Below are 278,909 nucleotides of genomic sequence, written 5' to 3'. Positions count from 1 at the left end.
AGATTGAGTAACAGAGTAAACACGTGGGAAGTAGGATTCAAACCTGGACGTTGGATTCCAAAAACCCACACGTTTAGTCAAGAGGTTAGCCGCGATGGAGGGGCGGGGCTTTGGGCGCACAGAATCATTATAGATTCCACCTAGCATAACTGCCCCCTCCCACCAAAGAAAAAAAAACCCGTCGATGTGTTCACCACTGGCCTTGCTCATCACCCCCGAAGCTTTCCAAACCCTCTCCCTACCCCTTCGCCAGCTCTCACACTCCACCTCCTTCCTCCCAGTTCCCACTATATGCAGGAACCCCCAAACTGCGTGGAGGGTCCCCAGTTAGCAATAGGATGGACGGCAGTCATCACCTCCTTTAGGTTCCTTGCTTAATGGCAGTTCTGGCCAGTGGCTTGTTCTGCCCAATACTGGCCGCAGCTCAGTAACAAATAGGAGGCACCCTCCCCTGAGGCAGATGGTAATGGGCCTGCAGGCTCCATCCTTCCATCTATTCATTCCTCCCACCAGCTAAGAGATGAGGGCCTCCAGAGGAGCTTTGCACTCTAGCGGACAATATGGGCCAGTATCTACAAGACTGTAATGATGGAAATGTTCTCTGTCTGCAATGTCCAATATGGTAGCCACTAGTCACATGTGGCCACTGAGCACTAGAAATGTGATTCATGTGACTGAGGAAGTGAAGTTCTACTTTAATTTTTTTGGCTGCACAGCATGGCACGTGGGATCTTAGTTCCCTGACCAGGGATTGAACTCTCACCCCCTGCAGTGGAAGGCAGAGTCTTAACCACTGGACCACTGGGGACTTCCCTACTTTAATTTTAATTAATTTCAATTTAAATAGCCACATGTGGCTAGTGGCTACCAGACTGGACAGCAACAGCTCTAGAGGATGAGGTCTTTTCATTCAATCAGGCAAAATCAGCTCAACAAATATTGGGCCCCTTCCGTGTGCCAGGATTGTTCTGAGCCCTGGGAGATCAGCAGGGACAAGACCAAGTTCCTAGCCTCATGGCACTTGCAGATAGCATGGAGAGACAGACGATAAACACAAAAGATAATTTCTTATGTGAAATTTCAGACCTTTATGAAAACAAGGCCAAGTCATGGATAGAAAGGGACTCAAGGTTGGAGAGTTGAGGGTGGAGACTTCAGGGAGGGCCTCTCTGACATCTCAGTTGAGTTGGGATGTGAATGATAAGGAGTCAGACCTGTGAAGAGCTGTGGGAAAAGCATTTAAGGCAGAAGGAACAGCGAGTGCAAAGGCTCTGAGCGTGACATGTTGGGGACAGAAGGCCAGTGAGGCTTGAAGGGCCTCCTAGGCCCTGTCAAGTTCTCCTCATCCGTGGAGAACTGAAACCAAGGTTGACTCAGCCCAGTGCACCCAGAATGTTCCCCTAGAGATCTTGAGAGCTCCTTCCAGTTCCTGATACTCTGCCGCAGTGGGGAAGAGGGGAGGGCAGTAACATCCAACCCACAGACATCCTTCCTCTGCTGAGCGCTCTTTTTTTTTTCTCTTAATAACTTTATTTATTTATTTTTGGCTGCCTTGGGTCTTCGTTGCTGCGCGCGGGCTTTCTCTAGTTGCAGCAAGTGGGGGCTACTCTTCCTTGTGGTGCACAGGCTTCTCATTGTGGTGGCTTCTCTTGTTTCAGAGCACGGACTCTAGGCACATGGGCTTCAGTAGTTGTGGCGTGTGGGCTCAGTAGTTGTGGCGCACGGGCTTAGTTGCTCCGTGGCATGTGGGATCTTCCTGGACCAGGGCTCAAACCCATGTCCCCAGCATTAGCAGGCGGATTCTTAACCACTGAGCCACCAGGGAAGCCCCTGCTTAGCGCTCTTGCATCAGGTGACTTGAGAAGGAGTCTGCCACTTCCCTGCCTGCTCTGTGACATCCATTTCAAGACCAGTTTGTTTTTAGATCGTATCATTTGTCCCCAGAACTCCTATGACCCCCCTCTTCTTGCTCCATAGTCCTAAGCTATATATGTCTCTAACCAGAGAAAAAACAAAGATTGAGCACTCGTGACATGCCAGGCACTGGACTAGGGTGTGGGGATGCTGTGGGAGTATCAGGACCAAGCCCCACCTGCATGACACACAGTCCATTCAGAAGGAAAGAGACATCAGCCAAGGCTCCCATGGATGAATGTGTAAGTGTAGACCATGTAAAGTGCTACCTGCAATATTAGAGTGTTTAATGCGACTTGACCTAGTGTTGAGAACCCAGGGAGGCAAAGGGAAGGGAATAGTAATAATAAGAGCAAGCCCTATACAGCACTTACTATTCTAATCCCTCTACACATAAGTCATGTGATTCTCACAATACCCCTATGAAGTGGGTTCTATTATTATACCCATTTTACAGATGAAGGAAAGGTTAAGGTCAAGGCCACGCAACTGGTTAGTGGCAGAACCAGGATTTAGACCCAGGGAGCCTGGCTCAAGGCCGTATGTGAATCCACTCTGATAAATAGATCAGAGGTGGCTCTCTGGAGACAGATCCCAGAACAGAGAAGAGTCATCTTCCTGCTTTAGATCCGTCCAGAGTAGCATTGACTGTACACTGTCTTTCCCCTTCCCCAGGTACCCAGACACTGCCCCATTCCCTACTGCTTTGTCACTGACTGCAGCTTCAGTGCTTTGAATTACCGGGGTAGACAGGGAAGGCATTGTGCTATGGGAGCATACAATCTAGCCCTGGAGAAATCAAGGAAGGCTTCCTGGAAGAGGTCACACCATAACTGAATCCTGAATGACGAGAGGCTGTTTGCCAGGCAGAGGTGTTTGAGGAGGAAGCAACATATGCCAAGGCATGGAGATGAGAGGGAGGGAGCATGGAATGTCTGAGCTATTGCAAGGGGTTCGGGACAAGATGGTCTTGTCCTGACAAGAACGCAACTAAAATGTTGCCCTCTGTCTGGGAGCCTAAGAGGCCCTGGAGGTGGGTTAGGCAAATACTTGAATGCCTGCCTGTTTCTGAGCTTTTTCTTCCCACCAGAAGCCATAATGCAAGCAAATAAACTAAGAGCAATGCTATAGATCAATGGAGCCCAAAAAAAGAGTCTTACATTTTGACATTTGACAACAAAATTAAAAAACAAGGCTGATAATGCCCTTGGAAGGTGCAGATTTGACCTGAATCTCTGTCGTGCTTCTCCCTTCTTTTGGTTAAATCTGCTGTTTCCCCAACACCAGCATTCCCACTAAAACTCATTCTTGGGGACTTCCCTGGTGGCGCAGTGGTTAAGAATCCGCCTGCCAAAAGAAAAAAAAAAAAGAATCCGCCTGCCAATGCAGGAGACACGGGTTTGAGCCCTGATCAAGGGAGATTCCACATGCCGCGGAGCAACTAAGCCTGTGCGCCACAGCTACTGAGTCTGTGCTCTAGAGCCCGTGAGCCACAACTACTGAGCCCGCATACCACAACTACTGAAGCCCGCGCACCTAGAGCCTGTGCTCCGCAACAAGAGAAACCACTGCAATGAGAAGCCTGCGCACCACAACCAAGATAGCCCCCGCTAGACACAACTGGAGAAAGCCCGTGCACAGCAACAAAGACCTAACACAGCCATAAATAAATAAAATAAATAAATTTTTTTAAAAACCCATTCTTGTTTAGTTTGATCGTTTCCCCATTTTGTTTTATGATATATTGCATCAGAATAGTCCTTTGTTATTTTTTTAAATAAATTTATTTATTTTACTTATTTATTTTTGGCTGCATTGGATCTTCGTTGCTGCATGCGGGCTTTCTCTAGTTGCAGTGAGCCGGGGCTACTCTTCATTGCAGTGGCTTCTCTTGTTGCAGAGCACGGGCTCTAAGAGCATGGGCTTCAGTAGTCGTGGCTCGTGGGCTCTAGAGCACAGGTTCAGTAGTTGTGGCACACGGGCTTAGTTGCTCCACGGCATGTGGGATCTTCCTGGACAAAGGCTTGAACCCGTGTTGCCTGCATTGGCAGGTGGATTCTTAACCACTGTGCCACCAGGGAAGCCCTATCCTTTGTTATTTAATCATCACAAATGTCCCATGTTTGAGCTACACTGCATCCAAAGCCTTTGGTGGATGAGACTGAGAATTAAACCACGTGCATCAATGTTTTTAACAGAAAATGTATTTGGAGTTCTGAAGAGCTGACAGTGACCAATGACATTTTGGAATCCAATTTACAAAAGCAACTAACTGCGCTGTGCTAGGTGCATGTCTTGGGCCTCACACAAACACTTCAGGGTATTTTCATCGCCCCTACTTCACAGGTGAGGACACTGAGGGCCTAAGAAACTTGCCCAACTCATCGAGCTAGTAAGAAAGATTCAAACCCAGGCCATTTGATTCCAGAGACTCTGACTCTGGTGGATTTTTTTTTTCTTTTGGCCACACCACGTGGTTTGTGGGATCTTAGTTCCCTGACCAGGGATTGAACCCAGGCCCTCAGCAGTGAAAGCCCTGAGTCCTAACCACTGGACCACCAGGGAATTTCCCTGGTGGATTTTTTAAAAATCAATTTTATTAAAGTATAATATTCATTCAATAAGACTCATCCTTTTCCTTCACTTTAAAAATTGAGAGAATTGCAGATTCACATGTAGTTGTAGGAAATAATTCAGAGAGATCTCATGTACATTTTACCCACTTTGCCCCAATGGTAACATCTTGCAAAATGTTAATATAATACAATATTACAGGGACTTCCCTAGTGGCGCAGTGGATAAGAATCTGCCTGCCGATGCAGGGGACACAGGTTCGATCCCTGGTCCGGGAAGATCCCACATGCCACGGAGCAACTAAGCCCGGGTGCCGCAACTACTGAGCTTGTGCTCTAGAGCCCACGAGCCACAACTACTGAGCCCACGTGCCATATCTACTGAAGCCCGTGTGCCTAGAGACCATACTCTGCAACAAGAGAAGCCACTACAATGAAGACCCAACGCAGCCAAAAATAAATAGAATTAAATCTTTTTAAAAAATTCAATATTACAACCAGGATTTTTTCCACTTTTTTCGGTGGTAAAATATGCATAAAATGTACTACCTTTTAACCACAATTCTGCAACATTAAGTACATTCACATTATTGTACAACCAACAACCATCACCACCATCTGTTTCTGGAACATTTTTATCAACCCAGACAAAATCTCTGTACCCATTAAATAATAACTCCCCTTTCCCCCTCATTGCCTGGTCCCTGGTAATTATCATTCTACTTTCTGTCTTTATAAATTTGCCTCATATAAGTGGAATCACACAAAATTTGTCCTTTTGTGATTGCTTATTTCACTTAGCATAATGTTTTCAAGGTTCATCCATATGATAGCAATATATCAGAATTTCATTTCTTTTTAAGGCTGAATAACATTCTATTGTATGGATATACCACATTCGTTTATTCATCTGTTGATGGACATTTGAGTGGTTTCCTCCTTTTGGCTATTGTGAAAAGTGTTGGTCTGAACACAGGTGTACAAGTATCTGTTTGAATCTCCACTTTCAACACAACCAGGATAGAACTTCCCTGGTGGCTCAGTGGTTAAGAATCCGCCTGCCAATGCAGGGGACACGGGTTTGATCCCCAGTCCGGGAAGATCCCACATGCCGCAGAGCAACTAAGCCCATGCGCCACAACTACTGAGCCTGTGCTCTAGAACCCACGAGCCACAACTACTGAGCCCACATCCTGTGACTACTGAAGCCCGCACGCCTAGAGCCCGTGTTCTGCAACAAGAGAAGCCACCGCAATGAGAAGCCTGTGCCCCACAACGAAGAGTAGCCCCCGCTCGCCGCAACTAGAGAAAGCCCACACGCAGCAACGAAGACCCAGTGCAGCCCAAAATTTTTTAAATTAAAAAAATAAAAAAGAATACAACCAGCATATTGACCTTGACAAAATCTACTGCTCTCTTTCAGATATCCCCAGTTTTACTTGTACTCATGTGTGTGTATTAAGTTCTGTACAGTTTGTCATATGTGTAGGTTTGTGTATCCTCCACCAAGGTCAAGATAGAGAACAGTTCCAATACCACAAGGATCCTTCAAGTTATCTTTTCAGAATCACACCTACATCCCTCTCCACCCCTAACCTCACCCATCTCTACTGGCTGCAACTTAGTAGTAAAAGGAGGAAAGTAGTAAATCTGACCTTCATTTCCAAAATTTTGTCATTGCAAAAATGTTATATAATGTAATAGTAAAACATGTAAACTTTTCAGATTGACTTTTTTCACTTAGCATGATTTCCTGGAGATTCATCCAAGTTACTGTGTGTATCAGTAGCTTCTTCCTTTCACTGCTAAGTAGTAATCCGCGGTTTGTACTGCAGTTAGTTTTACCATTCTTCTGTTGAATGACATCTAGGCTAATTCTAGTTTTTGGCTATTAGACATAAAGCTGCTATAAACATTCATATACAGGTTTTTATATGAACACAAGTTTTAATTTCTCTGGGATAAATGTATACCATAGTATATGGTATGAGTACCATAGTATATTCTATGGTATGGATGTCCCGTAGTTTGGTTAACCATTTACCCGCTGAAGGATGGTATGGGTTGTTTCCAGTTTGAGCTATTATGAATAAAACTGCTCTAAATATTTGTGTACAGATTTTTGTGTGACCATAAGACATCATTTCTCTAGGGGGAAAAAAAGCTCAGGAGTGCAGCTGCTGAATCCTATGGTAGTTGCATCTTTAATTTTATTTTTTTAAGATTTTTTTGATGTAGACCATTTTTTTTAAACTAATTTATTTATTTTTGGCTGCGTTGGGTCTTCATTGCTGCGCGTGGGTTTTCTCTAGTTGCGGTGAGCGGGGTCTACTCTGTTGTGGTGCGTGAGCTGCTTGTTGCAGTGGCTTCCCTTGTTGCGGAGCACGGGCTCTAGGCGCACAGGCTTCCTTAGTTGTGGTACATGGACTCAGTAGTTGTGGCTCACGGGCTCTACAGCGCAGGCTCAGTAGTTGTGGCGCGCGGGCTTAGTTGCTCCGTGGCATGTGGGATCTTCCCGGACCAGGGCTCGAACCCGTGTCCCCTGCATTGGCAGGCGGATTCTTAACCACTGTGCCACCAGGGAAGTCCCGATGTAGACCATTTTTAAAGTCTTTATTGAATTTGTACAATATTGTTTCTGCTTTATGGGTTTTTTTTATGTTTGTTTGGTTTTTTTGGCCGTGAGGCATGTGAGATCCCAGCTCCCCGACCAGGGATCGCACCCACACCCCCTGCATTGGAAGGCGAAGTCTTAACCACTGGACCGCCAGGGAAGTTCCTGCATCTTTAATTTTTAAAGAAATTTCCAAACTATCTCCAGAGTGGCTGTACCATTTTACATTCCCACCAGCAACATATCAGTGATTGACCTAGTTTCTCCACATCCTCACCAACATTTGGTACTGTGACTATTTTTTATCTTAGCTATTCTGATAGTCGTGTAGTGATATCTCATTAAGATTTAATTTGCATTTCCCTAATGGCTAATGACACTGAACATCTTTTCATATATTTGTTTGCTATCTGTACATCCTGTTTGGTGAAATGTGTGTTCATGACTTTTGCCCATTTCTTTTTTGTTTGGTGTTTTGTTTTGGATTGGTTTTTTTGACCACGCCGCGAGGCTTGTGGGGTCTCAGTTCCCTGACCAGGAATTGAACCCGGGCCACAGCAGTGAAAGCACTGAATCCTAACCACTACACCACCAGGGAACTCCCTGCCCATTTCTAAGTGGATTGTTTGGTTTTTCACTCTTGAGTTTTAAGAGATTTCCCTATTTCTGGATACTGGTCTTTGGGCAGATATGTGGTTTGCAAATATTTTCTCTGAATCTTTAGTTTGTCTCTTCATTCTCTTAACAGGATCCTTCACAGAGCAAAAGTTTTTAATTTTGATGAGGACCAATTCATCATTTTTCCCTTTATAAATCATGCTTTTATAAGTGTCAAGTCTAACAAATCTTTGTCTAGTTCTAGATCCTGAAGATTTTCTCCAATTTTTTTTTTTTTTTTTTTTTTTTTTTGGCCTTGCCAAGTGGCTTGCGGATCTTCGTTCCCCAACCAGTGAAAGTGCTGAGTCCCAACCACTGGACCACCAGGGAATTACCTCTCCTACTTTTTTCTAAAACCTTTACAGTTTTAAATTTACATTTAAGTCTGTGATCCATTTTGAGCAAATTGGGCTTCATGCAATTTCACCCTACGCATGCAGGGTTTAGTATTCAGCAACAACTCCAGATCCGAGGGGACCACTATGCAGATTTCTGGAGCTCTGGCTCATGTAGACACTCTGCCCAGAAACCTCTGCTCTTAACCGTTACACATACTGCCTCTTCTGTAAGGTAGAGGTTGTGGAGGGTATTGATCCGTCATTAATCAGTTATACTCACCGAGTTCCTAACTATAGGGAAGGCCCCACAAAAGATGCAAAGAGGAAGACAGCTCTCTTAGTCAGGGTTCTCCAGAAAAACAGAACCAATGCAAATATAGATGATAGATAGATAGATAATAAGGAATTGGCTCATGTGAGGATAGAGGCCAAGAATCTCAAGATTTGCAAGCTGGAGAGCCAATGGCATATATAATCCCAGTCTGAGTCTGAAGGGCTGAGAAACAGGTGGGCTGATGGTGTAAGTTCTAGTCCAACCCAAGTCTGAAGACAGGAGAAGATCAGTGTCCCAGTTCAAAAGCAGTCCTCAGGGAGAGAGAATTCTCCCTTACTCAGCCTTTTGTTCTCTTCGGGTCTTCAACTGGTTGGATGATACACCATTAGGGAGGGAAATCAGATTTACTTAGTCTACTGATTAAAATATTAATCTCCTCCAAAAACACCCTCACAGACATACCCAGAATGTTTGAGCAAATTACTGGGCACCCCATGGCCCAGTCAAACTGACACACAAAAAAACTAAACCATCACAGCATCCTACCGCAGCCCCACCCCACAGCCACCACCACGTGAGTCCAAGATAGCGACTGCAAACCTGTGTAAACCCTAGAGGTCAAGGATGGTGACCATACCTCAAGCAACAGCACTGCACAGCGAGCGACAAACCCCAGTGCTGCTCCCTCCTCTCTGACACGCCATTCACCCCCCTACCCACACCCACACCCCTCCTGTCCCTCCAGCCTCTTCAATCAACGAGGAGGCAGGAAATTGGCTGCCTCCCCCCATCCTGGTTTCCTAAACTTTGGCTCAAGTTTTTGACTCAACATGGGGATACATCATATCCTAGATCAGGTCTGGATGTGAGAACCTGCCCCAATTTTCTCTGAGTCCTGAAGTTGCAGACTTTGGAGTTGGAAACCCCATGACAATTCAAGGTCTGAATCTTCTTGGCAGAAAAGAAAGGCTACAGGGCATGGCAGGGAGAAGACTCTGAAGGAGGTAAGTGGGGGGATAAAGGAGCTGGCAGCTGGCAAGGAGAAGAGATTGGGAGCTGGAACGGTCTAGAGGTAATAGATTGGTCACCCTCAAGTGGAATCCAGCCCATAGAAATGTATGTTTAGATTACACAATAGTTTCAAAAACTTTTAGCCTAGTATTCAAAAAGCACATGTTGCATACATTTTCCAGCAACCTTGACAAGTCAGAGGACCTGATGACCCTGGACCCACATTTCCACATGACAATTGTCTGGAACTCTGTAAGCACTGCCCTCTTCAGACAGAGTTTATGATCTTTGTTTTGCTACAGTCCACCACTCCCTATTACTGTACCCACCCCCCCAACTGAGGCTTAGCATCTTTTGTCATTCAGCACTGGGCTGGCACTATTTTTCACTTTTTTTTTTTTTTTTTTTTGGCTGCACTGCGGCAGCATGCGGAACTTCCCTGACCAGGGATCAAACCCGTGCCCCCTGCAGTGGAAGCACGGAGTCTTAACCACTAAATCACCAGGGAAGTCCAGAGCTGGCACTATTTTTCTCATTCCCAACCTGTCTCATAGTTCATCTTACCTGCCTGGCCTCCTTGGACACTTAAACTTTTAACCACTTAGCTAGTCTGAGCCCTTCCTTTAACAGAAGAAACAAGATCAGAGACAGGACATGATCTGGTGACAATGTCAGGTGAATCGGTGGCAGACCAAGGACCAGAATTCCAGTGTCCCTTTCTTCAGAGGATCTCTTTGGCCTGAATCTTCAATGCATGTCCCTGTGGCAGTGCCTGGAAGGTCTTTTCCTCTGAGGCACTCAGTGGGAAACTGAGGTCGAGGTAGGCATCAGAACTCCCTTCCTCCCATTAGGCCAACCACTGGCCATGGGACTCAAGAATGAAAAGGAGAAGGGTCTGTTGGTGCAGGGTGAGAGAAGGGGGAGGCAGGGGGCAGTCACGTGATCTAGACATGAACACCCAAGTGGCAGGAAGTGTCTGAAATCAGAGCTAACTTGGGAGGCACAGAACTCAGGGTGCCTGGAAGGGAGCCAGAGGAGTTGTGGGACTCAGGCCAGGAGGGAATCAAATGGCCATACTGTGGTCACCCAGACCCTTCCACCGGAGCTGGCCACTTCTGCCTTTGGAAAGTGTTTCACAACGCTCCGTGTGTGTGAGGACAGCCCAGCTCAGCTGAGGATGGGTAAAAGGGTGTGGACTCACACACTCACCAGCACCCAGAGAGGAAGCGTGGCCAGAAGGGCTGCCCAGCACACCACTTGTGCAGAGTGCCTGAGTCTGTGGTCCTCATGACAGGTGAGTGGCCCCCTCCAGGGACAGAGCCTGAATGGGGGTGTGGTGGGGGGGAGAGGGGGGCAAGGACACCAGCCTGAGGCTGGGTTCTTCACATCCCCAAGGGCAGAGTGCCCCCTTGCCTCATCTCTGTGGATCTGGAGCCCCTGGAGCTTCCTTGGCTGCTGGAGGTGGCAGGGATGAGGCCAAGGGGCACACACGGCGGGGCCAGGTTTCCCTCCTCAGAACCCATGTCCCTCTCCACATCCTCTGTGGCAAGAGAGATCTGGGTCTGGGAATCTCTGCACTCACGTGGAAGGAGGGTAATCCTGAAGGTCCCGCCTCTCACACATCTTCTGTAATGTTTGGTCCGGGGTGGAGGCGGTGGACCCAAGATGGGAGTCAAGGCCTCCTGTTCAGTTGGGCCTTCATTTCTCCACTTTGCCAAGAGGAGGTGTGGGAAGAGGACAGATGGCTTTAATCCTGGGCCACCAGGAATTGGCAGGTCACTCACCAAGGCTCATGGGGCCCCTTGCAGGTGACACAGGCCCCCCAAAGCTCAGCAGGACCAGATATGGCTCCATCTCCAGCCCACCCAACCCAGGGTTACAGCAAGAGCCTCCCGGAGGGACCTACCTGAGCAAGAAGATCCCCATCCCAGATGCAGAACCGGTGAGAATGCTGGAAACTTCCTGGGATCTTTCAGGATGGACAAAATCACATGGGATCTCACAGGGGGAGGGGGGGGGTCTCCTGAAGACCATGGCAAGTCCCTTCCAGCTCTGAGCAGCAGTGAGGGACAGTGGCAACCGCTGCCTTCCTGCTTCTGTCCCCAGTGCTTAGCTGGGGCACTTAATATTTGTCTAAAAATTATCAAGTGGCTTTCTAGATGAATCTCAGCTTTCCTAGGAAGGGAACGGGACCTGGGGTGAATTCCGGTTGGAGCCTCAAGGATTTGTTGTAACATTTAAGGAAAGGACGCAGACAAGGGCATCGGGAGACATGGAGCCTGCCGGCTGGCTTCTAAGAGAATATCACCCTGTATTCCCAGAATCTTTAGCAGATGCCCAGGCTGCTAGGCCAACCCCTGGAATGGGGGTGGGGAGACCCTAGGCCCAGTGGACTCCAGAGAGGCGGCCCTGTGGTCTGAGAAGGGACTGGGCAGGGAGGCCTGACCCAGGAAAGCTCCCCTCTGGGCTCTGAGGATCTGCTGACTCAGAGCCTGCCCGAGGCATGCTGGTCAAGTGTAGACCACAGAACCTGACAAATCCAGAAAGCTGATCTGCCGTGACTCAGCAAATCCCGGGTTCCTCCCACCCCCTGTGCGCCACTAACCCCCACCCCACCCCCACCCCAGGGTGGCAGCTCCAGGAATGGGGAATGGAGGGCAGGGCTGGCCAGCCTGGGCCCATGAGCCCAGAGGGGCTCACCTGGGGTCTGGCCACGGCCAGCAGCCCCCAACCCTGTGTCCAAGACCCCTCACTCCACTTCCCTCCACAGGGCGCGTTCAGCCTGCGGAAGCTGTGGGCCTTCACAGGGCCCGGCTTCCTTATGAGCATTGCTTTCCTGGACCCAGGAAACATCGAGTCGGATCTTCAGGCTGGGGCTGTGGCTGGATTCAAAGTGATTGAGTCGGGGCACGGTGGGGAGGGGGTGACCACTAAGTGGGTGGAGACCCCCAGCTTGCCACGTTTCCCTAGAGTGGCCTGCACGGCCAGTGTTCCTGGGAACAAATGGACCACAAAAGGGTCCCCAAAGCAGCCCTGCGGGAGTGTGTGGGGGGGTGTCTTTTAGCTCCATCTCCCCCATTCGCTCCCCAGAGGGTGTCCTTGGTTAGAGGGTCCCAGCAGCTCAGGGCTTATCAGAGACTGGTCCCTCTGGCTGACGGCCTCTCCCTGGCTTCTCACAGCTGCTCTGGGTACTGCTGTGGGCCACCGTGTTGGGCTTGCTCTGCCAGCGACTTGCTGCCCGGCTGGGTGTGGTGACAGGCAAGGACTTGGGCGAGGTCTGTCATCTCTACTACCCTAAGGTGAGCTTGGTGCACCTGGACAGGAAGCACCTGAAGAGGTGACTTGCCCAAGGTGAAAAACAGGTGGGCATTGGCTCGGGATAATCATTGGCTGGGGTGGACACTGGGGACTTGGCTGTCGTCAGTGTCCAGGCAGGCAAACAGAAGTTACGCCACTAGATATTTCAAAGGTATCTAGTGCAGGGATGCAGTCACAAAGGTGTTGAAAGAGCTGAAGGAGCAAGGGAAGGAGGTGTTACCCAGAGATCAGAAAGCTGCTGGACAGGAGCCCAGGGGCCATCATTCGCTGCCAAGCTTCTAGAAACATTGCCCCCACTGCTGACTGGAGCCCATATTGCCTGGTGCCCTGCTGGCGCCAGCTCCAGAAGCGGGGGGTAAAAATGATGTCTCCCTGCCTTTCCATTTCCTTTAACTATTTCCTACTGTTGACCTAAAACAAATAGACAGCTAGGTATTTCTCCAACAAAGATGGGTTTATTCAGAATCAGCAGAGAATCATAACTGGGGAGTCCGCAGCCATGGGGAGCCACGTGCAAGTCTCCGTAAGGCAAAGGAAGGAGAACACTTTTATGGAGGGGAAAGGGAAGTTGGGAGGCCGATAGTAAGCAAAGAGTCCATGGCTTTTCAGTGGCTGAGTCCTTGCCGGGAATGAAGAGGAGTCTTTCTTCTTCCCGTTGGGCTCTGCTGTCTTCGTAGGGCGTGGCAGCTGCCCCTCCTCATCTCCCGATTCTATTTAATTGAAGTTTCTGTGGATTAATTTTACACCATGAAAACCTAAGTGGAAGCCCGCTGTCAAGGCCGACTTGCAAATGTAGTTTGCAGGCTTCCAGCCCAGGAGTATAGAGTCGCGTACAGAAAGGTCAGTCAGTGTAGGGCTGAGACAACAGACAAATAATTGGTCCAGCCTTAATGACGGGATTACCTCCCCCTAGGTGCCCCGCACCCTTCTCTGGCTGACCATCGAGCTAGCCATCGTGGGCTCAGACATGCAGGAAGTCATTGGCACAGCTATTGCATTCAATCTGCTCTCAGCTGGACGGTACTCCGGAGGGGCCCCAGCTCTTCAGTCCAGGGCTGGGAACAGATGCTTCTTCCTCCCCAGGCCTTCTATTTCCCTGCGTCCACTCCATCCTCCAGTCACCTCTGACTCAGAGCTATTGCCCAATTTGCCAGATGGGGAAATGGAGACCCAGATATGTAAAGCAACTTGTCTCAAGTCACACAGATGTCAGTCACCATGCAGCCTTCAGGACTGCAGCCCCAGGCTCCCTACCACGCTGGTCCTCCACACAGCGTGGCCCTTCCTAGCGTGTATGCGCCATTTTCCCGTCTCTAGCACACTCCCACTGCCCTCTCCCTTAGCTGTCTGGGGCCACTTGAGTGCCTGCTCCCGGGAGGCCACATCCTACAGTCTCCAGCCCTGAGGAGGGAGTTCCAGACTCCTGGACCAGGCGGGGCTGACGCAGGCCACTCTGGTTTCAGAATCCCACTCTGGGGTGGTGTCCTCATCACCATCGTGGACACGTTCTTCTTTCTCTTCCTCGATAACTACGGTGGGTGTGCCTCTCGTCCCACAGGGGACTTGGAGAGGGGGGGCCTGGCAATGAATGTCGGAGTTGATTGATGCTCTGCTGAATTGGGAGCAGTGCTCCTAGCAGCCTCACCCTGACTGTATGGCCTTGAGCAAGTTACTTAGACTTCTGTTTCTTCATCTGTAACACGCGGATAATAGCACAGAGGCCACAGGGCTGTGGTGAGGCTTCACTGAGCGCTATATGTTAAGCGCTTGACACAGTGCCTGGAACACAGTGCTCAAGATACCAGCCATTAATAACTGCTCATGTTATAATTTTGGTTGTTTGGTTTTGCCCCTTTGTTCTCCCCCTAGGGTTGCGGAAGCTGGAAGCCTTTTTTGGATTTCTTATTACCATTATGGCCTTGACCTTCGGTTATGAGGTGGGAAGCCGTACCGGTACCACGTCCCCACACCAAGGCCACCCCACTCTGCCCCCTGCAGAGCCTGAGGGGAGGGGGGAGCGGACCTTAGCCATGCTTCCTAGTGGCCAGGGTTGGGGTGGAGGGTGAGAATGGCTGCTCAGGGGTGGGGCGGAGCCTGACGAGGCTCCTCTCCACAGTATCTGGTGGCGCGTCCTGCTCAGGGAGCACTCCTTCGGGGCCTGTTCCTGCCCTCGTGCCCTGGCTGCGGCCAGCCCGAGTTGCTGCAGGCCGTGGGCATCATTGGCGCCATCATCATGCCCCACAACATCTACCTGCACTCGGCCTTGGTCAAGGTGAGCAGACTGGAGGGGAGGGAGACGTGCTCTCTCCCTAAGAGCCACACTGGCTCCGCCCCCAAGGCTGGAGCCCCGCCCCTTTGGCTCCCAACTCTGTGAATTTAGGAGGGAAGTGAATCACTCTTTATTCAATATGTAATAATAGAGGGTCTACTGTGTGCTGGGAGCTGGGGGTCAGTGATGAAAAGACAGATAAGTCTTCTGCCTTCTTAGAGCATGCATTCTAGTAGGAGAGACAGACCATGAGCAAGTAAACAATAAAGGAAAGAAATGGATTGTGAAAGGTGCTCTGAAGGAAACAAAACAGAGAAGTATGATGGAGAATGACTGAGGAGGGGCTCCTTTAGAAAAGGAGTCAGCAAAGGCCTTTGAAACATGAAGGATGGGAAGGAAGACCAGGGGAGAAGAGATTCTAAGCAGAGGGGCTGGCAAGTGCAAAGGCCCTGAGGCAGAAACAAAGGCCTATCCCAGACGGCCATGTAGGGGGCTTTAGAAAGAACTGGGGTTTGGGGGGAACAGAGGTAGAGGTGCGAGGGTGGAGAATGTTGGGATGACTCTGAGGGACTTCGGTGCTTCCCTCCCTTTGACTTTCATAGTCTCGAGAGATAGACCGGACCCGCCGGGCAGACATCCGAGAAGCCAACATGTACTTCCTGACTGAAGCCACCATCGCCCTGTCTGTGTCCTTCTTCATCAACCTCTTTGTTGTGGCTGTCTTTGGGCAAGCCTTCTACCAGCAAACCAACCAGGCTGCGGTGAGGCACACCCTATACCCACATGCCCTTCAGGCTTTGCTGTGGACTCCAAACAGTGCAGCTAAGCCCTTCGAGTCTCTGTCCTGCACTCCAGGCACTGGTAGGGGAGGGAGTCTGCGACCCTGGCCTCTGGCTGGGAGCCCCTTCCTCACCCCACTGGGGAGACACGCCACATGTAGGCTTGCACGTGGTCAGCCCCACGCCAGGAGCTACAAGGCACAGACGTCCAGGGGAGGTGATTGGGGGGAGGAGCTGAGTCTTGGAGGATCCAGCATTCCAGCTGCACCTTGAAGGATGGGCAGGATTTGCCCAGCAAACTGCAGGGAGGCATTCTGGGAGGGGGGTGCCTGCCTAAGCATGTGCGTGGGGTTAGGAATATGCAGGCAGTCAAACTCTTTTCTTGAGTTTCTAGTGATAATCTTCATTATTAGTAGATAAACTGTCATTCATTCAGCAAAGATTTATTGAGCATTTGTTATGTATGAGCCAGTGTCTTAGGCCCTAGGGATATAGCAGTCAATGATACAGAGACCTTGCCCTCTTGCAGATTAAATTCGGAGGCAGTGAGCAAACAGGAAACAAATCAACCAATCGGTTGATCGGTTTCAAAGGAAAATATGAACGATGTTGTGAAGGAAATAAAGGGGGTGATGAAACATAATTGGGGGTGTGGTGAGGGAGGGACTACTACATTAGGCCAGGTGGTCAGGAGAGGCCTCTTGGAGGAGGTGACATTTGAGCGGGTCTGAAAGCGAAGGAGCCGGCCAGCTCCTCCCTGGCTCTCTGGGATCTGGGACTGTGCCTGTGTCAGTTTCTGAGTGAGTCTTTGTCCCAGGGCTCTAACAACTGCTAGCCAGTGTTGGGCGCTTACTGAACGCTGACGGGGTGGGGTGGGGATGGGACAGACTGGCCAAGCCTCCGGGGACATGGGCACTGCCACCGCCTTGCTGTGTGACCTTGTGAGGTCATAGCCCTCCCTGGGTCTCTGCTCCTTAGCATAAGGAGAGAGGTCTAAATAGGATGGCAAACCAGAGTCACACATTGCCTTCGAGACCAGCCGAGTCACAGAGCTGTGGGAAGTGGGTCCCATGTAAGGGAGAAGGAAGGGCCTGTGGGGCAGCCTGAGTCACTGCCGGCCAATTGCCTCTCTGTGGTAATGCCAGCTCTTACAATTCTGGAGCAGCTGGAAACCAGGGTCTCATGTTAAATTTTCTCAGTTGTAAATGTTGTCAACCAATTCACACTAAAGAAAAAAAATTTGTTAGCCAAACAAAATATGTCTGGCTGGATTCAGCCCGCAGGCCACTAGTTTTCAACCCTTGGTCAAGGCTTGGAGGTCTGATTTTCCAACATTGAGTGCGCGCTTCACATCTCCTTCCTACTGCCCGGTGCCCGCAGTTCAACGTCTGTGCTAACAGCAGCCTCCACGACTACGCCAAGATCTTCCCCATGAACAACCTTACAGTGGCGGTGGACATTTACCAGGGAGTAAGCGCCAGGCAGGGCGGGTGTGGAAGGGCTCGATCCAGCGGGGCTCCTCGCCACGCCCACCTCAGGGGCAGAGCCTGCGCGAGAAGGGGCGGGTCCATGGGTCTGACCACACCGCCCCCCTCCAGGGCGTGATCCTGGGCTGCCTCTTTGGCCCCGCAGCCCTCTACATCTGGGCCATAGGTCTGCTGGCCGCCGGGCAGAGCTCCACCATGACCGGCACCTACGCGGGACAGTTTGTGATGGAGGTGGGGCTGGGGCGGGCTGGGGCGGGCCGGGGCGGGCAAGGGACTGAGGACAAGGCCCACTACTCGGGGCTCGGACATCCACTTCCTTGATCCTTAAGGCAGCCCAAAGGGTGCCCTTATAAGCCCCATTTTACAGATGAGAAAACTGAGATTCAGCGAGGTGAAGCCCGAGACTGCAAACCCAGAACTAATAGGAGCCTTTTCTCCAACACGGTTTAGTCTTCAGCAATCAGCTGTGGGAGGGGAACACCCCCCTAAAGGAGGGGAACCCCCCCTAATTTCCCCCCGTCTACCCCCTCACCACCAAGTATGGACAGAGCTGCCCCCATTTCAAAGATGGAGAAACAGAGTGTTCCTCCAGGCATGAGATGGGCTGAGGGAGGATAGAGGGTCCCTCCCTTGGAACACTGTCCTGCACCCCGCCACCAAGGTGCCCCCCCCCAACCCAGGGCTTCCTGAAGCTGCGGTGGTCACGCTTCACCCGAGTCCTGCTCACTCGCTCCTGTGCCATCCTGCCCACCGTGCTCGTGGCAGTCTTCAGGGACCTGCGGGACCTGTCAGGCCTCAACGACCTGCTCAACGTGCTGCAGAGCCTGCTGGTGAGCCTGCGGGCCCTATCACCTCCTTCCCCCTGTGGAACCAGACAGGAACCACAGCAATCCCCCTACGGAGCCTCCCCTACCTCCCAGGTGCTATTCTAAACACACCTTATCTACAAGCCTCATGTACTCCCCACAGCCACCCCAGGGGGTAGGAACCACAATTATCCCCATTTTGCAGATGGGAAAACTGATGCATGCAGTTAAGTGACCAGTGGCAGAGCTGGGATACAAGCTCAGGCAGCCTGGGGCCAGAGCCCCCAAACACTTTCTCCTGCTTTGGAGCCCCTACAACCTTGGAAGGCATAGAGGTGGAGAAATTGAGGCTCAGAGTGGTTAGGAGACTTTCCCAAGGGTGCACAGGGAGGCAGAGGGTGACTAGAGCCCCGGCCTGCTCCTCCCCCCCTTACTGTGTTCTCAGCCCCATCCTCCTGATTCTCCCCAGCTTCCCTTCGCTGTGCTGCCCATCCTCACGTTCACCAGCATGCCCGCCCTGATGCAGGAGTTTACCAATGGCCCGTGAGTACTCCCCAACCCCAGCACTGGACTTACATTACCACACTTGATCCTCACAACCACCAAGAGGTAGGAATTCCCATTATTCCCACTATCCAGATAAGGTCAGAGAGGTTAAGAAATTTGCCCAGGGTCACACAGCTAGCTAGCAAGTGGAGGAGCCAGGACTGGAATCCTGGGCCAGGGGCTGTTTCTAGAGCTTGAGCTCCTCCCCCTCACCTCAGCCTCTGCTTTGGCCAAATCCTGCCAGTGTGGTGCCTGGAGGGCCCAGGAGGCAGAAGTTGGCCAGGGGTCCGCTCCAGGGCCCAGAGCCTTGGGAAGCTGGCTTTGTGTATCCACCCCCCACCTTAGCTCCAGGCTGGCTGTGGGCACTGGAGGAGATGCAGCCAATCCTGAGCCTCCCTCTCGTCCCCAAGGGTGAGCAAGGCCTTCACTTCTTCCATCATGGTGCTGATCTGTGCCATCAACCTCTACTTCGTGGTCAGCTACTTGCCCAGTCTACCCCACCCTGCCTACTTCAGCCTTGTGGTACTGCTGGCCGCAGTCTACCTGGGCCTCACCACCTACCTGGTACTGTTGGGTCAGCGGGCGCCTTGGGGATGGGGGAGGCAAGGAGAGGAGACAACAGATGGAGGGCTTAGCGGGGGACGCACTGGGGCTTCCCCAAAGGTCTTGTCCTCTCCCCTCCTCATGGTCACCCCTCCTCCAGGCCTGGACCTGTCTCATCACCCATGGAGCCACCCTTCTGGCCCACGGTTCCCACCAACACTTTCTGTATGGGCTTCCTGAAGAGGATCAGGAGAAGACCTCTGGATGAGCTCCCACCCAGGGCATGGCCGAGGGTGTAACGAGTGGGGCAGACTGGCCTGCTGGGCCAGTGGGGGGCGGGGGCCGTGTGTGGAGGCAGCAAGATGGAGTTCTGGAAGCAGGCCAACCCTGGTTCCCCTGGTTCCGTAGGGACCTGCTATCTCCTAGTTTGGACAAGTGATTAACCTCTGGATCTCAGTGTTCTCAACTATAAAATGGGGACACCAACCTTGCAACGGACGTAAATAAAGCACTTTAACACAGAGCCTGGCACTTGAGACTTAAAAAAAAAAAATCATTCCTAAAGTATTTATTGAGCACCTATAGGAGTGACCTGACAGACCAGCCCAATTGGGGGTGGGACACAGGCTCCAAACTGGTACTTAAAATAGAGTCTGAAAATGATAAATAAATGCTAATTCACTTCTTATCCGAAAGAGCAGGGAAACGGAAACAGGAAAGCACAAAATCCCTGAACCATCAAGAATAGTCCCCCTCCCCGAAGGTCTGCCTCACTCCCACTATCGCTGGAGTGGCCTCAGCCTTTCTGCTCCACCTGAAACCCCTTTTCCAGGCAGTAAAACAGAAGCGCGGTTCTCCCCTCTTAGGGCGCCAAGTCTTAAGGAACCCAAGAGTCGGTGCCTCTGAGGCCCAATTCCTTTGCCATCTCCCCAGGGGACCAGGCGGCCGGGACTCCCACGCCGCGCAGTTAACGCTCCCTGGGCGTTGACTCCCAGCTCCCCCTAGGGGCAGGGACGATCCCGAGCGCCGGTACTCCCCGCCTCCAAAGAGGAGGAGGCTGTCACTCGGGCCTCGCGCCCGGGGGCCTCGGAATCCGCCCAGGCGGGAAGGTGGGGTGAGCTCTGTGGGCGGGGAACACCCTCGGCCGCAGGGAGCGGCCCGGCGCCCTTTCGCCCCTTGAAGGGGCTGCACTTTACAGACGCTCCCTGGGCTGTTTCTAGGCTCCCCCAAGTCCCTCCTGCCTCTTCCAGTCCCTCGGACCCCAGCCCCTGAGCTGTGGCGCGAGCGTCGGCGAGGAGGGGCCGCCAGCACTTTCCCTTAGATTGAGCTTGGAGTGGGTGCTGTGCCTGGAAGCACCCCCGATTTCCCGGGGATGCGGCGGGGCAGGCAGCTAGGCTCCGCGCTCCGGTTGAGGCGCTTGTTTATGAGAAGAATTTCCTTTCTTAAAAGGGCAACGAAACAAGTGGGGCCCTCTAAGAGGGACGGGATGGGACAGGTCTAGCTCACCCGAGCAACGGTGGAGAGGTACCTGGGCTAGAATGCCGCCCAACCTCCTTCTCCCGGTTTGTCCCTGGAGAAGATGGGGCCCCTGCGAACTGGAAGAGAGGGTGAATGGGGGCCAGGTAGCGGAGAAACGGGAGACCCTTTCCTGCTTCCCTGAGGTGCCCCCAGCTGTACCCCCTGCCCACCCCTCTGGTCAATTCTCTAGGCATTAGTTGGGTGCCAGCCCTGTGCTAGACGTGGGGAAGGGAGGCACAGTCTCCAATTAAAGATGTCAACTCTCTAGGAGCTCACACTGGGTTGGGGGGAACCTAAGTAAACGACAACAAAACACTGACGATCCGAAGTGTGCGTCAGGCACACCTGCAACCGATAAGGCAAGGCCCACAGGAGATAAACTCCTGGACAATATTTTGAAAGCTGAATAGACAAAGGGAGAGCAGTCAAGGGGGAGATGAGCATGCCGGGAGTTGGGGTGGGGGGTGGGGGTCAGTGTGTGCAAAAGCTAGAGACTTGCAACCTTGTTGGGAGTTCCCCAGAAGAACAGGCAGGCTGGTCATACGAATAGTCAAGCCTGGAGCTTAAAACTTGGGGTAAAGGAAGGTGAGGAGGGGAGGGGACCAAAGGGCCAGCTAAGGGTTGCTCTGGGCCTGGGTAAGGCGTTAGCGATGAAGTCAGGCCAAGGTCAGTCATATCCAGACAGGGACGCCTCCAAAAGGGTTGCTCCCTCCCCAGTAGCTCTGGTCCTCCCAGCCCCCAGGTTCAGATCTAACTAGATGCTTCATCAGCCCCTCAGGCTGGGAGTGGCCTGACATCCAGAAGCTTCCACCCCACAACTCCATCCCCACAGACACCCCAGACCCGGCACTGCACAGGCGTCCTGACTCACTCCGCATCCACCCCGCTCGGTCGTAAGGTGCACCACGGGGTGTCTCGGAGCCTGGGCGGAGGGCATCCGGCCTTTCTGCTCGGCATGCCCCCTACCCGCTTGCCTGGGTTGGACCCTTACCAACCCTATTTGGCAGAGAAGGAAGCTGAGGTGCTGGATGAACAGGACACTTGTCCATAGTTGCAAGACCGACCCCGGCTGAGTCCTAGTGTTTCTCGACTCACAGTCCCCATGACTTTATCCGTCCTGGGTCGCAAACTTATGAAACAGATAAAAATAAACTATGCGGGTACGGCGACCCCCCCACCTGCTGTAGTAGAGAGCGTAGAGGGAGAGCAGCTGGGTGTGGACTCCCCTCCCTCCTGAGGAAAGCCAAAGAACCCGCCCCACCTTACAGAACGCTTCCACCAGCAACTCTGTCCCCACAGACCCCAGACCCGCACTGCACGGGCGTCCGGGCTCACTCCGCATCCACTCCGCCCCGGCGGCAAGTGCACCGCTGAGCGTGAGAAGAGGGCAGGTCTCGCTGGGAGGAGACCCGCACCAGCGAAGGCTCGGAGGAGACGATGGCGGGGAGCGGGGCGGCGGGGGAGAGTTAGGGTAGGAGGTGAAGGGAATAGCGACGGGAGGGGGTCAGCAGTGCTGCCCAGTGCCCTATCTCCGCGTCAGCTCCCCTGACCCTCAGTGGCACAGTCGGCCAGGTTCCAGCCTTCACAGAGGGAAAGACGAAGGGAGTGGAAGGCGAGCCGCCCTGCTCAGGCGAGGGGCGAGGCCTGGGGTTCACTCAGCCCTCCGCCGCACATATCCTTTTGGGGTCGGCGCCGGCTGAGCATACGGAGAGAATGCCGAGGCCCCGCCCCGGGGCCGTACCGAAGGGGAGGGGGCTCGGCGCGGCGACCGGAATCCAACCTCTGCCTCCGCCGGAGGGCGGGTCGAGTCCCTAGCTCGTCGGGACTCAGTTTCTTTATCTATAAAATGGGTTAAAAAACGGGTTGTTCTGAGAAGTAAATGAGATGAGAGGCGCAGCCAAAGCGGGACCCAGACTAAGCGCTCGCCGCAAGTTGGCGATTATCGTGATTAAATGCAGTGATGGCAGCCGGCCGGCGGCGTAGTAAGATGTTCCGGAAAAACCCGAACAAACCTTTTGGCTAACCCAATAGCAGAAGGGGGGGTCGTGGAGTCCACAGGATTCACAGCCTCTGACCACCTCCTCCCCGCCCTGCTGCCCAGCCCCGAAGCTGGCGCGCCTTCGGGCGAGCGCCGCTGCCCTCGCGCGGCCTCTCGCTCCCCGGCTCCCCCCTCCGCCCGGCCTGGAGGACGTGCGCCGCGTTAGCACCCAGCGGCCGGACGGGACTGGACGCGTCCGCCCCGCCCCGCCCCGCCCCGCCCGGCGGGGGAAGGAAATGCTGAGGCGGGTTTGTCAAGGCTTGGCGTTATGAATATTTTTAAAACGTGAACACAAAATAGTAACGGCAAATGGAAGGAACTTCATAAACAGGAAAAAAAAAACCGCACCCCCAAACCTCACCGCGCGCCACACGGGAGTTTCCCTCGTGAAGAATCTGCGTGGAAACGCGGGCCCCGCGCCCGCCGGTGTGTCTGCACAGACCCAGGTGGAGCGGGTGTTCAAGGTCCTCCAGTTGACGTTGTGGTCCCCACGGTTGGGCATTGAGCCCGCAGGGATGGGGGCCCCACTGTGTGTGGCCGGCGCTTGATTTTCCCCCCCAGACCAACAGTCACATCGTGGCCGGCGTGGGGAGTAGGGGAGGGGCCTAGAAAAGCTTCTTGGAGGGGGTGTCATTTCTTCGAGGTCGGTGGGATTTGGCTGTGAGAAGTCGGAGGAAGCGCATTCCAGGCCGAGAGAACAGCATGTACAAAGGCCCTGAGGCGTGGAGGCGCTTGGCTTCTGGCGAGAAAGCCAGGTGGCTGGAGTGGACGTGGCCGGGCGCCAGGTGAGGCGGTTGGGAGAGGTTGGCAGGGGGCATCCCGGGGCATACAGCTGGAATTTCCACGCCCTACAACTCCGGGTTTAGGGGAAGGGGCCCGAGACTGCCGGTAGGTGGTGACGGTCATGGTCCGGTTAAGAGCGGATCTGCACAGCCGTGCACAGCCGTTTGAAGGTAGCAAAGAGTCTTTGCACGCTCACGACTTCCCTGCGAGATGGCCCCTAGACCGCCGGAGAGACCTATTTTACAGACTAGACGGTGTTACCCCATTTCCCAGATGAGGAAACCGAGAGGCTGCCAGCCCCCGACCCTCGGAATGTGCAGAGGTGGAGCCGCGCCGCCCTCTGGGCACTCCCGGGCGTGGGCGCTCCGGGCCGGCCCTGTCCCCAGGCCGCCCAGCGCCGGAGAACAGTGGGCCGGGTGCCGGCCCTGCCACGCAGCCGCAGAGGCTTGGCCCCGCAGGCGGGCGGGCGGCAGGAAGGGAGGCGACGCCCCCTGGAGTGCGGCAGGAACCCGGCCGGGCCCGCCTCCTAGCCCGCCAAGCCGCGCCGGCCCCAGAAGTGATGAAAGCCTCGGCCAAGTCCAGGTCACGCCGAAACCGTTGCCCTTTTAAGGGGGAGCCTTGAAACGGCGCCCGGGTTCCATGTTTGCATCCGCCTCGCGGGGAGGAAACTCCATGTTGTAACAAAGTTTCCTCCGCGCCCCCTCCCTCCCCCTCCCCCTTAGAACCTGGTTCCCCTCCCCTCCGAAGCTCGCGGGGATCCCTCCCTCCCACCCCTCCCCTCCCCCCCGCGCCCCGATTCCGGCCCGAGCCGGGGGGGAGGCCGGGCGCCCGGGCCAGAGTCCGGCCGGAGCGGAGCGCGCCCGGCCCCATGGACAGCTCGGCCGTCATTACTCAGATCAGCAAGGAGGAAGCGCGGAGCCCGCTACGGAGCAAAGGTACTGGGGCGCGCGGAGGGACCCGCAATCCGGGAGCTGCGGGGAGGAGGAGGGGGCCGCGACCCTCCCCGGGGCAGCCGCCGCTGCCGCCCCAGGCTCCCGACTCGGCGGGGCCCGAAGCTTCCAACCGGAGGGGGAGCTGGTTGAGAGTTTGAACTCGCAGAGGCTCAGAGACGCGGGGCGGGGCCTGCCGCCTTTTGGGCGCTCCTGTCTGCTCGAGGTGGGGAAACTGAGGCAGGGGTAGAGAAGGGGCGCCCTCCGGGTTTCCCGGACTGGCTGTGCGCGATGCCCGAGAGTCGCCCCCTCCCCCCCATTGGCGCCAGTGGGGCTGGGAGATGGGGGGGTTGAAGAGGGCGCCTTCAGGCCACCAGCTGAGACTCCGCCCCCTCTGGGCCGCGGTCTGGTTGGGTCGAGGGAGGGGGCGCAGAGGTGACAGCGGGCTGGGCAGGGTTGGAAGGATCTCCCACCACCACACAGCCACGTTCTTCACAAACTTTCCCGTCATTCGTGGAGGCGCCGAGCCTCTCGGAGACGCAGAGAGGGGCAACCGCTTTTAAGGATCGCCAGCGCGCCCGCGGGGAGACCCGTGTCGGGCCGGGAACTCGGAGCCCCGGCTGCAGGCCGGTGGGCGCCGGCTCTGTGCGCACACGCACCGACCCGAGATGCCGCCGGCCTCGGCCGGGCACCCCGGGGCTTGACGGGTCTGGGCAGGGGGTCTGCCCCTCTCTGTCCCGGTGTTGACTTCAGAGGCTCGGAAGTCCCTCTAGGTCTTCGCACCTGTGGCCTGGGCCTAGCTCTGCCCGGGCCGGGTGGAGGGGTGTTGGAGGGCGGGCTGTCTATCAGCGGGACCTAAGTTGGAGGTCCGGGCGGGAGCGGAGGAGGAGGGGCCAGCAGATGGCGGCCGGACAGTGGCCCCAGGCCCCCACCCCCTGTCTCTGGGCCCAGCCTCAGGGAGGACTTTGGACCTCTGGAGGCGGAGAGGATGGAAGGAGGGGAAGGAGAGCAGGAGTGGGCGGGCCCCAGGGCCCCAGGCCTCAACCCTCTCTGGCAGGGGCCCTACTGAATAGGGGCTGCTCAGGTACAGGGTGTGTCAGGAGGTCCCCCTAGTGGGCTGATCCCCCAGCAGTGATGGAGGCTGTTAGGAAAACACCTTCAGTTCCCGCCTCCAGCCAGCCCACTCCCTAATGTGGGTAACTTTGCACCCACACTAGAAGAACTTGTGGGGAGCGGAGGGGTGCCTGGAGCCAAGACTGTCAGGATGCCACCTTCGTGTGTCTCCCTCAATGAAGGCAGCACGGCCAGACCCTCTCAGCCCACCGGTTCGCGCCTGGGCACATGTGCCCACCTCTGCAGGCCAGTCAGTGTGCCTGCCCCCACCTTGGGCCTCCCTCCACCTTGGGCCTCCCTGCTTCAGGTGACCAGAAGTCAGCGGCGTCTCAGAAGCCCCGGAGTCGGGGCATCCTCCACTCACTTTTCTGCTGCGTCTGCCGGGATGATGGGGAGGCCCTACCTGCTCACAGTGGGGCGCCCCTGCTCGTGGAGGAGAACGGTGCTGTCCCCAAGGTGTGTGATGGCCAGGAGGGCGCTGCAGGGGCACCTGGGCTCAGCCCTCAGGGGGTTTAGGGGGAGGGGGGCTCTTCATGACCTGCTCATAGGCCCTGGAAGGAGGCTGGAGCCCCCCTGTCCCCCCACCAAGCCCTCCACCCTCCCAGGCCTTCCCAACCCTGAATGCCCCAAGACTGCCTCCCAGGGTAGGGCCCCCCAACCACGGGAATTCTGAATTTCCCCTTCAAAAGTGGAAGCTTTCCTCTGCCTTGGTTTCCCAGGTCAGGAAGTGAAGCCCAGAGAGCCAGGCGGCCTACCCCAGGCTCCAGAGTTGGCAGGGGCAAAGCTGGGAAGGGGTTGGTCTCTCCCACTGTCCTTGTGGCTCGCCAGGTAGAGGGCTGGGGGAGGGAAGACATGTGGAGGAGAAATGACTGGGGCTTGAGAGAGGTGTCCGCAGCCAGCCCCGCCCGTCCCCACAGCAGACCCCAGTCCAGTACCTGCTCCCCGAGGCCAAGGCCCAGGACTCGGACAAGATCTGCGTAGTCATCGACCTGGACGAGACCCTGGTGCACAGCTCCTTCAAGGTGGGCCCTGCCCAGCAGCCCTCAGCCCCGGGTCTCTAAGGGAGTCTGCCCTGGCCTGGGAGGCGGTCTCGGCGGGCCTCGCCCCAGCTCCAGCAGCTCTTTTCCCCCCTCACAGCCAGTGAACAATGCCGACTTCATCATCCCTGTGGAGATTGATGGGGTGGTCCACCAGGTGAGGGGCCGGGTGTGGGGGGATGTGGTAGGCTTGGCATCTGTCTTCCAGACCCCAGGCTCTTCCCACCAGTCCTGAGAGTCCCAGGTGGGACTCTGATAGATGTGGAATGTCAGAGGCCCAGAGAGGGTGTGAGACTTGCCTAAGGTCACACGGACCCTCAGGGACTTGGCCCGACTCCAAGGCCTGCAGGGAGTCGGGGTCCTCTTCGGTGCCCCCTCGCCCCACCCTGCCCGGGACCCAGTTCAAGTAATTCAGGATAGGTTGTGTGCTGTCCAGCCTGTTCTCCATTACTTGGCTCGGGGGCCGGCGCTCTGCAGCTCTGGGGTGAGGGGGTTGCCCCCAGGCCCCTACATCTGGCTGAGGCCACGGTGGAGGAAGGGGCTGGGAATTAGTGATTCAGGCAGGGCCCGAAACCAGGAGGTGGAGGTTCATTTTGATTCTCTTCTGGGTGGGTGGGTGTCTTCCCCAGCGGTGGTCGCACCAGCTGGCTGAGTGGAGCCCGCAGGCCATGGGACCAGCCTCCCTCCTGTGCCTCCTCCACCCACTCCCTCCCAGCCCCCGGCCGCCCCGCCCCGTCCAGGCGTGTGGGCCAGCAGTCCCCTCACTGGCCCACCCCCCAGGTCTATGTGCTGAAGCGGCCCCACGTCGACGAGTTCCTGCAGCGGATGGGTGAGCTCTTCGAATGCGTGCTGTTCACCGCCAGCCTTGCCAAGGTGAGCCCTCCACCCTCCGACGGCCTCCTGGGGCATCTCTGCTTCCTATCCGCCTCCAGCGCACGACCTCTGGGCAGTGACCTCTGGGTCGCCCTTGGCCCTGGATGACCCACCTCCTGCCCCCCAGTACGCAGACCCAGTAGCTGACCTGCTGGACAAGTGGGGGGCCTTCCGGGCGCGGCTGTTTCGTGAGTCATGCGTCTTCCACCGGGGGAATTACGTGAAAGACCTGAGCCGGCTGGGCCGAGACCTTCGGCGGGTGCTCATCCTGGACAACTCGCCCGCCTCCTATGTCTTCCATCCAGACAACGCCGTGAGTGCCGGGCAGGATGGGGATGGGGGCCCCTGCTGGGGTCTGGTGCCCTCCCATTCCTCCCTCTTTCCTCAGTGACCCATGCCTGCTGCCCACCCGCCTGGTCCACCCACTGCTGCTCCCTGTTCTGTGTTAGTCACTCAGCCCATTCTGCCTGCAGATACAGGGCACCTGCCATGGGCTCGGGTCCCTGCTGGACACTGGAGCAGTTTCCGTTTTTCATACCCCCAGTTGTGAGCTGTTGGTGGAACACGGAAATAATTTAGTGGGTCATAGTTGGGATTTTTTAAAAAAATGAAATAGAACTGAATATCAGAGTGCTTAGCACACGGTAAGGTTAAGCATGGTTCCATAGAACCTCTGCTCTGACCTGTGTGTAAATGTGACTCACTGGGGCTGCCGTCAGAATGTTTGAAGACTGTGGGTAAGGGGCTTCCAGGAGGCGGCCCATCGAGCAGTGGGTGCTCAGGATTGATCTGGACATTCTGTGCTCCGGGCCGCCTGCCCCCCCTCACCACCCTACACCCATCTGCTCAGGTACCGGTGGCCTCGTGGTTTGACAACATGAGTGACACGGAGCTCCACGACCTCCTGCCCTTCTTCGAGCAGCTCAGCCGTGTGGATGACGTGTATTCAGTGCTCAGGCAGCCTCGGCCCGGCAGCTAGTGAGGCGCCACGGGGCCAGGACCTGCCCCTGACCACACCTGCACGCCTCACACGGGGACTCTTCCTAAAGAAAACTCAGCAAAGAAAACAGCGCCACGGGGAAGTGGGCGTCTCCCCCGCCAGCCGGGCCAGGCTGTGCAGGGGGCTGCAGGCTGCACCGAGGGCGACGAGTCCCTGGGTCCCTGTGTCAGTGCCTTAGAACCTCCTCCTTCTTGGGGGACCTGTGGGGCCCTGCGTGCCGCCTCCCTCCTCTCTCTCTCTTTCTCTCTCTCTCTCTCTCTCTCTCTCTCTCTCTCTCTCTGCACGGCCATGTTTCTCTGCTGCCAAATTGGGTCCCTCGGGCCCTTCCAGTTCTGCCTGGGGGAGGGGCAGGGTTTTGCTGCCCCACGCCTTGGGCCCCCTGCCTGGGGACAGTGGACACCAAGTGCCTTGCATAGAGCCCTCTTCTCGGCCCAATTTTCCCAGGGCCACAATCCGGGTCAGCTCTGCATGGAACAGCCATCAGGTTGCAGCAATCTAGGCTGGTGGGGGAGGACCCAGTCTCCCCACCTCCTACCTTGGGACTGTTATAGCCTCCACCAATCTCTAACTAGGAGGGCGGGGAGGGTAGAAGATCTGTTACCACTTGTAAAGGGAGCAGGGGTCTGTCCTTCAGGACCCTAGAATCCAGCTTCTCTGGGCTCATCAGCACCTGAGGGCCGCTTCCCACATGGCCCAAGCTCCAACCTCTCACCTTTGCCTTGACCACCCCGAGGCCCTGGGGTTTGGTGCCCCAGCTCCGAGTGTGGAGGCATAGGCAGGATCCCTTTGCGGTGCCATATAAATATGTATATGTGTATATAGATTTTTAGGGGAAGGGGAGAGGGAAGGGTTGGGGTGGAGACACCCCTCCCTCGCCCCTTTCCTGGACCCATAAACTGGGGGGGGAGGAGGGGAAGGATTTCTACATTTTTTAAACTGCTATTTTCTGAATGAAACAGGCTGGGCCAAAGAGCCCCAGGCCCTGTCCTTTGTCCCTCACACCCTCTTCGATCCGTTTATTCATACATTCAAAACACATTTGTTGAGCACCTTCTCTGTGCCCAGCGCTATGCTAGGCCCACCATGGCGTGTGCATGTGTGGGTCTCTACACCACCTAACAGGTGCCTCTCCCACCCACCCCATACTTCACCGGTGCCTTTAGGGGATCTGTAGGAGGTGGGACCCTTCTTGCGGGGTTTGGGGGGCTCTAGGAAGCCTAGCCAAGCTGTCCCCCTCCCCTGTGCCAACCCGCCCCTGCAGCCCTCTGCCTCGCCCCCTGCTGGCTGGGGGCAGCTCCCAGGACGTGCTGCCTTCCAGCTCTGAGGCCTTTGTCTGGAACCCCTCCCCCAAATGCTGGGTCTGGAGGTCAAGGCCTTGGGCTCTCCCCAGGGCCTATCGGTTAAGGGGACCCACATACCAGTGCCAAGGGGGATGTCAGGTGGAGATGTCGTTACCCTTCCCCCCCTCCCAGCGAGCTGTGGGTGGGAGGGAGGACAGGTTGGTCTGAACAGGTGACCTTCCCATCTTAAGTGCCTTCTCTGTAACGGACAGCCCCAAAGTGTGATGAGAACTAAAGAGAAAGACAGACCCCCTTATCCTGACTCTCTGGTTATTGGCGGGGGGGGCGGGGGGGGGCGTTGACGTGCGGGGAGTCCCATGAAGCCATACCTCGCTTCAACAAACCCTTAAGAGCGACGGCGGTAGTAGTGGAGGGAGGGACTGCCCTAAGCCCCCTGGGGCTTGAAGTCCGAAAGTGCAAACCTTGAATGGATCTGAGTGCATCCGGCTGTGCTATTTAATTCTATCTCTCTTTGGCCTCAGTTATCTAATCTTCAAAATGGAGACAGGCCCTCTTTACAGAATTGATTAAATGCCTGCACAGGGAGGACTCAATATCATTAGCTCTAAAGCAAGCTGAAATGCGTCCCTAGGAGAGGCCCCTGGAAGGTATTCGGAGACGGGAGGGGTGTGGTCTCCACTCCGGAGCGGAGGGGAGGGGCTCACGAGGCCCCAGAGTGGGGAGGGGGGGTGCGGGGCGAGTTAGAGGGAAGCCGAGGTCAGCTCCAAACGGAAGAACTTAGAACGCGGCTGACCCAGGCCGCGTGCGGGCGGCCGAGGCGTCGCGGGCTGAGCCGCGCCGCCGGACGTGCTGGCAGGCTGAGGCGTCTGGGGCTCTGGGGAGGATGGGTGGGGTGGCGGGCTCAGTCTCGTTCACCTCCGAACCCCCTCCGACCGCGGCCTCTCACTACCCGCCGGCCGCACCCTCGCACGAGCCTCTGGCCCACTTCCTGCCTCCGCCCCTCCGGCCCTGGCAGCACTTCCTTTGCAAAACTGGGCAGCCCCAGGCCCTGGCAGGAAGTGCCTTCCCGGCCCGCCCTCTCCTGCTTCCCACGGTGGCCGCTAGAGGCCTCTGTCCTCGCGGACGCCCGGGGTCCCCAACGCTGGACCTCCGCCGCCCGCCCTCTGGGCGCACACACCCAGCCCTCTCCCCCACCCCGCCCGTGGCTGGAAAGCTGAGGGCAGGCTTCATTCCCCCCTCTCCCGGGAGCGGGTAGCTTCTGGCTCCATCCCGCCCGCCCGAACAAACCCACTGCGGGGAAGGAAGGTCTGCCCCTCCCAAAGGTTGATCCCTGTTCCCGCAGCTCCACCTCCCCTACCCCTCCCACCCCCTCCCACCCTTACCTTGTGGATCCAGCCTCAAGGCTGCCTGCTGGTGCCCCAGATGCTGACCTGCCCCCCAAGTCTCTGAGGGGATCTGCAGTGTGATACTGCCCCCTCCCCGCTGCTTTTCCCTGGCAGCAAAGTGTCACGAAGCATCCACCTGGGAAGAGAAGCCGCAGTACCCTCGCTCAGTGCCATCAGCTCCAGTGCGTCTGAGCGGAAGCCCCGGAGCCCTTGGCAGGGTGAATACCGAGTCCTCCCTGCCTCTGCCCTGACCCTGCTTGGGGTCCTGCACTATTTCCTGCTCTCCATGCAAACACCAGTCCCTCCAGATTTGCATCCCCCCAGAGAGTCGCCACAGCTCCCAACTTTGAACGAGACCACAGCCAGCCTTCCCCCGCCCCGCCCCCCCCCCCACTTCACCCACAGAGTTCAACACAGCCACGTGTATCAGAGCTTACTTTGTACCAGGCACAGTGCCAGGACCGGGGGACATGCCATCACTAGGCTGTGCCGCCCCTCTCAAGGAACTCACACCTTAGTGTGGAGAAAGACACCTGAACGGCCTGTCCAACCCTGAAAGGCTGCAAATGCAGTGCAAGAGATAACACGGAGGGCAGGGGGCACAGGGGACACCTAGCCCCTCTGCGGCGGCCACGGGGTGGGGGGGGGGACTGGAAATCCTTCCCGCGGGAGTGAGGCTCAGAGGATTTGGGAGGGAGACGAGGTTCGGGTGAAGGTGGTCTGTGCGTGGAGGTACACCAGGAAAGGAAGCCAGAGCTTTAGGAGGGCCACAAGAGGAGCGTGGGAAGTGACAATTTTGGAAATGCGCACAGTTGGGGGAAAGATGGGAAATGACGCCGCAGAAAGTGGGAGCGAGGTATCGAAGATCTGTAGGCAGACCGAGGGAGTGGCCTTTTCATTGCGAGCAGGGGGTGACATTGAGGGACACTGGGGGACACTGAACAAGAGACGGGCCGACTCAAACCTGGCAGCTGCGCGTTGGAAGCTAAATCGGGGGTATGGGGACATAAGACTCTCCCTGCGGGGAGACCACAGCCGTGGTTCTGAAGACAGATGATGAAGACCTGAACTGAAGCTGAGGCAGAATGAAGAGAGAAGGACGAAGCGATGGATGTGACATAGGAGATGAACTTGGCAGGAAGCTGTGGCTGGTTGGCTCTGGGGGCATGGGTGGAGGGGAGGGAGGAAGGCAACCTGACTTCTGGCTTTGGAAACTTCAGCTGTGAGAATGTCTCTCACTGAGCCTGGTGTGGGGCTCAGTTATTCACTATTTGCTTGTTACGCACACAGAGAACAGAAGGAACAGGCAGCTTTTTTTGCACTTCTAGGAATTTATATGGTAGATAAAATGTATATGCATATAATTTGTATGCATATGGGTATTAATTTCATCCTTGTTGGTAATAGCAAAGCACTGGAAATAACTTCAGTGTCCAAGAATAAGGCACTAGTTAAATAAATGTCACTGTATCTATACCAGAGAATACTATATAGTGATGAAAAACAATGAGGTGGAACTATCCAAGCAGATATAGAATGATCGCCAAGATAAACCGGTCAATGAAACAAAGCAAGATTCATAGCAATGGTGACGGTGTTTTCCCACTAAAGAGAAATATAAAAGTAGACACAAATATACGTATATAATTTTGTATACTTCCGTAGGGTACACAAGATAGGGGGGTTGTGGCTAATTGTGGGGAACAGAGCTGGGGGACTGGGTGGGAGTCATTTAAGATGGGAGGGACACGCTTTATTATATATCTTTATATTTTGAATGATTTTACCGGGTACATTTATTAATTTTTAAAAATAAAAATCGATTTAAATTAAAAACAGCTTTCTAAATATATTATCAAAGGTAGAAATCACAAATTCCATTTCTTTCCTTCAAACAGTCATTGCATGCCTACTCTGTACCAGGCACTAGGGTACAGCAGTGAGCAAAACAGACACTGTGGGGAAAACAGACATTAACAAAGTAATTACAAAATAATATTACAAAAGGAGAAGTAGAAAGTGGTAAATAATCTGAAACTTTTCTTCTGCCAGTGCCTGGAGATGACTTCTAATTGCCCCAAGATTACCCCACTATGACCTCTAATTGTAAGGGGGAAATGTGCCTTTAAGGTGGCGATATCTGGCAATCTCCACCGTAATCAAGGGATAAAACTTCGCCTTCACTCATGCTGAGACAACTTGACATTGTGTACCTCCTGATGCCAGGTAGTGTGAAGTACACAGCAACACTTTTGACCACACTGCTCAAAGTGTGATCCACTGAACGGAACATCAGCACCATCTGGGAACTTGATGGTAATGAAGAGTCTCAGGCCCCCCTCCAGACCTATAGAATCAGAATCTGCACTTCAAATAGATTCCCCAGTGATTCTTAAGATATTACAGTTGGAGAAACACTGTCCTTTTTCACATATTTTTGAAAAATTTGTTTAACCAGAACCTACCAAGCCTTTAGAGGTACTTTCAGTTTGTGGGAAATACAGGAGGAAGAGGAACAAATTTAAAAATACACAAAGAGGGGCTTCCCTGATGGCGCAGCAGTTGAGAATCCGCCTGCCAATGCAGGGGAAATGGGTTCGAGCCCTGGTCCGGGAAGATCCCACATGCCATGGAGCAGCTAAGCCCGTGCACCACAACTACTGAGCCCACGTGCCACAACTACTGAAGTCCACGCACCTAGAGCCCATGCTCCGCAACAAGAGAAGCCCGCGCACCGCAACGAAGGCCCAACACAGCCAAAAATAAATAAATAAATAAAATTAATTTTTAAAAAATACACAAAGAAAGACAAATCCCAGTGTGAACACTCTACAAGACATTGCCCTTGACTCAGGTAAGCCCATGTCATAGAAAAAACTAGCAGGACTCTTCTAGATGAAAAGATACTGAAGAGACATGACAATCAAAGGAAATGCATGATCTTGATTTGATCAAGAATCAATGAAACCAGGTGTTACAGTCCTCCTGTGGACAACCGGAGAAATCTGATTATGTATTTCATGGAAGATGATATTAGAAATAATTGTTAATGTTCTCAGTTGCAAAAATCGTATTACAGTTATGAAGGATATTGTTCTACTTCTTAAGAGATGTATGACAAATATTTTGAGCTGAAGTATAATAATATCTGCAACTTCCAAATATATATATATATATATATATAGCAAATGTTAATTCTTGAGTCCATGGGTGTTTATTATTATACTATCATACTATTATTTCTACTTTTCTATATGTTTGACATTTATCAAAATTAAGAAACTGGAAATAATTTTTAAAAACATATGTTCTCCTGACTTCCCTTGTGGTCCAGTGGTTGAGATTCCATGCCTGCAATGCAGGGAGTGGAGTTCAATCCCTGGTTCAATCCTTGGTCGGGGAACTAAGATCCCGCAGTTCTACCCCAAAATTCTAAGGCTAAGTTAAAAGGCAAGCAATAAATTAGAGAAAACTATACCATAAATTGCAAGCAGTTTACCAACCTTAATACATTAAATATATAAACAACTCCAACAAATCAGTTAAAAATTCATAGAAGACATAGCCTGTATATACATACTTAAGCTGCATCACTCGGCCTGCGGGATCTTATTTCCCTGACCAGAGATTGAACCCGGCCCCAGCAGTGAAATCACCAAGTCCCAACCACTGGACCGCCAGGAAATTCCCCAATAAATATATTTTTTAATGGTCTATCTCACTGGTAATCAAAGAAATATAAATCAACACAAAGACAATTTTCTTTTGGACATTCAAACTGACAGAAATTTTCTTAAAAGCTGGAGTCCAGGGGCTTCCCTGGTGGCGCAGTGGTTGAGAGTCCGCCTGCCGATGCAGCGGACATGAGTTCGTGCCCCGGTCTGGGAAGATCCCACATGCCACGGAGTGGCTAGGCCCGTGAGCCATAGCTGCTGAGCCTGCGCGTCCGGAGCCTGTGCTCTGCAACGGGAGAGGCCACAACAGTGAGAGGCCCGCGTACCGCAAAAAAAAAGAAAAAAAAAAAAAAGCTGGAGTCCAGTACTGGGCAAACAGCCAGATGCCTGTGACTATAAATTAATGCGATTTTTCTGGAAGGCAACACGCCTATTCACATCTTCGACCCAGCAATCCCACTTTTAGGAGTTCATCCTAAATAAATAATAATGGATACAATCTATTGGCAAAGATTTAGCAATAAGAATACTTATCACAGCATTCTTAGTGATATCAAGTAATTGGATATAATTCGAAAGTCCAATAATGAGCTATTGCTTACATAAGCTATACTATCTATCTAATGGATTATCATGAGATGATTAAAATGACACTGCCAATTAGCATGTAACATGTCACAGTAAAAAGGATATATATGAAGACCGATAGATGATAGATAGATATTATATACATATATTACACACATAGCATATGTACTGGGCAATAACTTGAAAGAAATACTCCAAAATAAATTACCCAGATTTATCTCTGTAGTGGAATTATAAATGAGTTTTTCCTTTCCTTTTTGCCTGTCCGTAAAATTGAGTGAACATATACTTTTTATTCACACAAAAATGTGTTTTTTGTTGTGTTTTTTTTTTTTTTTTTTTCGGTACGCGGGCCTCTCACTGTTGTGGCCTCTCCCGTTGCGGAGCACAGGCTCAGCAGCCATGGCTCATGGGCCCAGCCGCTCTGCGGCAGGTGGGATCTTCCCAGACCGGAGCATGAACCCGCATCCCCTGCATTGGCAGGTGGACTCTCAACCACTGTGCCACCAGGGAAGCCCTGTTTTTTTAGAAACAAAATACCACCTGCAGTGTGTGTATTCCTCTTATCAAACTGTGCGTGAGCTCACACACACACCTGCATGCACATGCGCACGTGTGCACACAAATGTACATTTGGTCTCTAGAACTCTTGGGAAGGTGTGGTCAGGAGAAGCAGCTGCCCTCACCCAGCCCACTTCCGCGCACCCTCCTAAGGACCACAGTTCAGAGGTGACAGGAGAACTTCTGCAGCAGTGGAGGTTGGGGGCAGCTGCCCAGGGTGCTGAGTCTGTGGGCAACGCCGACCTGTGAGTGAGACCCACTCCTGAGAGGGCTGCGCTCCTTTCCCCTTCTGAGTGAGAAGCCCCCCGGGATCAGGTTCAGAAATGGAAGCTGGGGCTCCTGGGAGAGAGCAGCAGAGCAGAGTCCAAAGGCAACGGTTTATGGCGGCTCATAAAAACTCCAGGTGGGGCTTCCCCGGTGGCGCAGTGGTTGAGAGTTCGCCTGTCGATGCAGGGGACACGGGTTCGTGCCCCGGTCCGGGAAGATCCCACATGTCGTGGAGCGGCTGGGTCCGTGAGCCATGGCCACTGAGCCTGCGCGTCCGGACCCTGTGATCCGCAACGGGAGAGCCCCGCGTACCAAAAAAAAAAAAAAAAAAAAAAAAACTCCAGGTGGAGTCAGCACGTCTGAAGAGGGAGGCAAGAAGAGCACTGTGCCCCTCTGAGCGCGCGACCTCTAGGGGTGCCAGTGTCCCATATGTCCTGGAAGGGCCCTAAGTCTGAACACCTGGCCCTGAATCCCTGGGTCCAGGGCTCCCCCACCCCAGGGCCACTCCCCCAGGGAAGGAGGGAGGACGGCAGTGCCGGCTCCTCTGGGTCGAAGGGAGGAAGTGTCCAGGTGCCCCTATCTTTCCTGGCAGATGCTGTCCACCTGCATCCCATTCTGCCTGGGCCCTGGGCAGAAATGCATCCCATCCCTGGGCACCTGCTCGGGAGCCAAGGGTGGGGCACCTTGGCTCTGGGCGTCAGGCGGTCGCTGGGCTCCTGCTCCCAGGGACCTGGCGGGCACCTGCCTCCCCACCCCCTCACCCATCCTCTCTCTCTCTCTGGGGCCCTGTCTTCCCTTATATGGTGAAGGCAGTTCCTGGGGTGGAGGGGGGAAGGGACAAAGGTCGCTCTCCTCCAGCCAGCCTGCCACAGCTCCCTGAGATCTCCCAGGTGGCAGCTGCCTTCCCCCTGACAGGTAAGGCCACCCTGTGGGGACACACAGGACCACAGGTGGTGGGAGAGGAGAGAACAGGGTCCCCTGCTCCTTGCGGGTAGCCTGGGGCCTCCTGCAGCTCCTTGGCGCGGGTGTGCGGGAGAGGCTTCATTCTCTGCAGAGTCTGGAAAGGGCAGGGAGCCCAGTGTGGCTTCCTGGGCCTCTAAGGGAAGGATTGTGCAGCTTCACCCCAGACAACTGCTCTTTCCGAGCCCCACTTGCCGCCAGTCTCCACCCCACCTCAGGTGTCACCCATCCCCGCCCGACTGCCCTGGACTGATGAGTATCTGGGGACTTCTAGATGTAAAACTCTCCAGTTCTGGGCAAACTGGGACTAGCAGGTCACCGTGACCTCACTCTCCCTCTAACCCCTGCGCCCACTGTCTCTTTGCTCATTTCTTCCTCATCTGAAATGGTTTCTTTATCTGTGTCCCCATTCCCTTGACACTCCTGGGACCTCAGGGCTCTCGCCTCTTGGATACTAGGGTGTGAGCAATAGCCATCAGGGATTGAATGGGCAAAGGCAGAGAGGGGGCGGGGGACTGGGGGCAACAGGACCCTGGGCCCTGGTCCAGGCTCGGCCACCCTCGCATGCACCCCTGCCCCATCTCTCCTCCACAAGGACCCGTCCCCTCAGCCTCACCAGGCACTGTGGCTCCATTCAGCTAAAATGGGGGGGGGGGCAGGGGAGGTGGGAGTCAAGTCCAGGTCAGGATCTTGGGATGTACTGACCACCCGCTTCCCAGGAAGCCTGTTCAGGCTCAGGGCGAGGCAGTCAGCAGGCTGGGGGCTGGGATATGTCCACTTCTTCTGCTCTCACGGGCCTAACAAAGCAGGAGGGTGTCCTTTGTTTGGGGACTGCCACACCCCTGTCCCGCTGAGAACTGCATGACTAAGAATGAAGACAGCACTCTGGGGCTCTCTGGAGCCCCAACTCTGAGGACAACAAGGCAGCAGTTACGAAAGGAAAGATGGGACCTGGGGGCAGCAGGAGCCCTAACTCCCTCCACGGTCCCAAGAAGGGCCATCCCTTTTATTCTGCGGTTCAGTCTTTCAGCTTCAAGAGTATTTACTGAGCACCTACTATGTGCTAGGATCTGGGGGCTACACAGACAAATGTGTCTAGGTCCTTGACCTTGGGGACCTCAGACTTATAAACAGATCCTCTCATCATCATGTGGTCAGGGGTCCAAGAGAGGCATCCGGCCAAGATGCCTTGGAGTTCCTGAGGAGGGGTCCATAGTCTAGCTTGAGGATTCCGGGAAGGTATCTTGGAAGAAATGAGACCTAAATTGAGTCAAGAAGAGCACGTGAGTGTTGGCCAAGTGAAGACAGGTGGCGAGGGCCCTGGAAAAGAAAGCTAAAGGAGAAAGGAGGGACATGAGGGGAGGGTGAGAAGCAGCATGGGTGGGTGGGGGGTGGCCAGGGCCAGTGAACAGTGTGGTGTTACTAGAAGCAGAGAGAGGTGGGGGTGTGTTGGGGGCAGACTGGAGAGGCGTTCAGGTGGACAGAAGGGCCAGAGAGGGAGGGGTCCAGGCTGCTGCACCAATGGAGGGCTTTGGGCTCTGGGAGTGTTGGTGCCCTTCCTCGAGGTGGGGACTGAGGAGAGAGGGGACCAGGAGTGAGGGGGGAGCCAGTGAATTCAAGCTGAGAGAGAAGACATCACATATCCAAACCCAGGGCTGTGCTGTCGGCATTGGGGCAGCATGGGACCCATATTCTTCCCAGCAGTTCAGGAGAGACTGGAGGCTGGGGAGGACCAGGGGGGCGGGCCAGAGGCATCTGCTCTGACCAACGTCGACAGGGCGGGAGCAGTTGGCAGGTACCCTTGGAGCATGAGTCACCCTCTCGGGGCTGCCCTCCCCAGAATGCCTTTGCTCACCCCTTGCCTGTTCAAGCTGCTGGAGGTCCCCAGTCCTGATTTCTCTCTAGGGAGAGAGAGCCCCAGCTTTGTCAAGCCCATGCTTGCCATAATCTCCACTGCTTTGATGGACAAGAAGAGCCTCATCTTGTCTGCCCTCTGTTCCTCTTGCTGTTTCCTCCTAGACTCAGAGCATGTCTCTGTGGGACTTTAAATATTTATTTATTTATTTATTTGGTTGCACCGGGTCTTGGTTACAGCAGGCGGGCTCTTTAGTTGTGGCACGTGAACTCTTAGTTGCGGCATGCATGTGGGATCTAACTCCCTGACCAGGGATCTAACCCAGGCCCCCTGCATTCGGAGCACAGAGCCTTATCCATTGTGCCACCAGGGAAGTCCCCCTGGTGGGACTTTAGAGATCATCTAGTTGTTGACCGCCCACCTCATAGATGAAGAAACACAGCCATGTCTGTATAGCTAGTGAGGGTCAGTCTGTTTTGGTGAAAAGAGGGATGTGGATGAAGGTGGTGATTGAAATAAAACAGAAAACATTTTCCTCCTTTGTACCCAAATTGGTTCAACTGAACCAGGAGTCCTGGGAGCCCTGGGGCCTCTGTGGGTTGAGAAATACCTCATGCAAGAGACCCTGGCCGACAGGGTCATCAAACAGGACCCAGGCACAAGGGGCTCCTACATGTGCAGTGCTGGCCGTTGGCAGGTGGCCCTGATCTGCTGGAGGGGGCGCTAATCAAAGGCTGGGCAGGGAGACCTTGCCCCCAGATTCCACAGTGCCAGGGAGAGGGGCTCACCTTTCAGGACTCGGAAGAGGGAGTCTACCAGCAGTAAGACTAGGTCATTGTTCCAAGGGGTGACTCAGACTTCAGGTGCAAGGAGAGATTAGATAGATTCCAGCTGTCAGTGCACGGAGGTGGGGGCCACATGACCTTTCATTTATTATTCACTGATTCAAGGAGCATTCATGGAGGACAACTCCATGCAGGGCTGGATGGTAGGTTCGGTGGGGAATGGGGTGGCCTCCAGCCTGGGAGGGAGGGGCAGGAAGCCAGGGACAAAAATAACCGGGGACAAGTGGCTCTCCTCCTTAGCTCATCAGAATCACTGGGGAGTTTTAAAAGCACCTATGCCCCGCCTCCCAAAAGGCAGAAAATAAAGTACCCAAGACTGGGCCCCACCCAGGCCTAATTAAATTAGAATCCCTGGGGATATGGATACATCCTGAGCATCGGAGCATCAGTGTTGTTTAAAATCTCCCTAGGGAGAACGGAGCGAGAAGCGTGCTTCTCAGGGAGGAGACTGGTCCCCTCTCTGGTCCCGATTACTGTACTCAGTAGATTTAGATGGCATGAACTTGAAATAAAGCACCTTTGTGTTTTTTAAAAAAAAGCTCCCTAGGTGATTCTGATGAGCAGCTGGAGTGGAGAACACAGCTACAGGTCAAAGGAATAGAGCCACGACAGACACCATGAAAGAAGATTGGGGAGAGAGTTCTTCCCGCTCAGTGGGTGGAGGGTGGTTCACATTGGAAGGATTCACTCATTCATTCATCCATCCATCCACTCAAATCACTTTAACCCACACACCCAACCAATCCCCCGACTACCCGCCCATTCACCCATCTGCCCATGCACCCACTCAGCAAAGTGCCAGCGGTGCTACGTGCTGGCGATTCAGTACGGAGCAAACAAACATGGTCCCACCCCATTTTGTGTGGGCCACCAGAACAGTAACTGCAGGGTGTCTGGAGCTAGCAAGAAACAGGAAACTGCTGCATACACTTTTCTTTTATTGTGGTAAAATACACAGAACATAAGACTTACCATTTTAACCACTTTAAAACATACAATTCAGGGCTTCCCTGGTGGCGCAGTGGTTGAAAGTCCGCCTGCCGATGCACGGGACACGGGTTCGTGCCCCGGTCAGGAAAGATCCCACATGCCGCGGAGCGGCTGGGCCTGTGAGCCATGGCCGCTGAGCCTGCGCATCCGGAGCCTGTGCTCCGCAACGGGAGAGGCCACAACAGTGAGAGGCCCCTGTACCGTGAAAAAAAGAAAAAAACCAAAAAACCAAGTTTTTGTTTGAACACGTTTTTTTCAATTCTTTTGGGTGTGTACACTTTTCAACCCTTATTTATTCTTTGATTTCTTTTTAAAAAAGTAAACTCTGTATGATGTATATATATATTTTGTTTGTTTGTTTGTTTGTTTGTTTGTTTTTTAACCAGGCATGGCTTTGATCAAAACTTTTCAGGAAGGAAAACTGTTTGGGGCTAGATCAAGAAGGCCTTGATTGCCAGGCTAAGGAGTCGGGGGAGACTTTTTGCAGTAGGTGATGAGGGCAGGTATTTAAACAAGAATGACAGGATCAGAGCTGGGTGAGAAGACTGGAGGATGCGCCCCCGGCCAATCAGGGCCCAGGGTGGGGAACCTCCCCCAGGTCCCTGAGCCTTGGCCTCGGGGCACTGAAACCGAGGCACCCCCAGGCCTTCTTTTTTTAAATTATTATTTATTTATTTATTTTTGGCTGCATTGGATCTTCGTTGTGGTGCGCGGGCTTCTCCTTGCGATGGCTTCTCTTGTTGCAGAGCACGGGCTCTAGGCACGTGGGCTTCAGTAGTTGTGGCACACGGGCTTAATTGCTCCGCAGTATGTGGGATCTTCCCAGACCAGGGCTTGAACCCGTGTGCCCAGCATTGGCAGGCGGATTCTTAACCACTGCGCTACCAGGGAAGCCCCCATGTCCTCTTCTTACTCTGATACCACTTCTCCCCAGGCTCATCCGCCATGACCAAACTGAGCGCCAAGGTGAAAGGCTCCCTCAACGTCACCACGCCCGGGGTGCAGATATGGAGGATAGAGGTAAGGACCTGCCTGGGCACAAAGGGGGCTCTGCAGGACTGGGATGGACCAAGGGAAGGGAGAACCCTGGGATTACTGACTGTCCTCCATCCTGCCCTGCTGGAATGCGAGCCCCTGGTGCCTGTCCCCAAGTGCCATCCCCACCCCCTCCTCAGCTATCAGGCTCCTTTTCCTCCCCACCCTCCTCACATCCATTCACCTTGTCAGTTTTCTCATGCCCTCTTCCTCCTGGCCTTCCTTTCTTAACTCTCCATTTGGTTAAGGGAGGCAGGGAAGGTGGGGCTCCTCGGTGGTTGACCCTCTGACCTCCCTTCCCTCCCTAGGCCATGCAGATGGTGCCTGTTCCTTCCAGCACCTTTGGCAGCTTCTTCGATGGTGACTGCTACATAGTCCTGGCTGTGAGTGGGGGATGGGCAGGGGAGGGGGCTGAGCAGAGAGCAAAGCTCACGGTAGCAACATAGAGGAAACTTGAGGCTGGGGGCAATGGGAACTGCCGCCTAACTTCACCCCAGGACAGCATTCACTGGGTGTTCCCAGCCTAGAGGTAGCTCCGCAGGGTCAGAGATGTAAGAGGCTCTCCCTGCCCTTGGGCTGTGAGCTCCCAGCTGGGGTGACCATCTGTGGATTTACAGTCTTGGGGGATCTTCCGAACTGGTGGGATGTCACCCTACCTTGAGCCCATGTTCCCAAAATCTGTAGTCAACTTCATTTCACCTTCTCAGTTTTTTCCACATCCTGTATTGTTAACACATTTGTACTTTTCCTTATATTGATTCACTTTTAAAATTTAAATCCATTTATTTAAAAACTTAATATCATTATCATGAATGGAACACAGTGTCCCCTGTCACAAACAGAAAGTAGCTATAAAATATTTCCATAGGGCTTCACTGGTGGCGCGGTGGTTGAGAGTCCGCCTGCCGATGCAGGGGACACGGGTTCGTGCCCCGGTCTGGGAAGATCCCACATGCCGCGGAGCGGCTGGGCCCGTGAGCCATGACCGCTGGGCCTGTGCGTCCGGAGCCTGTGCTCCGCAACGGGAGAGGCCACAACAGTGAGAGGCCCGGGTACCGCAAAAAAAAAAATTTCCATAATCAGGGACTTCCCTGGCGGTCCAGTGGTTAAGACTCCGCACTTTCACTGCAGGGGACGTGGGTTCAATCCCTGGTCTGGGAACTAAGCTCCTGCATGCCCGGTGGCGTGACCAAGAAACCAAAATTCCATAATATTTCATATATACATTTCATTGTATACCACCCAATCACCTATCAGACCTCTGATGGTCTGTGCACATCACTTTGGGAAATGCTGTAGTCCAACCAAGTTATTTCCAAGATGAGATGAGGAAGGCCCAGGTGGGGGAAGTCACTTGCCCCATGTCTCAGAGAGTCTGACAGAACTGGGCCACGATGCAGGGCTGCTGACTACCGGTCCCATGAACTACCCCATGCCAAGCTCCCCTGTGGCCCAGGCCCCACGAGCTTGTGAAGCAGGGAGGCAGGGAGAGGGCTGTGGGAGCCCAGGACCTCGGGTACACTGGACATGCCCTCTCCCTAGATCCACAAGACAGGCAGCAACCTGTCCTATGACATTCATTACTGGATCGGCCGGGACTCGTCCCAGGATGAGCAAGGGGCAGCTGCCATCTACACCACACAGATGGATGACTTTCTGAAAGGCCGGGCTGTCCAGCACCGCGAGGTCCAGGGCAACGAGAGCGAGACCTTCCGAGGCTACTTCAAGCAGGGCATTGTGTACGGAGGGGCGCGCTACAGGCTTGGGAATGGAATCAGGGCTGGGGAGGGACACCAAGGCTGGGGGGCAGACCTGGGGCTGGAAAGGGAGCCTGAGGCTGTGGGGGGAGCCCCTGAGAGTAATTTTTGTTCATCTTTCTAATCTTCCACCCCCATTTCTGCCGCTGCCCTGTCCTTGGTCTTCATCTCTCTGAGTGTGTCTTTGGCTGCCCCGGAGGCCATTCTGAAATTCTGTAACTCTGCATACCATGAATTTGTGTAAATCAACCCCTATTTGAATGTCCTGGAGAGCTCAGCACCAAAGGAGGCCCTCCAGGGCCTCATATCAAGTCTCCCCACTGGCCAATGAGCATATGACTGCTCCTTCTTTCTCTAAAGAAAAATTTCACACTAAAATCCAGATTTCCAGCTTCTTGAAAAATCTGAAGTTCTGACCTCCCGGCTTTTCCCATGGAAACACACGGTCAGGAGCCAAGTTGCTACTGACCTGTGGGATAGGCCAGGATTTCTCCAGTTAGCCACAGTCCCCACCCTTCCTTTTTGTCTTGCTCTCCTTCCTTCTACACTCACAGCAGCAGTCCACTCCTTTGAGCACTTGAGGTGGTACCTCTCCTGGCTTAAGTCTGCTTGGGCTGCCATAGCAAAATACAAAACATACAAAAACCAAAAAATAGATTGGGTGGCTTAAACAACAGAAATTAGTTTTCTCACAGTTCTGGAAGTTGTCAAGTCCAAGATAAAGGTGTCGGCTGATTTGATTGCTGGTGAGGTCTCTCTCCCTGATTTTCAGATGGCCACCCTCTCACTGTGTCCTCATACGATGGAGTGTGAGCAAGCTCTCTAGTGTCACTTCTTATAAGGGCACTAATCCAATCATAAGGTTCCCACCCTTATGACCTCACCTAGGCCTCATCTAATCTATTACCTCCCAAAGGCTCTATCTCCAAATACCATCACATCGAGGGCTAGGGCTTCAACATATGAGTTGGGAGGGGACACAATTCAGTCCATAGCATCTCCCCTCTTTCCTTCACTTCAGTCCCCTGTCCTTAGAATCCTATCTGGTCCTTCTACATTACCACATTACCATGTACCCGTCTTCGCAGGGCTCTCAACAGGGCAAGGACTAGCATGAGGTGAGCGAGGCATCTAGGGTACAAACTCCAAAGAGGCACTCACTGCCAGGGTCATGTAAATTGAGGCAATAGACCGACTTTGCATGGCCCTGAGAGTGAGTGCCTCCTTGGAGTTTGTGCCCGAGGGGCCTCATGCACCTCCCTAGTCCCAGCCCCAGCCCTCAAATGGCCCCCCTGGCAACCAGGTACCCAAGATCTGGGAGGACGGGGACCTATCACACCTTCCAGCCCACTCCCTTGGGTCAGTTCACCTCTCTTCACAGGATCCGGAAAGGGGGTGTGGCTTCTGGCCTGAAACAAGTGGAGACCAACTCCTATGACATCCAGCGGCTGCTACATGTCAAGGGCAAGAGGAATGTGGTGGCCAGAGAGGTGGGCATCAACCAGGGCCCTGGGCATGGCCTCCTCTCCCCGCTCCCAGCCTGGGTGGAAAGCAGAGGCTGAGGAGGGGTGAGGGGCAGAGAAGGGGTGGAGAAGAGAAGATGGGTGATGGGGGTGATGGATGGGGTCTGAGAGGGGTCTGCGCCTGCCCCATGGCTCTCCAGGTGGAGATGTCCTGGAAGAGTTTCAACCGTGGGGATGTTTTCCTCCTGGACCTCGGGAAGCTTATCATCCAGTGGAACGGGCCAGAGAGTAACCGCATGGAGAGACTCAGGGTAACCCTGCTGGTGCACCACCCCTCGCCCCAAATCCCACCCTGCCCCGACCTGCTCCTGCACCCAGCACCCAGCCTCCCTCCCAGTCAAACTTGCCAGACCGCTGCCACACCCCCAAGCAGCCCCCATTTCCCCAGGCGTCTCTCCCCTGACTGTCCAGGGTACTGTGTTTGAAGGTGGATCTGAGTCTTCACGTGTATGGGGAGAGCGATGCGTGCTGGAGTTCGCGTGTGTGTACCCTGGCTGACCCACTCAGGTCTAATGAGTCCCTGCTGTGTGGCAGACCCTGTGCCAAGCATTGGGCATCTGGTGGTGAATGAAATGGGCAGCGCCCTGCCCTGGCTCTGGCCTCCAGCTGGCCGTCCAGTGGGGAAGACAGACATGGAGGGCAATATTGGAGAAGTGAGGGGTGGGGAGTGTGGCGCTGGGGGTTCTGAGAGTTCTAAGAAGGCTTCTGGGGGGAGGCAGGAGAGAAGTGGCTGGCGGGGAACCTCCTAGCTCAGCCAGAGCACAAAATGAGGGCTTTGAGGAGCTTGGAGCAGAGGGCGGGTGGGTCTCATAGGACATGTTATGTGGTCAGAAGTCTGTGTGAGAGGGTTGGGTTTTGTTCTCAGTGCCCGAGAGGCCGTTGAAGGCCACTCTGACTTTTGACAAGCGAGAGGGGGTGGAGGGTTTGAGGACACACAGGGAGCCCCTCTGGCCGTCTGGGTGAGGAGTGCGGCTGGGAAGGTGGAATCACAGGACTTGCGTGTCAGACTGGGGGTGACGAGAGAGGGGCGAGGCAGATGTCAAAGGATGTGCTTTTTGTGGGGATGGATGGAGTCCCATTTCCTGAGATGGGAAGATCAAGAAGCAACAGAGTTGGGGAGAAAATCAAGAGTTCGGTTTGGGACATCTTAAAATGGGGTTATCGTGGGAGTTGGAGAAATAGGATGAAAACAGAGGGCTGGGCAGGAGACAGATTTGGACCTGAGTGCAGAAGCCTTGGGACTGGGTGAGAGGGCTTGGGGCGGGGGGGAGTGGAGAGAGAAGGGGACCGGGGTGGAAAGGCCAGTAACTGAGTAGTAGACGTTGGGCAGAGGAGGGTAAGCCAGCCCTGTGTGTGAGTGTGCGTTTGGACATCTGTGTGAGCACATGAGAGACTGCTGTGTGTGTGTGTGAGTGTGTATGTTTGGGCATATGTGTGAGCACATACGTGAGCCTCTGTGTGTGTGTGTGTGTGTGTACACGGCTTTGGGGCAAAGAGACTGAGGACTGTGGTCTTCAGGGCTCACCTCTTATGCAAAACTGTGAAGTAAAATCACAAATTTCAAACAATGTCAAAAACGAAGGCCCAGTAAGTCCCCTCCAGACCCTCTCCTGCCCAAGAGGAAACCTGCTCTTCCTGGGTTTTTTGCCTGGTTTCCTCACATGCACCTAAAAAGCCTGGTCCCCCATGAAAAGGGAAGGGCCGGGCAGGTGCCTCCCGCTTGGGGCTGCTGTAGGGGGCTGGGCTCTCCAGGTGTGGTTTGGGGTGGCAGGCACTGCCCTGTCCCCTGCCCCCCGCCAGCCTTCACGGGTCCCGGGGCCTCCCTGCAGGGCATGACCCTGGCCAAGGAGATCCGAGACCAGGAGCGGGGTGGGCGCACCTACGTGGGCGTAGTGGAAGGGGAGGACGAGAAGGCCTCGCCGCAGTTGATGGAGATCATGAAATATGTGCTGGGCCAGCGGAAGGATCTGAAGGCCGCCATGCCTGACACGGTGGTGGAGCCGGCACTCAAGGCTGCCCTCAAGTTGTACCAGTGAGTGCCCAGCTCCCTCTGGGCTCCTCTTGACCCTGGGGGACTTCCTGGGGGAGGATTCCCCAGGCGAGGTCCCGGGACCCCCCTTGTCTATGCCGCACGTTTGTCCTGCAGCGTGTCTGACTCAGGGGGAAACGTGGTGGTCAGAGAAGTCGCCACGCGGCCGCTCACACAGGACCTGCTCAGTCACGAGGTGAGAGGGTCTGGAGGACGCCCCCAGACCCAACTCCCATCACCCCCCTGCCCGCCACCTGCCCGCTCTCCCCCAAGTAGGAGCGGCGCCAGGGGCCTGGGCGGCTGTGGAGGAGGGGGTGGCGTGTGAGGGAAGGCGACCTCGTGTGCCTGCAGCTCCCCCAGCCCAGCTCCGAGGGCGCCCTCAGGCTCTCACCCTGCGTCCTTCTCTCCCGCCTCCAGGACTGTTACATCTTGGACCAAGGGGGTCTGAAGATCTACGTGTGGAAGGGGAAGAATGTCAATGCCCAGGAGAAGAGGGAAGCCATGAACCAGGCACTGGTGGGCCTGGGCATCAGGGAGGAGAACTTGGAGGAGAAGGCAGAGAAGCCGACTCCAGCAGGGAGAGGGCAGCGGGGTCAGGGCCAGGCACAGCCCCAGGCAGAGGCCAGGGAAAGCTCCGAGCCTGATTTAGCTCCCGGGGGTCTGGATATCCGCTCTGTAGCCATCTTGGCGGGTCTAGGCACGTTGCATAGCCAACCACCCGGCAACCTGGGGGCCTCTGAAGAATGCGGGCTCCCACCTCCAGCTTGGCTGGGACAAGGGAGGGAGAAATGGAGTCTGGCCTTCCTACAAGAGGGGGTTAGGGGCTTCCCTGGTGGCGCAGTGGTTGAGAGTCCGCCTGCTGATGCAGGGGACGCGGGTTCGTGCCCCAGTCCGGGAAGATCCCACATGCCGCCGAGCGGCTGGGCCCGTGAGCCATGGCCGCTGAGCCTGTGCGTCCGGAGCCTGTTCTCCACACCAGGAGAGGCCACAACAGTGAGAGGCCCGTGTACCGCAAAAAAAAAAAGAGGAGGTTTGGTCAGCATGGGGCTGAGGCCAAGTCAGAGTTTGGGGTCCCTGTAGGAGTTAGAGTCGGTAATTCTAAGTGGCTTGGGGTCAGCGTTGGATTGGGGGTGGGGTTCAAGGTTGGAGATGGAGGCTGGGATCAGGTTTGGGTCAGATTTGACCTTGGGGCTGGGGTCAGAAGTGGGTTTTGAGGTTAGTAGTGGATTCAGGGTTGAGGTCAGAGCCAGGTTGGAGGTGGTGTCGAGTTTGGAGTCTGGTTTGGCCTTGGGGTGGGGGTCAGAGCAGGGTTAGGTTTGGGGTCAACCTGGGACTGTGGTAAGATTCTGGTTTGGGCTTGGGACCGGGGTAGATTAGTGGTTGGGTCTGGTTGGGGTTAGAGCCAGGCTTTGGCTTTCACTAGGGGGTGGGGACTGGGGGAGGGACACAGGCCCAGCCACCTCCTTCTCTTCCCAGAACTTTATCAAAGCGAAGCAGTACCCACCGAGCACAGAGGTGGAGGTGCAGAATGATGGGGCCGAGTCAGCCGTCTTTCAGCAGCTCTTCCAGAAGTGGACAGTGCCCAACCGGGCCTCAGGCCTGGGCAAAACCCATGCCGTGGGCTCCGTGGGTGAGGGTTGGCCCGAGGCAGGGTGGGACCAGAAGCCGGGAGTGGGGCCCAGAGAGCACAGACCTGTCTCCTGCCCTCCTTCCTGAACACACCTCTTGCATGTGCACTTTCACCCTGGCTCTGGACTCCCCAGGTTGGGTGGGGACACAAAGGGACTTGGAGAAACTCGAGTTGTCACAGAAAGGGAGCTGAGAACAGCCTGACTTTCATTTGGAGTGGGGTTGGGTCTCCCTGGAACCCAGAAAACTTTAGTCTCCTGGACAATATTTGCTGAGGGCAAGCTCTGTGCCAGGCACCTGGGGGTGGAGAAAAGGGTTGTCCTTTCTCTGGCTGCTCTGGGAGGCCCCGGTGAAGCATGAGCCTTACTGGAGGGAGATATGGTTCTGTGTTATAACTCTGCCATTCTCCAGCTGCATGACCTTGGGTCAGCTACTGAATCTCTAGCCTCAGTTTCCTCATCTGTAAAATGGGTCTAAGAATTGTAGCTTCCACTCAGGGCTGTTGTGAGAACCTGGGGGAACTCAGCTGGTGACACTGGGTTTCATGATTCCCCCTCACTCCAGCTAAGGTGGAACAGGTGAAGTTTGATGCCACGTCCATGCACGTCCATCCTCAGGTGGCTGCCCAGCAGAAGATGGTCGACGATGGGAGTGGGGAGGTGCAGGTATGGCGAGGGAGGAGGGTGGCCCGGGATGGGTGGGGAGGGGTTGGCAGAGCCCGTCCTGGACCTCACACTAGCCTGGTACCCGCCCCAGGTATGGCGCATTGAGGACCTAGAGCTGGTGCCTGTGGATTCCAAGTGGCTCGGCCACTTCTATGGGGGCGACTGTTACCTGCTGCTCTACACCTACCTCATTGGCGAGAAGAAGAACTACCTGCTCTACATCTGGCAGGTCAAGCCACACCCCACCCTGTCCAGAGCATAGCCAGCTCAGCTCCCCCCTCCACTATACCCAGGCTAAGTGGCCATTGCGCTTGAATTGAATATCTCTCGTGATGGGGATTTCACCCCTTTTCTATCTTGGAACTGCTTTGGCTGTGAGATCCCACTGACACTGAGTATCCCCACTCACAACCCTTTCCCCTTTTGATTCTCTGAGTCTCTCTTCCAACTCCCATTCCCTTTATCTGCTCTGACTGTGGGTTTCTATGTCCGGATGTGAGGGAGCAGGGAGATGCTTGGGTGCTGGGGTTGAGTGGTGCAGTAGCCATGGTGTTTCCCTGAGAAAGGTGCAGCAAAAGCAGGAGAGGAGGTTTGGGGTCAAGGTGGGTCACGGGTGGACTGGGGCTGCAAAGAGATTAGGTGTGGGGCTGGGATCAGAACTGAGGTCTGGGTCAGGTGGGGATTTGGGCTGTGTCCGGGGTGGGGCTTGGTGGGGAAGACAGTTGGTTTTGGGGCCAGGCAGAATTGGGGATGGAGTTGTGGCTAAGGCTGGGGACGGAGTCAGAATCGGGGGCTGTCCTCATCCTACCCTTTCCATCCTGCTCATCCCCAGGGCAGCCAGGCCAGCCAGGATGAAATCACAGCCTCGGCCTATCAAGCAGTCATCCTGGACCAGCAGTACAACAATGAACCAGTCCAGATCCTGGTCCCGATGGGCAAGGAGACACCTCACCTCATGTCCATCTTCAAAGGACGCATGGTGGTCTACCAGGTGTGGTTGCTGGACCGGGGTGCCTGGCAGTACGAGCAGCTGAGGCGGGATGGGCATCCAGGAGATGGGGAAGGGGACATAGGGTGGGAGCGGGGCTAGGGTGAAGCCTATTCTCCCTAGGAGAGGACTGTTTGAGGCTCCGTCATCTATGTGGAATGGTAATAGAAACAGCAATTCAGTATTTTATTTTATTTTATTTTATTTTTTTGCGATATGCGGGCCTCTCACTGTTGTGGCCTCTCCCGCTGTGGAGCACAGGCTCCGGACGCGCAGGCTCAGCAGCCATGGCTCACGGGCCCAGCTGCTCCACGGCATGTGGGATCTTCCTGGACCGGGACACGAACCCGTGTCCCCTGAATCGGCAGGCGGACTCTCAACCACTGTGCCACCAGGGAAGCCCCAATTCAGTATTTTTAAAATCCATTTGATAAACACTTAGCACATAACATACAAGTACTGTTTCTCTCTACACCCCTACTCCTTGGGCCCTCTCCATGAAAAAAGAAGTTATTGTGGCTGGATCTGCCTAACGATGGACCTGTCTAAAATGCACTGGCGCCTTTTGACATAATGAAATAGCCGTCTCTTGCATTCCTTTAAGCAATAATCTGGTTATTGAGCACTTACTAAGCATACAGCCCTCTGCAAAGCGCCAAGGGGGAGAAAAATGCCATGCTAATGCCATCTTGTTGGGCAACCAGTGAACCAACAGTCCAAGGCACTGTGTGCTTAAATGCCAGAAATATGTTGCATTCAAAGGGGAGCATGCATACAGTAATCAGGGAATAGGCCTAGAGTCCATGATGGAAAGGGGGTTTGGAGGAGGTCTTGACATTGGGGTCAGAGTTGAAGAGCTCAGCAGAGGTAAAATGAGGGCATGCGATGCAGGGGCACAGCCAGGACAAAGGCCCAGAGGAAGGGCCCCATGGGGAACAGTGAGAAACTGGCCAAGCTACATGGAGGGTTTGGAGAGAGCTGAGAGTGACTCTGGAAAGGGAGTCTCCACCTTCAACATCAAGGGCCGCGCTGAAAGCTGGGCTCTAGTCTGTAAGCCGGATGAAGGTTTCAGGCAGGGAAGCACCCGTGACCAAAGCACTGTTTTGGAAGGACTGCAGTCTGGTGGTGGTGTAGAGGACCGGGCGGGCAGCAGACCCACCCCACCTCTGTCGCCCCTCTAACCCCCATCACCTTTACTAAGTTACTCCTGCCCCTCTCTCCCTGCAGGGAGGCACCTCTCGGGCTAACAGCGCGGAGCCTGTGCCCTCCACACGGCTGTTCCAGGTCCGGGGGACCAGCATCAACAACACCAAGGCCTTTGAGGTCCCAGCCCGGGCTGCCTCCCTCAACTCCAATGACGTCTTCATCCTCAAGACCCAGGCTTGCTGCTACCTGTGGTGTGGGAAGGTGTGTGCAGGGTCCAGCCGCCTCCCCCTCCCCGCGTGCGTCTTGGCGGCCCCCCAGCCTCAGAGCTGCCTCCCCGTGTGGGTCAGGGCAGGGGCCTCTGGCCGGGTAGGTCCCCCTCTCTGGTCTCCCTGATGCCTCTAGCCCCGCCTCGCTCCTTCGCGGCGCTGGGTCTGGCCATCCTGATTCTCTACCTCTGTGTCCGAGTAGGTCTCTCTCCTTCCGTTTGTCTCTGGACACCCATGTCTGTCCCCGTGTTGCTCTGTCTTAATGTCTTGGGTTCTCTCACTTTCCCCGTGCCTGTAGCTGCCTCCCCATTTATCTCTGTCAGGAGGGCTCAGTCTCTTGGAGACTTCCTCCTGCCCAGTAGGAGTGCAGACTCTCTCGTCTCCTCTGCCATCCTTTGGGGCATCAAGGGCAGAGGAGAGGTTGGGAGAACTGCCCCTGCCTGGGCCGTGTGCGTGGGCCCCTCATCCAGGAGAACCTCCCAGACCTGGGAGCTCTGGGCCAGTGCATGTGGTGGAAGGAGGGGGAGGCGTGACACTGGAGATGGGCTCCCCCAGCACAGCCGACCCCCCCTTTTCCCAGGGCTGTAGTGGGGACGAGCGGGAAATGGCCAAGGTGGTTGCTGACACCATCTCCCGGACCGAGAAACAAGTGGTGGTGGAAGGGCAGGAGCCGGCCAACTTCTGGATGGCCCTGGGCGGGAAGGCCCCCTATGCCAGCACCAAGAGGTAACTCCCAGGTCCCTCGACCGCCAGCTCACTTTGCGAGGCTGGAGAGCCTCCTGGCACCTCCACCCACATGGCCCAGAGCCTGCAGCAGGTATGGATTGAGAACTCTGTGTGCCAGGCTCTCAGGGCTGCCAGGTGAGTAAGGGGCAGCCCAGGCCCTTGGAGCCTCTCAGGCACTGGGGCTGTGTCTGTGCTGCTTACCCCGGAATGCCGGGGGCCTGGTGGGGGTATTTCCACAGCCATAGGAGGCAGCTCAAAGAGAGGGGCAGGGTTATAGGTGTGCCCTTTGGGAAGAAGATGCCAGGGTCCCAGCAGCTCCTGTCCTTCCATGCTGCCACAGGACCCAGATGCTGAGGAACACAAGCTGTAAACCCTCTTTTTCTAAAGAAGGTCCATGATCCACTATTCCCCAGTTCAAAAGCAAAAGGGCATGTACTACAGTAGCAGCAGGAGGAATAGAGGGAAGATATCAGGAAGAACTTCCTAACAGGACTATAAAAGAGCCACTGAAATATATGTCCTGGAAGATCGGTGGGAACTTCTCCCTTGGAGAGCTCCTGGACTCTTGGGAGGATGCGGGAACTTTTGTGTGGTCAGAAGAAAGAGCATTTTCCTAGGAGACAGGCTTTCCAACGTGATCTCCTCTCCACCTTGCAGGCTGCAGGAGGAAACCCTGGTGATCACTCCTCGGCTCTTTGAATGTTCCAACCAGACCGGGCGCTTCCTGGCCACAGAGATCCCTGACTTCAATCAGGATGACTTGGAAGAGGATGATGTGTTCCTGCTAGATGTCTGGGACCAGGTAGGTTTGAGGCCTGGGGACCTCCCTTCCCACCACCTCAATCCCCAGAGCCAAGAAATAGTGGCTTTAGGGATCGGTAAGGTTTGACGTTTACTTGGCTCCCATATACGTTCTCCCTGGGAGTGGTGTTATGAGCCCAAGAAAGAAGAAGGCAAGTAGAGAGGAACATGCCTGGAGGGACTGCAGGGCAGGATGTATTCTTCTCCCAAAGTCCAATTCATTTCATGAGGTAGAGGAGTGTTTTTAAGGGTCTTTGGCTCTGGAGAGGCTGGGAGTCACACATCTGCAGAATATCTAGGGAGAGGGCATCTGTCCAACCTCCATTTCCAGAGGCAAAATCAAGGCCTGATGGGGCCTGCCCAAGGTCAGGGGCTACTTCTGGACATCTGAGCCTTGGGGAGCCGAGAGAGGACAGGAAGGACTGACCCTGGGTTGCTCCACAGGTCTTTTTCTGGATTGGAAAGAATGCCAATGAGGCCGAGAAGAAAGCTGCAGCCACCACGGTGCAGGAATACCTCAAGACCCACCCCAGCGGCCGGGACCCCGAGACCCCCATCATTGTGGTGAAGCAAGGACACGAGCCCCCCATATTCACGGGCTGGTTCCTGGCTTGGGATCCCTTCAACTGGAGTGTGAGTGGCCCCAGCCCACCTGCTCCTTCCAGCCAAGTGCATCCTTCATGGCACATCGAGGGCAGGGTGGACTCCTGGCTTTTCTGTTCATTGTGATGGACGACCTGTGATATATCTGTAAAGGGGTTTGAGGAGACTTAGAATAAACAGTAAGGCTGCAGCAAGACCATTAAGGCCCCTGGTGAGGGAGAAGAAAGGAAATCTATCAAAAACCTAGGCTAATGACAGTGTCTTGCTTGTGCACTAGATTCAGCTCAAAGCTCTTGGACATTATTGGTAAGAGCTGTACTGATTATTTAAATGCAAATTAATTAAAATTTGCATTTAAATTGATTAAAGAATTGATTTCTTTAAAATTAAAGAATTGATTTCTCACTAAATTAATGAATTAAAGAATTGAAATTAAGGAACTGATTTCTCACTAGTCACATGTGACTGGTGGGTACCATATTGGACAGAACAGAAAAAGAACATTTCCATCATCATTGCAGAAACTTCTATGGGACAGCATTGGTGGGTCCTCTGAACATGTCAGTTCTAAAGGAAAGTGTCTAAAGACGGATGTCTCCTGGCACTAAATTCTAAGCAAAATGGGTCCTATACGTGGTCCTTACCTGAGGGACAGTGAATCAGATTTCCACAGGATTTTCTAAACTGGTCTCAGATAGAAGCAGAGGGCAGCTCCTCAAAACGGAACCCCAGTGAATGTTCTCTGAAGGAAGGAGGAAGGCTAAGGTAGAATGAATGTTGGCCTGGTGGCTTTGGGTACATGAAATTGACACAACAGATGAGATTAGGGAAACAAAGCTTAGATTAATTTCCTCAAATGTGTTTAAACAAATTCAGTGTTTGATGAGCTAGGTTTAGTCTTGATGATGGATTCAAACAAATCTCAAGGCGGCACACCTAGATGCCAGAATTTCTCAAATCCAGGTCAGTGTCCCAAGTCAACAACTCTGGCAGGTCTTCCCCCGCCTCAGGTCTGTGCTGGCGTCTCTTTCAGACTCATTCATTCACTCACTCACTCATTTATTCATTCACTCATTCATTCAGTCAGCATAACTGGAGCTCATAATGTGCCATGCTTGCTGCCAGGCCCTGGGGATGTGGAGATGGGGCTCCCCATGGAGCCAAGGTCCCCTGTACTCCACTCCTCCATGGTAGGGTCCCCTCCAGGCTCTGAGAGGAGCCCCCCAGTTCTCCAGGACCCCTCAGTCACCCAGAGCCTACACAGTGTGGGCAGGGGTCTCAAGACTGTGGGCGGCTGCTTAGACCCCGAGGGTGGGGAAAATTCACACTTTCCATCCCCATGTTGGGCCAAGCAGGGCAAATAGCCCCCTGCCCCAGCCTGTTACCTGTCAGCCCTTCGTGCTCATCCTTACCATCCAACCTCCTTTTTCAGGGACGTCCTCCAGCCTCCCCCTGACCTCCCTCATCTCCTTCTCTCCCCCGGGCCCTAGGCCAGTCTTCTTTCAAAGCCTGAAGGAAAATGTTCTTCCGTCTCCTCTGCTGAGACCCAGGTCTAATTTGTTACTTACTTTACCTGCAGAATGCCAAATCCTATGAGGCCCTGAAGGCGGAGCTTGGAACCTCTGGGGACTGGGGCCAGATCACTGCTGTGAGTACGGGGCAGTTGGCGGTGGCCATTGACAATGGTCAGACCCGTGAGAGCTGAGAAAGCTCCACGGAAGATGACAGGGTCCTCTGCTTGCTTTCCATTGTTCCCTCCCACTTCTCCTAGAAGTTCTTCTTGCTGTTTAACTTCAATGCCTCTAGCTGTTTTGTCTCCTCCATTCCCCAGTGAAATGGTTCCCAAATTTTATCATGCATGAGTCTGGGTGATGGGGAACTAGGGGATGGGGGAAGCTTATTAAAATGCAGATTCCAAGGTCCCACTTCCCGAAATTCTGGTTTGTAGAGTTGGGCTGAGACCCAGTAATATGTGTATTTTTCACAAAGGGCCCAGGTAATTCGATGCAGTTAGTCCACAGATCACACTTGGGGAAATAGTGATGTCTCTACTCTCATCACCCTGGGGATTCCCTTCTCTGGGTAGAATAACCTTTTCCTCCGATGTTTCAGTTAGTTCATGGAAATGTGTTCCGCCTACGGGCCTAGGATGTGGAAATAGGAAATCAAAGTTCACAGGCCTGTAGGGGAAACAAGACCAAGTAGACTCTGCAGAAGTGTGTCCAGAACATGAGAGCAATTTCCCAAGCATGCTGGGTTATCAGCAGATAACACGTGTGGCCCCTCAGCCTCACCCGCAGGCTGGGAACCCTGTGGCACTCAATAAACCCTTCTTGGTTGACGGATGGTGCAGGCGTGAAAGCATAGATAGATAGGTCAAGGCTAAGTGAATTTACGGATGACTGTTTCACAACAGATAAGAGAAAGAGGGTCATAAATGTCCAAGGTAGACCTCGAACATTAGGGTAGCCATGGAGAAGTTCATAAGTCATAGAACAAAAGTCATCTTACACCAACTGGCTTTGGCTGAATACAGACCGCCAAGCTTTAGCTCATGGGTCCTGTCCAAAGTGCCATGTTTTTATGAATGTGTGTATGTGCGTGTGGACAGTGGGAGGCGCGGGTCATGGAAGGCTTCTTCTTTGTTTGTTTGGTTTTTTTTTTTTTTGGCCACACTGCAGGCTTACGGGATCTTAGTTCCCTGACCAGGGATTGAACCCGGGCTCTCGGCAGTGAAAGCGCCGAGTCCTAACCATTGGACCGCCAGGGAATTCCCATGGAGGGCTTCTTGAAGGAGGTCCCCTAGGGTCAGTGTTGACTTCAGAGAAAAAGGCAGCCTGGGAGGCAGCCACATACCAGCTGAACTAACAGTGTTTTCCTTTTCTTCCCTAGGAGCTCACAAACCCTAAACTAGACGTGTTCAACGCTAACAGCAATATCAGTTCTGGGCCTCTACCCATCTTTCCCCTGGAGCAGCTGGTGAACAAGCCTGTGGAGGAGCTTCCCGAGGGCGTGGATCCCAGCAGGAGGGAGGTGGGTCAGACTCTGAGAAGGAGGACGAATCTGATTTAGTGAGAGATTTCCTCCTGAAAGGTGAATGGGAATTATTCAGGCAGAGTGGGTTACTCTTGGAGAAGGGAACAGTATACACGAAGCCCAGAAGTAGGAAGTAAACACAGCTTGGGCAAAAGGACGAGGCGGCCAGAGCGGTGGGGTGTGTGGAGCTGGGGAGGGGCGGCTGAAAGGGGGGCGGGGGACTGGGCAGTGCCTTCTACACCAGGCTAGGGGTGGGCGGTGTCCATTCTAAAAGTCAAGGGGAACCATTATGGTGAAGTTGGGGAGTGGCAGTCAGGTTTACGCTTTTCAAAGACCACACTCTAGTTGCTCAGTGAAGAATGGACTGGAAGGTGGCCAAAGCAGCAGCCACAAGTCAGGCTGTGAGGTAGACGGGAGCCTAGAATAGATGGTGGCAGGTGGAGGTGGGGGTGGGTAGAGAGAAGGAGAAGGTTTAGGGAAGTATTTCGGAGGTTAAGTCAACGACACTTGGTAACGACCGGATAAAGGTTGTGAGAGGGGAAAGTTGTGTCATTTTCTGAGATAAAAATCCTGGGTCAGACCCAGCTTAGAAGGGGACAATCATGAGTTTAGTGGCAGCCATGTCGTTTGCAGCACCCAGGAGACATCCTGGTTGAACTACATGTTTGGCGGGCTGGCAATTCAGGGGAGCACCGGGGAGGACACTCATTGCCACAGGGTCCATCAGGTAGCCGCACCTGCTGTCTGTGTGGACCACTTGGGGGAGAGAGTTTGGCAAGAAGGGCTTGTTAAAAAACACATTTCTGGACTCTTCGCTGGTGGTCCAGTGGTTAAGACTTTGTGCTTCCACTGCACGGGGTACGAGTTTGATCCCTGGTCAGGGAAGTTCCGCATGCCATGCCGTGCGGCCAAAAAGAAGAAGAAAACAAAACCCACATTTCTAGTATTCATTCCCACTTCATGAAGGTCTAAAATAGACTGCAAATCTAGCCTGAGAGGGTACTGAGAGAAGAGAAAATTTACTCTGTGTATAATAAACCATAAAGAAGTCTTAGAGATAAATTAATGAATCTACAGAAGTGAGATGACTATTTTCTCCAGGAACATCTGTTATGGGTTTGGGCCCGATATATGCATAAGTGTATTGTTTCCAGAATATTGCATCCTGCCCATCACCTTTAGAACCCTTTTATGCATTCTCTCCCACATCCACCCATGTGTCCTCACTGTAAAACTGGGATGATCCCAATATCATATAATATTATATTATTCATAATAATGTTACAAATATTATTACTTGCCCAGCCCCTGGTACATAGGAATTGCTCTATACATGTAGGCTGTTATTATCATTGCTTGTTCTGCACCTGAGAAAACTCAGACCCAGAGTGGGGAAGTGACTTGCCTAATGTGATGTAACTAGTCAGTAGCAAAGTCGGAGCAAGAATCAGGTCTTCTGAGTCCCGCTGGTACTGTCATATCATGTAGCACAGAAAAAGTATTTCTAAACGGAAGGGCAGACAACATTATTATTATTATTATTATTATTATTATTATTATTTTAATATTTATTTATTTATTTGGCTGCACTGGGTCTTTGTTTCAGCATGTGGGATCTTTAGTTGTGGCAGGCGAGCTCTTAGTGGCAGCATGTGGGATCTAGTTCCCTGACCAGGGATCGAACCCGGGCCCCCTGCATTGGGAGCATGCGGTCTTAGCCACTGGACCACCAGGGAAGTCCCCAGACAACATTATTGAACCAGGTGATTAAAAGGGGGCTAAATATTGACAATATATTTTGTTGGTAAGGCTGTGGAGAAACATATATTATTCTGTTGGTGTGAGGGCAGAAAGTTACAACCCCTGTAGAGGGGAATTTTGCAATATCTAACAAAGTTAAATATGCATTTACCGATTTTAAAACATGGAAGCTAAGTAGATCGCTAATTTTGAATATAACAAATGGAATCAAGACAACCCCGCCGTGGTAGAAGCAGTCTAAAAAGTCTTAGATTCTTTTTAAAAAATCAGTTGCTGCTGATTTCTCTTTTTCATTGTGGGAGTAGCGTGGATTCTTGCAGCAGAGCTGTGGGCTCCATGCCAAGTGGGGAGCGTGGACAAGCTCTCTGGCTGCTCCAGACACAGACGTAGTAGCAGGAGGGTCACCTGTTTGAGTACCAATGAGTAAACCACAGAGAGGCGGGTGTGGGCATGGGTGAGGCCAGTAATCAGCTGGTAGGACCACAGGGTTTAAGAACAGGACCAGTGGAAAGATACAAGTCCACTGGGATGGGCAGTCCTTGCCCTCTAGCCTGGGGGTCAGAGTCCAAAAGTCTCAAACAAGCTGCAGAGCCAGCTTGGGTGGGACAGAGAGAGGGCACCTAAGGCACTTGCAGACCATCGAGACGGCTGCCACAGCTGTGAGGGACCTTCTTCCAAAACAAGGTGTTCCACTGCCCTGTCTGGGGGGCGTGGGGAGGGCTCCCAGGAGCCTTGAGCAGAAAATGCCCAGAGGTGGGATGACAGGTTAGAAAACTGGGGCTTCAGATACACCTGAGCTTGAAATCCATCTACAGGTGTTTACCAAGAAGCTGTTCAGTTCAGGGCTCTCTGAGGGAGTCACAAAAACATTCTCCAGGGCAATCCTACAGAGCAGAACAGCCCGGATTGAAAAGAAACCCGTTGCTCTCACCCCGACTCTGTCCCCTTCTGGTGCCTGGGGGAGCAGAGATGGAGGTGGGAGATGCTCTTTTCTAACAATTTTAATTTGGGGGTCTTACTTGAGTATGCCTTGAGGATACTGGCCAGCTCCCAGAAGTTTCACTACTATATCATGTTTGAACTGGGAGCAGAGGTCATTTCAGTCTTATGGCTGAAGAGACCCAAGGTCTAGAAAGGTGACTCCCAGTCGTGATTTTCAAACCAAGAGTGAAAAGGTAGAATTTCGCTATCTAATCTTCTAGATTATCCACAGGATGAGAGAAGCTGGTACATGTCATTTACCCAAATATTTTGTTTTCCACTCTATAGCTAGGCAAAATTTGGCTCTAAATTTGTTTTGTGGCTTTCCTAGCTTCTTTTCTTAGCATCTTTCCCCTCACCTCAGTTGTACCCCTGCTGCTACCTGCCACCATCTCTAAGCAAAACCTGTTCCCACAAAATAATGGCTGATGCATTCACAGTGGAATATAGAAGCCTGGTGAGGTTTAACCAGGAACATGTTGCCTTTTAACTAGGAACAAACCTAGAAGCCAAGAGAGATGAAGATAACTATAACGATAAAATTCAGTCACCTGTGAGCACAGTAGTATACATTGCCGGTCTGGGAGGGAAAGATGACCTTTACAGGATCCCTGAAATCACTCAGGAAAGGGGGTGAGTGTGGTGCAGTGGAGCATGTATTGGGATCAGATGACCTGAACTTTCTTTTTTTCCCCTTTTTAAAAAAATTATGGTGAAATATACATAATATAAAATTTACTATCTTAGCCATTTTTAAGTGTACAGTTCAGTGGCATTAATAAACACATTCACATCATTGTGCAACCATCAACCCTGCCCACCTCCAGAACTTTTTCATCTTCCCAAACTGAAACTCTGCACCCATTAAACAACTCCCCCATCACCACTCCTCCCCCAGCCCCTGGCACCCACCATTCTGCTTTCTGTCTCTATGGGTTTGGCTCCTCTAGGAACTGCATGTGAGTGGGCTCATACAGCATGTGTCTTTATGTGACTGGCTTATTTCACTCAGAACAGTATCCTCAGGGTTCATCCATGTTGTAGCAGGTGTCAGAATTTCCTTCTTTTTTAAGGCTGAATAATGTTCTGTTGTATTTATATACCACTTTTTGCTTATCTATTCATCTGTCAATGAACACTTGGGTTATCTCCACATTTTAGCCATTGGGAATAATGCTGCTATGAACATGGGTGTACAAATCTCTCTTCAAGACCCTGCTTTCAATTCCTTTGGGCATATACCAAGAAGCAGATTGCTGGGTTATATGGTAATTCTTGAGGCATACCATACCGTTTTCCATAGTGGTTCCCAGCAATGCACAAGGGTTCCAGTTTCTCTACATTCTTGCCAACACTACCATTTTCTGTTTTTGTTTCGTAATAGCCATCCTAGTGACCATGAAGTAGTATCTCATTGCAGTTTTGGTTTTTGTTTCCCTAATGATTAGTGATTTTGAGTGTCTTTGCATGTGCTTATTGGCCATCTGTATGTTGTCTTTGGAGAAATGTCTAATTAAGTCCTTGCCCATTTAAAAAAATTAATTTATTTTTGGCTGCATCATCAGAAAATAGTTGCAAGTCATCAGATATAAGACTTGCAACTATTTTCTTCCATCTGTGTGTAGTCTTTTTTTTCCCCCAGGCATGTTTGTTTATTTATTTATTTATTTGCTGCACTGCACACCATGTGGGATCCTGGTTCCCCAACCAGGGATCGAACCCGTGCCCCATGCATTGGGAGCGTGGTGTCTTAACCACTGGACCACCAGGGAAGTCCCTGTGTGTCATCTTTTGATGCACAAAATTTTTTAATTTTCATGAAGTCCACTTTTTCTTTTTTTCTTTTGTTGTCTGTGCCTTTGGAGTCACATCTAAGAAATCACTGCCAAATTCAATGTCATGAAGCTTTTTTTTTTTTTTTTTTTTTTAATAAATTTAGTTACTGGGCTTCCCTGGTGGCACAGTGGTTGAGAGTCCGCCTGCTGATGCAGGGGACTCGGGTTCGTGCCCTGGTCCGCAAAGATCCCAGATGCCGTGGAGCGGCTGGGCCCGTGAACCATGGCCGCTGAGCCTGTGCGTCCAGAGCCTGTGCTCTGCAACGGGAGAGGCCACAACAGTGAGAGGCCCGCGTACCGCAAAAAAAAAATTTAGTTATTTATTTTTGGCTGCGTTGGGTCTTCGTTGCTGCATGCAGGCTTTCTGTAGTTGCGGCCAGCGGGGGCTACTCTTTGTTGTGGTGCACGGGCCTCTCATTGTGGTGGCCTCTCCTGTTGTGGAGCACGGGCTCTAGGCGTGTGGGCTTCAGTAGCTGTGGCTCTCAGGCTCAGTAGTTGTGGCACATGGGCTTAGTTGCTCCACGGCATGTGGGATCTTCCTGGACCAGGGCTCGAACCCGTGTCCCCTGCATTGGCAGGCAGATTCTCAACCACCAGAGAAGCCCTCTCCCATTTTTATAGAGAGGAAAACTAAGACCTAGAAAGAGAAGCAACATTATAACCAAGCTAAGTCAAATGTGGTAATTCTTATTTCAGGGTTAGTGTGAACTTGACCCTGGTCCAAAGAAAAGCAGCTCTATCTGCCTCATGTTGTTACCATCCTTTTCATTATGTTCCAAATTCAGGGATCAAATCTCTTGGATCTCAAAATGCCACCTCTCCCCTTCCCATCCCTTTCCTGGCCCTCACATTGGCTGTTTTTGCTCACTTGATTTCTGTACACACCTATATGCCTCAACAAGTCGAACTCTGGCAAGCACGTGACCTTCGCCCTCTGGCTCCTCTCCTCTTCTAGGAGCACCTGTCTGTTGAGGATTTCACCAAGGCCTTGGGGGTGACTCCTGCTGCCTTCTCTGCTCTGCCCCGATGGAAACAACAAAACCTCAAGAAAGAAAAAGGACTGTTTTGAGAAGCAAGAGTAGCTGTGGTTCAAAGCAGTACCCTACCCCACTTGCAGAGCTTCATTTTATGACTGGTGTTAGTCCGGTATTAATGGAAGTGAAAATTTACAGTCGTACCTGTGAGCAGCCGTCTGTGGCAATGTCACTTCTGTTTAGTAATCTACCGATTCCTCCATAAGGAGCCTGTGGTCCCAATTTCAGCTCTGAAGAAGGTGGTTGCATTTTTTTTTTATCCTGGGTGTTGCCTTACTTTTAAACCATCCTGTTCTAGAGCTTTCCCTTCTTAGAAGAGCAGCCCAACACTTCATGGAAGAGCCTTCCCTAGGCTTTTATCATGACTCATTTTTAATTATGGCAGGTGGGCTGAAGCATTTTGCAGTTTTGTATCTTTCCGAGTAATGGCTTTTCCTTTTCACATATACTTTTCTTACTGCCTTCCTCAGGTGATGTTAAAGGGGACCCATTCTTTGAAAGAGCTGAATGGCTCAGGTGATGGCCCTATTTAGGAGGTTTCACAATACTCACTAACCGGTACCCAGCGAGAGCAACATAGCCACTAGGCCTAGGCTTGAGGCCTAACAGCAAGTATGAAATGCAAATGCTATCTCAGCCCCGTCTCTGGTACTCTTAGTAATAAGGCCAAGGAAGAGCACCGTTAAGGCCCATGCTGGGTTTCAAAACTGTTATCCAGAACCTCTGCAAAGCTTCACAGGCTCCTCAGATGAAATCCACCGGAGGTTGGTGCCGACTCAGCCATACCTGGTTTCCCATCCCAGTCCCTTTAAGGTGTAACAGTGCGCTTGAAAGTCCAAGTCAGAAGGCCAACAGAAGGTGATTTCCACAACTTCAACAACTGGTTAAGTGTCTGCAAGAATATGTCCTTTTCAGAAATAACAGGTGAACCAACACAAGGTTAATAAAGGCTTTAATTTCACACACAAAAAACTCTATGCATAATTTAAAAAGGAAACAAAAAAACCGTACAGGGTACAGAGGAACAGTTCTGCTAAAACACAGATAAAGTGCCGCTCCATACAAAACAACATCAAGAATCAGAATCAAAAGTCACTCTGAACACAAAGAAAATCACCTCACAAATAATATGGCCAAAGCTGCCAGCAAACCAAGTAGTGGCTCAACTAGGCAAAGTGTAGGAAGCTTACTTCTGTTCTCCTCTCCGTAGCATAAATAAACAACACTGACAATAGGCCAGAGAAGATGGGGATGGAAGGGAAAGAGAGGGAGGGAAACCTAAAGACGAGAGGTGTGTACAACCACTGTGTCTCACCCTTCCACCCATGCTCTTCTTGAAACAGACCAGTTCAGATGACTGCTCTTCTGTATTGGCATTGGACCTAACGAACTCCAGTCCTGATGCAGACCCTCATCCACTCTATTCTGACACCAGTGGACACGCCTCTACTTCAAACCTCTGCACTTTAAGTCCAAATTACTGAAATCAACTGCTTGTATTCATACTGGCACATTTTTTATGAAAAACTTCAAAACCTCAGACACATAGCACACATGGAAAGGAAAACACTAATTGTGTGTAAATCTAATACAACAAAAGACTGCCTGGGCTTCCCTGGTGGCGCAGTGGTTGGGAGTCCGCCTGCCGATGCAGGGGACACGGGTTCGTGCCCCTATCCCGGAAGATCCCACATGCCGCAGAGCGGCTGGGCCCGCGAGCCATGGCCGCGGAGCCTGTGTGTCCGGAGCCTGTGCTCCGCAACGGGAGAGGCCACAGCAGTGAGAGGCCCGCGTACAGCAAAAAAAAAAAAAAAAAAAAAAAAAGACTGCCTGAAGTTTAGTAATCAAAGCATGCCATAAAGAAGTCAGTGGGCGTGGTGAGACACAGCAAAAGAAACCTGTCACAAAACTCTCAAGGCCTAACAAACTATAGTTTTCCAATAAAATAAATATATATATATTTTCAGATGTTAATAAGACACTGATGGAGACAAAATTAGAATTTTGAAGTAATGCATTAGAAAGATGTTAGAGGGCAGAAATCTGTTTAGTTTTTGTACACACTTAAAGAGCATTACTCGGTGTAAAGCAAGATGGGGAGGAGGAAAAAGATGTTTCTATTTTGGGGGGGACACTTTTATGTGACTTGCATCTAGTACTGGGTGTTGACTTTTCTAAAAATCTCCATGTATACACGAGATCTACATGTACTTGGAGATCCAGCTGTTTCCCTGATTTAAAACAAAAGGGCAAAAATGGTTGGATGACCAAGAGCATCCACTGTAGTCAATTTAGAGGACAGAGAAGAAAGAGGAAGAAGGGTAATATTTTTATTTGTTTTAATATTATCTCTGTTTAGTAGATCACAAATGAGTTTACAAACTACCTTTTTCTCGTGTATGTTTTCAACGCCCATGCTCTCTCTACACTCATAATGCTCCACTACATATGAGATACTGCCAAGAATCTCTTTAATTTAGGTGTTTCCTAATAATTTTCATTATACAACTAGCTGTACATGTGTAGAGCTATATTTATAGAGTTACATAATGGTAACTTCAATATGGAATAGGTAAATTCATCAATTCACTTGCTGAGGTTTTAGTTCTTAAAGTTTATTTTAGAAGAATTTTACACTTGAGCAAGGAGAGAAGTAAAGAAATGTCTAGTCTAGTATTTGCCTCCCAGAGTTAATGAACTGATCTTTAAGTATCGCTGCATACTTCTTAAAATGTAAACACATTTACATTTGTTATTGAGCCATTAAGTTAGGCCTGAAATTAACAGACCATGGCAAGTAAACAAGTAGCTCTTGGAATCAAAATATAAATAGAAGAATAATTCATGGACTTGCTTCTTATTCTATCCTGCTGAAACAGAACTTCTGAGTCTGTACACATAAATATATTCCCTACAAAACAGAATCTACCTCCTTATAGGCCTAAATTATAGTTAGGGCTTCTAAAGTGATAGCAGCACCTGGGCACATGCAACTTTCCAATCCTCTGTAATAATATTAGGTGATAATAATCAACAAGTTTGAATTTTAGTTTAGCTTTCCCTTCCAGAAAATTCCAATTAAGATCAGTTGTGTGTAGAACTAAGAACTGTCAAGTTCCAATTCAAAGTCATTTAAAGTAACATATTTGGTATTTTCAATAGGAATATTAGTTATTGTGCAAGCTGCCTGGAACTGAAGCTCTCCGTCCCTATCTAACTTGTCCCTTTCGGGCACCAACATGCCAAATGCCTCATTCCCCAATTCTGAGCAAACTGCACAAAAAATATTATCTACTTGTAATTTTTAAATACATACAGTCAGCTCAAAATAACAACAAACTCCATCAACATGGTCCAGCTGAACTCTCCATGTGTAGTCATTAATCCTTCACTGAACCAAAATGAGAAAGTAACTGTAGTGAAAGGGGTAATAGTTGAAGGAGTGAAGGGAGAGAGCAAGGCTGACCAGGCCAAAACAATGGACAGACATCAAGGGAATTTCAAGTCCCAAACCTGCAAGTATATGAGCAGTGACATAACTCATCTACTTTTTTCAACTAATAATTCCTGCCTAAGACATGGAAGAGCAAATCAAATTAGGTTCAAGCCAAGTGTACTTCTAAACCATACGCACACACAGCTATGAAAAGCAAGTCAAACGAGGGTACTTCATGGGCAACCTAGGCTTATGGCATTGTATCTATTTGTTTAATTGCCCTAAATGCACCCACTCATGTCAAATCATCCCAATCATTTTTAACAGCATCTCTCAAAAGCTCTCAAATACAGACACAGAGAAGTAATAAACAGCTAAAGAATTTGATTATCACTTCACTCACAGATGAGAAAACCAGTTATTTCCAAGAAAAAAGTAAAATGGCTCCCCAGTGGAAATAAACAAAATTTTAAAAGCTAGTTTTTTAAACAAGTGTTTTCCACTGCTCTATACTACTCCTGCATATCCTACCACTGTACCACGTTGGAAAGTTCACTACCTTAACAGGTAGGTAAATGGTAGGAGACGAAGCTTTTATCAGTAGTTAAGCAAAAGTGCTGGGGCCATTTACAATTCAAAGATTCAATATTTTAGAATAGGTTACTATGTCAGAACACATCCAAGTTTCAAGAGTAGGGCTGGAGCTCTCTTAAGGCAATCTTCCAGAAAAGATGTTACATCTTCTGTGATGTTGGACTTAAAAATGAAAGAAAATGTTGAAGGTTTCATTTTGCTATACTTAACTCTGTGTGATCCTAATGATTCCTGGGCTCACAAAATTATTTTAGGAACAAAATTCTACTCTCAAACTCATTCTTTATATGGTTTCACAAGCTGTTTAATCAAGCTGGTTATGTCAGCTGAGTGACTAACATAGCACTTAATGTTGAACCCCATTTAACCTCAACTCAAAGCACCTAAAAAGCAAGATAATATGCACCTTTGTTATTTGTTAGTTCTTGGAATTACCTAAACCAATCATATTTTAATTCTCATCCTGTTTTAAGGGCAAAGCCAGACAGCAAATGGTTATATGTTTAAACTTTATCCTATAGCTCATGTGCTTAATTTCACCCCTGAAGCAGGGCTTTCAGCTTTAGTGGTCCAGAGTTTCACCTTTAACACAAGGATACTCCTCCTGACCTCTCTATGTATGGGAGACAGAGATGCTAGCATTCTTCATATTCTCTAGGTAATCTTGTAGGGGAGTCCCAATTGGGACAACATCACTTTCCTACCTCTTAAAGTTTTGGCTGCAGTCTGTTAGGGTAATGCTTGCTCCATGGAAGAATGACACAGAAGAAAAATAAAAGATTCTATCTTCACCATGGTAATAATATAGATGATATACAATGAAAATACTGTGTGAAGGAATCTCTTTAAAGAAAATACGAAGTGTACAATGAATACCAAATGTGGGAACATAACACATTCCGAAGCACCAACAATCCATTTCTTGGGACTGCATGTAAACAGCAAAAGCATTATGAATCCATGAAATAATTTTTTTTAAAAAGCTCCTCAAGTCAGGCGGCAGAAATGTCCCTCCTTTGTCAGGAGGACAAACTGTCATTAGTGTAACATGGAGAGCTGGCTTTCCAGTGAACTTTACTAATAGGAAACACACATGGAAGATTACAGACGTGAGTGAAACTACTCAAGGAACATAAAAGCTAAATGCCAAATGATATGTATATCTTCACACATTTCTCAGGTGAATGGACTCTGACGACTTCATTTCATCTCCAAACTGCTGTGCTATTAATTTTGAGCAGGCATACTCTGGTGGGCTATCCTAACTCTTTAAGGCTCCATTCATTCCACATATATGTGTGTGTGTGTGTGTGTGTGTATGTACATATATATATATTTACAACATGTATTCCTAAGACAAAAGGAAGTGCCACTCTTGTAGGAGAAAAAAAGGATAATCAGCTACAGATGTGAGACCAAAGTTTCCATAAAACAATTAATATGGAGCGTTCCGCATAATTGCAGTTTTCGTCTTTTGGTTTGGCCCTGAGCTGTTTGTTGCTCCCGCATCAAGTAGAGTTCTAAATTCTCCTCCGGCAGAGGAAAGAGAAGTGGGTGGCAGTAAGAGAGAATATGCAGTGCACACTGCCAACCCAGGAGTTTGTTCCTCATGAAGCCTGACGAGTGGTCTTTCCCACTTCCATACTAAGTGCCTGAGAGGTCTTTTCTGTTTCCAGCAGCTCATCAAAGATCTCCCTTAAAATAAAACAAATAAAAAGTTAAATAGGAAATTCAGTGAACAGAGACAGAGGATAGACAGAAAATAAACATTGATAAAGGCTGCATAATCCCATGATGCCTAAATTTTATTAAATAAGCAGCTCATTCATTTTATTACCATCTTAACCCCATGTGCCGATTCTTAAAAATACTTGGGGGGAATGGCAATAGCTAGCTTTGATAGAAACGCTATGTAGTTCCTATCCATATAACTCAGATCTTCTAGCTGATACAATGAAAGACCAAAAAGTTTTATGACAGGACAGCTTCCATCATAAAAAGATCTTAAGTTCTATACCTAGATTCTACTGAGTGAGTTAAGAGAAAAAATATTTTGGAAATATCAAGACATGAGCCCTAAGCAAAGACAATAAAAATCATAGATCGTCAACCAATTAACTGATGGGAACATTTTATCCTTAAAGAAAAAAAAAAAAGAATTCAAGTGATTTTTAGCCCACAGCTTCAGATCAGGCAAAGTTTCTTACTTGTGCATATAAAAGAAGATGTAACCACTTCGATCTCGATCACTCTGCACAGAAGCCTCTTGGATTTTAGATACCTCTAGGTCATTATAAGTAAACCAAGCCTGCTTCTTAATGTCGTACACATCACTAATGTAATGACCTGAAATAAATAAAATCTTAAAATTAAGGTTATTTTTTTAAAAAAACGTATTGAACGGGCTTCCCTGGTGGTGCAGTAGTTAAGAATCCTCCTGCCAGTGCAGGGGACACGGGTTCGAGCCCTGGTCCAGGAAGATGCCACATGCCGCGGAACAACTAAGCCCGTGCACCACAGCTACTGAACCTGTGCTCTAGAGCCCGCAAGCCACAACTACTGAGCCCATGTGCCACAACTACTGAAGCCCAGGCACCTAGAGCCCACACTCCACAACAAGAGAAGCCACTGCAATGAGAAGCCCGCACACCGCACCGAAGAGTAGCCCCCGCTCGCTGCATTAGAGAAAGCCCGTGCACAGCAACGAAGACCCGACACAGCACCGCCCCCCCCAAAAAAAAAGTGTTGAATTTTTCTCAGGGACAGGAAGTTTCAGAAAGAGAAACAGCCAACCCCATTTCACCTTACTATACCAGGACAACTTTTTTGATAAATATATTTTGTTTAGGGACATTTGGGTCACACGTGAATAGAGAAATCAAAACAGTTGTACCTATTAACACAATTCACACTTAAGTGTGATCAAAGAAAAGATTTCAAAGTTTTTCTTGATGCATTTAACTTACACCTCACAAATCTAGGCTCAGAGCAACCCAATAAGGAGTAAATACTGGCTAGTCCATTTATAAAATGCTGAAATCCTAATGTCCATTTACCTGAAGAAGAAGTGCTACCAATGTGACTGACAACACTGATGAGCCGATAGGAATGAGGAAGATTTCCTGTCTGGAAAACAGAAGTGGGCATGACTTTCAACTCTTCATCTGAATACAAGCAAAACACTAATTTTAAATTTATTATCAAAGCTGACATGGCAAAGTTTCAATGTGTGGGGGGTTAGACTCAATAAAAAAACCCAGTGGTTGGTATTGTTCATATCCTTTGACCCAAGAATTCTACTCCCCAAGAATTTATCCTAAGAAAATAATGCAAAAGAAGGAAACAGTATATATGTATGTAATTATTCACTGTAGCATTATCTATAAATAATGAAAATTTGGAACTAACAATACGCTCAGTAATAGTTAAATGGTTACTGGTATATCAACTCAGTACAGTATTATTCAGTTATTTAAAGAAAAAATATGTGGGTCAGCAACATGTTAACTTGTTTTTCAAACTTACATGAACACACATAATAACTATAGCTCTATAAAATAGATGTTAATGGCTAAGTACTGAAAAACAGAATGGAAAAAATGAAAAGAGTTGCTGTGTTGCCATAGGGATTATGGATGAACTTTTACATTTTAAATATTTTAAAAAATGCTATTAAAATATTATTAGCAGAAAAGTAAAACAAAACTGAAAAGTGATATTCATGGACTTCAGGCAGCACTATAAGATATAATTTTGGGAACAAATACAGCTATAGGGTAAGCCATTAAAATGTTCAAAAACTTTGATGCTGTAATTTATTTCTGGGAATTTCCTTAAAGAAGAAAATCCTAATATAGAAAACACTACAATCATATACAGTTCCTCGATATGTTACTTATTATAATGAAAAAAAAACCAACTTAAATGCTCAATGTTAACTAAAAATTAAATAAAATAAATAGCATGTTCATTGATGGAATACAGTATAGCCATTAAAAATGAAATGCTTATAGTCTTTAACAAGTAGGATAAAAACTGTACTTATTCTATGACTTTAAAAGCATACTTGGAATACTTTGGGGTAGGGATGATAAAAGAATATATCAAATGCTAACAGTAGTTGTGTTAAAATTGTGGGATCCTGGGTAATTAAAATTACAAAAAATTTGGAAAATGGGAAAAAAGCAATTATTTAGGGTAAAAAGAGATTTCAAGTGCTCTAGTTAATGTCATTAATAGTTTTTATTGAGTAACAATCAACTATTTTTAGTATTTAACCTTAAAGATAAAATAGTTTGGGTAGAACTGAAGGTGATTTAATATACATATGACTTTGAGAACTATTACTAAGTTAGTACCTAACATGCACATAAGGTGATCAGGATGTTTTTTTTGTTTTTTTTTTCATTTTGTTTTGAATCTTCTGTGTAAGAAATGAGGAGCAAAGGCCAAGAGAAAGTGAAGACCATCTGATGGCTGCCAAAGGGGCAGAAGGGGACCTGCAATGGACACTGACAGTGGGGGCCTTTGAAGATAAGGAACAGCAGCAGTACTGACAACTTGACCTACGAAGGGAATATAATGTCACCCACCTCGGCATTTCTTTTCAGCTCCTCAGCTTCAGCTTCTGTATACTCCATATCTAAAACATCCTCATTTCCAGAGTCCTCATCAGAGCCCAATGAATCCAGAAAAGAGTTGTTAAACTCTGAAGAACACAAAGACAAAGTCTTGTAAAAGTTCTTGGAATAGACACAAAGAGATACGATTGGGAAGGTATAAAACAGCTTGAAGTACACATTTGATCATTCTAAGAAACATAAAACATTATTATTAGGGTTCCAATTCACCCAGCTTACTCTAGGGAATAAAAATTCAGGCACCAGTTATCTGTAAAAGAAATGTTCCCTTTTGTTTTAAATATATTTATATGAAAGGGGATAATACTCTTTTAAGAAAGGAATAAAACTGACAAAAAAATTACAGATAATCCAATTTCACTGAATTCTCTATTATATAAACTATATGTTAGATTTGACACACTTGGTACATATTATGGATGCCACCAGCAAACAAATTATCTGACAGAAAAGAGACCATAAGAAGATCAACATCCTTTCACTTTCTTCAACATTAAATCATACTTTGAAATTTAACAAAAATAATGGAAATTCAACTTTAAACTCCTAAGTTTTACCTAAAATACTAAACAAATAAATCCAAGGTCCAATTTTTCTCCTTAATAATGTGCTTCCACTGGAAGAATCCATCTTTACTAATAGCTTCAAATAAAGAATCCCAGGAGCATCTGTGCATAAATGACTCTGTTTTATAGAGTTGTTTAAAAGACATGAACACTTAAGAATGGGAAGAACAGGAAGAGACTACAGTATCAAACTTCTGGACTCTGGAATCTAGAGGGGTGACTGACTTAGCAGACCTAAGAAAGTCAAACCTAAGCCAGGAATGGAAAAGTTGAGAACCAATCCAACTTATATTACAGAGTCCTCAAAAGACATACAACTTGGAAATAGCAGGTACCTCTAAAACTGGAGGCTAGGAAGAGGATAAAAATAAGGATTAGGTGGGGCTTCCCTGGTGGCGCGGTGGTTAAGAATCCACCTGCCAATGCAGGGGATGTGGGTTCAATCTCTGGTCTGGGAAGATCCCACATGCCGGGGAGCAACTAAGCCCGTGCGCCACAACTACTGAGCCTGCGCTCTAGAGCCTGCGAGCCAAAGCTACTGAGCCCACGTGCCTAGAGCCCGTGCTCTGCAAACAAGAGAAGCCACTGCGATGAGAAGCCCGCGCACTGCAACGACGAGTAGCCCCCGCTCTCTGCGGCTAGAGAAAGCCCTTGCACAGCAATGATGACCCAACACAGCCAAAAAGAAAAATAAATAAATAATTTTTTAAAAAAAAGAATTAGGTGAAAGCTGTTTGAGATACAGACTCCTAGATCCACTTCCCCTTACTTCATGCTGCTGGGCAATGACAGAAGTCGGCAGCTTTGTTCTTTGGAGAGTTGGTAAAACAGTCTCTGGATTGGAGGATTCCAGGCACAGGGGAGTAGGTGACAGTGTGCATATTGAAAGATGAATATAACTCCCATCCCCACCCCCAGCCCTATGCCTATACTTGGCTTCTAGAACTCTGGCAGCCACATCTTTTACCTGTAGGCAAGGGCAGGAGACTAGAAAACTTTCTTTAAGAATCTTACCAGTCCAAGGGAAGGCCTAAAATATTAACATCATCCCCCAAACAGTAAAACCCTGTAAAACTCAAAGTTGACAAGTCCTAGCTATTCATATACTCAGAGCTTCCAATCATCTTTTTAGTCCCCTCTTTTTTTTAAACATCTTTATTGGAGTATAATTGCTTTACAATGGTGTGTTAGTTTCTGCTAGTCCCCTACTCTTAATCATGAGCTGACAGCCAAGGATTACTAGATAATTGAAAAAAGACTCTAACAAGGAATATAAAGACCATAATAAACACACAGGACAGAGCAATCTGGAGAAAAGAGAATCTATTCAGGGAGATGGAAATGTCAAAAAACAAAAAAAAATGAACCATATTTAATATCTTCAGAGAGTTGAGATGGTATTACTTCTCTGAACCACCCCAACCCCAAAATGTTATAAAAAAGTAACAATCACAAAAACCAGTTCTTGAAAATTAGAAATACGATAGAAATAAAATACTAAAAAAAAGTTTGGAGTTGGTGATAATGTTGGAGAAACTTCCCAGGCAGTACAGCAAAATAACAAAAAAATGGAAAACAGAGAGAAGAGATGAGAAAATTAAGAGGATCAGACTAGGACGTCTGAATAATAGGAGTTTCAAAAAGAGAAAAGAGAGGAAGTAGAATGAAGGAAATCAGTGCAAATTTCTTAGAACTGAAGGACAAAAGTTTCTAGATTAAAATAATCCTCTAAGTGCCCAGCAGAAATGGATGAAACAGACACACATAAAGGCACATCACTGTGAAATGTAATCACAATGGAAACAAAGAGAAGATCCTATAAGCTTTCAGAAAAAAAAGATGTCACATCAGAATAAAGAACAGCTTTAGACTTCTCATACAGCAACCCAGCAAACAAGACTTTTGTCATTGCCCAGCAGCATGAAGGTGGGGAGAAACAATGCTTTTACAATGATTGTAAACCCAGAATTCTATATTCAAATAAACTATCAGTCAAATACTGGGGCAGAATGAAACTTTCAAGTCCTCCAAAAAATCTAAGTCACATCCCCTCTTCTTCAAGAAAACTACTGGGGATGTTCTCCATCAAAGCTTAAGTACACAAAGGATGAGAAAAGAGTCATACAGGAAATGAGAGATTCGAACAAAAGAGAGAATCAGAGGGAATCCCCTGGAGAATGGTTAGGGAGCTCTCAGGATATCTGTGCATGGATGTAGAGGGCAACCAGTCCAGACTGGAACAATATGACTTGAGACAGCCATTCATCACCACCATTGCACCATCTTTTATATCTGAGGCCAGAATGCCTAGGTGAGCCTAGCTTGAATTCTTATATGTAACTGTCTCAAGCATCTGCCAGTGAAATTCTTGCTCTCTCCACCATGCCCTGGTGTCTAGATCAGCCTAGAACACTCATTTTATACCAGCAATTTTTTTTTTGTTTTGCTTTAATCTATTTCTCAGAGCCAGAGAAAAACCAGAGTGATCTTAGAAAATACAGAGTTAGCTCACTTCCTGTGACTACCTGTCCTGGTAGACTTCCAGCACATGGTCCATAAATTAATTCTGCCAAATCCCCTATGGTGAACCTTACGCTTTTGAATACTCATTCACGACTTTGCTCACTGGCTTCCCCAGAGTGAGCTCTTGTAAATTCACAGGGAAACTGAAGTCACATTATCTTCTCCTAACAGTCTTTTTTTTTTTTTTCATCTTTATTGGAGTATAATTGCTTTACAATGGTGTGTTAGTGTCTGCTTTATAACAAAGTGAATCAGTTATACATATACATATGTTCCCATATCTCTTCTGTCTTGCGTCTCCCTTCCTCCCACCCTCCCTATCCCACCCCTCTAGGTGGTCACAAGGCACCAAGGTGATCTCCCTGTGCTATGCGGCTGCTTCCCACTAGCTATCTATTTTACGTTTGGTAGTGTATATATGTCCATGCCACTCTCTCACTTTGTCACAGCTTACCCTTACCCCTCCCCATATCCTCAAGTCCATTCTCTAGTAGGTCTGTGTCTTTATTCCTGTCTTACCCCTAGGTTCTTCATGACATTTTTTTTTCTTAAATTCCATATATATGTGTTAGCATATGGTATTTGTCTTTCTCTTTCTGACTTACTTCACTCTGTATGACAGACTCTAGGTCCATCCACCTCATTACAAATAGCTCAATTTCGTTTCTTTTTATGGCTGAGTAATATTCCATTGTATATATGTGCCACATCTTCTTTATCCATTCATCCGATGATGGACACTTAGGTTGTTTCCATCTCCGGGCTATTGTAAATAGGGCTGCAATGAACATTTTGGTACATGACTTTTTTTGAATTATGGTTTTCTCAGGGTATATGCTCACTAGTGGGATTGCTGGGTCATATGGTAGTTCTATTTGTAGTTTTTTAAGGAACCTCCATACTGTTCTCCATAGTGGCTGTACCAATTCACATTCCCACCAGCAGTGCAAGAGTGTTCCCTTTTCTCCACACCCTCTCCAGCATTTATTGTTTCTAGATTTTTTTGATGATGGCCATTCTGACCAGTGTGAGATATCATCTCATTGTAATTTTGATTTGCATTTCTCTAATGATTAATGATGTCGAGCATTCTTTCATGTGTTTGTTGGCAGTCTGTATATCTTCTTTGGAGAAATGTCTATTTAGGTCTTCTGCCCATTTTTGGATTGGGTTGTTTGTTTTTTTGTTATTGAGCTGCACGAGCTGCTTATAAATTTTGGAGATTAATCATTTGTCAGTTGCTTCATCTGCAAATATTTTCTCCCATTCTGGGGGTTGTCTTTTGGTCTTGTTTATGGTTTCCTTTGCTGTGCAAAAGCTTTGAAGTTTCATTAGGTCCCATTTGTTTATTTTTGTTTTTATTTCCATTTCTCTAGGAGGTGGGTCAAAAAGGATCTTGCTGTGATTTGTCATAGAGTGTTCTGCCTATGTTTTCCTCTAAGAGTTTGATAGTTTCTGGCCTTACATTTAGGTCTTTAATCCATTTTGAGCCTTATTTTTGTGTATGGTGTTAGGGAGTGATCTAATCTCATACTTTTACATGTAGCTCTCCAGTTTTCCCAGTATCACTTATTGAAGAGGCTGTCCTTTCTCCACTGTACATTCCTGCCTCCTTTATCAAACATAAGGTGACCATAAGTGCGTGGGTTTATCTCTGGGCTTTCTATCCTGTTCCACTGATCTATATTTCTGTTTTTGTGCCAGTACCATACTGTCTTGATTACTGTAGCTCTGTAGTACAGTCTGAAGTCACGGAGCCTGATTCCTCCAGCTCCGTTTTTTGTTCTCAAGAATGCTTTGGCTATTCAGGGTCTTTTGTGTTTCCATACAAATTGTGAAATTTTTTGTTCTAGTCTGTGAAAAATGCCAGTGGTAGTTTGATAGGGATTGCATTGAATCTGTAGATTGCTTTGGGTAGTAGAGTCATTTTCACAATGTTGATTCTTCCAATCCAAGAACATGGTATATCTCTCCATCTATCTGTATCATCTTTAATTTCTTTCATCAGTGTCATAATTTTCTGCATACAGGTCTTTTGTCTCCTTAGGTAGGTTTATTTCTAGATATTTTATTCTTTTTGTTGCAATGGTAAATGGGAGTGTTTTCTTGATTTCACCTTCAGGTTTTTCATCATTAGTGTATAGGAATGCCAGAGATTTCTGTGCATTAATTTTGTATCCTCCAACTTTACCAAATTCATTGATTAGCTGTAGTAGTCTTCTGGTAGCATCTTTAGGATTCTCTATGTATAGTATCATGTCATCTGCAAACAGTGACAGCTTTACTTCTCCTTTTCCGATTTGGATTCCTTTTATTTCCTTTTCTTCTCTGATTGCTGTGGCTAAAACTCCCAAAACTATGTTGAATAATAGTGGTGAGAGTGGGCAACCATGTCATGTTCTTGATCTTAGTGGAAATGCTTTCAGTTTTTCACCACTGAGGACGATGTTGGCTGGGTGTTTGTCATATATGGCCTTTATTATGTTGAGCAAAGTTCCCTCTATGCCTCCTTTCTGCAGGGTTTTTATCATAAATGGGTGTTGAATTTTGTTGAAAGCTTTCTCTGCATCTATTGAGATGATCATATGGTTTTTCTCCTTCAGTTTGTTAATATGGTGTATCACGTTGATTGATTTGTGTATATTAAAGAATCCTTGCATTCCTGGGATAAACCCCACTTGATCATGGTGTATGATCCTTTTAATGTGCTGTTGGATTCTGTTTGCTAGTATTTTGTTGAGGATTTTTGCATCTATGTTCATCAGTGATACTGGCCTGTAGTTTTCTTTCTTTGTGACATCCTTATCTGGTTTTGGTATCAGGGTGATGGTCGCCTCACAGAATGAGTTTGGCAGTGTTCCTCCCTCTGCTATATTTTGGAAGAGTTTGAGAAGGAGAGGTGTTAGCTCTTCTCTAAATGTTTGATAGAATTCACCTGTGAAGCCATCTGGTCCTGGGCTTTTGTTTGTTGGAAGATTTTTAATCACAGTTTCAATTTCAGTGCTTGTGACTGGTCTGTTCATATTTTCTATTTCTTCCTGATTCAGTCTTGGCAGTTGTGCATTTCTAAGAATTTGTCCATTTCTTCCAGGTTGTCCATTTTATTGGCATAGAGTTGCTTGTAGTAATCTCTCATGATCTTCTGTATTTCTGCAGTGTCAGTTGTTACTTCTCCTTTTTCATTTCTAATTCTACTGATTTGAGTCTTCTCCCTTTTTTTCTTGATGAGTCTGGCTAATGGTTTATCAATTTTGTTTATCTTCTCAAAGAACCAGCTTTTAGTTTTATTGATCTTTGCTGTCATTTCCTTTTTCATTTATTTCTGATCTTATCTTTATGATTTCTTTCCTTCTGCGAACTTTGGGATTTTTTTTGTTCTTCTTTCTCTAATTGCTTTAGGTGCAAGGTTAGGTTGTTTATTCGAGATGTTTCCTGTTTCTTAAGGTAGGATTGTATTGCTATAAACTTCCCTCTTAGAACTGCTTTTGCTGCATCCCATAGGCTTTGGGTCGTCGTGTCTCCATTGTCATTTGTTTCTAGGTGTTTTTGGATTTCCTCTGTGATTTCTTCAGTCATCACTTCGTTATTAAGTAGTGTATTGTTTAGCCTCCACGTGTTTGTATTTTATACAGATCTTTTCCTGTAATTGATATCTAGTCTCATAGCGTTGTGGTCGGAAAAGATACTTGATACAATTTCAATTTTCTTAAATTTACCAAGGCTTGATTTGTGACCCAAGATATGATCTATCCTGGAGAATGTTCCATGAGCACTTGAGAAAAATGTGTATTCTGTTGTTTTTGGATGGAATGTCCTATAAATATCAATTAAGTCCATCTTGTTTAATATATCATTTAAAGCTTGTGTTTCCTTATTTTCATTTTGGATGATCTGTCCATTGGTGAAAGTGGGGTGTTAAAGTCCCCTACTATGATTGTGTTACTGTCAATTTCCCCTTTTATGGCTGTTAGCATTTGCCTTATGTATTGAGGTGCTCCTATGTTGGGTGCATAACTATTTACAGTTGTTATATCTTCTTGGATTGATCCCTTGATCATTATGTAGTGTCCTTCTTTTGTCTCTTCTAATAGTCTTTATTTTAAAGTCTATTTTGTCTGATATGAGAATTGCTACTCCAGCTTTCTTTTGGTTTCCATTTGCATGGAATATTTTTTTCCATCCCCTCACTTTCAGTCTGTATGTGTCTCTAGGTCTGAAGTGGGTCTCTTGTAGACAGCATATATATGGGTCTTGTTTTTGTATCCATTCAGCCAATCTGTGTCTTTTGGTGGGAGCATTTAGTCCATTTACATTTAAGGTAGTTATCGATATGTATGTTCCTATTCCCATTTTCTTAATTGTTTTGGGTTTGTTATTGTAGGTCTTTTCCTTCTCTTGTGTTTCTTGCCTAGAGAAGTTCCTTTAGCATTTGTTGTAAAGCTGGTTTGGTGGTGCTGAACTCTCTCAGCTTTTGCTTGTCTGTAAAGGTTTTAATTTCTCTATCAAATCTGAATGAGATCCTTGCTGAGTAGAGTAATCTTGGTTGCAGGTTTTTCTCCTTCATCACTTTAAATATGTCCTGCCAGTCCCTTCTGGCTTGCAGAGTTTGTGCTGAAAGATCAGCTGTTAACCTTATGGGGATTCCCTTGTGTGTTATCTGTTGTTTTTCCCTTGCTGCTTTTAATATGTTTTCTTTGTATTTAATTTTTGACAGTTTGATTAATATGTGTCTTGGCGTATTTCTCCTTGGATTTATCCTGTATGGGACTCTCTGTGCTTCCTGGACTTGATTAACTATTTCCTTTCCCATATTAGGGAAGTTTTCAACTATAATCTCTTCAAGTATTTTCTCAGTCCCTTTCTTTTTCTCTTCTTCTTCTGGAACCCCTATAATTCAAATGCTGGTGCATTTAATGTTGTCCCAGAGGTCTCTGAGACTGTCCTCAGTTCTTTTCATTCTTTTTACCTTATTCTGCTCTGCAGTAGTTATTTCCACTATTTTATCTTCCAGGTCACTTATCCGTTCTTCTGCCTCAGTTATTCTGCTATTGATACCCTCTAGAGTATTTTTTTTTTTTTTCCGGTATGCAGGCTTCTCACTGTTGTGGCCTCTCCCGTTGCGGAGCACAGGCTCCGGACGCGCAGGCTCAGCAGCCGTGGCTCACGCGCCCAGCCGCTCTGTGGCATGTGGGATCTTCCCGGACCAGGGCACGAACCCGTGTCCCCTGCATCGGCAGGCGGACTCTCAACCACTGTGCCACCAGGGAAGCCCTAGAGTATTATTAATTTCATTTATTGTGTTGTTCATCGTTGCTTGTTTCCTCTTTAGTTCTTCTAGGTCCTTGTTAAATGTTTCTTGCATTCTGTCTATTCTATTTCCAAGATTTTGGATCATCTTTACTATCATTATTCTGAATTCTTTTTCAGGTAGACTGCCTATTTCCTCTTCGTTAGGTCTGGTAGGTTTTTATCTTGCTCCTTCATCTGCTGTGTGTTTTTCTGTCTTCTCATTTTGCTTATCTTACTGTGTTTGGGGTCTCCTTTTTGCAGGCTGCAGGTTCGTAGTTCCTGTTGTTTTTGGTGTCTGTCCCCAGTGGCTAAAGTTGGTTCAGTGGGTTGTGTAGGCTTCCTGGTGGAAGTGACTAGTGCCTGTGTTCTGGTGGATGAGGCTGGATGTTGTTTCTCTGGTGGCAGGTCCACGTCTGGTGGTGTGTTTTCGGGTGTCTGTGGACTTACTATGATTTTAGGCAGCCTCTCTGCTAATGGGTGGGGTTGTGTTCCTGTCTTGCTAGTTGTTTCGCGTAGGGTGACCAGCACTGTAGCTTGCTGGTCGTTGAGTGAAGCTGGGTGCTGGCTTGTGTTGAGATGGAGATCTCTGGGAGATTTTCGCCGTTTGATATTATGTGGAGCTGGGAGGTCTCTTGTGGACCAGTGTCCTGAAGTTGGCTCTCCCACCTCAGAGGCACAGCACTGACTCCTGGCTGCAGCACCAAGAGCCTTTCATCCACACAGCTCAGAATAAAAGGGAGAAAAAAGAAAGAGAGAGAGAGAGAGAAAGAAAGAAAGAAAGAAAGAAAGAGAGAAAGAGAGAGGGAGGGAGGGAGGGACGGAGGAAGGAAGGAAGGAAGGAGGGAGGGAGGGAGGGAGGGAGGAAGGAAGGAGGGAAGGAAGGAACAAAGGAAAGAAGGTAAAATAAAATAAAATAAAGATAAAATAAAATAAAGTTATTAAAATAAAAAATAATTATTAAGAAAAAAAATGTTTTTAAAGAAAAAAAAGACAAAAACAAAAACGGATGAATAGAACCGTAGGATAAATGGTAGAAGCAAAGCTATACAGGTAAAATCTCACACAGAAGCATACACATACACATTCACAAAAAGAGGAAAAGGGGGAAAAATCATAAATCTTGCTCTCAAAGTCCACCTCCTCAATTTGGGATGATTCGTTGTCTATTCATGTATTCCACAGATGCAGGGTACATCAAGTTGATTGTGGAGCTTTAATCCACTGCTTCTAAGGCTGCTGGGAGAGATTTCCCTTTCTCTTTGTTCTCACAGCTCCCTGGGCTCAGCTTTGGATTTGGCCCCGCCTCTGCGTGTAGGTCGCTGGAGGACGTCTGTTCTTCGCTCAGACAGGATGGGGTTAAAGGAGCAGCTGCTTCGGGGACTCTGGCTCACTCAGGCCGGGAGGAGGGTGGGGTACGGAGTTCAGGGCAAGCCTGCAGCGGCAGAGGCTGGCGTGACCTTGCACCAGCCTGAGGCGCGCCGTGCGCTCTCCCGTGGAAGTTGTCCCTGGATCCTGGGACCCTGGCAGTGGTGGGCTGCACAGGCTCCCCAGAAGGGGTGTATGGATAGTGACCTGTGCTCGCACACAGGCTTCTTGGTGGCGGCAGCAGCAGACTTAGCGTCTCAGGCCCATCTTCGGGGTTCGCGCTGTTAGCCGTGGCTTGCGCCCATCTCTGGAGCTCCTTTAAGCAGTGTTCTTAATCCCCTCTCCTCGCGCACCAGGAAACAAAGAGGGAAGAAAAAGTCTCTCGCCTCTTCGGCAGGTCCAGACTGTTCCCCGGACTCCCTCCCGGCTAGCCGTGGTGCACTAACCCCCTGCAGGCTGTGTTCACGCCACCAACCCCAGTCCTCTCCCTGTGCTCCGACCAAAGCCCGAGCCTTAGCTCCCAGCCCCACCTTCCCCTGCGGGTGAGCAGACAAGCCCCTCGGGCTGGTGAGTGCCGGTCGGCACTCTGTGCAGGAATCTCTCCACTTTGCCCTCCGCACCCCTGTTGCTGTGCTATCCCCCGCGGCTCCGAAGCTCCCCGCCTCCGCCACCTGCAGTCTCCACCCACGAAGGGGCTTCCTAGTGTGTGGAAACCTTTCTTCCTTCACAGCTCCCTCCCACTGGTGCACGTCCAGTCCCTATCCTTTTGTCTCTGTTTATTCTTTTTTCTTTTGCCCTACCCAGGTACGTGGGGAGTTTCTTGCCTTTTGGGAGGTCTGAGGTCTTCTGCCAGCATTCAGTAGGTGTTCTGTAGGAGTTGTTCCACGTGTAGAGGTATTTCTGGTGTATCCAGAGCAGCAGAGGGTGGGCAGCTCCCTGGTCCGCCGAGGCGGCGGCAACGGCCGTATTAAAACATTTTGATGAGAGACAAAGTTTCTTTCACCACTTACTATTGAATTCTAGGTTGAATTTATTCCATTATACAGAATGTTTCATTCCCATTTTTCAATGAGGAAACTGGGACTCAAAGAGGTTAAATAATACCCAAGATCTCACCCTCAGCCTCCTAGCAGTCTTAACAGTGGCAGTATTGCTCTGTCATACAGATGGATTACAGATAGACTATCCTTGCTATTTAATTTTTCAAAATTAAAAAAATACATTGTTTAGGGCAGCTGTTCAGTTGATGCCACGTGTCCTGGGCTGGTCTTGGAGGTGCTGCCAGGAGTTACTGGACCCTGTGAAGACCATCTGTGGATCTTGGGTTAAAAATCTGTATTCTAATCTGAACTGTAGGAAGAAGGGATGGTTGGTGATATTCCTACTTGAAGGACCATCACGTTTTCCAGACTAGCACATGTGCAGACTGTTGCTATCCTTCACCATGCAATTCATTTTTCAGTGGCTTCTGCTATTGGGTTGGCCAAAAAGTTTGCAAGATGGTACGGAGAAACTTGAATGAACTTTTTGACCAACCCAATACATCTGCTGCAACTAAAAACACAGTCCAAGGCCCTCCATCCTCTGATTACATTTTTGAATGGGAATCTAAATATGGTGCCCACAACTACCACCCTTTACCTGTAGCCCTGGAGAGAGGAAAAGGTATTTAGATATGGGATGTAGAAGGCAGAAAATATTTTGACTTTCTGAGTGCTTACAGTGCTATTAACCAAGGGCACTGTCATCCAAAGACTATGAACGCTTCAAAAAGTCAGGTAGATAAAGTGACCTTACAGCTTTCTACAACAACATGCCTGGTGAATACAAAGAGTATGTTACTAGGGCTTCCCTGGTGGCACAGTGGTTGAGAATCTGTCTGCCAATGCAGGGGGATATGGGTTTGAGCCCCGTTCCAGGAAGATCCCACATGCCATGGAGCAACTAAGCCCATGTGCCACAACTACTGAGCCTGCGCTCTAGAGCCCACGAGGCACAACTACTGAAGCCTACATGCCACAACTCTGAGGCCCATACACCTAGAGCCCGTGCTCCAAAACAAGAGAAGTCACCGCAATGAGAAGCCTGCGCTCCGCAACAGAGTAGCCCCCACTTGTTGCAACTAAAGAAAACCCGAGCCCAGCAACGAAGACCCAATGCAGCCAAAAAAAAAAAAAAAAAAGAGTATGTTACTAAACTTTTCAACTACCACGAAGTTCTTCCTATGATTACAGGAGTGGAGGCTGGAGAGACTGCTTGCAAACTTGCGTGGAGATGGGGATATACTACTGTGAAGGGTATCCCAAAATACAAAGCAAAGATTGTTTTTTGCAGCCAGAAACTTTTAGGGTAGAACACTGTCTGCAATCTCCAGTTCCACACACCCAACCAGTTACAATGGTTTTGGACCATTTATGTCAGGTTTTGAAATCACTCCCTATAATGATCTGCCTGTTCTTGAGCATGCACTTCAGTATCCAAATGTTGTGGCGTTCATGATGGAACCAACACAGGGTGAAGCAGGTGTTGTTGTTCTGGATCCAGGCTACCTTGTGAGTGCGCAAGAGCTCTAAACCCAGCACCAGGTTCTGTTTATTGCTGATGAAATACAGACAGGATTGGCCAGAACTGGTAGATAGCTGGCTATTGATCACGAAAATGTCAGACCTGATACAGTTCTTCTAGGAAAGGCACTTTCTGGTGGTTTATACCCTGTATCCACAGTGTTGTATAATGATGAAATAATGTTGCCCATTAAACCAGGGGAACATGGTTCTATGTATGGTGGCAATCCACTAGGCTGCCGAGTGTCCATCACAGCCCTTGAGGTTTTGGAAGAAGAAAACCTTGCTGAAAAATGCAGACAAATGGGTATCATCTTGAGAAATGAACACATGAAGCTACCTTCTGATATTGTAACTGCTGTAAGAGGAAAAGGATTATTAAATACTATTGTTATTAGAGAAACCAAAGACTGTGATGCTTGGAAGGTATGCCTGTGACTTCGAGATAATGGACTTCTGGTGAAGCCAGCCCATGGTGATATCATCAGGTTTGCACCTCCGCTTGTGATCAAGGAGGAGGAGATTCTGGAGGCCGTGGACATCATTAACAAGAACATCTTGCCTTTCTGAGGGTGGTGACAGTTTTCAGTGGCGCCTGGTAGCCAGCCGGAGACAGGCAGTCAGCTGATATCCTGTAGAAAGCTCTGCATTTCTGTGCTTAATGCAGGCATATTCCACTCCCTCGTGGCAAGGGCTTTTTAAAAAATATATGTTTTCAGTTCATATATAATAGAATGACACTTATAAATGTGAAGTGTGCTGTGGAACATAACTAAAAGAATGTCCTGGCATCTTATATTCAATTAAGTGGTTTTGTGTGTGTGTGTGCTTTCTAAGGTGAGATGCCTCTCTCTATATAGAAATCCTTTTAATCAAGCCCCTCAGCATAATTTATATACGTTTTAATAATTTCCTTGCTGGTATAAATGTTTGTATTTGAAAAAGTTATATGAGGGTATTACACAGAAGACTTGCTTAACCTTATAAAGTTGAATCATAATCACTGAATTTTAGGAAGGATTAATGGTTAAGCTTACATAAAATCTACTAGATTTAAGTAAACTCCATATTGGCCAGCACCAGGATGTATTCTATGAATGTCATTATTTTGAATTAAGAATTAATGTTTAACATTCCCAGATTATGTTTTAAGTGTTTGATGTAATTTGTAAAAAAGTGTTTATTTTCAGAGTTTCTTTAATTTTAAAATAAAGCTCATATTTAAAATGTCAAAAAAGTATTGTTTAGGGATATGAATATGCATGGTAACATTTTTTTTTTTTTTTAAAAAAGGTAAGCTAATGATGAATACAAATGTTAGAATGGTGGTTTCCTTTGGGAGGGAGGGAAGGGAAGGCGAATACAGGTAACTTCTAAGGTTCTATATCTTTACCTGGGAGGTGTTCAAATTTGTTACTGTTATTAAAAATAACAAAAACATTTTATATGCCCTTCTGTGTGTGATACATTTCAGCATATTAAAAAAATGTAATTAATCTCCATACCTTGAAGACTTAACTCCGTAGCTCTTTTGAGGTCATCATCTTCTTTCTGTTCCCAAGCCTCCTAAAGGGATAAGAACAAAACTAAGGTATTTAAAGAAGTACTGATTAAACTTATTTAATGAGGATAAAATCCACTGCTCTGAAAGTATTTGCTAATAACGTTTTCTATAATCTTATGGATGTTTGGAATATGACGTCTTGAGGGATATGGAGAAGTTCTTTACTTTTTCCAACACTGTCTTCCTAAAACAAAAACCTGGGGGTTAAAAAGGCTTAAATGCTATCTCTTCTAGTTAGTGATGCTTGGCTTGCCAATCAAAAGCCATTCAATGTGACATTATGATGTAATTTCCTTTTCTCCTAACATGTATGAGATACCTGGAACATAGCAGATACTTAGTGAATAGCTCTCTTTTCTTCTCCTGATTTACAGGATTTGCCAAGTTCCTTGGTATAAATACTCCTACCATGGCCAATTTTAAGCTACCAATGTGACTCTGAATGCAGATTTGGGAAGTATGTATAGTGGGCTCTCCTAAGCTGACAGGGAGCTGGCTCTAGCACAGACCCTACGTCTATGACATCAAGATAAACAATATTTCCGCAACATATTATTCATAGATTTCTATTTTTATTCTTTTTTTTTTTTTTTTTTTTTTTTTTTTTTTTTTTTGCGGTATGCGGGCCTCTCACTGCTGTGGCCTCTCCCGCTGCAGAGCACAGGCTCCGGACGCGCAGGCTCAGCGGCCATGGCTCACGGGCCCAGCCGCTCCGCGGCACATGGGATCCTCCCAGACCGGGGCACGAACCCGCATCCCCTGCATCGGCAGGCGGACTCCCAACCACTTGCGCCACCAGGGAGGCCCTCTATTTTTATTCTTGTTAAAGAAACCATAAACACGTAAAAGAAGCTTGATAAATACTAAATGAATGTTGCTGACTGTTGCTTTTCTAATACATATGAGGTTTTCTTAGAAAAAAATTGTACCTCTGAAAATGTCTCAATGAGATGATTCATTATAAAAGGAATAGGAAAACGTTTACTACAAAAAAAAATTTCCCTCTCATTTTCAGAGAAAAGATAACTTATAAAGGATGCATGAGTAAAAAAAAAAAAGTAAAATTGTTTTATACTTTTCTCAATTCTAGACTTGTTGTTAAAGTTACTTAAATGTATAAGAAGCTTAGAATGAACTATTCTGCATTATAGTCCTGGGAGTAATAATACTGTGTTCAAGAAAGTTACAGAGGTATTCTCTAAGAGGAAATATGATTACTGAAATGTATCCAAGTATATAAAGTCTATGCTGAAACAAGAAGGTAAAGGACACTCTTTTAGTAATTAATAGAATGATGCGGGTATACCAAACTAAAGAAACTTCATCTCATAATCCTATCCTCATATCTGAGAAAAATAAGATAGTTTTAAATGGGTCAGCTGACAAGAAAAATATATGTCTTTTGTCTAAGAAAAGGAGGGTTGCTGAATTTTTTCTTTTTCTGCACTATAAGGAACTATTGTTAAGAAACCAAACCATGGCCTTTTACACTAAGTTTTCTGTAACAAATAATTACTATATATTATTTGTAAGATAGTTTGACATATACACATCTTGATGACAAGGCAACTAAGGAGGTACTTCTTATAAATATCAATAAAAGGATACAGAGCAGCTGGCTCTGAACTAGTTTTAAAGAAGGAGTTCTCAACCTTGGCTGCACATTAGAATCACTGGGGGAAGTTTTGTTTTTTGTTTTTTGTTTTTAACCATTATTAAAAAAAAAAAAGAAATCTAGATGCCAGACCAAACTCCAGATCAATTACATCAGAATTTCTGAGGGGCGGAACAACCCAGGCATCAGTATTTTTTTTACAGTTCCCCAGATAATATTAATGTGCAGTTTAAATTAAGGCCCAATATTCTAGTGACATTAGACTTCTTAATCTGATATTTGCAAACACTAAAATTGTGCATTCATTCTAGGGAGTCTTGGCAAATTTTTATTACTAACATGCATTGTATAGGATTAGATAACCATCAAAATATCACCTTTTAGTCAGATACCTCAGCTGACTGCAACAGTGCAAATCAACCAGCTTTGGCAAATATAAGCATAAAGAACTAAAAATTGAAGAATAGATAACTACATAAAGAAAAGAGCAGATAAATGTTAGTCTATGACTAAAATCTAAAATTTCAGACAATATTCCAGAGAATTTTATGTTCAAATAATTCATAGGAAAGGATTCATATTGTGAGAAAATGACCAAAACATTTTGCCTTAAAACATTAATGATAAAATCATCATGGTATACCGGCTGTTTCAACTGCTTGCAAAATAAAGTTGGACTAGGGATGATCCCTAACAACTCGTCTTGCTTTAGTGTGCAATAAATTATAGTAATAGGAGGTAACCAACAAGACATTTTGTTGCATTTGGGTTTTTTAAAAAAGAAAAAGGACCAATGTTTCTGTTTCAAACCCAAGGCAAAAGCCCCAAACAAGTTTACTTTGTTTTGGTGGCTCAGTGGTTCACCGTATGTAAATCACCTGGAATAATGCCTGACACATAGCGCTTAACAAATGTTTTTTACTGTTATTATTGTTCTATTTCTTGGAAAAGACAGGTATGGAGAAAGTAGCAATATAAATATCTCTTACTTGTTCCTGAAGGCTCTGAGCCAACGCCTGCTGAAGCTCTTGTTCCTCCCTCTCACGCTCCATATCATACTGCTGGAGCCAATCAACCTCTCCTTGAGATCCTTCTGGAGTTTTGTTTTCTTTATTCTCATCACAGTCTTTAGTTATCTCGGTAAAACTGGCAGGATCTGAGGAAGCAGAACATAACATAACTGGGATATCCTCTTATAAACTGAACTCTCTGCACTAGAGTGACATGCACTGTTCAAAGAGTAATGTATCCTAACCTCAGACATAACCTGCTTGGGACACACAATCTCACCTTACTACATATCTAGATCAGGGTTTCTCAATCTCAGCACTATTGACATTTTGGGTGGGATAATTTTTTGTTTGGTGTGGGGAGAGGGGCTGCCCTGTACACTATATAGTGTTTAGCAATATTCCTGACCTCTACCTACTACATGCCAGTAGCAACCCCACACTCCCCAGTTGTGACAACCAAAAGTGACATTGTCAGATGTCTCCTGGGGGACAAAACTGCCCTTGGTTGAGAAACACTGACCTAGAGCAATGGTTCTGAAACTTAAGCAATCATCAGAAACACTATGGTTAAGGATGGAGAAGAATAAATAGCCATATTCAAATGTCATGTCACATGACCAAGTACTAGGAATAAAGTATTGTTTAGGGTAAATGAAGTTAAGAATTAGGATAGAATACTTAAGCTAATTACTGAGATTTTCCCATTTGTTACACTGTATGTCATATAAGCATTTTTACATTAATAATCAAATGAGCCTTGAACATATTCTAAATCAAAAGAGCTACACAAAATATGTAATAAACATCTCATGTACCACACAAGTATATGACAACATATATGTTTAAAACATTCATCCAAGGAGGTAAGAAAAAATATTAACCTTTTATTTCTTTCTGTTCATTCTCAATTTCTAGATTATGGCTAGCTGGAATAAATAATATAGGCATAATTTTGTTCTGGTTATCTGAATTTCATTATTTTTAATATAGGTAAGAGTGGGGAGAAGAGGAAGGAACTTCCTTCCCTCTCTCCCTTCTCAAACACTTTACCAAAGCAAACATTTTCATCTTAGTAAGTTAAGGAAGTTCTCATAAAAAGAATTCATCTGGTTAACAAGAACTACCTTTACAGATTTATTTCACATGGATTGTTTTAAAATTAGTAAGTGCTCTTTACCTGCCCCAATACTGCATTGTAACCATTTAAATGGTAGATAATTTTCTATAGCACAGACAACTCTGAAGCTTACAGCATCTTGATTTTAGACTCTAAGTCAGCAACTAGTCATCATTTTTTAATTGAACTGACTTGCTGACTGAGTATTTATCACTGAAACTAATTCTGAATGTTCATTAAAAGAGGAAAAGAAACTCAGGATATTATTAAGTGCAAAAAGCAGTATGATTCCAATTAAAAAAAATTATACTCCTCCATTCTTGGAGAAGGTCATTTTCCATAGCCTCCAAGGGGCAGCTCTGAGGCGTATAAGATCCCACCTGTCCCTCTGGCCTTAGCTTACTGGACCAGGAATGAATATCTGAAAGAATCAACCAATCAGACCACTTCTGGAAATTTGGCATCATGACATTCAAAGTTAGTTGATGTTGAGCGTTTCAAGTGGAAGAAAGATTGGGGAGTTGAGGCTGCTATTTTAGGGCATAAGATGAGCATTATTACTTTTATTATCAAAACATACTCATAAGAAGAAGGTGAGAGAGGCACAATTTTTCTTAACCAATAATTTTCAGCACTCAATGTACCAATGTACCTCACACAATCCTAGAATTACACTAGGATTACACTACTATCCATGTGATAGAAAACAGATGTAAGAAAGTTTACTTTGAGATGCTAAAAATCAATATACATCTGTCTTCAGGACAACATTATCAGATGGATACAAAAAAACATTTCAGATCTAGGAACAAATATGACCATGAAATAAAAAACACAGAGGGGAACCATGTGTTAAAACTCAAACATTCTTATACTAAATATATCATCTGCCACTTCTCCCACCCCAATTGAAAGCTGCTCCTTTCCTACATTCTATATTTCAGTCACTGGGATCACTGTCCACCCAGTTTAGTTGTTTTTTTTTTCAAGATAGAAACCTGGGAGTCATTTTGACTTCTCATTTATCCCTTCATGTAACATAAATCATTATTTCCTAATTATCTTTCGAATCCATCAACTGCTTTTCTTTCTTTTTTAAAAAATATTTATTTATTTATTTGGCTGCGCTGGGTCTTAGTTGTGGCACGTGGGATCTTTTTTTTAGTTGTGGCATGCAGGCTCCTTTTTATTTATTTTTTAGTTGCGGCATGCAGGATCTAGTTTCCTGACCAGGGATCGAACCCGGCCCCCCTGCACTGGGACTGCAGAGTCTTAACCACTGGACCACCAGGGAAGTCCCAACTGTTTTTCTTTTCAATGCCAAAACCCTGGCTTAGGGCACCATTAACTTTTGGTCTGGACTACTGCAATAACTGCCAAACAGGTCTCACAAGATACTTCGGTTCTTCTCTAATTTATGCACTACACTGCAGCCAGAAATGATCTTTTTCAAATATAAATCTTTATCAAATACTTTTTCACTTAAAATTATTCAGTAACTTCCTAATGCTTTTGAAATAAAAGTCCAAACTCCTAAACATGGTTTTAGGCCATGTAAAAACTGGAGAGTGCATAACTCTCTAGTCTCAACTTTTTGCTTTCCCCCCTCAACACTATGTTCCAGCTATGCAGATCATTCTGAACTTTTGTAGGTCCACTAACTTACCATGGCCTTTCTCATGTCTGGGCCTTTGCATACACTCTTCTCCTCCCTTTGACTAACAGTAAAACCTTACTTAACCAGTATTCCTTCCCCTCCTTAGTTGATTCATGAGACAACCAATCTGATGAGCCCCAAATATTTATTGAGAATCTACTATATGCCAGGCACTGCTAAAGAGCTGGGGATATAGTGATAATTAAGGCAAGATGGCCCTTGCCCTGAAGGCACTTAAGTGCAAAGCTTCTGAGATGAAAATGAGCTTAGCATGAGGGACACAGAGAGAATGCTAGTATGGCTAAAACAGCAGAATGAAAGAGGGGGAAGGTAAAGATAGGCCATGGTGAGAAGCTTGGATTAAGTGTAATGGGAAATCACAAGTTTTAAGCAGAAGGGTGACCGTGTGATTTAAGCTTCAGAAAGATTATGTTGGCTGCTTTGTTCATGAAAGAAGTCTGTAGTGGGGCAAGAGTGACAGAAGAGACATTAGGAATCAACTGTAGTGGACCAGGTGAGAGATGGAAGGCTAGAGTTACAGCTATGAAGATGTTGATAAATGATTAAATTCAGGATATATTTTGGAGGTAGAGGAGACTAGACTTATTGATGGACTGAATGTAAGGTGTGAAGTAAAACAAAAAAATCAAGGGAGACATATTTTTTGGCCTGAGTCAAAAAATGGTGGATGGGGCTTCCCTGGTGGCGCAGTGGTTGACAGTCCACCTGCCGATGCAGGGGACGCGGGTTCGTGCCCCGGTCCGGGAGGATCCCACATGCCGAGGAGCGGCTGGGCCCGTGAGCCATGGCTGCTGAGCCTGCGCGTCCGGAGCCTGTGCTCCGCAATGGGAGAGGCCACAACAGTGAGTGGCCCGCGTACCGCAAAAAAAAAAAAAAAAAAAAAATGGTGGATGGTGGTACCATCTGCTGATGTGGGGCAGGGTTATGGGGGGGCGGGGGGTGGTTAAAAATTAGACAGCCAAATGGACATTTCAAGTAGGCATTTACATGTGTAAGTTTAAAGCTCAGGGGAGATATCCGGGCTAGGGATATGAATTTGATATTTCATCAGTATGTGAGGTTATGGTAATGTCTGAGATCACTCAGGGAGAGAACTTTAGAAAAAAAGACAGCTAAGGACAGTGTCCTGGGAATACTCCAACAGTTAGAGTTCTGATGAGGGAAGCAAAAAAACAAAACCATAAACCCTGGAATGAACAGTTGGTTTAGAAGGAAGAAAAAACCATGGCAGGAATAGTTTATAGAAAAAAGTTTATAAAGCTTTAAATGTTAAGGAGGGAGTGATGAATTGTATGAAAATTGCTAATGCAAACTTTATAAAGACCATTTCAGTGGAGTGCTGGGGATGAAAGCCCACTTGGAGAGGGTTGACAAGTGAATGGGAGATGGTAAGAAAGTAGAGAGAATGAGTAAAACAACTCTTTGAAAGGATTTTTCTGGGAAGGGAGCAAAGAAAGGGAGCAGTGGCTAGAGGGAATCACAAGGTTATGAGAGTTTTAAAAAGATGGGTGACATTAAGGCACACCAGGAATAATTTAGAAGAGGGAAGACCTGATGCAGAAGAGAAAGAGTATCATTTCAAGAGGGAAAGTCTTTAGAAGGCACAAGTAGATGAGATCTTGGATATGAATGGAGGGATTGGCCTTAAATAAGAAGAGGGACATTTCCTCCATAACAAAGGTGAAGGCAGAGTTTTCATCTGACTGCATCTATTTTCTTTGAAAGGTATACAGCTAAGTTATGTGCCTAGAGTATGTGTGGAAGGAGAACTACAGATTTGAGAAAGACATGGAGACCAAGAAAAGAAATTTACTAAGGAACTATAACAGAACTGACTAGCAGCATGTAGTGCCCATGTAAGAGCGTAGTCATGATTTTTTTTTTTTTTTTTTAGTGGTACGCAGGCCTCTCACTGTTGTGGCCTCTCCCATTGCAGAGCACAGGCTCCAGACGTGCAGGCTCAGCAGCCATGGCTGACGGGCCCAGCCACTCCGCGGCATGTGGGATCTTCCCGGACCGGGGCACGAACCCGTGTCCCCTGCATCGGCAGGCAGACTCTCAACCACTGTGTCACCAGGGAAGCCCCGTAGTCATGATTTTGAGGAAAGTATAGTCAGCACAGTTTGGGGACTTTTCTCCAGCAATCTTCAACTGCTTGGGTGTAGGCATGGAATAAGAAGCTGGTTGAACTGGGAGATGGGACTTTGCTAGGCGACTGAGAGAAGAAAACAGAGGAAAGAGATAGAAGTACCAAAATATGGCATATAGGCTGGGGAGGGAAGTGGTGACAAGAGGGAGGTGATGAATAGCAAAAAGTAGAAGACAATGGATTGGAAGTCTTAATGAGATCAAGTAATTGTTGAAATAAGAATATGATATTAGGTGAGCTAGGGGGAGAGAAGGGTTAGAGAAGAATATTTGAAATTAAGATTTCAAAGGCGGTACATTTACTGATGATGACAAAGTCTAGGGAAGTGGTTCTCAAACTTCAGCATGCATCAGAATCAACTGGAATCAAAACACAGAATGCTGAGCCCCACATCCAGAGTTTCTCACTCAGTAGGTGTGCGGTGGGGTCAAGAATGGCATTTCCAGCAAGCTCCTACATGATACTGATGGCCTGGGGACACACTTTGAGAACTACTGGTTTAGGGTATGAATTTTGGCAGTTATCAAGATGGGGTAGAAGAAAAGTTCTTTGGAAATAAGATTAGGAATTGAGAAACCAGGCTGTTGAAATGGTCATTTATGAGGATGCTGAAAGCCCTAAGAATGCTGATGGGCGTGGAGTGACTGGAAGGTAAAAGAGAGCTACAGACAGAGAAAATAGGTGGCAAAGTCTGAAGTCACGTACCAAAGGAGCTGGGGTTTTTGTAGGATGAAAGAAGACAAGGAGTTGGAAATGGCAATGGGCAAGAAGGCAAAAACCATCTCCAGGCTCTGAAGTTTTAGGGTATGGGGAAAAAAACCTAGCTTATACTTAAAGAACAGTAGGACAATCCATAATGGGAGTCTTTCAAAGAAAAATTGGCCTGACTAGAGACTAAAGGGACCTAACAACCAAATGCAGGGGGTAAGCTTTGGGTTCTAGATTTTTTAAAAAGTGTAAAAAATATTTTGGAGGTAATTGGGTAAATGTGTATGTGGGCTCTATATTAGAACTATATATGGAATTACTGTTAATATTCTTAGGTATGATAATTGTTATATAGGAAAACTTCCGTGTACTTAGGAGAGTCAGGCTGAAGTATTATGATACCTGCAACTTCAAATGGTTCCATTAAGAAAAGTGCGTGTGTGTGTGCGCACACATGCGCAATCTCTAAAGATGGCCTCCAATGAACCATGCCTACAGGTATTCTAACTCTGTGTGGTCTACCTCACAGTGAATCTGGGCAGATCCTGTGAGTGCTTTAAAGAAATGTGGTGGAATTGATTCTGTCCTAATTTTGAGCCTACACATTAAGGAGGCTTGGCAGCAGCCTCTTTTGTGCTTTTGGGAGCTCTGAGCTATCATGTAAGAAGTTTGGCTACCATGCTGAACAGGCCATACAGGAAGGGAGAGGCCCTGAGATTACATGAAGAGATGAAAAGCTGAGGAAAGAGGGGAAGGGAGATGGCCAGGGAGAGGGGACCAGAAGAACAGAGAGGCTATCTAGCCAGCTCAGCTGACCCTTCTAACCAACACAACCCATGTGCCAAGGTGAGCCATCTTGGATGTTGTAGCGCAGTTAAACCTCAGCCAACATCACACAGAGCAGAAAAGCTACCAGCTAAGACCAGTCAATCCATAGTAATGAGATATTAAAATTACTGTTGTTGTAAAGCACTGATTTTGGGTAACTGCTGCACAAGTACACATACACACAGGGGCAGTGTGGAAGGGAGAGAAAAAAATGTGACAAAATGTTAATGAATCTAGGTGAAGGGTATAAAAGTGTATATTGTTTTATTCTTCAATTTCTCTCTGGACTTGAAACTTTCAAAATAAAACCTTATGGAGCATTTGATCACATTTGATCGTTCCTTAGAATTATTATTGATTTTTAAAGTATGATAATGATATGGAGGATAGGTTTTTGTAAAAAGAGTTCTTATCTTTTAGTGATACTGAAATCCTTACTGATGAAATGATCTAGTATCTAGGATTCAGTTCCAAGGGCAGTGATTATAAGTTTAGTAAGAGAAGGGGACTTCATAAGGGTACTTGCGTCAAGAGGTAAAAAAGGGTGTAAAGAAAAAAGAAAAAAAAAGGAAACATCTATATACAAAAATCATCAGCTTTTTGTTTCCAGTTAAATTGAGGAAATACTAACTCTTATTTTACTTGCACATAAAATAATTCAAAACTGAGGAGGCCCTAACAACCCCAAGAATACAGAAAATAATTTTGTGATATACTACCATTCTCTTCATCTCCAAAATCCTAGGCTTGATATATGGAAACACGTTAGGTAGCTACCTAGATACAGATACTAAAGATATAGATACTAAAGATATCAGGAGAAAATATTAGACTTGGCCCCAGGAAAGGAAGTGAAAATTTTCTACTTAAAAAATCTTAAAATACCCATAGTGCAAGGCAAGGAGGCTCAGCTCTGTTGTTTGCAATGATAGCTTGAGAAATAACAAAATATGAGTAATAATTACCACAAAAATAATTTTTATCTGTATAGCACTTTACATAATATGTATATACTATCTAACATTCTACCCACAACTATCTGAAGTATGTCTGGTAGATTCCCCATACAAAGGTAAGAAAACTGAGTATCAAAGAGGTTAAATTACCTATTTAGAAATTTATAACTAGTAGGTGGTATAGCTAAGACTAGACACCCAAGACCCTCTTAGTTCAGTGATCTTGCCACCATTATGAAGGGATAAACCCAGAGAAGAATGGAGAACTTAAATTATTTATACATTAAAACTTGGTATAAGTTCAGATATACAAAAATGAAGAATTACACAAATTTCTGAGAGTAGTGGTGTGAAAAAAATGACCAAAAACTGACACAAACATTTTTTAAATGCACAAGAATACTAACTTTTCTTTTGACGTACACCTAAAGGGACATGGCATACCTTACCACTAGCCTCTGGATACTAACTCAAAATATTTGCTTCTCATTTTTTTAAACCGTTAGAAAAAAAAAAAAAAGCACAAAAATATTCTGTTATTCAGATCCATCTCACCTCCCATTATGTAGAAGTCATTTGTTACTATAAAACTTTGGAACACAGTTGTGCCTGTTTAACAGATGTTTATTTTCATTAAACCTACCGGGCTCTGTGACTGTTTTTGGCTTCTCAGTTTCCACAGGGTCTGGATTTTCAGGCATTTCTTGAATATCATCTTCTGCAAATCCAGTATCAGGGCTGCTGGTTGGTTTATCATCATCTTCATGACTGAGAGATGGTGAAGCTTCTCTTTTACTTATCTCTAAAACAGCTGCTAGAAGCTCTTCTTCACTCATTCCGTCAAATCCTGAGTTTTCCAATTCAGACTTGTCAGGTTCTAGTCTGCAAGATTTTGAATCCTGAAGAATAGAGCTGCTTTTAGAAGAAACCAGAATGCCTACAAATATAGCAATCTTGGAGTTTAAAGTGATAGGGACTCCCCTGGTGGCACAGTGGTTAAGAATCCACCTGCCAACGCAGGGGACACGGGTTTGAGCCCTGGTCCGGGGAGATCCCACATGCCGCAGAGCAACTAAGCCGACACAAGTACTGAGCCTGCGCTCTAGAGCCCACGCGCCACAACTACTGAAGCCCGCGCGCCTAGAGCCCCGCGCTCCGCAACAAGAGAAGCCACTGCAATGAGTAGCCCCTGCTGGCTGAAACTAGAGAAAGCCCGCGCATAGCAACAAGGAAGGAATGGATGGAGGGAGGGAGGGAGGGAAGGAAGGAAGGAAGAAAGAAATCTTGCCATTTGTGACATCACTGAAGGATCCTGAGGGAAATAAGTTACACAAAGACAAATAATGTATGATCTCACTTACATGTGGAATCTAAAAAACAAACAAACAAAAAAACTAAGCTCACAGATACAGAGAACATATTGGTTGTTACCAGAGGTGGGGGCTAGGGAGTGAGTGAAATGGGTGAAGGGGCAAAAAGGTATAAACTTCCAGTTATAAAATAAAAAAGTCACAGGGATGTAATGTACAGTACTGTGACTACAGTTAATAATATCGTACTGCATACTGAAAGGTGCTAAGAGTACATCTGAAAAATCCTCTTTCACAAGAAATGATCTATCCTGTGTATTTATTAAGTTTGCTGATGCTGGTTATGAAAGGCATTTGTTTGGACAGTCAGATATTTTGGTGAGAAATTACTTACCTTTTCCAGGTCTTCCTGCTGCTGTTCACTGCCTGACATTTCACAAAGTCTCTGGCTAAGGGCCACAGAGCGTTTAAGCTCATCTTCACTGTCTGAATCAAGGCATAAAGCCGAGGAGTTCTTGGATTTAAAGGTGAAATTCCTGTAATTTAAGAAAAACGAACAAACAAAAAAACCCTATGTAAGTCTGACAAATAAACATTTGTCCTTGTTATTTTTTTGAAGTATAAATACCAATTAAAACAAAAAGCTTTTCCATTATGGAGAATGATTTAACAGAGAAAAAAAGATATATCAAAAGAGGTATATTTAAGAATTACCTTTGCCCTACTCCCAAAGAGCCATGCTTTGAAAATCAGACAACTCTTACGCTATTATATATTATCAGTAAACCAATCACTTTGTGCCTTTTTTCTTTTAACGATCAACTCCAAAGAAGTTTGTTACTGGCTTTATAAAGCAAGTATTCTACTGAATGCATGCAGACATAGCAATGAATACATGTTTTTGACAAGAGAGTGCATGAGGACTAATTTTTGCTCTTTTAAATTATGATCCATGTACTTTGAAATTAACAGTAACATTCCACTTATCCATTTATATGTAGGTCCAGCTTCTGGCAACCTCTACCTTCTAGAACATAGGAACTTAAAAGTAAAACAAAACAAAACAAAACAAAACAAAAATAACGCTTCTGAGGAAGGCAGCAGTTTTAAAGCCCATGAACTTTACTCTTTAGGCAGGGACGCTATTTCCCCAGGAAATAGTGTATAAGATAATGTAGCAAGTTCATCAAGAAATGAGAGCTAAGAAATGTGAGAGAATAACCACAAAAAGGGCAATAAAGAGCTATAAAGTAATTTAATGTAAAGGTAAACTGTCTTATAAGAATTAAGAGCCTCTGAGGGCTCATATTAAAACACAGTGCAATAAATGATATTTACAACGCCGATTTTAAGTAATTACAATATATTTAAATTATCTGCAGCGTATTTTATTTAATATAAGGAATTCTGTAAGCTTACAAAGATATAACCATCTAAAATGGTTAAAACATTTTAAAGATTAAAATTAAAAAGACAACGTTTAAAAGGACAAGCTTCAGTTATATAAAAATTCATTTATTTGGAATATCAAATATTATTCTTCAATGATACCAGATAAGTAAGGTGTTACTGTGTTGTCTTCTGAGTGAGCTGAAAATAAACTAAAGGAAAAAGCGGTAAAGGTCAAAAAGCACAAATTTTCTTTGATGAAGGTTAACATAAATTCATATGCTGTACTAAAAAAAAAAAGTAAAATGGAAATTGGAAAATGCAATAATCTAAATGTGAAAACTGTAAATAAACATGTAGAATGATGGCACCAAGAAATAAGAGGCCACAATGGAAATCAGGAGGATTGCGTAGCAATGTAGATCAAAGAAAAGAGGCAAGTGGTCAGTGATAAACCCAACCATAGTCTTTGGCTGAGAGCAGCCAGGATATCACTGCACTTCAGTCTGAGCACTTGAATAGCCTCCCAATATGTGTTCAAAAAGGGTTTTTAATATAACTTAGAAATAGCCAATTAGCCATCTTAATTCTTCATTTCTGATTTCATGCTCACCAAGCAAAACTGAACATATTGATTTATTTATCCATGTAAATACTTTGCTGAAGGAGGGTGACACCTGGCTACTAATATACCAGGGTCAAATGTGACAAAGGACATTATAGAAGAACCAATGGTATTCTGGTTCATAGTTCAGCCTCTTTTAAGTTTGATCGGCATGACAGGTCTTCTAGGGCCTAATCATCCTTTATTGACCAACTCTCAAATTCTCATAGCAGTAAGACCCTGGAGAACAGATTGACCATGCCAAGTATAATGATGCCCAATGAAACCATCTCTTTCTTGAAGCTATAGTGATTTGGTACATAAAGAGTGCATTCCATTAATAGTTACTATATTCACAGAAGGCAGCTTGCCTGTAGTAAGGAAAAATATTCATCCTGTAAATGCATCACTTGCTCACTTTCTAAGCAGCCAAGTGGTATTGCTCATTTGTATCTTGAGAACGGGCAAGAGTATTCATATCGGTACCATTTCAGATTTCTAGTCAGTTAGTCATCTGGTTTTAATTGCACTGAAAAATAATTAACAGGAGGAAAAGAAAATAGCAATTCCCAAATGTCATTTTATGGTTATATAAGCCCCCCAAAAGCCCTTAAACAACAAAAGTGTCTCTTTTCTAAAAGTACTTTGGGACATCGAATTTTAAAAAAACTAATTTTAAAGACAAATGACAACGAAGCCATTTAGAAATGTCTAATCAGGAACTGTGGTTCTAGTCAAACCATAGAGGAGGTATATTAAAAAAAAAAAGTATTTGTTTCCTTCTTGGACAAACTTTTGGTCTTAAGCAAAAAACATTTGTAGAATAGCTACATTCTAATGTGTATTTGTTTTCCTGTCCCCTTTCAGAATAGTTCCAGCTCAGTGTCTAAGACAAGAAGTCCCACACTGGTAAGCAACAGGTGAAAAGATATTTTGGGATCTCCATGTGTATATTTGAAGAATGGTGCTTTTTATACCAGTAGGGGTTATTTTAACCCTTCAATCCTTAAAATCCCTCATCATTAGTCAATTTCTAGAGTTGTAGGATGAAAATATTACATACAACAGATGATTTAAGAAGTTTTAAAACAAAATTTTGAGAGGACCATCTGAACTTGATTCAGTGTTAAAAACTTGATACTCACTAAATTACAGTTTAAAGCATATTCAGGAAAATTCCGAAGTACAGTAATGCAGAGCAATTATCATGCAAAAAGAGAAACAATAAGGAAAGGGGAGGGGATAACCTTGGAAATCAGGGTAAGCCAAATCCTTAAAAATACAAATTTTGGGTACACAAGAAATATAACTCACTTTGAAGGTGTTGAAGGGCTGGTGATGCAGGAATTCACCATTTGAGAGGCTTTCAATGGTCTAGAACTATCAGAAAGTTAGAAAATAGATATGTAGACAATTACTATTACTAAAAATATATTTAACTTACTAAATGAATTATTCTGTATTATAGTCTCTTATATATCCTCTTGAAAAGCAAACAATTATAATACTTTTTAACTAACAATAGAGGCCAAAAGAGAAAACAAAATACTTTCTCTAGGCTCTTCCTTATCTAATGATCTAAATAAACAACATTGGAAATGAACTCAAATACAATATAAAGAGAACAACTTGGGAAATTCTCTTTGTCTCAGTTCTTTTAAGCAATAAAATAACAATAGCTCTCATTTATTGAGGACTTACTAGATGTCAGGCACTGTAGTAAGAACTCTTGTGTATTACCTCATTTAATGTTCACAACTACCCTGTTATTTTCCCTACAGACAGGTCAAGGAATTTGTCCAAAATCTTAAAGCTATCATATCACAGAGTCAGAGAGCCTGGTTTCAGCCCTGTGATCATAAACAGCCTTGGCTAATGGTTTGAAAATACTGCCAGAAAGAATACTAGCTCTACCAGTAGAGGGCAGTTTCCATCAAGCAAAAACATCTATTCTAATGAAAGGCCATAAGAGAAAAATCCAGAAACACTGATTCTCTGGGAACATGTTGTTATTGACTTATTGAGGCCTTTAGTGTAAATGTACATGATGTAGAATATATTTCAATTATTAATCCAAGGGGAATAATTTTTACAAAACTTCATTAATTCATGTTAGCAAATGTTCATTTGCTTTCTGTAATGTCTATTATTCCATGTCAGTGAAGAGACCTGGCTCTTCCAGTTACTAACTGTATGAGCTTAAGAAAATCACTTAATTTCCTTGGATCTCCTCTGTATAATTAAGAAGTTAGACAAAAATCTCTAAAATCCCTTTCACCTCTAAAGCTCTAGAACTTTATGATTATACCAAACTAGTGTTCAAGTATAAAAAAGAACTACAATGTATGGCTCCAAAGTAATGCAAGTATGCAGAAGAAAGAGCAACATTTAGAGAAGTCTTAAGGTTTTCCTGGCATTCACGATGATGCAAAATAGAATGTAAAAGTTACTTCTTTTCTCAAGGAAAAATTTTGAGGAGCCACTGAAGTTTTTTGCTCAAACTGGTAATAATACATTTATGAAGACACAATCTATTTTGGGGGTCCCAGCATAATATTTAATGTACTGTTTCTCAAGTCTGCATACTCCAGAGTCGGCAAAGGCATTTGTTAAAAATATTGATTCCCCAGCCCTATATCAGATTTTCTGAAACAGAACTTCTAAGGAACAAACACAGGAATCAGTATTTTTAGGGTTCAAGTGACTCTTATGATCATGCAAATTTGGTTTGTATTCCCCAAATGTATCAAACTATCTTCTAGTGATCTAAAAGAGTAAGGAGCACTCCCGGAAAAGGTAATTTATTATGAAAGGCGATTAATATATGTTGTAAGTTTTTGTTTAAGCATTTTAGTCAATTACTTAAATCAGGTAGTAACTTAGCACAAAGTCCCAATATAAAGCAAAATAAAAATCTCCTTCTTGGTCTGATTTTACCTGGAGTCATGTTATCTAGTTCAGTCATTCTTTTGATCAGATACTAAAAGCCTTTCTACTTCAAAAGGGAAAGAAATTTTCAAGGACTTACATTGCCATTTGTGCACTCCAACCAAGGTTGAAGGGTGGTTTTGTATTTTCAGTGCAATGAGATGAGAGGGTCAGGTATCTTGGAATGATGACTTGCTGCCCAATCTTGTTGTTAAGTGAGAGAGCAACATTGAAGCTATATCGTTTCAAATGAAGAATGAGGATCCTGAAAAACAGGAGATGATAACATTATTAGTTTATACATAATAGAGGTAGCTCTCTTACAGGTAAGAAGAGATCACTGTAACTAACCATGTTAGACAGCTTTTGAGTTAAAGACTACATTAGGCTGAACTAAAGATCTGTCAAAGAACACTTACTGAATACTTGCCATGTGCTAGGCATTGTGCTAGGTACTAAGAATAAAAATAAAAATAAAACACAGGCATTGGGTAGATATTAATTATTAATTGGGAGGTTTCAGTAAAATAATGTTCCTAGAAAAAAAATCAAAACACATCAGACAAGAAAACTAATTTTAGAATACTGGTATTGATAATGGATCAAATCCCTAAATTATTTATTTCAATGTTATATAGTTTACCAAAAAATGGGTGTTATATAACGACAAATGGTAATTTAAAGTGTTAAACAGGACTTCCCTGGTGGCGTAGTGGTTAAGAATCTGCCTGCCAGTGCAGGGGACGCGGGTTCGAGCCCTGGTCCAGGAAGATCCCACATGCCGCGGAGCAACTAAGCCCATGTGCCACAACTAATAAGCCTGTGCTCTAGAGCCCACGAGCCACAACTACTGAAGCCTGCGCACCTAGAGCACGTGCTCTGCAATAAGAGAAGCCATCACAATGAGAAGCCTGCTCACTGCAACTAGAGAAAGCCTGCACGCAGCAACGAAGACCCAACACAGTCAAAAATAAATAAATTTATTAAAATAAATAAATAAATAAAGTGTTAAACAGCCCTTATGTTTGATGGTGAAAATTAATTTTTTAAGATGACTTTTGATAAGAACTGTTCTTATTTCAGTAGCACATTCTCTAGAGAAAGGTAAGAGAGAAATGAAAAGTTTTCTCCACTTATAAAAAAGTTCTATGAAATGTACATGCACAACAAATTATAACTGAGTGTTACACATTACTGAATTAAAAATTTACTAGTAAGTCCCCATCATTATTCCAAAGTCTCATCAGCCTTGTTCTCTTGTTGCCATCTTCTTGGGACTCTCAGGTTCCTTCTCTTCTTCAACTTTACAAATCCTCTTCCTTTCTTATACAAGAGAATTGTAGCTTTCCATTCTCTACCCTCTTCATATCTCAGCTTTGCTGACCTTCTTTACCAATTCATCTAATAAGCCTCACTTATTCAGTAATATTTGTAAGTACTTTAAAGAAGAAAAATTGAAGAGCCAATTAATTTTACCTGGGTAGCCTGTTAAATTTGTGCCTGACAAGAGCACATTTCCCACCACACTTCTCACAGGAATACTCAAGTTCTTCTGCCTGTAAAAAGACAAGAGGGAAAAATAAAGAAGTATAAAGTTGATAGCACTGCCCCATTAAATGCTAATTTCTCTAGTCATACTAGTTCAGTGGAATGACAACTCCGACCAGTTTAGATTTTGTGTCTAGAATTATAAGCCTTACTAAATTAAGACCTAATCCTCAAAATATAGTTATAATATCATGCCCTGTTTCAGAATTCCTAATTTCCTTTTTTTTACCAAGGAAACATCTCAATTTATGACAGTAACTAAACTATAGTAGCAGATTCTCAACCTTTTCCCCATGGATACACAAGAACCACTGCCAAGAGTATAACCAGATTTTAACATTTGGCCATAGCAGAGATAAGATCACCTTCAGGTTAGGCGGAGTTCCTGGTCTGTTAGGTGTAACTCTACCCCTTTCTTATAATGGAACTCAATCTTCTGGTGACAGCCCACTAAGAACAACTGCTCTAAAAGGACCAAAGTTTGGGGTGGATATCATTACCTAGAGAAAACTGAAACAAGAAATCCTTAAAAAATGGGGGTAAAGATACACAGGAAAAGCTTCAAATTCTACGATAATAACAGGAATAGTAAGGAATGACTAAAACAAAAAGAAAAGCAGAATATTTATCCTTGGGTGGAGCTGAATATTCATCATTTCAAGAACAGAGGTCTTTTTTTTTTTTATTTAAATCTTAGGATGACAACCCTGCCCATTTGCTACAACAAAACAAGAACCACTATTATACAGATGGCAAACTGCCATCAGTTATAAGGACTGCTACACAACATGTCCAATTATGCCCCAGAAACTTTCTGAATATCTGTTAACAGTATAACACAAATGCAAATATTTATCTATAGCTCTGAATAAACATGACTTGTCCTTTCTGTTTCTAACACGGTACATATGACCTAAGGAGAAGCAAAAAGTATTTTTTTTCATTCCTCAGATCTTAGTATACTAACTTAGACAGTGTCTCCAATTTTGACTCACATTACCCAATTTTAGCATATGTCACTTCATATTATTTGTTTACAAACAAGTGCTTCTAAGGTTGTCTAAAATACTTGCTGTTGAGTTAGATGTATAATCTACTTGAGCAATTAATTTTCATCTACAGTCAGTTAACAACCATATTTACCAAGCTCCTAAAAATAAATACTATTTATAAATATTTCTCATTTGTTTCCCCTGCAACTATTTTGTCAAAACTCTGACTTAAAGAAACCAACTTCAAATACAATTATCTATGATATATAAAATTTAGTTATGTGGAAATACCAAAAGATATTATTTACCCTAAAGAAAAGATCAAGGGAATCTTGAATTGAACGAGGAGGGAGTGGCTTTTTCCTTCGAGGAAGGTCAATGGAGAGGTCATTAAACTGTTCTCTTTTGGGAATAATCTCTCCACATCTGTAAAAATAAAAGAAGACAAATGTAAGAATTTAGAAGCCTAACTGTGCAATACAAAATAAATACAAATATACTTCAGAAACACTGCTCCCCCAGTGCTCTCAGGTGCTGAGAGACCATGACTAGGCATGAGAAATAAACACTTAAAACTTTTCTCATGCTTACATTAACCCTTATTAGATCCATACAGGTAAAACCTCAATTGAAAGTATTTAAGTACTTTCTTAAAATGCTAAATTTAAAATTTTTATACTTTCCAAAAACCCCCCAAACTTTAAAACACTAAAGTATAATATATATATAGAAAAGTGAACCAGTCAAAGTTGTATAGCTTGATGAATTATCAGTTAACACACACATGTAATCACCACTCAACTCAAGAAATAGAACACTATGAACTCCCTAGAAGCCCCCTCACATGCCTCTTCCCAATCACTATGCCTTTCTTACTTCCAAAAGATAACTATTATCCTGACTTCCAACACAACAGTTGAGTTTTGGTTTTTTATCCAATCTGCCACTCTATGTCTTTTGATTGGAGCATGTAGTCCATTGACATTTAAGGTAATTATTGATAGATATGTATATATTGCCATTTTAAGCCTTATTTTACAGTTGATTCTGTTTCTTCTTTGTTCCTTTCTTTTTCTTTTTGTGGCTTGATAATTTCCTTTTATTTTATGCTTGTGTTTTCTTCTCTTTGATTTTTGTGAATCTATTGTGTTTTTGATTTGTGGTCACCCTGTTTTTTGAGTATGTTAACCCCTTCCTATATCTACTTGCTTTATTTAATTTATTTATTTAAAAAAATTTTATTTATTTTGGCTGTACCCAGTCTCAGTTGCAGCACACAGGATCTTCACTGCGGCATGGTGACTCTTAGTTGCAGCAATGCATGTGGGATCTAGCTCCCCGACCAGGGATCGAACCTGGGCCCCCTGCACCACCAGGGAAGTCCCTCTACTCGCTTTAGACTGATAGTCATACAGGCTCAAACACATTCTAAAAAATGAAATAGTCAGCCATAAAAAAAGAACGAAATAATGCTATTTGCAGCAACATGGATGGAACTAAAGATTATCATACTAAGTGAAGTAAGTCAGAAAGAGAAAGACAAATACCATATGATATCACTTATATGTGGAATCTAAAATATGACACAAATGAACCTATCTATGAAACAGAAACAGAATCACGGACATAGATAACAGACTGGTGGTTGCCAAGGGGGAGGGGGTTGGGGGGAAGGATAGTGTGGGAGGTTGGGGTTAGCATATGTAAGCTACTATATATAGAATGGATAAACAACAAGGTCCCACTGTATACAGCACAGGGGACTACGGTCAATATCCTATGATAAACCATAATGAAAAAGAATATAAAAAAAGAATGTATATATGTATAACTGAATCACTTTGCTGTACAGCAGAAATTAACACAACACTGTAAAATAACTGTACTTCAGTAAAAAAATATACAAACAGCTCATACAGCTCAGTATCAAAAAAACAAACAACCGGGCCTCCCTGGTGGCGCAAGTGGTTGAGAGTCCGCCTGCCGATGCAGGGGATACGGGTTCGTGCCCCGGTCTGGGAGGATCCCATATGCCGCGGAGCGGCTGGGCCCGTGAGCCATGGCCGCTGAGCCTGCGCGTCCGGAGCCTGCGCGTCCGGAGCCTGTGCTCCGCAACGGGGGAGGCCACAACAGTGAGAGGCCCGCATACCGCAAAAAAAATAAAAAAAAAAAAAAAAAAAAAAAAAAAAAACAAACAACCAATCAAAAAATGGGCAGAAGACCTAAACAGACATTTCTCCAAAGAAGACACAATGATGGCCAAAAGACACATGAAAAGATGCTCAACATCGCTAATTATCAGAGAAATGCACATCAGAACTACAATGAGGTATCACCTCACACTGGTCAGAATGGGCAGCATCAAAAAGTCTACGAATAATAAATGCTGCAGGGGGTGTGGAGAAACAGGAACCCTCCTACACTATTTGTGGGAATGTAAACTGCTGCAACCAGTATGGAGAACAGTATGCAGGTTCCTTAAAAAACTAAAAATAGGGCTACCATGTGATCTTGTGATCCCACTCCTGGCCATATATCCAGAGAAAACCATAATTCAAAAAGACACATGTACCCCAATGTTCACTGCAGAACTATTTACAATACCCAAGACATGGAAGCAACCTAAGTGTCCACTGGCAGCTGAATAAATAAAGATGTTGGGTATCTATACAATGGAATACTACTCAGCCATAAAAAAAGAAATAATGCCATTTGCAGCAATGTGGATGGACCTAGGTTTAATCATACCAAGTGAAGTAAGCCAGACAAAAACAAATATCACATGATATCACTTATATGTGGAATCTAGAAGAACAAAAAAGATACAAATGAATTTATTTCCAAAACAGAAAGACTAACAGACACAAAAAACAAACTTATGGTTACCAAAGGGGAAAGGGGTGTGGGGGGAGGGATAAATTAGGAGTCTGGGATTAATATATACACACTACTATGTATAAAATAGATAACCAACAAGGACCTACTATATAGCACAGGGAACTATACCCAATATTATGTAATAATCTATAAGGGAAAAGAATCTGTAAAAGAATATACACATATAACTGAATCAGTATGCTATACACCTGAAACTTACATGATACTGTAAATAACTATACTTCAATAAAAATTTTTTTTAATAGTTGAGTTTTACCTTTTCTGAACCTTACATAAATGGAACCATACAGAATGTTTTCTTTTAACTAGCTTCTTTTGTTCAACATGATTATAAGATTCAACCATGCTTGTTACAAATGGCTAGAGCCCATTTTTCATTGTTGCCTAGTATTAGGCTGTATGAGCATGCCACAATTTTTCCATATTGACGGACATCTGGACTATTTCCAGTTTTTGACTAAATGAACAACGTGTCAAACTGAAAATACTATGTGTTCTCAGTAAACATGTGCAGGCAGTTCTGTTCGGTAGCAGAATTGTTTGGTCATTGGATACATTTTATAGAATTTCAGAAAATGGACTCACAGATCAAAATATCATATTCAATCTACCTGGAAGCCAACTGATTTCTTTTTTTTTTTTTTTTTCTTTTTTCTTTTTGCGGTATGTGGGCCTCTTACTGTTGTGGCCTCTCCCGTTGCGGAGCGCAGGCTCCGGATGCGCAGGCCCAGCGGCCATGGCTCACGGGCCCAGCCGCTCCGCGGCATATGGGATCCTCCCAGACCGGGGCACGAACCCGTATCCCCTGCATCGGCAGGCGGACTCTTAACCACTGCGCCACCAGGGAGGCCCCAACTGATTTCTTTTACTTAGTTTTAGTTGACTGTTTTTCATTTTGTCTGCATTATCAGCATTTTTAGTAATATTCATTTTCCTGTCCCAGTTCTCTATTGCAACAGTTGAAGACTAGGGACTGTAAGAATACATCTGTTCTTCATTAAATAAACATTTATTGAGTGCCTCTCTCCTAGGCAGAATTCTAAGATGACCCTTGCCCTTCCTTGTATAATTCTATCCCCTTTGAGTGTGGGAGGACTGTGATTATGATGAGCTATCACTCCCATGATGATGTTACTTTACATGGTAAAAGGGATTTTGAAGATATAATTAATGTTACTAATCTTAACTGTAGAGTTCATCAAAAAGGAGATATCTGAATGGTTGAGGCCTTATCACATGAACTCTTTAAATCTGGGTCTAGAGGTCTCAAACAGAGGAAGTCACAGATCAGAAGTCAGAGAGATGTACTGCTGGCCTGAAGAAAGCAAATAGCACTGTTGCGAACTTCCTATAAAGGCCACATGGCAAGAAACAATAGGCAACCTTTAGGAAATGAGTTGCCCCAGTCAATAGCTAACAAAAAAATGGGGACCTCAGTACTACAACTGAAAGGAACTAAATTCTGCTCACAACCTTAATGAGCTTAGAAGGGGACTCCAGCCAACACCTTGATTTCAGCTTTCTGATACCTGAGCAAAGAATTCAGCCAAACCCTGCCTAGACTTCTGACCTACAGAACTGAGTTAAGTGGATGTTGTTTTAAGCTGCTAAGTTTGGGGCAATTTGTTATGCATCACTGAATATGTCTCCTATATGCTGAAACTGTTCTCGGCACTGGGGTTGTAGCAGAGAACAAACCAAGACAAATATATGGCCCCTCATGAAGCTTCCATTATACTGGAGAAGAGATACAATAAAAATACATATGTAAGTAAAATATATAGTATGTTAGGTAAGTGTTAAAGAAGAAAAAGAAAGTACAGAAGAGGGAAGCAAAAGATGAGAGTAGATGGCTGGAATTTTAGATATGGTAGCAAGAAAATGCCTCACTGAGCAAGTGATTTTTATATAAAGATATGGAGAAGGGAGGGCACTAGCTATGTGATAATATGGGGAAAGAGAAACAGTAAGTGAAAAGGCCCTGAGGTACCAGGATCCTGGCATTTTTTAAAAAAAGCAAGAAGGACTTCCCTGGTGGCACAGTTGTTAAGAATCTGTCTGCCAGCACTATTTACAATAGCCAGGACATGGAAGGAACCTAAATGTCCATCGACAGAGGAACAGATAAAGAAGATGTGGCACATATATACAATGGAATATTACTCAGCCATAAAAAAGAATGAAATAATGCCATTTGAAGCAACATGGATGGACCTCGAGATTGTCATACTGAGTGAAATAAGTCAGACAGAAAAAGACAAATACCATATGATATTGCTTATATGTGGAATCTGAAAAATATGGTACAAATGAACCTATTTACAAAACAGAAATAGAGTCACATATGTAGAAAACAAACTTATGGTAACCAAGGGGGAAAAGTCGGGGGGATAAGTTGGGAGATTGGGATTTACATATACACACTACTATATAAAACAGATAACTAGTAAGAACCTACTATATAGCACAGGGAACTCTACCCAATACTCTGGAATGACCTATATGGGAATAGAATCAAAAAAGAGTGGATGTATGTATATGTATAACTGATACACTTTGCTGTATGGCAGAAACTAACAAAACACTGTATGTCAACTATACTCTAATAAAAGTTAATTTAAAAAAGAAAAAAGAAAAGAATCTGTCTGCCAATGCAGGGGACATGGGTTCGACCCCTGGTCTGGGAAGATCCCACATGCCACGAAGCAACTTAAGCCCATGTGCCACAACTACTGAGGCTGCGCTCTAGAGTCCACAAGCCACAGCTGCTGAAGCCCACATGTCTAGAGCCTGTGCTCTGAACAGAAGCCACCACAATGAGAAGCCCACACACCACAATGAAGAGTAGCCCCCACTCACCGCAACTAGAGAAAGCCCATGCACAGCCACAAAGACCCAATGCAGCCATAAACAAACAAACAAACAATAAATAAAAACAAACAAATAAAGCAAGAAAGCTACTTTGGTTCGAACAGAATGAGCAAGGGGAAAGAGTGATAAGAGATGAAGTAAGAGAGTTAACTGGGAGAGAGGGGTTGCTAAAAGGCACATCATATGCAGCCTTGTAGATCATAGCAAGAATTTCAGCTTTTATTTTAAGGGTTATGAGCAGAGGGCCGACATGAACTAATGTCCATTTCAAATGGATCACTTTGGCTAATGTGTTTAAAATAGACTACAGAGAGACAAGGGCAGAAACACAGTGATCAGTCAGAAGGTATTGCAACAATCCAGGCAAGAGATGATGGTGGGTTGGACCACAGCGGTGTCAGTGGAGGTAGTAGAAAGAGGACAAATTCTGGCTGTATTTTGAAGGAAAAGCTCAAAGGATTTGCTGACATATGGGATGTAGGGGTGCAAGAGAAAGAAAAGTTAAGAAATACACCACACTGTTGTACTGATAAACTTTAAGTACTGAACTGTCATTACTGAGATAGGGAAGACTGCAGAAGGAGGTTTTATGGGGGATTGTTACGTACTTAGTTTTAGATGTTTTAAGTTCTTTAAATGGAGAATTCATACAAATTCTTCATATTCAAGAATATATTACTAATATATTGAAATGGCTTATAATCATTGAAAACCAGTCAATCTAAACTATAACAGTTTAAAAAAATTAAGTACATTTGGCAAACAGGTCAAACTCACTTACAGCCAGATGGGACAGAGGCTCAACATGGAAAATTACAATTCAGGGTTAAGGCGTATAGAATCTTCCTTCAGCCAGAGACTATTCTATCTTTAAAGAGCTGTCTTAAAGAAAATGGCTAATAAAGCAACTAAGGCAAGGCCTTCGAGGAGGTACTGGTACTGCTGCTGCAGCCCCAGAGAACCGTGTTACCTCCAGGGCTTGCCAGCTCTTGGGCCACTGTTCAGTCTGGATGCCTGGCATTCAGCCTCATGCCTACACACTGTGAGCCATGTCACTTCATGCACTGGTACACACACCTCAACCTCACACCCAATATTTGGGTGCTGCGTAACTGGAATGGCTGACGGATGCTGTTGGTCCAGTGAAGCAGGCATCACTTTGACATAGCCTTCTTTCTTCCTGTGAAGCCTGTGGCCATTTCTAGCACAGGCAACAGAAATTTTCCTATCAAAAGAAACTCGGTTGACACCCCACAGTTAAATGAAGTATTAACAGTGACAAACTGCTTCTCTCTCTGACTTGAACAAATTTTGTTTGGAAAGTGCATTAGAAGAAAGGGAGGGATGGCTATCATACTATGGGCTCTCTAGCTTTTGCAAGATGATGAACTGTATTTATAAGACTCAGACCTTTTCTTTAAAAAATAATTTATCCACTAGGGGGGAAAAAAACACTGAAGAAATCATGAAGATAAACAATGTCACAGACTAATGATGCAAAACTACTGTCTTTGTAGTGTCCATGTGAATGTCAAAATTCTAGTAAAAAATACTAGAGTGTCATAGCTGGAAGAGACCTCATTGAACACTATCATTTTGAGCAGCCTAAGAAAAATAAATAAAGGGGACTTCCCTGGTGGTGCAGTGGTTAAGAATCTGCCTGCCATGCAGGGGACATGGGTTCGATCCCTGGTCTGGGAAGATCCCACATGCCAGGGGCAACTAAGCCCGTGTGCCACAACTACTGAGCCTGTGCTCTAGAGCCCCACAAGCCACAACTACTGAGCCCATGTGCCACAACTACTGAAGCCGGCACACCTAGAGTCCATGCTCTGCAACAAGAGAAGCCACCGCGATGAGAAGTCCGTGCACTGCAAGGAAGAGTAGCTCCCGCTTGCTGCAACTAGAGAAAGCCCACGCGCAGCAATGAAGACCCAATGCAGCCAAAAAATAAATAAAAATTAAAGAAAAAAGAAAAATAAGTAAATATGAAAGACAGAGGATGAAGAGCCAACATATGGCTGTTGAGTATTCCTAAAAAAATTCCAGAACAAATGGAAGAGAAGCAATGTTTAGAGAATAGTTTTTCTGAGCTGAAAAAAATCCCAAACCTTCAGATGAAAAAGCCCCATCATGTTAAACGCAAAATTAATGAAAAAGGGTCAATACCTAGATGTAAATTAGTGAAACTCTGAATTTCAAAAATTAAGAATATCACAGATTTTCAGGAAGAAAAAGATTATCAACAAAATCAGACTTCTCCTAAGTGTCAGAGTAACAGGATATGGATGGGACAGTATATGTAGTATGTTGAGGGGGAAGGCTGTGTCTGACTTAATAATTCTGTATTAAGTCATGTGTGAAAGCCACAGAATTAACTCTCATTTATATGTGGACCCTGAAGAATTCCACTCTCTGAAAACAAATGTATTCAGAGATGTACTACTGAGAACTGGGAGACTAATCAAAATAGAACCTTTTAATGTGAAGCACCTGGTAGAGAGTCCTGGTAATGAGTATGGAAATTAATTAAATGTAGTAGGTAAGTCTCAATAGTTAATGTAAACATGGTTAAAAAGCATTGCAAAAATTAAAAATCATTCACATTTTAATGTATCTTGTAAAAAAAAAACCAACCCATTTTTTATAAAAACAATTTGGTTCAACAAAATAAGCAACTAATAGGAGGGAGTCTTTTCAGGGAAAAAGAAAAGACAAGGGCTTCCCTGGTGGCGCAGTAGTTAAGAATCTGCCTGCCAATGCTGGGGACATGGGTTCGAGCCCTGACCTGGGAAGATCCCACACACTGCAGAGCAACTAAGCCCACGCGCCGCAACTACTGAGCCTGAGCTCTAGAGCCTGCGAGCCACAACTACTGAAGTCTGCACGCCTAGAGCCCGTGCTCCGCAACAAGACAAGCCATCGCAGTGAGAAACGTGAGCACCACGACGAACAGCAGTCCCTGCTCGCCGCAACTAGAGAAAGCCCGCGAGCAGCAACAAAGATCCAACTCAACCAAAAAAAAAAAAAAAGATAAATAATAATAATAATAATAAAAAAAGACGAACAAGTATTCTCGAAGAGCTTGATTTTCCACAGTGATTAAAAGGAAAAAAACCACACACACAGTCACACACACTCAAGAGGCAGAGTAAAATTAACCATTTAGTCAGCACTAAAGCATTTGACAAACTAAGTTCACTTTAGTTCTCACCCCACCAAGTGTTCTTATAGATGATAAAGACACTGAACAAAGATATTTATACTCATGTTTCCCCATGACACAGGAATGAAGATAAGAATTAAAACCTTCTAGAAGAGTTTTAGTCACTTGCTGTAAAGAATTAAAAGGGAAAAGAGTTCTCTTAGAGACTACTTACGCTTTACAGATGATGGAGTGCTGAACTTCAAACTCCAAATTACTAATAACAGGGCAAGTGTATACTCTAGTAGCTGAAATATCTGGTGAATTTTCTTCTCCAGGAACAGGTTCAGTCTTCCAAGTTTTATTTAATTTTTCCATATCCTCTTTCAGCTGGTCTAAGCACTGACTTAAAAATTCATGAGCGTCCTAAGAAGGCATAATATCCTTAATGAGGTCAAAACATTTCTTGTCACAACAGTAGCTTATTAACACTGTGATCTATACAAGTAAAGCGCTTGCAAGTCAAAAACATGTGTGGAAAAAGGCCAGATTTACTCTAATGATTTTGCGGTACATATTTTGTGAAAACAAAACAAAACAACAAACGACATATTTTATATTCCTAAGTTAGATTAGCATGACTAATAAATGAATCACTCCTTCATTTATTTTTCAAAAATAGAGTGATTTTTCTAAAATAGCCTTTGTAGCTAAAATAGTCCAAGGTCCTACACTGGCAAACCACATCTATATTATTAAAATATGATAAAATACACAGAAGAGTCATATTGAACCTTACCAGAAGTCCTCAGGTTTTCCAACCTGTGATGAACACACATACACAAATCTCATTTTAAAATAACATTGGGGGGCCTCCCTGGTGGCGCAAGTGGTTGAGAGTCCGCCTGCCGATGCAGGGGATACGGGTTCGTGCCCCGGTCTGGGAGGATCCCATATGCCGCGGAGCAGCTGGGCCCGTGAGCCATGGCCGCTGAGCCTGCGCGTCCGGAGCCTGCGCGTCCGGAGCCTGTGCTCCGCAACGGGGGAGGCCACAACAGTGAGAGGCCCGCATACCGCAAAAAAAAAAAAATAATAAAATAAAATAAAATAAAATAAAATAACATTGGGTAACATGCTAAAATCATTTCAATTTTCCCTATCTCTAAGGTGTTTAAAAACAATTAGACAAGCCTGTTAGATAGATTCATCCACCAGAGCACAGACAGCAAAAGCAAGAAGAACTACAATCCTGCAGCCTGTGGAACAAAAACCATATTCACAGAAAGATAGACAAGATGAAAAGGCAGAGGGCTATGTACCAGATGAAGGAACAAGATAAAACCCCAGAAAAACAACTAAATGAAGTGGAAATAGGCAACCTTCCAGAAAAAGAATTCAGAATAATGACAGTGAAGATGATCCAGGACCTCGGAAAAAGAATGGAGGCAAAGACTGAGAAGATGCAAGAAATGTTTAACAAAGATCTAGAAGAATTAAAGGACAAACAAACAGATGAACAATACAATAACTGAAGTGAAAAATACCCTAGAAGGAATCAATAGCAGAATAACTGAGGCAGAAGAACGGATAAGTGACCTGGAAGACAGAATGGTGGAATTCACTGCCGTGGAACAGAATAAAGAAAAAAGGATGAAAAGAAATGAAGACAGCCTAAGAGACCTCTGGGACAACATTAAATGCAACAACATTCACATTATAGGGGTCCAAGAAGGAGAAGAGATAGAGAAAGGACGTGAGAAAATATCTGAAGAGATTATAGTAGAAAACTTCCCTAACATGGGAAAGGAAATAGCCACCTGAGTCCAGGAAGTGCAGAAAGTCCCATACAGGATAAACCCAAGGAGAAACACACCGAGACACATAGTAATCAAGTTGGCAAAAATTTAAGACAAAGAAAAATTACTGAGAGCAGCAAGGGAAAAACGACAAATAACATACAAGGGAACTCCCATAAGGTTAACAGCTGATTTCTCAGAAGAAACTCTACAAGCCAGAAGGGACTGGCATGATATACTTAAAGTGATGAAATGAAAGAACCTACAACCAAGATTACTCTACCCAGCAAGGATCTCATTCAGATTTGATGGAGAAATCAAAAGCTTTACAGACAAGCAAAAAGCTAAGAGAATTCAGCACCACCAAACCAGCTCTACAACAAATGCTAAAGGAACTTCTCTAAGTGGGAAATAAAAGAGAAGAAAAGAACCTACAAAAACAAACCCAAAACAATTAAGAAAATGGTCACAGGAACATACATATCGATAATTACCTTAAACGTGATTGGATTAAATGCTCCAAGCAAAAGACACAGGCTTGCTGAATGGATACAAAAACAAGACGCACATATATGCTATCTACACGAGACCCACTTCAGACCTAGGGACACATACACACTGAAAGTGAGGGGATGGAAAAAGATATTCCATGCAAATGGAAATCAAAAGAAAGCTGGAGTAGCAATACTCATATCAGATAAAATAGACTTTAAAATAAAGAATGTTACAAGAGACAAGCAAGGACACTACGTAATGATCAAGGGATCAATCCAAGAAGATATAACAATTATAAATATATATGCACCCAACATAGGAGCACCTCAATACATAAGGCAACTGCTAACAGCTATACAAGAGGGAATCAACAGTAACACAATAAAAGTGGGGGACTTTTAACACATCACTTACACCAATGGACAGATCATCCAAAAAAAAAACTTAATAAGGGTCACAAGCTTAAAATGACACAATAGACCAGATAGATTTAATTCATATTTATAGGACATTCCATCCAAAAACAGCAGCTTACACTTTCTTCTCAAGTGTGCACAGAACATTCTCCAGGATAGATCACATCTTGGGTCACAAATCAAGCCTCAGTAAATTTAAGAAAAGTGAAATCATATCAAGCATCTTTTCTGACCACAACGCAATGAGATTAGAAATCAATTACAGGGAAAAAAACGTAAAAAACACAAACACATGGAGGTTAAACAATACATTACTAAATAACCAAGAGATCACTGAAAAAATGAAAGAGGAAATCAAAAAATACCTAGAGACAAATGACAATGAAAACACGATGATCCAAAACCTATGGGATGTGGCAAAAGCAGTTCTAAGAGGGAAGTTTATAGCTATACAAGCCTACCTCAAGAAACAAGAAAAACCTCAAATAAACAATCTAACCTAATACCTAAAGGAACTAGAGAAAGAAGAGCAAACAAAACCCAAAGTTAGCAGAAGGAAAGAAATCATAAAGATCAGAGCAGAAATAAACGAAATAGAAACAAAGAAAACAATAGCAAAGATCAATAAAACTAAAAGCTGGTTCTTGGAGAAGATAAACAAAATTGATAAACCATTAGCCAGACTCATCAAGAAAAAGAAGGAGAGGACTCAAATCAATAAAATTAGAAATAAAAAAGGAGAAGTTACAACAGACACCGCAGAAATACCAAGCATTCTAAGAGACTACTACAAGCAACTCTATGCCAATAAAATGGACAACCTGGAAGAAATGGACAAATTCTTAGAAAAGCACAACCTTCCAAGACTGAACCAGGAAGAAATAGAAAATATGAACAGACCAATCACAATTAATGAAATTGAAACTGTGATTAAAAATCTTCCAACAAATAAAAGTCCAGGACCAGATGGCTTCACAGGTGAATTCTATCAAATATTTAGAGAAGAGCTAACACCCATCCTTCTCAAACTCTTCCAAAAAATTGCAGAGGAAGGAACACTCCCAAACTCATTCTATGAGCCCACCATCACCCTGATACCAAAAGCAGACAAAGATACTACAAAAAAAGAAAACTGCAGACCAATATCACTGATGAATGTAGATGCAAAAATCCTCAACAAAATACTAGCAAACAGAATCCAACAACACATTAAAACGATCATACACCATGATCAAGTGGGATTTATCCCAGGGATGCAAGGATTCTTCAATATATGCAAATCAATCAATGTGATACACCATATTAACAAACTGAAGAAGAAAAACCATATGATCATCTCAATAGATGCAGAAAAGCTTTTGACAAAATTGGACACCCATTTATGATAAAAACTCTCCAGAAAGTGGGCATAGAGGGAACCTACCTCAACATAATAAAGGCCAAATATGACAAACCCATAGCAAACATCATTCTCAATGGGGAAAAACTGAAAGCATTTCCTCTAAGATCAGGAACAAGACAGGATGTCCACTCTCGCCACTATTATTCAACATAGTTTTGGAAGTCCTAGCCACGGCAATCAGAGAAGAAAAAGAAATAAAAGGAATACAAATTGGAAAAGAAGAAGTAAAACTGTCACTCTTTGCTGATGACATGATACCATATTTAGAGAGTCCTAAAGATGCCACCAGAAAACTACTAGAGCTAATCAGTGAATCTGGGAAAGTTGCAAGATACAAAATTAATGCACAGAAATCTCTTGCATTCCTATACACTAATGATGAAAAATCTGAAAAAGAAATTCAGGAAACGCTCCCATTTACCACTGCAACAAAAAGAATAAAATACCTAAGAATAGGGCTTCCCTGGTGGCGCAGTGGCTGAGAATTTGCCGGCCAATGCAGGGGACACGGGTTCGAGCCCTGGTCCGGGAAGATCCCACATGCGGCAGAGCAACTAAGCCCATGTGCCACAACTACTGAGCCTGTGCTCTAGAGCCTGTGAGCCGCAACTACTGACCGCATGCTGCAACTACTGAAGCCCGCGCGCCTAGAGCCCATGCTCCACAACGAGAGAAGCCACCGCAATAAGAAGCCCGCACACTGCAACGAAGACCCAACACAGCCAAAAATAAATAAATAAAATAAATTTTTAAAAAAACCCTAGGAATAAACCTACCTAGGGAGACAAAAGACCTGTATGTTGAAAACTATAATACACTGATGAAAGAAATTAAAGTTGATACCAACAGGTGGAGAGATATACCATGTTCTTGGATCAGAAGAATCAATATTGTGAAAATGACTATACTACCCAAAGCAATCTACAGATTCAATGCAATCCCTATCAAATTACCAATGGCATTTTTTACGGAACTAGGACAAAAAATCTTAAAATTTGTATGGAGACACAAAAGACCCCAAATAGCCAAAGCAGACTTGAGGGAAAAAAACGGAGCTGGAGGAATCAGACTCCCTGACTTCAGACTATACTACAAAGCTACAGTAATCAAGACAATATAGTACTGGCACAAAAACAGAAATATAGATCAATGCAACAAGATAGAAAGCCCAGAGATAAACCCACACACCTAGGGTCAACTAATCTATGACAAAGGAGGCAAGGATATACAATGGAGAAAAGACAGTCTCTTCAATAAATGGTGCTGGGAAAACTGGACAGCTAGCTACATGTAAAAGAATGAAATTAGAACACTCCCTAACACCATACACAAAAGTAAACTCAAAATGGATTAGAGAGCTAAATGTAAGCCTGGACACTATAAAACTCTTAGAGGAAAACATAGGAAGAACACTCTTTGACATAAATCACAGCAAGATCTTTTTTGATCCACCTCTTAGAGTAATGGAAATAAAAACAAAAATAAACAAATGGGACCTAATGAAACTTAAAAGCTTTTGCACAGCAAAGGAAACCATAAACAAGACGAAAAGACAACCCTCAGAATGGGAGAAAATATTTGCAAACAAATCAACGGACAAAGGATTAATCTCCAAAATATATAAACAGCTCATGCAGCTCAATATTAAAAAAACAAACAACCCAATCCAAAAATGGGCAGAAGACCTAAAGAGACATTTCTCCAAAGAAGACATACAGATGGCCAGGAAGCATATGAAAAGCTGCTCATCATCCCTAATTATTAGAGAAATGCACATCAAAACTACAATGAGGTACCACCTCACAGCAGTTAGAATGGGCAGCATCAGAAAATCTACAAACAACAAATGCTGGAGAGGGTGTGGAGAAAAGGGAACCCCCTTGCACTGTTGGTGGGAATGTAAATTGATACAGCCACTATGGAGAACGGTATGAAGGTTCCTTAAAAAACTAAAAATAGGGCTTCCCTGGTGGCGCAGTGGTTGAGAGTCCGCCTGCCGATGCAGGGGACGTGGGTTCGTGCCCCGGTCCGGGAAGATCCCACATGCCGCGGAGCGGCTGGTCCCGTGAGCCATGGCCGCTGAGCCTGTGCGTCCGGAGCCTGTGCTCCACAATGGGAGAGGCCACAACAGTGAGAGGTCCGCGTACCACAAAAAAATTAAAAAAAAAAAAAAAAAAAAACTAAAAATAGAATTACCATACGACCCAGCAATCCCACCACTGGGCATATACCCAGAGAAAACCATAATTGAAAAAGACACAAGCACCCCAATGTTCATTGCAGCACTATTTACTATAGCCAGGTCATGGAAGCAACCGAAATGCCCATCGACAGACGAATGGATAAAGAAGATGTGGTACATATATACAATGGAATATTACTCAGCCATAAAAAGGAATGAAATTGGGTCATTTGTAGAGATGTGGATGGACGTAGAGACTGTCATACAGAGTGAAGTAAGTCAGAAAGAGGAAAACAAATATCTTATATTAACGCATATATGCAGAACCTAGAAAAATGGTACAGATGAACCAGTTTGCAGGGCAGAAATTGAGACAAAGATGTAGAGAACAAATGTATGGACACCAAGGAGGGAAAGTGGGAGGGGGTGGTGGTGGTGGTGTAATGAATTGGGAGATTGGGATTGACATGTATACACTGATGTATATAAAATGGATGACTAATAAGAACCTGCTGTATAAAAAAATAAAATTCAAAAATTCAGAAAAAAAGAAATAGAAAAAATAAGAAAATAAAAACAATTAGTACTCACATTCTGCATATAACCAGAGAATCTCTCTGCTGTAGCTGAAATGGCATTTTTAACCTTCTTGAGTAAATCTTTTTTCGTCTCTGAATTACAGATATCTTTTTTAACAAGCAAGTGTGCAAAGCGCCTAGTAAAAGAGACAAGTTTAGCAGGTTTTACAAAACACTGGATGGTATTATATTTTAAGGACTGCTAACAATGGCACATAAAATTTTAAGTGTCTAATACTCCATTATTCTATAATAAATAAGGTAAAAAGGTTACTCAGTAAGTACATAACAGTTACCTGATAAGTGCGTTGAGTGGAATTTTCTTCCATGGGATACCTTGCTTGAGCAAGTCATTTGCAAATGATTGGAGTGAAAACAGAGACTGTAAAATAGCATTCATATAGCAGGTATTTCCCAAATTGGAGAAGCTGAAAATGAAAGAAATAGTACTTTTGAAGACAACAGTAGTTCCTGAAGTATGTTCACTTGAGCAGGGGTTCTCCACTATAGCATGCATCAGAATCACCTGGAGGGTTTGTTAAAATACATATTGCTAGGCCCCAACTCCCGAGTTTCTGATTCTGTAGGTCTGGACAGGGAAGGTGCAAAAAATGTGCACTTCTAACAGGATCCCAGTTGATGCTGATGCAGTATAACATTAATATAACTTAGTTTCATCTCAAGGAAAATTATACATTTTCAAGTGAATGCTAAAAAGGGCTGGGGACTTATATAGAATATATATACGCTTAATGGGTACTGCCAAACATTATTCCAAAGTACATATTTTTAAAAAAACTTTTGTTTGGAAATATTCTCAAACTTTCAGAAAAGTTGCACAGAATAACATTCTTTACCTAGATTCACCAATTGTTAACCCTTTTGTACTCTGTGCTTTATCATTTAACACCTCTCTCTCTATTTTTCATGAACCATCTGAGAGTAGGCTGCATAGATCATACCCATTTAGCTCTAAATACTTCAGGGTATATTTCAAAAGAATGAGAACATTCTCTTATATAACCAGAGTACAGCTACGAGCATTATAAAATTTAATGCTAACATAATACTCTTATCTAATATACTTTCTTTAATCCAATTTTGTCAATTGACAATGTTTCTTCACAGTATTTTTTTCTCCCTAAGCACAAGATTCAGTTCAGGATAACATAATGCATTTAGTTTTCATGTCTCTTTAGTTTTCTTCAATCTGGAGTAATTCTTACATTTGGACTCAACTCTGTCATGTTGTTATAATTTTACTTATCTATTTCGTGTGTTTTAGAAATATTTCTTTTGGTTTTAAGAAAGGCTTTTTTAAAAGTGGTTATATCTGTATTTGTACTTTTTTATAGTGCTCATAAACCTTTTTTTTTTTTTTCCGGTACACAGGCCTCTCACTGTTGTGGCCTCTCCCATTGCGGAGCACAGGCTCCGGACGCACAGGCTCAGCGGCCATGGCTCACGCGCCTAGCCGCTCCGCAGCATGTGGGATCTTCCCGGACCGGGGTGTGAACCCGTGTCCCCCGCATCGGCAGGCGGACTCTCAACCACTGCACCACCAGGGAAGCCCATAATCCTTGTTTTTTAAGTTTTTTTTTTTTTTACTATCTAGTCTGTCCACTTTAAATAGTACTCTTTGTGACTTCTGATACCACTTACTTTCAAGCCCCTTCCCTGTAACCAGTGCTGCAAACAACCAAGATCCAGACCTATATTCAATATTTAGAAACTTAGTATTTGAATTTCTCTTTCTGAGAGTGATTTTTTTCTGTGCTTCATCTAAGTCTTTTACTCCTATATATTCTTTTTTCATGAAATCTCTTAAGCCTCTTGTCCCTGACTCTCAGCACCCACAGGCTTAAAGCAGTGGGAAACAGGAACACTGCTAGAATCTGCTTTGCTTCTCTACTTAGAAAGTAGTTTAAAGGTGATGGTATTCTTTGTCTCCTAGAATGCTAAAGGTTATATGTGTTTTTCTTTGAACTCCTCATACTTTTTATGTTTTGCGGGGGATTTGTGAGGAATACTGGAATTAGGTAGCCTCCATTATCCTCTAGAATTGGCAGCTTTCTACTCAGTATTTTTGTTTATTTGTTTGCTTTTTAAGGAGTCCTTAGTCCTGGGTATTTAGCCTACTTGAAATACTGCACTCAAATTCCTGCAAGAAGTCTGAAAAAAGGAAAGCTGGGTACAGGTACTATACAGAAATTAAAGAAACACTGGAGGTAGAGAGGGAGCCTGGAGCACCAAGGGTAACTCAAGGATATCAAAGGACTCAGAAGGATATGAATGACAGAGACCAAAAGTAAACTATAAAATACATAGGAGGAGGCACTAAGAAGATGAGCCAAGTAAGGTCAAGGTAGATAGAAATAAGATATGGATGAAAAATGGTCACAAAATGGGACAGACTAATATAAAAACGTCTAGTAAGGAAGCAGCAAGATAATAATTTGAGGCAGAACAATGAGAATGAAGAAGAAAGGAAATTAAGAATTAAACTGGAAGGTAAACATTTTAGAAGACAAAGCAAAAAAGAAGAGGCTCAGAGAAGAAAAAAGTAGAGAAGAAAGTGAAATGTTTTCATTACAAGTTTTATGTTCTTTTCTGCTAAAATATGAGGCAAATAAACTACTACGGATAAACCAAACTGGCAGACACCAGTCACGCAAGTAAAAAGGTAATCCGAAAGCTGGGGAAAAACAGTAATCTGAGTGAGATTAAAAACAAACAAGCTGGTAGGTTTTGGGAAAGCAATGTGGTAAGAGTAATCAAAAATTTCAAAGTGCTTCTCTTAGTCTTAACAATTCTATTACCAAGAATTTTTCCTATAGAAAAGTTCTAACAAATATTAAAAACATATGTATATAAAAATGTTCGTTTTAGCCTGGATTATAATTGGAAAAAAGGGGAATCTAAATGCACACTAACATGGTTAAAGGTTATGTACTAACATAAGAGGATGCCCATAATTAATGGGGGGTAGAAAGACATCAGGGAACAGAGAAGTAATATAGCATAGTGATTAAGAATGCAAGTGAACATGGTGATCATTTTGAAATGTACAGAAATACTGAATCACTATGTTGTGCACCAGTACTAACATAGTGTTGTAGGTCACTTATACTTCAAAAACAAATAAATAAACAAACAAACTCACAGAAGAGATCAGATTTGTGGTTACTGGACGTGGGGAGTAGGGGAAGGGGGAACTGGATGAATGTGGTGAAAAGGTATAAACTTCCAGTTATCAGATAAATAATTACTAGGAATATAATGTACAACATGATTAATATAATTAACACTGCTATATGTTATATAGGAGAGTTGTTAAGAGAGTAAATCCTAAGAGTTCTCAAAGATTCTTGAGAAAGGAAAAAATATTTTTTCTAGGGAACTCTCCTACACTGTTGGTGGGAATGTAAATTGGTGCAGCCACTGTGAAAAACAGTACGGAGGTTCCTTAGAAAACTAAAAATAGAATTACCATATGATCCAGCAATCCCAATCCTGAGCATATATCCAGACAAAACTATAATTCAAAAAGATACATGAACCCCTATGTTCATAGCAGCACTATTCACAACAGGCAGGACATGGAAACAACCTAAATGTCCACTGACAGATAAATGGATAAAGAAGATGTGGTATATATACACAATGGAATATTACTTGGCCATAAAAAAGAATGAGGGGTCTCCCTGGTGGCGCAGTGGTTGAGAGTCCGCCTGCCGATCCAGGGGACGCGGGTTCGTGCCCCGGTCCGGGAGGATCCCACATGCCGCGGAGCGGCTAGGCCCGTGAGCTATGGCCACTGAGCCTGCGCGTCGGGAGCCTGTGCTCCACAACGGGAGAGGCCACAGCAGTGAGAGGCCCACGTACCACAAAAAAAAAAAAAAAAAAAGAATGAAATAATGCCATATGCAGCAACATGAATGCAACTAGATATTACCATACTAACTGAAGTAAGTCAGAAAGAGAAAGACAAATACCATATGATATCACTTATATGAGGACTAAAATATGACACAAATGAACCTATCTATGAAACAGAAACAGAACCACAAACATAGATAACAGACTGGTGGTTGCCAAGAGAGAGGGGGCTGGGGGAAAGGAAAGAGTGGGAGATTGGGGTTAGCAGATGTAAGCTATTATATACAGAATGGATAAACAACAAGGTCCTACTGTATAGCACAGACAACTATATTCAAGAGCCTATGATAGCATGATAGGGCTTCCCTGGTGGCACAGTGATTAAGAATCCACCTGCCAATGCAGGGGACATGGGTTCGAGCCCTGGTCCAGGAAGATCCCACATGCCATGGAGCAACTAAGCCCGTACGCCACAACTACTGAGCCTAAGCTCTAGAGCCTGTGAGCCACAACTACTGAACCCGTGTGCCACAACTACTGAAGCCTGCATGCCTAGAGCCCATGCTCCACATCAAGAGAAGCCACTGCAATGAGAAGCCTATGCACCTCAACGAAGAGTAGGCCCCTGCTCACCGCAACTAGAGAAAGCCCACGTGCAGCAACGAAGACCCAACATAGCCAAAAATAAATAAATAAATAAATAAAATAAATTTAAAAAAATAGCCTATGATAAACCATCATGGAAAAGATATTAAAAAAACCAATGTATATATATGTATAACTGAATCACTTTGCTGTATAGCAGAAATTAACACAACATTGTAAATCAACTACACTTCAATGAGAAAAATATTTTTTTTTCTTTTGTTTTATATCTATATAAGATGATGGATATTCACTAAACTTATTGTGGTAATCATTTCATGATGTATGTAAGTCAAATCATTATGCTGTACAATTTAAACTTACACAGTGCTGTACATCAATTATATCTCAATAAAATTGGAAGGAAAAAAATGCAAGTGCAGTCCAATTGCCTAGATTTACTACTGCTGTACTACAACACCTCAAGTAAGTTAATTAACTTCTCTAAGCCTTAGTTACTTCATCTATAAAAACAGATTTTTTAATGTCTAGCTCAGAGAGCTATTGCGAAGATTTAAAGAAAAAAATTCATTTAAATGCTTAGCACAGTCTCTGGCACGTAACAAACACTTTAGATAAAGCTGCTATTATTATTATAGTTATTATACCATGGTCTCATTTTTGGGTGTTTAATAAGAATATAAGCATGAAGGGGCTGGGAAGGATATAAATAAAATTAATGTTGAAGTATCTCAGGAGATGACATGTATGGGATTTAAGAATATGCACTTTCTGCTTTTGACAAATGTCTCTCTCTCTCTCTATATATATATATATATGCATATATATTTTTTCAAAGTTTGAAAATTAGAGGCCAGATAATGGACTGAATTTTATGGATGTGAGAAATCTTTAATAAGTGAGCAAATATTTGAGAACTAAAATTAATATGACTCCTTTAATCATTTTTTTATACCAAGTAAAACATACTTCAGTTGAATCACTTTATAAAAAGAAAGCAAAATAAAAGAATTTACCTACCCCTGCAGTTGCTGCTGTTGGTGAGAGGAAAGGGGCACTCTTGGTTTGTTCCAGCCAGTGTAATCCTGGTTACACCTCAGTTTTTTAACAGAAAGAGGAGCTGGCTGAGGAAGAAATCCCAAACTTCTTTTGGCAGAGGGAGTTTGGCTTGAAATATTAGTCCTATAAAAAAGAAAAAATGAAGAAGCATAACAATTTTGAATGTTACTTTCTTCCCCCAGTAGATTCAGAGAAGTCAAGGTCTAGGGGAAAAAAATCCTGAATTTGAGGAAATATCAGTAATAATGATCACTTGGGAGAAAATTTCACAAATGTAAATCAGTAAATCTGTTGATGGGGAGCTGAAGGCATAATACTGTACCTACATAACCTATAATCAAAATAATCCAAGTTAATGGCCTGAGAAAAGCCATAAATAGTTTTACTTCTTTATTCACTTTTATCCACTTAATGACTATCATACATTAGTTTACCTAGTCTTGAAAACATTTAGGCAGTGAACTTTTTCCACTGCTAGACAACAAATATTCTTACCCAATCTCCTTGAGAACTTACTCTAATTTATATGCTTAGCAGTGAAAATGGTAGGAGTATTTTCATTTAAAGTTTTCCTAGATAGTGACTGTTTTCCAAAAAGGCTGTACCAATTTATATTTCCATCAGTAGTGAATTTCCCTTTCTTTACATGGTCTCCATTACATTATTATCACTCTAATGAGGGAAACATGATCTCATTGTTATTTTGTTTTATATTTTCCTGATTACTACCAAAGTTGAACATATCAATCTTTTCTTTATGGTTTCAATTTCTGTGTCTGGTTTAAGAATCATTCTGTAGGGACGTCCCTGCTGGCGCAATGGATAAGAATCCGCCTTCCAATGCAGGGGACATGGGTTCGAGCCCTGGCCCGTGAAGATCCCACATGCCGCAGAGCAGCTAAGCCCGTGCGTCACAACTACTGAGCCTGCGAGCCACAACTACTGAGCCCACGTGCCACAACTACTGAAGCCCACGCGCCTAAAGCCCATGCTCCGCAACAAGAGAAGCCATCGCAATGAGAAGCCTGCGCATCGCAACGAAGAGTAGCCCCCACTCACTGCAACTAGAGAAAGCCCGCACACAGCAACGAAGACCTATTGCAGCCAAAAATAAATGAATAAATTTAAAAAAAAAAAGGAATCATTCTGTAATGTAAGGTCAGAGAAACGTTTTCCTATATTTTCTTTTAAAAGTTTAAAATCTTGTTTTCCCTCCTACTCAGGTCTTCAAGCTGTCTGAACATTTACTTTTTGCATCTTGTAAAGCAGGAATAGTATTTGCTTTTTTATAAGGAAAAACCAATTGTCCCCAAACAACTTATTGTCTGCCTAGGCCATCTGTTAGCCAGTGTCTGGTTTTTTACTCAAAAAAAAAAAAAATTGTGAAATAGAATACAGAAAAGTATATAAAAATCAAATGTGTAACACTGTGGTACAGGATGTTGATAGTGAGGGAAGTTTTGTGTGTGAGGGAGGATGGGGGTATTAGGCACACTTTGCACTTTCTGTTCAATTTTGCTGTGAACCTAAAACTGCTCTAGAAAGAAAAGTTTATTAATTAAAAATCAAGTGTGGAGCTTAACAATATTTTTATAAAGCAAACACATATGTAAACAACCATTAATGTCAAAAACCTCCAAGTATCCCTTCCCAATCACAACCCCATTCCTCTACCCTAAAAGTTATCATTAGCTTTCTATCAGTTTTATTTCTTACTATGTACTCCTACATATTGTAGTTTGGACAATGAAAGGTGTATCTGTTTTCATCCTTTTGCTTTCAACCTTTCTCCATCTTTATACTGTAGTTGTCTTTTAAACAGCACATGGATTCTTCTTCTTCCTTTAAAATCCAGTCTTTCTCTTTAACTGAAACATTTAGTGTATTTATATTTAATGTCATTATTTAGGTTAATAACTCAAAATCTTTGTCTACTAATTCTATCATATGTCATTTCTGAGTATTTGTTAATTTTTCTCTTCTTATGAGTTGTATCTTCCTGTTTGTTTGTAAGTTTAGTAATATTTTCTTGGATGTCAGACATTGTGAATTTTATCTTGTGGGGTGCTGTGTATTTTTTATTTCTATAAACATTCTCAAATTTTGTTCTGGGATGTGGTTAGGTTACCGGGAAACAGTTTGATCTTTTTCGATCTTGCTTTTAATGTTTGTCATGTGGGAAAAGAGCAGCAATTCGTCTAGGGATAGTTTTTCCTCACTAATGAGGCGAGACCTTTCTTAGGCATTCAAATTGCTGCTATTAGGAACAGGAACTATGCCTGGCTTTATGTATACTCCAAGTATTATTCCCTTACATCCTTTTGGGTGGTTCTTTCCCTGGCCTTGACTAGTTTCCTCACCTGCATATGCTGTTCAGCACTCAAAATGAATACTCAAGGGGACCCTCTGCAGATCTCTGCAATTCCTTCTCTGTGCAGCTTTCCCCTCTGGTACTCTGCTTGGTGAATTCTAGCCGCCCTTGGCCTCCCTGGACTCCTAGCTCCACTTCTTCAACTCAGGAAGAGCACAGGGCTAGCTCTGCATGGTTCTCCCTCCTTGTGTAGCAACCTGGAAAATTTTACTAGGAAGCAAGCTGAGGCAGTAATGAGCTTAATTTGTTTCCCATCTCTCAGGGATCACTGTCCTTCACTGACTCATGTCCAATGTCTCAAGATCCATTGTTTCATACAGTTTGTCCAGGTTCTTAGTTGTTTCATGAAGGAGGGTAATCTGGTCCCTGTTATTCCATCTTGGCCAGAAGTGGAAGTCATCTTTAACTTTTTAATATATCTATGTTAACTGTGGCCTCCTCTCAAACAAAAAATGAACTTAAAATGTTTTAATTTCCCTGTACTTTTCTCCACTCCTTTATTTCTTCTTATTGTATATTTTATTAATTTTTTGTTTTTAATTCTATCATCATTTTATAAAAACTATCAAAATGTATTTATTTATTTTATTTATTATTATTATTTTTTACATCTTCATTGGAGCATAATTGCTTAACAATGGTGTGTTAGTTTCTGCTTTATAACTAAGTGAATCAGTTATACATATACATATGTTCCCATATCCCCTCCCTCTTGCGTCTCCCTCCCACCCTCCCTATCCCACCCCTCCAGGCGGTCACAAAGCACCGAGCTGATCTCCCTGTGCTATGCGGCTGCTTCCCACTAGCTATCTTCCTTACGTTTGGTAGTGTATATATGTCCATGCCTCTCTTTCGCTTTGTCACAGCTTACCCTTCCCCCTCCCCATATCCTCAAGCCCATTCTCTAGTAGGTCTGTGTCTTTATTCCTGTCTTACCCCTAGGTTCTTCATGACATTTTTTTTCTTCTTATATTCCATATATATGTGTTAGCATACGGTATTTGTCTTTCTCTTTCTGACTTACTTCACTCTGTATGACAGACTCTAGGTCTATCCACCTCATTACAAATAGCTCAATTTTGTTTCTTTTCATGGCTGAGTAATAGTCCATTGTATATATGTGCCACATCTTGTTCATCCATTCATCCGATGATGGACACTTAGGTTGTTTCCATCTCCGGGCTATTGTAAATAGGGCTGCATTGAACATTTTGGTACATGACTCTTAAAATTATGGTTTTCTCAGGGTATATGCCCAGTAGTGTCAAAATGTATTTAGATGCATAGAATAAGCCTGGAAGGGTATCAGTAACAGTAGTTGCCTCTTGAAAGAAAATGAACAAGTAGGAGTTAGGAGAGATTTATTGTTCACTATATGCACCCTGAAACTTTTGAAGTTTCTATCATACGCCCTTATTACCTATACAAAAGAATAAATTTTAAAGGTATTTAATTTTTAAATATGCTTAACATTTTTTTTGCTCACTGATTTTTCTTACTTCTACTCCTTTTGTTCAGTTTTCTTCTTGCTAAATAAATTGTCTTTGTATGTCTAAAAACAGCAATTTTTCAGAAGTTGTTTTCATCTTTTGAATTTAATAAACATGTCGTTCTTTATTCTCTTTTTTTGGCTGCATGGCGCAGCATGTGGAACTTCCCCGACAAGTGATCGAACCTGTGCCCCCTGCATTGGAAGCACGGAGTCTTTTTTTTTTAATTAATTAATTTACTTATTTTATTTTTGGCTGCCTTGAGTCTTCGTTGCTGCGTGCAGGCTTTCTCTAGTTGTGGCAAGCGGGGGCTACTCTTCGTTGTGGTGCACCGGCTTCTCATTGCGGTGGCTTCTCTTGTTGCGGAGCACGGGCTCTAGGCACGCGGGCTTCAGTAGTTGGAAGCAAGGAGTCTTAACCACTGGACCACCAGGGAAGTTCTGTCTGCATTCTTGAATTAAAATTTAGCTGGATATGGAATTCTTTGATATTATTACTCCAGTGTCTTCTGTTCCTATTGTTGCTAATGTCAGTTTTCCTTTTATAGACGATATTTTTCTTTCTCTTAGCTTTTAAAATTTCTTTACCCATCATCTTCTACAATGTGGATTAAAAAAATATATATTGGCTGTTTGGCATTTGTTGAGGCATTTCAATGTGGACTTCCACCATTTTCATCCATTCTTTCTTTGACAAATCCTTGCCTTTATTCTCCTTAGTCTTTTTCTTTTTTTTTCAAAATGCTATTAAGACATGGAGGGTAGACCAAGGAGCCCAACATAATTCTCTTAATTTCATTTACATTTACCATCTCCTCTCTGTGCTACATCCCATGATCATGCATTTTTGATGTGTTTAGCAGCTGTATCAGTCTGGACCTCTAACCTGCATAGGACTTTATATCAGGGGTTCAGAATTCTTGCCCCTATGCAGGTAACACTACAGCAGATGCCAATCACTGCAATTCCCATTTTTGGGTATTTGCTCTCTGTTTAGGGAGCATCAGGCAAGCAGCATATTTATGGTTCCAAACTCAGGTAGTTATACAGAAGTGTTGCGCCTTGGTTTACTAGCACAGAGAACAGTTCTAGATACCCAGCTTCACGTAGCTTCATATAAGAAACCAAATTCTAGTCAGGGCTCATGTTCAGTTCCCAATCTCATGCTGGTTTTGAAGACCCAGCCCTAAATACTTGACTCCAGTCTGTGTTTTTAAGTGCTTTATGGCTTCAGCCTTTACTCAGTATTAGTTTGCTCACCAATCTGGAAATTTTCACCTTATCCTTGAGTGCAGCTTTGCATTAAAAGAAATTTTTATTTCCTCAATCATTCCTAGGTGCAATGAATATGCTCATTCTATTATTTTGAGAAGAAATTTGTACTGTATTTAATAAATCACTTGAAAACCAAATTTAGTTCTTTCTTTTTTCAACTTAGATTCCTTTAAGATTCTTCTAAAAAGCAGAAATGTCAAGCTTCCTCTGCCTTAAATTCAAATAGTTTAGTTACCACTGCAGTCATAAAGTTCTTGACAGATACCACCCAAGGCTAAATATACCTAAATATACAATATCAAATTCTTTATTTTGCCTTAATCATTTAATACAAATAATCCAGATGTCTTTACCACTTTGAATTAAATTCTAGTAAAAAACAAAATATGACTTAATAGGTCATTACACATCATATCTATTATACACCATTACCCTCACTTTTTATCATTATCATTGCCCCTCTGTGCAGCATTCCATGATCACACCTCCTTGACAAGTGCTTAGCAGCTGCCTTATAAATTCATACCCAATAAACCTTGAAAATTTAATCTATATCTCTAGAATCAGCAATTAAATTTCTGACTAGCCTTTTCCAGTTAAAGATACCCACTAATGTGAAACTTTTGCTTTTTAAAGAAAATGCCTTAACTTTTGGCAGGTAGCTTAACAAATACACAGGCAACAAAGGCAATTTTAAAATGCCCCAAAGGACAGATCATATGTTCATCACTTGGAACAATGGAAAATACACTGGTCTAGTATCTGATCACACTGCCAGTCATAACCTGTGGCCTCAGTACAAATCTTCCTACACATCAGTTTATTCTTGTGTTGAAAAACATAAAAAATAAGAGTTTGAACTAAAAGATTTCTAGAGTACTTTCTAACTAAAATGTCATGAATCTATAATTCTCATCAATTTTGTTATTTTAAATTAGGGTATTCATTTAGAGCACAATGCACAGCCCATCCCATCATTTAATATTCTGAAGAAGAAAGCTCTTCAAGTTCTTCACAAGGCATATAACCAATGCATACCTGTCTAGGTTAGTGCTGCCAGGAGAGAAGTCCTTGGATGCAGCTCTGCTACCATAAAAAGATGATGACTGCAAAGGTAAAAGCCCTAAAAAATGAACAGACACAGGAAACGTTTAATTCCTAAATCAACCATTCAAGTTCATTTAATAATAAAATTATGCATTGGGCCTGTTTATATTTAAACTCTTTTTTCCCCCTTCTTTTCATCAAAATAATACATATATATGCATGTTAAAAGATCAAACACTGTGGAAAACATTATAACAGGTCATAAAAGAATACTCTCCAGCCCTAAAGCTCCACAAATTTTGCTTCCAATCTCTAACCATTTTTTGAAACTTAGTTTTTCCGATTTCCTCCACAACATTAAATAATGTTTCTATAATTTCTTGATTTATTCATTTTTAAACAATATCAGCTGATTCCCTTTTTGAAAAATTAGAAATAATTTCTTATTTACATCACCCCTACTCTTGTCCTCCTCTCTCCAACCAATTACCAGTTGTGTTATTCTGTTCTATTTATTTATTTTTTGGCCGTGCCACGTGGCTTGCAGGATCTTAGTTCCCTGACCAGGGATTGAACCTGGGCCCACGGCAGTAAAAGCGCCGAGTCCTAACCACTGGACTGCCAGGGAACTCCCCATCAGTTGTGTTATTTTAGTACTACTGATTAACTTTGCAACTTTAACACACTTAAACTTTCTATATTTTAGTCCATGAACCCTTTTATCACTTGACCATTTACTTCCTTCTCTCTCTCCTCTTCTACATCAACTTTTGTAAGACGTACCTTAACTTCAACAGTATTAAGGATCATTACGTCTTTAAGTATTCTGTTTTCTAACTATATAGGTTGATTGCAAAAACTGAAAACCAGTAAGTGGAGTTTACATAATGTATTATTATTTCAGAGGTAAGAATTATATTAGAGAGACTTCTTTCTGTAGGAGTCCAATGTTACAACTCTGAACCACTAAAAGGAGACCGTTCCTAGAGTCCTGATCAAATGAATTCTCGTAAACTCCCAAATTATCAAAATCATGCCGTATTTTAGCTTGCTTCAATTTAATTTCAAGTTGAACACAGTATTCAAATCAATACCAGATACTTGAGTCTTTAAGGAGTTTAGAGGATCAGAGAGATATGTTAAGTATAGGAAACACTAATAAAAATTCAGTGACAGTCAAACTTTTAGTTTTTGTAAAAACAAGGAACAAGTGAGCTTAAACAACTGCTTCAGGCAATAATTTCAAGATCTTCTGGAACTTCTAATAAGTAGCAACACTGAAGAACTTTCATTTCAACCACTTTAACTCCCTGGATTCATTCCATGGTTCAGGTACTTTGACAATGAAATAATTTAATTCTAGGTAGTTAAACAGGGGAAAAGGCAAAGCTTAAATTCCTTGCAAGCAAAATAAAAATTCCCTTATAGTTCTAATATTTTAAAAAATATTTTAGCCAAGCACTAGATACAAATTGGTACCTGATAACTAGTACTAAATTACACAGTATTCCTGAATAATGTAGAGAAATATGCCCCAGTTTAGGTTTCTATTTCTAGTCTAATACAATCCATCATACAATAAATGAGTATCTTATAAAAAGACCAAATACTTACCTGATGTCCTATTCTCTTCTGACTGTTTCAAACTCAGCTGCTTCTCTCTACTGCTGGTTAAATACTTTCTTGAGGGATCTGTCATAGCCTTGTTGTTCCTACAGTTAATAATTTAATTCAAATATATATATGTATAAAGATACAATTCTTAATTTTAAATAGTTGTCATTAAAAATTTACATTTCAATTGCCGAATTCATTGATCTGCTTGGAAGTCAGGTTACAAGGTGTCAAAGCCTTAAGCAAATGAGGATCATAAAAATAAGCTTTCATTACCTAGTCAAAAGCCAATTTAATCCATAACCCTAGTAATTAGGCAAAAATGAAGGAGTATTTTCTTTATACAAAAGTCAAACCAGAGATAGCAATATTATATAGGTTTTCTTAGCCAAAAGCAAGGCCAGATGAAATGATTCAGCTACTAAGACCAAAAGAATCCATTAAGACCTAAGCTAAAAAAATTAAAATTAGAAAAAAATTTTTAATAAATAAAATTTCTAAAAAAGTAAACTATTCAAGCTTGATACTGAATAGGTTTAAAAAGTAAAACAGGACTTCCCTGGTGGCGCAGTGGTTAGGAATCCTCCTGCCAACACGGGGGACATGGGTTCGATCCCTGGTCCAGGAAGATCCCACATGCCACGGAGCAACTAAGCCCGTGTGCCACAACTACTGAAGCCCATGTGCCTAGAGCCCGTGCACCGCAAGAAAGAGTAGTCCCCGCTCAACGCAACTATAGAAAGCCTGCGCGCAGCAAAGAAGACCCAACACAGCCAAAAATAAATAAATAAATACATTTATATATAAATATATATATATATATATATATATATATATATGAAAAGTAAAACAAAATCCAAAATGTTCTTATAGTTTATGTAATTTGAAATACTATTGACTAAAATGTCAACATTTCAATTCATAGTGATTAAACAATTTTAAGTTCATGAACACAAAATTAAAATTTCTTAAGCCCCCTTTCCTCCATTATTCCCAATACCTGGAACTATATTAAGTAGAGTGGGTCCATTCAGAAACATGCTCATGCTTTGATTAAAAGTGCTAATTTTAGGAGAACCATCATGAATAAAGTCTGTAAGCAGACAATGTAGATGCTCCATCCAGATTCCCTCTGGCCCCATTTTTGTGTCCTCTCATCCACACCAATTTAGGTATTTTTTGTTTGTTTTCAATTTTTTTTTATATTGGAGTATAGCTGATTAACAATGGTACGTTACTTTCAGGTGTACTGCAAAGTGATTCAGTTATACATATACGCATATCTATTCTTTTTCAAGTTCTTCAATTTAGGGTTTTTTAAAAAAATTTTTAGATAGCCTATACCTAGGGTTCTTCTTCACAGGATTGCCCTCAAGCTACTAGAGAGACTTTGCCTGAAGTCTCAGAGAGTCACAAGTAAGGTCAGGTGCTAAAGTATAGAAGCCCAGCTTCCTTGCCTTGGATTAGAACAGTTTTAAGGTGAAATTTATACAACAGATTTCTCTCTCTGGGATTAGGATGAAGCCTAACCTCTGCATTTTTCTGCTCAGAGATCAGATATCTGTCTGAGATCACACACATTCTTTGTTTCTTGCACTTCAATATCTTGCTTCCCCCACTCCCTTCCTGGGTATCCCCTGGGAATAATTCCTAAATAAATCATTTGCACACTACTCTCCATTTCAGGGTTTGTTTCTGGGGAACTTGATCTATAACCGTTAGTCCTAGAAGTGGGTCTAGGAAGCATACTCTCTAAGGACAGGATTCTGGAATTGGATGGATTGTTTGGCAATGGCAACAGAAATTCCATTCCTGGTGGTAAAATTTTTGGTATCCTATAGTGTTACACCACCAAGATTTTTCATATGTAGTGAACGACTTGGATAAAGTAGAAGAGAATATGGCTCATGCAATCTCTCCAGCATTTGAAAAATGTGGTAGAATGCACAACGGATCTTGTTAGGGTTATAGAAATGTTCTAAAACTGGATTATGCTGATAGTTGCACAACTCAATAAATTTACCAAAAATACAGAATTATACATTTAAGACAGGTGAATTTTATGATGTGTAAACTGTACCTCAATAAAGCTGTTTAAAAAAAGTCCCAAATTATTCCCTTCCTTGTACCCAAGTCCCCTATTAAGAAATGCAATCTCTTTCCCCATCCCTTAATGAGGCTGGCCTTGTGATTTCCTTTTCCCAAACGAATGTGACAGACATAACAGCACGTAAGTCCTGATGCTAAGGCTAAAGGCACCCTGCAAATTTCCACTCATTCTCTTGGAACCCTAACACAGCTTTGTGAATAATTCCAGGGTAACCTGCCAGGTGACAAAAGAAAACATGGCCAATCTCCCTCATCACCCCAACCACTAGACAGCCAATGGCCAGTCATACAAGTAATGCCACCTTGGACCAGCCAACCCCTAGCCAACCTACCAACTGACCATGGATGCATGAGAAAATGAGAGAATCCAACCACAACTGGCCAACCCAGACCCAGATAAACAGAACCACTCAAGTGACCACTGACCCGTAAGCGATAATAGTTACTATTTTAAGTATATTGTTATACAACCCTAGATAGCTGATACAGTGATATGGGGTAAATAATAATCATAAAGACTATGGGTCATCAAGGGACTATGCAACCAGAGCAAGCCATCATGAGCTGGGTGCTATCATACCCATGAAGCTGTTAAGATCAGGAAGTTACAGCAGTTATCCATCATAAAATGTGAGTGGTATATCCAAGTAAATAGGAATAGATAATGAGAACAGACCTATGAGCATTCCGGTGACCAGCTGGAAGAAGAGGAAAAAAACCTGTGCCTGGTTCATGGATGGATCATCTTGGTACATTGGTAGAAGCTGAAAATGAACTGTTGCTGCACTGCAGCCCCACTAAGGGACTGCCCCGGAACACAGGAGTAAGACAAAATCCTACACTGTGCAGAGTTTGAGAACTGCACCTCATTATCCACTTTGTGTGTAGAGAAAAGTGGGTCAATGGATCCCTGGATGGTGGCAAATGGTTTGGATGGATAGTCAGGGGCCTGGAAGGAATAAGACTGGAAGATCAGGGAGAAATGATTTATGGAAGAGGTTTATGGATAGTCATATAGAAGTATGTACAAAGGGTGAAGATCTGTTTCACATGTTAATGCTCACCAGAGGACTCCATGAAAGAGACATTAAGTCTCTTAATGTCTCCACTTAAGAAACAATCATGCAGGGTAACTTGTCCAGTAGATGCCATTCAATCTCTGTACTCAGCCATCCAAGTATTTCCGCAAAAGGGCCCATGAATAACAGCCATGGTGGCAGAGATAAAAGCTCTGAATGCACCCTACAATAGGGGCTCCCCTTCAATAAGGCTGGTTTAGCTACTGATGCTGCTGAATGTCCAACTGGTCAGCAGCAGAGGCTGATCCCCAGCCCATGACTGAGTACTATCCTTTAAGGAAATCAACCAGTCATTTGGTGATAAGTTGATTACATTAGACACCTTCCATCCCAGAAAGAGTAGCAATTAATTCTGGCTGGGATTGGCATGTATTTTAGGTTTGCTTTTGCCTTTCCTGCCCACAGTGCCTTGGCTGCATTGCTACCTGAGGGCTCATAAGAGTATATGATTTATTAACATGAAATCTCACATAACACCATCCTGCAATGAGAAACCCACTTTATACAAAAGAAAAGGAGGTACAATAAGGGCATATGACCAAAGGCTCCATTGGTCCTACCACATACCATATTACCTCAAAGCTGATGGCCAATAGCCTTTAAAGGTGCAGCTTAGAGATGATCTCATTAGGAACTGGGTGCCCTTCAAGACACAATATATAGCAAAAACCAACAAGCCATTACATTTATAGAGAATACATGGGTCTGGAAACCAAGAAGTAGATGTAGGAATGCCCCCACGAAGTATCACTCTTGATAACACTCTTGTACTTCTTGTCCCCTCAATTTAGATTCTGTGGGTCTAGAGGTCCTGGTTTCCAGAGTGGGGACTTTTTCACCAGGGAGACAGGAAGAGTCCCATTTAATCTAAAGCTATGGCTGCTATCTACTCATTTTGGGCTTCTCATGCTGGCAGATCAACAGGCAAAGAAAGGAGTTACCATACTGGAACTGACTTTGATTATTATAAGGGGGCAGGGTTGCTGCTATATAATGAGGGCAGGAGGAATATGTTTGGAATAAAGGAAATTCACCAGGGAATCCTTAGTGCTCTCATGCTCAGTTTTAACTCTGAATGGGTAATTATAGCAATCACAGCCTGAGAAATACACAGTGACCAGGGGCTCAGACCCCTCAGAGAAGAAGATCTCAGTCATACCACCAGGCAAACCATTAAGACCAGCAGAAGTGTTAGTGGAAAATGCAGTGAATCTAAAATGGATGGTAGAAGTAGATAATAATATCAGTTATAGCCTCAAGGCTATTTGTAGCAATAAGGACAAAAAGAACTGCAGCTCATCCCACTAACCCTCCTTTTTTTAATATTCTCACCCAGAAATTGAAAAGCATCAATGTGAAGAATCTATAATAAGATGGAATGAACGTAATAGTGATGCTCTATCAGAGCCCCCTCAGATCGCTGTTTATACTTCTCACACATCTAGACTATTATGTCTTCAACTGCCAGCACCTGCAGTTCTTCAGAAGACTGCCTTTGGGCTATTTCAAATATTTTATGCATCTAGGCAGAGCCAAAAGCCCCAAGGCAGCTGTTAACCAAAAACAGTGCAGTATGGAAATATGAAAGCCCATCTTCCTTACTTCTAGTTGGAAGAAGCCCAGACCTCCTGCTGGATCAAGATGAGGCCCAGTCTCTGTGGGACTTTTATCTAAGGTGACATCCTTAGTTGGCTTCTTCCCCTTCCCAGTCCTGCTTTCCTTACTCTGTTACTGGTCTCACCTATGAGTACTTCCTTAATAAGGCACTTGCAAAAGTATGTTCATCTAGAGCCTGCTTCTAGGAAGTCCAAACTTTAAAACATTTAATTGTGATGGTATAAAAAGTATTATTAGCCCAGAACAAGGATTAGAAATTTAGGGTTCAACAGACAACTCAAAGTGGAACAACTGAGACTTCCCCGAAGTGTGGTGAATATGGTCGACTGGCGTGTTAAGTCCATTACTACCACCTTTCAGTGTACCTCCCTGTTCTACAGAAGCCAGAAAGCTAGAAAACTACATTTCCAAGTTAGTGTTCAAGATTTAAGGTAAATTACATATACTCGTGCAAGATATGGGAAATGGAAATAGGGAGAGGTCATGTATTCTGCTACTTCTGGTGGCTAACATCAACGTGGGGGTACCTGGTTTTCCTGTAGAGGATTTCCGCATTTGGCAGTGGCAGCAGAGTTCTAGAGGTAACAGTTTTCATGCCAGCTTCCAATTCAGCTGTTCACGTCATGAGAGCCAGGAGCATCTTTGGTGACCTGACCTGGGGCATGGCTCTCAAAACCATTCCTGAAAGCTTAACCTAGAGTCTACATTTTCAGCTTTCCTAATGCTTCTGTAAGCCATTGAATGCTCTCTGTATGGAAATACCTTTGTGTGTAAACTAGCTAGAGTGAATTTTGTTCCCTACAACCGGACTCCAACGACACAAATTTTGTTACTAGAAGTGGGATGCTACCATAACAAACCTATAATATGCAGAACTAGCTCAGTAGGAAGGTAGAGGGTAAGAACACAGATATTACAGACTGAAAAGCTGAGGACTATTGTTATATTTCAGCACAATATTTACAGAACTGTTATCTGTAATGTCTTGGGAGTCAGACCTCAAAGGAAAAGGTTGAGACAATTAAGAACACGGGTCTTTCTTACTGCTTTCAGTGAGGTTCTATTCAAGACACATAAATCTGGGCAAGAACTAGCCAGCTTGCAATCAAGGATGAAAAGGAATACATTTCTCTGTGCCAATGGCCTAGAATTAAAATTGTGTGGTAACTTGAGACCACATGGGACTAAAAAAATCCAACTCCTTCTAATTCTCAAATTGAGGCAATGATAAGAGGTAAATGGAGAAGTAGTTTTGTGAAAAACTGATGTTAATATTAGGGAAAACTGCGTGAGGGGTATACAGGTACATTCTATACTATCTTTGCAACTTTCCTGTAAATCTAAAATTATTCCAAAATTTAAAAGTTTATTAAAAGAACCAAAATAACAACAAAAATATTGGCCCCAATTCTTTCTCAAGCCTATAAAAGCCTGCTTGTTCTACCTTTAAAGAAACTTCTAGACTTCTAAAGCTTCCAGATTTCTAACTTCCAGAACTACACCAGCATGACGTAGGCTACAAAAGCTGAATGGCTCCAAAGAACATAGTCTTCAAAACCCCTTCAGCTATGGCCTTGAAAGATAACAAAGGAAATCAATCAAAGGGCAAAGCCAGGAGTCATATGGAGTACAATGAGCAAGTGTTTCTCCTAGAGGATAGGACAGAGACTGCTACGTGGGCTAATGAAGAACTTATTCCACTGCTTTCACTGTCTTCACAATTTCTGCCCAACAAGATTTTATCTCTGCTATAGACCAATGACTCCTCAGTTTCCTATTCTTATCTTTTCTAAACAGTAACTTTTATTGTGGTTATCCTGTGCCTACTCCAGCAATGTATAATGAATGATATGTGTATGGAGATGGGAGTGAGGAATGCAGATTAACCTGCTTCTTAGTTTTTAGGTGTCAGACCACGAGGTGCATGGTTCAAGGCACACCTGGACCTTATGGAGAGAACTGCACATAACCCAGAGATCCTGGACTCTGAGCTGGATACAATGACTAAATGAGACATGGAGGTTGTCTCCAGCAGGGTGAAGGTAGGAGTACTCTATATATGGGAAGAATGATAAACAGAGGTAAGTCTGTGGCTAGAAGAGTAAACTATGGCAGACTGTTAGTTGTCCCCAAATAACCATTGTAGTCTTCTGCCATAATAGCAGAATTTGGGCTAAGCATTTCCCAGACCTTCTCATAACTTGATATAACCACATGACTAAGTTCCAGCCAATCTGATATGCACAAAAGTGGTGTGTACAATTTTCAGCCTACACGAGAGCAGTATGCCCTCCCTTTGCTCCTTTCCTCCTTCCCAATAGGAATACAGATATGAGAGTGGAGGCTGAAGCTATCCTGGTTCATAAAATGGAAGCTACTTATTAAGAATGGCAGATCAAGAAGATAGAAGGAACCTGAGTCCATCGTCATTGTAGTTTAAGATACCACACCAGTCTTATCACCTACCTAGATTTTTATATGTTACAGCAACAGAACCAAGAACCCAATTACTATATAAAGGTTCTTTAGCTTTTTCCCAACTCGTTTCTGGTGACCCTTTGATCTTGAACACCAGTTAACTGAACAGCAACTGATTTCTGTTAAGGTATTACCTGGCAACTGTGTAACAAGTTTTCTCTCCCAAAAGACAGACAGACAGACAAACAAACAAACAAAACCCACAACCCACCCATTATGAGGAAGAGAACTGTGAGCTGGTGACTATCCTTTTGCAGGTATGTCCTTTTGTTCAACACAAAAAATAGCTCCAAAAGATTGATGCTCCTTGCCTAGAACCTATGCAAGGTTTTTTTATTTTATTGGAGTATAATTGCTTTACAACGTTGTGTTAGTTTCTGTTGTACAATGAAGTGAATCAGCTATATGTATACCTATATCCCCTCCCTCTTGGACTTCCCTCCCAGCCCCCCATCCCACCCATCTAGGCCATCACAGAGCACCGAGCTGAGCTCCCTGTGCTGTACAGCAGGTTCCCATCAGCTATCTATTTTACACACAGTAGTGTATTTATGTCAAACCTAATCTCCCAATTCGTCCCACCCTCTCCTTCCCCCACTGTGTCCACATGTCTACCTAAGCTAACTTTTCACATGAATAAGGTAAAAAAAAATTTTTACAGGTAAAGGGAAGAGGGAAGGAAGGGGGTCCATGCTAAAAGAGTGGCCAACAAGAAACACTTATTTAGAGTTCTTCAGCTCTATCCTTCTTCTAAGTGCTGCAAATAAAAAAAGCTAGGATGGGAGAAGTGCATGGAAATGACCAAAGCAGTACTAATGGCCAAATCCTCTCCCTATTGAGCCCACAACCTATTGTCACCAAAATACTCTAAATCTTATTCTTCTATCTTTGGGATTCCCATAAACTGAACACCATCCCGATCTTCTTTAGTGGTTGTAATTACCAATATAAGAAACACTGATCTAGTGCCATAAAAGTTCTTAAAGCAACTTACGACGATGAATCATTTTCTTTAGGGTAATCTTCATTCAGCTCTGAGCCAGATGATAGCATTCTTTTCCTCTTTTCAGTCCTATAGAGAACAGAGAAAAAATGTTATTTTAAAAAAGTTGTAATTCATACTATTAAAAAGTATAAACCAACATACTCAAGAACAAGAACAGTGACTACTGCTATCTAATTCTCTACACCACATTTAAATTAATATACTGTGTATCTGCAAGCTCTATATGTGTCACTAACATAAATCACAAGACAAATACTAATTATCTCCAAAAAACACACTTCACACTTTCTTCTTCTAACTGGAAAAATCTTTTTCTCAAATTATTGGTCTCTCTAAAAGGCCTGAAAAACATTTATAAACAGACAGAGCTAATGACTAAGAAAGAAAAAACGTCTTTCATACCTATTTTCTAATAACCCTGATCTAAGAGGTGTGGATGTAGATGTCAAAGAAGGAACTGTCCGGGTAGCAGTTACTCCACTTCCAGCTGCGGCCTTAATCGATCCTCTACCTGGATTACCAAGAACTTTTCGAAATGGCATATCATCTTTAGTTTCCAAACTTCCTCTTTTTGAAGAGACCTATAAGAATAAAGTTTAACACAGCCCGTTCTTCAAATTAATTGGCATACTTTTAGACCGGTGATCCTCATACAGGGAACTTTAAAAAAAATACCCACAACTGGAGACCCAACTCCAGCGATTCTAGCCTATCTGGTATGGGGGTGAGGCCCATTCATCAGCACTTTTTTTAAAGCACTCTAGGTGACTCTAATTTATGGTCAGTGTCAGAAATTAAGCTTGACGCATATTTTCCTACAGTATTCTTGTAAACTTACAAATTCCACAGCATTCCTGGAAGCAGAAAGGAATTTGCTTTGAATTACTGATTTAAAAAAAAGGACTCACACACACAAGACAAGGTTCTAGTGACCAGCATGAAAACACATCTTTAGGGGAAAAAATCTAATTATGATCATTTAAAGTGACATAAATGTGAGAAAAAGGAGGAGTAATGACATTTGGTTGCCACAATTTAAATGCCAAGTCATATGTACAGCATATGACTTTTGAGGGGGTTCTAGTTTGGAGAAATGAAACTAATATATATAACAATGGGGAGACTGAAAGTGAAATAGAGTCTACTGGCAGAAGATGAATCAAAGAATCTACCCCCAAAACACATTAAAAACATTCAGAGTTAATGCACACTTTACACATATTAGTTGGGAAACAGTGCTTTTGACCAGCATTCTGCCAGATAAGTTTTATAACTCTACATTAAGAGCTATGTGATTATCTCTATGGAAAATATTTCCAATTACCTTCTACAGAATTACAATCTTAGAATAAGAAAGAAAAAAATCTGAGGTCATCTGGATGAACGATTTAAAAGTTAAATTTATTTTCAAATGGGTAAATCATTCTCAAGATTCAAAAAAAATCAAAATACTATTATAAAAGCCATATACTGAGAAGTCTCATTATCACCCCAATGCCATTCACACAGTTCTTCCACTTCGCATCCTCCTACACCTTATAAGTATTCTTCTGTTTTTTTTTTTTTTTTTTTTCTTGCGGTACGCGGGCCTCTCGCTGTTGTGGCCTCTCCCGCTGCGGAGCACAGGCTCCGGACGCGCAGGCTCAGCAGCCATGGCTCACGGGCCCAGCCGCTCCGCGGCATGTGGGATCTTCCCGGACCAGGGCACAAACCCGTGTCCCCTGCATCAGCAGGCGGACTCTCAACCACTGTGCCACTAGGGAAGCCCTCTTCTATTGTTTTTTTATGCAAATAAAAATCAATATTTTATTCTTGTTATACAAACAGTAGCATACTATATGCATACTGTTTTGCATATTTTTCAACCTTTTTTGACCATGACCCCATAGCGAGAAATATTTTACATCACAACGTATTACACATACATATAAATAAAACCAGAAGTTTCAGAAACCAATACTTTTCCTTACTATGTATAATACCTTCTCTATTGTTTTCTCCTCTATTCCTTTATTTAATGCTAGTCACAATCCACAAAATTGATTTTATAATCTCACTAATGGGAATCATTATTTGTGAAAGTATATTTGCTTCTGCTAGATATGTTAACACGTATAGTTTAAATATTCTAACACGTTAAATTTCTACCTGTAAATGGATCAATCTCAAAGTAATTATAATGAGTGATAAACCCAGACAAAAAAAATTATACACTGATCCCATTTATATAAAACTCTAGAAAATGCAAAGTAATCTAGAGTGACACAGAGCAATTCACTTGTGGCTTAGGGATAGGGGCCAGACAGGGAGCTGGAGAGAAGGATTACAGAGGGGGATGAAGAAGCTTTTAAGGGATATAGCTATGTTCACTAGGTTGATTACGGTAATGATTTTGCAGATATGTACATAAGTCAAAAATGTATCAAATTGCACACTTTAAATATGTGCAATTTACTGCATATCAATCGTACCTCAATTAAAATGTAAAAAAGGGCTTCCCTGGTGGCGCAGTGGTTGAGACTCCGCCTGCCAATGCAGGGGATACGGGTTCGTGCCCCGGCCCGGGAAGATCCCACATGCCACGGAGCGGCTAGGCCCGTGAGCCATGGCTGCTGAGCCTGCGCGTCCAGAGCCTGTGCTCCGCAACGGGAGAGGCCACAACAGTGAGAGGCCCGCGTACTGCCAAAAAAAAAAAAAAAAAAAGCAAACAGAAGACCCAAGAGAACAGTCTGGTATCATATAGTATAGAGGCGAAGTTCATAATGTAGAACAGACCCAAAAAGCATCAAAGAAATAATAGCAGCAAACATTTATGGGTTTGTTAGTATATGGTATCGCGGGCTAAGCACTTTTACAACATGCATTATCTCATAACAACCCTTAAAATATTATTGCTGTCTTAATTTTACACATGGGTACTAAGGCTCAGGGTACTTAAGGAACTTCTCCAATGACCTACAGCTAGTAAGTGGCAGCACCAAGTCTCAAACCCACATCTAACTTCAAAGCTATGGTCTTAAAAATTACACTGTGGTAAATTTCAGGTATGTGGAAAGTACCCTTGAGATAATGCAAGAATTACTAGACATTACAGTCTAAATTCTACTTCCTGCAACTACTTTATAGAATGTCTATCTAAGATTATCTTTTTTTAAGAAAAAGCTAAAACGATTCAAATAAACATACCTGATTGTCTGAGTAAGAGAGCTGCCTGTTGGTCTCCTTCTGTGAGGTCCTGCTGCCCAGAATAGCTCCAAAACTACCAGAACCCTGAGAAGGTTTTATGGCTGGTGGAAAAAAAAAAAAATCTCTAATCACTTACTTTAATAAAGAGATTTGTCATTATTATTATTTAATATTGAAGAAACAGAAACAGGAAAAATAAAACAAATCAAAGTGCTTATCTGACAGAAAGTAATTCTGATATATACAGTAACTAAAATTTAGAACGAGGATCAAGCAAAAAATGAAATAATGCAAAAATCTGGAAACATGTATTGATAATAAAAGGGTAAATTTTTAAATGCAAAAAGAAAATGCTAGAAATTCTCCTATATAAATATTTGGTAATTAACACTGTAGAAAAGTTAGTCACTGTGTATCTATGGCATGAACATGGACACTGGATGCTAAGGACATGTGTCAGAACCAGTGACTGACATACTTCCAGTAATGTACATGCCAAAACATTCTCTGTAAGTTCAGCAGACTAAATGGCTTCTATTCTAAAGAAATCAATGCTAGTTTAAAGAACATGCAAAGTAATGTATAAATATGCATTTTTATATACTTTAAAAAGTATTTTAAGGGAATTCCCTGGCAGTCCAGTGGTTAGGACTCTGTGCTTCCACTGCTGGGAGCTGGGGTTCAATCCCTGGTCGGGGAACTAAGATCCCACAAGCTGTGGCACGGCCCCTCCCCCCACAAAAAAGTATTTTATATTTTAATTTCATTAATTGCTCACTGATGATCATTTGGAATGTTTTAATTTAAAAACATTGCAAATAATGCCGAACATCCTTTTGCATATCTTCTTGCACTAATGGAACAACTTTCATAGGATAAAACTCTTTAGAAAAAGTATGTTGGTGTAAAGGATGTACAATTTTAAACTAAATTGATATTATCACTATTCCTCAAAAAAAAAATCTCTAAGCTCCTACCAAGTATATGAGAGTATCTTGCCTCCCCTCACACTACTGCCAATGTGACAGTAAGAATCTGAATTTGTTTAATTACTGGTGAAGTTGAGAATTTTTTCGTGTTTATGGGCCACCTGTTCTTCCTGAATTTCGTATATGTCCCATTTCTCTACTGAATTGTCTTTTTTCTTACTGATTTGGAAAGTCAGTATTTATATATTAGCAATATTAACTCTGTCACTGTGGCTGAAGTTTTCCTTTGTTTTTTCTTTTTTTCCTTGTCACAGAGATCACTTAAATTTTTAACACAGTCCAAGTTATTAATCTTTTCCTTTATTTATTTTAAACATTTATTTATTTTTATTTTTGGCTGCGTTGGGTCTTCATTGTTGCACGCGGGCTTCTCTCTAGTGGCAAGCGGGGGCTACTCTTGGTTGCAGTGCACAGGCTTCTCTTTGCAATGGCTTCTCTTGTTGCGGAGCAAGGGCTCTAGGTGCGCAGGCTTCAGTAGTTGTGGCATGTGGGCTCTAGAGCGCAGGCTCAGTAGTTGTGGCGCATGGGCTTAGTTGCTCTGCAGCATGTGGGATATTCCTGGATCAGGGCTCGAACCCGTGTCCCCAGCATTGGCAGGCGGATTCTCAACCACTGCGCCACCACGGAAGCCCTCTTTTCCTTTATTGATTTTGGTTTTATGTCATACTCAGAAAGGTTTTTTCCATCCACATATTATGTTAAAATCCATTCTACCCTTCTAATAATACTTTTATCACCTTTTTTTACATTCAAATCTTTGATCAATGTAAAATCTATTTAGATGAAGGAGTAAGATAAGGATCCAGTTTTATTACCTTCTTAAATGGTTAGCTGGTTGTCCTATTTATAGACAACAATGTTCGTCTAATACTAGTCCTTTTCCCATTCATTTCAAACACCACATATTATACTTTAAATGTTTCATACTTTTCAAAGTATTTTTATATTCATTAGCTTACTCTAGTCTGCAAAGTACATATTATCACTTTTGGGCAGCTAAGGCAACTTAAACCTAAAGATTAAAACGACTTGCCTAAGAGTACAGAGTCCACAGCTAGCCACTCTAAAAGCAGTAATGACTTACTGAGTGCCTATCATGTGCCAGTCATGCTTTACATTAATGAGCTCTTATTTTTTATTAAGCACTGAAATTAAGGTGATAAAACATTCATTTTAGAGATGAGGAAACTGAAACTCAGTTATTAAGGGAGCTGCCCAAAACCACACAGGAAATAACAAGTAGAGCTAGGATTCAAACCCAAACCTGTTTTAAGTCCAAAGCTCATGTTTTTCCATTATGCCATGTTGTTCAGACTCAAACTTGGGCCCCAGTCTACTGTGCTTTCCACTCTAATGCGTTTATTTATTTATTTATTTAAAAATTAATTAATTTTAAAATTTTTGGCTGCATTGGGTCTTCGTTGCTGTGTGCGGGCTTTCTCTAGTTGTGGCGAGCAGGGACTACTCTTCACTGAGGTGCGCGGGCTTCTCATCGCAGTAGCTTCTCTTGTTGTGGAGCATGGGCTCTCTAGGTGCGCGGGCTTCAGTAGTTGTGGCGCGCAGGCTCTAGAGCTCTGGCTCAGTACTTGTGTCGCACTGGCTTAGTTGCTCCGCGGCATGTGGGATCTTCCCGGACCAGGGATAGACCCTGTGTACCCTGCGTTGGCAGGCGGATTCGTAACCACTGCGCCACCAGGGAAGTCCCCTCTAATGCATTTAGAGACATGCTTTTCTTACACACATCAATTCTTAAAACAGTGATTCAATTAATATGATGGAATAAAACAAATATAGAAATACAGACATAATCCCTGATATATTCTAAACTTTCAAACGGTACTCAATTCCTTGATTCTAAAATTCATTATTTAGAAGACTGACATAGTTCAGATTTGGTAACATGAACACATAATGAATAAAAACCAAATGGCAAACAACCATAAAAATTTTTTTAAACAAGAAAATAGTGTATGAAATAGAGGTATTAATTAAATCCAAGCAAGGCAGCATTGCTACATCTTCATTTTTAAAATGTTTTTAATGTGTTATATTTAAATTAAAAAACTCAAAAGTTTGTCAACTATAAAATATCAGTAATACCAAAGTACTGATAGAGCTGGAGACTAACTCTATAATAGTGGAAAACTCATTTTAAGCAACAGATTATTCCTAAAAAGATGCCTATAAATATATATTTTTTTAAAATCAAAACATTTTAAATGAAAGGGGTTGGAGGAGGTAGGGGAATCTTATCATACTGTGTGATTTTCTATAGTACCTTCTGTTTTCATAGCAAGAACAAAACCTCAGAATAAGTTTCATATAAAAAAGTAAGTATATAAGATTTATGTAACAAGGTTAAGTTTTCCCAATTATAATTTAAATCCTACTGCTTTTCTAGACACACTCTTTCGTGGAATCTTTAGGGTGTTCTACATATAAGATCATGTCATCTGAGAACAAAGATAAATTTACTTCTTCCTTTCCAGTTTTATTTCTTTTTCTTGCCTAAGTGCTCTGGCTAGGACTTCCAGTACTATGTTGAATAGAATGGGTACGAGAGGGCATCCTTTCCTGTTCCTGATCTCAGCGGAAAACCTTTCAGTTTTCCATCATCGAGCTATCGGCTGTTCATATAAGGCATTTATTATGTTGAGGGAAGGTAGTTTCCTTTAATTCCTACTTTGTTGAGTGTTTCTATCATGAAAGAATGTTAAATTGTATCAAACACTTTTTCTGCATCAAGATGATCATGTGGTTTTTGTCCTCCATTCTGCTAATTTGAATAATCACACTGATAGATTTTTTTCATATCTTGAACTATTCTTGTATTTCAGAAATAAATCCTACTTGGTCATGGTGTATAATTCTTTTAACGTGCTGTTGAATTAGGTGTACTAGTATTGTGTTGAAAATTTCTGCATCAATATTCATGAGGGATACTGGTCTACTATCTAGTAATATTTTTATAACTGCTAATGTCAGACCCTGGGAGGATTAGTGCTCACCTGCATTAAGTCTGTTTTGATGAACTGCATCTAGAAACAACCTCATTTCCTCTGCATCCTTACTTGGTACTTTATCAATAGACAAGAAGCTGTTATCTTGTAGAGTTAACATTAGGCGGCTTTGTTTTGCTCCACTGGGTCGAAGCACCACATTTTTAATGTTATGACTTAGCTGATCAACACAAAAGGAAAAGTATCATTAAAAACGAATTATAATGAAGCAGAAAAAGTTGTATAATGAATACTAAACTTTATACTTTCTAAGTTACACATTTCTTACTTTTTTCCATATTAATTTAGTTTTTTTTTCCCCCTCCAACCAAAAAGAGTTTCCATTTTTGACACATTTAAATCAAAGATTTCACTTCTAGGAGAGGCAAACACATACTATTAAAATTTTACACAGTAATCCTAACACTCTTGATTTTTTTGGTAGGGAACTGCATATTTTCAAGTATAGTTATAAAGTTATAAAAACTAATAAGTTAATTTACAGGGCCTTGATGGTTATACCATCACCAGTTTAGAAAGCCATATTGGATTAGAGGCTTTTTCTTCTTTTTCTTTTTTAAACAAAAGCTTATGAAATATCTAGCAAGTGGTTTAAGCAGCTGCAATATAAAAGGATATACTAATCCAAACTGTAATCCTCAAAAGAATTCCACTTCTCAAAAACACATCAACATAAACCTTTACCAGCATTAGAACATTCTTTTTTTCTTTTTTAACCGTCTAAGCAGGTTCATTTAACTTTCAATCACAAAGATCATAAGTACCCTGGAACTCCCTTAGCTTACTTCTCCCAATCCCCAGAACTGGTTCAATAACTTGTCTTATACTCTTCCAGACTCTGGATATGTGCTATTAAGTGATAACTTTTATTTTCTCTTGGTTGAAATTTTTCCAAGACTAAACTAGTAAATCTTGCACTTTTTTCATCTAAATAATTCCTGTCAACCAGGCATCCTTATTCTCTAACACTCTCCCTCAGCAGGCATATTACAGAGGTTTCTAAAGCTGCCTTTTGCTGAAGACATAGCCTCTGAACAGCATAAAGAAAGAAGTAATAGCATTTCACAATTTTTTTTTAATTAGGGAGAATTGACCTTTGACAATTTTTAGATAAGAATGAAAAACAAGTTTTACCAGCCTTAATTTATTTATTTCAAACTTAAATAACATTTTTTAAGCTTCAAACTTGGTCTTAAATTCATGTCCTTGAGTAGAAATTCTATCATAAAACACAATAACTAGTTTCAGATGCTTTAACTCCAAAATATTTAAATCAGCAGTTTACTGTGCAAAAAGGAAAAGAGACTGCATGAAACCATTATTTCAGTCAATATGAGAATAATCTTGAACTTTATCATTTCAACAACTGAAAAATCCTAGCTAGTCATACAATTTTAGTTACTACCCATATGGTGAGGCCTCTCAGCCTCTTCTCTACGTCCACATCTCTGCCGGAGCTCCAGTTTTTTTTACCAAATGCCTAGTAGATACCACTATCTGAATGCCTGACACCTCAGAAAACTCATCTCTCCCAATCCTCATGCCCCAATTCTTCCCCTCTGTCCCCTATCAAAGAAAAGATGAAAGGGACTGCCATCCACTCAAACCTAGGAATCTCCCCAGACTCTTTTCTCTCTCACCCCCCAAATCTAATGAATTAAATCTTCTTGAAATCTCTTCAAATCTACCCTTTCCTCCACTTGCTTCTCCCACTGGCTTTTCCTTTGCTCAGGACTTTCATTTCTCATCTAAACTCCCACAATAACCTCTTACACGTCCTTATTCTCCCACCAGCTCTTGAAACAAAGTCATCCGCCTAGCTGTCAAATGAATTTAAACTTAAGATTCTTGGCTCCTTAGTATCTAAGTTCCCGTTAGTATGACAAACAAGATGCTTCAATATCTGGTTCCTATCTAGCTCTTCAGCCTCTACTTCTGCCATTCACTCCCTACTGTGCATTTATTTTAAAATAATTTTCTGGTTCCCTGAGTGTTGACTCACACTAGCATGTGTTTGTCCATTATAGAAATCACCTCCACCTTACCTCCACTGTGTCTGGCAAGTTCCTATCTATCCTCTAAATCCTCAGAGTACAAAACACTTCCTTCTTTGTGTTACCTCAGTATCTCTGAGATAATTTTACAGCTGAGAATGTATCTGGTTACTCTTAAGTTTGAGAAGAAAAGTGTCTCATTCAGCCCTGTATTCTTAGCCCTTAGCACAGTACCCACCACGGTAATCTGTACGTGGTTAACAAATGAATGCTGAATGCAAATTCATCTAGAACTGAGAGGAAGGTGTAATCATAGGTAGATTCCTCATGCTTCTAAAGATCTATGTTTGTTTAAGTATTTAAATATTTACTCAGTGCTAATTTGGGATGAGGACTGAAAGACTGAGCCTCTATTTGAAAAAAATCTTTCATTGAGATGGGCAATTAGTAGATATATACACGTGGTAGAAACTATCGTTTCTATTACCCATGTCACCACCTCCAATCTATTTAAGAATACCTTTGATACATAAATTCATAATCAATGTATTTCTGTAGTTTAAAAGCAAAGATAAATAGAAATTTTACTTCAGCTCTGGTTCTCAAGCATAAAGTTTTATAAATTGTTCTTCAAAAGAGTACTTTAGAATGAATATTATACTTTTCTATAATCTAATTAACAAATATAGCATTTTTAAGTGCAGAAAAATGTAAGTAAGACATTAAATTCAACTCTTATCAACACAAGTAGTTCTTGGCTGCACAAGACAGAAGTGAAAACAACATTAACTATCTTTTGCAGTGAAAAAATAATGAGATCTTTCAAAAGTTAACAGTTAGAAAACAGCTGTAAGGATGACCTTGAATAATCATCCTTGAACGGTCTATACCACAACCTTTGGCAGGATTATTTATGAAGAAGTAATTAAGAAGAGACACTAATGAGTCTTATTAAAAGCTAACACTAAAAAAAAAAAAATGAAATTGAGTTATTTGTAGTGAGGTGGATGGACCTAGAGTCTGTCATACAGAGTGAATGTAAGTCAGAAAGAGAAAAACAAATACCGTATGCTAACACATATATATGGAATCTTAAAAAAAAAAATGGTACGGATGAACCTAGCTGCAGGGCAGGGATAAAGACGTAGACATAGTAAATGGACTTGAGGACACAGGGTGGGAGGGCGAAGCTGGGGCGAAGTGAGAGTAAGCATCAACATGTATACACTACCAAATGTAAAACAGTTGGCTGGTGGGAAGCAGGAGCATAGCACAGGGGGACAGGGAGGACGATGGGAGGGAGGCTCAAAAGGGAGGGGATATGGGGACATGTGTATGCATATGGCTGATTCGCTTTGTTGTGCAACAGAAATTAACACAGTATTGTGAAGCAATTATATTCCAATAAAGATCTATTAAAAAAATAAAAATAAACTCAATACTGCAAGGATACATCAGTCAGGGAAATTTTTTCTTGACCCGGCTGGTCCAGAATCATCAGTGAGGCTTTTTGCAGTCAAATACTGTGGTTGTAAATGTGGATTTTTTCCTCACATAAGAACATTATCTAATCCTTTATAAGATGTTATCAAGTGTATTGTCTCACTATTATTTTGTGTTAGTCAGTTACCTGGGTTAATTACATATTATACAAAATTCACTTCTTTATAGCTGCCTTCCATTTTACTACTTAATGGTATACATCATCTCATCTTACAGCAGTATTAGGAATTCATTTGCTAGCTTTTTCTCTCTAATCCAACTTCTGCACAGTGGAATGGTGCTTAGGACCCTCTCCAGAAGATGTGCAGCGGCAAAGGTGAGCTTTGTTTTTGTTGGTATAGTCAGTTAGCTAGTTTATCAATGTTTATTGAGGGCCCACTATACACCCACCACTGTGCTAGGTTCTGGAACTAACCAGAAAGATAAAACCTAGACCTTCAAGGTATTCATCTTCTAGGCCAGACATGGAACAGAAGCCATACTGAGCCAGGGCTCTCTTAGGTGGCCGACACTTAACTGACTAATCTGTGGTCTCCATTCCCTCTGCAAATGTAAAGACAAGGTCCACAACATGCTGCGTGATCACAGCCAGTAGTGGCTACTCTAGCAGGCCGGCACCCTGCCACTCTCACCAGTGGAGTTGTCTACTCACCAAAAGCCAATCTGTTTGTTCCCAAAGCTGTTTATGCTAGTTCTTCCTATCACTGTAATTACACAATTTAATTAAAGTTACTTAAAGTAAAGAAATATGAGTGCAGAAGAGATAAGTTGTTTCTATAAGATCCAAGTTGAATGTCTGGGAAAGGCACATTAAAGGTGAGTTACTAAACATGTACTGTCAGCTTAGGTGTGGGAGAGCCAACTGTAAGATACCATTAAATCTGGAAAAATCTGATTGCCTCACAAAATGTCTTTAAGATCTCACTCCACTTTAAAGAAACTAAGAAAAAATGACTGTGAAACCCTCGGACGTGTGGCTTATATGAGAAGTAGGATGAAAAGCACTAATGGGAGGCCCTAAACTCAAAAGACAGGCCTTGGCCCTACATCAAAAACTTGAGGGGGCCTCCCTGGTGGCACAGTGGTTGAGAGTCCGCCTGCCAATGCAGGGGACACAGGTTCGTGCCCCGGTCCGGGAAGATCCCACATGCCACGGAGCAGCTGGGCCCGTGAGCCATGGCCACTGAGCCTGCACGTCCGGAGCCTGTGCTCCACAACGGGAGAGGCCACAGCAGTGAGAGGCTCGCATACCACACACGCAAAAAAAACTGGAGGGATGTTTTAAGTTGAAATAAAGGCTTAAGGAATGATTCAAAAAAAAGCTAACACTAAATGGTGATGAATTTATCATATATGTTGAGGGGGGAAAAATGGGGGAAAAATAACTGAAGTTATCCTAATGTGGCTTTAAACATAGCTTAGATAGATAGTATCCAAACTCAGTTCCTTTCAGCTTCCTCTCACCAGCTTTCTTTTCAATAATGGTGACTACTTCCTACTCTTTATTATACACCATCAACAATTTTGCTGAATAATTTATAATATATATACCTAATAGTATTAGTGTCCTGGAAATAAGAAGCAAGAAATAGTAATCTAGGAGGGCTACCATGATACTTAGTATGGCACAGAACAGCTATTCACTAAAGGATGTGATTGAAGATCTATTCCAAATCAAAATTTGGTAATACCTGAAATATCCTTGGAATTCCTCCAGTATTGTAGTGAACTACTAGGCTGACTTTATTCTCTTTTTCCACAACTTCAAAGGATCCTTCTTTCCATTTTGTAATCCCAGTCTGCATACTTCGAATTCTGATAGGACCATGTATCTTCAGAGGAGACATACTTTCTTTAAAAATAAATTGCTTCTAGCCAAATTAAAAAGAAAAAAATATACCTTCACCTGACAGATTCTAAGGAAGAAAAATAAAACAAAACAATAAGTTACAATTTACTAGTGATTAAAACAAGAGTTTAAAGAGAATATTTAATGAACCATCTTATGTCCTTTTCTCCATTTCAATAAACTACCTCTTACTAAGTATCCTCAAAGGCTTTGGTTAGCTGGATGGCACAGGTAAGAAAAACAAATGAAGCAGTCGCTGACATTCAGTGACCGAATTTACCCACCTTTTATTTTTTCTGCACCTGTTCTCTCCTTTGCCGTGTACCCGTGTCCATTAGTGCCTAAATTTTGCATTTTGTACCATTAACAGCCATACTGCTACCACTAAAGGCAAGACAATCAGGAATACTAAAGATTCCATTCGCAGTGTGAGTGCCCATGGCAATATAAGCAACTTTTACCTTCCTTCATGATGCTAAAGGATCTTGAATTTCAAATATAAGTAAAAAAATATTTTCAGTCAGCTGACTCCATTTGTTAGAATTAAGTTCCTAGCAAAACATCAAATCACATCACCAAATAATTCTTTCTACCAGTGGTAGTCTATGCATATCCATATGTGAATAAATAATAAATAACTGTGAGAATAATGAGTAATTAATTGTGAGAACAATCAAATTAGTTTAAATGAATAAATAATTGTGAGAATAATCAAATTAGTTTAACCTAAAGAATTGTATTACTTGAGAAAATCATTTATTCTCTAGGGAAAACAGCCTAACAAAGGAAAAAAACCCTGTTCCTAAGATCCACCTATCATTTATGCTTAATATTACCATTCTTGGAAAGAATATTTACTAAGTTTATCTTTGACAAATATTCAAACTTCCCAAGTGAACTTCTGATACTTACAGAAATGACAGAATGTCTAAGACTCTTCAAACCAGCTTACCAGATGTGAGCAAGTAAATACAATTACAGTAACAGCAAAAAATGTTATCAAATAGTGCGCGTGTTACACACATACACACATATATGCATATCATCTAAAATTAAAACAAAACTTATACTATAGCCTTCAAACCTCTAAAAACATTGCCTCTAATACAGATTCTTGCTTATAATTTAATAAATTAAAAATCACTAAACTTTGCCTCTGCCTAAACAGCTCAACTAGAAAAGCTGAAAGTAGTAGTATATGTACAATGAAAAGCATACTAGATCTAGATATCAAGAGCCAGCTCTGTCACTTACTAATTTGTAACTTACCTTTCCTAACAACTAGTTTTCTCAACTGTAAAACAGGAATATGAAAATGCTATAGTGTTGCAATGTTAAATGAAATAACACACATTAAGCACTCAACAGGCAGCAGCTTCAATATGAATGGAATTACTGTCCACTTTCTGAATTTATTCCTTGTCTGAAACACCTCTTTATCCAAAGATCCCAGACAAATAACTTGTTAACAAGGGTCACCAACTCACTGCCTATAGAGGCCAGGTAGGTGACATAAATGATTTAGGCAGGCAGAATATGAAAACTGCCACTCAAATCTAGCCGGTTTTGCCATGTAGAAACAGTGAACCTAGCATTGCCAGATATCTAATTCTTCAAGAAAATGACATCCAAATTTTCTGTCAACTGCTCATTTTATTTTATTTATTTATTTTTTTAATAAATTTATTTATTTTGTTTACTTATTTTTGGCTGCAATGGGCCTTTGTTGCTGTGCACAGGCTTTCTCTAGTGGCGGTGAGCGGGGGCTACTCTTCGTTGCAGTGCACGGGCTTCTCACTGCAGTGGCTTCTCTTGTTGCGGAGCACGGGCTCTAGGCACGCAGGCTTCAGTAGTTGTAGCACACAGGCTCAGTAGTTGTGGCGCACGGGCTTAGTTGTTCTGCATGGCATGTGGGATCTTCCCGGACCAGGGCTCAAACCCGTGTCCCCTGCATTGGCAGGTGGATTCTTAACCACTGCGCCACCAGGGAAGCCCTCAACTGCTCATTTTAAATTGTGGGCAATGAATTCAAACTTATTTTTAAAAGCCACAGATCAAGCAAAACCCACCTGTAGGTAGAATACAGCCTGGGGAATCCTAGTTCGAGGCCTCTAGGTGCTGTACATCAAACAGCTAAGAATAACTTTAAAGAGAGATATGAAAACACTTTGAATAGTTAAAGGTATTATGCATTGTAAGTCCTCTACTATTACTCACTCATCTCATCAAATTTTTTGAGTGCCTAATTGTGGCCAGATTCAGATAGTATAATTGGCTGGGTGTATGAATCCATCAGAGTAATAGAGGTCACTACTGTTTACAGACCTGTTAATGTGACATTTTGCTCAAACTAGTAACTACAAAATCTGGGCCAGCAATGTGTTTGTAATGCTTTTTTTACAATTAATAATTTGGTGCTTCATCATTTAGATACAGCCTTGAGATTTTTTCCACTGTCTCTCAGCACTGCCAAGAATATGTGGCCCCTCTCCTACTCCAGTTGCCCATGCCAGAAACATGAGTTATCTTTGACTTCTCTCTTCTGGAAATGGAAGGTAAGGTTGTCATTTCTACCTCCATATACCTTCCAGGCATCTTTATAGTGAACTTCAGATCAAATCACATCACTCTCCTCAATATCATTCAACAGCTCCCCAATGCCCTCACAATTAAATCTAGACTCATTAACATGGCATAAACACTCTTCATGATCCAGGCCCTCCTTACCTCTCTATCCCCAACAAACCCTCCAAATCCAGCCATCTGAACTACCTACAATTTTCCTAAAAAAGGCATATGTTCTCAAGCCACTGTACCTTTGCACACACTGTGGTCTACGTCTGCAGGATTTTTACCTACTCTCACCACCCCCCTTTTTTTCTTCTCCTGGCTATAAGATCAAAACTCAATTTAGATATTATTTTCTCTAAGAAGGATTTCCTAGCTACCTTTCACTTCTTCTCTCACCCCATATCCACACTGACAGCACTGAATGCTTTTCTCTTCTGTTGTACCCTGTGCTTACCTCTAGTAGAGCATTTACCATATTGTATTATAAACTGTCTATTTACCTCTGTCTCTCTCTAGCTAGACTTTGCTGTTTGACGACAGGGAATATGTTCTTTAGTCTTTGCATCCCCACTAGGACAGTGTCTGGCATACAAGAAACAAACTCATTATTCAAGAATAATGAATAAATCAGCACTATCAACTTTATTCGATTTACTGTTAAAATACACAGCAGCAGATACCAGAACCATAAATCCCTTTTATATGGCCGATATAGGATTATGTTTACTAAGCTCTCTAGAAGAGTATCACTCTGCACTGTATATATACCTCATCTTCTGAATACTACATATAGGGTTTTTCTATGTGCATCTGAATTTCTCCTAAATGCAAAGCTGTCCACGTATCTTGTTAAGATTCATTGAGAGAAAAATCATTTATGAAAAACAAGAATATACAGTTACAGAATGCATTATTAAAACAAAAAACATTAGTAAACTTGCCTAAACTAGGATTCATATAATTTATTGTTCAATGAAGAAACTCCACTTAAAGAAGGAGGCTTATCAAATTACCGCATCTTTCCTTATGTCAGGGTGCCAAATTAAAAGCGAATAACATAAAATCCAATTATCTTAGTGCTTTCCTTAAAGACCAAAACGCAAGTAAAGGACATTGACCTTGAATTCCTCCAACAAAAACATATTTTTAAAAATTAGATTATTTAACAAGATTTGGAGGTGAAGATTTGAAAGTTCAATAAAAAAACTTTATTGGTTACTTCTGTTTCCTTCTATATAATTCTCTCTATATGTAATACATGATTTCTCTAGATATAATTCTCAAACATTTTGGTGCAGAGTTTTGGTTTGTATAAAATTTTACATCAGATATTGAATATTTTCTTAACCATTTCTACTAGCAATCTCTCTTTCTTCTACGAGAAAAAAATCTAAAAGGTACAGGACATAAAATTGGCAGAATCAATAAGATTTTTTCTTAATGCCTCAAGCTAGTCCATTATCTGCTCCTGCACTAAATGAATTAACTATATTTACTTTTGTACACTGATCATATTATCAGGGTTTGCCCTACTTGGTTAAGAGAAAGAACACTAAGTTTCCTTTTTGGTATCTAGCATGATCCAGTAACAGTTAAACTTTCTATGAAGCTAGGACAAAGACAAGGTTTCACTGAACTCTGTAATGCTAATTCACTATCAAAGCAATATTAGGAAGACAAAGTACAAGAAAAACCAATTATTCTTTAAGTACATCCAAAGAGATTCCCCTTTCCCTAAATTTCTCCACTATTGTTAAAATTACTGTTCAATTTTGAGCAGTCTACGAAAGCTCAATCAACAACACTGGCAAAAATGTTTCTATACCCTCTACAGTTATTTAAATGCTCATATTTTAGGTACTGCTTTGAAAACATTCTTATCCAGAGGGTATTCTGTGGTTTAAGAAAGCATGCTAAAGCACAAAACTATTACTACAAAATAGAAGAAAACTGTCAATTCTTGCCAGTTTGCATACTCTTGGAAACATATATCCAAAATAAAAACATTACTTACTTTTCAATGACTTTTACTGAAAAACCCTATGTAATAACAATTCACCTTTATTCTGATCCTTGTGCCAAAGGCAATGCGCTCTTCTTGGGGAACTACTCATATTCTGCAGCTATGCCAGTTCTCCGGGAGCCATCAACTCAGCTGAAGAAAATATAAGTGTGTCTTTTTAAAAAAAAAATTCATTTACAAAATTAAAAAAATTTTAAGTGATCATTTATACGACAAAAATTAACCCTTTGACTACTTAAAAACCACAAATTACTTTACTGAAAACATTTAATGCTCAAGATACACATATACATACACACACATAATCAACAGAACTCTAGGGATATATCTGCTGTGGAAAACGAGGGACTCCAGGAGCACGCACCTTCATCAATTTGTGTCTTGGTTAATTTACTCCTGCTACATTTTGAAACTAAGAAAGCAATGAAAAAAAGAGTGTATCCTTTGTTGACTTTATAAACATTGTTACATAATGAGGTCTTAAATCTTAAAATACCACTTCCACCATGTGTTGATACAAATTTCAAAGGGTGGGTAAACTTGGCTTTTACTTTTCTTTCAAAACTAACTTCATGGGCTTGTTTCCCAAATTTAGGCCTCTCAAAGCCTCAACTTTCCCTGAAGCTTTACCCAAACATTTCTCACTGCCTTCTTGAATTCTATAATGTCAACTTTAAACTCCTTTGTTCACTTAGTAAAAAATCATTTATTGAGCTACTCCAATCTGTTGGCACTGTGTTAGGGATACACATGTGAATATGACACAGTCCACGCCCTCTTTAAGGGACTCCCCAGACTTCCCTACATTTGTCCTTCCACTGTCATTCAGGCAAAAAGATCTTAGCATCAGCTTTAACCTCATTCTCATTTATCTCAAACACAGTCTTTTCATCACTACTACCCTAATTCAGAAATGCATCACTTTGCCATTCTTCCCACCTAATATTTATTGTGCAACATTTACTAAGCACAGTACTAAGCACCATACATGCATACCTCATAATCGTCACAATAATCCTAAAGGGTGGGGATTATTAATATCTCTATTTTACAAATGAGGAAACTGAGGCTTAGAGGGATCAGGTAATTTATCCATGGTTACAGTCAGTAAGAGACAAAACTAAGTCTAGCACCAGAAGCCATGTTTTTAACCACTACCTTATTGCATCCCCAATGATTTCTAGCAACCACTTTCCAGTCTCCATTCTCTCAAGATTTTCCTATCCAATAAATCCTTTACCCTATAATATCCTTTCTAAAGGACTATTCTTTTTATCTCTTACCAACTAAAGTGTGTCTCCTTAACTTTCTCTCTAAAGGGGGCAGGGGGAGGGTGGAGGGGCCCTGTCTTATTTTCTTTTGTACTCCCAACAAAATAACAGGCATTTAGTAAACGCGAAAATACATGCTACTGATGCTAATTCCCCTCCCAAACATTAAAAAAAGTTTTTTTTATTTTACTGTAGTAAGAATACTTAACATGAGATCTACCCTCTTAACAAATGTTTAAGTGTACAATACAGTATTGTTAACTATAGGTACAATGTTGTACGGCTTATCTCTAGAATTTATTCATCTTGCTTAACTGAAACTTTCTCCCAAACATTTTTAACAGCTCATCACTATCTCTAAAATAAATCCAAATGCTTCTGTGTTTGGCACTCCTACTTTTAATTTTCTATTTCTCAACATAAATCCCGTTTTACACACACAAATTATTAAATTTTAGTATTTTCTTCCATAACTACCACCAACCACTTACTTAAACATGGAATTTTCCTTTATATATTTTTGGAAACCTCATCTTCACTGGTCTCATAGTTTAACCTGCTGTTAAAATATATAAACCACTGCTCTGATTTTTAAGGGCTTTCTTTCCTAAAAAGGTCCATAAAACAAATGCACAAAGAGATAAAATTAGTTTGGTCGCTCAAAGTAAAGAGAGAAGTTGACCTAGATAAAGTTTATCTCCAATTCAAAGAGTTAAAATCTGAATGATTCTATGACATAAGAATGGGTAAAATCATCCAAAGCTGGAAAACCCTTTGGTCTTTTGTGTCCTTTAATTTGTCTGCAGAGTGAAAAAAGCTGCTTGTCATCAGATGACAAGAATATCAGTAAGCTGGTGTTTCCCAAAGACATGATGCTTCTTATAGCAAGCTCCAATTTATTTATTCATTTAACAAATTCTTGAGAAATAGAAATGAAATAGTTCCTAACCCATATTCTAGTAGAAGACACATTTTAAATAATCACACAAGTAAATATATAATTAAAAGTTCTGAAAAATGGTATAAGGTCCAGGCATGATGAAAGATTATAATAGGGTACCTGATTTAAGGACCGGGGTGGGTTTTTAAGCAGAGAAATGATGTGTTACTGCTGAATGGAAAAGTGATGTAGTTTGTTTGGGTCTGGGGAAGAGAGTGAAAGGAGCAAGAATGAAAGAAATTAGGACAACCAGACAGAAGAGTATTGAAGTGATTCGGCTTATAACGACAATTACAATAACAATGAATGCTCACTGGCTACTTACTCTACGTCAGGTGCTTACCATGGTTATTTAATTTAATCCTCATAGCAATCCAATAAGGTGATTATTATTCCCACTTTACAGATGAGAATATAGGAAACATTAAGTCCAGGTGAGAGAGGACTGTGGCTTGAACTAGAAAAGTGCTAATGAAAATGTACAGAAATAGATTCAAGACATATAATGAAAGTAAGAATAAACAGAACCTGAAGAGGGTATAGATACATGGGATGAGGGCTTTCAAGTTTCTAGACTATGTAAATGGATAAATGGATATACCACTTAATGAAATAGGATACCGGAAGAGAAAGCATTTGCGTATGGAGAGAATTAAGACTGGTTTCAGACATGTTATATTTGAAATTCCTAAGAAAAAAAATTAAGTTGAGATGTCAAGCAGACAGTTGGCTATTTAGATCTTGAGCTGAAAACAAAAGGAACACGCTGGAAATAAAACTTCTCATCAATATACAGGTAGAATTTAAAGCACAGGGTGGAAGGGAAGAGTAAAAGGAGAACAACCTAGGACTGAACCCAGATAACCATTTTACTCCATCAAACATCTCTCCCCATGATCATCGATTACTTTGATGTCAACAGGCCTTTCAGTCCTCATTCAACTTTACCTTTCAGCAGAATTCAACATTATTGATAACTTCCTTTACCTTTTCTACCAGACTTGTACTCCTCTATCCGATTACTAAACACCAAGAATCCCTAAGGTGCTCCATCCTAGGTCCCTTTCTTTTCTAGCACTGTACTCTCTTTAGGCAATTTCATCCACATCCATAGCTTCAATTACTACCAACATGACAGATGACATCTATATATTATATACGTTTACCTATATATCCGGCTCAGAGCTCTCCTCTGAGCTCCAACCCAGTATATCCCAACTTGCCTACTTGACATCCTCTGTTAGATAGCTTTTCCTGTTAGAGACTTGTCAGACACTGCCACCCCAAAAAAGGTATTTACACAGAGCCTAAATTTTGAAAGGATTACAAAACCACTACAGGCCAACTCTTCAGACACAGAATTCTGTCATCAATTATCATTTCCTTTCACGGATCATGACCTAAAACAGGTAAACCAGACAACCTGATCTGATGGCTAGAGATGGGGACCAACCAAAGGCACTAAAAAATACAAATCATGCCTTTTAGTGATAAATGGTTAGGAAAGAGAAGGTGAAGAACAGCCAAAAGAGTGAAACAGTATCATATCCCAAGGCCTGATGGAAGTGCGGCAACGGAAGTCACCTGAAGAGATAGCAGGCCTCGCTAAGGGACGAGTGGCGGACGACAACAGTCCCTAGCAAAGAGGGGTCAGGTTCGGGTCGCGGAGGGAGCGAGTGACAGTAAAGACCAAGTCAAAGGAGAGGAAAAGCCTGGGAAAAGACCTAAGTGGAGTACCTGTGAGGCCAGAGGGGGCGTCGCGAGGATGGGGGCGGGCTGAGCAGCAGCGGGGCGAACTCCAGAAGAGTGAACGCCAAGTGGGCGGGCCGCACGGGGTGGGTGGGCCGGGGGAGCCGGGGGAGCCAGGGTTGGGGGGCCAGGGTAAAAAGCCTCAGTTGAGACGCTCGCCGGGCCCACCTTACCTGTGCCTGTGAGTCCAAAGCCTCGGACAGGCCTGCCGGAAGCACGGAGTCCGCACGGAGGGGGAGGAGCCGGGGGTTAGGAAGGAAGGGATATCGGGCACGAAGGAGAGGGGCCGCTCGCTCCCCTAGTCAGGGAGAGCGGCTGATGGCGGGAACTGTGACCACACGCAAACACGCACGCACGCACGCACACCCGACGCGAGCAGATGAGGCGCGTGCGCGCCAGCCTGAAAACTCCGCCCCTTCTACGCCCTCGCCCCGCCCCAGTACCGAGTGAAGTCTCGCCCCAGCCCTGACCGTAGTACGCATGCGCAGTTCCTACTTCACTCATTTTTCGCCCTCCCACCTTTTCCCTCCTACTCAGCCCAGTTGGGCATGCGCACTACTTGTCCTCCCGGGACTGCCCGGCTTTTCCCGCCCTTCACTGGCCTCCGGAGAAGGGTCAGAGTTCACGCCCTTCTCTGGAGATACCTGCTTCAAGCCGGGGATGCGGGGACTAGTAGGTGGCGGATGTCCTTCCGGTCCTGAAACCTAAGGGACAAAGGACAAACTCTAGGACTGTTAACTCCAAGAGCTGGGAGGCGGGAAGAGGTTGTGTGGGCGGGGTCAGGGGTGAAAGGTCAGAGGGGCTGCGGAGGGGCGGAGCGAGCCGGAGGCGGATGGCGGCTGTGGCTGCTCATCTGCTTCAGCGGCCGAGGCGCTGAAGCTGGGACGCGGGTCGGGCGTGTCCGGCGGTGGGAGGAGAGCGGCGGCCGCTCCCAACATGCACAGTCTGGCAACGGCTGCGGTAAGTAACTGGGCCGCCCAGCCTGGGCCCAGAATGCCTCCTCAGCCCAGCGTTTCGGCCTTCTTTCCTAGCTCTCTGTGTCGGGCCGGGAGTCCTGCTCCTCCTGCCCTCAACCCGCGAGGCCCCGGCCCCCTTCCTCGCCGCGCTTGGCTGTGGCGGAGCCGGCCCCCAATTTCCTCGCCGGCCAGCTCCCGCGGCCTCTGACGCCGCGTAGCGCGTTCTTTTCTGGCCCCGGGGCCTGGTCCCGCGGCTGGAGCGCCTCCCTCGCGGCCCGGACGGGCCATTCATTGATTCATTTCGCTGACCACAATTTCAGGGTGCCAGTTACGTGCTTGGCGTTGGAGGGGGCGAGGGGACTTCCGCAGTCCGCCTGACACTGCCCGTGTTCTCGGAACTCCCTGCTTAGGCACATCGCGGCGGGGAAGAAATGGCTTCTAGCTCAAACCACTTGCTTTACAGATGCAAAATCCGAGACCCGGAGAAGCGAATAGTTACTATGTCCGGCTGACGGTTCTCTGCGCTTAAAACCTTTTTTTCACACATCTCATTTTACCAGCGTGATCTTTTACCAAGAAAAACAGATAGTGTAAATTAACCTATGTGAAGTAATCCTGTGGTCTCCCATTGCATTGAGAGAAAATCCAAACTCTTTGCCTTGGCCTACAAGGCCCTCCCTGAACGTTATGTTCCTTACCCAGGTTTTCCGTCACTTGCTCCGCAGGCTCCGGGTACACTGGCTGCCGTTACATCTTTTCTACTTAACGCTTTTCCACTCCAGGTTGCATCTCTTACACACACACACACCCACACACACCCATGTGGGTCCGGCTCCTTTTCCCTCAGGTCTCTGTCTAAATCTCCCTAGAGTTGCCGTCCCTGACCGCCCTATTTAAAGTAGTTCTGTAACCCCCCAACTTTGTTAGAGTACCCTTCAAAGAATTGATCCCAATTTGTAATTCTTGTATTAATTTACTTGTTTGTTATTTGTCCCCCTTTTGAGGTCAGGGACAGGGATCATGTGGGTCCTGTTTATATGGTTACTCCAGTGCCAGGTCAGTTCCTGGCACCAAGTAAGGGCTCAAATATTTTGCTGAATGACGCCGTATAGATGAGGGAGGTGACTACTGAGAACAAATGGCCGTAATGGGCAGACAGGATCTTGTGATTCGAGCATATTCTTCTGAATGCCCGTCCAACTTTTTCAGTTTCACCAAGGTGAAGTGACTTAAGGAGAGAGTAATATACTAAAGTTGCATTACCAGGCAAAATAACATAAATCCTAAATAGAGGACAAAAGTTGCCTTAACTTTAAATTTAAAGTCAGAAAGTGAGCTGAGTGTGACTAGGCTATAGACAGCATTGTCATTTCCAGGGCAGGCGGCATCTCTGCCTCCTGGCACCATGTTTGTAAAGTGTTTGTAACTTTTCACAGAGAGAGGTACCTTTTTTTTTTTTTTCCCGCGGTACGCGGGCCTCTCACTGCCGTGGCCTCTCCCGCCACGGAGCACAGGCTCCGGACACGCAGGCTCAGCGGCCATGACTCACGGGCCCAGCCGCTCCGCGGTATGCGGGATCCCCCCGGACCAGGGCACGAACCCGCGTCCCCTGCATCGGCAGGCAGACTCCCAACCACCGCGCCACCAGAGAAGCCCGAGAGGTACCTTTGATATATCTCTTAACTAGGTGACTGCAATTTCCCCAGCTTTTTTGTTTCTTCCAGATTTTACATGTAATATGGGAAGAAGCTAGTCAGAAAATGAGGTTGTTGCTGGTAGGAGGGGGGCAGGTTAAACAAAGGATTCTGCTAAGGTTGGCTCATCCATCTCTCAAAATCTGATTGTCTTCTCTAGGCTTTGATACCAAGCTGCTCTTTCCCCTGTGCCTCCCCAGACTCTACCTATTCAGTTCCTTTTCAGTTGCTCCCTAATACATCTTTTGAACAGCCATTAAGAGCTGTTGTTCATTACTTAAAATACTCAGTACGTGTTTCTTCAAGTAAATTTACAGCGCCTTACCTTTATTTAGAAATTGAGCTTTTGGTACTTTTTCACCTGTTATGCTGTTTGGACTACACAAAAGCTCTGACAAGTTCATTTGTACCACTCATTCACTGGAATATTTGGTTAGTGAATCTGAAGCAAAAAAAAGTTGAGCCACCTCTTTCCCAACCCTTAATGCCTTCCATTAGGCTAAACTGCCTGTGTTATTCTGATCTGGGTAAAGGGACACTAGAGGTATATATCCCTCACTAAAAATTGAGGAGTTAATAATACATGCAGCAGTGCCTGCAGTAATCTAAACCGCTTGAGAAGATGCTTACTTTTTGTCTCATGATGAAAATTTGTGTGTATCTTTATTTCTTTTTTTAAATAACAAGTAAATCACTTCAGCTAGGGAGATAGTACTATCAAAGGAGAATGTGATCACATACGAATGCAGGATGTTATTCACTAGATGGAGGAACTGAGATCATTTGGGATGTGTCTTAAATTTTTACTCTTTCCTTTAGTATTTTATTATGCCAGCAATTTGTAGTATAGTGGACTCTTCTCTTTCTTTGCAGAATACATCCTAACATCTTCATTATTGCCATCACAGAATATAATTTCTTTTTCACATCTACTAAATAGAAATAGAAATACCCCACAGGATTGTATTAAATAAGAATAAGAAAGTGCTCAGTGGTTGGCTAGGTTCATTCATTGGTTAAAAGACTTGCTCCCTGGGGCTTCCCTGGTGGTGCAGTGGTTGAGAGGCCGCCTGCCGATGCAGGGGACACGGGTTCGTGCCCCGGTCCGGGAAGATCCCGCATGCCGCGGAGTGGCTGGGCCCATGAGCCGTGGCCGCTGAGCCTGCGCATCCGGAGCCTGTGCTCTGCAGCGGGAGAGGCCACAGCAGTGAGAGGCCCGCGTACGGCAAAAAAAAAAAAAAAGACTTGCTCCCAGACTTCAGCCTTGGGACTCTAATTCTTGCCTCAGCAAAGTAACAGATCACCTGTTATGGACCTTGAAGACTGCTTCAGCTTAATAGTACCACAGATCTTCACATACCATGCGTCTTTTGTAATGAATGTTATGCTAGTGATCTAAAACAGCCAAACGTAAACCTTTAGGAGATGCATTGGGTATGCTTTGTTTTTTGTTTTTTTTCCCCACTAATTTCCAGTGGCAATTCTGACATCCTTAAACCCTTGCTTTTTCCTCACTTTCCACGTAACCAGCAGCTGCATTAGTCATTTTATATCTCTGTTGAAGCAGTGCTAGACCCCTCCTCTTTGGCAAGTAGAAAGAACATTATGCACTCTGAAGGATCTAATTCAAACAGCTGTCTCCTATTGAAGATTTAAGCAAATTAACCAACTTTTCTTTGTTTATTCACTTCCATTTTAAAAAAATTATTTTGGGGCTTCCCTGGTGGCGCAGTGGTTGAGAGTCCACCTGCCGATGCAGGGGACATGGGATCATGCCCCGGTCTAAGAGGATCCTACATGCCACGGAGCGGCTGGGCCCGTGAGCCATGGCCACTGAGCCTACGAGTCTGGAGCCTGTGCTCCGCAACGGGAGAGGCCACAACAGTGAGAGGCCCGCCTACCACAAAAAAAAAAAAAAAAAAAAAGTTATTTTGAAGAACATTCTGGCCCTTATTTTATAAAGATATGAGGATAGTTAAGCTAATTTAGTGTTTCCCTTTGGCACTATTAAGAAAGGTGTTTTCTTGCTATATCATCATTATGTAGACACCCAAAGCCACGTGTTGAGTCATCTCCAGACTTCAGAAATAATCTCTATTTCAATCTAATTCCATTTTTTATTCACAATCATGTATTCATTGATAAGAAAACCAACAGCTGCTTTGGTCCTCGAACATGAAATTTTATTGATAGATTTGGCTATTTTCTGTTTAAGAGAGCCATCAACAACAATTTTTTAGTTTACTGAAGAGGGGGGATCATATTTCTTTCGCATTTATGGGTAAATGTGGATCTTTTCTAAGTTCTAAATATCTTCTTTTCACATTCTGTTAAGGTTTTTCGGAAGTGGAAGACCAACTATCAGTGCCCTGTGTTAGTGACACTTGGAGTTAACCATTGGTGACTCACGTTGATAAATGTCTTATTAAGCTTCACTGAAAGAAAAAAGTTACTTGAAATACATTTTCCACATACAAACCAATAAACAGGAAGGAGGAGAATGAGTCCCTCCTAGTTGATAGTACAGACATTTTTTAACACATCTGTTAAAAGGAAAGGACCACTGACTCTAAGCAGGTTATAGCTAAAAGTATATAGTTACATGTAATTGATCTTGTTTTTGATGTTGGAAGTGTTGAGGGTGATAACTAATAGTCCAAATCAGACTTCTCATAAATGACTTTGCCTCTGGGTATGTTAATTGAACCCACTATTTACTCAAATCCAACTGTAACAGAATATCAAACTTAAACTTCTGTATTGGGTTCTTAAATAATTCAACTTGGAGGAATATTTGTGATTTCAGTCCTGTAGACCAAGTAGGACTCACTGATTCTAGAGAGAAGTAGACTAGAGTTTAAATGTAATTCTGCCATATACTTGCTTGTGTAAACTTTAGTATATTAAACCTCTCTGAACCTGTTTCCTCTTAGAATTTTGAGAATAATTTGAGGTAATCCACAGTGACTGGCACATAGTATGTTCGGTAAACATTGCCTCCTATTAAAAGTTCCTAGAAAAATCAAACCTAGTCTATAATAGAGGGCTGAGTGTGGGGTTTTCTGAAAGGAGTATAGGGAATTTGGGGGGGATAATGGAATGCCCAGTAATGTATCTTGATTGTGGTGGTGGTTACTTGGGCATATAGGTTTCTCAAAATTCACTGAAATGTGCACTTTAATGGGTGCACTTAAAAGTTGTATGCAAATTGTACCTCAATAAAATTGATTTTTTTGTAGCCAGTTAGATTAGTCTCTCACTTGTAACTAAAGAAATTTTTGAGATTTTAGAGCTGAGACTTTGATAATTAATTTAGTTCCCTCATATAACCAATGATAAAATGGAGGCTTAGAAAAGTCAATGATTTATTCTAGGTCACACAATTGTAAAAATGGCAAAACTGTTTTGAAGCCACTTCTAGCTCCCAATCCAGTGTGCATTCCAGTTATGTACTTGTGTAGTTACTTGCAAATCAAGGTCTTTCCTATTATTTTTATTTTTATTTATTTTAAATTCTTCTTTGGCCTCACCACACACGGCTTGCAGGATTTTAGTTCCCCAATCCCTGGATCAAACCCGGGCCCCCTGCAGTAGAAGGTCAGAGTCCTAAACACTGGACCACCAGGGAATTCCCAAGGTCTTTCTTATTCTTAAACTTGATAAACATGTTCTTAATTTTAGGTCTATAGAATGGGTACAGGCAAGATCTATGAATTCCCTGAAATTATGTATAAATTTTAGGTAAAAATAAATTATGTGCAAAACAATTTGAAATTGTGTATTTTTCTAAGGAAAATATCCAGAGATTTCAATTCAAGAAATGCTAACCTCTGCTCTTGTGGTAGTATCCTGCCGTTATTGTTAATGTGTTTAAGTTAGGTGGTCTCCAAAAGGGAAATCAGATAAATTTGCTTCTCTGCCCCTGGACAGTGTGTGCTAATAGATTGTATCAGCCACAGCCTCAGAAATGTATTAGTAAATTATAAATTTAAAGAATTATAGCAATTGAACTAGGAATCTTTAGAGGTAATCTTTAAATAGAGAATTGGAGGAGGAGGAAGTCTGCCCACCCTTTACTCATAGTTCCATCAGTTGTAAAATGAGGGTGATAACCACGGTGCTGTAATCATTCAATGAAACCATGTTTTTTAAAAGTACAATACAGGGACTTCCCTGGTGGCACAGTGGTTAAGAATCCGCCTGCCAATGCAGAGAACACAGGTTTGATCCCTGGTCTGGGAAGATCCCACATGCCGCAGAGCAACTAAGCCCCTGTGCCACAAGTACTGACCCTGCGCTCTGGAGCCGAGCCCGCGTGCCACAACTACTGAAGCCCTCGCACCTAGAGCCCGTGCTCTGCAATAAGAGTAGCCACCATAATGAGAAGCCTGCGCACCGCAACAAAGAGTAGCCCCGGCTCGCTGCAACTAGAGAAAGCCTGTGTGCAGCAACGAGCACCAAACACAGCCAATAAATAAATTAATTAATTTAAATAAATAAATAAATAGGGCTTCCCTGGTGGCGCAGTGGTTGAGAATCTGCCCTGCCGATGCAGGGGACACGGGTTCATGCCCCGGTCCGGGAAGATCCCACGTGCCACGGAGTGGCTGGGCCCGTGAGCCATGGCCACTGAGCCTGTGCGTCCGGAGGCTATGCTCCGCAACGGTAGAGGCCACAACAGTGAGAGGCCCGCGTACCGCAAACAAACAAACAAACAAATAAATAAAGTACAATACAGTTCCCTCTCTTTCCTCATCTACCCCACCCCCTGTTTTACTTCCCACTCCCTTTTAGGAAGGCATCAATTTTCAGATTCTAACATTTTTGTGACAGATGTGCCTAAATGATCTTTGGGATTCAGAAGGAGAGTCAGATGCATTTGGGGTTTTTATTACCATCAAGATCTAGTAAGATGCTGGAGTTGTGCTTTGGGGCTTTATTCAGGGATGAAGTCCAAAGTATTTTATCAATTGTCTGATAATATAAGTTAATATAGAAATTAGTGCGTAATTCAAAATATAAAAATATGGGCATTCCTTGGCGGTCCAGTGGTTAGGACTCGGCGCTTTCACTGCCAGGGCCCGGGTTCCAAGATCCTTCAAAGCAAGCAGCACGGCCAAAAAAAAAAAAAAAAAAAGTAAAAGTACTTCCTTTTTATTCTCCAAAATAACTAAGTTTCCTTGTGTGTTATAAAATTACTTGTTGATGTAGGTAGGGAAGGGGTGTGTGTGTGTGTTGGTGGTTATCACTAGCTGAATTATGCCCATCTGAGCCATGATTTGACATAGGGAACTATGTCAAACTATTTCACTGACTTTTCCCATTAAAATGATGGTTATTAAGTACCTCATAATCTCAATAAGTAGAGAATTTCTCTTAGTATCAATGATATTGTTCATGGGTGCTGATTGTTTTTCAGATTCTGCTGAACTAACAGCAGTAACATTTTAATTTTTGTCTGAGATTTTTATATATTTCCTATCTCTTTTGTCTAGGTCACAGGAAATAGTTTTTTGGAAAGTTGTGTTTAGATCAAACCTAATCTTTCAGGCAAGTGAGAAGCAGCATCAGCAAGGCAGTTAAGAGTATGGACTCTGCTGCCAGACCGCCTGAATTCAAATCCTAGGCTTTGCCACTTAACTTTTAAATAACTTCTCAGTTTTCTCATCTATGAAATGAGGGTGGTAATGACAAGTATTTATTTAAGACAGTGCCTAACAGAGTAAGCACTATGTATGTGAGCTCTCACTTTTATTTTAAGAAATAAGTGTATTCATCCGATAACAAATAGGTATTCAGTGGGTTTAAACTAACTCCTCCTATTAAATTTGGGGCAAAATTCACCAGGGGTGATGAAAAGGAGGGTCCCTACCTCAGATATTTCCTGGTACCAAACTGCCCTGACTGCTTTCTCGTTGTTAGAGTGGCTGCAGAACTCATCTCTAAGCTTATACCTGAGGGCCACGTTACCACCCACCTGACGTCCCTAGCTCTCTTAGAACTAAAGTCCAGTGGAGGCTGGAGTTCCCACAAGCAACTTCAGAAGTTGGAGTATTACTGGCAGCAGGTGGTCATGGCCTTAGGGACCTAAGTAGGCACCAAATACTGACCCTCCAGAGTGCCAGCACCACTCCAGGGGCACGATCTCCTCTGCTGTAGTCAAGCCAGCTCTGGAAACGTAATATGTGGAGGTAGGACCTGGTGTTCAGAAGCCACAGTATGCTGACTGGTGTCTACCAGTGCAGCCTGGCGTTGTTCACCTAGGGTTCCCCAGGACAGGATAGGGTACAGGGTGCTGGGTACAAGTCACACATTGGCTTTAGAGAGGGTGATGGAGTTTACTGATGGTGGTGTCTGGATGACAGGCCTCTAGGAATGAGTAATGACTAATCAGGATAGATACTATATTGCTGGAGCATTGTCTGTGGGGCCCTCTTTAGGATTGTGGGTCATCCAAGAGACTGTGGGCAGGAAACCCAAAGCTAAAATTTTAGCCCTTGTTTCTGCTGAGCTTTTAAAGTGATGCAATACTCTAAATGTAAACATGCCCTATCTTCTGGTGGGAGTTACATTTCCAAAAATAATTTTTAAAGTCAAGGGCCTATCTGTGGCAATATAGAAAAGTCAAGTGCTTGGACCATACTGTTTTTGCTGTTGGGAGTGGAGGGCAGGAAAACTATTCCTTCTACATCATATAGGAGCCTATGTTTTCTTGAGGAGCATCACGGGTGGGAATTACAAAACAGCTTTTAGCAGATTACTCTGAGGCACTTAAAGAGGACTTAAAAACAGCTTTTAGCAGATTACTCTGAGGCACTTAAAGAGGACTTAAGTTACATGGTATTTTAGTCTGTTTAGCAGAACACCTTGTGGTTCATTCTAGCAAGCAAGAGAAATGATAAACGTTAAACTAAAAGCTTCTAATCAAGCTTCCATTTGTAGAAGGCAATTGTTCAGCTTGAGTAAATGTGACTACTCCTCAAAGACCATCTTAGACTTCATTCTGTTCTTCAGCAAAGACAGTTGTCCTTTTTGTTACTCATTTTTATACCTGTGCGATGGGTAGGTCATCGTTCTATCACACTAAGGTGTAGTGGGAACATGTGCATAGTGTGAGAAGCTAGTGTAATATGGTTCAAGAAAGATTGGAATATGCAACTTTTGTATTTGGGTGAATTGAGCAAGTTAATTCCTCTGAGCATTAGTAGTTTCATCTGCAAGTGTCGATCCCTTTTTTCTGTCTACCTACCCTACAATTCCTCATGGTTTGGGGGGAAATTAAGTGAGAAAATATTGGGCTAGGGATGGAAATCACCATGAATTTGTTAGGACTTTAGAGCCAGAAATAGCAATGGTAATCATTTTTCTAATCTCCCATCTTATCTTCCAGATAACAGTAGTTAAGGGACTTAACCAAGGTAACAAGCCTATTTGACAAATGTGAAGAATTATAGATGTGCTCAAATTTTTTGGAATATTGAGATTCTTTAGCACAATAAAGAAAGCCTGTTCTGTTTATATAGTCCCTACACGAGTAAGGAATGAATGAATCTCCGAGGGGTGGAGGTACTGTATGTATAAGAATCATCAGACGGGGGAGCTTTTCCAAATTACATAGATTTTCTGCTTCATGGAGGGGGATGCTGGAATTACTGGGGAAGGAAGAGCAATGGGGGGGAGGGCTTTTTTTTCTTTCAAAAACCATCATAGGCACATGGTTAAAAAAAAAAGAGTTTAAACTATATGCAGAAGATTTTATTGTATACAATGACAAGTAGGTCTCCCATATAGATTCCAACCTTAGAGGTAACTACTGTTAACAGTTTCTTATGTGTACTTCTAGAAATGTTGTATATAAATATATAAGAATATATGTGTGTGTTAATGGAAGCGTATATGCTGTTCTGCACCCTTTTGGGTTTTTTTTTGTTTGTTTCTTATTTAGTATCAGCACAGTATAGAGCTAACTCTTTTAAGGGGCTATGTAGTATTCCATATAAAAATGTACCCCTGTATATTTAACCAGTTCCTTATTGTTAGATGTTGATAGACTTCAAGTTTTCTGCTTTTAAAATAGTGCAACAGTAAACATTCTGGTATATCTTCAGTACAGCCCAAGTAGACCTGTAGGATAAGTTTCTAAACATGGAATTATTAAAAAGTGTATGCCTTGGGCCTCCCTGGTGGCGCAAGTGGTTGAGAGTCCGCCTGCCGATGCAGGGGATACGGGTTCGTGCCCCGGTCTGGGAGGATCCCATATGCCGCGGAGCGGCTGGGCCCATGAGCCATGGCCGCTGAGCCTGCGCGTCCGGAGCCTGTGCTCCGCAACGGGGGAGGCCACAACAGTGAGAGGCCCGCATACCGCAAAAAAAAAAAAAAAAAAAAAAAGTGTATGCCTTTTAGATTTTGATAGATTGAATTCACTTACATCAAGTATATGTATTTAGAAAAGCTCCCCTGGTATTTACAAAAAATATGTTCCCTCCAAAGGCGACTGCAGAGTAAGACTTGATTTGACTCTAATGAAACTCACGTTTACTTTCTTGTTTTCACTTGAAGCCTGTGCCTACTGCACTGGCTCAGGTGGATAGAGAGAAGATCTATCAGTGGATCAATGAGCTGTCCAGTCCTGAGACAAGGGAAAATGCTTTGCTGGAGTTAAGTAAAAAGCGAGAATCTGTTCCTGACCTTGCACCCATGCTGTGGCATTCATTTGGTACTATTGCAGCACTTTTACAGGTGGGTATACATCCATGAGTTGCATGTCATTCCTGTTTATCACACTTGTATCTCTCTGCCTTTGCCCAAATGATTATGAAAACTTTGGTAGGATGGTTTTTTCTTCTTATTATTTTTTTAAACTTTATTTATTTTTTTATATAAATTTATTTATTCATTTGTTTTTGGCTGTGTTGGGTCTTCATTGCTGCGCAGGGGCTTTCTCTAGTTGCGGTGAGTGGGAGCTGCTCTTCATTGAAGTGCACAGGCTTCTTATTGTGGTGGCTTCTCTTGTTGCAGAGCACGGGCTCTAGGCGTGCAGGCCTCAGTAGTTGTGGCATGCAGGCTCAGTAGTTGTGGTGCACAGGCTTAGTTGCTCCGCGGCATGTGGGGTCTTACTGGACCAGGGATCGAACCCATGTCCCCTGCCCTGGGCAGGCGGATTCTTAACCACTGCGCCATCAGGGAAGTCCTAAACTTTATTTTTTTTAATTAGTTTATTTATTTATTGTGGCTGCACTGGGTCTTCATTTCAGCGCGTGGGCTCTTTGTTGTGGCGTGCGAGCTTTTCTACTCGCGGTGCATGGGCTCTAGAGCATGCGGGCTTAGTAGCTGCAGTGCGCGGGCTTAGCTGTGGTATGTGGGATTTTAGTTCCCCGACCAGGAATCGTACCCAGGCCCCCTGCATTGGGAGCACGGAGCCTTAACCAGTGGACCACCAGGGAAGTCCCAGAATTTTTTTTTTTTTTTTTTTTTTTTTTTTTTTTTTTGGTACGCGGGCCTCTCACTGTTGTGGCCTCTCCCGTTGCGTAGCACAGGCTCTGGACGCACAGGCTCAGCGGCCATGGCTCACGGGCCCAGCCGCTCTGCGGCATGTGGGATCCTCCGGGACCGGGGCACGAACCCGTGTCCCCTGCATTGGCAGGCGGACTCTCAACCACTGCACCACCAGGGAAGCCCTGTTTTTTTTTTAATGTTAGCATTTGTAACAATCTGTTTTAGAAAAGTCTAAGGTACTTGTTAAAATGCAGATTCTTGGATCCTACCCAAGAGATTTGATTTATTTAGTCTAAGATGAAAAATCTATTTTTAACAGGCAGCTCCCCCACACCCACGTGATTCCAATGCATGTGGTGTAAGAACTACACTTTGAGAAACACAACTTTAGGAGTGCTACAAAATAATATTTGCTACATGGTGGTGGGGATGGAAAGGAAGGTATAAGAACTGAAAGGTATATTCTGGGGAAAGAAAATGTTAAGATAAAGGTATAACAGCTGTAGGATTAAAGGTGGATATTCTTGTACATTGAAGAATAAATAACTGAAATTTGGTTCTGACCAGAACGGTCATTTGTGGGGAACAATTTGATATGGTATAGTCCTAAGAACCAAGATAGAATGATTATCCTTTAAAGTATTGTCCATAATTCCCAATAATTATATTAATTTTTTTAAATCTGTTAAGTAAATTCATATTCTGTCCCTACAACACGTACCCAAGAAACTAAACTTTCTTATAGGAACATTTTCTGTGTAAAAGTTTTACAATTAAATTAAATGGAATTGTGTTCAGCAAATCATCGCCTTTCGACAGAGAATACATATATTCCCTGCTGTTTGTACATATCCCCACACATATACCCATGTTCTTATCTCCCCCTTTTTGCAGTTGCTACCTGACCAAACAAAGTTTTTTATGAGTCACTGTGGTTGATTTACTAACACTTTCTGGCTAGCTGTCTCATCACTGCAACTAAAAGTAGGGTGTTGACAAAAGGGGGGGATTATAAATATGAGTCCCTCAAGTGAAAGCCTCAACGGATGATGCAGGATATAGCAGGAAGTGTGGTTGACCACAGTTGCCTCCATAGAGATCTTCCTAGAGATACATGTAGAAATGTCTCAGATAGTCTCAGTCAGGTATATTTATGATGAAAGGATAGGAGTATTGTTTATTTCTTCCCCCTCTTTGATGGTTCGGTTCTTATAGGATACGTGGAATTAAAGTTGTTTGTTTTCATACCATGGGAATTAAAACTTATTCCTTGTTCATCTGGTGCTGATTTCCATTTTTTAGGAAATTGTAAATATTTATCCATCTATCAACCCACCCACCTTGACAGCACACCAATCTAACAGAGTTTGCAACGCTCTGGCATTATTGCAATGTGTAGCGTCACACCCAGAAACCAGGTAAATACTTTGAATGAGTGTGTGGGTAGAGGTTTGTATTGAATGTGGTCCTAACTTCTGAATGATGAGAGGAGGGTCATGCAGTAGGGTGCACGTGTGTGGGTGTGGATCTTCGGGACTCTTCTTTTACTTTTTTTTTTTCCTCAAGAATTTCCGGTCTCTAATTCACCAGATTTTAGTGTAGTAACAATGTGGTATTGTTTAACATGTTCTTTTATAATTAATTTTTTGCCTTTTCAAATTATGGTAGAATATAAATAATGTAAAATTTATCATTTGAACCATTTTAAAGTATACAGTTCAGTAGTACTAAATACATTCATAATGTGCCATCATCACCACCATCCATTTCCATAATTCTATTCATCCTGTAAAACTTAAACTCTATACCCATTAAACAATAACTCCCCATTCCCCTGCCCCCCAGCCCCTGGCAACTACCATTCTACTTTCCATCTATGATTTTGACTATTCTGAGTACCTCGTTATAAATGGAATCTTATAGTATTTGTCTTTTTGTGATTGGCTTACTTCACTCACCATAATGTCCTCAAGGTTCGCCCATATTATAGCATATGTCAGAATTTCCTTCCTTTTTAAGTCTGAATAGTATTCCATTGTCTTATTTACTTTTTATGCATTGGTAGCAAGGAACTTTAAAGGAGTGGTGGTCACCTCTCAGGAAAGGTCAGGCATACAGCTACTTCTCCCTCCTGAATCCATGGTAGGCGTCACTGTGCCACGTGTTAGGCACAGTGCATGGCATTTAGTAGTTCAGTTAGTATTTGAACTCAGCACTTTTTTCTCACATAGTAAGCCAGATTTGGCTTCAGAATCTTTTTTAACACAGGATTTTAGGCAACCTCTGTAATAAATGAGAATTGGCATTCAAATTGAGACACTTTTGCCTTCCTGCTATATCTGACAAATTAAGAAAGGGGAGATTCTGTTCAGGAATCTGCTTTGTGATTTTTATGGCCTTAAAGCACTTAATAGTCATTTTATTAAAGCCTTTCCTCTCTTTGTCAAGTTTTCCTTATAAAATCTGAGTGCTAGGTTGGCACTGACCTTTCGGAACTTTAGAAACATTGCTAAGAAAATTACTTTTAAGTACTTAAAAATGCAAGAGTACTTTCTTAAAATTTTTGGGTGTTGGCTCTCCTGTAAGGTATAATTATAAATTATATAAAGTAATAGACTGATTCCATATTAGTTGCTGAACATATTAGCTTCAGATTAAAATGTTTTTAGGATACTTAGTGTATCTGAAAGCTCTAACCAAAAAAGAGTGTTTAAGCATAACAGATAAACCTTGATAGTGGCTGCTTTATTTTGTTGTCTTGGTTTATAAGATTTTGTCAGCTCCTACCTGTGAATATTACTGTTCACCCATAAACTAGGTGAGGGAGGGCGTCTGGGAGAATCTCTTGGGCCCTTAAGTGCATTTTATGACCTATTTTTTAAAACTTGCAGTTGGATATTTTATCAGTTTTTAAAGTACTTGGTACTGATTACAGGGAAAATTGTGTGTTCTCTTAACCACTTAGTCTAGGCTAGGGTTTTTCAGCCTTGACATTTTGGGCTGGATTAAGTCTTTGCAGTGGGAGGAGGAGGATAACAGGGGACTGTCCTGTGCATTGTAGGATTAACAGCATCCTGGCCTCTGCCCAGTGGATGTCAATCCCTTCAGTATGACAACCAAAAATATATCCAGACATTGCCCCTGGGGGGGCAAAATCACCCCAACTGAGAACCACTGGTCTAGACTAATGACCAGTAACAGTCTTTCCTAGAGATTCCTTGGTCAAGCAGTGTTATAGGCCTTACAGAATTAACCACCTGGGAATGTTCAGAATCCTTAGAAATTAACTCTGGGCTCTGAATGTGATTATTTTTTTCTTTCAGGTCAGCATTTCTTGCAGCACACATCCCACTTTTTTTGTACCCCTTTTTGCACACTGTCAGCAAAACACGTCCCTTTGAGTATCTTCGGCTAACCAGTCTTGGAGTTATTGGTAAGTTGTTAGGATTGTTTTGCAAGCCTGGAATCATCATCAATCATAATAGTGGTCTTAACTTAGGTGTTTTGTCTGGTCTTTTATAGCTTTTGTTCACCAGTTATTCATTTTTGTCTTCAGGGTTGAGTCTGATAAATTAGTTTTTACTAATAAATGAATATCAGAACATTATTGCTCTTACCAAGTACCATTCTGAGTATTGTTAATAAGGCTGTAAGACCCAACATTTGGGATTAAATTCAGTGTGTATGTAGAAATGTTTAATAATTGTAGGGAAAGTAAAGAACAAGAGTGTTGACAAAAAAAGATTATTATGACAGGAGTAAGAATTTGAGTTTGTTTCTTGGTTTGATTTTTCATCTTTCTCACTTCTGAGCTGTTCTCCCATAATTCCAGGGATTTACCTTCTGTTTTACCTCGTTGAATTTTTGCATGCTCAAATTAATGTTTCCATGTACGTTTATTATGGGAGATGTGTCTAAAACGCTATATCAGCTATTTCAGATCTTAGACTCCTAGGTACTAAAATCTTTAGATTTGTGAAATGCAAATACATTCAAGAAGATTTCTTTCCTAAATTGCCCTTCCTTTTTTCAGTGTCTTTTTCTCATAGTTTTTGCTCAACATACTAACCAAATAATAAGAACATCAGTTATACAAACTTTGTTTCGTTTGGTTATTATTTTTATGTTCAACCTGTGTTCACATCCTTATGTTTATAAACCATGAATCAGGAAGTATAATTTAAAAGTTTGGTATTTCTGAGAAGCATTTTATTCTACTTTTAAGGAGTAACTGTTATTTCATACTCCAAATGAATGTTATTATTTTTTACATCTTCTCCCAAGTGTTACTCTAATTAGAAACTTTTTTCCCAATATATTCTTTCCAGCTTGTAAGATATAAAAACGTCTAGTGTAGGATTTAAAACATCAACATGATTCCAGCCAAAAGAAAACACTTGTATTCATTATTCTAATTCAGTCATCCTACTTCTGCTGGTTTTTTTTACTACTGTGGTTGGATGATGCACTTATGTGTTGTTAGGGTAAATGTTGACAGTGGTGGGGGGTGGAAACAGTACTTGGACGGTATTAAGCCAGTTGTCTACCCTTGCATATATTTTTAGAAACTCAGTTTCTCCCAAGTCATTGAGAGAACAAGCACAAGGTGAATGTTTGGGCCTAGACTTTTTCCTGCAGTTCAAGGGTTATCAGACAAGTTTGAATATAAATGAAATGATATATAACGTAGGTTAGAAAATACTTGAAACTGAGTAAAAGTAAAAATACAACATATCAAAATTTGTAGGATGCAGCTTAAAGCAGGGCTTAGAGGGAAATTTGTAGCATTAAATGCTTATACTAGAAAGAAAGAGAGGTCTTCAATCAGTGAGCTAAGCTTTTCTTTAAGAAACTAGAAAAAGGAGCAAATTAAACCAGAGCAAACAGAAGGAAGGAAATGATAAAGACTAGATATCAATGAAAATGTGAAAAGAAAATCAATACATAAAATCAGTGAAACCAAAAGCAGGGTTTTTTTGTTTTGTTTTTTGAGATATAATTGACATATAACATTGTATTCGTTTTTGGTATACAACATGATTTGGTATATGTATATATTGCAAAATGATCAGTACAGTAAGTTTAGTTAACATCCATCATCACACATAGGCAACATTGTTTTTCCTTGTGATGAGAACTTTTTACGATCCCTAACTTTTTAAGATTTCTCTTAGAAGCTTTCAAACATACAATACTGTATTGTTACTGTGGTCACCATGCTGTACATTATACCCCTGGGACTTATTTATCTTATAACTGGAAGTTTATACCTTTTAACCACCTTCATCCATTTCATCCACCCCAATTTTTTATTGAAAAAAATTCAATAAAATTAATAAACCTCTATCCAGACAGACTGATAAAAAAAAGAGAAGACACAAGTTACAAATATCATAAATGAAAGGGGGTACATTGTAAAAGACTCTACAGACAAATTCTTTTCACAAAAACGTGAAAAACTTGGGTGTAAGTCTTACAAAATATGTGCAAAGTCTATAGCTAAAAACTATAAAACAAGGACAAAAGAAATAAAAACCTAAATAAATGCAGAGATACACCATATTCATCAATTGGTTTATCGTTAAGATGTTAAGATGTCGTTCTACCCCAGATGATATATAGATTTAGAGCAATTCTAACAAAATCCCAGTAGGATTTTTTTAATAGAAATTGACAAGGTGATCCTAAAATTTTATCTGGAAAGACAAATGAACTAGAATATGCATTTTTTAAAAAGAAGAATAAAGTTGGAAGACATATACTACCTGATTTCCAGACCTACTGGAAAACTAGAGTCAAGAGTCAAGTGTGGTATTGGAGAAAAGATAGACTTGTAGAGCAGAATGGAGAGTACAGAGATAGCCCCACACAGTTATGGTCAATTGGATTTTTGACAAAGCTGCAAAGAGTATTTAGTGAAGAAAGGATAGTCTTTTTCAATAAATCGTGCTGGAACAATTGGATATCCATATGTAAAGCAATGAACCATGATCTATACCTTGTACTCTATACAAAATTAACAAAATGGATTTTAGACCTACATGTAAAACATCTAAGTGAGATAATAATCTGCCATCTGCAGCAGACCATGTTATAAATTATGGTACGTGCTGTTTAGAGATGTAGCATTTGTAGATTGTCAGTTCTGGTTAAAGTAAATGACATTACTCTCTCCTGAAGTGATTGACCTTAGTTATTACAGGTCCAGTTAACTAAGGCCTTTCATATAAAAGCTAGTGTTGCGTTGGGCAGCTCAGGGAACAGTCATTTGTTTAATGGGACTCTGCCTCCATATATGCAGAATGGAGAGGATATCAGTGAACTGTGTCTGTCACCCGGTCGGTGGTATAAGTTTAGAAACCAACAGAGTAATGGAATTGGGATGAATTTTAGAAATCATTGGTTCAACTCTTATTTTATAAAGAAACAGAGGCTTGCAAAGGGAAGGTAACTTTGTCAAACTTAGGTAAACTAGTTGTGGAACCAGAATTGGAATCCAGGTGTGTGTGTTTCTTGTTTAGGTATGCCCTACAGTGTTCGTGCTCTTCGGGAAAAGAGGGGCAATTAAATAACCAGGAAGTAATGTTTGTTTATGCCTATTGTGAAGTAGGATTCAGACTGACATCGTTTCTTTGCTACCTGGGAATGTGCCTTAATACTGATGTAGAATTCTTTTACCTAAGATATATGGAGAAGAGATGGTGATATTATTGTATGAATGCCTACCAAGAGTGATAGAAAAATTATTTAGATAGCTAAACTGATGCTAACTATATGATAGACCAAACTTGGTACGTGATCTTTTAGTGTTGACTGATAACAGTCAACCTGTGCTTTTCTTCCTCTTTTTTTTTTTTTTTTTTTTTTTTTAATAAACCACAGTTTGTGTTGTATGTTAAGTTCCACAACTAGCTGGATGAACAATTTTAGTTGGAAACCCTGACTCTGAAATAATTTTGTTTGTCCATATTTTCTTTAGGGGCCCTGGTGAAAACAGATGAGCAGGAAGTAATCAACTTTTTACTGACAACAGAAATTATCCCTTTGTGTTTGCGCATTATGGAATCTGGAAGTGAGCTTTCTAAAACGGTGTGTGTTTTTATCTTAATTAGATTCTATATTGTTGACTCTTGGGCTACTTCTTCATGGTTATCATTTTCTGCCTCCCTTCAGGTTTTTTGAAACTTTCATGAATGTTTTTTCTCTTTTAAATAAAAATTGTTATATAATGATGATTTTAAAACCCAGACCCGTCAGAAGAATATCATGTTAAAACACTAAATTTCTCCCTTTCATCTGAACCCACTTCTCACTACACAGGTATATTATTCCAGACATTTTTTTATGCATAATCAAGTGTATATATACTTGAGCTTCTCCCTACTTTGCACTTTAACCATGGATGATAATGTGACTGATATAAATTCTTAACCTCTATTTTCCCTCTCAGAACTCCACTGTCATAGCCCTGTTGTCTTCTGGTATTGAATGTTGTAGTGAAACCTTGGGTCAGCCTAATATTTTCCTTTCATTGGTGAACTTGCTTTTTCTGCGTGGTATCTATAAGCTTCTTTTATAATTTTTAAGTTCATTTGATAATTTTTTTTTCTTTTGGCTGCGCTGGGTCTTCGTTGCTGTGCGCAGGCTTTCTCTAGTTGTGGCGAGCAGGGGCTACTCTTCGTTGCAGTGTGTGGGCTTCTCATTGTGGTGGCTTCTCTTGTTGTGGAGCACGGGCTCTAGGTGTGCGGGCTTCAGTAGTTGTGGCATGTGGGCTCAGTAGTTGTGGCTCATGGGCCCTAGAGAACAGGCTCAGTAGTTGTGGCACACAGGCTTAGTTGCCCTGCGGCATGTGGGATCTTCCCAGAGCAGGAATTGAACCTATGTCCCCTGCCTTAGCAGGTGGATTCTTAACCACTGGACCACCAGGGAAGTCCATCATTTGATAATCTTATATCAGATTTTTTTTCTGGAAGAGCCTACTCTTTGTGTCTCTTTTTTGGTTAATTTTATAGTTTTCCCTTTAATTTGTTTTGGCCTCTTGCTCCAGCAACATCAGTTATGCTGTATTGTCTATTTTTCAAATATATATCTTTTCCCTCTCTACTTTCTGTCTTTAATTTCATATCGTGATTTTTCTCAAGGCTACTTTTCCACGTTTCTGACTATTTTAGTAATATCTTAACTCTGCTTCCAAAGTATGTCTAGTCACGTTGACTAGACTAGTCACTCTAACTTTTAATTCGGTAAATACTGATTGCTGAGTTGGATGTAATGATTTAAATTTTTTTTGTTTTGAATACACAATACAAATAAAGTAAAAATTCAGTTGCTACTACAAATGGGTATACAAACAAATGTAAGTCTCCTACCATAGCCTCTCAGTTCTTCTCCCCAGTGGTAACCAGTATTACTACTTTCTTGTAGAATCCTTCCAGAAATATTCTGTGTATACATGTAGCAGTTTAATTTTGTATTAATATTTTTCCTCTAGTCTCTGCCTCTCACTTCTCATGTCCTTTCAGCTCTTCTTTGAATTTTTTATGTTCTTTGAATTCTTTTTTTTTTTTTTTTTTTTTTTTTTTCCGGACGCGCAGGCTCAGCGGCCATGGCTCACGGGCCCAGCCGCTCCGTGGCATGTGGGATCTTCCCGGACCGGGGCACGAACCTGTGCCCCTGCATCGGCAGGCGGACTTCCAACCACTGCACCACCAGGGAAGCCCTCTCTGAATTCTTTTAAATGTTTTTTAAAGTCCACATTCTCTTCAATTTCCTTGAAAATGCAGATAAGTATTACTTGTTACCCCTGTGTAGGGTATGTCTCTATATAAAGTTTCCCTGTGGGCGTCTTTTTATCCAAGATTGCCATTTGTTTAAAAATAATGGATGGAAAGAGAGATGTTATGAGCTGAAGTTGGCAGCTTTTAAGTATTTTACCTCTGAATACTTTTCCACCCAGCCTGCCATCTAGGGTGTGTGTGTTAGGGAGGATTTAAACCTCTGTCTTTAATTTTCTACTAACACACAAAGAATAAGTGACATGTGATCTATGTTCATGCTTTTCTTCCTTTCTTTTTTTTTAAAAAATAAATAAATTTGTTTGTTTGTTTGTTTATGGCTGCATTGAGTCTTCGTTGCTGTGCGCAGGCTTTCTCTAGTTGCGGTGAACAGGGGCTACCCTTCGTTGCAGTGCACGGTATTCTCGTTGCAGTGGCTTTTCTTGTTGTGGAGCACGGGCTCTAGGCGCGCAGGCTTCAGTAGTTGTGGCTCGTGGGCTCTAGAGCGCAGGCTCAGTAGTTGTGTCTCCCGGGCTTAGTTGCTCCGCTGCATGTGGGATCTTCCCGGACCAGGGCTCGAACCCCTGTCCCCTGCATTGGCAGGCGATTCTTAACCACTGCGTCACCAGGGAAGTCCCTGTTCATGCTTTTCTTCTCTCATTTGTCCCTTAATTTTATTCCTTTCGTTAATTTCAGTGGCTTTCCGGGACCGGATTGGAATGGTTACAACTGTATTCTGTCATTTTTTATTCATAGTTGCCTATGAATAGGGTTTTTTCAAGTTGGCTTCTTATGGCTGGGACAGAAAAAGATTCGTTTCTTCTTTAGTGACATTTCTTCCAGGAGCCCCCATCCTAATGATCCCTCCCCTATTTACATTCCTTGCCCATTACTAGAATTAATTCATCCTTGATGTGTAGATGTTCCCATTGACCTTTACGCTTCAAGTAGAATACTTCTCCTATCCTACGTTTTATGGTTTGTAGTCACTTCCTGGCAAGTCTTTCTTCTTTTGCTCCATGCAAGCAGACACCTCGTTGTGTTCACTTTTTATGTACAAAGCTTAGTCAAACGCCTTGCCATAGTAGACACCCAGTAAAGCAGAGATTCTCAGTCAGAGCTGTGTGGCATGATCACCTGTGAAGTGTTTTTGTTTCTTTGGGTTTGTTTTTTTTGGCAGTGTTAGGTCTTAGTTGCGGCACACAGGCTCTTTCGTTGTAGCGAGCGGGCTTCTCTCTAGTTGTGGCACGTGGGCTCAGTAGTGGCGGCACCTGGGGTTAGTTGCCCCACAGCATGTGGGATCTTAGTTCCCCGACCAGGGATCGAACCCACATCCCCTGTATTGGAAGGTTGATCCTTAACCACTGGACCACCAGAGAAGTTCCTGTGAAGTGTTTTTAAAACATCAATGTCCAGGTCCCATGTCTGACCTACTGAACCATTCTGCAGGGTGATAAAGTATGGACATTTGTGTTTTTTTTTAAATCCCCCTGGGTGAGTGTATAGTATAAGTTATTTTGGAAAGCTGTTTGGCAGTATCCACTATAAACATAAACCTACCCTATCACCCAAAAATGTATACCCAAGAAAAATGAACTCTCGAGAATTCCCTGGCAGGCCAGTGGTTAGGACTGCACGCTTTCACTGCCAAGGGCCCAGGTTTGATCTCTGGGCAGAGAACTAAGATCCCACAAGCCACACAGCACGGCAAAAAAAAAAAAAAAAAAAAGCTCTCATAGGCATTAAAAACATATATAGGAGTATTTATAGCATTTTTACTCATGAAGGATAAATTGTAGTATAGTTACAAAGTAAACTACACAATAGTTAAGAAGCATGAACTGCTGATACATGCAACGTGACTGATATTATGTCAAGTGAAAGAAGCCAGATATATATGAGTTCCTACCATGTGACTCATATATGTATGTGAAATTCAAGAACGGGCAAGAACAGTCAGTGAGGATAAGTCAGAATAGTGATTACCTCTCAGGGGAGGATATTGACTGGGAAAAGGCACAAGGGAATCTTCTGGGGTACTGGAAATGTTCTGTATTTTATTTTATTTAAAATTTTTATTTTATTTCATTTTTATTGAAATATAGTTGATTTACAATGTTGTGTTAGTTTCGGGTGTACCACAAAATGATTCATTTTTTTTTCTTTTTTTACATTCTCTTCCATTACAGGTTATTACAAGATATTGAGTATAGTTCCCTGTGCTATACAGTTGGTCCTTGTTGGTTATCTATTTTATATATAATATTGTGTATGTGTTAATCCCAACCTCCTAGTGTTCTGTATTTTAATCTGGTTGTGGTTCACAGATGTGTAGGAGATAAAAATTAAGATACACTTAAGATTAGTGCACTTTACACATTTTACTGTGTATATGTTTGTATTAGTTTCTTATTGCTGCTATAACAGATTGCCACAAGCTTGGTGGGTTAAAACACCACAAATTTATTCTCTTACAGTTCTGGAAGCCAGCAACCGTAAATCAGTTTAACCAAGCTAAAGTCAGGGTGCCAGTAAGAGCAACATTCCCTCTGGAAGCTCGAGGAGAGAGTCCCTTTCCTTGACTTTTCCAGCTTTTAGAATTGCATTTCTTGGCTCACTGCCCCCTCTTCCATCTTCAAAGCCAGCAGTGTAGCATGGTCAAATCTCTCTCTGCTTCGGTCACATCACCTTCTCCTCTATTGTCAAATCTCCCTCCACTTTCCTCTTTAAGGACACTTGTGATGATTATATTTAGGGCCCACCTGGATAATCCAGGATGATTGATCTTCCCCTAAGATTCTTAACTTAGTCACATCTGTAAAGTCCCTTTCGCCATATAAAGTAGCATCCCCAGGGTTTGGTGATTAGGACCTAGATATCTTTGGGGGCCATCATTTAGCCAACCACAATGTTATACCCCAGTAAAATAGTAAAATAAAACGAACAGTTCCCACAGTTGATTCTGAAGAGCAGCTGAGGAAGAGAATCATTATAATAATCATTTGACTTGAATTAAACTAGTATTTTTTAATCCCATCTATGTAAGAGTTAATGAGCTTAAAGTGAGTATATTCTTTATTACTGTTGGAACAATTTTCGAAGGGAGGCTTAAAAGTCTTATTTTCTTTAAGATCTTTTAAGAATAAGAAAAGCTTTACCTAACTCATTCGGAAGAGATGAGGCATAGCTGAATTGCTAAAATCATCTTGGCCCATGGAAAAGGGAAGAGGCTCTGTGTTTAACTAGGTCTGATCTCAACTCTGTGAGTTAGTAGCTTTGTCACTTGGGACCTTAACCTGGCAAGTTATTTATTAACAGTTATACCTGGCACATAGTAGGTGTTCAGTAACTGAGACAGTCTCTCTGTTTTTAAGACTCTGATAATTACCTACCTTTTATGTAAAATGAGAATAACAATGGTACCTACTTCATAGGTTTGTTGTGAAAATAAGATAAGGCATGTTATGGCTTAAGGAAAAATTCCAGCACATAGTATATGTTCAATATGGTAATATTTATTAATTTTTTTGTACTCTGCGTGTCTCGTCAAGTAAGTTATATAGAATGCAAGGGTATTTGCTTAGTTTTCTGCTTATGGTTATTCCTGGGAGAAAAGTAGACAGTTGGAAGACAAGTCTGAGCAACGTTTTTGGACTCCTTAATTTTGTTTTACTCCAGGTTGCCACATTTATCCTCCAGAAGATCCTCTTAGATGACACTGGTTTGGCTTATATATGTCAGACATACGAGCGTTTCTCCCATGTTGCCATGATCTTGGTGAGTTCTTTCATTTGCCTTCTTTGTAACTGCTTCTGATCACACAGCTTAGTCGCTTTGCAGTCGACACTGAGCTGCTTCAGTCTCCCAACTAGAAATGACAACTGTGGAATCTTGTATAACAGTTCTTGCAATATCTGATCTCTGATATCAACTCGGATTATTTTGTGTTTTGTGTGTTTTTTTCCTATCCCACCTCGTTTGGGGGGAAACAGGGTAAGATGGTCCTGCAGCTATCCAAAGAGCCTTCCGCCCGTTTGCTGAAGCATGTAGTAAGATGTTACCTTCGACTCTCAGATAATCCCAGGTAAACATTTATAGGATTCATAGGACTTAAATACTCTGGTGAGTATTTCAGGGGAAATACTCTGGTGAGCAGTTGCCCCATCTCATGGCATAGCTCCTATGTCTTTAGGACAGGGAAGGGATAAAACTATATTTAGCTTGTCTGAGACAGACCTTGATTAATTCCTTTTAAAATCTGAAGTGCTGAATTTAAAAATCCATCAGAGTTTTATCTCCCCACTGGAACTCCGTACCCTACTCTAAAATTCCAGAGAGTTCAGACAGTGAATCTTATGATACATTACTCCTGTGGTTTGAGCTTTCTGTTGCTACTCCAGGTGGTCAGAAAGAAAAGTATACTTTCAAAGGTCTCTTAAGAAAGGAACAGGCCCAGAGGGCTCTTGAATTATATTTCCAGTTCTCTTCCTGTAAAGTCCTTGAGCTAATTATTTTATCTCCCTATGTTCGTAATCTTTCTGCCAGAAATCATACATTGTAGATACAACGCGTTTTAGAAATATTTAACCTTTTGCTTTGTAAATCCATAATTCATGCTGAAAGCCACTTGCTCAGATTCTGCTAAACCACATAATGGGTTGATTTCTGTGTTCTTAGGAATGAGGATAACTTGATTTAATGTGAACTCAGCCTCCTGCCACTGAGGTTATTTAAGTCCTAACTATTTCTTTGACCATTTTGTCCTGTTCTTTAGTGGTTCCTGTTTTCACCAAAGCTTGAAAATATGTTTATTTAAAACTCTCCTTGTACAAAGAAACTAGGCTGAGTACAAAAGCTATAACTTTTTTTCAAAAACAGCCTTATAAATAGTTAACATTTACCTTTTTGAGTTTTCAGATTCGACTTTTACCGGTCATATTTTAAAGTAAATGAAACATTTAAAAGTTCATCTGATAATAATGTTACCATAGTTTTGTTTTTACTGCTCATCTCTTATTAAAGGTTTTAACTATAAAACTGAAGCTGTTTTTGGAAAGACACAAATTCATATCAGTTTAAAGTTCATTAGTTTATCATACTATGGGTGAGGTCATATCCCCTGTTAATGTACTGATTTTGGAATATTTCATTTACTATATAATCCATATATTTCCAACATGAGTATTATGACAGTGTTTACTGTAATAAATCAGAAAGCAGTTTGAATTGAAGTAAATTATTGCACCATTTTATTCCATTTGCTTTGTCACAAAATTCTACATTGGGGCATCATTCTGAAAATGTTTGCAGACAACAGATCCTGGAGCAATCTGAGCCTATGCCTAACATAAGCTTTAAAGAATTTTAATGGCTTCTTAAAGTACCTTGACAGAACCATAGATTCCCAGGATTCTATGTATTTATATCTAAGAAAAGGGCTCTTCCCTGTCCCCCAGATGTGGGTTTATTTGTTTGGTCTCCCTGGTCGGTTTGTTTATTTCTGATGTAGGGCACGTGAAGCACTGAGGCAGTGCCTCCCTGACCAGCTGAAGGACACGACCTTCGCCCAGGTGCTAAAAGATGACACCACCACTAAACGCTGGCTTGCACAACTCGTGAAGAACCTGCAAGAGGGCCAGGTCACCGATCCCCGGGGTATCCCCCTGCCCCCTCAGTGATCCTCCCCCGTCCCCTCCCACTACTCCCCCAAGTTGGGGAAGGGAGGGGGAACCTGCGAGGAATACAGCTCAGGTTTTATCGCCGACTGGGAATAGACGACCTCAATGCTGAACTGCACTGGAGAAAAGGGGCACGGTACCCTTGCTGAGGTGTATGAGCTGCCATCAGGCCGCCCTGAGGACCTGGGCTCCCTCTGCTGCTCCCAGGAAACGGGCTCCTGACACAGTGTTCTGCCACCACAGCCAAGGAGGGTGTCGACACCAGCAAATGCTGTATTTGCAGCATGCCCAGGATGACCGTTCTCCCTCGCCTCTACCCAGCCACTGGCAGGGAGGGGAGACGGTGGTAACAGCAGCAGCACTCTAGGCACGGTGAACACCTGGGACCAAGCCATGTGGCGTTTTCTTAGTTTGCCTTCCTGGAAGACTCAAGATGTGTCTCTTCATCCTCTCTCTCAGTATTTGTTTACTTTGGTTTTTTGTTTTTAATCTCAGAGAGAGGCGTATTTAGTGGACACAAGCTGTAATATTCAGCAAAACTTTGTCAGTTGGTACCGTTTACAAGTCTGTTAGATGCGTAAGCTCAATAAAAAGTTGGTCTGGGCATTACATCCCCTCTAGCAGGCCAGTAGCTGCATGAGCTGTTGGGAGGAATGGGAGGCAGGGGAAGGATATAAAGCCAAAGGACAGCAGGAACCCACCGCCTGTTTCCCTTCCCTTTCCCATTCTTTTACCCCTAGTTCGGGATGCCATAAGGACCTTAACCTTGCCTTTGGCTTTAGCTGCTAGCATTTCCAAATCTCTGTGCTTTTCCCTTCTTCACTTCCCTCCTATTAAACTTAAAACAGACGTCTTAATTCATCAGGCTGTCCTGGAAGGGTATTGTATCGGGGGAGGAGAGGAGATGGTGGACGTCACCTTCAATTCAAGTCCTCAAAGGTATTTTCTAGATGACTTTTAAAAGGGAGGTGTCTGTGCTTAAGATGATAGGTTACTTGATCCTATTCTTTGCCCTAGTGTGAATGTACAGTTCCATCTGTCTTCACGATTGTACTTGAAGCAGTATTAGCTGAATGAGTTAATTTTATTCAGATTTAAGATAGAGGGCTGGACTCTGCTTGCTCACTTATTCCATCTTTTTTTTTTTTTTTTTTTGACACATTCCCTTTTGGTCTATGGGAATTACAGGGTCGCCACTAAAATATTTTACACTTTTTCATATTGTGTCAGAGAATCCCCCTTCCTCCTCTGGAGCTTTAGGTGACTCTATTCACGATCCAGAGACTTGAATCTGCAGTGTGAAATGCCTTGCTTTCCCCCAGTCCTTCCCCCTGCCATCACCTGCTTTCTCTGTCTCTAATCCCCATCTCCAGTCAAAGATGGGATTATTAACCCAACTAGAGAGAGACCGAGTATTTTTGGTCCACATCTCACATGATTGAAGGTGTCCCTGAATACGTTTGGGGAGGGTTTATAAGGGGCAGGCTCAGAGAAACCTTTGCAGAGGCAGTTTTGCCAACCCAAGGGCTCTTTCAAGCCGACTTTCACAAAGGGAGCCGGCTTGTTAGTTGGCTTCTGTCTCTTTAGAGCCAAGAAGGTAGTAATTAAGTAGCCTAGATGTAGAAAGGGTCGGATAAGCACTTATTCCCCTGCTTTCCAAAATGAAGAGGAGAACCAGGCCAGCTCTCACTAATCTCAAGCCTGAAGAGAAGAAGTCTTGGAGAAATCAGAGAACAGCATGGACTGGATAAATGTCTTGACTCCCTTCAGCCCATAGTTTTGACGTGGAGAGTCCAGCTAGGGTAATCCTGATTTTTGCCAACCGCCTTCCTGCTGAGCCAAAGTTTTCTCATTCCCCCTTGTCTGGGGAAGCAGCTGAGGGCCAGGCCTTGCTCCCTGAAAAATTCTCTTCTCCATCTTTCGGTGCATTGGCCATTGTACTGGGCCAATGGTATCTTAATTCTTGTACCATCTATTCTCAGCTGGCCTTGGACCCCATGTAGGAGTTGGGGGGAGGGGTGGAAATGGGTATTGTTCCTTGTAGTTGATCCTGATATCGTGTGTGTATAAAGAGGACCCCTCCCCCCCCCCGCATTTTCTGTGTTCCATCCTTCTCACTCCCTCAACAGGATTGAAATAAAACATGCTTCTGTTTTTGTAACAATAATTTTTCTTTTAAACTGGAGATTTTATTTTGTCAATATCGAGGTATCTAGGCACTGTAGTCAGATGATCCTCATCAACCTTGCCTCTACCTCTGTTGAACTACACACACACACTGCCAAGAGGGCAGTGATGGTTCCTTTGTAGATAGATCCTTTGGGAGAAGATTACTGATGTATAAAAGCTGTTTGCAAGGCTGAGAGGGTGCCCTTTTTCTGATAAAGTATCTCTTGCTGGGGCAGAGCCTCACTCCTGGCTGTAGTAGCCAGAACAGTACTAGTGTGGGAGAGACTTCTATAAATGAAGAGGTAAAACTTGAAACATTTTATCAAAGACTTTAATATTCATTTCCTTCCAGGGTTCAAGACTTAGAGCACATCTCCAGAGTTGTTTCCATCCCTGTTCCTGGCTCTCAGTGGGACAGAGCCAACCTCTGCTTCCAGCTTCTTTTTTCCAAGGCTTGAGGGCCTTCGTTTCACTGATGGAACAGGGCAAGGAGAGGCATTGGTAGCCTTCAGAGCTTCCTTACTAGCTATATGTATGATTCCCTTGCTCACTATTCCTGCTGCTCAAAGGCTGGGAAAGTATGAGGGGGAGAGGGAGAATACGCAAAGTTAACTGCTATCAAAAGTCCAAGGAAAACATTTAAAATAGGAAACCATAGAATGAAATGAGATTTTTCTTTCCAGAATGTTGTGGAATTTAAATTTTTTTAAATAATACATTTATTTTAAAAGCAGATATAATAGGTAAGTTGAACAACACAGTTAAACCTAGCTTAACTGACATACATAGAACATTGTCACAGAACCAACAGTATACATATTTTTAATTGCACCAAAAGCTTTTACCAAAATTGATCATAGCTGGACCATCAAGTAAGCCTCAGGAAATTTCCAAAATAATTTAAAATAATACAGTGTTCTCTGAACACAGTGGGATTAAGCTAGGGAAAAAAAACAAAACGAAACTGGAAAGTCCGTAACTGTTTATAAAATAGGCAGTAGAGTTCTAAATAACCCACTGGTCACAGAAAAAAAAAAAAGCACAAAGGAAATAAAATTAACTGGTAATGAAGATATGCCATATCAAAACCTATGGTATACAGGTAAAGCACTAAAATATATAACTTTAAACTCACACATTACAAAAGGCTGAAGTCAGTGATCTAAGTTTTCACGTCAAGAAACTGGGAAAGAATAGCAAATTCAATATGTAGAAGGAAGAATGCAGGAAAAAAAACAGTGAAATAGAAAACATGTACAATAAAAATCAGTGAAGCCAAAAGTCATTCCCTCAAAAACAGTAAAACTGATAAACCCATAGACTGATCAGGAAAAAACGCTCAACATTAGAAATGAAAAAAGAGGGACTTCCCTGGTGGTCCAATGGTTAAGAATCTGCCTTCCAGTGCAGGGACGCAGGTTCAATCCCTGGTCGGGGAAGTAAGATCCCTCATGCTACGGGGCAACTAAGCCTGCATGCCACAACTAGAGAGCCCACATGCTCTGAAGCCCGTGTGCCGCAACTAAGACCTGATGCACCCAAAAATAAATAAAATATTTTTTAATGGAAAAAGGGACATCATTCATATCTTGAGAGTCACCAGTATCATAAACTTCCAGAAACCATAGAAAAGGGGAACAGATCTCAATTCACTTTTTAAAAATATATTTATTTATTTATTTGGCTGCACCAGGTCTTAGTTTTGGCACGCGGGATTTTTAGTTGAGGCATGTGGGCTCTTAGTTGTGGCATGCAGGATCTAGTCCTCTGACCAGGGATCAAACCCGGGCCCCCTGCATTGAGAGCATGGAGTCTTAACCACTGGACCACCAGGGAAGTCCCTCAATTCACTTCTTTTTTTTTTCTTTTTTTGCGGTACGCGGGCCTCTCACTGTTGTGGCCTCTCCCGTTGCGGAGCACAGGCTCCGGACGCGCATGCTCAGCGGCCATGGCTCACGGGCCTAGCCGCTCCGCGGCACGTGGGATCTTCCCGGACCGGGGCACGAACCCGTGTCCCCTGCATCGGCAGGCGGACTCTCAACCACTGCACCAGGGAAGGCCCCTCAATTCACTTTTGAAGCAGTATAACCCAGCCACCAAAAACTATCAAAGATATCACCAGAAAAGAAAACCAGGTGCTAATCTCTCCCGGGAATGTTAATGTAAAACTGCCAGACAAAATAAGCAAGTCAAATCTAGCGATATATAAAAATGATAATAGGTCATACCTAATTTGGGTTTACTGCAAAAATACAAGATTGATTCAACACTTGAAAACTAATGGATTCAATTCACGCAATCAATGTATAAGGAGAAAAATCAATCTAGACAGATGCAGGAAAGAACACTATTCAACAGCTATTCATGATTTTTAAAAACTTTGAAAACCAGAAATACAAGGGTATATCCTTAATCTCATAAAAATCTTAACATATGTACGTAGGTAGGTTAAATATAGGTAGGTAGGTTAATTGATTACACACAAATATATATGTGTGTGTGTGTGTAATCACTTTAACCCAAAATAAAATTTAATTATAATTTAAAGAAGTAAAAAGTTTCATATTCATGAAAACAAAAAAAATTTAAAAATAAAAGAAAAATCTTAATAAAAACCCTACAGTAAACCTCTCAATGATAAAATATTGAAATCATTCTCCATGAGATGAATAAGATAAGGATGTCCACTATCACAACTCCGTATACCATTATACTGGTCCCAGCCAGTGTGATTAGTCAAGAAAATAAAAGAAGGGACTTCCCTGGTGGTCCAGTGGTTAAGACTGTGCTCCCAATGCAGGGGGCCTGGGTTCAATCCCTGGTCAGGGCTCTAGCCCGCATGCTGCAACTAAAGATCCTGCATGCCATAACTAAAGATCCCTCATGCTGCAACTAAAGATCCCGTATTCCATAACTAAAGATCCCTCATGCTTCAACTAAAGATCCCATGTTGCTGCAACTAAAGATCCTGCATGCTGCAACTAAGACCCAGCACAGCCAAATAAATGTTTTTTAAAACATTAAAATTTTTTTAATTAATAAAAGATTTTTTAAAAAGAAAACAAGAGGGCCTCCCTGGTGGCGCAGTGGTTGAGAGTCCGCCTGCCGATGCAGGGGATACGGGTTCGTGCCCCGGTCCGGAAGGATCCCATATGCCGCGGAGCGGCTGGGCCCGTGAGCCATGGCCGCTGAGCCTGCGCATCCGGAGCCTGTGCTCCGCAACGGGAGAGGCCACAACAGTGAGAGGCCCGCGTACCACAAAAAATAAATAAATAAATAAATAAATAAAAAGAAAACAAGATTATAAAGGAACAAAAAAAGTGCTGACAACATAATTGTGTATGTAAATAATCCAAAAGAATCTACAGACTCAGGATTAAGTGAATTTAGCAAGGTCACAGAATACAAAGTCAATATACCGCCCCCAAAAAATCAATTGTGTTTCTAAATTTAAAAAAATTTTTTAATTAATAAAAGATTTAAAAAAAAATAAGATTATAGATACAATAAATAGAAAATGAAATTTCAAAAATATATTGTTTATAATAGGATAACAAATAGCTCGAAATATCAATAGATTTGTCAAAAGATATGCAGAATCTTTACATTGAGAACAATGAAACATTCTTGAAAGAAAGACTGACAGGTGTGTGGTCAAATCATGTATAGTCAATTCACCAAATATTTTTCTTCCTTGTTATAGGTTAGCTTCTGTCTGTTGGAAGCAAAGGGGAAACTTGCCTATGTTCTCAGCTATTTGGAAATCTCACTGTGAAAGTTTCACAATAACTTAGTTTTATTTCTTTAAATTGTATATAAGATAACGTTAGATTTGAGAAGCATTTTTAACCCTAATGAAATTTCCGGGATGACTTTACGATCTGACAATAACATAAATGAATACTTTTTTATTTATTTATTTTTTTTGCGTTACGTGGGCCTCTCACTGTTGTGGCCTCTCCCGTTGCAGAGCACAGGCTCCGGACGCGCAGGCTCAGTGGCCGTGGCTCACGGGCCTAGCCGCTCCGTGGCATGTGGGATCTTCCCGGACCAGGGCACGAACCCGTGTCCCCTGCATCGGCAGGCGGATTCTCAACCACTGCGACACCAGGGAAGCCCAATGAATACATTTTGAAAATTAAAAAATTGAAATGCCTTAAATGTAAAAAAAAAAAAAAAAGACAAAGATGAAGACATATATCGACTCCATGGATTGGAAAATAATATTGTAAGGATGACAGTTCTCTCAAATTGATCTGCTGGTGAAACTCAATTCTAAGTAAAATCCCAACAGGTTTGTTTTTGTGAAAATTGACAAGCTGATTCTAAAATTTGCATGGAAATGCAAAGTGCCAAAACAGCCAAGGCAATCTTGAATAAAAATGAAATTGGAGTCCTTCCACACCCAGATATCCTCCTTTAACTTTCAACATTTTAGTACCACCTTTCTGAGATATGGCTTATAAATAGCATACACTTGTATTTTGTGAATTTTCTGAAAGTTTTACCTCTTACGCCCTTTGCATTTACACCCTTTGCATTTTTAGTTCTAAGTTCTATCATCTTGTTCTCTGGTTTATTTTATACCTCCTTGTTCCCACTCCCCTTGGTGGTTTTGGTGGTTTTTTGTTTTTGTTTTGGGGTTTTTTTTGGTTTTGTTTTGTTTTGCTGGAATGGAAGAGTGGCTACATATTCTGTGGTCTTTTGAAGTTATATATCTTGGCTTTTAATTCAGCAGGTGGTCTCATATGATGATTTTTTAGATGGAATTTAATATTTTGAGTTGCCTTTTTGACCAACAAGAAGGGGGCTTTACTTCAGAAGTTAGAGTAGTTTGGTTGGATGGTCTGGGAAAGAGGTCTCTGAAACCCCAACCTGACTCCTGAGAAGCAGAGAAGTTTAGGGCATCTCCCCTGGGTGTCAGGAGGAGAGTTTAGGCTTGCCTGCGTGGCAGTAAGAGAGTGTACTGTTTAGGTCTCCCTCTGCCAGCTGCCCCTTCATTTCAATTTAGGACTTCTAGGCCTTTCCTGGGCATGGTTCCCAGAAAGTCCCTCTGCTGCTGCTACCCTGATCAGGTTTCTGGATCTGTTAATAATAGACAACAGTGGGGGAAGGGCCAGGATCATTATGGAAATAGGAGCAACTAAACCAGATGGACAGTTCCTAGGCACAGGGCCCTGTCTGTCTGCTCCCGTCCTGTGTCTGAGGAGCATTCTGCAGTGAACATGTCTTCTAAGCCATTCTTTGGAGCCACATGAACCTTGTGAAGGTCTCCAAGTGCCTTTCCCAAAAATCAGAACACATGATCTGGGGTGCTTATGAGAACACTGAAACAGAATGTTTGAGATTCGAACTCTACCAGAAAACCCTGGGGGGGTGATAATACCCCTCACAGAACACCCAGAAGGGAAGGAGGTTGGGCTGCAATTAGGTGAGGCAAATAGTGACTCAGAGAGGCAAACTGTGTGTAATCCTGGAATGCAGAAGGGGAGTGGGGAAGGGGAAGGGGAAGTATGGAAAAATAAGGACATGATGATGTTGGAGAAGTGGAAATGGGAGAGTAAGACGAGCATGTGAGACAGGACCACTATTAAGTAAAATATGAAATCAGCACAGTTTAAATCTTGATGCCTCCTAATCTTCCTGTTCTCCGTGAATGGACTTCCGTCTTCTGCCTCTACTCCCTGCATACTCCTTTTCCTTTACCAAAACCTGCTCTTAGTACAGTAAACTCAACTTAGGTATAAATTATGAAAGACCCGTAAGGCTTCTGAAATTACCAGTTAATAAAATGTGAAAACATTTTATCATAAAATATAACACAGATACAGAAAACTACATAAAGAAAATGTATAGCTTAATAAGTTATTATGAAGTGAAAACCCTTATTAGCACCCACAACCAGAAATAGAGCTTGGTCAGCTATTTCAGAAGCCAGCTATGGTCCCCATCCCATCACAACTCCTCCCTCCTCCCAAAAGTAACCACTATCCTGACATTTATGGTAATCACTCAGGAGGATTTTATTTTAATGGGACTAACGATTTAGCTATAAATAATCACTGATGGTAGACTATTAGGCAGTTGAGGGATGTTTGGAGGAGCCACAAGAGGCAGCTGGATCTCAGCACACTCAAAAACCACAGCACTTCGTACAGTTAGTTCCCTCTGTGCCTATGATTAAGACACACCTCACCAGAAGACGATGCCACAGAAGTCCAAGTACAGTGCTGTGCCTAATGCCCTCAGCTCCATACTGTCATCCACTGATCCAGAAAGAACCATACCCCACAGTCTTCCCAAGGCAGAGCAAAAGTAGGTCCCAGCTCACAGTACTTGGGTGAGTATAAGGGACTGGCAGTCTCTGCTGCCGACATGTGAGTCTAGGACATTGCCTAAACTTCCCTGGGCCTTAGTTTCTCACTGTGACGTATGGGGCCATGATAAAGCCCTTTACAATCCCCTATTCCTCACCTAACTTGGTCCCCTTTCCTCAATCTTGGTTTCTGTTTCCGCTGCCTATTTATACACGCTGTAAGAAGCTCATTACCTTCCTTTCCCAGTTGGGTGTCTTTCCAGCCTTGTGCTCCTCTTTCTGCCCTTGATCCTCAGACACCATGATTCTGCTTCATTTCTACATGTACCATTATTAAAACACATATACGTCCTTGCATATTAGAGGTGCTGAACAAATGGTCGTAGAATGAATGAATATATGAAACAAATTGTTTCCTACGTTCACGTATGCATTCCTTCACTATTTAGCAAGTACCTAATACATACGTAGATACCAACCTATCCCTCTACACAAATCATTCCTCTCCTCCTTTTCTCATCTTCCCCCTTTCCCATTCTATCTTTTTTCCTTTCCCTGAGCCATAGAGTTAGACTGAGTGCCCGGCAAGGCAGGATGCAGAGACACTTCTGCCAGTGGAAACAGACACCATGGAAAGGAGCCAGATGAAATAAGGGCAAAGACAGCTGTACAACACACAGAGAGAAACCAACCAGAATGAAAAGCAGTGATTCACGGAGCACTGCAACTCAGATACTCCTTGGGTTTCACTCTGAGAGCTACTGCAGGACTGAGGTCAGTGAGGGCTGGCATCAAGATGAAGGACAGACAGGCTCCTCCTCCCTGGAGATGTGATGCCCGTCAATCCCTCCCCTTAATCCTCTTCTGCGCACCCCACCCCCACTACTCCCTCACACTGACCAGTGTCCTGGGCCTTTAAGAGTTGGATGGGCTGGACTGAGGAGAGCGCTCACACCTCTCCCCACCCTACTCTTTCTATCTGGCTGTAAGTCTGCCAGTGACAACAGCAAACTGCAGCAGAAGAGGGGAGGAAGCCAGTGAGTGCAAGAGCAGCAAAGGAGAAAAGGAGCCCCCCTGGGTTTCCTCAGCCCACAGCAGAGAGCGTCGCAGATCTCAGACACAGGACTTCGCTCCTGCCCACGGTAAGGGCCTGGAGGCTCAGACCAGCCTCTGCTCCAAGCTCTGGCCTGTCTGAGTCCCTAACTCTGCCTTCCACATGCTTACCCACCCTGACTAAATCATAGCCCTGGACTCTTTTGCCTGAACAGGGACCTGACCTCCTGGTTTTCTCTAGCTTAACCTCTTTGACTTACAGTTTTCCTGCTGGTTGTTATCAGTCACCTCTTTATATGAGTACCTCTTAGCTACCCAGGGTACCACTCAGAGGTGAGCCCCACCCTAGTAAAGGAAGAGAGAGAATTGGAGCAGCCATTCTTTAGCACAAATTCAATTACAGATTGTTGAGGATTACCAAATGAGGGCTGGCCAAGACCCATGCGGAGTACAGAAACCCCTGGTAATAGGGAGAGTTGTGAGACTTCCTTGGAAAGAGCCAGGGTTTGAGTTCTATGCCTGGTTCTTAGCCTGCTCAATGACCCAGGGCAGATTGTTGGTGTGCCAGAGTGCTGTGCTGGGAAGAGCACTTGCTTCTAGTCCTGACTCTGACGTTAACTAGCTCTGTGACTTTGGACCACAACGTCCTGATCTATGGTCAGAGGGAGTGGAGGCTTCCCCAGATTTGCTTGTGTATCAGGAGTGCTTATTAAAGATAAATATTCCTGGGCCCCATCCTTGGAAATTTGGATCTGGTAGATTTGAGGTGGAGCTAAGGAATCTCTATTTTAAGACACTTTCCAGGAGATATTGATATAGCCAGGAACTGCTGGATTGATATGTTATAAAAGAGGAGTCTTCAAGCTCTAACCTTCTGAGGGCTATGACCCATTCTGTCCTCTTTATATGAACCAGGTCTGTCATAATCCTGCTCCAAAGCAAGAGAGTAGACAGAATGATTCTCTTCCTTCCTACCCTCAGAGAGACCATAGACACCTTGAATTCCACTATTAGCCATTGGCGCCATTGGCAACTCTGCCAAAGTCCATCTCTAGGTGACATGAAGCCACCTGGCAGTTGACGACCAAATCTTGCTCGGCAGCCCCTGGCCACTTCCCACTTTATTTTGTGTCTCTATTTTCTCATCTGTGTTATAGAGGTAATTATCCATATCCTCGAGGATCTCCACATATGTGCCTAGGAGTAACCAGCTAAGACCCAATCTCTCTTACTCTCAGTCATTATCCTCTGCTCCTTGCCTTTTGCTCTTGCTCCCACTTCCAAATCCTTTTTCCCTCCTCTCCTAACTGCACCTACATCAGTTGTGATCATCCTTCCCATCCTACCTTCAGGCACCAAAGGAAGCACCAAGACCTAGAACACCTGGGTTCTAAGTCTCATTCTCTGGGCATTTTGTTTAGTCAATCTCCTAGGATACAGGGGGAAATGAGGTCGAGCAGAGGGATGTGCTACTCAGTATCCGAACCCAAGTGTCCCCCTTCCAGGGTCTCAAACTCCTCACAGCGGAAGAGAACCAGAGCTATTGAGAATTAGAAGAGAAACAAAAGAGGAAGGAGTAATGAAGAGAAGGTATAAGGAGAAGGATGAGAAGAGAAGAGCAAAGAGAGGCTGACTTAAGTGAGCAAACAGGGAGGCAGAGAGAGGATGAGAAGAGAAGAGTGAACTGGGGAGAAAGGAAAAGGAAGGGGTCAAGCAGAGAATGGGGAAAGGAAAGAAAGAAAAGAAGGGCTATGAAGTGGGATACCGTGGGAACAGAAAATGATGGGGAGGAGAGACAAAACACTGATGTCCCTCATTCAGTCTTATCTCTGCTTTAATCTGCTTCCTAGAGAAAGCCCGTTCTAAGGGCAGAGTCTCAGTGAGACCTCTGAGGTGGTCAGATAGAGACCTCAGTTCTAGTCCCAGCTCTGCCACTTCATTCCTCAGGCGACTGGCAGCTCAGCTAGTCCTCTGTCCCCTTCTCTATAAAACGCAGGCCAGCTCTGACATTCTGTGGCTCCCTGAGTTGAAACTGGCCCTCTAATGGCCACATGTCACCTAGATACAGGTTTAAAATAGTGATTCAGGAATGGGAGCAGGATTGGAAGAGCATGCCGAGCTCTGGGATTGGAAGAGTTTGACAAGAGAGGTTAAAATAATTGTCTAAGGCTGGTTTGAGAGGAGGTAGGGGTGTCCCAGCAAAATAGGGGTGTCCCAGCACTTGGGCTCTGTTCTCGGGCTTCCCATGTTTCAGGACATCATGGTGAGGCTCCCAGACACAGGCATAAGGGAAGGTAATTCTGTCTTCTTCCAGGGCCAAGGCCCACCCATCCCAGAAGTTCAGAGGTGAGATGAGGCAGGATGTTGGCAAGGGGGATTAGGCTTCAGCCTGGGTTACCTCAACCTCCCTTAGACTCTGAGTACCTAAGACATTTAAGAGAGACCTGTTACTTTTCAGTCTTCATACAGCTTTTGTAAACCTCAGATTCCAAACTGTGCACCCCCACCCAGCGAAGCAGAGATGCTTTTCTGTCTTCGTTTCTTCCTTCTTCAACCAGAGGTTTCTTCTGGTCTCACCCAAGCTTACACATTCAGCCTCAGCCAGCAAAACCTTTCCCCGTTGGAACTGTCTCAGGGTTCTTGCTCTCCTGAGAGCTGCCTTGAGATATTTCTTCTGCTTAGGCTCAAACTGATTCCCTGAACATTTCTACTCCTTTGGAAAGCCTTCTCTAGGTCCTGCAGTCAGGAAAGCTGTATTCTCAGTGATCTCCACATTATTCCTGAAGACTTAGTCACCCTGAGTGACTTTATAGTCTCTTCCTACTTAAGGGAGATAGGGCACTAATATGCTGTGTGACCTCAGACAAGTCACATCCTATTTCTGGACTTCCGCTTTTTCATTTGTAAAACGCAGGGAGTTGAACTGCACGAGGTTTCAATGGAGTACTAACTGAATGATTGGTTTAAGGATTCTTTCAGTTTTTTAGGTGTTCACCACTGTCAAAATGTTAAACTTATTCATTAAAAACCACAACATTTTTATTCAAGTGTAGATCCTTGGCTTATACAAGAGCATAGAGCTTTATGTTTCATGGGCTTGGCCAGTGTCAGCATGATTTGGTTAAGAGTTGAGTATATTTCTGGAGGCAGAGCTGGCATCGAAGTGGCCACAAATCGAACCTTCTAGTTCTTTTCAAGGCAAGTTTGTTGTTAGCTATTTGGACAACTTAACCAGCCCTAAATTAGACGGCACATATTTAAAGGTAGGAACTCTTTTAGTAGGTAGAGGAAACTTGAAAATGCGGTTCTGAGACTATGTAACTTATCTGGTCCATTAAAACTGTTAGAATTACTTTTATGAAAAGGAGTATAAAATATACTTTATCATGTGAAGGTAGAAGCGGCTTATTTAAGTAGGTGCAGCACCAAGCGTTGTAGAAGAGACAAAAGAAATACTCTGGCTTAGCCCTTCTGGAGCTGGATGACCTACTTGGGAACATGGAGAGGGCTCCTGGAGGAGGGAGCTGGGATGATTCCACTTGGAGAAGGGAAGCCTAGGATGCAGAGAGAGTCTAGTTTCTGAAAGGGGACAGCCAGCAAGTTGGTGATTCCTAATAATGGGGAACTGAGACGTGTGGTCAGCGTTACCTCGTGGATAGCAGGATATTGGGAAGGAAGGGGTATTTGGCAGAAAGCCCTGGTGTGGCCCTGTCGGAGATGGCTGTGGGAAACAGCATAGGCTCTGGAATCAGATCTATTTGGGTTTAAATTCCGAGTCCCTGTGTGACTGAGGCAAGTTTCTTAGCCTCTCTAAGCCTCAGAATCACCAAACTCAAATCAGAAGTAAAAAGAGCTGCAAACTATGTAGATGAAGTAGCTGACATACAGTGTGCAATCAAGAAACGCTAGCTTCCTTCTCTTCCTCCGCTGATCTATTATTCTAAGACCCCGAGATTAACCTAAAGCCTCTTGCTGCTCCTTGCTCCTTTAGGTGACTCTGGTATCAGCTGGTGAAGCAGTGGGTGATGGCGTCCCTGCTGCAAGGCCGTGAGTACCCCTGCAGGAGAAGAGGGCTTGGGGAGACAGCCCAGGGACAGGGAGGAGGCTGGACCCCTGTTCAAGAGCTCCTCCTGGGCCCTCCACCCTCCCCGCCGGCTACCCAGTCCCTGCTTCTCCTGGCTCAGGGCTGCCTGTTAATCAAGACCTGCTGCTGATGCAGAAAGGCACGCTGATGCGCAAGGTGAGGTCCAAAAGCTGGAAGAAGCTAAGATACTTCAGACTTCAGGACGATGGCATGACAGTCTGGCATGCCCGGCAGGCCGGAGGCAGGGCCAAGCCCAGCTGTGAGTGATGTGGATAGCTAGGGGCGGGCACATGGGTGGATAGAACCCTGAGGACCCAGCAGCCTGAGAGCAGGGGGAGGGACCAGTGTCCTATGACGTGCCCTTGTGCTGTCCCTTTTGTGTCTGTGTCTGAGCCTGTAAAATGGAAATTATAACAGTACTTGCCTCTTAAGTGTGTTATGAGGATCAAATTGGTTATCGCATGCAAAGACCTTCGAAGAGTCCTGGCACATAATAAAGCTCAGTAAATCATAGATTATATATTATTATACTATTATTATTATTACTATTATTATTATTAGAGCTTGATCTCAGGCATCAGAATGTTTGGATTAAAGCCCTGGCTCTCCCAGTTTCTAGCTGACTGGCTTTGAACAAGTTACTTAACTTAAACTAATATCAGTTTCCTCATCTATGAAATGGGGATTAAACAGTACCTGTCCAGTATGTTACAGAGGCTTAAGAAGTTAATGTATAAATCACCTACCATGAGGTCTGAAAGCAGGATGCATTAAATAAATGTTAGTCATTATAATGAATACTTCTAAGTATCATAAATGTGTCATAATAATGTGCATCCTATTGGCCAAACACTTTATGATCCCTCTAAAAATTTGATCACAGGACACATCTAAGAGAATCTACTTTAGAGACATACCCAAAGCTCACGATCCACACCAGCTCCAGCTGAAGAAGTGGGGGGAAGGATTTCTCTGGCTCCCTCCCAGACATCTGGAAAGAGGAAGCCCTCAAACCTGGAATGGGAGAATTGAATTTGGGCACATCATGCTTTGGTGTAACTGCTTCTACCTTGCAAGTGTGTTTCCACTTGTCAGCCCCGCCAGTCCTCCTGTGATCACCATGTAAACTGGCCATGGAAGGGACCACCCCTTATTTAAGATGAGGGCACTGAGGGGTTATGTCATTTTGGCCCATGTCACGCTGCCAGCTGGTGGCTGGAAGCCAGGTCTTGCCACTCCCAGAACAGGCCCCTTGCCATGCTGCCTATGAAAACAGCAATGACTTGTGGCATCCTGAATTCCAAGGGTCTGCATCTCCCTGTACTAAGGCTTTGGGGGTTCCAACCTGTGGAGGCTGGGGTCCCTCCTCTTGTGGCTTCAGAGAAAAGAAGGGAGTACTGGTCCTTGACCCTCAGCTGCTGCAATTTGGCGGACCCTCTTCCTCAGTGCCCGCACTTGCCTCTTCTCCGGCAGTCTCAATATCCGACGTGGACACAGTGCGTGAGGGCCACGAGTCTGAGTTGCTGCGAAACCTGGCAGAGGAGTTCCCCCTGGAGCAGGGCTTCACCATCGTCTTCCATGGCCGCCGCTCCAACTTGGACCTGGTGGCCAACAGTGTCGAGGAGGCCCAGATCTGGATGCAGGGGCTCCAGCTGTTGGTGGACTTTGTCACCAGCATGGACCAACAGGAGCGGCTGGACCAGTATCAGCAGGATGGAGTCAGAGTGGGCTCCACGGGTCACTGAAGGAGCCAGATGCTGCAGGGCTAGGGACAAGTGGGAGGGGGCACAGGGCTAGGGAAGCCCGAGAGTCCAGATGGGGTGGGCAGGGACAGCTCAGCCGAAGAGAGGCTGAGATACTGAGGGAGGAATGGAGCTTGCGATGGCACAGGCATAGCCAGGCAGAGTTTGGGCAGGAATCAGGGCCCCCAGGATTGGGGGAAGGGACAGGGAGAGGCAAAGGACCAAACTAGGTGCTGATCCTGAGAGCTGAACAGAAGATCCCAGTGACATTAACTACCATAGGGATGGGAAGCAACTCCTTAGAGGGCTTAGTGGGGTCAACTCACTTCAAATTTCCTAGATTGTATTCACCTTCTATGCCAGTTCATTCATTCATTCACCATCTATTAAGCAGAATGTATGAGGCACTATGCCATGCTTTAGGAATACAAAGATTAATGAGAATCAGATACTGTTTTAGTCAGTAGAGAAAATAGAATTGTGTACATAATTTAAGTACCTTAGCAGTGTTATTGTACTCTAGATGATATGTGGGTGTCCAAAGGAAGGAGAAATATTTATTTCTAGCTGAGATGGTTCTGAGAAAGCTTCAGGGAGGAAGTAGCGTTTGAGCTGAGCCTTGAAAATGAGTAGAATTTGAACATGAAGAGAGGAGGTGGGAAAGGTACTCCTGCCTGAGGGAACAGCATGAGTAAAGGCCCAGAGGTGGGAAACTGAAGGGCAGGAGAGAGAGTGGGACATCAGCGAGCAGAGGAGTGGCGGAGTCTGGCTGAGGTACTGGGAGGTCAGTGATGTGTTGAGAAGACGAGGTTGGGTCCAGATCATGGGGGTGAAGGAGATCTTAACTTCTATGTTAAGGAATTTGGGCTTCCTTCTGCAGGCAACAGGGAGGTCCCCGCAGGCACCTGAGCCATTCAGGGACAAGGTAGATCAGTGCTCTGGGGAGATTATTCCAGAAACTAATGTGGAAAATGAATTGGCATTGGGGAGAGACTGGTGACAAAGACAGGTGCACAGATGTCAGTGGATGAACGTGCACACACATCTGCACACACAAACACACACTCAGTGCTTTTGCCTTGACTCAGACCTGGATGGCTGAGTGATTGGTTCCAGCACGGAGACAAAAACCAGGATGGTCGGATGAGTTTTGGAGAAGTCCAGCGGTTACTGCACCTGATGAATGTGGAAATGGACCAAGACCATGCCTTCCAGCTTTTCCAGGTGAGTCTTCTGGGGAAGGAATAGCAGAAGCCAGCCAAGGCCACATTCTCACTTGGTCGGAAGTCCTCTGACCCTCTCCAGGAACACTCATCTGTTGAATCTCTCCTATGCACCCTGGCACTATGCCAGGCTCAATGGGAAGTGTGGGCAGGACTTGGTTCTTAACCTTCAGTCTTGTTGGAAAAATGACTCATAAACTTATGAAAGGTAAATAACAACATGTTATTACATCAGATCTCAAGGACCTCTCTGCCCTTGGCCAGAATTTCACAAGTGCCTAGTACAGTGGAAAACTCCAACTGGTACGTGAGTAAATAGGAGGAGGGATCTTCTGATCTTTTAGGGACATGTTGGGGTATTTAACTCTTTCTAGTTGAAAATTATCTCCAGTAGCAAATGGTATGGCTGAAATTTTGCTTTTTACTTACTGAAGTGGCTTCCTCTATGAACACTGAATGTCAGGAATTCTGTGGAAGCATGTTTGGCTCCACCAGTAATATTGCCCTTACAGGGCAAGTTAAAGCCAAAAAATCTGCTGTTAATAGGGTTTGTCCACTCTCCTCGAAACCCTCTTTTGCAGAGAGCAGATGCATCCCAGTCTGGGACTCTGGAGGGAGAAGAATTTGTAGAGTTTTATAAGTCTTTGACTCAGCGTCCTGAGGTGCAGGAACTGTTTGAAAAGTTTTCATCTGATGGGCAGAAGCTGACCCTGCTGGAATTTGTGGATTTTCTCCAAGAGGAGCAGAAAGAAGGAGAACGGGCTTCTGACCTTGCTCTAGAACTCATTGACTGCTATGAGCCTTCAAATAGTGGTAAGAGGACAAGGGTGGAGAGGCACCAGACGTGGGGGCCGGATGGGGGACTGTGATTAGAAAGGTGCAGAGACAAGCAGCCTTCTGCTTAACTAAGGGAAGGCTGAGTCCACCCCATCCAGGCCCCCTGCCCAATCAGCTTCATCTCATTCAATCACTCTTTCGGAAGGAGAGAGCCATTTTCTGCCCACATAAGACAGGAGTCTCCTCTGTAGTGCTGGATTTCTCAGGGCGAAGAACATTCCATAAGTCCCCTTTCCTCCACCATGCTCGTTTCTCATCCTTCACTTTCAGGAAGTTCTTCCTGATATCAACATTTGTCCTCAGTGGAAACGGAAAATCCTTGGTCCTCCTGCTTTTTTTTTTTTTAGTTAACTAATTAATTTATTTATTGGCTGCGTTGGATTTCTCTGTAGTGCTGGATTTCTCAGGACGAAGAACATTCCATAAGTCCCCTTTCCTCCACCATGCTCGTTTCTCATCCTTCACTTTCAGGAAGTTCTTCCTGATATCAACATTTGTCCTCAGTGGAAATGGAAAATCCTTGGTCCTCTTGCTTTTTTTTTTTTTAGTTAACTAATTAATTAATTTATTGGCTGCGTTGGGTCTTCGTTGCTGTGCACTGGCTTTCTCTAGTTGTGGCGAGTAGGGGCTACTCTTCGTTGTGGTGCGCAGGCTTCTCATTGCGGTGGCTTCTCTTGCTGCGGAGCACAGGCTCTAGGCGCACGGGCTTCAGTAGTTGTAGCACGCAGGCTCAGTAGTTGTGGCTCGTCGGCTGTAGAGCTCAGGCTCAGTAGTTGTGGCGCACAGGCTTAGTTGCTCCGCGGCATGTGGGATCTTCCTGGACCAGGGCTCAAACCCATGTCCCCTGCATTGGCAGGCGGATTCTTAACCACTGCACCATCAGGGTAGCCTGGTCCTCTTGCTTTTGGCCTCTTCTCTAGTGCATGTGATTCCTTTTCCTCCAGCTCCCTTCATGGTTCCTGTTGGCTGTCTCTTTAAATGCTGGCTTTCTATCCTTTCCTGGGCTTTCTCCACATTCTCCAAGTGGTTCTTGAGTCCTAAGCCCCTGAGCAGGGAAACTAGTCAGTCCCTGGCTGAGGGGGATGATGAGGTGGCCAATCATTTAGCTCTTTACAAGCACAGCTAAAATATGCCCTGTCTGCCCTCAAACCTTTCTCTTTGCCCCTTTACTAGACACCTTCCTGCCCTCAATTCCCTGCAGAAAGTGAAGAATTTACATTACTAATATTAAGTGACTTAACAAAGCATTTTACATCTCTTACTTCTTTTAGTCCTCACTATATCCTTGTAAATCAAAACCAATAATCTTTATTGGGCCTTTGCTAAGTATCCCATAATGTGCTAATATCTCTACATGTTTTTCCCTTCAAATCCTTCCAACAACCTGAGGAAGTGGGATCTATTATTGTCAGTTGTACAAAAGAGGAAAACTGAGGTTCAGAAAAATTAAATGACTTGCTCAGAGTCAACAGCTAATGAAAGGAGGAACTGGGATTCAAACCCAGGTCATCTGACTCTTACCTGGTGCCTCTCTTGAGAACGAGGATTACAGATGAGAGGAATGTGAGCTGGACAGGTGACCCAGGTTTCCTAGGTCTCAACTCCCACTCCCTTTCATTCATTCATTCACTCACTACTTCAGCAAATGCTCACTGAGTACCTGTAATGTGCCAGGACCTATGGTAGGCACCAGAGATACAGTGGTAGGTCAGACAAGGACAGCGCCCTCATGGAACGCAGAGTCAAACAGAAAGCATTGGAATCGCTGATTCCAGATTCATGTGGGTGCTCAGAGAAGGAAGGGGCTGTGAAGCAATCATTTCAGGAAACTAAATAGAAGTGGAAGTTGGTGAGTTAAGAAATAGGATCCTCTATTTCCGGTTCAGGATCCGGTATACATCATTACATTTATTCTACCTCCCACCACTTTTGGTGTTCCTTCCCCTTGCACTTGACTATCAGATACTACAGTCTGGCTGCAGAGTGTGGTATCAGTCAGGAGACGGGGGCTCAAGTCCCCACTCTGCTTCTTAGTAACTGAGTAACTCTGGGCAAGGGTCACTTAACCTACTGGAGACTCAGTTTTCTCATTTGTAAAATAATTGGTGATCAAATGAAATAATGTACATGGGGACTTCCCTGGTGGTGCAGTGGCTGGGAATCCGCCTGCCAATGCGGGGGACGGGGGTTCGACCCCTGGTCTGGGAGGATCCCACATGCCGCAGAGCAGCTGGGCCAGTGCGGCACAACTACTGAGCCTGCTCTCTAGAGCCCGTGCTCTGTAGCAAGAGAGGCTACCGCAATGAGAGGCCTGCGCACCGCAGCGAGGAGTGGCCCCAGCTCGCCGCAACTGGAGAAAGCCCATGCGCAGCAACAAAGACCCAACGCAGCCCAAAATAAATAAATTTATAAAAAAAAATAATGTACGTGAAAACTACCTAGTAACTATGGACTTACCCTAGCGATTTGAGTTATTACAGTCAAGACTGAAACTTTGTGCCCAACTTCTTGCCGTTTTCCACCATCCTCGGGCCTTGTCAAACCTGGAGTGAGGAAGCTGGGCATGAGAGTCAAGCTGTTCTGTCTCCCCTGCAACAATGTTACCCTCAGTGAGACTGTACAATCCAGTGGTGTAGAGCATGGCTCTGACATCTGGCTACCTGGGTTCAAATCCCAGCTCCTTCACTTATTAGTTATTAGTTATGCGACCCTGGGATAAGTTATGTAACCTCTCAGGGCAGATCATGTTACATCCACCTGATCGTGTTGGTGAGAGCATTAAGAGAGATGCTGCATGTAACGTCCTTGGCACAGAGCAAGTGCTCAAGAACTGTTAGCCATCATTGTTGTTGTTACATGACGCCTGTGCTGAGGGGGTGAGGGCTCTGGAAGGAGCAACAGGGCCCTGCCCTCAGAGAGTGTAGTCCAAGGGGATGTTGGACAAACACTCCTCAAAGCACCATATGGGAACTGACGATAGGAAGAAACCCTCAGGCCATAGTTAGCAGCAGCTACACAGCCCAGGGAATAACACACAGGTACCTTGGTCTTGTCACTAACAGGTCTTTGACTTTGATCCTCTCTGAGCCTCAGTTTCCCCATCTATGAAATTAGCCCTTTGGACTGAATACTGTGCTGCCCGTTATGGTAACCATGAGCTCCATGTGACTATTTAGTTTACAGTTGGCCCTCTGTATCCACAGATTCCACATTCGTGGATACGGAGGGTCGACTATACCACGCCATTTTATGTAAGGCACTTGAGCATCCACGGATTTTGGTATCTGCTGTGGGGAAGGGGGAGGTCTTGGAGCCAATCCTCTGTGAATACTGAGGGATGACTGTAACTAAAATCAAAATTTTAACTCAGTTCCTCAGTTGCACAGCTACATTTCAAATGCTCGGTAGCTTTATGTATTCAGAGGCTATCATATCGGGCCGTGCAGAATAGAACATTTCTGTCATTGTAGAAAGTTCTATTGGACAGCACTGAACTAGAATGGTCTTAACGATTCCCCTTGTAGATTTAAGGTTCTCTGAGGGTGGGGATGATTGAAATGACAGACACTGGATGGGGCAAGTTTGGGATCTGGAGGCTGGGAGTGGACACCATTGGAAAGGCCAGGCCCTGGAGAGGGCTGGAGTGGAGAACCGCCTGTAGGTGTGCTGGGTGCTGTCACCAGAACTTCTCACTCTAGCTACTCCACACCCTAGGCAAACTGCGCCATGTGCTGAGCATGGATGGCTTCCTCAGCTACCTCTACTCGAAGGACGGAGACATCTTCAATCCGACCTGCCTCCCCATCTACCAGGATATGACTCAGCCCCTGAACCAGTACTACATCAGCAGCTCCCACAACACCTACCTAGTGGGAGACCAGCTTTGTGGCCAGAGCAGCGTGGAGGGATACATACGGTGCAGTGGGGCCGAGGGGTGAAAGGGTCCAGCTCATGAGAAAGGAACATCTGTGGGAAGTTGGGGGGTGCTGTCAGGGGATAACAGGGATTGAAAAGTTGTTGTGGGGGCTTTGGGGCTGCGGATCCCTGGATACCTGAGAGACATGGAGGAGCTACTGAAGACTGGCGGGAGAGTGGTATGGAAACCCTGTGGGTAAATGGAGCTTCTCTCTCTCTCATAGGCTATGAAACTCTCTTGGAACTCAGAGGTCCTGACAGATTTATTGTGAACAAATAAATAAACTAAATGTTAAATGGGAGGCAGTAGAGAAGAGGAGTTAAAAACATAGGTTCTGCAGTCAGACGATTTGAGATCAAATACTAGCCCCCTCACCTGGGACTCTAGGGCTAAATATTTAACCTCTCTGTGCCTCAGTTTCCCTATCTGAGAAACAGAGATGATTACAATGCCTATTCTGTCTGTGTTGTTGTGAAGATGAAATGAGGTAATCCATGTGTCAATAGCTAATAAATGGTATCTGCTTTTTTGCAGTTAATCGTGGATTAGAGCAAATAGTCAAGATATCCTTGTAGTGCCAGCTAGTAGCTTCAAGGGATACATGATGAGTGGAACTTCTCCAGGAAGTCTAGTAGAGAAAATAACTGTAAATTTACTGAGAGTTTGAATAACTCGGGTGTTGTATAACGATTTACAAGCAGAACACCCCAAGGCAGGATGTGATGGCTCGCTAAGGGAGGATTGTGAGTTGGGCGGGGTGGGGGTGGGTGGAGATCAGTGTGAGCTGCAGCCCTGCCCCAGTAGACAGAGAAGGGTCCGTGGAGATATAGCTTGGTGGAGTCTTGATGGGTAAGTGCCGGTAAAGCACTGTTCTCTCCAGAGTGGGGAGAGAGGGTCCCTAGGTGGAAGATCAGACCTTGACCCCTCCTGTCCCTGGGGGGTGGGGTTCTTGCAGGGCCCTGAAGCGGGGATGCCGCTGCGTGGAGGTGGATATATGGGATGGACCTAGCGGGGAACCTATTGTTTACCACGGACACACACTGACCTCTCGCATCCCGTTCAAAGACGTCGTGGCCGCCATTGGACAGTATGCCTTCCAGGTAGGAGCCTCAGGATGGAAATACTGAGGAGGCAAGAGGATCTGAAGGAAGAGGCTCTGGGTCTGGGGAGGGTGGAGGGATGCAGGGGAGGTTACATCAAATGGCATATGTGTAAAAGAGATTTTAACTGTGAAGCATCAGGCAAATATTAAGGGATTCTTATGAATAAGTGTTAGATGTGTTACTAGTAGTCATAGAGCTAATTGCTAGAGATTAGTAATTATTACCTCTAACAACTTCTGTCATCCATCTGGGAGAGGGTGGATGAGGAAACAGAGAAAGTGGTGGGTAGACTGGGAGACAATAGCAATCTGGAGATGAAAGCCTGACAGTGTAACATGAACACATAACTGGGGGAATGGCCTGGCTTTCCCACTCTGAGCCTGAAAACGCAAAGGTCCCAGAGGGACCTGGGTCAGACCTGGCACAGATCTGAGATTTGGGGTCCCAAGAGTGACTTTTAGACGTGGGGTGCCCAGACCCAGGAAGATCTCCTTGAGGCCTGGCATGGGGTCGGAGGACCTTGGCAATCAGGGTACTCAGTTGAGTTAGTAATTAGGGGGGCCTGGAGAAGCAAGGAGGTTATAGGCCTCAGAATTCTGGCTCCAGCGTGCCCTCCCCTCCCCATCAGACATCAGACTATCCAGTCATCTTGTCCCTGGAGAACCACTGCAGCTGGGAACAGCAGGAGATGATAGCACGCCATCTGACAGAGATCCTGGGGAATCAGCTACTGAGCACCACCTTGGATGGGCAGCTTCCCACTCAGCTGCCCTCCCCTGAGGTAGGACCATGCTCCCCCAGCCCAGGCTCTGCCATGGCTTCCCTATCGCCCCACCTTGGCTCCTTCCTCCATGCCCATCTTGTTCCCTTCTTCTCACCCTCAGATGGACCATCTTACTCTTTAATATCCTTGGAGAGAACTTCAATTTTTTAAAAATCTGATTCAGGGAATTCCCTGGTGGCCTAGTGGTTAGGATTCTGGGCTTTCACTGCCATGGCCCGGGTTTAGTCCCTGGATGGGGAACTGAGATCCTGCAAGCCACACGGCGCAGCCAAAAAAAAATCTAATTTAACATAGAGTTCTAGCTAAAGTTCTCTAAATTTAAAATCATTTATTTACTTTATATATTTTTTCAATGGAAAATCTTTTTTTCTTGATAGTTCATAATTATAGCCTAGCCCCCCCACCATAATCTCAGCCTCTCCCATGACAGCTGCCAAAAGATTTTCTAAATGCTTATATAGACATATATGTGTATATATGGTCACATTTTTAAAAACGTGAATGGGATCATCCTTTCCACCCCTTTTATATCTCACATATAATATCAATATATATCATGAATGTCTTTTCATAAATATGTATTTTCTTTTTTTTTTTTTTTTTCTGTATGCGGGCCTCTCACTGTTGTGGCCTCTCCCATTGTGGAGCACAGGCTCCAGACGCGCAGGCTCAGTGGCCATGGCTCACGGGTCCAGCCACTCCGTGGCATGTGGGATCTTCCCAGAGCGGGGCACGAACCTGTGTCCCCTGCATCAGCAGGTGGGCTCTCAACCACTGCGCCACCAGGGAAGCCCTGTATTTTCTTTTTTAACAGTTCTATAGTATTGTATTTTATGTTATTGACCATAATTTATTCAACCAGTAGGTGGTAAACATAACCAGTAAATGGTAAACATTTAGGCTGTTTATAATTTTTCACTTGTACATAGAGCTCTGCCCATTTATTTTTTCTTTGAGTTGGATTCCTAGAAGCAAAACTGCTGTGTTGAAAAGTTTGCATGTTGACATTTTTGGTTATTATTGTCAAGTTGCCCTCTGGAAAAAAAATACCAAATTGCACTCCAACCAACAGTATAAGGCAGTGACTACAAATAACTCCAGTAGTGAGATAATTCATAATGGCAAACGTGAACAGAAAAAAAAGTCAACTTTTTAAAAAAGGAAGGTCTATGTTTTCTTCTTTTGAATTAATTGATAATTTTATTTACCCCCTTTTATAGGGTAAATATATAGGGTTTATAATTTTTGTCTTTGTCTTTTTTTTTTTTTTTTTGCTGTACGCGGGCCTCTCACTGTTGTGGCCTCTCCCGCCGCGGAGCACAGGCTCCGGACGCGCAGGCTCAGCGGCCATGGCTCACAGGCCTAGCTGCTCCACGGCATGTGAGATCTTCCTGGACCGGGGCACGAACCCGTGTCCCCTGAATCGGCAGGCGGACTCTCAACCACTGCACCACCAGGGAAGCCCAGGGCTTATAATTTTTATTGATATATAACAAATTTTTAAATGTTAAAGATAATGTTTTGGAAAAATTTTTTTTTGCAGTCTATTTTTCCTTTTATTTTTGGCCGCACCGCACGGCTTGCAGGATCTTAGTTCCCAGACCGGGGAATGAACCCGGGCCACGGCAGTGAAAGTGCGGAGTCCTAACCACTGGACCGCCAGGGAACTGCCCTTGCAGTCTACTTTTTCTTTTCGTCATTAGAACATCTTCAGAGATTTTTAAGCTTTATGTAGTCAAATCTGCCAATTATTTTTATGTCTTGTGGGTTTTCATCTCATGTTTTTAAAGGCTTTCCCACCTTAAGCTTATTCAGAAAGATTCTGTATTTTCTTCTGATACTCTTATGTTCTTTATATTTACATGTAAATCTTTATATTTACATGAGGAATCTTCATGTGTCAAATGTGAGGTAGGGGTCTGCTTGTATTTTTTTCCTTATGGATAGAGATGTTACAGGTTCGCTTAATAGGAAATCCCTGTTGTATGTATCAAGCAGCCTTCCTGTGGGAACTTCTGACCACTCACTCACTTCCTGTGCCTTTGAGAGCAGTGGGACCTGCATGATCCCCAGGAGGGTTCCAGACGAGATAGGTAGACAGCCCCCCCCCCCATTTTTATCCCCTAGGAGCTTCGGAGGAAGATCCTTGTGAAGGGAAAGAAGTTAAAAACGCTTGAGGAGGATCTTGAGGAAGAGGAGGAGGAGCCAGAGTCTGAACTGGAAGAGGCTGAGCTGCAGCTGGAGGCCCAGATGGAGTCTGAGCCCCAGGAGTTGAGCCCTCGCAGTAAGGACAAAAAGAAGGTAGGCCAGGAGAGTGGTCTTTCTGCTCTGGCATTTGATCAGGTGGTACCACTAGCTGAGAGCCCACATGTGAAGAGACTGGAGCCAGGCAGGGTGGAGGGCCAAGGAGCAAAATGCTCCTTGTCTCCAATGAAAGAGGCATAAGAATGCGTACATAGCATCACTATATAGATTGCCACATATAGATACATTGCAGTGGCTTTCCAACTTCTTTGGGCTGTGAAATCTTTTGTTTTTTTTATTTAATGAAATCTTATATGGAAGCTCAGTATACAAAATAGATAAATGCAGAGCCCTCCTGGTTGAAGCACCCCTTTGGCTCTCTCCTGGGTCTCCCAGGTGACTTCTGAGACATCTTTGTATTACTTCCCAGTCTCCTTGAAGGCTAGTTCGAAAACCACTGATGGGTACGTGTGTGCATGCATGCATGTGTATATGATATCGGGTAAGTAGGGCTTACTAGAGTGACTGCTGTGACCTCAACTAAAGTGGGCTTAGTTAGAGAAAGCTTCTTGGAAAAGGTGAGTCTGAAGAGGGATCAGAAATAGCCAGAGGAGGAGCAGGAAGAGGTGGGGAAGGGGTACCACTGGTGGGACCACTGAGATCCTGCTCTGAAGTCCGCATTTCTCTCTTTTGTGCACTTGCTTGGCTCAGCTGACTTCTAGCTTATCCTGTTCTCTCTGGAGCTGTGTTGTCATGCCCAGGGATGGAAATGGGAATTCAGGAGAAAAATCCATAGATACTACTCTGGGACTCTCACATCCTTCCAGGTGTGATTTCCATGACCATCTGCATACCTTGATGTATCTGTTTGGGCTCATGTGCATTTTTTTTTTCCTTTTTTTGCGGTACGTGGGCCTCTCCCGTTGCGGAGCACAGGCTCCGGACGCGCAGGCTCAGCAGCCATGGCTCTCGGGCCCAGCCGCTCCGCGGCATGTGGGATCCTCCTGGACCGGGGCACAAACCCGTGTCCCCTGCATCGGCAGGCGGACTCTCAACCACTGCGCCACCAGGGAAGCCCATATGTACATTTTGATAAAGAATTATTTATTTGTTTTAAAAGATGAGAGGTAGGGAGTATGACATCTGTTTAATAATAATAATAATAAATTAAAAACCTGTTACTTACAAAGTAACCTACAAAGTAATCCTTCAAGCCCAGAGGCTGAAACTGATCCCATCAGTATACAGAGACTGCCTTTATTGCCATTCCCATCCTCAGGTTGTGATGTGCCCACTGTTGTGTCCGCCTATGTGTTGTCAGATTATGTCCCAGGCTCCTATTTCCAAGCCTGGGTTCCTTCTCTTTCCCAAGCAGGTGAGGCAGGAGGGAGAATACAATGGGGAGGCAGTGGGCAGAGCCTTAGGTTGGGTGGAGAAGTTCAGATCTTGGCCATTGGCTTCTTCCCTCTCAGATTGCTAATGGTTCAATTCCATCTTCCTCCCTACTTTCTCCTTTTCCAGAAATCCAAGCCCATCTTATGTTCATCCCTCTCTGCCCTGGTTGTCTACTTGAAGGCTGTCACCTTCTACAGCTTTGCTCATTCGAGGGAGCACTACCGCTTCTATGAAACATCATCTTTCTCTGAAGCCAAGGCCAAGAGCCTCATCAAGGAGGCTGGTCAGGACCAAAAGGGAGGGACAGGGAAGGAACTGGGATGGGTTAGAGTCAGGTCTGATGGGCAGGCAGATGAGTCCCAAGAGGATGAGGGAGCGAAGGAGGGATGGTGGAGCCAAGGAACTCCTCAGACCAGGTACGGGGATGGGAGTATTAACAGTGGGCTCAAGGCTCTAGGGGTAAGACAGGTGTGGGAGATGGTCTGCACGGAAGAGAGATAGGCACAGCCTTAGGAGATGCTTCAGAGGAGAATGAAGTGGGTGAGCAGGGTCCTTGAGACCAGGGAAGTGGGAGGATCCACCCCACCCACTACCATCTCCCTACCCACACGCTCTTTACAGGCAATGAGTTTGTGCTGCACAATACCTGGCAGTTAAGCCGTGTATATCCCAGTGGCCTGAGGACAGATTCATCCAACTACAACCCCCAGGAGTTCTGGAATGCAGGCTGCCAGATGGGTGAGGGGGCAGTAGGGGCAGGGAAGAGCGAGTGGAAGAGCTACGGGTGGGCAGTCAGTCAGTCCCTGGGTGGCAACGGGGCCAGGGAATGCTCCGAGAGGAGGGCTAGGCTGAGAAAGATGCTCTCCATGGTGTTCCCTGCAGCCCTTTTACACCCAGTATGTCTGTCTAGCTCCATGAACGTGGGGCTGGATGGCCCCCATGGTGAATCTTTCCTTTTCTCCCGGGGCCCTCAGTGGCTCTGAATATGCAGACTGCGGGGCTTGAGATGGACCTGTGTGATGGGCTCTTCCGTCAGAACGCTGGCTCCGGCTACGTGCTGAAGCCAGGCTTCCTGCGTGACGTCCAGAGTTCCTTCCACCCTGAGAGGCCCATCAGTCCGTTCAAAGCCCAGACCCTCCTAATCCAGGTATAATGGAAAGAGAAACCATTGGGAAGAAACTGGGATGGCTGGGACAGAAGCCAGGGAGGGTGGTGGGTGGAAGGGGTGAGGGGTGGGTGGCTAGGCCTGACAGGAGTGTAATGGGGGAAAGTTCCTCATGAGGCAGCAAGGACTTTGGAGCCAGTTGCCTAGGTTCAAACCCATTTACTAGTTGTGTAACGTTAGGCAAACTCCTTAACCTTAGTCTCCTCACCTGCAAAATTGGGGTAACAATACTGCCTACCTCTCAGGGCTGTTGTGATTAGTTAATCTGAAGTGCTTACAACAGTGCCTAGGGCACAGTAAGTGCTATAGAAGGGCTGCTGTCATACAATACCTACTTTCAAACCTTGCTAAATTTCTACTTGGATGCATTTTAAATAGCAGGTGAGGTACTAGAATATATTACCCATGAGAATTAGCTTTGCAAACCCCAAAGCTATAGTGCAAGGTTCTGTGTCTCCCCCGCAAATGTGGGAGAGCTGGAGGGGGGCTGGGCTGAGCAGGAACTAGTGAGGCTCCAGAGCTCTGGTTGCAGGTAATCAGTGGGCAGCAACTCCCCAAAGTGGACAAGACCAAAGAGGAGTCCATTGTGGATCCACTGGTAAGAGTGGAGATCTTTGGCGTCCGCCAAGACACAACCCGGCAAGAGACCAGCTACGTGGAGAACAATGGTGAGACTGGGCAGTGCTGGGGGAAAGTGGGAGAAGCATGGCTGTTGTTTTCCTACCATCCAGCCCTCCATTAAGCACAGTCCATCACCCCTCCCGCCACCTTCACGGGAGGCAGTGTGGAACCGGACAAAGAATAAGGACTTGGACATCTTGGGTCTGAAGCCAGGCCTCTCACTTAACAAGCTCCAGTGACTAAGCAAACTGCTTACCCGCTCAATCTCCTCACTTGTAAAATGCTGCTAGGAAAATTAAGCGAGAGAACATGGGAAAGCAACCCAACATGGTCAACAATGTCTGTTCCTTCATTTCTTCCCTCACTTACCCTCCCCTGCTCAGGTTTTAATCCATACTGGGGGCAGACACTGTGCTTCCGGGTCCTGGTACCTGAACTGGCCCTGCTGCGTTTTGTGGTAAAAGACTATGACTGGAAATCCCGAAACGATTTCATTGGTCAGTACACCCTGCCTTGGAACTGCATGCAACAAGGTGAGCCAGTCCTCCCACCCCTGGCCCGCACCCCAGCTCTGGCTGCCTTCCTAATACTGTCCCCCGCCCCCCTTTCCAGGTTACCGCCACATACACTTGCTCTCCAAGGATGGCATCAGCCTCCATCCAGCCTCCATCTTCGTGCACATCTGCACCCAGGAAGGGGTGGAGGGGGTTGAGTCTTAAGGTGGGCACTTCACGGGAAGAGAGGGTGCATCGGCTTTAGACGGTAAGAAAAGCCAGGAAGGATGCTCCAGAAAGCAACCAGAGGTGGTGAAAACCAGGCTTTGGACTGTGCATTCCTAGGCACAAAATGACTTCATCCTTCCTGACAAGCAAATCTAGGACCTGACTTGTCACCTTCTTTCTTTTCCCTTTCTTCGTTTTCACCAGCCTTTGGTATCATTCCTGTCCTTACCCTCTGCATACTCTACACTGGAATTCCTTCCTTCCTTCCTCTTGCTATAGGTTCAGTCCCATACCCAGATCTAGGACTACACTTTCGCACCAACTCTGGCTCAAAGGCAGATTGCAAGTAGAAATCCAGAGAAGGGCTTGGGGCAGACAAACCCTAAGAGGCACCATCTCCTCCACCTCTAACTTCCTCGAAGTCCAGAGCCAAGGGAAGGACAAATCAAGCCCCAAGGCTCCCCAGGCAAAGGCTGGGGAAGGAGATCTGACCCCAAGACTCTATTACGACTCTCAAGAGAACACTACACAGCCCTCAGAGTCTCCACTGGACTGCTGCTCCCTAGCCCCTCTAGTATAAATAGAGCTTCTCTCTCAATGTGGCTTGAGTACAGTCTCTCATTGTTGGGCAAGAAGGGGAGCTGTGAGGGTTGGGGAACATTTGGGTAGACAGGCGGGATAGGGAAAAGGTGGAAAAATAGGGCTTCCAGGGGCCCCCCTGCACTTACTACAAGTAGGGCTTCTAAGGGACAGGGCAAAACGAGGAGACAAAAAGAGTTATGTGATCCCAGCCCTCCTGAAGAGTTTGCCTGCAATAGTCCTGGCTTATGTCTGGTGTCTCAGCATAATTATTAATAGTACCCTCTTCAATTTTCCCAGTGTGTCCCGGTTTAGATGATTAATTATACGGTCACTGTGAGGCACTGACAGAATCCTGGGTTAGAGATTTACCTTCCCAGTTGTCTGTCTTTCTCCCTATCCTTGTGCTTTAACTCTAGTGCAGCCGCTGAGCCAGTCGGGATGGTGCCGAATTAAAGCTGCTTCCATGAGGAGGCTTAGTGGGTGGCAATCCTCCCTCTACAGGTAGACAAACGGACTCAGAAATAGGGAGCAGGGCAAGGGCTGATTCAGGCTTGAGGACAGAGAGAAGGCAGACCTGGGCGTTTCAGAATCAATCGCTCAGTGAAGATGGAAGGAGACAAAGGAGAGACAGAGGCCTGAGAGGGGACAGGGCAGACTGAGATGACAGCCTGGCAGTGTTAAGTCAGGGACCTGGACGAGTCTATATAAGCTACTCATCATTTAACCATGCTTTATAGAGCAGTGGGCACAACAGCACATGCGGTTAGATACAACTGTTCTGAGGATGCCGAAAGAAAATAGGACTTGACATAGCAAGAAGGGAAGGGAGGATGAAATGGGTAAACCACGATCTTACAGCCAGGGACTCTGGTGGAGTGATGGTGAAGAAATTAGGAACTCACCGGTTAAAAACACAATGTGCCTCACCAGAAGTCAATCTGTGGTTCAGGTCTCTCTTTTATATCAACTTCCAAGTACTACAGCCAGAGTCCCAGGAGGGTTCCAGCCTCTCTGACACCCTGAAGGCAAGCCTTTCCTCTGGCCCTGAGCTCCTCAAGCTAGCTCTGGTTCCAGTCTGCACATCTGGGCCCACACCCTCTTCTTGTCGGGAGGTGGGGGAGGCCCTCAGCCCTCAGGTCCAGTGGGGGGAGCAGCAGGAGCAGGGGGGCCGGGATCCTCCAACTGCACGTCATGTAGGTGCACCGTGGGCGTGGTGGGGTCCTTGCCCACGCCTTGGTTTGGGTCAGCCTGGTCAGGGTGGTGCCTGCGCACGTGCTTGACCACCTGAAATTTCTGCTTGGCCTTGTAGCTGCAGAGGCGGCAGAAGAAGGGGTGGCGGTCGGTGTGGGTGAGGGCGTGATGGCGCAGGCCGGCGGCCCAGCGGAAAGCACGGTGGCACACATTGCACACGTAGGGCTTGGCCTCGCTGTGCTTGCGGAGGTGGGTGCGCAGCAGGAAGCGTGTCTTGAAGGCCTTGCCGCACTGCTCACACATGAAGGCCCGTGCTTCCCGGTGCCGCGTCTCCTGGTGCACACGCAGTGCGTCGGCCCTGTTCGTGCAGTACTCACACTCGGGACACTGGTATGGCTTCAGTCCTGTAGGACAGGGCAAGGACAGGGAACACATCACCACTGAAGGAGGTGGAACAAGGATCAGTGGACCAGAGGAGTCACTGTGATCCTGGGACATGAGGAACACAAGCAGCAACCTAAGGACCATGTCGTTGGAATGTTCCAATCCTGTCTGACATTGGTGTGTCCTATTCCCAACATAGCCCCGTGTATACAGTGGGTGCTCGATGGATGCCGGTAACTAACTGGACCCCTAAGTAGCCAAGTGACAGCAATAAATACTCAAATATGACAGTGTTTCTACATGGGGAACTCCAACCCCTTTTTGGTCATGGAGTACTCATGGAATTGGGAATCCATTGAAAGGGATCCCTTGTTCAACACAAGAAGTAAAAGAAAATGCTTAAGAGGGAAGCGGGAGAGGCAAAAGAAGGGTAGAGGCAGAGGGCCTTGAAATGCATCTGGTTAATTCCTTTACTTGGGGGGGCATATGCAACAACCACAGGCACACCATCATTAACCCTTCTCTGAGAACCTGTGGTTCATGGACTGTACCCAGGAGAAAAAAAAGGACAAGTTAAAACAGGTGAGGGACTTCCCTGGTGGCGCAGTGGTTAAGAATCCGCCTGCCAATGCAGGGGACACGGGTTCCAGCCCTGGTCCGGGAAGATCCCACATGCCGCGGAGCAACTAAGCCCATGCGCCACAACTACTGAGCCTGTGCTCTGGAGCCCGTAAGCCACAACTTCTGAGCCCACGCCTAGAGTCCGTGCTCCGCAAGAAGAGAAGCCACCGCAATGAGAAGCCCCCGCACCGCAACGAAGAGTAGCCGCTGCTCGCTCCAACTAGAGAAAGCCTGTGCGCAGCAATAAAGACCCAACGCAGCATGAATAAACAAACAAACAAACAAACAAGTAACAGCTGAACCCTCTACTTTCTCCTCCTCACTCATGATAGTTCCATCCTGTCTCTGTAGGGACCAGGCAGACCTGCTCAGTCACTCATGTCTGAGTTGGAGGTTCTCAACCAGAGGTGGGTGACCTTGTGCCATAATAGCCCGGGAAGCTTTTGCAAAGTACACATGCCCAGACTCTCAGGTTCGCCTCTCTCCTGATTCTGATAGGCTTTCAGTGGGTTGGGAAGCTATTCTGGCTTTTCAGTCTACCTACTATCCTTGATGTGAATACTGCTGTGCACCCCGAATCTGAGTAAGGACATACACCACCTCAGGGAGGCTGGGTGTGCTAGGGCACAGGGGAACCCCTCGGGCCTGTCAAAACCATGCAGACTCACCTGTGTGCTTGGTCATGTGGTACTTGAGCTGGTTGACCCACTTGCACTTGTAGCCACAGTCGGGGCACAGATACTTCCGCTCCTCCTTGTGGATCCGCATATGGTACTGGAGGAGGGAAGAGCACAGAGTACACCCAGACAATGTGTACCCTTTGGTACTCACTGGATGTGGAAATAGAGCAAGCAGGCAGAGGAACCGTTGGCAGATAATCCTGCTCCCTGTACCGATCCTACCCGTTCTCCCCCACTGCCAATCAGGTCTCCGAGGCCAGTCACTCTGACGCAACCCTAACCCATTCGGCCGACCCCAGGTCTGCCCTATCTCAACATCTGCCACTTATTAGCTGTGTCTTTGGGCAACCTTACCCCTAATTCTCAGTTTACTAATCTGGAAAATGGGAAACAGTAAAAGTATATCTCATATTTTTGAAAGGATTAAAATGAGTGTCCGGCATATAGTCTAAGTACTCAATAAATGTCAGCTGTTATCATCTAGGTTATCTACAAACTGTTACACGCCTTTATCACATGCCAAGCATGTATTACGGAATTTTATCTCTGTAGCAACCCTATGAAGTATTATACCCTCTACACAGATGAGGAAACTGAGGTTTGGAGAAGTTAGGGGACTTGACCAAAGTCACAGAGCTAATCTGCAGAAGAGTCAGGATTAAAGAACCCAGGTAGTTTAACTCCGCAGGCTGCATTCCTTCCATTCCCAGACCCCCTAGCCCCTGACCTTACCTTGAGGCGAGAGGGGTCAGCGCAGGCATAGGGACAGAGGTGACAGCGGTAGGGCTTTTCCCCAGTGTGGACGCGGCTGTGCCAGGTGATCTTTTGCCGGTTCTTGGTGCTGTAAGCACAGTCAGTGCACTTGTAGAGCCGGGTGCCCCCGTGCCCTTTCACGTGGTGATCGAGCACCAGCTGATGGCGGCACGCAAAGTCACAAAAAGGGCAGCGCAGAGGGGGCTGGCCAGCATCCCCAGCTGAGGATGCCGCTGCTGAAGTCTCCTCATGCTGTTCCAAGTAGTGCTTCACCAGGCCCACCCGCTCCCGGGCAGCAAAGTCACAGAACTGGCAGCGGTGGCCGAAATGCTGCTGCCTTCGGTGCTCGTCCAATGCCGGCCGGCTGGGGAAGGCCTCCTGACAGGCCCCACATTCGAGCCGTGGGTGCTGTTTCCGGGTGTGCCCTCGCAGGCTGGCAGGGCTGGGGCATAGCAGCCCACAGCGGGAGCAGTGCAGGGGGCCCTCAGGGCCCTCTGTGGGAGAGCCAGGGACGGGGGGCGTAGGCTCGGGATGCCGGCGCAGAGCATGCTGCTTGAGTGCCGTCTCGGAGCTGAACTGGGCCTCACACTGGGGGCAGGCAAAGGCTGGGGTGCCCTGGTGGCAACTGTTAACGTGGCGAGTGATGTCATGGCGAAGGTAGCCACTATAGTCACAGAGTGGACAGAAGTGGGTGGGTGTTTTGTCGTGTACCCTCAACCGGTGCAAGCGCAGTTTTGAGTTGGTACCAAACGTCTGGGGACAGGAGCTGCAGGGGATGCGGCCAACACCTGTGTGTCGGGACTGGTGAGCCTCTAACCGGTACCGTCTGGTGGTGGAAAAGTCACAGAAAGGGCACTGATGTGGCTTCACCCCCTCATGCTTCAGCCGCCGGTGCTGCTGTAGGCACCGGCTCTGTTTACAGGTGAAGCCGCAGTCCCCACACTGAAGAGGGGGCCGGGGACCATGGGCTGCGGCGGGGTGCCTCCGCTTCTGGTGGAGCCTCAGGGCAGCAGCAGCCGGAGCGGTGAACGGGCAGAGGCCACAGCGCAGCTCTCCAGACTGCTCAAGGGGGCAGCCCCGGGTCTGGTGAGTCCTCAGGGCCCGTTCCTGCTGGCAGCTGAAGGGACACGTGGGGCAGGAGAAGCGAGCCCCCTTCTGCTTTGGAATCAGAGCTGCATCCCCATCACCAGGGCTGCGCTCTGCACTCCCGCTGCTCAGGGGAGCAGAATCCCTGCTGCTCAGCAGGGACACAACAGGCTGGGTCTGGGAGGCGCCTCGCTTTCCTCCCCCGCCACGTCCGCCCCGGCAGCCTTCAGCCACGTGAGAGGTGATGGAGGAAAGCCGAGAGCAAAGGAACATGCATGAGTTGCAGTGAAACTTGCCCTGCTCAAAGTGGAACTTCTCAGGGGCCTCTGTGGGCGAGTCGTCTTCTGCAGGAGGGACTGTGGAGCCAGAGAGTGTGGCAACAGGCTCCTCTATGTTCTCTGGCTCCCCAGGAAGCTTGGAAGGAGCATCTTTTGGGAGCATGATCTCTACTTCTAATGGTGCAGGTGGGGGCTTCCCACCTGCTGCATCCTCTGAGGCTGGTGTGCCGGGGGGCTGAGGATGCAGAGGGATGGGGGAATCTGGTCTGGGCAGGCCCTTGTTCCTTCTGAGGAGAACAGGGCACTTCTTCAGCAGATGGGTGCTGAGGCCACGCTGTTGCTTGAAGCTGGCTCCACACTCAGGGCAGAGGAGGGGCTCTCGGTGGCCCTGGCACCCAGTCCTGGAGTGCAGACTCAGGGCCTTCTCCCGGCGGGTGACGAAAGGGCAGTGGGGACAGCGGAAAGCCCGCCCCTCTCCCTGTATCACTACCATCTGAACCCGCCCCTCCAGCACCAGCGCCTCCGCCTGTTCTTTGTCCTGCCTCCTTAGGGCCTTGAGTAGTGATTCTGATTCAGGGATCTGGGGCACGGGTACTGTCTCAGTGGGTGGATTTGCCTTGAAGGTTCCCACCCAGCTGTTAGGGGGCTCCTCTGAGGAAGGGGGATTTATAGGGGGCGCAGAGACTGGCTTTCCCAGAATGGACTCTTCAGCGCCCAAGCCGGAAGTTCCAGCACCTTCAAAGGTAGACAGCTCTGTCAAAGTTCCATCTGGCCCTTCCAGTCTCAGAGGCCCTGAGGGATCCAGGGGCCTGAACTCCACAGGAGCTGTTTCGGTGATCTCCTCAAGGGGCGGGTTGGCCACAGGCTCCAGCTCCACTCCCAGGGCCTCTAGGTGTAGCGTGCAGCCTCCCTCATCTACCTCCGCCGGACTGGGGCTGCCAACCAGGTCATGCCCCTGGGGAACCTCCCCGCCGTCCTGTTTCCCAGCACTGTCCTCCTCACTGGTCTCTGGCGGGGCCTGATCCAAGCCGGGGTCCACCACCGTCCCTGGGTCACGGTCTGGCCCCTCAGGCTGGGCAGACAGCTGACTTGAGGGCTCTGAGTCTGGTGGGGGTGTTGGGCACTCTCCGGCTCCCTCTGGCTCCTGGCTGGCACGGCGAAGCTGCCAGACCTGGTCCCCGGGCACGTAGCCGTGGGCTTTGCGCTTGTGGAAGAAGAGGGCGGTGTTGCTGAAGGTGCGATAGTCGCAGAGGGCGCAGTGGAACTCTCGGAGGCGGGTGTGCTTGCAGTTCTCATGGCTCAGCAGGGCCTGCTTGTGGCGGCTCTGGTAGCTGCAGTAGCGGCAGGGGTAGAGTGGGGCGGCCGTGCCGGGGTGGTGCTGGGAAGCCATGTGCTTCTGCAGCTCGTACTTCCGCTTGCAAGCGAAGGCGCACACCTCGCACATCAGGGACTTGCCCTGGTGCCGCAGCTTGTGGCTGCTCAGCTGATCAGCCCGGTGGCAGCGGTAGGAGCACTGGTTGCACTGGTATCTGGTGAAGAGGGAAAAATCACAATCATACATTAATCACAGCAGCCGCCAGTAACTGTATAAATACCTACTGTGGGCCAAGCTCTACACTCAGCGTTGTACATGCATCATCTAATTTAATCGTCTTAGTGAGGAGACTAAGGCACAGAAGTTAGTAACTTGCCTCGAGTTACAAAGGAAGTGAAGGGCAGACGCTCTAGCTTCAGGGCTCGTGTTCTACCCCCTGCTCTACACTGCTCCCTAAAGGGAAGCTATCATGCATCAGTCAACCTCTGTGGACTTCTGAGGAGCTGACATGGCTACAGCCCCACGGGGCAGGTTTCTGTGCCTAGTTCCCACTCTCCCACGGAGACGTGAAAGCCACGGAGAAAGCCCCTAGCCAGCTGTGCCCACAGGTCAGAGGGGAACTTGCCTGGGTTTGGACGTGGCCAGGATTGGAGCCACAAGCGTAGCCCATCTACTTCACCAGGACTGGACTCAGAACTCAAATGACACCTTAGTCTCTGGGCCTCTCCTCTGGGCCTACACCCCCTCCCCTGAGCCCAGAGATCTCACACAGTGCAGACCAGGCCACAGGCAGAGGTCAGCTAGAGGCAGCGGAGCCGAGATGACAGGAGCAGAGGGCCGTGCGGAGGAGTCTCTCTGGGGCCAGAAGAGAGATGGGGCCGGAAGCTGACTTTGAGAGGTGGCTAGCTTAGCTCCAGGTCACTGGGTTAGGGAGGGAGGCACGCGTGTGCTCCTACCTGAGGTCACCCGCGTGTTTCCGCATGTGCACACTGAGGTAGTGCTTCCACTTGGTGACGTAGCCGCATTCGGTGCACATGTAATCCTTGGTGTTGGAGTGGGTCAGCATGTGCTTGGACAGGTAGCTCACGTCTCGGCACGTGAAGTCACACAGCTCACACTTGTGCGGCTTCTCGCCTGTGCGGATGGGGGTGAGCGGGGAGAGAACACAAGTCAGACACGGACCGAGGGAGCGACAGACCGTCCTCCCCAGCAGGCTGGCCCTGATGCCCAGCAGGAGTGGAGCCTGAGGTGCTAGTCGCAAAAGTCAATGCAGCCTCACGGCCCTCTGGGACGACCACTCTTCCACCCTGACGCCACGGAAGGTGGGGGGAAAGCGAAGACCCAGCTTTTCAAAAGTAGCTTCAAAGTCCATTCTGGATTTGTTATACAGCTTATTGGCACTAATGGCCAACTGCTCCACTTAGCCCAACTCGTTCCAGTTTTGTGGAAGAGGAGGAGAAAAAATTAGGCAATACAACATAGTCGCTAACAACTCTGACTCCGGAGTCCAACACAGTGATAAAGATATGAATAGCCGACATTTATACTGTGCTCACTACGTGTCAGGCACCTTTCTGAGCACTTTATGAAAACGCCTCCTCTTACTGAATCCTCACAACAGCCCTTTATTACCCCATTTTACAGAGGAAGAAGCTGAGGCACAGAGAAACCACAGAGCTATTAGGCAGTGGTTCAAATCCCAGTTGACTACTGTGTGTCCTCCGGCAGGTCATTTAACCCCTCTAAGTCTCAGTTTCCTGGTCTCCAGAAAGGGGGCAACAGAAATACTGACCTCACATGGCTGATATGAAGATTAAAGGGCCCAATGATGAGCTGTCCCTGTACGTTGGTCAAGACCTAGCGCTAAGAGGTGAAGCTGGGGCCATGTTCCTTCAGGACCATTCCCTGTTATCCCTGCCCACCCACTCAGCCCCTCTCCTTATGGTGAAAGGCAAGCAATGTGGTGTTCTGGCTCTGCTTCTGGTACCAGCTGTGTGATCTTGAAACAGGCCATTTAAATGTTCAGCATTTCTCATCTTTACCTGCCTTTCTTACAAGATCGTTATTACGGACTAAATAATATATATGAAAAAACTATAAAGCACTACACAAGCATACCTCAGGGAGATGGTGGGTTCAGTTCCAGACCACCACAATAAAGCAAATATCACAAGAAAGCGAGTCCCACAAATTTTTTTGGTTTCCCAATACACGTATAAGTTATGTTCACGCCATTGTAAAGCAATTATACTCCAATAAAGATGTAAAAAAAAAAGTTATGGTTGCACCGTAGTCTATTAAGTGTGCAATAACATTCTAACAAAACAGTGTACATACCTTAATTAAAAAAATACTTTATTGCTAAAAACTGCTAACTATCACCTGACAATGCAGGGTTGCCACAAACCTTCGATTTAGAAAAAAACACAGTATCTGCTAAGAACAATAAAGTGCAATAAAAGAAAGTATGCCTGTATAGATGTGAGGTTTTAAGAAGCCTCAGAAAAACGAGATTTTGTGACTAAAGCCTATATAGAAATGAACTGTTTAATGGAAACAACAATGGCTTTGCCACAAGCTGCCTAAAAACTGTCCTCCCAAACTAAAGAATCTTTGATGAGATTTTTTAATGTCTTGTCAATCCACCAATGCTTACATAGAGATCACAAATGGGAAGATGCTATAGCAGGAAGGCTGGTTTGGTTTTTACTCAAAGTATCAGTAATGCTGGTAACCAATTAAGAGCCTGAGTTGAAAAACCTGCAACTTTCAGGTCACCAGACGTGATCATGTTTCAGTGTCACGGCTTTCAAGGCTATAATATATATGGATGGCTCAGTTCCCTCACCCGCTATCTCTCACAGCACATCACAAAACTTGAACTGCAAAGGAAGGCATCTGTCCTGGTCTGGGTTTCTTTGCTTTAACAGGCTGGGTGTTGACCCACCCATGCCTGATTAGGGGTGGGCAGAACCCGACAGGGCTTTAAAGGTGAGGCACGGGACTTCCCTGGTGGTCCAGTTAAGACTCTGCGCTCCTTGCAGGGGGCCTGGATTCGATCCCTGGTCAGGGAACTAGATCCCGCATCCCGCAACTAAAAGATCCCGTATGCCTCAACTAAAAAGATCCCACATGCCGCAAATCCTAGCCTGACCACTTTACTGGCTGAGTGACACTCAAGGCTTATTTGTAAACTGCAAATACTAGATTTATCTCTAGGAACACTAGGTCAGATGAGTCCTACGCAATGTACGCAAAGCCCTCCGGGTGTCTGGCACACAGTCAACGCTCCCGTTTGCCATCATCACCGCTATTACATGGTTGGAAGGGTGGAAGCCGTCTCACCGGTATGCAGCAGCATGTGGCGGATAAGCACCCTCTTGTGGGCAGTGGCAAAGCTGCACTCAGGGCACTGATGGATCTTCTCGTGAGCATGCATCTTGCCCACATGGTCCTGGTAGGCCACCGGGTTGAAGGTGGCAAAGGGGCAGAAGGTGCAGCGCAGCTCTTCACTGCCAGGGTGGCCCTGCTTCTTATGTTTACGGAACAGGTGCTTGTTGGAGCAGGCGAAGTCACAGTGGGGGCAGTGGAAGGCATAGTGGCTTTTGTGGTGGGCCTCCATGGCTTCTGCTGTGGCGAAGAGCATGGGACACGAGTGATGGCGGCACTCCACGGCCCGCACCCCGTGGGTCTCCTTCAGATGCTTTACGAAGGCCTTGCGGTCCGGTGCCGTGTAGCTACAGCCCTCCTGAAAGCAGCGAAGGGGCAGCGGCTCGGCCGCAGCTGCTGCCGTGTGGCTCTTGAGGTGCTCCTTAAGGGCCTGGCTGAGGCGGAACTCCTCCCGGCAGACAGGACAGGCATAGGTATCTGAGTAGAAGTTGGAAATATCCTCATGCATGCTGGCCATGTGGCGGTTGAGGGCATTCCTCTCCACTGCACTGTAGTGGCACAGTGGGCAGCGGTGGGCCTTTTGGCCCAGCTCCCGCAGCAGGTGGGTCTTGAGCTTGCTCTTACTGGTGAAGAACTTTTGGCAGTTGGGGCACTGGAGACTGGGGTCTGGGAAGTGGAGATGTAGGTGCTCCACCAGATGGGTCCGCTTCTTGAAGCAGCGCTTGCATTCTGGACACATGTGGGTCTTGAAGAGGGACTCGGGGCCAGAAGCCACAGCTCCTGGGAGAGGGAAAGGCAGGGAGGGGTTAAGAGTGAAATTCTTCGATAGTTCAGGGGCTGGCCGGTTAATGGGAGAACCACAATTTGCCCAGACAAAATATGCATGCATGCATGGCCTTGTTCCTTTCTTTCTAGGAAACCAAACAATAGCATCTCAAACTTTGTAGCCTCAAAGAAGAGAGAATTCATTCAAGTATTTAGAGAAACAAAATCACAAGGACTTCTCAGACCTTGCTGTGACCTTTAAGAAGTGCTTCACCCAGCCACCCACTATTCTTGAGCTTTTATCTAGAAAGGCTCAAAAGAAGAATCTTGATGGAGCATTCTTGTTCTTCCTGTCCTTGACCCGGAGGGCAGGCGGAAGGATCAGTAGGGTTGCTTGGAAGGAAAAGAACCCCACAGGGAGTGAGCAGAGGGAAGATAAGGTAAAGTACTCCTACTTCTGAACACTGGGGTCATAGAGGGCTGATAATAAATACAATCAGATCCTTCCTGGTCACCTGACAGTAAATATGCTCCCTGTGGGATGGGTTTCAAATGCTGTTCTCCTCAGATGGAAAACTGGGAAGCAAGGATTCAGAAAAACAACCTTAGGGGGCTCAATGTCAGACAAGACAGGCTGCCAGTCAAAAACCCCTGGCATCTTCATACTATGAATATCACCCTCTCCCTCCTCACAGAAGATCTTTCTGCCTGGGGAAAACCAGCCCCAAGGGCGAACTCTATTTACTCTTACCCTGTGTCACCAGGGTCTGTGCCCATGTATCACTTTCCCACTAGACATGTCCAAGTGGAATGTTAGGAACGGAAGGATCTGAACCAAAACTCAGAAAACCAAACCCCAGAGCCTCAATACCACGCCCCCCACAGTCCGTTCCTCCCCACCACCAAGAGGTTCAAGCCCCCTCACATCATTACCCTCCAACTGCTGAGTCCCCTGGCCTTTCTCCAGGGCTTTCTGGGAGTTCTGGCTGCCACTGTCCTCTTCTTCCTCTATGTCCTCCTCTTCAGCTGACTCCTGCCCAGGCAAGGGTGCTCCTACTTCCTCTGAAGGCTCCCCCTCTCCTGGGGACACTCTGAGAGCTGAAGATGCAAAGAACTTGATGACTAGAGGAGCCAATGCAGGGCTGAGTGCCTGTACTTCTCACCTCCCACCATCTAGCATAAGGGAATCCGGGGGTTCTAAGTATATTAATTTATTCCCGCACAAGACAGGGATAGGAAGACCAGGAGCTAAGCTGTCAGTGAAGCTCCAGTCTGAAGTAAATCAAACCTCAGATAACACCAACCTCAGACGCCCTGAAGGCAAGATCTTTGAGGTCACTGCAGCGGGGGGAGGGGGCAGAGAGGTAGAGAATGGGCGGACTAGACTGTACTTCCCTGGCTCAGGTCCCCAGGGTTAACGGCTGGCGGCTCAGTGTGGGCGAACATCCCTGACCTCTCAACTTCTACTGAGAAACCCAACTCAGCAATTCAGGATCGCATCCTGTGCTCTCAAATCCATTCTCTCTCCCTCAGTTAGAGGCGGCTGCCTCAGTAAGGCAAAGATGGATGACTTTTTCCCAGGAAAGAGGAATCTTCTCTTTGTACCAGAGCACAAATCAGACTTAGTGAGCCAAACTCTCTCATCGGAACCCTGGCCCCTCCTGGCCTGGTTTCTCTATTTCCTCCTGCTCCTCTGCTAACCCCACACTCTTTTTGAGACCAAGAGGAGTAAGAATCACTGAAGCACCACCTCCCTTGAAGGTTTCTTTTTAAAATGACCCCAGCTTCTCCTGCCCAATCCCACTTGCTCTAACAGGGAGTCTACAGGCATTCTACCAATGGCTACAGCCACTGATGGGCAGTTTAGCTTCTGCCCTCAGAAAGTTCTGAAATGGATCAGAAGAGACATTGGTTAAGTAACTTCAAGGCCACAGTGTAGCTTAAGCCAAACTTCATTCATTGTCATGGACAAAGACTTCCTCTTTGTCCCATATTTTCTGCCTTGTCCGGGGTGTCTAGATGCCTTCCCACGTCAGCCAATAATCCCGTCCTCCTGAGCCACTACCCCGGGTTCTCTTCAATTCAGGCTTACGTTCATGGCATTAGTAACAACTGCCTCTGCTACAGACCAATTGCAGCTGCAATCCAGGCAGGATACTGGGTCCTTGGCCTCATACCTGGCAGCAGCTCCTGGGATGGAAGACCCTGAACAGCAGACAGTTCTCCCTGTGCCCCGGCCCCGTGACTCCGCTGATGCTGCCGGAAGAGTTTGATGTTGGAGCCCACGAAGCTGCAGTGGTTGCAGTGGAAAGGGTAATGGGCCTGCCGGTGCAGCTCCATGTCCTGCTGGCCCCCGAAGAGCAGGGGGCAGCCCCGGAAAGAACAGGGCACAGGAAGCGCTCTGTGGGTCTGCCTCAGGTGGTGCTGTAGACCCTTGCGATCTTGAGCAGAGAACACACAGCCAGACTCTGGGCAGGAGAAGGCATCAGGAGTGCCCCGGTGAATCTTGAAGTGGCTCTTCAGGGCCTGGGGTTGGGCAAACTCCTGTCTACACACAGGGCACGGCAGGGGGCTATCTGGTGGGCTCTGGCTCTGCAGAGGGCCAGGGAGAGTGAGGTTGCTGGGGGACAGCTCTACAGAGCAGGGGGGGCTAGTGAGGCCCTGCACAGGCTGTATAACGGTCTCAGTGCACTGGTGCAGGGCCAGCAGAGTGGGCTCTGCGAAGCTCTGCTCACAGCGCTCACAGAAGTACACCTCCACCACCTTTACCAGGACACCTGCAGGCAGAGGACCGACAGAGAAAGGCACAGAATCAGACGGACCAAGACTCAGAGGAGTTAGTTACCAGTAGAAAATGTAGGTGAATCTTTTAACATTCATGGAATGGAGATGGACTTAAGTCTGATTCTACACCTTAAGTCTGATTTTCAAAGCCCCCTAAGGTCAAAGATGGTCTATCTTGCACGTGTGTTTGGATTCCCAGTATCTTGCACAAAACTTGGCACAAAGTAGGTACTTCATAAATATTTGTGAAGTGAATGTAACAAGTATTAACCAAATCCAGAAAGCATTAAGAAAAGGTGATATGTTTTGCCCAAATAAAAAATTAGAAACTTCCAGAAGAAGAAAATGACAATCTGAGGAAAATATCTGCAATATACATGACAAAGCGTTCCTTTTATATTCTGTGAAGAGATTTTCAAAGGCATAGTAATTCATAAAACGGAGAACATCCTTTCTGAGATGAGCCAGATCACATTCATAATAATTGCTGCCATTTCTTTTTTTTTCTGGATAATTTTTATTTTTATTTTTTTAATCAATTAACTAATTTATTTATTTATTTTTGCCTGCATTGGGTCTTCGTTGCTGCGCTCGGGCTTTCTCTAGTTGCAGTGAGCGGGGTCCACTCTTTGTTGCAGTGTGTGGGCTTCTCATTGTGGTGGCTTCTCTTGTTGCGGAGCACAGGCTCCAGGCGCGTGGGCCCCAGTAGTTGTGGCTTGCGGGCTCTACAGCACAGGCTCAGGAATTGTGCCGCATGGGTCTAGTTGCTCCGCTTGCTGCCATTTCTTAAGCAACTGGCAGGACCTTGACAAAGAAAGACTTAGGAAACACTTTTGCTTGGTCCTCCAACTGCCCTATGAGAAGAGGGACCTGGGATGCTGCAAGGTTAAGGCCACCATGCCTGTTAATGGTGGAGCCCAGGTTTGTCCTACATTTATTCTGGTGGTTCTTTTTCTCTTTATTATTTTTTTGTTTAAATAAAAATTCAGTGCAACAACAGAACTATATAAAGAATAACCACCTCCCACCCTCACACACATAATTTGGTCTATATCCTTTCGGACCTTTTGGGGTCATTTTTTGGCAGTTTGCTTTTTTTTTAAGTTTATTTACTTATTTATTTTTGGCTTTGGGTCTTTGTTGCTGCGTGTGGGCTTTCTCTAGTTGCGGCGAGCAGGGGCTACTCATTGTTGCGGTGCGCGGGCTTCTTACTGCAGTGGCTTCTCTTGTTGCAGAGCATGGGTTCTAGGCGCACAGGCTTCAGTAGTTGTGGCTCTCGGGCTCTAGAGCGCAGGCTCAGTAGTTGTGGCACACGGGCTTAGCTGCTCCGCAGCACATGGGATCTTCCCAGACCAGGGCTCGAACCTGTGTCCCCTGCAATGGCAGGCGGATTCTTAACCACTGTGCCACCAGGGAAGCCCCGGCAATTTGCTTTTTAAAAAATTATTTTCACTTGCTATATATCAAGGATATTTTTATCTGTGAGTAGGACATTTAGATCTACCTAATTTTTTTTGTCCAGTTCATGGTACTTCAGAGCACGGGTAAATCAAAATGAAATTTTGCCCTTACTGATAGATTTCTGGGTTGTTTCCAGCCATTACAAATAAAGCTGCCCTACACATCCTTATTCCTGCATCCTTGTGCATGTGTGTGACTCTTTCTATAGGACAGATCCCTAGAAGTGGAACTACTAGGTCAGAGTACATGTCTTTCAAAATTTGTTTCATGGATAAATTGACTTTCAAAACCTTATGCTAATTTATACTCCATAAACTATAAGATAGTGTCTGTTTCCTCATAGCCTCACCAACACTAGTTTTATAAAAAATGCTTAATTTCTGCCAAAGTTGAGAAACAATAATGGCATCTTATAGTTAAACTGGAATTTGTGTGTTAGTGAGATTAAATATACTTATGGTTATTAACTATTTTCATTTCTTCTTTAGTAAATTGCATGTAGATTTCTTTTCTCCCTTTCTAAAGGAAATACTGTTTCTTTTTCTTATTGTGGAGCTCTTTGAATTTTAAAGATATTAACTCTTTCTTACATATTGCAAATGTTTTATATATTGCAAATGTTTTTCCAGGTTCCTTTTAAATTTATTTATTATTTCTTTCACCACATCAAGGTTTAGAAATATTATACAATCGAACTAGCTAATCTTTCCCAGTATTCTTTGTACACTACCAAGGAAAAATGGTACAACTGTAGCTGGAAGACGACAGTTACAAAATAGGGAAGTTACCTAAAAATAAGAAGTTGAGATGTGGGAAGATTAAAGGGGAGACTCTTTCTTCTAACGTAAATATAAATTATTCAACTCCCACTCTTAACGGCATGCCTTGGGTGAGTTAAGTATGTTATCCGCAAGAAACTAGAGCAGGGAAATACCGCTAGGAAGCCCTGCCAAGCCCTGGGTGGTGGAGAGAGGCTGGGCCTTTTGCCTAATCCCTGGCTGCAGTTCCTGGGTAGGAGGGTCAACATGGAGAAAAGAATCCTTGAGGACTAAAGGAGTAAGGATTGGGCAGAGGTGTCAGAAAGGTCTTCCCTTCTGGATTACTGCCTAGCAGACGTGAAGCCCTCGCAGGGATAGACTGCCAAGAGCTTGGTACAAGTTGTGCACCACCTCGCCAGACTTCAATCAACATTCACCAACTGCAAATCAAATTACATCTCTAAGTATAAAAATAGGATGCTACCTTGTGTCTTCATCATATTTATATACAACGATCAAAAACAGCACAGACAAAAACTCAGGGTTGCTTGTCTCACTGGCCTGCTAGCAACTGTGTTGGTACCTGGGGTCTCTCCAGGAGCACCTGGGGACAGGTTTCCAGCTACTGCTTCCACAATGATCTCCATGTTCTCTGTGTCCTCTTCAGTTGCTGTGGTTTCTACCAGCAGGCAGCCTGGGTCAGCAGGCAAAGGTGGAGGGTTCCCAGAAGGACAGGGGCTCTGGACAGGCTCTAGGAGTCCACGGTTAGAGAGAGGTCGGGGGATCAGCAATAGCTCAGGGCACAGTCCATCCATCTCCCCGGTGCTGTTGGTTGGCTGTGAGTCCAACACAGGGTCTGTCATCACCACCAACTTGTGTGCTATGTCCTCTTACGTGCTGATAAACCAACCAGAAGAAAGACCAAACAACATATAATTAGATCTCTCACTTTCTTCCCACTTAGTGTGGGTGCACAGCCCAGTGCCTGCCCAATTAGGCATTTCCTTGCATGGCAGCATGCCATGCGTAGTTAACCTAGAAGTTTTCTTTTTATGACAATATTTAGAACAAAAAGCCTAAACACGATAATAGGGATCAAAATAGGAAAGAGACAAGAAGTTGTAGCCAATACCTTAACTACTGTTTCTTGGAGCTAAGTGATGTTGGTCAAATTACTAAGCAATCTGGGTCTCAGTTCTCTTACCTGCAATAAAATAGGGTGGGACCAAGGGATCTCAGAGGTCCCCTCCCCTCTTAGCATTTTATGATCTCACTATTCCTTAGCTCAAAGCCTTTCCTTCATGATCTGGCCCCTGCTGACCTCTCCAGATTCATCTTCCACCTCTCTCTGCAAAAGATCTCTGAACTGATGATTCAACTTGTCATTGATTTGCCATTCCCCAGACTCACCACATTCTCTTCTGCTTCCATATCCTTACACATCCCTCTCTCGGCTTGATGGGCCTTCTCCCCTCTGCCATCTCTCTTGTCTGGCTAACCAACTCCTAGCTATCCTTTAAGAATCTGCACAAATGTCACTTACACTAGGATGGCTTCCGGACACCTTTCATCTAAGTTTCTCTCTCTGAGGTCCTAATGACACACTGTACATAGCTCTGTCAGAAACTGTGTCACACTGCACTGTCATTTACCTATCAGTCTCCCTCCCTAGACTTGGAGCTTTTTGAGTGGAGTTTATTGATGTTTCACTTCACTGAACCCCAACGGTCTATGCAAGTCAGACAAATAAGGGAATTCTAGTGAAGAACTCCAGACACAGAAATGCATCAAAGCAAAGTTAGGCTTCCTTCTACTAAGACATCAAATCAGTGATGCCTTACAAGTTAACACACCTGGAGAAATTTCTAACAAATTGACTATGGCCTCACATTGAACACTGGAACACAACTGAGAGATGAATATCAAGTAAACTGCATATCTTGTTATACACGGCTAAAATTAGTCTATGCTAAATAACTAGGAATTAATAAGAATGACCGTAATCATTTCATGAAATTGAGTCATGGAGGTCGAGTAATGGCCTAGGGCTAGGAAATCAGGTTGCAGGTGAGAATTCTGCAACTCAAAGCCTCAGATCACGGAAATTCGGAAGGTGGCAGGGCAGGGCACTTCCGCCCTCAGAGGATTCTGTGGAAACCACAGCCTCCACTTAACATCCCTGCTCTCGGGAGTCTTCCAACTCGGGCAGTATACTTGCCTTAGGGGGGAGCCAAGGAGGACGCGGTGTCATCTAGATTGAGCCGCTGGAAGGCGGAGTGAGGTGGGACATAGCTGGGCACTAGGGAAGAAATGAACTTATCTTCGGGGCACGGGTACTGAGAAAGAGAAAGGACAAATTAAGGCAGACAGAAGGCCTGGGAAAAGGATGAGATCCAGCCTGGGGACCAAGGCACCCGGTTTCCACTTTCCTGTGGGCTCTGACTCACCGCGTGGCCTTGGACAGGTACAGTCCCCTCGCTTCTCGGGGCCTCAGCTTTTCTCTCTGTAAAGTGGAGGCGATGACATCGTTGGGCCGGAGCGGGAATCACAAGTGCCAGCAAATGGGAAAGCCGTTTTGTAACCTGCAAGGCTTAGGATGGAGCATCGTCATGCTTATGGTCCTAAGGAGAGGCAGCGGGTAACCGGGCGCGGTCTAGGGCAGTGACGCGACCAAGGCACCGGGGCGGCTGATGTGATGCGCCGGGGCCTCGCTCATCGCCGTGCTCCCTCCAGTACTTCTCCCGAGCGTTCCCACCGCCCAGGCCCACCCCTCACCCTGGGGGCTCGAGAAACTTTTGCCTCCGGCCTGCTCCACCCGCACTCCCTACTAATTCCCGCCCCGCTGCCGCTCCCTTACCTCCCGGCCCTGCACGGGCAGGAGCCTCACCTCTATGGTCGACCAGCGGCTGGAGCCGCCTCCCGTGACTCCTTTTGTGCGACCGCCTCCGGCCCAGCCGCCTCTAGGACTTCGGGCATTTGGAGGCCGCTCTCTCTTCCTCTGTGAGGCTGGCGGAGTACTCTATGGTTCTGTCTATCGTTCCCCACCCCCACACCCCCTCCTGGCCTTGAGGCCCAAAGAGTACCATCGAGAGTTGTGGAGCAGAGTGGCATAGCCTTCTTGGTGGGTGTGGCGGGAAGTAGATGAAACAACCCGGCGGCCGGGCGAAGCGGCGCTTCCCTGAAGAGCGAAGGGGTGAAACCATCGAGAGGGAGGGCCAGAGAGTCATGGCGGTAAGGGGCGGGGGAGTGACCGATTATTCCAAACCCCGCTGCTGGAGGCGCGAGCTGGGGTGTAGAGGGGGTTCGGGAGGGGGCTTCTGGGCGACCGACAAGGACCGGGAGCGGGAAGGGCTTTGTCTGTAGCCTTCCACGCATACGAATTTTGGAATTCTGGATCCTATTCTGAGCTTCAGCGGAGGTCACTGCTGTCAGTTCACCGCACTGCGTGCCAGGCGTAGAGCAAAGTGGCAGGGGGGCAGGTGAGGTGTGCTAGAAAAGGTTTGACCTCCTGCCCTTCGGGATCTTACAGTCTAGAATCAGGCCCTGTCACATTTTATTGGGGGTGGAATTCGAGGAAATCTCCTTGGAGAAAGTAGCAGATGGGCGGGACTTCAACTGGAGAGAATGGAGGACATAAATTAAAATGGGCATTCCGAGTCAAGAGAACTGCTTGAGCAAGGAAGAAGGAGGTTTGTATATTTGTTCAACAGAGAGTATTAGGAGCTAAGCCATTAAAGGTAGGTGGGCCCCGTATTGTGGAGGCAGAGGAGTTTTTACCTAATTCAGGGACCTGTTGAGAGCCAGTCATTGGAGGTGTTGGAATAGGGAAAGTAGTGGGATTCAAGCAGATCCTTATGAAGAAAGAGCTGGAGCCCTGTGTAGCAGTTTGGTGAAGCAGGACGTGGAGACCCATTAAGATGCCACTTCAAGAACTAAAATTAATTTCGAAGAGACAATTTAGGTGGGAGGTAATAAAAAGCTAAACAGGACATTAGCATGTAAAGGAGAGGAGAGGATATTTGAAGTACATGACTCATAATAGCAAGGCATGAGGTTACTGACAGGTTGACAGAAGACAGTAGCTTCTTCATCCCCTCCTAACGCTGGCCAGTGGGCCCCTTTCTAACTCAGCTGGTCCCAGGGACCACAAAAATTCTGTCCATCCATTATCCTGATGTGAAGCCGGTTATATGGTTCTCTCAGGTTTAAGGAATCTCCAGACATAGTCGTCTGGCAAGAAACAGGTATGAACAGGATAATGAAAGGCAAAATGGGGCGAGTGGCCCAGAGTCCCATCCCTTGCATTCCAACACCAACCCCACCCCACAAAGGGAGGATATTGAAGCACACAGTAATGCTGACCTGTCCTTCCTGCTCCCAGCTTCTGCAGGGGGGGAGGGGGGGAGTTGGGGAGGAATTTCAGAGTCCATTTTCTAAACTAATCTTGTGCTTTGTCCCATCTCCACTGCTCCCCACCCCTAGGTCTTGAAAATGCCTTGGGGCCTGTAAGATTCAGTGTTTTCCTTTCAAGATGCCCCTCTCAGACTTTGTTCTGGCCCTGAAGGACAATCCCTACTTTGGGGCTGGATTTGGGCTGGTGGGTGTGGGCACAGCCCTGGCCCTGGCCCGGAAGGGTGCCCAACTGGGTCTGGTGGCGTTCCGGCGCCATTACATGATCACACTGGAAGTCCCTGCTCGAGACAGGAGTTATGCCTGGTTGCTTAGCTGGCTCACCCGCCACAGTACCCGAACTCAGCACCTCAGTGTCGAGACTTCGTACCTTCAGCACGAGAGTGGCCGCATCTCCACTAAATTTGAATTTGTCCCCAGCCCTGGAAACCACTTTATCTGGTAAGGTTGGGAACCAGAGAGAGCTCTGAGTAGAAAAGGAGAATGAGGGGAGGTGGGTTTGACCCATTCGTTCACCTCATTTTGACCATTCTTATTCAGCTATCAAGGGAAATGGATCCGGGTGGAACGGAGCCGAGAGATGCAGATGATAGACCTGCAGACGGGGACCCCCTGGGAATCTGTCACCTTCACGGCTCTGGGCACTGACCGAAAGGTCTTCTTCAGCATCCTGGAGGAAGGTGTGGGATGGCACAGACAGGCTTTATGGGGGCAGGGGGTGGTGGTTGCAGGGATGGGGTCTTCGACATCAAAGGAAGAGAAGCTTGGAGAGGAGGAACAGGGGGCTCTGAGACCATGGGAGCACTGGTGGCTAGGGAAACTGTTTTGGCACAGCTCTGCCTAGTAGCATGGCAAAGAGAAATTACTGGCTTTTTCTCATCTCCCCGCTCCCAGCTCGAGAGCTAGCCTTGCAGCAGGAGGAAGGGAAGACAGTGATGTACACAGCCGTGGGCTCTGAATGGCGCCCCTTTGGCTATCCACGCCGCCGCCGGCCACTGAATTCTGTGGTTCTAGAACAGGGTCTGGCTGACCGAATCGTCAGAGACATCCGGGAATTCATCGATAACCCCAAGTGGTACACTGACAGAGGTGAGAAGCAGCTGGGGTCTTGGCTAGGTTGTTTTTGATGTGGTATTAGAACAGGAGGGAACAGGCTGGTCTTTGTGGCCAGATATAAAGCTGTGGGCTAGCGCTTTATATCTGTGGGCAAATACAAGGCTCTAGCCTAATTCCCATAGACGAAGGGGAGAGAAAAGTTGTCTACGGGAATGATTTCTTCCAATGCCAAAGTCATCAGGCCTCCAGGAGCAGAGTTGGGCATGAATGTGGACATCTGGGGCAGGGTACATGATTCATTTTAGGTCCTGACCGTCATCCTGGCTGTATTCTTAGGCATTCCCTACAGACGTGGCTACCTGCTTTATGGGCCCCCTGGTTGCGGAAAGAGCAGTTTTATGTGAGTAGAGTCAGACTTCCCTTAACCCTCAAACTGGAGAGAAACTGGACTGCTGGGGTTGGAAAGGGAAATAAATGTGGGGAACAGGAACCGGGATGCACATGAGACATGTGGCACACTAGCGGGGTTTGGTGAAAGGTTCAGGCCTCTGAGACAAAACCAGTACAGTGAGGAACAAGCAGCTGGGCCCAAGGACCAGTTTCCAGGTTGCCCATTACCTGTCATCCCTCCTCCGTAGCACAGCCCTGGCTGGGGAACTGCAGCACAGCATCTGCCTGCTGAGTCTCACAGACTCCAGCCTCTCTGATGACCGGCTCAACCACCTGCTGAGCGTGGCACCGCAGCAGAGCCTGGTGCTCCTGGAGGATGTGGATGCTGCCTTTCTCAGTCGAGACCTGGCTGCGGAGAGTAAGTGAGGGAAGTTGATGGAACGGGGAGCGTTTCTAAATGAGGAACAGTGGAAGAAAGGAGAAATCCAGAGAGCTGATGGAGGACACCTGGGTTAGCAATGAGTCCACAAGACGCACTGATAAGTAGGGGGACGTGGTAAGTAAGGAGTAGAAGGGGATGCTAATTTTAAGTAGGGCTATGATCACTCACGCTTTCTCTCTGCCTTCTTCCAGACCCAGTAAAGTACCAAGGTCTAGGTCGGCTCACTTTCAGCGGCCTGCTCAATGCCTTGGATGGCGTGGCTTCCACTGAGGCACGCATTGTGTTCATGACCACCAACCATGTTGACAGGTGAGGAGTGAGGTACTCAAGACTGTGAGGCAAGATTCCACCCCCTCACCATCTTAGGAGGGTCCGGAGGTTCAGCGGGACCATTTTTTTTTTTTTTTTTTTTTTTGCGGTACGCGGGCCTCTCACTGTTGTGGCCTCTCCCGTTGCGGAGCACAGGCTCCGGACGCGCAGGCTCAGCGGCCATGGCTCACGGGCCCAGCCGCTCCGCGGCAAGTGGGATCTTCCCGGACCGGGGCACGAACCCGTGTCCCCTGCGTCGGCAGGCGGACTCTCAACCACTGCGCCACCAGGGAGGCCCTGATGGGACCGTTTTGGGGGTGCTGGTGGCACTGCTGCTCACGACTCTGCTTCTGCTGCCTTCTTCTCTTAGGCTCGACCCTGCCCTGATACGCCCCGGGCGAGTAGACCTGAAGGAGTACGTGGGCCACTGCTCACGCTGGCAGCTGACCCAGATGTTCCAGAGGTTCTATCCAGGGCAAGCAGCTTCCCTGGCCGAGACCTTTGCAGACCGTGTCCTTCAAGCTACAACTCAGATCAGCCCTGCCCAGGTGCAGGGCTACTTCATGCTTTATAAAAGTGACCCTGCAGGGGCAATTCACAATGCAGAGTCTCTGAGGACGTGACAACCGGGCTGTTCCCAGCCCTCTCCTCCTCTAGGAAATCAATAAACACCTGCCATGCTACTCCGTTCTCTGACCTCCCTCCTACCTTCTGGTGTTGGCACTTCAGGAACAAAGCAGGGGCTATAAGCACAGATGCCTTCAGGGGCCATCAGGTGTCCACATAGGCAAATGCTGGGGGCACAGCCTGCCTTAGACAAAGGGGGAAGAAGAGAGACTGTAGTAAACAGGAAAGTACCATCCTCCACCTCAAGACAGTCAAGTATAGATAGATGTGGGTGTATGCACAGTGGGTTATGGGGCAGGGTGGGTCCTGCATATTCTTCTTAAATGTTGGCCTCCACTAGTTTTCCTTGGAATCCACTATACTAGCTGAGATGTCAGACTTCTCTTTATCCAGAGCCCGATTTCCTGGGAGAACAGACCTCAGAGCAAGATTGTGGCTACTCTGCCATGCTCGTCTTGCTGGGAATTTAGAAAGAGAGCCATACTTCACAGGCTAGGCACTACTGAGTAAGGAAAGCCAAACAAGGCCAATCTCTTTATTGTCCCCCCACCACCCCCCACAGTACTGCTAGGAACCATCCTCCAATTCGAGGCTCACGGGCTCCTTTCGAGGACCAGGCCGGTAGGCTCCCCGACCCCGAGGCAGGTGGGGGTAGGAAGCAGCTGGTGTCCGACCCTTGGAGCGCTCCCAGCGGGCACAGTCGCGAGTCCTGCGGGGCGGGGGACCCTGCCAGTTGCCGTGCCCCTTTTCTTGGGGAGGGCCTTCAACCCCTTGGTTACGGGACTCTGGCTTTAGGTCCATAGGCTCCTTGAGGGGCCCCTCAGGAGGTGGCAGTTCCTGGGTGTCACTGGTACCTTTGAGGGCATTGCACTCCCCTCCTTTTAGATGCCTCCGTTCGGGCTGTCTCCAGGGACCTCGACTGGCCCGGGGAGGCTCTAGCATAGCTTTCTGGGTCTCGCCCAGCTTCTGCTGATTTGGCCTAGCCCCTGGAATCTTCTCACATGTGTATTGGGAGGCCACAGGCAGAGGAGCTGACAGGGTGGTCTGAGCAGTTGATGAGGTGGACTGTTCTGTGGCAAGGGTACTGGGTGGGTGGGATCCTCCAGAGGCATCTACAGCTGACTCGGGTTCCAAAGGGGCAGGAGGCTAGAAGGAAGTGAGCAGATGCAGTGAAGGGGATGCAATTCCTCAAAGCGGGGAACCGCAGGCCCCTCACCTAGAATCCGAGCCGACCGCCATCCGCCTATAACCTCCCAGGGTAGAACAAAGCTCACCCGAGGGCCACGGCAGAGGGGTGTTGGTAGGAAGGTTGGGGTCATCAGGGGAGGAGTGGGAAACCCTTCCCTCACCTGCTGGAGGCTGATGAAGTACCGGTTACGCTCAGCCTCAAGGTCAATGATGCCCCCCCTCTCCTGCTGTCTCTGGTAGAGCCTCTTGCGCTCTTCTTGCTGGCGCAAGCTCTCTGCATCGGGCTGGTACAGCTCCTGGAGGGAAAGGAGCAGAATGGCACGGAGAGAAGAATCAACAGGAGAAGGCAGACTTGAAACCCCGGCTCTTCCAGGACTGCCTCAGGAGATCTGCTCAAGGTTCTTGGTTTTATCCCTCAGACTGGGCTCCCAAACAGAGTCTTGGACTTCTGCTGGGGGCCACGGCTTTACGGAGAGGGCCCAGGCAGCTTGAGGCCAACTCCAGAGGCCCCATTCAAAGCAGACAAGATGCCATTATTCTTGGCTCAGATTGGCAGCGAGTTCCCTTACCACGGGCTGCTGGGGTTCAGGGGCTGCTTCCAGCGAGGCAAGATCGTACACGAGTGGCTCTCTGCACACCGGGCACTGCACACCAACGGCCTTCTGAAAAGAGAGGCGAAATCGCACCCCTGCTTCCCAGCCTAGGGTGCTTGCCAGCTGCCCAGCCTCATCTGTAGAGGGCTGGGACGGAGGGGCATAGGAATACCTGTTCAGCAGTGAGGGGGAGCAAAGCAGGGGCTGCCTAACTAGAGGCCTGGGAACCCTCTGAAACCGTGTGCAATATGATTACGTGTAGGTATAAGGATGCCCCTTTTTCCTGGACAAAGGTGAGCTTTCGTTGATCTCAGAGGTACCTATGACCCTGAAAAGGCTAAGGCGGCCCTGGAGTGGAGCGATAGAAGAGGGTATGAGGTCAAGCGAGCAGGGCCAGCAGGTCGACCTGTTTGGTTGCGGCGTACTGCCATTCCCGTTCCTGCTCCCGCCCCTGGGCCTGCAGCTCCTGCTCCATGTGCTGGATGTACCGAGCCAGGCAGTGGCAGTGGAAGTAGTGGTAACAGGTGGTTTTGGTAAAGGCCTCCTTCTCCTGGAGGGCAAGGCACTGTGTCAGAGCTCGCCCCGAGCCCTCCACTGTCTGTCACAGCCGACCCCCAGGTCCCAAGAGAGTAACCCACCTGGAAACCATAGAGGCAGATGACGCACTGGCCATGGGGGATGTTGTTATCTGTGAGAATTTCCTTCCCTTTCTGAGAGGAGAGAAGACACTGTTCAAATAGGGAGGCAGGGGCCAGAACTGTGAGTGAAGCTTGTTGACTACTCCCAGGAGTGACTGGCGGGCCGTCTCCCACCGAGCCAGTTTTGCCTTGTGTTCGTGCATTTCTGTCTTGGTGATGCTCCCTCTGCTTGGAATCAATCCTCCTCCATGCCCACACCCCTCCCCCCAAATCTACCCAGCTTCAAAATCCAATTTAATTGTTTTTCCACTCATTAAGTCACTTTTAACACATCTTGGGGATGAAAATAAAACACCTTAGAGAGTAAAAAATGTTCAATTAAAACTCACATCTTCTGGGAGGCCTTTCCTGGTTATCCCCCTTTGAATATCACTCCCTCAATGAGCCTGTTCTGGAGTCAGCTTTCAGAAAGAAAGTGAAGGCATGGACACCCCAAACGGACAGAGAATTCAAAAGGCATCAGGTTGAGCTATGAAATACGCATTTGCACTGTTGTTTAATAGCTAATACTCTGGAATTCCACAAAGTTCAGAGCTGCATCGTGGAGGCCTGACTCAGAAATGCTACAGTGGTCTATGCCCACTCTGACTCCAGGCCACCCACCTTCATTCTTTTCTGAACATTTTTCTTAAAAACTCAAAGTAGAGGAAAACAAGACTGTATTTGTGTTTTTGATCTCAAACAACAAAAGTTAGCTGTGTATATTAACTTGTAGCTCTAGGCATAGTTTCATGTGGGTTGTTTCCTTTACTAGGGTAGAAACTCTTTGAGGAAAAGAACCATGACTTTTTCTAGTCAGCTCCAATGACAGACTAGCCTTCAAATGTTCATGTATGGCTAGACCCTCCAGGCAAGATCTCTTGCCATTTTCAGTTGCCAATGCCAAGAGAAAAAGAAATGCACTGATAATGAAGCACAAAAAATTCAAGTTAAAGAGGAAAAAAAATTTTCTGTCACGATGCTGGAATAGGCAACTTGGGGAAGCTATAGAACCGTCTTTGGGGAGATTCTTTGAAACAGAAGAGAGTCTCACCTTTCTGGAGCAGTTTAGGCTTACCTAAACAAGAACTAAATGAATGTCTCCAGACATATTTAAGATTCTAGGCCCACGGCCTCCCTTGAAAGAAACTGCTCTAGCTGGAAGACAAGGACATTTCCCCAGGCTAGCACACCTCTCACCTCGATGAGTTCATAGAGCATGGCAGTACCCAGCCCAGCCTCAGCCATGTGGCTCAGCGCCTGTGAGATCCTGTGGGGAGAGGGCAAAGCAAACATTAGGCCTGCCCCCTTCCCTCACCAGACTGAGCTGTATCCCAAATTTTCCCTGCTCTGACCAGCCCGACTTACTTGTGGATCTGTTCATCTGAGAGTCCTCGGGGGTTACGGATAGAGATCTGTGGCACCTCATGGGGATACTAGAGAGAGAAAATACCATGCTACCGCTAATGCACTCTACCCCAAGGCCTCTCCCCTGCCTCCCTTTGCTGCCATAATGTAGAGGCCTCACCTGTGCTGGGACCCGAAGCACCAGAGTGAAGCAGACATACTGTGAATCCTGGTCTTCTGCGGTGGCGGGGTGCAGGGTGATGTAGATCTCCCATGGTGATGATCTGCAGGTGGATGAAGTGGAGACCTGGGATGTGACTGGGCAGGGACTTGAGAGCTGGGGAGGATGGGGGTGAGAGAGTAAAGCGGGCAGAGGAAGTGAGCATCAGGCTCTTTCTTTGGGGTGATTAAAGGAACAGACTGTCTACATGACAGAAATACTATCTCAAATCAAGGCCCACAGATACTGCATGGAATCCTCTTACTACCAAGGGGACTCCTGCCCACCTCTAGTTGAATACGTACCTGCCATTTCCTTTGACCACCTGTAGTTCATCCAGATAGATAGACTCTAACACTTCAACTTCAGAGGGAAGGACCCTGGAGAGACAGGGGAGATTGACTTACCATTACAACTCTCCCTATTAAAGCCTACTAAGGCCAATGAAGGCTGGCTTTGTAGAAAAATGGCAATCTGCATGAGTGGATTCTCTTGCTAACCTCCATAAAAATGGGGGAAACATGTTACCTTAATTTGTCAAGTGGCCAGGTAGAAAGCACAGTAATCAGAGTTTTACAGATCATTTCTGCCAATAGATGAGGAAACAGATTCCCAAGAAGGTGAAAAGACTAGCCCAAATCTCAAGGCTTAACAGAGGGAGGACTGAGACCCAAGCTAGGTTTCCTGACTCCCTGTATAAGTTTCATTGTACTGTTGGTTGTTCCTTAGTGGCCATCTCTCTGACCCAGAAATATGACATCGATTGATTAGCATTAAGGTTACCAATACCACTCCTGGCTTTCCCTACACCGTTCATGGATCCTAGTGTCTATACACACTGCCAATACCAGTCACTGTAAACCTCCTCAAAGGAGATACCAACCTAAACAGAACAGGTCTACATGCTGTAAAGGCTGTGCTGTAGTGGAAGAGCCATCGGCCTTGGAATGAGTAACAGGTACCAATCACTTACCAGCTATGTCATCTGAGTAGTTACTTATATCTGTGAGCCTGAATTACCCTGTGCACCACATAGATATTACCACCCACTCTCCACAGTTATCGTGAGGATGAAAGGTGATGTCAAGTGCCTAATAGTATCTTGGCCATAGTAGCTAGTATGTGTTCTTTTTTCTTCCTATTTGTATTAACCTTCTCCCTTAAAAGGAAAGAGAGAAGGTTGTAGTTAATATTGAATGTATTTATGATCCCTGCTGTCTGACTGATCTAGATCAACTTGTGCAGGTCAGGATCCAGTGGCCCCTCCACCCACCTGCTCCCCAGTCCAGAACTCTCTTAGGAAGAGATGTCAGTGTCCCTGCCATCCCTTAGAGGACACACATGTTTAATCACAGAAACAGCAGTTGTAATGCCACTGAAGATGAGTTACTGGCTTGAGGCCACAGCTTTACCCAGATAATACATGGAAAGATACATACTTGGTTTGCTTTCTTATAGTTATATTGCCCCTTCTTCACCAAGAGCAGGGCTGCCCTAGTGTGACATATATGTGTGTGTGGGTGTGGGTGTGTATACATGCGTATGTGTATGTATATATAGAGTGATTCTCAAAAATTTTTAAAGTCTTAGGCAGATATCTGAAAATATAAATAGATAATGTAGCTAACAGTTGAGTACTTCTGGTTGACATGAGCGTTGGAGTCTTAGAGCACCGCAGGCTGGTTGTACAATCAATACGGCCCTCGCCAAGGCACAATGTGTCCCCTCAGAATCTTAAATTCCCCCTGAATAGGTTGAAAACAGCAACTCTGGATGGTCTCAAAAAAGGCTAGCACTGGCTGGGCTCCCTGAACCAATGAAACACTGAGGTGTAGCCTCCATCAAGAAGCCCTTCAATACTTCACCCACCCTACCTGTGACTTGGGCCCTGGATGTGAGATATGAAATGGGATGGTGGTAAGATGGTGACAAAAAAAAGGGGAGGGCTTCCCTGGTGGCACAGTGGTTGAGAGTCCGCCTGCCGATGCAGGGGACACGGATTCGTGCCCCGGTCCGGGAGGATCCCACATGCCGCGGAGCGGCTGGGCCCGTGAGCCATGGCCGCTGAGCCTGCGCGTCCGGAGCCTGTGCTCCGCAACAGGAGGGGCCACAACAGTGAGAGGCCCGTGTACCGCGGAAAAAAAAAAGGGGGGGGAGTGGAACTACAATGTCCTAGAACTAAGAACCTAAGGTTTGGAGTCTGACAACCTGGATTCCTAGCCATAACTATGTACCTTTTGGCAACTCATTTTACCTCTTCAGGCCTCATTTAGTCTCCTCAGGTGCCTACACCTCAGAGTTATTAATGAAAAGGAGGCTTAGGTATGTTACAAATCCATCTTGATCCTCTCAGATCCTTCTCTGAGGTGGATGCCACACCCACTTTTTTTTTTTTTTTTTTTTTTTTACAGCTGAGAAGCTAGGTGGCCTGGTCAGCATCACACAGCTAATAAAATATGATGTGAACCCACATTTATCTATTTCCAAATCCCAGAGTCCTTCCATGTTCTGGGCCCTTGTGAAGAATGCTTGAGAGAAGGACTAGGAGCGCTTTTCGTGAGGTGTAAAGCTTTATTCACACAACAGTCCTCATTAGTGCTGTCGAGAAGGGAGAAGGTTGAGGAAAGCCTCAGAGGAAATAGTCTGGTCCGAGGGAAAAGGGGGACGGGAACTGGAGGACATCGGTTCTGGGAAGTAAAAGGGCCGGGGAGGGGGGCGGAGATCTGATAAACAGGCATCCCCCGGGACCGTGAGCAGATCCACTTCAGAAAGCGAGAATGGGACGGGGTGAAGCCGGAGGATCGAACCTGATAAGGCGCGGCCCGAACTAGCCAGGCCGGCGCTGATGCGGTCTCCTCCGGGTCAGACCAGTGCCCCTCCACCCACCCGCTCCCCAGTCCAGAACTCTCTTAGGAAGAAATGTAAGCGTCTCTGCCATCCCTCATCCCTCGCCCAGCCGCACGCGCCCGCCGTACGGACCGTCCGCGGCTGCCGCTAGTCCCCCGGACCGGATCCAGACGGTCCTCCAAAGCCCATGACCCCAAAGTTACCAGTCCTCCTCCCCTGCAGCTGCCGACGCAGACGCCGCCATGTCTTCTGCGGCCCACAGCCGGAACCGGAAACAGCCTCCGGGCAGTTGGAGGCGGAAAGTAAAGCAGTGGAGGGAGAGTAGCTCGTGGCCGTTTCTAGGCAACCGCAGACTCGCGGTCCTTAGATGGTCCTGAGGGCCAAGGGATGGCTCGGAAATGCCTTAGGAAGTGCCTATGGGCGGCCCACCGTCTCTCCCACACCCCTGAACGCCTGTTCCTCCGAACCTCTGACCAGTTCTAGCGAGTAAAATTGGTAACAATGTGAGTCGAAAGAGACCGGCAGTGGGGGTGGGACGATAAGTCCCACGATAAGAACGATAAGTCAGGCAAAATACGAAGGCAGCCAGAAGGGGCGGGGCTGAAGGCCAGGGCCGGCGTCCCTCGGTCTGAAGAGCTTGAAGCTCCTAGGCTTGGGGTAAGAGAGGCGCTCCTGTCCGCTAAGCCGGCGGGCCCCGGGTGTGGGCGGGGGTGCTGAGGAGGTTGTCAGTGGCAGGAACTTTGGGGTGGCTGTCAGGGGCGGGGTCGGTGGGCGAGGCTGGATGGAGGGGGGTGGGGTCGGGTGGGCGAGGCTGGGTGGAGAGGGTGGGGTGAAGGGGAGAGGCTGGGTGAAGGGGGCAGTGGTCGGGTGGGCAAGGCTGGGTGGAGGGGGAAGGGGGACACGGGGTCAGGTGGGAACAAGGTTGGTTTGGGAGACAGGAAGAGAAAAGGAGGGAGGACTACGGAAGGCACTCTGCTCCAAGATCTCATCTTTCCATTCTCTACCCTACCTTGTTTATGAGGCCTGGATTGTTATGAAAAAAAAGGAAAAGGAAAGGCGGCTAACGTTAACCTTTCTCCCATGCCCGAACCAGGCCTCCCAGATGTGTGGAACTGTCCCTGGAGCTTCAACCCTTCACCACCATCTCTATCTCCTTCCTTCTGAGGGATCCTGAAATCTCTGTCATGGAAAAGTACCACGTGTTGGAGATGATTGGAGAAGGCTGTTTTGGGAGGGTGTACAAGGGTCGAAGAAAATACAGTGCTCAGGTGGTGAACAACCTGTATTCCTAGGACACTGATTCCTTCATACTTATGGAATATGAGCTTTGAAATTGGATTACTTGGGTTCAAATCGCAGCTCCACCACTTTCTAGCCTTAGAACTATAGACAAGTTACTCAACCTCTCTATGTCTCAGTTTCCTCATCTATAGAATGAAAATAAGAACAGCGTCTTATTGGGGTACGAGGATTAAGTGTGATGTCACACTGAATCACTTAGAACAGTGCTTGGCACCTAGTAAACAGCAATTATTATTATTATTAATATTATTATCTATCATACCATGAAGGAAGGGATAAACCACCTGAACTCTATTCTTCCCTCTTCATTTTCCCTTCCTTCCCTTTCCCCTAAATCCCTTAAATCTTGAGTCCTTTATCCAGTTCTTTTCCCAGAATCCACCAAAGGGATCTATCTGGCAGAGGCTCTTTCATCCTAGGGTGAGAGCAGGGGAAACCTGGGTAAGGCCAGGGTACCATGGGGAAAGTCGAGTGGGAGACTAGCAAGTATAGTGAGAATTGCTCAAACAATCTGAAGTCTGAGTTCTAGAGCTTTGAGGCTAATGTTTCAATAGTGTGGTTAGGCCTTGACTCTTGACCTTACCACTGACAGGTGGTGGCCCTGAAGTTCATTCCAAAATTGGGACACTCAGAGAAAGAGCTGAGGAATCTGCAACGAGAGATTGAAATCATGCGGGGTCTGCGGCATCCCAATATTGTGCATATGCTTGACAGCTTTGAGACTGACAAAGAGGTGTGCTTTGGTTTTGGGTCACCTCTCGCCAAGAAGAAGGGTCCCAGGAGTTTCCCATCCTCAAAATGCATAAATGTGGAGCCATTAGTAGCATTGCCTTCTCCCTGCAGGTGGTGGTGGTGACAGACTATGCTGAGGGAGAGCTTTTTCAGATCCTAGAAGATGACGGAAAACTTCCCGAAGAGCAGGTATTCCTGGCTCAAACTTCTTCCACCCATGACCTCTTCTCAGTTTAAGGACTGGTAGCGAGAGCTGAGGGCACGGAGAGTCTCCAGTTTGAAAACCCCCAAGTAAAATATAAGAGTCTAGGTATATGTAGAGGCAGTGTGGTGTGACAGTAAAGTATGTGAACTCTGGAACCCAAATCTCTGAATACAAAGGTTGGGTCTGCCACTTTCTAGCCGGATCTTCTTGGGCAAGTTACTTTAACTTCTCTATTCGCTTTCCTCATTTTTTTTTTTTAAATTTCCATTACTCTAGGAGGTGGATCAAAAAAGATCTTGCTGTGATTTATGTCAAAGAGTGTTTTTCCGGGCTTCCCTGGTGGCGCAGTGGTTGAGAGTCTGCCTGCCGATGCAGGGGACGCGGGTTCGTGCCCCGGTCCGGGAAGATCCCACATGCCGCAGAGCGGCTGGGCTCGTGAGCCATGGCCGCTGAGCCTGCGCGTCCGGAGCCTGTGCTCCGCAGTGGGAGAGGCCACAGCAGTGGGAGGCCCGCTTACTGCAAAAAAAAAAAAAAAAAAAAGTGTTCTTCCTATGTTTTTCTCTAAGAGTTTTATAGTGTCCAGTCTTACATTTAGTTCTTTTATTTATTTATTATTATTATTTTTTTGCGGTACATGGCCCTCTCACTGTTGTGGCCTCTCACGTTGCGGAGCACAGGCTCCGGACGTGCAGGCTCAGCGGCCATGGCTCACGGGCCCAGCCGCTCCGCGGCATGTGGGATCTTCCCGGACCGGGGCACGAACCCGCGTCCCCTGCATCGGCAGGCAGACTCTCAACCACTGTGCCACCAGGGAAGCTCACTTTTAGTTCTTTAATCCATTTTGAGTTTATTTTTGTGTATGGTGTTAGGGAGTGTTCTAATTTCATTCTTTTACGTGTAGCTGTCCAGTTTACCCAGCAACACTTACTAAAGAGACTGTCTTTTCTCCGTTGTATATCCTTGCCTCCTTTGTCATAGATTAGTTGACCATAGGTGCATGGGTTTATCTCTGGGCTTTCTATCCTGTTCCATTGATCTATTTCTATTTTTGTGCCAGTACCATATTGTCTTGATTACTGTAGCTTTGTAGTATAGTCTGAAGTCAGGGAGTCTGATTCCTCCAGCTCCGTTTTTTTCCCTCAAGTCTGCTTTGGCTATTTGGGGTCTTTTGTGTCTCCATACAAATTTTAAGATTTTTTTGTTCTAGTTCTGTAAAAAAAATGCCATTGGTAATTTGATAGGGATTGCATTGAATCTGTAGATTGCTTTGGGTAGTATAGTCATTTTCACAATATTGATTCTTCCAATCCAAGAACATGGTGTATCTCTCCATCTGTTGGTATCATCTTTAATTTCTTTCAACAGTGTCTTATAGTTTTCTGCATACAGGTCTTTGGTCTCCCTAGGTAAGTTTATTCCTAGGTATTTTATTCTTCTTGTTACAATGGTAAATGGGAGTGTTTCCTTAATTTCTCTTTCAGATTTTTCATCATTAGTGTATAGGAATGCAAGAGATTTCTGTGCATTAATTTTGTATCCTGCAACTTTACCAGATTCATTGATTAGGTCTAGTAGTTTTCTGGTGGCATCTTTAGGATTCTCTATGTCTAGTATCATGTCATCTGCAGAGAGTGACAGTTTTACTTCTTCTTTTCCAATTTATATTCCTTTTATTTCTTTATCTTCTCTGATTGCCGTGGCTAGGACTTCCAAAACTATGTTGAATAATAGTGGCGAGAGTGCACATCCTTGTCTTGTTCCTGATCTTAGAGGAAATGCTTTCAGTTTTTCCCCATTGAGAATGATGTTTGCTGTGGGCTTGTCATATTTGGCCTTTATTATGTTGAGGTAGGTTCCCTCTATGCCCACTTTCTGGAGAGTTTTTATCATAAATGGGTGTCCAGTTTTGTCAAAAGCTTTTCTGCATCTATTGAGATGATCATATGGTTTTTCTTCTTCAGTTTGTTAATATGGTGTATCACATTGGTTGATTTGCGTATATTGAAGAATCCTTGCATCCCTGGGATAAATCCCACTTGATCATGGTGTATGATCCTTTTAATGTGCTGTTGGATTCTGTTTGCTAGTATTTTGTTGAGGATTTTTGCATCTATATTCATCAGTGATATTGGGCTGCAATTTACTTTTTGGAGTATCTTTGTCTGCTTTTGGTATCAGGGTGATGGTGGCCTCATAGAATGAGTTTGGGAGTGTTCCTTCCTCTGCAGTTTTTTGGAAGAGTTTGAGAAGGATGGGTGTTAGCTCTTCTCTAAATGTTTGATAGGATTCACCTGTGAAGGCATCTGGTCCTGGACTTTGTTGGAAGATTTTTAATCACATTTTCAATTTCATTACTTGTGATTGGTCTGTTCATATTTTCTATTTCTTCCTGGTTCAGTCTTGGAAGGTTGTGCTTTTCTAAGAATTTGTCCATTTCTTCCAGGTTGTCCATTTTATTGGCATAGAGTTGCTTGTAGTAGTCTCTTAGGATGCTTTGTATTTCTGTGGTGTGTGCTGTAACTTCTCCTTTTTCATTTCTAATTTTATTGATTTGAGTCCTCTCCCTCTTTTTCTTGATGAGTCTGGTTAATGGTTTATCAATTTTGCTTATCTTATCAAGAACCAGCTTTTAGTTTTATTGATCTGTGCTGTTGTTTTCTTTGTTTCTATTTCGTTTATTTCTGCTCTGATCTTTATGATTTCTTTCCTTCTGCTAACTTTGGGTTTTGTTTGTTCTTCTTTCTCTAGTTCCTTTAGGTGTAAGGTTAGATTGTTTATTTGAGGTTTTTCTTTTTTGTTTTTTTAAATTAATTAATTAATTAATTTATAGCTGTGTTGGGTCTTCGTTTCTGTGTGAGGGCTTTCTCTAGTTGTGGCAAGTGGGGGCCACTCTTCATCGCAGTGTGCGGGGCCTCTCTTGTTGTGGAGCACAGGCTCCAGACGCACAGGCTTAGTAATTGTGGCTCACGGGCCCAGTTGCTCCGCGGCATGTGGGATCTTCCCAGACCAGGGCTGGAACCCGTGTCCCCTGCGCTGGCAGGCAGATTCTCAACCACTGCGCCACCAGGGAAGCCCGAGATTTTTCTTTTTTCTGAGGTAGGCTTGTATTGCTATAAGCATCCCTCTTAGAAATGCTTTTGCTGCATCCCATAGGTTTTGGATCGTCGTGTTTTCATTATCATTTGTCTCTAGGTATTTTTTGATTCCCTCTTTGATTTCCTCAGTGATCTCTTGGTTAGTAGCGTATTGTTTAGCCTCCATTCGTTCGTGTTTTTTATGTTTTTTTCCCTGTAATTGATTTCTAATCTCATAGCTTGTGGTCTTGATATGATTTCAGTTTTCTTAAATTTACTGAGGCTTGATCTGTGACCCAAGGTGTGAGTTATCCCGGAGAATGTTCCGTGCACACTTGAGAAGAAAGTGTAATCTGCTGTTTTTGGATGGAATGTCCTATAAATATCAATTAAAGTTATCTGGTCTACTGTGTTATTTAAACCTTGTGTTTCCTTATTAATTTTCTGTTTGGATGATCTGTCCATTGGTGTAAGTGAGGTGTTAAAGTCCCCCACTATTATTGTGTTACTGTCGATTTCCTCTTGTATAGCTGTTAGCAGTTGCCTTATGTATTGAGGTGTTCCTATGTTGGGTGCATACATATTAATAATTGTTATATCTTCTTGGATTGATCCCTTGATCATTATGTAGTGTCCTTGTTTCTTGTAACATTCTTTATTTTAAAGTCCATTTTATCTGATATGAGTATTGCTAGTCCATCTTTCTTTTGATTTCCATTTGCATGGAATATCTTTTTTCATCCCCTCACTTTCAGTCTGTATGTGTCCCTAGGTCTGAAGTGGGTCTCATGTAGACAGCATATATATGCGTCATGTTTTTGTATCCATTCAGCGAGCCTGTGTCTTTTGCTTGGAGCATTTAATCCATTCACATTTAAAGTAATTATCGATATGTATGTTCCTATGACCATTTTCTTAATTGTTTTGGGTTTGTTTTTTTAGGTCCTTTTCTTCTCTGTGTTTCCCACTTAGAGAAGTTCCTTTAGCATTTGTTGTAGAGCTGGTTTGGTGGTGCTGAATTCTCTTAGCTTTTGCTTGTCTGTAAAGCTTTTGATTTCTCCATCGAATCTGAATATAATCCTTGCCGAGTAGAGTAATCTTGGTTGTAGTTTCTTCCCTTTCGGCACTTTAAGTATATCATGCCACTCCCTTCTGGCTTGTAGAGTTTCTGCTGAGAAATCAGCTGTTAACCTTATGGGAGTTCCCTTGTATGTTATTTGTTGTTTTTCCCTTGTTGCTTTCAATAATTTTTCTTTGTCTTTAACATTTGCCTATTTGATTACTATGTGTCTCGGCGTGTTTCTCCTTGGGTTTATCATATATGGGACTCTCTGCACTTCCTGGACTTGGGTGGCTATTTCCTTTCCTTTCCCACATTAGGGAAGTTTTCAACTATAATCTCTGCAAATATTTTCTCGGGTCCTTTCTCTCTCTCTTCTCCTTCTTGGACCCCTATAACGCAAATGTTGTTGCATTTAATGTTGTCCCAGAGGTCTCTTAGGCTGTCTTCATTTCTTTTCATTCTTTTTTCTTTATTCTGTTCCGCAGCAGTGAATTCCAGCATTCTGTCTTCCAGGTCACTTATCCGTTCTTCTGCTTCAGTTATTCTGCTATTGATTCCTTCTAGTGTGTTTTTCATTTAGTTATTGTGTTGTTCATCTCTGTTGGTTTGTTTTTTAATTCTTCTAGATCTTTGTTAAACATTTCTTGTATCTTCTCGATCTTTGCCTCCGTTCCTTTTCCGAGGTCCTGGATCATCTTCACTATCATTATTCTGAGTTCTTTTTCTGAAAGGTTTCCTATCTCAGCTTCATTTAGTTGTTTTTCTGGGGTTTTATCTTGTTCCTTCATCTGATGCATCGCCCTCTGCCTTTTCATCTTGTCTATCTTTCTGTGAATGTGGTTTTTGTTCCACAGGCTGCAGGATTGTAGTTCTTCTTGCTTCTGCTGTCTGCCCTCACTTTCCTCATTTTAAAATGGGAATAATAATAACGTCTACCTCATAAGGCTATTGTGAAGATTAATGAGTTAATTCCTGTAAAGTGTTTGAAAGAGTGCCTGACACAAGTGTTCAGTATATCTAGCTATTATTAATGGTGTTGTTATTGTTAGGCACCTCTAGGTAAGAAGGCCCAGTGTGGTGGTACCAGAGAGGCAGGAACGGATAAGCGTTGTGGTTAAGGCAGGATTCACCACCAAGACACAGTGGTTAGCAGTAGGATTTGGTTGAAGACATTCTCCAGCCATATTCATTCTAGGGATTTCTCTGTACTCTAGCAAGTAGGCCCCCTTCAGGACTTCCTGTCACAACATTCTGTTTCCTTCCAAGCATTCATCATTATTTGTATGCCATCATCTTATTTGTTTTGTCAGTCTTGTTTGTCTGGCTACTTCTCTTGAGAGAAGGGACTTTGTCTTATTTAATAACAGCTAATATATATTGAATGCTAAGTGCCAGGCACCATTCTGAGCAATACGTTACTTTACATGCTTTAACTCATTTAAATCCTCACAATGATCCTATGAAATAAGTAGTATCATTATTGTCGCCTTATGGATAGATGATGAATCTGAGAGCCATAAGATAATTTGCATGTGGTCATGCAGTCAGTGAGACTCAATAAATTTTCCTTGAACGAATGAATGAACAAATGAAAGAATGAATGAATAGGGGAGCAAGAACTAAGGAAGGTATCTTGTGAAGCTCTGGAAGAAAGGGAAGGAAGAGAAGATCCCATCAGCAGTAGTATTAGGGTGGAGGCTTTGGGCTCATCAGCAGACTCCTTCCGCTGACTTCTCCTTTCTTCCTCTCACCTGACTGACCCCTAGGTTCAGGCCATTGCTGCCCAGTTGGTGTCAGCCCTGTACTATCTGCATTCCCACCGCATCCTCCACCGAGACATGAAGCCTCAGAACATCCTCCTTGCCAAGGGTGGTGGCATAAAGCTCTGTGACTTTGGGTGAGGTGCCTGACCTTCTGTCTCTGCTTCCAGTTCTGCAAGGAGCCTTAGACTATATGCTTGACTTCCTTGGGCCTCATTTTAGAACCTGAGCTGGAGACTGGGATTTCTGCTGGGTCTTGGAAGATGGTCTCTTTGTTCAGGTTGGGGATATCTCACACAGTGATAGGTAGCAGTGACCAGCTCTAGTGTTTATTATTTCTCTATTTCTCTATCTGTCTATCTATCTCACACAGTGGTAGGTAGCAGTGACCAGCTCTAGTGTTTATTATTTATTTATTTATCTATCTATTTTTGGCCCCGCCCCACTGCATGCTGGCTCTGAGTTCCCTGACCAGGGATCGAACCTGCGCCCCCCTGCAGTGTAAGCACAGCATCTTAACCACTGGACTGCCAGGGAAGTCTCTCTTGTTTTTATTGAATATCTTCTTTTTCCATTTTGATTCCATCATCTCCTGCAGATTTGCCCGGGCTATGAGCACCAACACGATGGTGCTGACATCCATTAAAGGCACACCACTCTACATGTCTCCAGAGCTGGTGGAGGAACGACCATATGACCACACCGTGGACCTCTGGTCTGTGGGCTGCATACTGTATGAGCTGGCAGTGGGCACTCCTCCCTTCTATACTACAAGCATCTTTCAGCTGGTCAGCCTCATTCGCAAGGACCCTGTGCGCTGGCCCCCCACCATTAGTCCTTGCTTCAAGGTGATGAATACTGACAGACTGCTTTTGCATCAGAAACCTGTCTCCCTCTGCCCTGTTCCCTTTTCCACAATTTTTTTCCAGAGCTGGGGCTGCACTTTGCAGTTACTTAATTGACGCAGGAGCTGGGGCAAGCTGCCTTGCTTTTGTACTGCAGGGGCTTATTCTGGGAGGGTGATCTGAGGCGTGCCCAGCTTGGGAGTAGCAGCCCCTCCTTGGGTCAGGCTGTCCTTTATCAAAATGGAGAGGTAATTTCAGGACACCAGAAACAGATATTGGTCCCTTTACACACTCTCTATTCTACTAATTTCCTATCAGATGCAATGTCCCAATGATTTCTAGGTTTGCCAACACAGCTGTCTTCTTCCTGAAAGAATCTTTAGATATCCCAATGGCCAGAGCTAATGGGGCTAGCTCACTGATTAGGGGCAGAGGATAGAGATGGTGCCTGTTTTTTGCAGTTCAATCTCAGCAGGCCAGAGGGAGGGGAGGAGGGAGGAAAAGGAGTTGACCTTTTTTATTTTTCATCTAGGGCAAGATTTGGGCCTTCAATAAAATTTAAATGCAGCCTTCTCCCAGAGTAAAATCTCATTATAACTTTCCTTTGTTTTATCTAAGATGAAAAGAGACAAGTTTCTCCCCAACCTATTTAGCTGGAGGTGGCCCAAATAATTATCAAAAAGAACCTAAACAAAGGAAACATAAGTGGGTGATATACATAAGATATTCATTCTCCCTTAGGGCAGACATGCAGGTATCTCCAGCAAGAGCCAAGGTGTAATGATCACCTTGTTTTAGAACAGGGGTCGTAATCTACTAGTACCTTCTATTCCTATTTCAGGCCCAATTGAGGATTTCCCCAAGGATACCTTATAACAGATGTACCCTTTTCAGACAGTCTCCCTGCCCCGCCACCATCTGAAGACTTGCTGAAAGATTTGTTTTTGAGTGCTCCCAAACACATCTTTACACAATGACTTATGCCTGTGAGTGTGCTTTTAACTGTAAGTGCATTTGTTCCTACCCAGCACAAACAAAACACAGTCAAAGGGAGGGCAAAGTGTAGCAGTTTGGGACCCCCTTGAATGTTGGCTTTCTGAAGATCATTGTGAAGATGACATCCCTCTCTTTCTCTTCTTTTTTTTTCACTTCACAAAGCTGTTGACATTGAGATTTCTAGTTTTACTTCTGGGGTTCCAAAATGTCCATGGACAGGAATTGGGGCTCCCCAGGAGGTGAGGCAGTGAGGTCTGTTCATGATTTCAGCCAAGGAAATTAGGCCTAAGGATAGGATTAGAGAGGGTGTGATCAAGACCAGCTAGTCTGTTGTAAGAATGCACTCAGGAGTCTTGGTTGGCCGATTCTGATGAGTTTGAGAGAGCCTGTGGAGAAGTGAAGGCTGATGGGGTATCCTTTCTCTCCACAGAACTTCCTTCAGGGACTGCTCACCAAGGACCCCCGGCAGCGTCTGTCCTGGCCAGACCTCTTACATCACCCCTTTATTGCTGGTCGTGTCACCAGTGAGTCCAGGGTTCCCAGGGCTCTTGCACTTCCCTAGTACTCTACCCAATGCAACCCCTGACCCCAACGTCTGGATCCAACATATATTCTTTTCCCCACCAGCTTGAATTTTCTCCCTGGTCCTTTGCGTGACCCTTGCCACTTCCCTTGTAACCCCAATCCCTCTTTGTCACTTTGTCAAAAGGGTCTCCTTCCACAGAAGCCTGGAGATGCTGAAGTTGTCTCTGGCCAAATGGAAACAGTGGCGCGGCTCCAGTGTGATCACCTGTCCCCCTCTTCTCTCCTTGCAGTACTAACCGAGTCAGCAGGCCCAGATTTGGGTACCCCATTCACCAGTCGCTTACCCCCAGAACTTCAGGTCCTAAAGGACCAACAGGCGCATCGTCTGGCCCCCAAGGGCAGTCGATCTTGCGTCTTGTGGCAAGCCTGTAAGCGCATGGCTGAGGAGGCCAAGCAGAAGGTGTGTGGGGCAGAAGGGCATGTATGACATAGCCAGGCTAGTGACTGGGGGAGTTGGAGAAGGAGGGTGACTTTCTAGGGTTGGGAAAGGGCCACGAATAGGATTCCTAGTGCCTTACGACAACCAAATAGTTCTGACTCAGTGTCTCATTTCCCGCAGAAACACCAGAACACAGGACCTGCCCTCGAGCAAGAGGACAGGGCCAGCAAGGTGGCTTCTGGCACAGCCTCTCTGCCCAGACTAAAGGCCACTCCTCAGGAAACAAGCCTCTTGACTGGGGTCTTAGGCTCAGAAATGAAGAGCAGCTGGGCTGAGTGGAGGGCTGGAGAAGCTCCCCCTGCACCTTGGTGAGGAGGGTAGAACCAGGGATTTATAGGATGAGGTCGCTTGCAGATCTTTGGCTCCAGTCAAAGCAAATACAGCATGGTCCCTGTCACTCACTACTGCCTAAATGTAGACAGGGCCCTGGGAGTCTTGAGTCCTGGGTGCCTGAACCCTAATTCCAGGTATTGATACTTTCTTGATTAATCAGGAAACGTGGAAACTTTCCTTTCTCTATATCTCAGTTGTATTGATACATTAACTGAAAAGGAAAGAATCATCTCCACACAAAAGGGAAGATTATTTGAGTTGAGAGCTACGGGTGAAAACCGCCAAGGTAGCTTTGAGAAGAAGATCCAAAGTGGGAGGGCAGTCAAGGATATGCGCGTAGTGGACCTATCCTGTCCTGGCCAGATCCTAGAAGGAGGTCTCCTCTAGCCAATCCTATATGGCTTATGTTTCATTCCTATCCTGGACGTAGAGGGAGGGACAAGTTCATGAACTCTAAGCCTCACAGGTCTGGAACTCCTCTTACTCCCTGCTTCCTCTGGCAGGGAAAACTGGATCACCCAGGATTGTGAGCAAGCATTCCCAGAGCTGAGGCCAGAGGTGGTGGGCCAGCAGAGCCTTGATGCAGTGGACCTAGAAAATGAGGTGAGACCTAGGGGCTCCTCCTGGCCTTGTCCCTGCCATGGGATGTTGGGTCTTGGTAGATGTTTTCTAGAACAGTGATTCCCAACCCTCCAAGGAATAGCTCCCTTTGTGTTAAAAATTGCTTTCTTATTGTTTACAGATTTTAATTGCATAGTATCTGAACATTTAATTATCAAAAATTGGAGTACATAAGTAAAAAGGAAGGTCCCTCTTGAGTCTTATTTCAGTCCCAGAGGTGTCTGTCTCCTTCCAAACTTTTTGTGCTTTTACATATATTTATATATATGCCCACATAGAATATATAGTTTGGCTGTTTTTACATTACTGAGTTCATACCATATGTATCGTTTTGCCTCGTGCATCTCTTACATGATCTGTTCTAGAGATCTTTCTACATCTACTTCAATCTTTTGTTTTTTTAAGGTTTTAACTTTTTATTTTGAAAACATTTCAAACTTAAAGAATAATTGTGAAAATAGAACCAAGAATTCTTATATACCCTTTCACCCAGATTCACCAATTGTTAAAATTCTGCCACATTTGCTTTATGGTTCTCTTTCTCTATATATGGACCCATCATCTTTCTGAATCATTTTAGGGTAAGTGCAGACATGCCCCTTTACTGCCAAATATACTTTAGTGCGTATTTGCTAAGATCAAGGTGATGCGCTTGCGCCACCTCAGTGCAATTAGAGAAGTCAGAAATTTGACCCTGATATGATTCTGTTACTTAATCTACAGTCCATATTGAGATTTTGCCAATTGCTCTGGTAATGTTCTTTATAGCAAAAACATGTTTTTCCCCCGGTCCACAATCCAATCCAGTGTTAAGCATTGCATTTAGTTGTTACGCTTCATTAGTCTCCTTTAATCTGAAAGTGTTCCTACTCTTTCTTTGTCTTTCATGCTTGATAGGTTTTAGGTGCACAGGTCAGTTATTTTGTAGAATGTTCCTCAAATGGATACTTCCGCATAATTAGATTCGAGTCATGCATTTTTGGTGGGAACACTACATAAGTGATGCATTGTCAGTACTACAATCTTTTTAACACCTTCTTAGTATGTCCTGATATGTATGTGCCATGGTTGATTATTCCCTTACTGACTGGCTCTATGATGCTTCCAAATTTTTTATTATAAACCATGCAGTGGGCATCTTTCTAGGTGTCTCTTTATGCACACCTGCCAGTGTTCTCCAAGAGACTTTTCAAGACCCCTCACTTACTGCCAACTCTACCTTTTTAAACGGGTGGCTGAAAAAAATACATCTGTGCCAAAGGAGTCACTGGCCTTTTGCAGTTACTTCATGATTCCCCAGGTTGGGAGCTACTACCCTTGAACCTGACACACTCCTCCTGACCTCTTTCACTCCCTGATGCCTCAGGAGCCAGACAACGATGGTGCTGAGTGGCGGCACCTGCTAGAGACCACTGAGCCTGTGCCCGTCCAACTGAAGGCCCCTCTCGCCCTGCTGTGCAATCCCGACTTCTGCCAGCGCATCCAGGGTCAGCTGCATGAGGCTGGAGGGCAGGTAACCAGCAGAAGCATACCATGGATGAAATTGGAGACTGTTTTCACAGATGAGGCATTAAAAAACGTTGATTGACATAAGGAGGAAGAAAGTTTGTCCCTTTCCTATTCTCTTTCACTCCGTCTGTTTAATTCAAGGAGATTTGCCAACCTCCTTTAGTAATACAGAAAGAGCAGACCTTGGGTTTTTCTTTCTGAAGGGAAAAGTATTCCTCTAGAACAGGAATCAGCAAACTTTCTGATGGAACTTTTTTAGGCACTGTTGTCCAAGAGGAAAAAATGGAGGATATCATGTAACTACTTCTATAATGAGAGAAAACACATTTCCACAAAATTTTTGACAAAATTTAAAATATGTAACAATTTAAGTGTGTAACATTTTCTAATGCAGGTATACTAATGAGAAGAACGAGATTCTTTTTTAGGGGATAACATCTTGCTTAATTGGTGTTCCTAATTAGTATTCTCTCCTACAAAGCCTTTCCTTGCATCTCTGAAATGGTGATCTTCTTTCCTGGGAACTCACCAAAGTATGTTGCGTACACCTCTCTCTCTTTTCTTTAAAGTTTTTTAAATTTAATTTTATTTATTTATTTAGGCTGCGTCCGGTCTTAGTTGCGTCATGTGGGGTCTTTCGTTGCGGCAAGCGGGCTTCTCTCTAGTTGTGACGTGTGGGCTCCAGGGCGCTTGAGCTCTGTAGTTTGCAGCACGTGGGCTCCCTCGTTGAGGCGCACGAGCTCAGAAGTTGTGGCGCGTGGGCTTAGTTGCCCCGCGGCATGTGGGATCTTTGTTCCCTGACCAGGGATCGCACCCGCATCCCCTGCATTGGAAGGCAGATTCTTTACCACTGGAAAGAAGTCCCTTTTCTTTAAAGTTTTAAAAAATAATTTTTAGTAAATTTACCAAGTTGTGAAATCGTCACCATAACTCAGTTTTAGAATATTTTCATCACCCCAATAAGATGATTCTTAACTATTTACAGTTAATTATCATTCCCACTCCTAGTAACAGGAGGCTACTTTCTGTTTATTATATTTGTGTTTTCTGAACATTTCACATAAATATGATCATACAATGTATAGTCTTTGTGTCTGGCTCCTTTCTCTTAGCACAATGTTTTTGAGGTTCATTCATGTTGTAGCGTGTATCAATACTTAATTCCTTTTCATTGCTGATTAATATTCTGCTGTACAGATATATCACATTTTGTTTATCCATTCCACTAATTGATTGAAATTTGGATTGTTTCCAGTTTTTGGCTTTTATAATAATGCTGCTTTGAACATCCATGAGGAAGCCTTTGTGTGGACATATGTTTTCATTTCTCTTGGGTGTATACATAGGAGTGGAATTGCTGGGGCATATAGTAAATTTATGTTTAAGATTTTAAGAAACTGCTGAACTATTTATTTTCCAAAGTGGCTGCACCATTTTACATTCTTACCAGCAATGTATGAGGGTCCTCATTTCTCCGCCTCCTTGCCAACATGTATTACTGTCTGTCTGTCTGAGTGTAGTCATTTTAGAGAGTGTGAAATAGTATCTCATTGCCATTTTAATTCACATTTTGCTAATGACTAATGTGAGCATCTTCCCATGTGCTTACCAGACATTTGTATTAATATTTCTTCTTTGGTGAAATATCTAATCATTTCTTTGGCTCATTTTTAAGTTGGGTTGTTTTCTACTTGAGTTGTAAGAGTTCTCTGTATCTTCTGGACACAAGACCTTTATCAGATGTATGATTTGCAAATATTTTCTCCCAGTCTCTAATATGTCTTTTTATTCTCATAAGAATGTCTTTTGAAGCACAAAGGTTTTAAATTTTGAAGTCCAGTTACCATTTTTTTGTCCTTTGTGGATTATGCTTCTGGTGTTGTATCTGAGAAATCTCTTTTAAACCCAAAGTCTTGAAGATTTTCTCCTATGTTTTTTCTAAAAGCTTTCTAGGGCTTCCCTGGTGGCACAGTGGTTGAGAGTCCGCCTGCAGGGGACATGGGTTCGTGCCCCGGTCCGGGAACATCCCACACGCCGCGGAGCGGCTGGGCCCATGAGCCATGGCCGCTGAGCCTGCGCGTCTGGAGCCCGTGCTCCGCAACGGGAGAGGCCACAACAGTGAGAGGCCCGCGTACTGCAAAAAAAAAAAAAAAAAAGCTTTCTAGAGTTTTAGCTCTGACATTTAGGTCTCTGACCCATTATGAGTTGATTTTTGTATATATTGTGAGGTAGGGATATAAGTTCATCTTTTCACATGTGGTTATGTAATCATCCCAGCACCATTTGTTGAAAAGACTCTCCTTTCGCTCTTGAATTACCTTGGCACCCTGCTCCTCTCTTTTGGCCCTTATCTGTCCTCCTTGTGTTGGATAATTTTTCAGTGGGGAAAGAGGTTAACAACTCTGCCTCCAAGGTAAGACTTTCTGAATTAGAATTCCAGCCAAACTACTGTGTGTGATTATTGACTACTTACTTAACCTATCTAGAAGCTTCAGTCTCCTCGTCTATAAAATGGGTAATTGTATTTACTTTACAATCACTAGGGTTATTGTAAAGATTAAGTGAGTAAATAAGTGAACAGATTCAGAACAGTGAGTAGCGTATTGTAAAGCACTTGATGTAAACGTTAGTCTTCTTTTGAAGAATAGCCTTTTAAAAACTAACCATTTAAAAATATAATACTGTCCTGTATAAAAATAAGTGGTAGGTAGGATCTGGCCTGCAGGTCATATTTTGTCAACCCCTGGTCCAGAGTTGAATACTATTGTTTTGTCTATCTGGAGCTGAGCAACATTGTTTTGTGCCCATTATTTTTAATTTTCAGAAATGTGTGTGTGTGGTTTCATTTTGTTTTAAGGTGAAGGGCTGGAGAAGGGAGGGAGAAGATAGGAATGTCACTGGGTCTGTCACTGACTGAGGGGAGGTGTTCCCCCCTCCGCCCGGTTTGGTCACCTCTAAGTCAGGTGACCTGGACATCTATATTCCCCTTTCCTGGTACACTTTCCCTGTTTCTCTGTTCTCCTTTTCTGGGTTTTAGATTCCCAAAGAAAGGAATGAGAACATTTGGTCTGCTTTGTCAACATCTTGGGGACACTTGGTATCTGTGACTCTCCTTCCTTTACCTTTCATAATACCGATTACTGTCTTTTTCCCTTGTGTCACCCAGATCCTGAAAGGCGTGCTGGAGGGTGCTTCCCATATCCTTCCTGTGCTCCGGGTCCTGAGCAGTCTTCTGTCCAGCTGCAGTGACTCTGTTCGCTTGTACTCCTTCTGCCGTGACGCAGGGCTCCCCCGGCTGCTGCTCAGCCTCCTGCGACACAGCCAGGAGAGCAGCCGTATCCAGCAGGTAAGCGCTGCGCCAGGAGCCTCTCAAGACTTACCAGAGTTTCTGCTCTTTGGATTTCTTTTCTTTGAATTGCCATCTCTATTTGGCCCAACTACCTTTTCTTTTCTTCTCCTCCTCTCTAGTTAGTAGATCATGAATTGCAAATTCTCATGCCTTCCGAAGCCAGGCAGATAATGTCATCAGTGAAGTAGACTGTGTGTGACTCTATGAATCAGTGGGACTGTGAGAAACTGAGATCTCGTACTCAGTCGGAACGGGACATCCTCTCCTCGGCGCCAGCTCACTGTTGCTAGGTGGGAATATGGGCTCAGTGGTGCCAGACCCTGCAATTTTCCAAGAAAAGCTAGAAATACAGATTTTGATGTGCAATTTCCCAATATTTAGAGCACTGTGTTTTGAAAGGTAAAATCCTGGGCTTTACCGGCCTGGTTTTATAGAGCAGGGTACTGAGATTCAGAGATTAACTAACTCACACGTGGGCACTGCCTTGTCAGTGGTCATGGAGATGATAAGCGGGAGAGCTAGGAGTGAGTCTCAGTGTCCACGTCCCTGTGCTGTGTCCCGACGCAGCTGAGCTGAGAGGCCAGAAAGCAGAAATGTTTAACGTGGCCAAGGCTTGGCAGCTGGAAGCTGCACTCTGCTGATGAGTGTCAGTCTTGAGAGTTTTTAAGGAATTTAGGAAAGAATTTGAGCTATTTTGAAAAACAGAACCTCCTAAACTTCAAACTGCTGTTCAGGCCCAAACAAGACACATTTTCTAGCTGTTTACAGCCCGTCGGCCACCACTTTGTTACCTCTGGATCTCCTCTCTCTGTCCAAACGCTCTCTTCCGTCTGTCCCTTTCTGTTTGCTCAGCCTGACTGGATATCTGACACCCTTTTCCCTTAGTCTTTGTTTCCACCCCCTGCATTGCCCTAACTCTCTGTCCTCTTCCCTGGCAGCAGTGTTGGTGTGGGACCTTCTCACGGGACCTGACGGCCGTGATTCAGGCCTACTTTTCCTGCACCTTCAATCTGGAGAGGAGCCAGACAGGTGACAGGTGGGATGAGGGGCAGTTTTGCTCTGTTGGCCAGTTTGGCTTCAGTTTCTACCCCCATTTCTTCCCATCCCCATTAGGAAGAGGCTAAGTAAGGAGAAGCCATGATTTGTGCCAGGTTTAGGGGTCAGCTGAGTGACCTCTTAGAGTCCACCGAGTCCTCTTAAGGGCCCCCAGACATCTCCAAGTTTGCCCATGGAATTTCAGGTTCTAAGGGTTAGCAGTCATGCTAAATGGAAGGCGCAGGGTGTGAATAAGCTAGAGAAAATGACAAAGAGGCCTGGAGGTATGTATGTGCGGCTGTGTGTGTGGGAGAGGGGAGAGAGAGAGCACTCTGATGTGTTCCTTTGCAGAGAGTCTCCCACCTGCCCTGAACTGACCCATTCACAACACGTGGGCTTTTAGTAGAGAGATGAGAAGAAACCACGGACTCATTGTTTCCTAGCCTACAGGTATTTCAGGAGGCTGCCAACCTCTTTCTGGAGCTCTTGGGGAAACTACTGGCCCAACCAGATGACTCCAAGCAGACTTTGCGGAGGGACAGCCTTATGGTAATCTGCTCCGCCTTCCAGATTTCTGTCTGTGGTTTTCCCTGTGTTTCTCCCGTCCTCTTTCTTATGGCTCTGTAGGGTTAGATCGAGGTAATACAACAAATGTTTGTTGAATGCGAGCTATGTGCCATATGCCATCTGAGTAAGAGAAAGTCCCCATCTTCAAGGGATCAGGGCTAGTCTAATAGGAGAGATGTGATCCAGGACAACAGTGTGAAAAGTACATTAGAACTTCCTGTAAAATGTGGAAGCACCACTGAAGAAGACTAACGCTACTTGGAGGGTCATAGAAGAAATCTTTTTTTTTTTTTTTTGGACCCGCCACACAGCATGTGGGATCTTAGTTCTCCGACCAGGGATTGAACCCACGCCCCCTGCAGTGGAAGCACGGAGTCTTAACCACTGGACCACCAGGGAAGTCCCTAAGGGTCATAGAAGAAATCTTGAAGAAGGAAGTCATCTCTGCTAGGATTTGAAGAATGCACAGAAGTTTGCCAGGTGGATGAGGCAGGAAAGTAGGGAGGACATTCCGGGTAGAAAGAGCAACCTATATTAAAGCCCAGAGGCATTAAGCAGTGTGGCCTATTTTAGGGAACCACAAATAGAAGTATTTCTTCTTGAATAGACTTACAGATCAGCTAGTATTCCCAACCTTACTTGTCCTACAGACTAGTAACTTATGTGGGTTCTCTCTCCTGGACTCTGGAGGTGAGAGATGGGAAGGGAGGCTTGAAAGAGAAAATAGTTGAGTTCTGACTGATCTCAGAGGAGACAGAGAGGAACATGTTCAAGGAAGGAAACAGATGCCTGGTCGTTGTTCGGACTGGAAACTGGGAGCACAGATTTGGGCTACATTCCTACTTCCAGCTAGCAGCTAACAATCCATTCAGTCTCTCTCTCTCTTTTTTTTTTTTTTAATTATTTATTTATTTATTTTTGGCTGCATTGGGTCTTCATTGCTGCGCACAGGCTTTCTCTAGTTGCGGCGAGCGGGGGCTACTCTTCGTTGCGGTACGCGGGCTTCTCATTGCAGTGGCTTCTCTTGTTGCGGAGCACGGGCTCTAGGTGCGCGGGCCTCAGTAGTTGTGGCTCACGGGCTCTAGAGCGCAGACTCAGTAGTTGTGGCGCTTGGGCTTAGTTGCTCCCCAGCATGTGGGATCTTCCCGGGCCAGGGCTCGAGCCCGTGTCCCCTGCATTGGCAGGCAGATTCTTAACCACTGCGCCACCAGGGAAGCCCAGTCTCTTCTCTTCTGAGAGCCCATTTTAACATCCCTCACCCTTTCCGGTCAGGAAGCTTTTAACATCTAGCGTAAATTTTGGCCAGTAGTGACTCACATTATTGGTCAGCACTTCTCATGTGTCATTGTGCACTGAGTAGCATGGGGAGTTTGGAATAAATTCCCCACCTCTCGAAATTCTGAATCAGTAAGACTGGGTTGGGAAGGACCCGTGAATCCCCAGGAATTCTTATACTCAGGGTCTACAGATAATACCTTGAGAAACAACATCTAGGGAGCAGCTGATCAGAATAAAAGGATCAACACCTAAAATTCCTGTCCTTCAAATGTGAAGGCAGTTATATTGCACTTTGTGTGTGAGGAATCCTTAGAGTCCATCAGCTGGTCCCCCTGGGTTTCTCTCCTCCTTTCTCAGGTTCTCCGGGCACTCCTGCTCCTTACCCTAAGTCCAGTCAGTTTTTTGATGTGCCTGCTGTTAACCCTGCCTTGTCTCCCTTAGTGCTTTACTGTTCTGTGTGAAGCCATGGATGGGAACAGCTGGACCATCTCCAGAGCTTTCTACTCCAGCCTGATGACCACACAGCGGGCTGTGTTGGACGGGCTCCTTCATGGCTTGACAGTTCCACAGCTCCCTTTCCACAGCCCCCCAGGTAACTGGAATGGGAAGGTAAGGTTCTCTCGACCTACTTGTCGAGTAGGTCCAGCTCTGCTCTTTCTCCTGCCATTACCTAGAATAGGCCTGGCATTTAGTGAGTGTTAAATAACTATGAACTGAGGGAAAGAATGGGGAATCTGAAACAACCAACGCCTTGCTGCATTCTTTGCCTTTCTCGCAGGAGCCCCCGAGGTGAGCCAGCCGCTTCAGGAGCAGAGTGGGGATCTGCCTGGAGCCATCTCCTCGGCACTGGCAGCCTTATGCACTGCTCCTGTGGGGCTGCCTGGCTGCTGGGAAGCCAAGGAGCAGGTCTGAGCTACAATTTTTTTGTTCCTGTCCTCCCTGTTGCCAGAGTAGGGGAGGCTGGCCCAGCTTTTCAGAAAGGCAGAAAAACAAGCTTTTATGCCTCCCTTTACTCAGTACTTCCAGAAACAGATGCTCCCACTAGGTTTGGGCCACTTGTAGAACATGATGTAGCCAAAATCCCAGAGCCCTTGGCCAGCTGATTAGAGAGCTCGGTGACAAACTGCCCATGTGGTGGGGTAGCTGATCTGAAGCCACCAGTGATGCTTCCTCAAGGGTTCAAGATTCAGATTTCCTGCCCCCTTTTGGCCAGCAACACTTTCCTCTCTACCTGCCTGCAGTGGGACTTAACTAGGTCTTGCCTTTTGGTTCTCCACTGGCCGTGAAGACTGGGAATGGAATGGGGGCTGAGGTTCCTGGTGAATCTGGGGAAGAGTGGCTAGCAAGGGGTTGAGAGTCCTGATTAGTTGGAGATATGAGAGGAATGGGATTGGAATAATGGGAATGGGATTGAGTCTTCAGGTATGTCTCTACAGATCTCTCGGCATTTGGCAAACCAGCTCAGTGAAGACAGCAACCAACTGAGGTCATCCCTCATCTCTGGCCTGCAGCATCCCATCCTGTGCCTACACCTTCTCAAGGTACTGCCTGCCCATTAACTCTTGGCTTTCAGACTTCTTTTTCACCCCAAGGACTAAGAGAGAGAGAAAGAGACACTGAGAGAAATGAGAGACCCTCCCCCTTGGAGGACCCCTTTCTGCTTTCAGAATTGTTCAGCTGAGATGGCCCTAGTGTCAGCCAGTCCTCAGCAGAACTGAGAAGTGTCCGCATCTCACAGTCTTTCAGCAAGAGGCAGAAGTGGCCTGAATTTCTCTAATATCCCTAATTGTGGATACCAGATCTGTGGAGAGGCTAGCCTGCTTTCAGCTGAGCCTTTCAATCTAGGAGCCCAGGGGCTGCTCTGACGGACTCCTTCCCACTCCCTTTAGGTTCTCTACTCCTGCTGCCGCGTAAGTGAGCCCCTGTGCCGTCTTCTAGGGCAAGAGCCCCTGGCCTTGGAGTCACTGTGGAAGTTGGTCCAGGGCAAGGTAGGCCAGCAGCACGAGTGGGCATCTCTTGGGGGCCCCACCATCTCAATCAGAGGAGCCTCTGGTATCTCAGGTTTCCCTTGTAGGTAAAGGTAGTGGATTGGCAAGAGTCTGCTGAAGTGACACTGTACCTCCTCTCCCTTCTTGTCCTTCACCTCCAAGATCTGCCTTCTGGGTGAGTCATAAAGCAGGGTCTCTCCACTGAAACCTTCCACCCACGTAGCTCACCCAGACATGGATTGTGGGGAGTGACACCCTACAGCCTATCCTTAGGAGGGATTGGGACAGAGAGTGTGAGGGTTTCTGTACAAAGAAGAGACCTAGATTCCCACCAACTTTGTGCCTTGGAGGTGGACGTGCAGCCTAGGTGGAGAGTGCCATCCAAGGGAGAGGGCAGGCCACGCAGCAGCCTTGGTGTATCTCTTTATTCCAGAATGGAGAAGCTAGGCAGTGAGGTTGCTACTGTCTTTACCCATTCACACGTCGTCTCTCTGGTGGTGAGTTTTCAACCTTCATCTTCCTCCACTTTTCACCCTATCATCCCCCCCCTTCTGCAAGCAGGAGAGTCATTTCCTAATTTGCAGCTGTTTGTGAGGCATTCTTCTGGACCCGGACAGAGAAATAAATCCTCTCTGCCTGTCCCGAGTACCATTCAGATGCGGACATTCCTCCGCCTTGTCTAACTCTCCACAGAGCGCGGCCGCCTGTCTGTTGGGACAGCTTGGTCAGCAAGGGGTGATTTTTGACCTGCAGCCTGTGGAGTGGATTGCAGCTGCCACACATGCCCTGTCCGCCCCTGCTGAGGTGAGCTCTACCAGGGAATGCAGACACGCGTTTTCTCTGAGTCAACTAAGGTCTGCGTTCAGGGAGAAAGACAAATGCCAGCAAGCCTAGAGTAAACTAAGGAGTGTGAGAGAATCAAGGCGTCTTTCCTGTCCTATCCTTCTGCCCTCGGATAATAGATCCCTCTGAGCCCAGACTGTTCAGGGCTTTAAGTTTGTTGTTAACTTGCACGACCTCTGATGGCGGAGGGGGAGGCATCGTGTGTGTGTGTGTCTGTGTGTGTGTGTGTGTGTGTGTCTCTCTCTCTCTCTCTCTCTCTCTCTCTCTCTCTCACTCTGGCACTTGCCTCCTGAAGGATCTCCAGCCTCTCTCCTCTCCAGTCCATTTTCTTCACTGTCACCAAAGTGAGCTTTCTTAAAGGAAAACCTGCCCATTTGTTCAACCAGTAATTATTTCACACATAAATATAGTAGTGAGTACCAGGCACTAGTCTTGGCTCTGAGAATACAGTAGTGAAGGGAGAGACACAAAAACCTCACCCATGTGGAGCTTGTGTAAGTCCTCAGTGGCTTCGCCCGGTTTCTGGGTTAATGTCTAAATTGGTCGGCAGGCTACTCAAAGCTCACCTGTTCCCTCTGGGCTCTCTAATCCTGCTCCACCAAAGAGTTAACATTTCCAGAGTTCACTGTGGTCTCTCACGACCTGCCTTTATGGAAGCTATGACCTCTCCCTTCCTCGTCTGCCTTTATGGAAGCTATGACCTCTCCCTTCCTCATCTCCCTTTTATTTTATTTTTTTTTAATTTTTATTTATTTATTTATTTTTAACATCTTTACTGGAGTATAATTGCTTTACAATGGTGTGTTAGTTTCTGCTTTATAACAAAGTGAATCCGTTATACATATACATATGTTCCCATATCTCCTCCCTCTTGCATCTGCCTCCCTCCCCCTCATCTCCCTTTTAAACTTTTAATCCCATCAGTTTCCTACCTCCAGGGGGCAGAGTTAGCACTCTCAACTGTGTCCCCTTCCCTCTCCACAGCCCTCCCTCACAGCCTCTCTTGTAGCAAGCATCTTCCTAAACTGTAATGGTTTGTCTGGCTGCTTGCTCTACTGACTGTGTGTCTTTAGGACAGAGTTAGTCATTGAACGAATAGGCAGGAGCCAAGACTCCTAAGTCCAAAAGACCTCTCCCCACTCCACCAGGCTGAAGAAGAACTCCTTCTGCCTGACTTGGAGTTGGGAGCACAGGCCTGTGTGGTCACCTCACCCCTCTCAGATCTGCTCTCTTCCCACCTCTCTCCGACAGGTCCGGCTGACTCCACCGGGTGGCTGTGGATTCTACGATGGCCTCCTCATCCTGCTGCAGCTGCTCACCCAGGTACAGCTGCATCCTAGGACGGATGGGAAGTAAGGAGAGCTGCTTTGGGGAGCCGCTGGCCAATAGGAAGGAAGAAGCAACACAGTCACCTGTCCTCTCAAACCACCTGTGATGGCCTTAAATTGGGCCCATCTGCCGTCAGTACGGACCCTTTAAGGGGAACCAGTCAGCTACATCCCTTGGGATTCAGTGGGAAGAAAGCTGTAATTCCCTGGTTTCCAGTAGACATACACATGGGTTGAGAGGTCAGGGGTTAAGATGTGATAAGCGAGGGAACTGGGACAACAGGGAAATCCTAGGTGGGAAAACAGAAGGAATTATTTCTGGGACGCCTCTTCCTCGTAGGTCAGGGACAAGAGTGAAAAAACGCATTTTGACTCCTGTCTTGGACCTCCTCGTTTACCCTCATTCAATTTTGTCTCTAGCAGGGAAAGGGTAATCCAGTAAGTGTCGTGGCTAGCTCAGAAATGTGGACCGTTCTGTGGCACCGCTTCTCCACGGTGCTGAGGCTCCCTGAGGAGGCATCTGTACAGGAAGAGGAGCTGTCGCTGTCCAGTCCACAAAGCCCAGAGCCAGACTGGATGCTGATCTCACCCCAAGGTATCTTTCCAACAGCACGGCCCCTTTTGTCGGGCCAGTGTGTTGATTCCTCTTCAAGAGGAAACAGCCTAGAACTGGGTTAGCCCATGGAGGTGGCTACTGCTGCTGCAGCCTGTGGAGAGGGTGGCAGAGTCTCTGCTGGAGCTGCTCAAGGACGGGGAAGGGACTGAACAGGTGGTAGCCCTGAGAGCCTGGGGGACGCAGGCGCATCCTGACCTCTTGCCTGCTCCACTGGATCTCCGTTCTTGGTGTTTCCAGGCATGGCAGCCCTGCTGAGCCTGGCCATGGCCACCTTTACCCAGGAACCCCAGTTATGCCTGAGCCACCTGTCTCAGCATGGAAGTATCCTCATGTCCACCCTGAAGCATCTGCTTTCACCCAGCTTCCTGCATCAACTGACCGAGGCGTGAGTTGGAGCTAGAGGAGGGAGACTAGAAAATTCAGTGTTGGCTGTTGCGGGTAGGAGGAGGGGAAGGCAGGAGAGAAAGAGCTGACAGCTTGAGCTATGAGGCAAGAAATGGGATTACTGAGGTTGGGGAAGGAGAGCTGGACTAGGGAATTTGAGACGAGTCGGGGGAAGAAAGCTAAAGGGTGGGTGCACCAGACTGAGTATATCCTTCCACTCTCCCCGCTTAGGCCTCAAGGGCCCGAGTTTCTCCCCGTTGTGGTGCTCTCTGTGTGCCAGCTCCTGTGCTTCCCCTTCGCCCTGGATGTGGACGCTGACCTCCTTGAAGGTGTCTTGGCTGACCTCACAGACTCAGAAGTCACAGCCCACCTGCTGCAGGTACTGGGGAAGCTACCCAGGCAGGAAGGTGGGAGAGGAAGGTGGCCCAACCCTGTGTACTCAAATTCACTTCCCGACAGCTCCGGGGCTTTCCCAGGCCCCTGTAGGAGTGCAGCACCTGGCTTGGTCTAAGAGTTGAGTGGAGAAAGCATTCGGGCCTGAACAGAGGCATGTGGTTGGAGCTGGGCTGGTGCCTCTTCTCTCCATCCGTCCAATATCTGGATTCACCTGGAGCCCAGGGGGGCGGATATCTGAGTCTAGGCCCTGGAGACTCAGCTCCTCAGCTGGGAATCACGTCCTTGGAAATTGTTGGCATTAAGCCGTGAGCGGGCCTCTGAAGCAGAGACACTAAGTCCTTGCAGAGCAAGGCATGGACTTGGGAAGCACCTGTCCTCCGGGGCTCCACGTTGTGTCTCACGTGCGGTGACGTGGCTCAGGGGTTCCGGCTCTCTGTGGTCTTCTCCCCAGAGTTTGGCTTTGCTCCCCCAGACTGTGGGCTCTGTCTCGTTATCTAGCTGCAGCGTATTCTCCCTCTCCCTGAGCTCGTTTGCCTGCACCCCTCCCCCTCCTCCAGGTCTGCTGCTACCATCTTCCACTGACACAAGCCGAGCTGCCCATCAGTCTGCTCACACGCCTGGCCCTCTCGGAGCCCCTCTCTCTCTACCAGTTTGTGAGCACAGTAGCCGCCTGCCCTACAACCACCATCTCATTCCTCTCAGCTGCCCTCCTGGGTGACCAGCCGCCGCTGACCTCTGACCTTCTCTCCCTCCTGGCCCACGCCGCCCGGGTACTGTCTCCCAGCCATTTGTCCTTTATCCAAGAACTCCTGGCTGGCCCCGATGAATCCTGTCGGCCCCTGCGCAGCCTCCTGGGCCACCCAGAGAATTCTGTGCGGGCCCGTACTTACGGGCTCCTGGGACACTTGCTCCAGCCCAGCGGAGCCCTGCGTGGGGCCCTGCAGAGCCAGCTGGGACTGCTCAACCTTTTGCTGCTGGGGCTTGGAGACAAGGACCCTGCTGTGCGGCGTGGTGCCAGCTTTGCTGTGGGCAATGCAGCCTACCAAGCTGGTCCCCTGGGGCCTGCCCTGGCAGCTGCAGTGCCCGGTATGACCCAGCTGCTTGGAGATCCTCAGGCTGGTATCCGGCGCAATGCCGCATCAGCTCTGGGCAACTTGGGGCCTGAGGGTTTGGGGGACGAGCTGTTACGGTGCCACGTACCCCAGCGGCTCCTAGAGGTGGCGTGTGGAGACCCCCAGCCAAATGTGAAGGAGGCCGCCCTCGTTGCCCTCCGGAGCCTCCGACAGGAGCCCTGCATCCATCAGGTACACCTGAGGGGACTTAGGAATCACCACGATGGGGCTGGTTTTCACAACATTTTTCTGAGATAGTCTTTAAGGAATTGGGACATCTAGAAACCCAAGCTGTATCCTTCTCTGGGAGCAGGAAACCCAGGGGCCGTGACTTGGTCATGAGTTTTTCATCTAGCATTTCACACCTGGAGAAGGGAGGGGACCTGGAAGAGGGCTCCATTGGGCTAGGAGATGCCTGGGATCTCAAGTACCAGTGTTTCTGTCTTCTGGAGGCTGTGCAGGAGGGAGGTGAGGGAAGACTAGACGTTGAGGTATAGAGTGGTTTCATTCTGAGGGACACGAAGGTGCTAACTATCTTTTTTAGCACTTACCATGTGAAAAGTACCATTCTAAGCATTTTACCTTTATTATCTGGTTTAAGCTTTGCTTCTCATTTTGCAGGCAATGAAACTGAGGCACAAAGAATTTAATAACTTGTCCAAGTTACAAAGCTAATACGTAGGATTGGACTTTTGAACTCAAGAGTCTAAGTCCAGAGCCCGTGCTCTTTTTTTTTTCCTTTGGCTGCCACACAGCATGCGGGATCTTAGTTTCCTGACCAGGGATTGAACCTTTGGCCCCTGCAGTGAAAGCATGGAGTCTTAACCATTGGACCACCAGGGAAGTTCCTAGAGCCCATGTTCTTAACCACTGCTTTACTCTGTTTTTTCTTTTTTCTGCTCAATTTTCAGTATATAAACAGCCCAATGGAAAAATCATACATCTACCTATGATAAAGCTAAACCTCCAAATTATAATGGTTCAACGTGGTAGCATTGGGTGGTTCATGCAGAAGAGAAGTTTTGACAGGATGGTTATGATATATATTAGAGTTTTTTGGCAATCTGTGTGGGGAAATAATAAAAGGGATTCTTGGTGGTAAGGAGGTCCAGACCCACTGGTCTAGATCCACAGCTGGGAGTCTCACCTTTTGGCTTACTTTTACTGCTGCATTTGTTACCTCTTCCTGGGGACAAGTGCATAGGTCCTTTGGTGCCTTGGTTTCATGGTCTGTAACCAAAGAGATTGTAAATAGACCTCTGGTCCTGGTGATTCCTGTCCCCAAGGTCTGTCTTCTCCCATACAACCTATTTTGAGTCCCCAAGAGCTCATTTTCTTTTTCTTCCTTTTCTAGAGTGGGAATTGCTGGGCCAAATCACAGTCCTCTGCATGTCAAGTTCTATCATCTCTCTCTATCCCACAGGTGCTGGTGTCCCTGGGTGCCAGTGAGAAATTAGCCTTGCTCTCTCTGGGGAATCAGTTACTGCCACATAGCAGTCCCAGGCCGGCCTCTGCCAAACACTGCAGGAAACTCATTCACCTCTTGAGGCCAACCCACAATACATGACTCCAGATTCCTGGGGTCCAGCCTCCAACCTTCATTGCCCTACTGTTGCCAACCCTTCCTTTTTCTGCTCTACAAGCCACCAACTCAACCAAGAGCTAAAGAGACTGAAAGAGATAAGCTGCCAATCAACTGATTTGAGAATGAGAACCTAGAAGAGATTTATGTATAAAGTTCCTTCTTTCCCCCAGATTCAGGATGATTTCATCCAGTAAACTTCATTGTTGTTGGTGCCAGAGGAGATTCCTTTCTTCTCTACATCAGGGGGTCTTTTCTCCAATAATGTGCCTTTAAACCCAAGGGACATGCCTCCTGGACCATAGGGAGACACCTTCTACCTGAGAGGTCTCTTCCTTTCTGGAGCTCCTGAAATCTTCCCAGCAGGTTCTTGTTTTAGATGCAGTGGTCCCAGGACAGTGCTGAAGACAGGGCCTGCCTCTAGAGGATAGCCTGCTGTGGGGATAAATGCCATCAGTCCCTGTTATGGAGGGCTCCCTGGCCTGTAGCCCCCATTCCCATCCATTGGTGGGGGTGGGAGTGTACCTTTTCTTTCTTCCTTCCTTCCTTCCTTCCTCCCTTCCTTCCCTTCCCTTTCCTCCCTCCCTCCCTTCCTTCCTTCCTTCCCTCCCTCCCTCCCTCTCTCCTTCCTTTTTTCTTTTTTTTTTTTTTAACCCTACTTGGAGCTGCCAGGGTAAAGAGTTGAGAGGTTCAGCTCTTTAGCTGATGTGTGATGCTGGAAGCACTGGTTTTCTGTTCACAGAAGATCCTGGTTTGGGAGCTTATTTATATCTTCTCCTGCCTTCCAGCTTCCTCCATCCCAGATGAGCTGCATGTGATGACCTACTTCCAATCCAGGGCCAGGGGAGCTGAAATAGGACAGGATAGGATTAAACAGGGGTAAATTGGATTGCTTTCTGATCTCAGGCTTAGTGACTAGTTTTAATATTTGGTGGAGTTTCAATGTATAGGGAAGCCCAGCTGCTTTAGAAGGATGGCTGTTTATGGAGATTGTGCAGTTTACCAGAAAGGGAGGTTTGGCAGGCCCATTGGTTAGAATCATAATCCATACTGGAAAGCTTAAACCTTCACTCACTGGATAGCTTGCAACCAGCTTCCCAGAGCCCTAATTTCTCCATCTGTAACATAGGGAGACTACTTGTTGTCCTTCCTTAAATTCCACTTGTTTTAGAAATGAAAGATGAGTAAGGTGCCTTTATTTTTATAAAGAATTCATTTAGACCTCGTCTTCATTGCCCACTGTCTGTGTTTATATTTTGGCAAAAATAACATTTTTTTCTAGAGACCACCATAATTTCCTCCTATCCAGATTATTTCAGTTCAGTTCAATATATATTTATTGATTTGTTTGTTTTTTAAAGTTGTTTATTGAAGTATAGTTGAATTACAATTACTGCTGTACAGCAGTGACTCAGTTATACATACATATATACATTCTTTTTCATATTCTTTTCTATTATGCTTTGTCACAGGATATTGAATATAGTTCCCTGTGCTATACAGTAGGACCTTGTTGTTTATCCATTCTATATATACCAGTTTGCATCTGCTAATCCCAAATTCCCAATCCAACCCTCTCCCAGGCCCCTCCCCCTTGGCAACCACCAGTCTATTTTCTACAACGTATATTTATTGAGTTCTTTCTATATGCCAGATATTATTCTAGGCACTGGAGGTAAAGCAATGCCTGTTTGTCATAGAATTTCCATTCTGGTTGGGGAGACAGTGGGCTTATTAAAATGCGTGAACTGCGGACTCCCCTGGTGGCGCAGCGGTTGAGAATCCACCTGCCAATGCAGGGGACATGGGTTTGAACCCTGGTCGGGGAAGATCCCATATGCTTTGGAGCAACTAAGCCCGTGCGCCACAACTACTGAAGCCCGCACACCTAGATCCCGTGCTCCGCAACAAGAGAAGCCACGGCAGTGAGAAGCCCATGCACCGCAACAAAGAGTAGCCCCTGCTCGCCGCAACTAGAGAAAGCCTGTGTGCAGCAACGAAGACCCAACCCAGCCAAAAATAAATAAAATATTAAATTACTTAAAACTTAAAAAAATGAATTTTGTAGTATGTAGGAATGTGATAAAAGCTCCAGAGAAATACAAAGCAGGAAGTGGGGGATGAGGAGTGCTGAGTTGGATAGCCAGGGTAGACCTCACTTAGAAGGTGACATTTGAACAAAGACATTCGAACAAAGCAGTGCAGCTCTCTGAGGGAAAAGACTATGCAGGGAGAATGGTCTTCAAAGGCCACTGGAGTATGGTCAATATGGAAGTATGCCTGGAGTGGTTGAGGAGC

General features: G+C 45.1%; 10 protein-coding genes, 1 non-coding gene and 1 pseudogene across 30 annotated transcripts; 8 read left to right on the top strand and 4 right to left on the bottom strand.

The window, feature by feature from the left end:
- Positions 1-10,534: 10,534 nt before the first annotated feature.
- Positions 10,535-19,645, top strand: SLC11A1 (solute carrier family 11 member 1). 3 transcript variants are annotated; one of them, XM_060107308.1, is made up of 15 exons: positions 10,535-10,675; positions 11,190-11,323; positions 12,152-12,274; positions 12,561-12,680; positions 13,613-13,719; positions 14,163-14,233; positions 14,569-14,636; positions 14,816-14,971; positions 15,571-15,729; positions 17,128-17,217; positions 17,346-17,465; positions 17,915-18,064; positions 18,510-18,583; positions 18,997-19,150; positions 19,290-19,645. In XM_060107308.1, exons 1-15 carry the CDS (start codon positions 10,669-10,671, stop codon positions 19,395-19,397), a joined length of 1,641 nt encoding a protein of 546 aa, XP_059963291.1. In that variant the 5' UTR covers positions 10,535-10,668; the 3' UTR covers positions 19,398-19,645. The 3 variants fall into 3 exon arrangements, with proteins under 3 accessions (XP_059963291.1, XP_059963292.1, XP_059963293.1); XM_060107309.1 differs by lacking the exon at positions 17,128-17,217; XM_060107310.1 differs by lacking the exons at positions 17,128-17,217; positions 17,346-17,465.
- Positions 19,646-23,946: 4,301 nt separating this feature from the next.
- CTDSP1 (CTD small phosphatase 1) lies at positions 23,947-30,016 on the top strand. 3 transcript variants are annotated; one of them, XM_060107312.1, is made up of 7 exons: positions 23,949-24,403; positions 25,818-25,966; positions 26,431-26,532; positions 26,648-26,704; positions 27,328-27,420; positions 27,548-27,733; positions 28,271-30,016. In XM_060107312.1, exons 1-7 carry the CDS (start codon positions 24,337-24,339, stop codon positions 28,397-28,399), a joined length of 783 nt encoding a protein of 260 aa, XP_059963295.1. In that variant the 5' UTR covers positions 23,949-24,336; the 3' UTR covers positions 28,400-30,016. The 3 variants fall into 3 exon arrangements, with proteins under 3 accessions (XP_059963296.1, XP_059963295.1, XP_059963294.1); XM_060107311.1 differs by having other exon boundaries at positions 23,950-24,403; positions 26,428-26,532; XM_060107313.1 differs by lacking the exon at positions 26,431-26,532 and having other exon boundaries at positions 23,947-24,403.
- An 11,775-nt stretch (positions 30,017-41,791) lies between these two features.
- VIL1 (villin 1) lies at positions 41,792-62,696 on the top strand. Its single transcript, XM_060106481.1, has 19 exons — positions 41,792-41,866; positions 42,190-42,264; positions 43,424-43,620; positions 45,020-45,128; positions 45,302-45,412; positions 46,991-47,193; positions 47,308-47,386; positions 47,608-47,706; positions 48,667-48,820; positions 49,384-49,484; positions 49,576-49,713; positions 50,317-50,475; positions 51,700-51,879; positions 52,465-52,610; positions 53,268-53,412; positions 53,856-54,044; positions 55,594-55,662; positions 56,907-57,047; positions 62,583-62,696. The coding sequence occupies exons 1-19, from the start codon at positions 41,792-41,794 to the stop codon at positions 62,694-62,696; spliced, it is 2,484 nt and encodes an 827-aa protein (XP_059962464.1).
- Positions 62,697-64,492: 1,796 nt separating this feature from the next.
- On the bottom strand, positions 64,493-162,871 carry USP37 (ubiquitin specific peptidase 37). 4 transcript variants are annotated; one of them, XM_060106646.1, is made up of 26 exons: positions 162,718-162,871; positions 158,576-158,716; positions 156,060-156,133; positions 153,833-154,057; positions 148,633-148,804; positions 144,636-144,736; positions 141,852-142,030; positions 141,438-141,515; positions 133,161-133,258; positions 131,538-131,622; positions 125,326-125,487; positions 120,117-120,248; positions 119,834-119,957; positions 113,187-113,377; positions 104,346-104,463; positions 102,974-103,053; positions 101,598-101,762; positions 99,884-99,949; positions 96,971-97,112; positions 95,910-96,165; positions 87,807-87,973; positions 85,144-85,204; positions 71,284-71,399; positions 69,748-69,817; positions 68,899-69,037; positions 64,493-68,386 (listed from the first exon to the last, which is right to left on the bottom strand). In XM_060106646.1, exons 4-26 carry the CDS (start codon positions 153,986-153,988, stop codon positions 68,299-68,301), a joined length of 2,946 nt encoding a protein of 981 aa, XP_059962629.1. In that variant the 5' UTR covers positions 153,989-154,057; positions 156,060-156,133; positions 158,576-158,716; positions 162,718-162,871; the 3' UTR covers positions 64,493-68,298. The 4 variants fall into 4 exon arrangements, with proteins under 4 accessions (XP_059962629.1, XP_059962630.1, XP_059962631.1 ...); XM_060106647.1 differs by having other exon boundaries at positions 158,621-158,716; XM_060106648.1 differs by lacking the exon at positions 156,060-156,133.
- LOC132495381 (ornithine aminotransferase, mitochondrial-like) lies at positions 74,201-84,208 on the top strand (annotated as a pseudogene).
- TRNAK-UUU (transfer RNA lysine (anticodon UUU)) lies at positions 132,102-132,174 on the bottom strand. Its single transcript has one exon. It is a non-coding gene; the product is annotated as a tRNA-Lys (tRNA).
- A 248-nt stretch (positions 162,872-163,119) lies between the features above and the next one.
- Positions 163,120-191,308, top strand: CNOT9 (CCR4-NOT transcription complex subunit 9). Its single transcript, XM_060107065.1, has 8 exons — positions 163,120-163,504; positions 173,754-173,933; positions 175,992-176,107; positions 178,013-178,122; positions 181,669-181,778; positions 187,142-187,240; positions 187,456-187,547; positions 188,973-191,308. Exons 1-8 carry the CDS (start codon positions 163,481-163,483, stop codon positions 189,139-189,141), a joined length of 900 nt encoding a protein of 299 aa, XP_059963048.1. The 5' UTR covers positions 163,120-163,480; the 3' UTR covers positions 189,142-191,308.
- A 7,255-nt stretch (positions 191,309-198,563) lies between these two features.
- On the top strand, positions 198,564-219,097 carry PLCD4 (phospholipase C delta 4). Its single transcript, XM_060106011.1, has 16 exons — positions 198,564-198,768; positions 202,671-202,726; positions 202,864-203,022; positions 204,237-204,465; positions 205,594-205,729; positions 206,310-206,541; positions 210,280-210,481; positions 211,437-211,581; positions 212,213-212,365; positions 214,496-214,669; positions 216,134-216,290; positions 216,629-216,745; positions 216,982-217,154; positions 217,705-217,840; positions 218,177-218,326; positions 218,406-219,097. Exons 2-16 carry the CDS (start codon positions 202,705-202,707, stop codon positions 218,510-218,512), a joined length of 2,292 nt encoding a protein of 763 aa, XP_059961994.1. The 5' UTR covers positions 198,564-198,768; positions 202,671-202,704; the 3' UTR covers positions 218,513-219,097.
- ZNF142 (zinc finger protein 142) lies at positions 215,747-237,704 on the bottom strand. 8 transcript variants are annotated; one of them, XM_060106000.1, is made up of 11 exons: positions 237,421-237,704; positions 237,011-237,153; positions 236,782-236,862; positions 235,147-235,460; positions 231,738-232,337; positions 230,494-230,658; positions 228,751-229,575; positions 226,362-226,539; positions 222,706-225,619; positions 221,962-222,067; positions 215,747-220,692 (listed from the first exon to the last, which is right to left on the bottom strand). In XM_060106000.1, the coding sequence occupies exons 4-11, from the start codon at positions 235,424-235,426 to the stop codon at positions 220,223-220,225; spliced, it is 5,538 nt and encodes a 1,845-aa protein (XP_059961983.1). In that variant the 5' UTR covers positions 235,427-235,460; positions 236,782-236,862; positions 237,011-237,153; positions 237,421-237,704; the 3' UTR covers positions 215,747-220,222. The 8 variants fall into 8 exon arrangements, with proteins under 8 accessions (XP_059961983.1, XP_059961979.1, XP_059961980.1 ...); XM_060105996.1 differs by having other exon boundaries at positions 236,782-236,899; positions 237,011-237,184; positions 237,421-237,701; XM_060105997.1 differs by having other exon boundaries at positions 236,782-236,899; positions 237,011-237,145; positions 237,421-237,701.
- On the top strand, positions 237,636-241,853 carry LOC132494785 (mitochondrial chaperone BCS1). 3 transcript variants are annotated; one of them, XM_060106008.1, is made up of 8 exons: positions 237,636-237,794; positions 239,046-239,414; positions 239,514-239,653; positions 239,868-240,062; positions 240,366-240,429; positions 240,668-240,837; positions 241,053-241,170; positions 241,541-241,853. In XM_060106008.1, the coding sequence occupies exons 2-8, from the start codon at positions 239,095-239,097 to the stop codon at positions 241,791-241,793; spliced, it is 1,260 nt and encodes a 419-aa protein (XP_059961991.1). In that variant the 5' UTR covers positions 237,636-237,794; positions 239,046-239,094; the 3' UTR covers positions 241,794-241,853. The 3 variants fall into 3 exon arrangements, with proteins under 3 accessions (XP_059961991.1, XP_059961993.1, XP_059961992.1); XM_060106010.1 differs by lacking the exon at positions 237,636-237,794 and adding an exon at positions 237,880-238,042; XM_060106009.1 differs by lacking the exon at positions 237,636-237,794 and adding an exon at positions 238,057-238,252.
- A 491-nt stretch (positions 241,854-242,344) lies between these two features.
- On the bottom strand, positions 242,345-248,939 carry RNF25 (ring finger protein 25). 2 transcript variants are annotated; one of them, XM_060106006.1, is made up of 10 exons: positions 248,873-248,939; positions 246,128-246,202; positions 245,784-245,886; positions 245,624-245,691; positions 245,456-245,525; positions 244,217-244,288; positions 243,985-244,128; positions 243,555-243,647; positions 243,147-243,281; positions 242,345-242,943 (listed from the first exon to the last, which is right to left on the bottom strand). In XM_060106006.1, the coding sequence occupies exons 1-10, from the start codon at positions 248,911-248,913 to the stop codon at positions 242,365-242,367; spliced, it is 1,380 nt and encodes a 459-aa protein (XP_059961989.1). In that variant the 5' UTR covers positions 248,914-248,939; the 3' UTR covers positions 242,345-242,364. The 2 variants fall into 2 exon arrangements, with proteins under 2 accessions (XP_059961989.1, XP_059961990.1); XM_060106007.1 differs by having other exon boundaries at positions 243,555-243,644.
- Positions 248,940-249,293: 354 nt separating this feature from the next.
- STK36 (serine/threonine kinase 36) lies at positions 249,294-276,829 on the top strand. Of its 3 annotated transcripts, XM_060106003.1 has the most exons (27): positions 249,294-249,326; positions 249,763-249,937; positions 250,564-250,704; positions 250,815-250,892; positions 256,812-256,942; positions 257,404-257,653; positions 259,077-259,170; positions 259,462-259,631; positions 259,791-259,978; positions 260,507-260,606; positions 261,991-262,137; positions 265,300-265,479; positions 266,421-266,518; positions 266,961-267,066; positions 268,804-268,954; positions 269,141-269,268; positions 269,799-269,903; positions 270,252-270,350; positions 270,437-270,525; positions 270,784-270,847; positions 271,044-271,154; positions 272,445-272,516; positions 272,942-273,116; positions 273,375-273,522; positions 273,753-273,900; positions 274,475-275,221; positions 276,453-276,829. In XM_060106003.1, exons 2-27 carry the CDS (start codon positions 249,854-249,856, stop codon positions 276,594-276,596), a joined length of 3,948 nt encoding a protein of 1,315 aa, XP_059961986.1. In that variant the 5' UTR covers positions 249,294-249,326; positions 249,763-249,853; the 3' UTR covers positions 276,597-276,829. The 3 variants fall into 3 exon arrangements, with proteins under 3 accessions (XP_059961986.1, XP_059961988.1, XP_059961985.1); XM_060106002.1 differs by lacking the exon at positions 249,294-249,326 and having other exon boundaries at positions 249,809-249,937; positions 266,424-266,518; XM_060106005.1 differs by lacking the exons at positions 250,564-250,704; positions 250,815-250,892.
- The last annotated feature ends 2,080 nt before the right edge of the window (positions 276,830-278,909 follow it).

This window comes from Mesoplodon densirostris, chromosome 8 (genome assembly GCF_025265405.1).
Source record: "Mesoplodon densirostris isolate mMesDen1 chromosome 8, mMesDen1 primary haplotype, whole genome shotgun sequence".
NCBI classification, from domain to species: domain Eukaryota; kingdom Metazoa; phylum Chordata; class Mammalia; order Artiodactyla; family Ziphiidae; genus Mesoplodon; species Mesoplodon densirostris.
The sequence above is the reverse complement of the archived record's forward strand: the minus strand, read 5'-3'. Positions and strand labels throughout refer to the sequence as shown.

Coding starts and splice junctions, on each gene's coding strand:
- RNF25 (XM_060106006.1), bottom strand. CDS start 248,913: ATGGCGGCGTCTGCGTCGGCAGCTGCAGGGGAGGAGGACTG. Junction 245,887..246,127: donor GTGGTCAAAGGAAATGGCAG/GTACGTATTCAA, acceptor ATCCACCTGCAG/ATCATCACCATGGGAGATCT. Junction 243,648..243,984: donor AGTACGCCGCAACCAAACAG/GTCGACCTGCTG, acceptor CTCTCTTTTCAG/AAGGCCGTTGGTGTGCAGTG.
- ZNF142 (XM_060106000.1), bottom strand. CDS start 235,426: ATGACAGACCCTGTGTTGGACTCACAGCCAACCAACAGCACCGGGGAG. Junction 226,540..228,750: donor CCACATGCTGCTGCATACCG/GTGAGACGGCTT, acceptor CCATCCGCACAG/GCGAGAAGCCGCACAAGTGT. Junction 225,620..226,361: donor AAACACGCGGGTGACCTCAG/GTAGGAGCACAC, acceptor CCTCTTCACCAG/ATACCAGTGCAACCAGTGCT.
- LOC132494785 (XM_060106008.1), top strand. CDS start 239,095: ATGCCCCTCTCAGACTTTGTTCTGGCCCTGAAGGACAATCCCTACTTT. Junction 240,430..240,667: donor TGCGGAAAGAGCAGTTTTAT/GTGAGTAGAGTC, acceptor CCTCCTCCGTAG/CACAGCCCTGGCTGGGGAAC. Junction 241,171..241,540: donor ACCACCAACCATGTTGACAG/GTGAGGAGTGAG, acceptor TTCTTCTCTTAG/GCTCGACCCTGCCCTGATAC.
- CNOT9 (XM_060107065.1), top strand. CDS start 163,481: ATGCACAGTCTGGCAACGGCTGCG. Junction 176,108..178,012: donor GCGTCACACCCAGAAACCAG/GTAAATACTTTG, acceptor TTTTTCTTTCAG/GTCAGCATTTCTTGCAGCAC. Junction 178,123..181,668: donor AACCAGTCTTGGAGTTATTG/GTAAGTTGTTAG, acceptor TATTTTCTTTAG/GGGCCCTGGTGAAAACAGAT.
- CTDSP1 (XM_060107311.1), top strand. CDS start 24,337: ATGGACAGCTCGGCCGTCATTACTCAGATCAGCAAGGAGGAAGCGCGG. Junction 24,404..25,817: donor GAGCCCGCTACGGAGCAAAG/GTACTGGGGCGC, acceptor TCCCTGCTTCAG/GTGACCAGAAGTCAGCGGCG. Junction 26,705..27,327: donor TTGATGGGGTGGTCCACCAG/GTGAGGGGCCGG, acceptor CCCACCCCCCAG/GTCTATGTGCTGAAGCGGCC.
- SLC11A1 (XM_060107308.1), top strand. Junction 14,234..14,568: donor TCTCTTCCTCGATAACTACG/GTGGGTGTGCCT, acceptor TTCTCCCCCTAG/GGTTGCGGAAGCTGGAAGCC. Junction 14,972..15,570: donor TGCACTCGGCCTTGGTCAAG/GTGAGCAGACTG, acceptor TGACTTTCATAG/TCTCGAGAGATAGACCGGAC.
- USP37 (XM_060106646.1), bottom strand. CDS start 153,988: ATGTCTCCTCTGAAGATACATGGTCCTATCAGAATTCGAAGTATGCAG. Junction 125,488..131,537: donor GGCAGCACTAACCTAGACAG/GTATGCATTGGT, acceptor TCTTTTTTATAG/GACTAATATTTCAAGCCAAA. Junction 85,205..87,806: donor CTCAGAGCCTTCAGGAACAA/GTAAGAGATATT, acceptor TTATCCCTTTAG/GAGGCTTGGGAACAGAAAGA.
- STK36 (XM_060106003.1), top strand. CDS start 249,854: ATGGAAAAGTACCACGTGTTGGAGATGATTGGAGAAGGCTGTTTTGGG. Junction 250,893..256,811: donor GAAAACTTCCCGAAGAGCAG/GTATTCCTGGCT, acceptor ACTGACCCCTAG/GTTCAGGCCATTGCTGCCCA. Junction 271,155..272,444: donor CCCTGTCCGCCCCTGCTGAG/GTGAGCTCTACC, acceptor TCTCTCCGACAG/GTCCGGCTGACTCCACCGGG.
- PLCD4 (XM_060106011.1), top strand. CDS start 202,705: ATGGCGTCCCTGCTGCAAGGCC. Junction 216,291..216,628: donor GAGCCTCATCAAGGAGGCTG/GTCAGGACCAAA, acceptor CGCTCTTTACAG/GCAATGAGTTTGTGCTGCAC. Junction 216,746..216,981: donor GAATGCAGGCTGCCAGATGG/GTGAGGGGGCAG, acceptor CGGGGCCCTCAG/TGGCTCTGAATATGCAGACT.
- VIL1 (XM_060106481.1), top strand. CDS start 41,792: ATGACCAAACTGAGCGCCAAGGTGAAAGGCTCCCTCAACGTCACCACG. Junction 41,867..42,189: donor TGCAGATATGGAGGATAGAG/GTAAGGACCTGC, acceptor TTCCCTCCCTAG/GCCATGCAGATGGTGCCTGT. Junction 45,129..45,301: donor GGAATGTGGTGGCCAGAGAG/GTGGGCATCAAC, acceptor ATGGCTCTCCAG/GTGGAGATGTCCTGGAAGAG.